We start from the raw sequence: 288,358 nt of genomic DNA, 5'->3' as shown, positions 1-288,358 counted from the left end.
AATAAATTATTAGAAAATCCACGAGGAAAAATTTCCTGTAGTTGGCTGTATACCATTACAAAAACATAAAATCCTTTATAAAAGGTATATTTGTTAAAATCCCTATACAGGGCTACATCAAAGACAGAACTATTTTTCGATCGATTGACCGATCATCATCAGTGCAATCCTAAAATGTGTACAACCAGATAAAATGATGCAAAGTATTTAAAATGTTGACTAAGGTTATAAAAAGTTATAGGTTATACTCACTTAAAATCTACATGCTAACCACCAAAGTAAAAATATATGGGTAAAAACCCTTTACAATTGATCCGTCATCGGAACATATGACAAAGATGTGAATTATAACATGGATGAATAAAATATTCAATGTTTTTCGCCCGAGGTACCAATGAGCTCTATCTGACAAGTTCACATCATGGCTGTACGGAAGCAAGTGATTTTGATAACGGAAATTCTGAATGGTGACATGACAGGAATGACAGTTCCACAGGAAGTTATAATTTTCCCTGTTGTTTTGTGGTAATTATTGTAAACTGTGAAACTGTCATTCCTGTCATGTCACCATTCAGAATTTCCGTTATCAAAATCACTTGCTTCCGTACAGCCATGATGTGAACTTGTCAGATAGAGCTCATTGGTACCTCGGGCGAAAAACATTGGATATTTTATTCATCCATGTTATAATTCACATCTTTGTCATATGTTCCGATGACGGATCAATTGTAAAGGGTTTTTACCCATATATTTTTACTTTGGTGGTTAGCATGTAGATTCTAAGTGAGTATAACCTATAACTTTTTATAACCTTATTCAACATTTTAAATACTTTGCATCATTTTATCTGATTGTACACATTTTGAGGATTGCACTGATGATGATCGGTCAACCGATCGAAAACTAGTTCTGTCTTTGATGTAGCCCTGTATAGAGATTTTAACAAATATACCTTTTATAAAGGATTTTATGTTATTAGAAAATATTGTTTTTACTTAGCAACAACATTTTTGTTTATTTTAGAAGTATTTTGTATTTTGATAACGAAACCCGATTTAGTCTTAGAAACGTTAATAAATTCATTTTTTTTTTTGTAAAATTGTGGGTTATTTCCCATAGAAAATAGTTAATTATTTTTTAAAGGTATAACCTTCTTGTCAGTTTAAACATTGATTTTAGGCAAAAATCAATGTTTATTTGTGCAATAAACTTTTATTTATATTTTCTAACAGCAGTAACATGTATTTTAAATTAAATAAATTACATACATTCTTCTTTTTGTGTCAATTAATTTAATTAAAAAAAATTATTTTGGACACCCTGTACAATTAATCATGTTAATGTTTATATTACTGAATAGGAAATTAAATAACCTTTCAAATGAGCTAGCACTCGACGCCTTGTCACATTTAAAGCAATAGTCGATTACGTCATCACGCCCAAATGGATAACGTCACTAGTACGATATATTATATATCAAAACATCATAATTTAAAAATCGAATAACTTGTGTATTTTACATTTTTTTCCTAATTCTGTAAATAAAGCCGTTTACAGGGGATCAAAATATAGAGAATAACACTGTACCGTCTCCCAACTTCTGCAGTTTTATTATGGTTTAGTCTTTGAGCTACGTTGACGTGAAGTTTTCTTGCGGTATCACGTACCGCATGTCAGTGTTTACTTTTATATAATTAAAAGCAGTCCATTTAGTATTGTTTCGCTATTAGTATGGCAGCAAGTTTATCCGGTTGTTCTACTTTATAGTGCTTTCAACATTATTTTATCATTGTTTACTTACCAATGGTAGGTCTTTTTGCAATTCACTTCTAAAGAATTTTGTAAGAACCTTCACCATTTTTTAAATAATACTCATGCGTTCATAATTTTCTTGAAAAAATAAAGTTTATTTTATTTGGAGCAGTATTTTATTCTACAGCAGTATAGCAGCCGTATAATAATTTGTATTGAAAACAAACGAGAATTGGCAACGATATGTCATACCCCGCATACCCGCATATCTACGTTCTGAAATATATACGTCAGTAGTTGTTAAGGGTTAAGTAAAAATTATATGTTAAAGTTTACATTTGGCATCTATGTATAACTACTGTTATAGGGGGTTATTACACAAGTGCATCAAAATTATAGCTAATTTTGCTTGAGAGCGTATTGCCTAAAAAGAGTTCATTTTGATATTTTGGCGAAAGAGCCCGACTCCGAAGGAGGAGGGCTCTTTCGCCAAAATGTGAAAATGAACGAGAGTAGTTTTTACAAGGCAATACACTTGAAATCTAAATTATCTGATTATTTTGATGCACGAGTGTAATTTAGGGAGCAAATTACTCGAAGAAAGTGAAACTATCAAATGAAGAAATAATAATGTAATCTTCTCCGTTTTGGCGCTTCATGTTAAATGCCCAATTTTGAAGTATGTTCTCAAGCTTACCAATTTGGGCTTCTTAGTTAAAAGTGTAGTTTCTCTCAACACAAAATTGCGTACATTGACACCAAAAGTACTGTTTGTTATTGAATATATTTTTTGGCTCAGTTTTATTAATAGTTTCTTTAAATGATTCTACATATTCAGTGGCAAAACGAGACGTTTTTATATATTTTTATTTAGCGTATGGCAATTTGATACACAACATTATCACACATATGTTATAGTCTAACATCTAATGTATTAATATATTCAATCGACGCTGGTGTTGCAGAGGCGAAGTCCAGAGGATCTCCATCATACTTCCTCCGAGGGCATTCGGCAATCATATGCTGGATGGTCTGTTTCTCGGCGCCGCAGTCGCACTCAGCAGAGGTTCTCATTTTCCATTTAAAAAGGGAATCTGCGCAGACTCCATGACCCGTTCTTATCCTGTTAAGAGTTGACCATGATTTTCGGGGGAGGTCAAAACCTGGTGGAGTTTCTGTGATGCATGGTGTGTTTCTCATTATTAGGTTCGGTCTGTCGCTCTGCATGTTCTTCCACTGGGAGTTCATTTGGAAATTGTTGGAACTCAAGTTTATTGCATCTCTAGTCGGAGGTTTTCTGGAGCGCAATCGATGTGAGTTAGCGTCGGCGACATATGTGTGTATAGGTAACTGCGGGTTGTTAAGCAGCTTTTGGAATTCTCTAAGCAGAGCATGCTGACGACGAAGGTTAGGTGGAGGTATGTGGCTCAGTAGTGGAAGCCACTCCACAGGTGTAGACTTGATCGTTCCAGATATGAGACGCATGGCGACATTGAGCTGAGTATCTATAATTTTTGTGTGAACGCTGTTCAGCCAAACAGGGGAGCAGTATTCAGCTGCGGAGTATACGAGTCCAAGGGCTGAACACCGAAGTGTACTTGCTGTTGAACCCCATGTAGTCCCGCAAAGCTTCTGTATGATGTTGTTACGGGTTCTCAGCTTTGCTGCGGTGTTCTCAAGATGTTTCTTAAAGGAGAGTGTTCTGTCCAGGGTGACGCCGAGGTACTTGGGATTATAGTTGTGCGTGAGCAGTTGGTTATCAATGTACACTTTAAATTTTGTGTGGGCCATATTGTTGTTCAGGTGAAAACAGCTAACCTCGGATTTTTTGGGGTTAGGTTTAGGTCTCCATTGTTTAAAGTACTTAACCAGGCGTTCCAGATCTTCCGTTAGGATTGCCTCGAAGTTTTGTATTAAGGAGTTTTGAGTTGCAAGTGCCCAGTCGTCTGCATATCCAAATTTTTTAGATCTGGTAGGGGGCATATCAGCTATATACATACTAAATAGCAGCGGTGCAAGTACGGAGCCCTGGGGGAGGCCGTTGTTAAGCGTTCTCTGTTTGCTCACTGTAGTTCCCATGGTTACACGAAAGTTTCTACTGCTCAGCATAGTATTTATGAGTCGGGCGGTTGCTTTGCAGGGGATTATTTTCAGGAGCTTATAGATGAGGCCATCTTTCCAAACCGTGTCATATGCAGCCGATAAATCGATGAATGCCACAGACGTCTTCAGTTTTCTTTGGTAACCTGCCTCTATGTAGGTAGTTATAGAGAGCACTTGGTCGGTGGTGCTTCGTTGAGGCCTGAATCCTGCTTGTTCAATTGGTATTTTTTGAAGTAGCTTTGGGCCGATTCTGTTCAGGACCAGTCTTTCGAGTAGCTTGTAAGCTGAACTGAGTAAAGCGATGGGGCGGTAGCTCGCTGGGTTGTCTGTTGGTTTTCCAGGTTTTAGAATGGCTATGATTTTTGTTTGTTTAAAGATGTTTGGTAGGTTACCTGTTTTGAGTATATCTGTATAGAATTTAGACAACCAGGTTTTTGCAAATTTCCCACAATGGATCAGGGATTCGGGAGGTATACCATCTGTACCAGGAGCTTTGTTAGGTTTAATGTCTTTAATGGCGTTTGACACTTCTTCTGGAGGTGAACGGTGCGGAGTACTCTGTATCTGATGGACAGGCAGCTTTTAGATGTTTAAGCTCCCTTTTTATAGTAGTGGTAAACTTTTTATCACATGCTCCTCTGGAGGTGGCAACTATATGTGATGCAATTTTATTAGGGTTGAAGTCGTGGATTTGTCGTGTTGTCAGTTTGTCACTTCCGAGTTTTCTTAGGAGCGACCAAGCTTTACGGCTAGACTTTTTGAAATCTAACGATTCGACTTCATTTGTCCATTTCTTCCTTCTTGCTACATCAAGGCTCAGGAGAAGTTCGTCCGCAATGTCACTTTCACCGGTTTCAAGATATTCTTCGTAGAGGTTTTGGCTTTCCTAACTCCATCCTGGTATGTATTGCTTACGATGGCCCCTGGGAATGTGTTTCTTTGCTGTAGCAATTATTGCCCCTCTAAACCTTCCATAATTTTTGTATGTTGGTGGAATCCATCGTAGGATTTTATCGAGTTCGTTGGTAAAGGCGGGCCAGTTACCTTTGTTAAAGTTCCAGCGTGGTCGTGGAATGGTTGTGACTAGTGGGATTTGGATACCAATCTCAATAATGATCGGCCTGTGCTGGCTATGCGGGAAGTCATGAAGTACTCTTCTCTTGGTTGGTAAGGGGTAGCTTTTCTGGTTTTTGCTCACAAAACATAAATCTGGATTGTACTCTTGTTTCCATGCCGCCGATTTAAAAGTGCCCCGGTCTTTGGCATCGAAGACGTGATGCAGGTGGTTACTCTCTGCCCAGTCTAGCAGAGTCTCCCCATTTTCATCGTTATTTCTGTATTTCCATTCTTGATGATGGCTGTTAAAATCACCTAAATAGATGGCGAGATGGGGGCCTTATGTCTATGACGTGGCTTGGCCATGTAATACTTGGGGGTTTATAAACATTTGTCACTTCCATTTCACCTATTTTGGTAACGGTCAAATGTATATTATCTTGCATGGTGGCAGATATGAGGTGAGCGTTTTCTACGGAGTTTTTTACGTAGTTGGCGGTACCATAAGCATGGTGATAGGTTGCTCCCAGAAGATCATAGCCTGGAATTTTGCCTCTACTTGCGAGTTGTTGTTCGTTCGCAGCATGGGTTTCCTGTATGACCACCAGGTCGATGTCGTTAGAAAGTAGTATGTTTGACAGCATTTCGCTTTTGGATCGACTAATGCCTTCAATATTTATCTGACAAATCCGGACAATGGGTCCCAGAGTTCTAGTCGCTTGGTTCCCATAAGAACCATTTCTTGGTTGGGCGTTCATGTTTGCAGTTGTGTATTGGCCAGGAGATCGTTAGATAGTTTGGCCGCCTGTTCGTTCTAGAACGAACGTTCGTATAAAAATGTTTGCAGAAATATGAAATGCCCAACTGACATATCAAATAAACAAAGCTGTTGTTAGTATGTAGTTGTAAAATTCAACAATTAAAAACATGACAGTGCAATTTTTGGTTTCTACTATGCAATTATCAGTAGTAATTACACAAGAGCTCTAAAATAATCGAATTTTTCCCGAGTGACAGTTCGACAGTTTTAATTTCACGACCCGAAGGGGAGTGAAATTATGTCAAAGTGGCACGAGGGAAACAATTCGATAATAATTTTATAGATCAAGTGCAATTTGCTGCGATTATTTTATGAATAAAACTGTTAAAAACCAAAATTTTATTAAAAAAAATGCCAAGTTTCTTGTAAAAGGTATATATTAAAATACCCTAAATAAGGGTCAAAATACAAAACGTTTTCGGATTAAGGAATCCATCATCAGTGTTTAAAAGCCCTAAAATTAAGTATAACCTAATTAAATGAGATAAAAGTTAAAATTGACAGAGGTTTTCAAGAACAAGAGGTCATACTTACAAAATTTGCATGCCTGAGCCACCAAAATGTATAGGGTAAAAACCCTTTAAATGTAAATAATAAAGATGTTTTACATATTTATATAAAATCCATCGGATGTAATAGATAAACCTGGATGTTACCCAGGGCAACACAGGACTCTCCCCACGTGGTTGGAACTTTTTTTTTTTTTTTTTTTTTTGGTGAAAACCTCACATATTGGATTTGATCCAATATGTGAGGTTTTCACCAAAAAAAGTTCCAACCACGTGGGGAGAGTCCTGTGTTGCCCTGGGTAACATCCAGGTTTATCTATTACATCCGATGGATTTTATATAAATATGTAAAACATCTTTATTATTTACATTTAAAGGGTTTTTACCCTATACATTTTGGTGGCTCAGGCATGCAAATTTTGTAAGTATGACCTCTTGTTCTTGAAAACCTCTGTCAATTTTAACTTTTATCTCATTTAATTAGGTTATACTTAATTTTAGGGCTTTTAAACACTGATGATGGATTCCTTAATCCGAAAACGTTTTGTATTTTGACCCTTATTTAGGGTATTTTAATATATACCTTTTACAAGAAACTTGGCATTTTTGTGATTTATGGTATACAGCCAGCTACAGGAAGTTTATTTTCCTCGTGGATTTCAAAATTTTATTGTAATTTATTTATGTATTAAGTACAAATTACTACAGTGAAACACACAGTTGTTATAAATATTCGACAGTTGAAAGTCATCACTTTTATAACTTTTGAAACAGTAATTGTCGTTAATGTCACTGAATGTATTTTTTCGTAGCAACGAAGGGCATCTGAAGTAATATACTTGACGACGGGATATTATCAAAAATTATCAGTAGTAATTGCACAAGAGCTCTGAAATTATTGAAATTTTCCCGAGTGACACTTTAATTTCACGAGCCGAAGGCGAGAGAAATTATGTCAAAGTGTCACGAGAGCAAAAATTCTATATTAATTTCAGAGGTCGAGTGCAATTTGTTGCGATTATTTCATGAATAAAACTGTTCAAGACCAAAATTTTATTGTAATTTATTTATGTAAGTACCATTAAACACACAGTTTTTATAAATATTTCACGCTTGAAAGTCATCACTTTTATAATTTTTAAAACATTAATTGTAACTAATGTTACTGAATGTATTTTTTCGTAGCAACGAAGGGCATCTGACGTAATATACTAACGACGGGAGATTATCAAAAATTATCGATTTAATTCAGATTTCTGTAGCTTTTTATTGGTCAGAATCTCCTATGAGTGAAATTATGTCAAAGTGTCACGAAAGCAAAAATTCTATATTAATTTCAGTGGTCGAGTGCAATTTGTTGCGATTATTTCATGAATAAAACTGTTCAAAACCAAAATTTTATTGTAATTTATTTATGCAAGTACCATTAAACACACAGCTTTTATGAATATTTGACGATTGAAAGTCATCATTCATCACTTTTATAATTTTTAAAACATTAATTGTCATTAATGTCACTGAATGTATTTTTTCGTAGCAACGAAGGGCATCTGACGTAATATACTTAACGACGGGAGATTATCAAAAATTATCGATTTAATTCAGATTTCAGTAGTTTTCTATTGGTCAGAATCTCCTAAGAATGAAATTACCACTTCAATTTTTATTTCTGTAGTTTTCTATTGGTCACAATCTCTTATGAATGAAATAATCTCTGTAATCAAGCGATAATTATTGTAGACAAATAAGTGAGTGCAATTTTCGAAAAAGGTGTTTCTCTCGTTATGTTTGGACTATTAAAAAATGAGAGATAATACTTTTACGATTGACCTAGATTAATATTTGTCAAATAATTTGAACTAATTTGAATAAAAGCCCCACCTACGCCACTGTATAATATTATCCATATTATTTTAATACCTAAACCAAATATTTAAAATATAATAGGATATTTAATGGGTGCTTAGTTTAATATACATATTCTGAAGCTTTCTGTATTTAAGATGTTCCCATTTATTCTCAGTATATAAAGACCTACACCTAACTTGAGTGAAGATCGGAATTATAACTCGGAACATTTTTCTTTCTAACAAGTATTAAGAATTAATGAAGACGAGAAAGCAGGTAAATCGATAGCTAAAAGGTATCGAATGCTGAAACTGAAAAGTACAACTCGTATTAGTTACCTGGACTGGACTCATGTTGCCAAAGTTATGAACGAAAATCTACAACAAAAGGGAAAAATGATATTATTAAAATCATCCCCCCTAAAGTCCTAATTTATACCATTGTGTTTTTCGCATCTTTGGACCACTGAGAGGGGCGCTAAAACGTAATCGTTTTCAGTCGGACGAAAAAGTACATAATACCGTAAAAGAATTCTTCGATCAACAGACACAAGGGTTTTTTAACCCTTAAATTCTGACATAAGTGTCTCAGGACGTAGACACTTACATGCGGTGTATCATACCGTTATATATTATCTTATTTTTCAATATAAATTTGTCTTATATCACTGTAATCTTTTTTACATCAACTACAGAATGATTATTCACACTGTTGTAGAATAGAATGCAGCTCCAAATAAAATAAACTTTATTTTTTCAAGAAAATTATGAACGCATGCATACTATTAAAATATGGTGAAGGTTCTAACAATATCCTTTATAAACTGAATTACCAGAGAAAACTAGTATTGTTAACTAAAAAATAGTCAAATAATATAGGAAGCTTGAAAGCAGTTGAAAGTATAACAACTGGATGAATTGGATGCCATCCTAATAGCGAAATAATACTGAATGGACTTGTTTTAACTATAGAAACGTAAACACTGACATACGGTACGTAATACTGCAAGAAAATTTACGTCAACGTACATAGTTCAAAGAGTAAATAATATTTAAACTGAAGCAGTTGGGACCAAGAACAATTACACACCACTTAAAGGTACACAGAGAGTGTTCTAGGAATCTTTTACAAAGAAAGTTTTATAACAAAATATATTTTAGGCGCGGTGTAGCATACCTCATGTCAGTGGTTAAGTGTTGGGTACAATTGCGCATCTCTTTAAAATTCGCTGGCTCATTATTACAAGGTTCTATGTTATATTTTGTCAAGGGCGGATCCAGGACCGATTTTCGGGAGGGCCCATGCACTTTTTTTTGGAAGGGTGACCCGGGGGGTCTGGTGGTAGGAAATTGATACGGTTGATGGCTGCCAAAGTCGTTTAAACAAATGTAACTTTGTAAAATTATCAACATTTTGACTTACAAAACATCCTGTCATTCTTGAAGCTTCCGTTACTACTTTTGTTCAATTATAGTTCCGAAGACAGCTGTATCCCCTATTTTGTGCATATATAAGAATGTTATAAGTATGTGTTTAAAACTAAAAATATTTAAATTTCTATTTTTTAAATTGTTGGAGGGCCATGACCCCCTCAGTAAATCTGCCCCTGTATTTTGTATGTACGGAGAAAATTAACTTTAAAATATTTGATAATTTTTCTGGTATTTTAATACTCAATATTAACGTTTTTGTAAAGGTTCAGTACCCATTAATATCTAATAAAAAATTTTAAAAATGATTAAAGGTTCTAGTTTTTGGTATAAAAATAGGGATACAAAAATAACACACAAATTTGATACTTCAAGGATGCGTTATTTATTTTTTTCGATAACACATGCAACTATGCATTTATATATTTCTTGTGTCACTGCAAGAAAAGTAATCCAAGTAATACAAAAAAACAGACTATTATCACCTTTTATTAATAACTTGGATACATATAAATAAAATAAATTTATTCATAGAATTTATATTTGAAATATAAATTTCTTTAATTAAATTAGTGCGGCAGATTCGTGCAATATATTATAAGAATTGCACATTTAATGATACAAGCGTATAATTTGGTCCACATATTCTGCACAAATAAAGGTTCAAATTTAGATCTGAGGCCATCTCAGATTTTGCCTTTTACAAAAATGACGGTCATTCAAAATGGGCGACTATACATATATGACTAATAGCACGATATCTTTTGAATCAAAAGTTTGATTTCAACCAAATTTGGTACGTAGGTTCGCTTTGTGATTTACAAGATCGATGCCATAAACTGGAAGAATCGTTTTACCAGAAGTTTTGTTTTTCCTGGTTTTTTATGTAAAACTATTTTATATTATGTAAATAATTTATTTTAAATTTTTTCACCTTGTATATATTAATTTTTCAAAATGGTAATACCACTATTGAAAAGAGCGTAAGAATATGTTTTAGGAAATAATTTGAGCTTTGTAGTTATGTTAATTATAATTACCATTTAATAAATGCATAACGTATCTTCACATGTACCTATATGTGGCAGATTCGTGCAAATATTATAAAAATTATTGTACATTTAATGGTAGAGTCATATAATTTGGACAAAATATACTACACATACAAAAGTTCAAATTTAGATATGAGGCCATCTGATTTTGCCTTTTACAAAAATGGCGAGCATTCAAAATGGCGGCTATACATATGTGACTAATAGCACGATAACTTTTGAACGAAAAGTCCGATTTTAGCCAAATTTGGTATCAAGTTTCTTTTTTTGATGAATAACATTGAGGTCTTGAACCGGAAGAATCGGTTTACCAGATGTTGTGTTTTTACTGTTTTTTATGTAAAAATATGTTGTTGATTTTTTCAATTCTTTCACCCTGTATATACTAATTTTTCAAAAAGGTAATACCGCCATTAAAAATAATGTAAAAATATTTTTTAGGAAAGATTTTGAACTTTTTAGTTATGTTAATTACCATTTAATAAATGCATAACGTATCTTCACATGTACCTATGTGCGGTAGATTCATTTTGAATGCCTGCCATTTTTGTAAAAGACGAAATCTGAGATGGCCTCATATCTAAATTTGAATCTTTGTATGTGTAGTGTGTGTGGTCCAAATTATATGCTTTTACCATTAAATGTACAATAATTCTTATATTATTTGCACGAATGCGCCGCACATAGGTTCATAGGTACATGTTAAGATACGTTATGCATTTATTAATTGGTAATTAATATAACTAAAGAGTTCAAAATATTTCCTAGAAACTATTTCTACGCTCTTTTCAACGTCGGTATTAACTTTTTGAAAAATTAATATATACAGGGTGAAAGAATTGGTAAAAAAACAACATGTTTTTACATAAAAATCAGGAAAAACACAACTTCTGTTCAGGAAAAACACAAAAATAAGAATCTATATAACAAATTTGGTTGAAATCGGACTTTTCGTTCAAAAGTTATCGTGCTATAAGTCACATATGTATAGTCGCCATTTTGCATGCCCGCCATTTTTGTAAAAGGTAAAATCTGAGATGGCCTTATATCCAAATTTGAACCTTGATGTGTGTAGTATATGTGGTCCAAATTATATGCTTCCACCATTAAATGCACAATAATTCTTATAATGTTTGCACGAATTTGCCACACATAGCACATAGGTATTTGTGATGATACGTTATGCTATTATTAAATGATAATTAACATAACTAAAAAGTTCAAAATATTTTCTACAAAATATTTTTACCCTCTTTTCAATTGCGGTATTACCTTTTTGAAAAATTAATATATACAGAGGGAAAAAATTGAAAAAAAAACATATTTTTACATAAACAACCAGTAAAAACACAACTTCTGGTAAACCGATTCTTCCGGTTCACCATATCCCTCTTGTAAATCAAAAAGAAAACCTATATACCAAATTTGGTTGAAATCGGACTTTTCGTTCAAAAGTTATGGTACTATTAAACACATAAGTATAGCCGCCATTTTGAACGCCCGCCATTTTTGTAAAAGACAAAATCTGAGATGGCCTCACACCTAAATTTGAACCTTTATATGTGTAGTATATGTGGTGCAAATTATATGCTTGTATCATTAAATGTGCAATTGTTTCACATATTGGCCCCACTATAATGGCTTAAAACAAAAAAAAAATAATTCTCTTATTACTAGTATGGCTATAAGATATTCAAACATAATCGAAAAGAGACCCTAGTTTCTAAAAAATTGTCATACGTAAAGTAGTTTTTATCTGCCTTGGGCATACATCGATACATAGATTGAATAGCTTCTATCTTTTTTTTGTAACTGGTTTTTCTTTTTGCAGATCCTGGGATGTGCTAATTTATTTTCGGCCTACTTAGGTTTTTTGGTTTTATTGTTTTTTAAGTTAGCAGTGAAAATAGTTGCCTGTGGCTGTGCTACATGTGCGATTGTATATTTAAGTTCAAAGAGCGACAAACTTCTATGTTTCAAACATACAACTTTGTTACAGTGTATATTTTATATCACTTTCAAAGAAGGTTGTATCTGAATACATGCACCTATGATACTGAATTATGAACTTTTGTTGACATACAATTATGTTTAATTTACTTTTGTGACAGTACTCTATGTGCTGCCATCTACTAAAAATTCAAAAAATTTCAACTTTGCACATACAACCTTGTTACATTGAAAGGTCTGAAAGTGAAAAAAAATGTTACATACAACCTTGTAATATTGAGCCAGCGAATTGCTCTTATTGAAAAAAGAGTTTCTCTCGGTATGTTAGGATTATTAAAAAATGAGAGATTATACTTTTAAAGTCATTTGTTTGACCTAGATATATAATATTTGCAAAGCATTAAAGTAATTTGACTAAAAGCACCCTACGCCCCTCAATAATATTATTCATAATATTTTAATATTTATACCAAATATTTAAAATATAAGATTTAATGGGTGCTATACGTTTTCTGAAGCTCTCTGTATTTAATGTGTTCCCATTTATTCCCAGTATATAAAGACCTACCTACCGTGAGCGAAGGTCGGAATTATAACCCCGAACATTTTTCTTTCTAACAAGTATTAAGAATAAATGAAGACGAGAAAGCAGCGAAATCGATAGATAAAAGGTATCGAATGCTGAAACTGAAAAGAAGAACTCGTAGTAGTCACCTGGGCTGGAAGCGGCGCCGTCCTTGGAGGCCCCTGGACACAACCGTCCTTGGCCTCATCGCCGTCGCCGTCGATCCAAACACAACGAGGAGTCGCGTCTAGTGATCACGCTGTTGCCAGCTGTAGCGCTTGCTCTGAGCTCCAGAATCCATCCGAAGGTGGTGTTTACTCGTGCCATGCGTCCTGGACAGACGATTGATTACCGGAGGGCAAGGGGGGCCGAACAGGGTAGGGAAGGGGGGCTTCCAGGGGCAGTGCTTCATTATTTATATCGCTATTGAGTTGAGGCTAGTAGCTACTAGTGGTTTATTAGTTCATGGGATATACGATGATATGTACGTGTGTGTATGTCAAATACAGGAGTGGATTATTTCTCGAGAGCTTCATGTTTGCCCATAAAGGGTGTATCAGATATGATAATTAACTGCGAGACCACGGGGTAGTTTATTTATTTTTGTTTATTTTTAATTATTTGTGAGATTTTCACAAAAGATAGGTTATTATGTTATACGTCTTGGCATAGCTTATGTCGTCATATAAATATAAATTATTGTTATTTATTTATGTTTTTGTAGTAGTCTGTGTTACAACCGCTAGCCCTCATGCAAGCTTATTTTGTTGTGGTAGATTTTGGTAGATAGAACAGGGTATGCAATATAGCAATGCTACGAACATAAAATAGCAGTATACGTTCTGTTCGTCGACTTCAAGAAGCCTACGATACGGCAAAGCGGCAACAGATGAATGAACTAATGAAAGAGATGGGCCTACCAAGTAAAATCGTCAGGATGGTAAAGATGACTATGGATAACACCACAAACGAAATAGCATGGAAGGGGCATAAATCAAATAATTTTGAAACAAAGAAAGGATTAAGACAAGGAGACCCACTATCAACGACTCTTTTCAATGTAATACTGGAAGGAATAATTAGAAAACGGAAAAAGTAAAATAAACACACAGGAAACGATTTTTAAAAATGGCCACCAATGTATTGCATTCGCAGATGATCTAACATTATTATCGACAAGTAAGAAAGTGCTAAAAAAATTAATGAGCAATATAATAAAACAAGCCAAAATTATTGGACTTCTCATAAATACGGAAAAAACAAAATACATGGTAATGGGAAAAACAGATAAAGAAAAAAAAAACAGTTTCACATTAGAGATAAAAGGAGAAAATGTATGCGCATTTAAAAGAGTTTCAAAATTTACTTACCTGGGTGTAAAAGTAGATGAAGGGAGACATGGGGAAGGGGAGATCAAAGCAAAGATAGCAAAAGGAAAAACAAAAAATATGGAGCATTGCGACCAATTATGAAATCTAAGTATGTCTCAAGAAAAACAAAAATAAGAATCTGCAAAACAGTTTTCAGACCTACAACTACATATGCATGTGAAAACATGGGTGCAAAAAAATTAAGAAATAGACCTTTTAGAAAGATAGGAGAGGAAAATGTAAAGAGCAATATATGGAGGCGTGAAAATAGACGATCAATGGAAAAGATGAAATAATAAGGAACTGGAAGAACTATAATAATGAACCAAAAATAATGACGTCAATCAAAGCACAGAGAATCCGATACTTAGGACACATTTAAAGAATGGGAAAGGAAAGAATGCCAAAAATGGTTCTATCACGTAAACCAACACAAAAAAGAAGACAAGTGTAAACTGGAAAAAAAAGCTTTGGACAGAAAACAATGGAAGGAAGTGGTGAAGAAATGGATGAAAAAACTATAAGGAATATTGAGTCTAGTATTAAGTGATTTAAATAAATAAATGTAATATTGTATATAGTAGTATAGGATATAGCATTATATAGATATGTAATAGTAATTGTAAAGAAAAATTAAATCTTTCAGCCCTAGGCCCTCAAGGCCTGTTGAGCTTAATAAATAAATAAATATAGAATAGGGTAGGGAAGGGGGGCTTCCAGGGGCAGTGCTTAATTATTTATATCGTTATTGAGTTGAGCCTAGTAGCTAGTAGTGGTTTATTAGTCCATGGGATGTACGATGATATGTATGTGTGTGTATGTCAAATACAGGAGTGGATTATTTCTCGAGAGCTTCATGTTTGCCCATATAGGGTGTATCAGATATGATAATTAACTGTCAGACCACGGGGTAGTTTATTTATTTTTGTTTATTTTTAATTATTTGTGACATTTTCACCAAAGATAGGTTATTATGTTATACGTCTTGGCATGGCTTTATGTCGTCATATAAATATAAATTATTGTTATTCATTTATGTTTTTTTAGTAGTAAGCTCATGCAAGCTTATTTTGTTGTGATAGATTGTGGTAGATAGATCAGAGTATGCAATATTGCAATGCTACGAACGTAACATTGAAGTATGCGCCCTGTTCGTCAACTTTAAGCAGGCCTACGATACGGTAAAGAGGCAATAGATGAATGAACTAATAATAGAGATGGGCCTATCAAGTAAAATCGTCAAGATGTTAAAGATGACTATGGATAACACCACAAACGAAATAGCATGGAAGGGGCATACATCAAATAATTTTGGAACACAGGAAGGATTAAGCTAAGGAGGCCCACTATCAACGACTCTTTTCCATGTAATACTGGAAGGAATAATTAGAAAAATTAAAATAAACGCACAAGAAACGATTTTTAAAAATGGCCACCAATGTATTGCATTCGCAGGTAATCTAACATTATTATCGACGAGTAAGAAAGAGCTAACAAAATTAATGGGCAATATAATAAAACAAGCCAAAATTATTGGTCTTCTCATAAATAAGGAAAAGACAAAATACATGATAATGGCAAAAAGAAATAAAGAAAAAAAAGACAGTTTCACATTAGAGATAGAAGGAGAAAATGTATGCGCATTTAGAAGAGTTTGAAAATTTACTTACCTGGGTGTAAAAGTAGATGAAAAGAGACATGGGGAACGGGAGATAAAAGCAAAGATAGCAAAAGGAAAAACAAAAAATATGGAGCATTGCGACCAATAATGAAATTTAAACATGTCTCAAGAAAAACAAAAATAAGAATCTGCAAAACAGTTATCAGACCTGTTACATATGCATGTGAAACATGGGTGCTAAAAATAATCAGAAATAGACCTTTTAGAAAGATGGGAGAGGAAAATACAAAGAGCAATATATGGAGGCGTGAAAATAGATGGTCAATGGAAAAGATGAAATAATAAGGAACTGGAAGAACTATAATAATGAACCAAAAATAACGACGTCAATCAAAGCACAGAGAATCCGATACTTAGGCCACATTAAAAAAATGGGGAAGGAAAGAATGTCAAAAATGGTTCTATCACGTAAAGCAATACAAAAAAGAAGAATAGGTAGACCAAGAAGGAGATGGAAGGACAGCGTATATGAAGTATTACAAAAAAGTAATATTGTAAAGTGGAAAGAAAAAGCTTTGGACAGAAAACAATACAAAGAAGTGGTGAAGAAATGTATGAAAAGACTATAGGGAATATTAAGTGTAGTATTAAGTGTTTTATATAAACAAGTGTAATATTGTATATAGTAGTATAGGATATAGCATTATATAGATATGTAATAGTAATTGTAAAGAAAAATTTAAATCTTTCAGCCCTAGGCCCTCAAGGCCTGTTGAGCTTAATAAATAAATAAATATAGAATAGGGTAGGGAAGGGGGGCTTCAAGGGGCAGTGCTTCATTATTTATATCGCTATTGAGTTGAGGCTAGTAGCTACTAGTGGTTTATAAGTTCGTGGGATATACGATGATATGTACGTGTGTGTACGTCAAACACAGGAGTGGATTATTTCTCGAGAGCTTCATGTTTGCCCATATAGGGTGTATCAGATATGATAATCAGCTGCCAGACCAAGGGTAGTTTATTTATTTTTGTTTATTTTTAATTATTTGTGACATTTTCACAAAAGATAGGTTATTATGTTATACGTCTTGGCATGGCTTTATATCGTCATGTAAATATAAAAAAAATTGAAAAAAATATTTTTAAGAAACGCTTTTCTTTGAAAAAATAAAAAAAATTTAAAAAATCTAACACATTCGTCAAAGAAATCGTGGCGCGTCTTCATCGAATAAACGGTTTTCGCACCACGCTTTTCTTTAACGAATGTGTTAGAATGTTAATTTTTTTTGCTTTTTAGTTGATTTTTTATATTATGTTTAATTTTAGTCACTAGTAACTAAAGAAAAGTGTTTCTTAAAAATATTTTTTTTATAGTTTTTTTATTTTTTACTTTTTAGTCTTACATTATTCAAACATTCAAATATATCGTCATGTTTATTAAAATATGTATAAAACATATGATGTACAAACTTGAAAAGTAGTCGGAATCGGCAAAAAATGTGAAACTTTATTGTTTATTTATGAAGCATAACGTAAACAATTAACGTAAAAAGTGAAATAATGTATAGTTCACATAACTAGCTACAATCTGTAAAAGTTTCAAGTTTCTTCATTCTAAAAACAAGAGAATTTAAGCATTTTCCGTTAAAATCGTTTTTCTTTATTTAAACAATTAATAAAAAATTTTTTTTATTGGCTATTCGAGTATTGTTCCGGCGAATGCATATGTCTACAAATTTTTAGTTATTTGCATTTAAGAAAAGGCAGTCAAATTAACGTCCAAAGATTCGACCCAAACGATTGAACTAAAGAAAAGCGGTAAATTAATTAATACGACAAATAGAATTCTAATGTTAATGTTAATTGTAGCACAAAACGTCTCTACCGGTGGTTTTTCTAAGACTACGATAAAAACACGAATTTTTTTAATTCGAGTTTTGGTTGAAGTTTGGTTTCGTATCTTATTGAAATTTGACACGAATAAACGCCGATTTATATATAAACAAATATATGAGAGTCCAAAATTTGCAACTTTATTGTTTATTTATGAAGCATAACGTATACCATTAACGTAAAATCAAATTATGTATATTTCATATCGTCGGTATAATGCGCAAATTGCCTAAGTCACAAATTGAAAATTTTACAGGAGAGACAAAAAACTTTTGAACAAAATTTAAAAGAGAGAAAATTGCCTAACTCCATGCAATACATAATTAACCAAAATTTGTTAAACAAAATATTTACGCAAACTTTCCATTTATATACTATATCCATATTAAAAATAATAGTCAAAATATATTTATTTACTTACATTTTCTAACGTTTTCAATCAAAACAACTTCAGAAATACGGACATAGGCAATATTCGTCTGAATGAGAAAGAACGTTTGGACTTCAGCAAAATTCGTTTAGCGAAATTGGTGCGAAATAAAAAATAATGACGCTTGTGGGAACTGTCAGGCCGTAGTTTTTACCGTCTACTACTAGATGACACCAAAAAACAATTTTCGGAAAAAATGGACTTAGGCAATTTGCGCATTAGACCGACGATATCACTGGCTACAATACGTAAAAGGTCCAAGTTTCTACATTGTAAAAACAAGGTAATTTAAGCATTTTCCATTAAAATCGTTTTTTTTTTATTTAAACAATGAATAAGCATAAAAAAAAATTTATTGACTATTCGTGTATTATTCCCGCGAATGCATATGTCTGCAAATTTTCATTCAGTTGCATTGAAGAAAAGCCAGTCAAATTAACGTCTAAAGATTTGATGCAAATTATTGAACTTAAGAAAAGCGTTAAGGTGATACAGTAGCGATCAACAGGTAGCCAAAACGCGTTCCAAGATTGCGGCTGTAATTTTGAATATTTTTCGAGATATTTGGCACACGTATTCGTAATATAATAAAGAATGGCGGTACAGAGCCAAATTTGAAAAATATGTTAATATGTGGAAATTACTCTGTAATTAAATACAATATTAAAAAAAGAGCCTGTACCGCCACTAAGAAGAACAAAAAAATATACTTTCTTCAAATAAACTTTTTTATCCGATGCCTAGATTTTGTGTCATTTTGGAACTACTAATGAAATAAAAAATTTTATTAGTTCCAAAATGACATAAAATCCAGGCATCGGATAAAAAAGTATATTTGAAGAAAGTGTATTTTTTTGTTCTTCTTAATGGCGGTACAGGCTCGTGTTTTTAATATTGTATTTAATTACCGAGTAATTTCCATATATTAATATATTTTTCAAATTGGGCTCTGTATCGCCATTCTTTATTATATTACGAATACGTGTGCCAAATATCTCGAAAAAATATTCAAAATTACAGCCGCAATCTTGGAACGCGTTTTGGCTACCTGTTGATCGCTACTGTTTCCTCTTAATTAAATTATTGTTATTAATTTATGTTTTTTTATTAGTTAGTGTTACTACCGCTAGCCCTAATGCAAGCTTATTTTGTTGTGGTAGATTGTTCCATTCTGCAAAAGAGAAGCTTGTACTAGCCATGCCGTTTTTTTTTATTATACTGGTGAGTTCTAATTTTCCTTTAAAGCATATCTCACAAATGCTCTATAGAGTTAAGATAGGGTGAGCGAGCAGGTCACTCCAGAACATTGACATATTGCAAATTGAGATTCTTCAAAAGATAAACTTGTATTATCCTTGCGGTGTTTTTTGGATTATCCTAGCGAGTTCTAAGCGAGTTCCTAGCGAGTTTTCTTTTAAGCATATCTCACAAATGCTCTATAGAGTTAAGGTCGGGTGAGCAAGCACAGTGATATCTTCTGCTTCAAGGAAGCATGTAGTTACTCTGCTGGTATGTTGTAGAGGTCATTATCATGCATAGAAATTAAATTTTCTCCCCTTACACTTTTACAGAGCCTAAATACAGATTCATCATACCTGCGAGCCGGTAAAGCTGGTTGAATTAAAATTAAACAAGTGTTTTTCGGACCATAATGTCTACCCAGAACATCACACTTTTTCCATTATTATATGTGAACAGATCTGATAGATTTTATTTTTGCTTGTGTTCTTAACCCACTAAGTGGGTACTTGAATTCAGCGGTCATCTGATTTCACACAAATCCCTTCTGTCTGAAAATATCACATTTTTTTATTTCCAATGTTCCAGTTTTGGTGCTAGAGACACCAATTTAGGCAATCAATATTTTGCTGCATGGATAACTCAGGAACCTGTAACTTTCTTCTGCTGTATACCAGCCCTTGTTCTCCTTCATGAACATTGGTCACGTGCCAAGGGCACCGCAGTAGGCAGTATGTTCTGTAGAATACTTAATAAAAATGGCCTTTTCATAATCTTTAGCAGAGTTAGTAGTCAATTAAATCAAAATTTATTAAGAATAGCTTTAGTAGTCCCTCCTAAGTGCAAAAAACAAAGTTGGGTAAAACAACAGGCAAAATAACAAAAAAAACCAAAAAAGTGAGCGAATGAACAAACTAAAAACAAAAAAAGAATGTGTGTGTACTGTGTAACACTTTGTGTAACTAAGAACTTATATTTCTATTATATGCTTTCAACGAAATAAATATATTTCAAAAAGTTCATTTGCATTTTATTTAAATATTAAACTAATTTTGTTACCTACTACTTTCCAAAAAAATTTCTTAAAATATTACCAAAAATTAAAAAAAAAGGTAACGCAACAACATTCGGTGTTCCCCACCGGTCACCCATCCAAAGCATAACCGCGATCGACACTGCTTGCTACGGTTATGGAGCGACAACCGGTGACAGTGTGCAAGCAAGCAAGCAATTTGAATAAACCCGACCTGTGGGAGATGTTCACCCTATCGAAAAAGTACATTCGCTCGCTCGCTCCAATGCCCCAGGCCATCCCTCCCCCCCCCCATAGCACGCTGATGCGCGATGGGGGCACAACTATCGTAGCCAAATGCTCTTCAAAATGGAATCCTGGGTAATAAGATTCCAATGTGGTGCCCTATTCGAATTAAAAAAAAAAAGAAAAAAAAAACTAGGCCAGCGTGAAGCGCTCTATGCCTTTATCTTCTGATTGCTTATCCGCGGACGGTGTCAGTGTGCGGTGTCAGTGTGTGATGGCGGTAGTTCTTATTTATAGGTAACATTGAAATACAATTGATACCAAAATGAATTATTTTGACAAATTTTACAAATAATATCAAAATTGCTTTTTAGTCTTCTTTTCATCATATTTTAATATAAATTTATTATCCTATTCCCGACGAAGACCAATCCAAAGACACAAAAATTACAATAAATATATTTTTACTAAAAAAACCAATACATTTTTTTCACGCAATATTTGCACTGATACATACGTAACTTGAACTACTAACTAAAAACGAATACTGTCGTTTTTATAAAACTTCACTCCCAACATTTTTCCCAATCGCGCGTAAGGAAGTATATAATAACTTTATTAATAATTATATTTATGTTTAACGCTTTTTAAGTTAATATAAAGCCCCACAGATGGGTGAGTGAAGTGAAAATAAAAAAAGGAAATACCATAATCCAGGGGATTATAAATTTTGGTTCATAATTACTTATTTAAAATATAATATTAATTACCGCAATGCGAATACCTATTTGTAAACACTAAATTAATTAATCATTATTACCCCAGGCTGTGGGTAAAAAAACGTGATATAATTCAGGAATTTTTGCAACCTATCAGGTATTGTAAAGGACGATGCCAGGAATAACTTATACTAAAATGTAACCAAAAATTTTGTGCGGTATTTTATTTATGACGATTTTCATTTGTTAAATTTGCAATTTTTAAAGATTTTTAATTTTGCAGCTTAGGATATTCATTTTAGAGAAAAACTTTTAAATGGAAAATTGTAGTAAATTAAAAAAACCAACAATTTGAGCTATGGCCAGTTTAATTTCGTTAATACGTTATTGCAAAACAGCCTGCGAAAAGTCCAAAATGGCCGTTTTTGGCAATTGCCTTATTTATTGTAAAAATCACTTTTATGTATTTTTTAAGGCTTTAGAATGAAGATCTTTCAATACTAAACATAAAAAAATTTGTAGTGCTCGATTGGTGAACTTGTTGTTTAGATATTATAATTTGTTTATCCCAAGAGGTCAAATGTCCAAGGCTATAACTTTTTGAAAAAAAAAATCGTACAGAGTTAATCCAAGATCCACTCTCCTTATAAAGACTTATATTTTCATATTCTGATGTAAATAAATGCGTATAACATTTTTCAACCTATTATTTTGGGTTTGAAAGTAAGGGGGCAAATTTCGTTATAAACATTTATAACTGAAGCCGCCCCTGTACATCCTATGAGTTTTTAACTTGCAGGTTATTGTTGCTGAAGACAAAATAAAGATTCAGAACTAAATAAAAAATTTCTACGACAAACTGAAGCCGAGAAAATTGTTTTTGTTTCTTAAATCGTAGTGACTTTATTTATAACAATTAAGAAATTATTTCACAGTCATTGACTAAAGAGAGACTTATATTATCTTAAAATAAAAATTATTTTAACCGAAAATTACATTTAATTATTAAAAATGATTTTTAAATTGTAATGGAAATTTAGTTTTCGTTACGACTATGATTTATTGTGTCGGTTGCCCTTAGCAACGGCTAGCAACTTATACATTGAATCACGGTTTTTGCTTTAAATTTTAAAGCACTGCTTCGATTGACATGGAATTTGGCAAACACATAGATAACATGTTAAAGAATAAAAATGATATTGGGCCTCTGTGTGCTTTTGTCCTGGGGGTGAGTTTCACCCCTTATGAGGGGTGAAAAAATATATGTTCAAAATAAGTTCGGAAATGGATAAAACGTCTAATTCTAAGCACCTTTCGTTCTACAGCATTTTTTCACCAAGTTAATACCTTTCGAGTAAATACATCTTTTTCAACAACAAAAGAAACACGTTTTTAGGCAGTTTTTGACAAATAACTCAAAAAATAAATGTTTTATTTAAAAAATGGGTTTTAACAAAAATATAGCAAATTAAAAATTGAAATAAATGATGTATGCATGAAATATCTAGACCCAGTATAGACAAAGTTCTAGTTAATGAAAAATAGGTTCATATCCGTCAAATTTCAAAGTGAATTATTTCAACGTAAACCAATCAAAAAATCATGCACTTTTTGGAGAAAAATAATTTTTTAACGTATTTAAAAAATATGTAAATCTGTTTTCAAAAATCTTTATAATATCAAAAGTAAGCAAGTTACGCTGAAAATAAAGTTGATCTCTTTTTTTTTTAGTCAAAAAACTCTAAAGTCAACCCCCGATTAGCATCTTAAATCAAATTAATTATTACCGATTCACAAGTTACTTTGCTCATGTATTATTTATATGATCTGTAAGTATCATCGGTTCAAAGGGCTTATTTAAAAAAAAATGGTTTTAAAGTAAATCTGTTCTAATTTTTATTTAAAAAAAATGTTTTTTTTAATAACTTAAAAATTATAAATGTGACCAAAATCACAAAGAGTAAAACAATTTAGTTTTTGCTGTTATGAATATTTTGGATTTTTTGCTTTTTTTGGAAAGCAAAAAATTTGTTAAGATATGGCTAGATTATTGACTAGTTCAAGTCCTTTTAACTACTGCCCCTTCAAAAATAAGCACTTTGAACCGATGAAACTTACAGACATAAACGACACATACACGAGTAAAACATCATTGAAGTAAAATTGATTAATTTCATTTTTGATGCTAATTAGGGTTTAACTTTCCCGAGTTTTTTGACAAAAAAAAGAGGTCAACTTTATTTTCAGCGCAACTTGCCTACTTGTGATGCTATAAACTTTTTTTAAAAACAGATACATATACATATTTTTTTAAACACTTTAAAAAAGTTGTAATGATTCTTCTCCAAAAAGTGCATGATTTTTCGGTTATTTCACGTTGAAATAATTAACTTTGAAATTTGACGGATATGAACCTCTTTTTCATTAGCTAGAACTTTGTTTCAACTGGGTCTAGATATTTCACGCGTACACCATTTTTTTCAATTTTTAATATACTATATTTTTTGGTTAAAACTCTTTTTTTCAATAAAATACTTACTTTTTGAGTTATTTGTCAAAAACCGCCTAAAAACGTGTTTTTTTTGTTGTTAAAAAATGAAGGTATTTATCGAAAATAACTCGAAAGGTATTAACTTGGTGAAAAAATGTTATAGAACAAAAGGTGCTTAGAATTAGACGTTTTATCCATTTCCGAACTCATTTTGAACATATATTTTTTCACCCATTATAAGGGGTGAAACTCACCCCTAGGACACAAGCACACAGAGGCCCAATATCAATTTTATTTTTCAACATGTTATCTATGTGTCTGCCAAATTTCATGTCGATCCAAGCGGTGCTTTAAAATTTAAAGCAAAAACCGTGATTCAATGTATTATAAGTTGCTAGCCGTTGCTAAGGGCAACCGACACAATAAATCACAGTCGAAACGAAAAATAAATCTCCACTACATTTTAAAAATCATTTTTAACAATTAAATGTAACTTTCGGTTAAAATAATTTTTATTTTAAGATAATATCAGTCTTTCTTTAGTCAACGACTGTGAAATAATTTCTTAATTGTTATAAATAAAGTCACTACGATTGTACGATTTAAGAAAACAAAAACAATTATCTCGGCTTCAGTTGGTCGTAGAATATTTTTATTTCGTTTTGAATCTTTACTTTGGCTTCAGCAACAATAATCTGCAAGTTAGAAACTCATAGCATGTACAAAGGCGGCTTCAGTTCTAAATGTTTATAACGAAATTTGTCCCCTTATTTTCAAACTCGAACTAAGAGGTTGACAAATGTTATACGCATTTATTTACATCAGAATATGAAAACATAAGTCTCTAGAGGGAGATTGAATCTTGGATTAACCCTGTATGATTTTTTTTTCAAAAAGTTATAGCCTTGGACATTTGACCTTTTGGGATAAACAAATTATAATATCTAAGCAACAAGTTCACAAATCGGACACTACAATTTTTTTTATGTTTAGTATTGAAGGATCTTCATTTGAAAGCCTTAAAAAATACATAAAAGTTATATTTACAATAAATAACGCAATTGCAAAAAACGGCCTTTTGGACATTTCGCAGGCTGCTTTGCAATATCCTATTAACGAAATTAAACTTACAATAGCTCAAATTGTAGGTTTTTTAATTTACTACAATTTTCTATTTAAAAGTTTTTCTCTAAAATGAATATCCTAAGCTGCAATATTAAAAATCTTTAAAAATTGCAAATTTAACAAATATAAATCGTCATAAATAAAAAACCGCACAAAATTCTTGGTTACATTTTAGTATAAGTTATTCCTGGCATCGTCCTTCACAACACCTGACAGGTTTCAAAAATTCCTGAATTATATTTAAATATATCCTTAAATATATAAATATCCTGAAATCAACCTATTTTTTACCCACAGCTTGGACTATATAAACAAATACTACCCACTCACTAATTACAATTTCATCTCTAATTATGGCAGCTTATTTGGTTTGTGTGTAAATTATGATTTTATTTACTGCTCATTAGTTAATTTTAAAATTTTTACCGTTAATTGGTCAATTACAAATACCCGTTAAATACTATTATTTCAAAAATAATTGTATAGTTGGTTAAAGCTTGTTAATGCAACGATTCAAATTGTATACTCTGTGTTATTTTAAACTGGATAATACTCAATAACGTGAGTTGAATAATGAACTTTAATCTGCTTTATTCGTCTAGTTTTTTTGCATATAAGCGTATTAATTATGAAAATGAAGCTTTACAATAATTATTAAAATATTAGAAAATTTATTTTAATTGAAAATGAAGCTTTACAATAATTATTAAAATATTAGAAAATTTATTTTCGTTAAAATTGTATTTATAGTATTTTTACTACTAAAGCGATATTACGTAGGTCAAAATTTTTGACGTAAGAGAACTGTCAAAACATTAGAATGTGACTTTTCATTATTGCCATGTTTATTATAAACATGGCAATAATGAAAAGTCACATTCTAATGTTTTGACAGTTCTCTTACGTCAAAAATTTTGACCTACGTAATATCGCTTTAGTAGTAAAAATACTATACCTATTTTTTTATCCACACGTGTACCAATATAACCCGAGGGTTTAGTGTCAAACAACGTTATCTACATTTTTTGTGAAATTAAGATATATCTATAATCGAGTTCACCGTTTTCGACTTCATTTAGTAACAAAAACCTGTATCTCTATCTGCAGCAGATTAAAAAATCCATTAAACGTTAACTACCAATTGTGAAAAAATTGTTCGTGTCAAAAACGTCTAAGAAGTGATAACGTTATTCACAGTGAATTTCGTGATACATCAAAAACAGTTATCGACTGTTAACGTTTATTGACACTAATATTTTAAGCTGTAATTGTAGACAGCGTTATAGTCCAGAAAGCCACTGCGCATCCGCTGGGAAAAATATTCTAATTCGGATTTTTTGCACAATCATACTCAAAAAGGACTCCTTTTAACAAATTTGCATGTTGCCAGGACCAAAAGGTGGTCAAAAATTTTTTAAACGTTTTTTTTTTTGATTTTTTTTCCTAAAATTATCTTTTTTCCATGGAAAAAAGTTTTTTTAGGTTTTTTGGATCATTCCAAACAGAAAAGGTCTTTAGTGACTTTTCTCTAAAAATGATAGCTTTTGACATATAAGCGATTAAAAATTGAAAAATTGCGAAATCGGCCATTTTAAACCCTCAAAAACTATGTGAAAATCTAAAAATTTGAATGTTGCCAAGGTAGGCAGATATATTCTTTAGACATCGATTAATGAAATCCTGAAGAGTTTTTTGCAATACAATATTCAAAACTCCTTTGTTTTTTAATTGCTAATCAAGCATGCGCGACACTATTTTCCACCGACAGTATGGTGCAAATGAAAGGAATAAATTCGTTCTTTCATAAACCGGCGACTTTAAGGAAAAATCCCGAAACAGGTCGATTTAGAAGTTATGATATTGTGGCATATATGGTATACTAGTGGCTTCATCCGTCTGGGCGTGATGACGTAATCGATGATTTTTTAAATAAGAATAGGGGTCGTGTGGCAGCTCATTTGAAAGGTTCTTCAATTCTCTATTTACTAATGTAAACATTTACATAATTATTTATACAGGGTGTCCTTCTACTTCTTTTTTTGTCAAATAATTTAATTTATTAAAAATTTTTTGGACACCCTGTATCATTAATTATGTAAATGTTTATATTACTGAATATAGAATTGAAGAACCTTTCAAATAAGCTAGCACATGACCCCTATTCTTATTTAAAAAAGTCATCGATTACGTCATTACGTCCAGACGGATGACGTGACTAGTATACCATATATGCCACAATATCATAACTTAAAAATAAAAATCGAACTGTTTCGGGAATTTTCCTTAAAATCGCCGGTTTACGAAATAACGAATTTATTCCTTTCATTTGAACCATACTTTCGGTGGAAAATAGTGTCGCACACGCTTGATTAGCAATTAAAAAACAAAGGAGTTTTGAATAATGTATTGCAAAAAACTCTTCATGATTTCATCAATCGATGTTTAAAGAATATCTACCTACCTTGGCAACATTCAAATTTTCAGGTTTTCACATAGTTTTTGAGGGTTAAAAATGGCCGATTTCGCAATTTTTCAATTTTTAATCGCTTATATGTCAAAAACTATCATTTTTAGAGAAAAGTCACTAAAGACCTTTTCTGTTTGGAATGATCCAAAAAACCTAAAAAACTTTTTTCCATGCAAAAAAATAATTTTAGGAAAAAAACAAAAAAAAAAACGTTTAAAAAATTTTTGACCACATTTTGGTCCTGGCAACATGCAAATTTGTTAAAAGGAGTCCTTTTTGAGTAAGATTGTGCAAAAAATACGAATTAGAATATTTTTCCTAGCGGATGCGCAGTGGCTTTCTGGACTATTATTATTATAATTCGTATTTGTTTGAAAAACGTCATTTTGATACTGGATAGCTAAATACATTTGTTTATTTTCGATATTGTTCGATTCTACCATCTGATTACTCATTACATGATTACATGATTACAATAATCTGATTACTCATTACATTTTTTAGTTTTGCCGAAGTTAAAAGAAAACATATATGTTATTTTCTTATTGTCGGTTACGTATATATTTGTCGTAATTATTTAATATTTTGATTTTGTCAGTGTTTAACAGTGTCCAGTCCAGTGTTTAAAAATGTCCAGTCGTAGCACAAAACTTTGTATGACACGAAGCACTAGCGGGTCGTGTATCTTCTGAGGTAGCCTCTTGCCTTACAAATACAATGAAAAGTGAAGTTACTGGGAAAGACTTCGCTTTTATGTCTGAAAGTTGTTCGGGAAAAAAAGTTTCTGTTTGTAGTTGAAACACTAAATATTTCAAAAATCGACCAGTTATTTTTTGAGCCCGGATATTCCCAAATGGAACGTGATATGGTCCATGCCCATATCGAAAACGCGAGTAAAGGCTTGGAAATTTATGATCCATCGGGATGGTATATGTACAGTGATTAAAATGGCTTTAGAGAAATCAAAATACGAAGTAGTTGAAATAGATCAGGAAGACATTTTGAATTTTAAAAAACTTCAAATTCAAATGATTAAAAATAAAAAACTGAGATTGAAGGAAATGTTATCAAATGGTTGAACATAGTTTGGCTACAATAAACATATTATAAAAGAAGACACTGCACACAGTTATTTAAAATATAATTTTAAGAAATTAAAAATACACGGAAGGCAACTTTGAACATTTTCAATTAACAAACTTGTGTCAAGAAGAAAATATGTCAAACCGTTAACGATTAATAATAAGAAGTTAAAAGGTTTAGTAGAACTCTGTGAGCAAAAATCAAAGACCAATATCACTTCTTTTACTAGAATTTTCAAGGAAGGGGTGATGGTCATAATGAAAATGTTTCAGAAGATGAAGACGTTTAAAGATGGTACCTATAAGTATTTAGACATTTGATAAGTTTAATATTTTTATGTTATTAGAAAAATAAAGTTTTTTATTTAAATACACTTATAACATTTTTTATAATACAGGGTTAGTGCTGCATTGGATATCCTGAAAATTTTGAAAATATCAGCGAATTTAAGTTAAAAGATATCCTGAAAAAGGGGAAATATCAGTGAAATTTTCTCAACATTTTAGGGAAATTATATTTTTACATTTTCACCCAGCAGTGCTAACCCTGTAGTAAAACTATTCTTATCAGTTGCGACGTTAACGGTTACAAAAAATATATATCGGTAATATCAAAAAGCGTTATCAGGACATTATTAGAAAAAAATTTTTTTCTCTGTAGAATAACAATAACCTGTAATAATTTTTACCATATGTCAAAGAAACCATAATAATACTATATAAATTTACAGATTTCTATTGTAATGTATTTTGCCTCCGTAATCACAAATTTGTTGGCCGATATTACGTTTCAAAACAGTTTTTCGCATTTTCTGCCACTTTATGTTTTTGTAGATAACGTTGTTTGATACTAAACCCTCGAACTGTTCTTTTGTTAAATTTTGCTGCATATAATTTGGTAGACCTTGGGTCCACCACGCTTAAAAAAATCATCACGATTACCTCTCTACTGAGGCTCCGTTTATTGTTTATTCAGTTCTTCTTAACGTGCCCTATCAAGTCCCCTTGACGTTGGTGATTAACATGGCGAAACTGTTTCTGTCTCGAGCTATTCTAAATAGGTGTTCTGCTTTCTTTATTCCTGTCCACTCCCGGATATTCTTCAACCAAGAGGCCTGCGTTCTACCAATTCCTCTGCGTCCTTCAATTTTACCCATCATAATAAGTTGAAGAATATTATACCGGTCTCCCCTTACTACGTGTCCAAAATAGGTTATCTTTCTATACTTGATGTTATCAAGCAGCTCGCGGGTAGCATTTGCTCTCTTAAGGACTGCCACATTTGTCAGCATAGCCGTCCATGGTATATTCAGAATACGTCTGTGCAGCCACATTTCAAAGGCCTCCAAAGGGTTAATGGTGGATATTTTTAATGTACATGCTTCGACACCATACAAGAGGACCGACCAAATGTAGCATTTATTCATGCGCTTTCGAAGTTGAAGTTGCAAGGTATCATTACAAAAGAATGACCTCATTTTTAAAAATGTCGTGCGGGCTATCTCGATTCTACATTTTATGTCTTTATCTGGATCTAGTTGTTCAGTAATATGGCAACCAAGATATTTAAAACAGGGTACTCTTTGTATTATATGATCATCAATATATAACCGTGAATCTTGATGGGCCAAACGGCTAAATACCATGTATTTTGTTTTTGAGCAGTTTATATTTAGGCCAAACTCTCTCCCCACTATGTCAATGGCATTTAAAAGGTGTTGTAATCCATTCATATCATCACTTAAAATAACTGTATCGCCTGCATATCTGATTGTACTTATCAGAATTCCATTAACTTTCACACCCCATTCCAAATTATGCAGCGCTTCCTTAAATATTCTATCTGAACATAAATTGAATAACAGTGGGGACAGTATACAACCGTCTCTGACACCTCTTTGTACTCTGCATATTTCTGTTGATTTTCAATTTATGCAAGCTGTCGCTGTTTGACACCAGTATAATTTTTCTCTGATTCGTACATCTTGACTATCAGCTCCTTTATCCTTTATTATTTTAAGTAATTTGTGATGTTGTACTCGATCAAAGGCTTTCTCATGGTCAATAAATACAGCAAAGACGTCTTTCTTTTGATCTCGGCATTTCTTCAATAACACATTTAGTGCAAAGAGTGCGTCCCTGGTTCCCAGTCCATTTCTGAAGCCAAATTGTGTTTCATCTTGGTCTTCTTCACATTTATCTCTGATTCTACTGTGGATGATACGTAGAAAGATTTTCAAGGTGTGGCTCATAAGGCTTATCATTCTATAATCGATACAGTTTTTCGGACGTTGTTTTTTTGGTAGGGTTATGATTTCGGACTTTAACCAATCTTCAGGGATATCACCAGTCGAATAAACATCATTGAAAAGTTTGACTAGTATTCCAATATTTTCCTCATTTATGAGCTGTAACATTTCTGTAGGTATATTGTCGGGACCAACGGCTTTCTTGTTTTTTGCCAATTTTATAGCATGTAGTATTTCTGATTTTAGTATTTCTGGTCCTTCACCTTCATCTAAAGTCTCCAGTTCTTCGGGTCTATCATCATTATACAGTTCATTTATATAAATATACCAGGTGGTTCGAATTTCGTGTTCGTCTGTTATCATTTTTCCCGACGAATCGGTTATAGTATGTGGAGTTTTCTTATGATAAAGACCAGCTACTTCTCTAATTTTTTTAAACATATTAAACGTATCATGTTTTTCATTTAACTTTTCTAATTCCTTGCATTTATCCTCCATCCATTTTTCTTTAGCAACCTTTATTTTTTGTTTAATTAGTTTCTGTTTTTCTTTGTATTATGTTTTGTTATCTTTCAGTTTTCTTCTCTGCTCCATTAATTCAAGGATTTCATCAGTCACCCATTGTTGTTTTTTGTGCCTCTGCATCGTTATTGTATATGTTTCCATTACTTTCCAGGTAAGATCTTTAAACGTGTTCCATATTTCTGTATTGTTTTCATTTGTTGAATTCTTTAGCTGATTATTCAGGTCATTTTCTATTAGCGTTTTGTTGGATGCTGATATATGTAATTTTGTTGTTTTGGGGCTTTCTTCGACTTTTTTGAACTTCACTTGGATGTCAGCTATTAGAGGGTTATGGTCTGAACGGATATCTGCGCCAGGATATGTCGTTGATCTCTTGACACCATTTTTAAATCTCATGTTTATTAGAATATAATCTATCTCATTTCTAATTATATCAAGTGAGTTATCTCCTGGTCCCTTCCACATATATAATTTTCTTTTGTGTAATTTGAACCATGTATTTGCGATTATCATGTCATGTTCTTGACAGAACTGGTATAATCTATCGCCTCTTTCATTGCTCTCCCCTAGTCCATATTCACCTATCAGGTCAGATCTTCGTCCTTGACCAATTTTCGCGTTCAAATCTCCAATAATATATGTGATTTCGTTCCTTTTTAGATTGTTAAGTGTCGATGTTAAGTGTAGATTTATTTCGGTGATTTTAGTGCTAAATGCCCTGGTCTATTATGAATGTTCTTTTTACTGTCTCTCAAATAAAATATATATAAACAGTCAATTGCCCAAAAAGATCGAGTGCCAAACAAAGCAATCCGAATTCAACATGTTTGCTTGTATTAAATAACACTTTTACCAGCAAAAAAGTTGATGATATCAATATTTTAAGTAAATATCAGAAGGAAAAATTTAGCCACAAAAGTTATGAAAGAAAATAAAACATTAGGATTTGACTTTTATATCTCTCTTTGTTTAATTAATTACCGAAAATGCTTTTAATATCAAATATTTATTGCAATATATTTAATAGTTATTTTTGTAACAAGTGCAGAAAGTCATTCTTTTCCGCACGCCACTGCAGTTTGCCGAACGACGCGGAGCGGGAGTTCGGCTAGCAGTCGAGTGCGGAAAAGAGACTTTCTGTAAGAGTTAGGAACAATATTTTGTCTAAGAGTCTTTAAAAAATTACCAAATCTTAATCAATTAATTTAATTAATATGAAAATATATACACAAATTAATTCTTTGACAAGGTTGTCAAAGCCAAACTTTCAATATAATTAGTTAGCATGACGACGATCTTGGTTTCCATGACGATGATTCAAAACGACTATTATTGTCTACCGATTTGACTTTCGAATATTATGTCAAAATAATTTTATATCATCGAATTGTCGCGTTAATTTCATTAAAACAGGAACACAATAAGATATATTTGAAATAAATTTGTAAATAATATCTAAATATTAGTTTATTTCATGTATTATAATTACTTTAAGGCCATATTAACATATATAAATTAACACGCGTGCGGAAAAAAAAACCGCGTGCGGAAAAGTAACACGCGTGCGGAAAAGTGAAACTTTCTAAACTAAAATGCGTGCGCGAAAGTAGACATTTTTGCACGCTCGTAGAAAAATATTTTATACCTATAAAAACATATAGGCGAAGCAATAAAGCACTAAAAACGACCTAACCTTCGAAAAAAAAACGACAAGACGGATCCTAATAATTCTTTTTGCATTTGATTCGTGAATGTACCAGGAAACTGTGTGACTACGAGCCATGGTATAATATTGAAAACTGCTTACAAAAATGCATTCCTAAAGTGCATCTCAAACAGACAATAAAAAAATTCAGAACTCGTCAAATATCGACGGAAATGAGTTAAATTTTGTTACTCTGGGGTTTTTGGGGTCCCTGAAAACGAATATAATGTCGTAAGTGATCTCCGGAGTACCTGATGTCCAATATGCATACTGTTTCACTCTTCACTAAAATTCATTAAAAACGTCAGTCAAAAATCATTACTCGGGGGGATTTTAGAGTCAGTAATGACGAATATGACATCAGAAGTGATCTACGGAGTACCTGGTGCCCAGGGTACCTACCGTTTACCTCGTTTTCCGGAGTTTTCGGAAAATTCATTAAAAAATTTGTCAAAAATCATTAGTCACAATAGGTACCTTGGGCACCAGGTACCCCGGAGATCACTTCCGATGTTATATTCGTCGTCAGCGACCCCAAAAACCCCCTGAGTAATGATTTTTGACTAATTTTTTAATGAATTTGTCGAAAACTCCCGAATACAAGGTAAACAGTAGGTACCCTGGGCACCAGGTATCCCTGAAATCACTTCCGATGTCATATTCATCGTTAGCGACCCAAAAACCCCAGAGTAATGATTTTTGACTAATTTTTTAATACATTTTTGGCCGAAAACTCCACAAGACGAGGTAAGCAGTAGGTACCCTGGGCACCAGGTACTCCGTAGCTTACTTCCGATGTCATATTCGTCGTTAGTGACCCTAAAAACCCACGAGTAGTGATTTTTCACTAATTTTTTAATGAATTTTAATGACGAGGGAAACAGTAGGTATCCTGGGCACCAGTTAATTTTGGTTGGAAACGCTGTCCAAGATTGCGGCTGTAATTTTGAATATTTTGTCGAGATATTTGGCACACATATTGGTAATATAATAAGGAATGGCGGTACAGAGCCCAATTTGAGAAATATATTATTATGTGGAAACTACTCTATAACTAAATAAAATATTGCAAAAAGGAGCCTTTACTGCCATTAGGATAAACAAAAAAATACACTTTCTTCAAATAAACTTTTTTATCCCATGCCTAGATTTTATGTCACATTGGATCTACTAAAAGTCGATTTTCTATAACAAGAAATCGAACGTGAATGACTCGGCAACATTTAGCACACCTATGAGTATAAAAATTATTATTTTTGTTACGATAATATCACTGTCAGTGTCAAATTATGTGGAAACTACTATATAACTAAATAAAATATTGCAAAAAGGAGCCTGTACTGCCATTAGGATAAACAAAAAAATACACTTTCTTCAAATAAACTTTTTTATCCCATGCCTAGATTTTATGTCACATTGGATCTACTAAAAGTCGATTTTCTATAACAAGAAATCGAACGTGAATGACTCGGCAACATTTAGCACACCTATGAGTATAAAAATTATTATTTTTTTTACGATAATATCACTGTCAGTGTCAAATTACCGACGCACTGTTGCCTCACTGTTGGAAGTTAGCAGAATGGTCATTATTATGCGAGTATGATGGATACGACACGAGCGGCGTAACGGCGAGTTTGGTATAGAATACAAGCATCATAATTACAATTAAATGCAAGTTGTAATGATATTTTTTATGATCATTTAGAAATGGTTATTTCCACAATAAATGTGCCTAACTGAAGATTTTAGCATACATTTTATTTTTGCAGACAGTCTTAACAGTTTACGGCGCCCATTTATACGGAACAGCCCGTTACGGAACGGACCGCGACGTTTTAATATTTTCGTGTATTCATTGCCGGATTTAGTTCATGGACCGCCGGGGGCTAAGTCATACTATACCGCCACTCTCTAGTAGGTAAAGATGCGTCTTAGGTTAACAATGCATTAAAACTACTTTAGTATTATTAGGCAATTTATTACAAATATACAAAAAAGCCACAAAGACACAAACTCACAAAGCAAATTAACATAAGTATTTACAAACAAATTTTCCTGGACTTCCTACTTGCAAACAGGTCGATAATTTTATTAAAATCTAATTTTGTAAGCTCTTTATTGTAAGATCATTATTATTAATATTTAAAAGATCGAACGAATTTAATGTTTCTTACGTCATTGCATTTCTCAAATAATTTTTGACCCGTTTTAAAGTGGAAAATGATCTTTCACCAGTTGCGTTAGTAACCATCAACGATAAGATTCTTAGTGCTATTTCTACGTTTGGAAAGGTTGCAATTATATTATGTTTTTGCAAAAGCTCCATCACAAAAGCAGCACTGTCAGTTGTTGGATTTTTATACTCAACTACCTGGCCACAGTATAAAGAGGGACAGTAAAACCTCTTCCATGTCGGCACTTTGATCTCAAGAAGTAATACCGGCAGTACGCAATTGGTAATTCACCAGTGGTGGAGGCGGGTTTTCCCTGTTAAAACCCGTACGTTTCTATGCGACTAGCAATGCAAGAGTGGGCTAAAAGCGACTGCGAATATTGAGCGGTCGCCATGCTCGACTCAAGATTTTCGGAGAGTGGTTCTACTGTGACTTGGCCTAGTAGTGACATTATAAAATGTTTTAATTGAATACACTCACTTGCTAGAGATATTATCCAAGTCATTCGAATAAATATTCACTAACGCCGACGTTTGTCTGAAATCACGTTATCGTCTGAAAGAGGTAGAGGAAATAAAAATGAGAAAGTGATGGCCAGATCTCCATAAGCTTTTCCTCTAGATTTCAGATTATTTGCCAAATAATCTTTTGCTTTATACAGCACTTGGGTTCTAATCTTATTTTGCGGTGTAAGAATCTCTTCTGTATTCTGTATGTGCTTCGTCAAACTGTAATTTTCTTTTGCGACTTCTAATTTATTTGCTGTATTCCGTTTGTTGTGATAAGAGCCTGTTGTTGTGATAAGCCTTTTGTTCAAATAAATTACATTTATCACGAAGAGACTCGTAAGAATGTTGTATATGAGCTATACAAAGACGAACATGTATGTAAGTACATATTTGCGCTTTGTAAATAAGATTTACTCGCTAGGTCAGTTCTTTCCAGTACTTCGAACCTAAATACAACATAAATACCAAATTCTAACGTAGCCATCTTTTCGTGTAAATTGTTTGCTTGACAGCAAACTGGCATCTTCTGGCGCTGGCCCAAGGTCCCTATACCATAGGTTGTATGGTAACTTTGACATTGACAAATGAAATATTGTCATCGTGACGTCACCCAGACGATCAATTTTACGAATTGTTTGTAAACAATAGGATACGTGGTTTGGAGGCTATATTTTGTTATTAAATATCGTTAGTGTTTTAATTTGTGTTTATATCTTGAGATATAATGTATCTATAGATATCATTAAGTGTTTTTAGTATAACAACTTAAACCCAAAACTTTTTTACAAGTGTTAAGATACACTTTAATGTGGTTGTGTTAAGTACCTACTTACCTACTGGATTGCAGCCATCTGAAGATCGTTTGAATAAACAATTATAAACTAAATGAATATATAAAATGGGGAAAATTCCCTTTATTGCACTGAAATTGTATTTTTTTTATAATTTACTGTTAATGTAAAACTTCACAGGTAGCTATTGAATGGAATCATAATGTTTTAATGGTTTTAGATATTATAATCCAGTACCTAACGTAATCAGATTTGATGCTCTTAAGGGAAAAAATACTAATTTTGATACATAAATCTTTAGTTGAATCTCTTTTTCACCATGGTTTACATGTTGGGAGGAATTTATAATAATGTACTACATGCATTACCCCAATTCAAAATTAATATGTACCTACTCAAAATCATTTAAAAAAGTAAATTGTATTCAACCCATGATTAATATACCTAGGATATTTGAATGATTTAGTCCCATATATACACAAGAAAGAATCTACTTCTGCTTTAATTAAGTATGTAGTAATGCTATTCTACTGCATAATATATTTAACTGCAATTATATTCTATGATTTTTGTAACTCTACAGGTATCTACCACATTTTTTAAAGAATATATGAAATAAATAGTCATTAAAAATCCAAACGTATTTTTTTAAAATATACATATTTTCAATACATTCCTACTTTCCGAGTTCATTTCAATGAGTGAAGTGAATGAATTTGAATGCAGCATTCTGGGTGACGTCACTCCCGCCATTAGATTATCGACGCTGATTGGTGGAAAGTTACCATGCAACCTGTCTATTTATGAACCTTGGCGCTGGCCGATTTCCCGGAAACATGAAACTTATCGGCTAGGAGACGAAGTTTTATTACCGTGTTTATTCAGAAAATCAACCACATAAATTTGAAATATCCACATATAGAATTAAAACGTAATGGGAGCGACGTACCGCCGCTCAAAATTTACCGCCGGGGGCTAATAGTCCCATAGCCCCCCCCCTTAATCCGGCACTGCGTGTATTCAAATGGCTTAGAGCGATGTGCTACGATTCCGTAAAGTAGGAGCTGAGCCACTTGCATACACGAAATACCTATCTTGGAACAATAGTAAACGAACAATGGGATCACTCACAAGAAGTAAAATGTAGAATAGACAAGGCTAGGAGTGCATTCAACAACATGGCCAAACTCTTTATAAGCCACAATCTTAAACTGTAGATAAAAGTAAGGCTCCTACGATGTTGTATCTTCTTAATATACTACGTAGTTAAGTCCTGGACACTCACTGAAGCGATGGAGAAAAAACTTGAAGCCTTCGAGATATGGCTGTACAGGAAAATCCCAAGGATGTCATGGATGGAAAAGATAACCAACGAGAACGTACTACGAAGAATGGGAAAAAAAGACAAGTGATGTATACGATTAACAGGAGAAAGTTATAATATCTCGGACACGGCATAATGAGAAACGGCAGTAAATACAGATTATTGAAAATAATTATAATAGTCCATTCTTTCACGGTTTTTGCTCTAAATTTTAAAGAACCGCTTGGGTAAACTGACTAATTTTAAGTAAATTTTGTTCTATAGAGCTTTTTCGCCAAGCCAACACTTTTCGAGTTATTTGCGAGTGAATATGTTCATTTTTCAACAAAATAACCACATTTTTAGACGGTTTTTCGCAAATAACTCAAAAAGTAAATATTTTGTCAAAAAAATCGTTCTTAGAAAAAATATAGCCTATAAAAAAGTAAAAAAATGGTGTACGCGTTAGGTCTCTGGATTTCGTAGAACCAGAGTTATAGCCAATGAAAAATAGATTAATATTCACCAAATTTCAAATAGAATATTACGACGTGAAATTTTTAAAAACTAAGTACTTTTTGGGGAAAACTCATTATAACTTTTTAAAATTGTTTAGGAAAACCTTTATTTCTGTTTCTACAAAAAGTTTCTAACATTAAATTTAAGCAAGTTACACTCAAAATAAAGTTGGTCCCTTTTGTTTTGTAAAAAAAAATTCGGGAAGACCACACCCTAATTAGCAACTTACATGAAATTAATCGTTACCGCTCCACAAATTAATTTACTTATGCTGTGTTTATATGATCTGTAAGTTTCATTGATTCAAAGTGCTTATTTTTAAAAAAATTTGGTTTCAAAGTAAAATTTTTAAAAATTTTAATTTTGAAAAATATGCTTTTTTTTCAAAATAACTTAAAAATTGTTAAAGATACCAAAAATCCCGAAAAACAAAAAAAGTCAGCATTGCTTTTCTGAATATCATGTATTTTTTTGTTTTTCGGTTAGACAAAAATTGATTAGGATTTGGTGTTTCTAAATTTGCATACATTCGTGATCAGTGACTCGTTCAACCCCTTTTAACTACAGCCTTTTCAATAATAAGGACTGTGAACCGATCAAACTTACAGATCATATAAACAATACATACACGAGTCAAGAAACTTCTGAAGTCGTAACGATTAAGTTCATTTAAGATACTAATTATGGGGTGATTTTCTCGATTTTTTTACCAGAACAAAAAGGGACTAACTTTATTTTGAGCGTAACTTGTTTACTTTTGATGCTAGAAATTTTTTTTTACAAAACAAAAATGATGCTTTTTTTAAACACTTTAAATAAGTTGTCATGAGTTTTCCCCTAAATGTGCTTCAATTTTGGTTATTTCACGTTAGAGTATTCCATTTGGAATTTGACGAATATGAACCTATTTTTCATTAGCTATAACTCTGCTTCTACTAGGTATAGAGACGTGATATGTACATACACCATTTTCTAAAACATTTTACATGCTTTATTTTTGCTAAGAATGTTTTTTCAACAAAATACTTACTATTTGAGTTATTTGCGAAAAACCGTCTAAAAGCGTGGTTATTTTGTTGAAAAAATGAACATATTCACTGCCAAATAACTCGAAAAGTATTGACTTAGTGAAAAAACTCTATAGAACAAAAGTTACTTAAAATTAGTCAGTTTCTCCATTTCCTGACTTACTTTGGACGAATATTTTTTCACCCACAAGAGGGGGTGAAAACCACCCCCAGGGCATAAGCACATATCGGCACAATATCACTTTTTTTCTTTGACTTGGTAGCTATGTGTATGCCAAATTTCATGTCAATCCAAGCGGTTCTTTAAAATTTAGAGGTTTTGCAATATTTTACCGTTAAAGAACGGACTATAAGGCAAAGTAGTCGGAACACGAGGAATTGGGAGAAGAAGAATATCATGGTTAAAGAACCTGAGGAAATGGTTCTCCACAACAACAACTAATCTGTAAATGGATGGTTTTGCTTGTTTTTGATTTGTTTTTTCAATTTTTTAACAACTAATCTATTTAATACACCAGTAGTTAATAAAATAATTATAGCCAGAATGGTCGCCAATATTTGAAATGAAAAGTCATCAAAAGAAGACGAACCAAAGATGATATATCTATGAAATGCACAAAATTTATATACGCTCCTAGATATTTTCATTAAACAAATAAAAATTATAAATAAAAATAAAATAAATAAAAATTTTCATAAAATTAAATAAAGTACAAATTGTAGCGAATAAAAATGTCTTAAAGGAAAAAGCGTTTGGTTAAGAACAAAAACATTGCAAATGAAGCAAAGAAATACCCAAAATATCTCCAGATTTTTAAGCTGTTTTCATGATACTATTAGGAGAATTAGGAAAACAAGAAAGAAAGTAAATATTTATCTGATACAAGCTTTTATGTAGCCATTTTTAATATCGCTCTCTTTAAATATTCTAATTAGGCTTTTTTGTAAAGGTAAAATAACATTACTGTAGAGATGGGACAAACTTGGTTTCCGTTGAATAACAGGATTTGCTCTAATACAGTGTATTGCCTGGGTATAGTATAATAGATATATTAAACAGATTGCCAAGACTATAAATATAGCACTATTATTAGAATTAGCGAGTTTAATAAATAGTACATTATATACCGCGGGACTGAAGTAGTACATTTAATCCTGAAGGTAAAGTTTATGGCCCGACCGCAGGGAGGGCCATAATTTACCTGAAGGATTAAATGTACTTCAGTCGCAAGGTATATACGATACTTTTCGTACTTCCGGTATGATTTTATTAATTATTTCAATAATTTCAATCAGTTTTTTCTCTCTTCAACTCATTTAATAAACTGTCTTTAAAATAAGTTACCATAGTAACATTGCGTTGTGACAGTTATAATTTAGAAACATTGTCATTACTAGTGTCATTGTAAAGAAACATTGTTATTGATAATTATTGGTATCATGAGTGAAGAAGGTGTATCTGATATTGATAAAAGAGCAGCCGAAGTAGGTGAAGAATTGTTACCACCGAAATCTAGAAAACTATACGAGCAGCAGTACGATGCTTTTAAAAAGTGGTGCCGCTTAAAAAATGTGAGACAACCTACTGAAAATGCGCTGTTAGTCTACTTCGATGATAAATCAAAAGCGGTTTGTGCCTCAACTCTCTGGGCACATTACTCAATGCTGAAATCGGTTATTAACATTAGAGAAGATATTGATATAAGTAAATTTCCAAAATTATTAGCTTTTTTGAAGAGAAGAAATGAGGGATTTAAGCCAAAGAAGTCAAGAATTCTCACGTCTGAGCAGGTAGATCAGTTCTTACGGGAGGCTCCGGATGATAAATATTTAATGCTTAAGGTAAATTTGGAAATTACCTGCTGCATTAACCCAGGAAAGACTGGTCAATATGACGAACTGTCACAATATTAATTTGAATATTAACGTTAATTACCATTCTAATTAATTATATTTTTCAATAAAATATCCCTTAAATTCGTTTGTTTGTGATTTAATCGTTCCGGGAGTTTCGTCAATATTTAATCCCGGAGGGATTAAATGTGACACTTTAGTACCTGTCACAAGGGAGTGAAGTTGTCACTTTAGGCCCGGAAGTACGAAAAAGATATTAATAAGTGAGGGTGATTAATTTAGCGGTACTTTTTTCGTGAGAAATGAGGTGCATGAAAATTTTTATTTTAGTACCTACAAAAGAACCATTTTTTACAATTACTTACAAGGATAATTTCTTTAAAATGTTGACCGTGACTGCGGCTAAGATGGTCCATGCTGAAGTTCCAATTCTCAATGACGCGTTCGAGCATTTCGATTGATAATTGACCAATGACTCGAGTAGTATTGGCCTCCAATGCCTTAAGCGTAGCCGGTTTATTCAAGTAGACTTTTAACTCTAGGTAACCTCAAAGGAAAGTGCCTCTAGACGTGTGATGTCACAGGATAGAGGCGGCCAATTTACTGTACAGAAGCGTAAAATAAATTGCTCACCGAATTGTTTTTGCAGTAAAGCTATGCTTTCACGGGCTCTATGGCAATTGTCACCATATTTTTGGAACCAAATGTCATTAAAATTACAATCTTTAATTTCTGGCACCAAATAGACCGTTATCGTGGCGCGATAACGGTCTACATTCACAGTAACATTCTGGTCGGCCTCTGTTTTAAAGATATATGGACCGAACATTCCACCGGCCCATAAACCACACCAAACAGTTGTTTTTTTTTATTGTAATATCAACTCTTGAATCTCTTCGGGTTACTCATAAACCCAAATACGGGCATTTTGTTTATTCACATCCCTATTAAGCCAAAAATGGGCCTCGACGGAAAACGATTTTTTTTTCGAAAAAGGTGGATCTTCTGCAAGCTTATCGAGAGCACTTCGACTGAAACGGTGACGGAAGGTCGATCGGCTTTAGATCTTGCACTAATTAAATTTTGTAGCTTTTAAATTAAGCTCCTTAAGTAATATATATCAAGTTATTGCATACGACAAGCCAAGCTGTTGAGAACGGTGACGAATCGATTCTTCGTTATTTTAGCGAACAGCATCCGCTACGGCCGCTATTTTTTCTCAAGAACGAGTTGAATGTGGTCTATTGGGTAGCGTGTTATCCGATAATGTAAAATGGGTTTCAAACTTACTAAAGGTATAGCGAATTGTGCAATTAAGTTTACCGTAAGTTGCTCTAAGCGCATGAAGCACATTCCTCATTGAACGCCTATTTTTGTAATACAGCTGAATAATTTCTAGACCTTGTGCTGAGCTAAGTCTTTGCAGGATGAAATGTCAAACAATACTGAATAAAAACGCAACATCAGGTGATACGATTCATGCACGATCTTCCAACAAATCCCCACCAAAAAATTACCTCTAAATGAATCACCCTTTATATTATATTATACAAGTTATTTACAAGTTTACAGTTGTTAACAGCTTCAATTTATCTTAACCCTTAAACGCCCAAGGGTAGGTAAAAAATGTCCACCTAATGCTTATTCCCTTGTAACATATTTATTACGTGTTTAAAAATTAAAAAAAAATTATTTATTGTTAAAAAGACAGCCTTTTATCGAATGTTAATTTGGTTCTACCGATATTTTTGAAAATAAAAGTAGCATCTTGAGTTAAATATGGGTGGGCATAAAAAGTACACCCTTGGTAAAACTTCTTCTTCCTAAAAGTTTCTATATAATTTCTCTTTGGTAGGAAGATAATCCATATAATTATCGACTTATAATTGCATAATCAACATAATTATCTGTCAATGAGGACGCTGAAAGAAAGAATGTGGAGAAAATCGACAAATCTGAATAACTGGCTTTTACTGGTATGTTAATTTTGATGTACATTGTAATTTTGTTTTTAGGTTTGTAAATTGTTTATAATAATATTTTAGAAGATGCTGTGTTTATTAAGCATAATATTTTTAAGTTTAGTCCATTTCCAACAACTCTCAATAAATATATTAGCTATTTTCGAGGTGGATATTTTTTACCCACCCTTGGGCGTACATGGAATCTAAAAAAGGCTGGGCGCCTAAGGGTTAACTCAACTAAACTTAACTAACACCAGAGTGCTTAAATATAAAAATTCGCTGCTACGTGTTCTCGGTCTTACTTTATGGTGTCGAGTCCTGGATTGTAAATAAAATCGATTTAAATCGCCTTGAGGCTTCCGCAATGTGGTGCAATAGAAGAATTTTAAAAGTTTCTTGAGTGGAGATGATTTTAAATTCCACAGTACTATAACGCCTCAGCAAGACTACTGAGATTATAAAAAGCATCAAGAATAGAAAGCTGTGGTATTTTGGACATGTAATGAAAGGTCCCAAATATAGGTTGCTAGAAAATATTATGCAAGGGAAAATAACAGGCAAACGCAGTCAAGGACGAAAATGAACCTCATGGTTGAAGAACTTGCGAGATTGGTATAGTGTTGATACAAGCAGGTTATTTAGGGAGGCAGTGAATATAATTAAGAAAGCGATGACGGTAACTAGTATTCTGAAAGGACATGGTACATGAAGAAGAAATTCAACAATTCATTTACTGATTTTAAACAGGCATCCGATTCCATAAATCGAAAAGTGCTATATGAGGTCATTAGAAATACCAGAAATGCTTATAGGGATAATGAGTTTACGAACACTATAAATGGGGCAACAAAAGAAGACAGGTTATTAAGGCCGTTAATAGTGCAAAAAGCTTTATAACAAGGGGATCCGCTGTCAATGAATCTATTCAACTTAGTACTAGAAAAAATCGTAAGAAAATCAATTATGAGCAGAAACAGGACTATTTTTAATCGCAAAGCGTACGCGGCTGATATGTTAATAGATACTAGTCAGAATAAAAATCATTTAGAAAAATTTTTTCCAGAAATTTGAAGAAGCGAAAATAAATATATGAACTAACAATAAACCAAACACAAACTCAATATTCCTTTGTACCGAGAGTAGGTACCTGCACGTAACACATTATAATTTATCTTCACATAAAATATCTAGTAGAAAGTAATAATATTGTACCAGAACTATAACATGTAGTGATCGAACACATAACAGCCGATATTTCAACAAGCTTAAGTTAAACACGGCAAGCCATTGCAGAAACTAAACGGATGAAGTTATCAAAACACTTTACTTATCCGTTAATATGGCAGAGATTAAACGCTTTACATCTATTCTAATCTACTTTCATTAAAGTTTGGATTTTACTTACCATTTATCATGAAAAGCATTATTGATTTTTATTTCGTTAGTCTTTCGGGAAATGTGTATATGCTACCGGCCAAATCCGATTTCAGGACAAACTAGTTTGGCCTAGGCCAAACTAGTTCATCCTGATATAAATACGCACACTTCAGACCACACTAGTTTGGCGTAGGCCGAGCTAGTTTATTCTGATATAATAAAGAATCACACTTTAGGATAAACTAGCACGGCCTAGTCTAAACCACTTTAACCGAGTCGAAAGTAATTTAGTGAACATGTAAGGACATTTACATGCGGGGAATTCCCAAATCACGTCCCAACAGGGATGGCAAAAAAAATTATACATCGATATATTGTATAATATTATGAGACATTGAATGAAGATATTGATACATGCTATAAATCAATATATTCTTGTATAATTAAATAATATAAAAAATAATAAATAAAAGGATGAGGTTTCCTCCAAAAATTAAAAGAAAAGATACGCTTACGAATAAAATCGAGTACGAATTAATATTGTTTTTACCAATTTTGAAAAAATGTGAAAACGTTGAATTATCCACGTCCGTCTGCCCGTCCGTCCGTCTGTCTGTCTGTCTGTCCGTGAACTCAACTACTCCGTCATTATACCAGGTAGAATGACAAGTGAGGTGTCAAATGAAAGCTTATAATCCAAGGATGGTACTAAAGGTGAGCAATTTGACCTAGGCTGTCTATCCGTCCAACCGCGAATAAAACTCCATATTATTGTTTGTTTGTTACGAATAATTATAATTTTAAGAAAAATGATTATTTTTCCAAGAACAAAGTATTTAATTCAATTTATTATTCACTAGCTATAATACCCGGCTTCGCCCGGGAGTTGATAGGAGATTACGCGGTAGTTGCAATAAAAAAATAAACTATGACGTAATAGTAAAAAAATTTATTGAAAACATTCGCTCATTTTTTACACTATTTGCTTATAAACAACATTTCTTTACTGAATTTTTTCGCGTGGCAAAATTGGCAAATGTTATCCATTTTTCCGATCACAACATGTTTATGATTGTAATATTTTTTCGTCGGTTCGTAGTGGAATGCTTCCTTTGTTAAATTATCTTTTAAAATTCTCGATTCTTCTATACTTTCGTTCTCTTTTCTTTCTTCATTTTTTGTGCTTCTCAGAGTTCTCATCCTAGTTCGTTGATTTTGTAAACGTGCTTCGCGCTCTTCTTCCGTTTCATTTCTTCTATGTTCTTTTTGTTTCCGCCGTTTCGCTGCAGAACTGGCAAGATCTCCTCCTTTTTTACGTCTAGGCATTGTATTCTGTAAAATATAAATTAAATAAACATTTTATAGACAAACAATTAAAAGAAAAAGAAAAACAACCATTAGAATTAATTAAAGACACTATTAATTATCTTTTCAAAAATAATTATTTTTTCAAAAATAATTAATATAAATAATTAATAATCAAACTGAGAACTTCCTTTTTCTGAAGTCGGTTAAAAATACTTACATTTGATATTTCACAATAAAGGCTCACAGACGACTTTTTTCTTCTCGGCTTCAAAATCGAGAATTAATTAAACACACTATTAAAAATACTGACACGTGATACTTCAAAATAAATGCTCACAGATAACTTCTTTCAGTTCCTTTCGCAATCGCTTTTCAAATCGAACTAACTCTGGCGGGTGATACCGGGCCCTTATATATTCAGAGAGCTAGGCTCTAGCCTATTCGGAAAAGTTCGAGAGTATTTTCTTTTACACATTCTAGAATGTACTCGACATTATCGTCCGCCGTAACAATAAGTTCTGCAGCTATAGCATAAGTAGTAAAGGCGCGAAATTTGAAAACTTAAATTTTTAAATATTTTCAGAATTAATAATTAATAATTTGAATAACTAAACTTATCTCGCTTCAACTCCAAAATAAAAGCTACTTAATGCTGTATAAATACACAAAATTTAATAACTTTATTATAGAAACAAATGTAATTTGAGACTTTGTTGAAATTGGAATTTCAAATTTCGCGTCAGTGCTACACATGCTGTAATTGCCCGCAGCGCCATTCGAAACGCAACTCAAATAATCGTTGTTCTGAATGGAGTTCAACTACTCGACAACAGATGGCGCCACTACTTCACTTAATTTTCAAGTTGAGGAATTGGAAAAGCCCTTATATCTTTAAAAATACGCCCTTTAAGTTAAAACGGGAACTTACTTGTTCGAGGGGGAATAAAGGGCTACGATAAAGTCCCTTTATCGTATCGGGAATCCTTTTTAAGTTTTATCGGCACACACATTTTATCAACTTAGTTTTATTATATATAAAATAATGATAATGATGTTAATACCGGAATATTTAAAAGTTTGGCGAAGGGGCGAAATTGGGAATATTTAAAAATTTGGTGGAGGAGCCAGGTTTAGGGCTAGCCAAGCTTGCTAGGAAAAGCCCTTATATCTTTAAAAATACGCCCTTTAAGTTAAAACGGGAACTTACTTGTTCGAGGGGGGATAAAGGGCTATTGCACTATATAAGTCCCTTTATCGTATCGGGAATCCTTTTTAAGTTTTATCGGCACACACATTTTATCAACTTAGTTTTATTATATATAATGATACTAAGCCGTACTAGTTCGCTGAATTACTTTCTTCTTCTTGGCTTTCCCCCATTAAGAGTTTGCCGTTTTCGTCTTCCATAGCACTATATTCTCCCAGTCGCCATCTCTAAGGTCTCTATCTATCATAGCATTTCCTATGTCAGTTTTCCATCTCACAGCAGGTCTTCCTCCCCGCGGGTCCCAGTCCAGTAATCTTTTCGCCCATCTGTGCTCAGGCATTCTTTCTACATGCCCGTACCATTTCAGGGCTCTACTGTTACTACCACAACTTTTTTGTAATTGAGCATTCTAATTCGATTCTGTTTTATATTCCCTCTGTTCTTATTCCATCCTACCTGGTAATTTGTAGAAACCTTCTCATAAGCTCTAATTCAACTGTTCGTATTTTATTTCGTATTATTGTTGTCACTGGCCATTCTTCCGCTCTTCTAGTGGTAGGTGAGCCCAAGCGGGGATTTTTGCAGTCACTCGAGCGCGTCAGATTATCATATGGTGAGAAACCTGGTACCCTGCAGATGTACCTCTACCATATATTGGCTCTTAACACAGGGGAGTTCGTTAAGGGGGGCCCGAAAAAAAAAATCTATCCTTAAAAAAACTCGAAATTGTCAGATTAAGATAAGGTAAGTTAAGTACATGCAAAAGAGTGTATATTTCAAAAATTTGACGATTTGAGCCGGACGTAAGGAAATGGGTGAGTCCCAAAGTTTCACAAGAAAAAAGCGAATATTTCGCGAAATGAATGACAGATCGAAAAACTAAAAAACACTTACTCAACATTTTTTAAAAATATATCGAATGATACCAAACACGACTTACCAGGGAGAAGGGTGGGGGGTAAATTTATTATTTTAAATATTACTCCCGCGATATTTCGCGAAATGAACATCAAATCGAAAAACTGTAAAATGCACTTATTCAATATTTTTAAAAAATCTATCTAATGCCACCAAACACAACCCCCCACGGAGGAAGGGAGGGGGGTTACTTTAAAATCTTAAATAGGAGCCCCCATTTTTTATTGCAGATTTGGATTACTTACGTAAAAATAAGTAACTTTTATTCGAAACATTTTTTCGAATTATGGATAGATGGCGTTATAATCGGAAAAAACGATTGCTGGAAATGGAAAATTAAATTAAAAAATGGCAAGCGCCCGCTAAAATGGAAAACTTTACTTAACTTTTTTTGGTTTTAAGACCTACTCTTCACAACCCAATAGGTCCCCATACCGCTCGAGTGACTGCACATTTAGCATACTTTGCTCCCCTACCATAGGGTAATATTCAGCACTATGTCATGGAAAATCCTTTTTTGTTTATTTTAGTTAGTGTTTTTCTAATGAAAATCGTCATTTTTCGATTTTTTCCAGTTTAAATTGTTTATAACTCGGAAACCATTAACTTTAGAAAAAAAAAATAATTGCTCCTAATGATCTAAAGAACCTAAAATAATGCCTACCCGGGCCGAAAAAATTGAGTTTTATAATTTGTTTAATTTTTTTTTGTAATAAATGTAGCAATAACTCCGAAATTTTGGCATTTAGGTATAGGGAATATGACATAAAAAATAATCAGTATTTCTTAAGGACTGCAAAACTTAAAAAATATACAGGGTAATATATTTGAAATAAGAAGTTCATTAGATTTTCAGAAAAACAGAAGATCTGACAGCAATGTAATTACCACTATAATATCGGCCGTATTATAAAACCCTTACTCACTAAAATTTATAAAACTCGTACAAGATGTTTCCGAGATAATTGAGGGTTTCCATACATAAAACTCACTCTGTATGTATTATGAGTGGTACATGTACCACAGATTGAGAACCACTGTCCTAATGCATACAAACAGACGTGCAAAGAATATACTTTTATGGAGAAAATATGGGCATTCGTGCAATGTGGTGCATAGTATGAAGCTCCCTATAAGCTGACATACAGAATTTTTTTCTGGACATTGAGGTATTTTTAAATAGGTATTAGATATTTACTAAATATGTAGTTCAGATTAATACAATGCTGTTTATGTTCACTCATACAAGCCGAAAGCCGATATAAGATGTTAGGCGAATAAGATTACACAAATAAAGGGTACCCCCGTTAAGATAGGCAAAATGCCCTCACTCTCAGAATTCAATCTTTTTAATTTTTTTACGTTCTGTGCAATTAACAAATGAGATAACGCGGATTTTTAGCTCGCCACCCCCCTTACCCCTCCCCCACAGCCTAAAACGTAGATTTTTAGATTTAATTTTTTTTAGTTGGGCTGCAATTGATTTAAAAATTTAAAAAAATTCACACGTGTAACTGAGGCTTTTACAAAACATGTCCATTTTTTATGAACCCTTAGGTCGAGTGTACATAACCTCAAATTTTGTTTTAACTTTATTAAAACCTATAACTTTTTTTTGGAGGTGGCTGCAGGTCCAATTTTTCTTGCATTTTGTGTATTTTATTAAAAGCTATCTCTCTTGTCTTTTTTCAGATTTTTCCGTCAAGTGCGCCATCTTGAAAAATGCGGAAAACTGTTTTTTTAGGGGGTTTTTAGGGATTTTCTCCATTTTATAGACTGCAACATAGATCAACTCAAGATTTTGTTAATAGATTATGTATAATTTGAAATAAATGGGTGTTTTAGGATTATGAAAAATTGGGCAAAATACCTTTAAACCCCCCAAAAAACATGTTTTTTTAAGTTATGTAAGGGTTTTTGCGGGCTTAATGATATTTTTTGAGGTCGATACAGCCTCAATATATTTTTGATTTTTTTACGTTCTATATGATTTTAAAAAATTAGGACTCACCGCAATTTTAGCCCACTTCCCCTATTCCCCCTCCCCGACAACCAAAAATGTCAATTTTTCGATTTTATTTTTTTTTAAGTTGGTTTGCAATTAGATTAAAAATGTTGTTCTGAAGCTATTTCTTTGTGGCATTTTTGTAATTAACTATTCTAAATGGGAAATAAGCCACAATTTAACTAAAAAATGATTTTATTTTCCATCTGTAATGCGATAGAGAGAATTCGATAATCTGTGACGCACTGAAAAAATGGTTTGGGACGATCTATATAAATAAGTCAGATTAAATTAAATTATTACAAGATTTTTTTACCAAGCAACCTTTTTGTTTAATTTATTAATATTTTGTGTATTTTGACAACGACGTCCGTGGTGGACGTCGAAACGTTAATAAAATTATTTTTTAGTTAAATTGTAACTTATGTCGCATTTAGAATAGTTAGTACCTAATTATTAAATTATAAATTACAAAAAATTCACACGCAGAGCTGAGGCTGTTACAGAACGTTTATTTTTATGGACCCGAAGGTCGAGTGTACATATTATAACCTCATTTTTTTGTTTTTTATTAGGTACGTATAACTTTTTTTGGCGATGGCTGCTAATTTTTTTTTTGTCTTTGGTGTATTTTACAAACCATCTACGTTTGGCTCCTAATGCAAATAGTCCACGCTGTATGCTTGTCCCGTTAGGTAAATTATTCCGATTAATTTTTTTGCACAAACTTACTCAAAAACAGGTCCTTATAACAAATCCACAAGGTGCCAGGCAGTACCGCGATCGGAAAATTGTTTAAACATTTTTTTAAACGAATTCAAAAAATCAATTTTTTCACTTCGGACAAATTTGTTTTAGATTCTCTGGATCAAGCTGAGCAAAAAAGGTATATTGTGATTTTTCTATAAAATTGACTGTTGTCGAGTTACATGCAATTTCAAATTTGAAAAACGCGAAAAGAGCCATTTTCAAGGCTTAATAACTCGATTAAAAATTATTATTATGAAAGTCATAAAGTGACCAACTCAAAGTTTAAAAATAAGGTGGTGTGCTAAAAATGCGATGAGTCTTATTTTTTATTCACATATAACGTAAAAAAAATGAAAAAAAAATATTCAGGCTGCATCGATCTCAAAAAATAATATCATTAAGCCCGCAAAAACCCTTACATAACTTAAACAAACATGGTTTTTGGGGGGTTTAAAGGTATTTTGCCCAATTTTTGATAATCCTAAAATACTCATTTATTTCAAATTATACATAATCTGTTAACAAAACCTTAAGTTGAACTATGTTGCAGTCTATAAAATGGAGAAAATCCCTAAAAACCCCCTAAAAAACAGTTTTCCGGATTTTTCAAGATGGCGCACCTGACGGAAAAATCTGAAAAAAATCAGAGAGATAGCTTTTGATAAAATACACAAAATGCAAAAAAAATTGGACCTGCAACCCCCTCCAAATAAAAGTTATAGGTTTTAAAAAAGTTAAAAAAAAATTGAGGTTATGTACACTCGACCTAAGGGTCCATAAAAAATCGACATGTTTTGTAAAAGTCTCAGCTACCCGTGTCAAGTTTTTGAAATTTTTAAATCAATTGCAACCCAACTAAAAAAAATTAAATCTAAAAATCAACGTTTTTGGCTGTGGGGGGAGGGGTAAGGGGGGTGGCGAGCTAAAAATCCGCGTTATCTCATTTTTTAATTGCACAGAACGTAAAAAAATTAAAAAAATTTAATTCTGAGAGTGAGGGCATTTTGCCTATCTTAACGGGGGGTACCCTTTACAAATCTTTTGAACAGTTCTGTTCGACGAGCAAGTCTGTTCAAACAAAAATGATTATTGCATCATTTTTGCAAGCGAGCAAGAACTTCCGTTTTGCGTCATTTCGTTCGTCTTGCTCGTCGAACAAAAATGTCGAACAATAACGCAATTTGTGGGCCACTTTTTAGTGGTTAAAGAGCGGAAGAATATAGAGGTTAAGTAGAGAAGTCGAAGATGCTACTAGTGGCATAGAAGAACAATGAAACAAAATGAAGAAATCTATTACCACACTTTCGCATGAAATCAGAAAGGAAAAAGAAGCAAGAATGAATGACAGATAAAATATTGCAGATGATGGAAGAGCGAAGGAAATTAAAAGGTAGAAATAACAATGATTGCAAAAAGCTGCGTAGGAGTATACTAAGGGAAATAAATAGGGCAGAAGAAGAATGTCTGATGGAGAAATGTACGGAAGTTGAAACACTACAACGCAAACATGATGATTTTCATATGCACAAAAAGATTAAAGAGGTACAGAGCACCATAAAACAACGCAACACATGCATAGTTGTAGACGTCGAAAGCCAGATTCTGACTACAATTAAAGATAAATTAAGAAGATGGACAGAATATACGCAAGAACTATTCGAAGATGCAGCAGGAAGTCCGACTGAAACAGACAATCCCTACGGCCCAGAAATAACAAACGAATAAGTAACTACGGCCATTAAGCGGATTAAAGATTTGAAATCACCAGGACCTTATGAGGTGCATGGTGAAATTTTAAATCTATTAGAAGTACACCAAATCACAGCTCATACGAAGTTATTTAGCAACATATATATGAGACTGGTTACTTACCCAAAGACTGGATACTATCAATACTCATTCTACTTACCAAAAAAGCCAACGCTAGAAAATGTGAAGAACATAGATTAATTAGTTTGATGAACCATGTACTTGAAGAACTCCTTACTATCATTCACTCGCGCATATAAACCAAATTAGAAGAAGAGCTAGTTGAAGTTCAATTTGGATTCAGAGCAGGAGTCGGAAGGATGAATGCACTTTTCAGCTTGCAAGTTCTAAAACAGAGAGCCAGGGATGTCAACCGCGATGTGTATGCATGTTTCATAGATTTCGAGAAGGCATTTGGTAAAGTCCCACATGCGAAACTAATCGATATCCTAAAAATATCAGGACCCGATGGTAAGGATGTAAGACTGGTCTGAAACTTATATCTCGAACAAAAAGCAAGAGTTCGATTCGAAACTGAACTGCCTATATAAAAAAAAAGAAGAAGCAGAAGATTCTAGTTGTTGATAGATATAATCGGATTACCTCTTATCTATATTTATAGATATTTATTTATACAATCCATAGGACAATACAAATCAAAGACCAGCACTTTTTATAAATACAATAAACACTTTTGATTTGTTTTTATACCAAATTGCCATAAAAGTGTAATATGAAATAAAGATGTATACCATTTTTACTCAGAACCAGGAAATTGGTCCAATAAGTTTTGAATTAAATATCTTTTAGGAATATTTTTAATATTTTTCAATATTTTTAATATTTCTATTACGTTGAAAACTTTCCTAAAAGTGTAATAATTTAATAACCTTTTCATATTTGGCCGATTACCATTCGGACAACTGTCAGATTTCACCAAAATTTCATGCAATGATTCATGATATTCTTAAAATCATATATGATGTCAGAATTAATAAGGCACTGAAAGAATGCTCTGCGAAGAACTTTACCATCCTTGCTTTATTTTAACATCGCATTTTTATCCGCATTCTTAATCTGCCGCACGTGAGTCAGGTAGACTTTACATAGTGAAAATATTCAATGCATTTTATATATTTTTCTAAAAATATCCGCCCATCTCTACTGACAAGTCTATTCCAAATTATATTCAAAATGAATTGGAACAAAGAAAAAGCGTTGTAATGATAATAAAATATAAAACGAAGTAAATTACAAAAGTTTCTTGGAGGGCTCGGAAAAACATTACCAAGTTTTTATTGATATTTGAATTTTTTCCTACACTTTGACCATCTTTTAAAAAGTTTAATAATCAAGCACTAACTCTAATTAGATATTATTTGAATGTCAATTTTATGAATTGAATATTATTTAGTAAGTTTTTATTTAAGATATGTATTTATTTTATATCCAGGAAACTCAATTATTGTAGTAAATAACAAAGAAAATATTTGTAAAACGCACTAAAAATATAGATGATATAATAAATATAAAGGAAATATTAGCCTCAAAAAGGTTATAAACGTCTTTACAACAACTATCATACTAATCGTACCAGCCTTTATATTATTGTCTAAAAGCTTTTAAAGTATTTAACATCTATTATCGAGTGTTTGGTACTTCTCCGTCCAACTGAAAATGATTACCTTAACTTGTTTTATAGCGCTTTATTCAGTGGCACAAGTATGTAAAAAACCAAATGTTGATAAATCGGGAGTATGGGGTGGATGCTCTAATATCCCTTTCGTTGTAGATTTTCTTTGAATACTTTGGCAACATAAAGCCGAATATTGTTTACAGAGAAATGACATCATGTGCTTATTTAGACTTTTTCGTTTTATTGCTTGATGGAGAGAAAATATAAGATAATATTAACACCTAGATTTGTCGCCAGCAATTATTGACGAAAGAAAGTCATTACTCTTAGCTTAAGTGGGTTAGTCCACAAGTTTAATTCAAGTATAAGTTCCATCCCAGCTTAGGTTTTACCTTGATTGGTAATCACAGTTTTCCCCAACTAAGTATGGAGCCACTATGCTCCCAAGATTTGACTGCACCGAAGGTCAACTTCCCGTTGATCTATATAGCTCTGATTTTTTATGAGTACATTCCATAAGACCATATAAAATTCTAGAGAATGGATATAGTAATAAAAATGAAAATAATAATATATTTAAGACGGCAAAATTGTCAGGTACAGTTTATTCCATGAATACAAGACTGTTTTGGATTATCGCGATAACAAATATTTTACTGCGCAATATAGTGAGGTCACTGAAGGTTTTCACCTCCGATTTCGTTGAACCCATCGATTTTTATGAAAATTGGTGAGTAGTTAGAGGATACTTTAAGGAACAAAGGTGACATGATGCCAACTTGCGCTATTACCCTGGGGGTGAATGCCACCCCTTCTTGGGGGTGAAAATTATTTTATTAAAAATAATACCATAAATCGATAGAGGGACAAATTAAAGTTATAAATATAAATCAATACTTTTTGAGTTATTAAAGATCAAAAATTTTATCTTTTCTTAAAAAATGCATGTTTTAAAGCAGTTTTTCACGTATAACTCGAAAGCTATAAGCTTTTCTAAAAAAGTTATTATTAGGTATCAAAATTAATGATAATAAAAAAACTTAATACATTTCCCATGTAAAGAACTACACTAATTTTAACTCAAAGTGCGTTATGGGTAATGGAAGGTATATTTTTTTCGACGAGTACGCAAATCTAAGTATTCAAGCTTAAATAACGGGAAAACGATGCATTTTAAAAAGTATGCCTACCAAATACTTGTCAAAGAACTTCGAAATACCTATCAAATTAGTTTCATAAGACGTTAATAGCATCAAAATTAAGCAAGTTATGATGAAAATAAGAGAACCCTTTGGATTTTTTTGGAAAAAGTTAAAAATAAAACATAGCCATTTACACAAAAATTAAAATTTATAGAAATCATTACAAGACTTTCTTTAGCATAAGTAATGATTTCAACAATTTTTATCGGTTTAGAATACATATTAAAAAAAGATATTATTTAAAAAAAAACAGGATTTTTCAGATTATCGTAATTTTCATTTTCTTTTAATAATAACTCCAAAAAAATACTCAAAATACGAAAAAAAATATTATATATAACCAAATTTTAGTTTTTTCTATATCAAAGATTTTACCTATTTTACTACATATTTCTGTAGGGTAAAAAATAACCGAGATATAAACGTTTTAAGCTTAAATTTTGCCTGCGAGAACATGTAACCGGACAATTTAACCTTTTATTTAAAAAAAAATAAGGGGTTTAAAAGATTAAATTTAACATGGTTTAAAAGCCTTTAGTTTAGGCTTTCAAATGGTTTTTAGGCGAATCTCATGTCTCAAAATTAACGGAGTTGTTAAAAAAAAACAATAACATTTTTTGTAACAATTTTTAATCGATAAATTTTGAAAAATTTTTTGAGCATAAATATTAACGCTAACAACTTGTTCGTGGGCTTATCGGATAGATATTTTTAAATACTTTGACAAGTGTTTAACAAGTTTATGTTATAAATACATCATTTTCCCGTTATTTAAACTTGAATACTTAGATTTGGGTAGTCGGTGAAAGAATTGGGAAGTCGCTATTCAATTATCTATAACTCACTTTTAGTTAACACTAAAAGGTTTTTCTAGTCAGAAATTTATTTCATTTTTTATTATCTTCAATTTTCGTAATAATAACCTTTTTGTAAAAACTAATAGATTTTGAATTATTTATAAAAATCGGTTAAAAACATGCATTTTTCTCAGAAAAAATTTAAATTTTTAATCTTTAATAACTCAAAAAGTTATTACTAATTTAAATAACTTTATATAACAAATTTTGCTTAGAGTTAGTCCCTCTATCGAATTGTGGGGTTATTTTTAATAAAATAATTTTCACCCCCGAGAACTGGTGGTATCCACACCCATAGGTCTGGATCCCGCGTATGAAAAAAAAGTTGATTAATAGCAAGCTGAAAATTTGTTAATAGCTTAAGTGTGTCTAGTCGGATAAACTTTGATATATGGGAACCCTAGAACAGGGGCAGTTTTAATTGTGGAACAGGTTAAAAATTTGGAACGGTTAGACCACGAAAATGGCACATTTATTTTGTCCGACAGAATATACTTAAACTCTCCGAGCAGAGATTAAACTCTCATGCAAAAATCAGACTGCTATTTATCACCTGTCATAGTTTCTGTCATTTGATATATTCTACATGTTCCACTAATTAAAACGCCACATTTGGTGAGAAATAGCAGTCTGATTTTTGCATGAGAGTTTAATCTCTGTTCGAAGAGTTTAAGTCTGTTCTGTCGGACAAAATACATGTGCCGTTTTCGTGGTCTGACAGTTTCAAATTTTTAACCTGTTCCACAATTAAAACTTCCCCTGATCCAGTGTTCCCATATATCAAAGTTTGTCCTACTAGACACCCTTAAGCTATTAACAAATTCTCAGCTTGCTATTAATCAATTTTTTTTTCATACACGGGATCCAGACCTACCAGGGTTAAAGTGCAAGTTGGCACCATGTTACCTTTGTTGCTTGAGATATCCTCTAAACACTCACAAATTTTCATCCAAATCGATCATCCAAATCGTTCAACGAAAGCGGAGGTAATAGCTCATATCCACCTTCAGTGACTGCACTAATATAAGAAGTACGGAAGTTAATTGAGTAAATTGAAAATAAACTTTAAGATTTGTGTATTGAAGCCAAAACGCCGTGTGTTATATGTAGATAACTTTATATTTCTAATTATCCAGATTTAGCCTTACGGCTCACACTCCCTCTAAGGGGAAAACTGACTCATCCCAGATACCTACGGTATCAAATGGATTGAGCTCTGGTGGGACTCTTTCCGTACTATCGATCCCTAGGTGACTTGGTATGCTGGAGTATCTCCCAAAAATTTTCGTACAAATCTGGCCGTCGTGAGTAGTACACCTTTCTGCAGGGTCTTTTAAATATGTTCATTTAGACCCAGCGTTTTTACGTTTTCAAGGAGGTTCTTCGGAATGACTCTAGTAGTAGAGATAATAATCGGCATTCATGCCTATTCTGTAACTCATTTCGATGATAGAAGTCAGCAAAATCGAATAGAAGTGGCCAAGTCGAATAGAAATGGTCAAAATCGGTATTCCATAACTATTTTTTAATCTCTACAATCGTTATAGTGAATAGAAATCACTTCGACAGCATTTACCCTGTCGAGATGAGATAAAAACAATTTATCAAGAACTTTCGTTATGGCTTTAATACCATTAAATTTCGGCATCGATCTTGGAAATGAAATAGGGGAAGAATTGCAAAAGTAAGTGGAACATTTATAACAGGCTACAAAATGTGATATATGTAAATTGTTTTGTTTAAAATCTTTTTATACTTAGTTTCTTATGTAGGTACCTAACTGTTTTGTGTTTCTTTAGCCAAATATTTAATCTTCAAAGGCGCACTCTTAGGGATGCAAGTAATCCGTTTGAAATACCTGAGGAAATATTTAAAGGTCTGTACCGTCTACCAAAGGAAATAGCTATGGAGCTTATTGATGAAATAGAGCCTTATTTGGCTGGACAGATCAGAATAACATCTGTGCCAAATCATTTGAAGGTAAATTAATCTCAAATATATTTAAAAACATACTAAAACACATAGTTTCATAATTTTAAATAAGGTATTTTCAGGTTTTATGTGCTTTACATTTTTATGCCCAAGGAAACTATCAAAAAGCTGTTGACCAAGACTTTTTGTTGGGTATGAGCCAACCAATGGTTAGTCGGTGCATAAACACTATAAGTGAAATACTGTCTAATCACATTGGTAGGCGGTACATAAAATTTCCCAGTACAGTAGAAGAAAAACGTTTGTTAACGCAAGGGTAAACAATTTTGAGGCTATCAAGTAATCTGTCTTTTTTAAAATGTGCTTAAAATTTTAGATTTATGAATAAATTTAACTTCCCAGGCGTAATAGGGTGCATTGACTGTACACACATTGCAATTGTTGCACCTCCTCTAGAGCACCCTGTACATCCAGGCATTGCATACCTCAACAGAAAGGGATTTCACAGTATAAATTGCCAACTGGTATGATTTAAACTTTAACTATAGTTCATTTGCTTTTAAGATGATCTAAGATGCCAGTTTCAGTTCAGACGCCTGATTCGTGGCTTTTTCTTCTCATCGCAACTTGTCATTGGTTAGAAATTAATTTTTAATATGGAATAAATTTATTTCTAACCAACGACAAGCTGCGACAACATGAAAAACCCACAAATCAGGTGTCTTAGTTCATCTTGAAAACAAATGAACTGTATTAACTTATTTTTTAGATATGTGACTCAAATTTAAAAATATTAAATTGCAATGCAAGATATCCTGGATCCACACATGATTCTGCTATATGGACCATGTCTAATGTTATTGAACATATGGAACAAACATATGGTAATGGAGAACGAGGATTCTGGTTATTAGGTTGGTTGGTTGGTTGATTCAGTTGCATTAAATATATTACACATTACATTTCTAGGTGATTCTGGCTATCCCTTACAGCCATGGTTACTAACACCAATAGAAGGTGCCCAACAAAATACTCCAGAAGGACGATATACTTTTTCACACAGTTCAGTAAGAAACTGTGTAGAACGGTGCAATGGAGTATTAAAAATGAGATTTCGCTGTCTCTTAAAACACAGAGTTCTACACTATACTCCTGTCAAAGCTGCTGAAATAATAAATGCCTGTTGTGTGCTACACAACATTCTTGTTTCACACAATATCGAAGTAGAACTAGTAGAAGAAGATGAACTTGTAAATGATATGGAGGAAAATGTACAAGAAAATAACTGTAAGTCTGTTTAAACCACTGTATAATAGTAGCTTAATAATATGCTAACTATATAACCATTTAACGACTAAGCAATGACTAATAAGCATATTGAAGTCTTGCATATATTTTTCAAACATCATTTGAAACACAGAAAATAATCTACCAAAATGTGTAGGTAGAAAAATTGTGAACTTTTGTGAAATTTTATTTTTGTTACAGTGCCACTAGATGATAGATTGGTTGCTGGCCGCAGAATTCGGAACCAATTGATAAGAAATTATTTTAATTAATATTTAAAATTAAATAAGGGTAAACCCTGTAGTTGACTTTATATACATTCGATAAGACAACGTATAATGAGATAAACTCTTACATGAATTTACTAAAAATTATTTAAAATGTATCCACAAGGAAGTGGATAATTACAAAACACAAAAACGTTTTCAGTCTAAACTGACCATCATCAGTGTGAACGTTTGGTGTACGAGTATTTGGAACTAGCCACTTCATTAGGTGTCAAAACCTCTAAATTACTAAAACCAAAAGTAACAACCAACTTACCTCTCACCTAAGCACTACATGCATCTTTTGAGCACAGATGAAATACATCAACATAGTTCTCAATAATCTTAATAAATTGACTGAATGTCGCCTAATTTATAATGTTAAATAAAAACAATGTAATTTAGAGGTTTGGACACATAATGAAGTGGCTAGTTCCAAATACTTGTACACCGAACATTCACACTGATGATGGTCAGTTTAGACTGAAAACGTTTTTGTGTTTTGTAATTTTCCACTACCTTGTGGATAACTCCTAGATATTTTGGAAATATAATGTCATTTATTTTGATAATTGTAATCTGTAAATGGGGTATTCCTGTTCCTGTAATAAATTTGTAAGGTGTAATTGAAAAATTAATAAACAACATAACGTTAAACATTCTTTTATTTGCAGAAAACCATTAAATACATTAAAAATCAAAACAAATAAAAACGTAGCTGCCAAATATCACCTTAGTTTATGTATATAAAAAGATCACAATTTTATAATTTTAGAAGATTTTGACAAAAATTAACCAAAGGAACTAATAGAACCAAAACACGAAGAAAAAGATATAATAACCATTGAAAACATCTACCAAAACAACAAACTGGAAGTCATAATAGATGAACAACTTACAGAACCTATAGACATAGGCAGCGGATTAAGACAGGGAGACTCATTTAGTCCTATGCTCTTTAATTTAATCATGGATTAAATAATCAAAAGCATCAACAAAGAAAGAGGATTCAGAATGGGAAACAAAAGAAGTAAAAATATTCTGTTACACAGATGACTTATATTGATAGCCCATAGTCTAGAGATAGATTTAATATAAAAGTAAAAGAATTAAATATAATAGTTTCATCTCATAAAACTAAAACGATAGTAATCAGTAAAGAACCAATCAGATATAAAATAGAAACTGATGATTACTATAGTCTGTTCGCTAAACTCAGACGCAACTGGCTAGATATTTTAGTCAGTAATTTTGGCAATTTTAGTAAAATTGGCAAAAAATAATTACTAAATAGTTAATAATTATTAAATAGTTAGTAATTTAGCCAATTTTTGCAAAATTGGCAAGAAACAAAAAAAATACCGACTAAAATATCTAGCCAGTTGCGTCTGAGTTTAGCGAACCGACTATATGATAAAATGTTCAATACAGTAAAGCACTACAAGCTGATGGAAATTTTAACCAATATTGGAATAAACACCTGTGATAAACATCATCAATCTAGGCAGAGGCAGGAGAATCCAAAGATGTCAAAATCAAATGTGGGTCCATCAGGGATGTATACTATCACCACTGCTGTTCAATATATACTCTGAGGAAATCATTCAAGAAGTGGTAGATGATGTTGATGTCAGAATGATGATTTCTGTTCTAATCTAATGACCACAGTTATGTAAATATAATATACTATATACTCTACATTTTAAAAAAGTATATAAATATTGCATTACCAAATAAGTACTTTTAGTTAAAGAAATGTATATATAATAGATTCTAGAATTATTACAGTCTCTGCTATCAAAGTAGTAAAATTTTTGGAATATTGTAAAATCCCTTCTCTTAGTAATATTTCCTTATTAAATGTTTAGTATCACCAACTGAGATTTGTATTGTAATCTAATAGTCAAAATTATGCAAATATGGGTATCTATGTACTCATTATATACATTTTAAAAAAGTATAAATATTAGATTACAAAATAAGTCATTTCAGTTAAAGAAACCCAAATATAATACAGATTCTAGAGTTACATTACAGTCTCTGCTATCAAAACATTAAACAATACATAATATTATGGCCTTCGTAAGACTATACATTTATTATATTCATATTGGTGATCTAATACTGTAGATGTATTATGTAATATTGTAAGTATTCTAAAATTTTAGTATTGAAATAATAAAAATTTTTTTTGATGATGTTCAAATGGTTATTAATCATAAAGCATTGATATCTTCATGCATTATCAAATATGGAATATGGGTAAAATGGTAAGGTTAAAGTTTTCATTTTGTGGTTTTGCCTCGTTTTCCTGAATGCTTTCTTCTTCTTTCTTTTCTATGGGCACTGCTCTTAGACAACTTGCCAGCTCGGTAGAATATTGTTCCAACACAAATCACAAACTAGTTCGCGGCTGGTTGAATTTGCACATGCGTATTGTGCAGCAGTCAGAAACTGTCATGAACTAGTTTGTGATTCTTTGTAGGAACAAACCTATTATTGTTGCAGACGAGTTAACACGTTGACAGACACTGAGTCAAATGTATAAGCTACATTAATGGAAATTAGATGTTGTTGTCTGTCAACGTGTTAACAGTAAAATGTTAAATATTGGGTAGTTAAAAAGTAAATATGCAGTTGTTTTTATTTGAATTAACCTATGACCAAATCCTTAAAATTATACATAAAAAAGATAATAAATGTATACAAAAAAAAATAAAAAAATAAACTTAATCCTTAAAATTATACATAAACAAAAAATACAGAAATATAATGCCAACTAAAAAATTCTATGCATTGTAAAATTATTGTAAGAACCATTCTGTATTTCTGTATCTTCAATACCTAACTCTCGTTCCTTCATTCTAATCTCTCTCTCCATCAACTCCAATTTTTTGGCTTCGTTTTGTGCCTCTAGTAAGCGTACATTCAATTCGAATTCTTTTAGCCGCTGTTCCCTTTCTCTCCACTGGTGATCACCCTCAGCCTTAGCTGCTGTATCCAATAATTTATTTATCATTTCAGCAGTCTCCTTTTGGCCAGTCATAAATGATTCAGCTGCCGTTTGTAAGTTAGATGACTTATCTGAAAAACAAAAAATATTTTATGTCAACTCTCTACTTAACACATTGGTTGTTTTGAGATATTTATAAACTTGCGTTGAGTGTGTTACAAGGCACATATGTCTCGTATACCCCATTTGCCACCCATGTGTTGAGGCACACTCCCTGTGGCCAACCGTTAATGTAATATGAGGTCTATTTGTCTCGTAACGCAGCCAAGGTGTTAACACATACACAGACATGACTGCATATACAGGCACTTATAAAGGGGCATGACTGTGTGAAGATGTGTCCATGAAGGTGTTAAATTTTTAAAAGCAGTTAACCCTAGTAGAATAAGACATGTGTAGCTTACCTTTAATGGTTTTCTTTTTAGATGAAGGCTCCACATTCTGTATTTTAATAACCCTTGGAAGGCTGGAACCTTCAGCAGTTGGTTCCAAGAAATCATCGTCACCAACTGTAAATGACACATCCATATCTATATCTGGTGGGTTAACGTCCTCTGCCACTACCTCATCATTTAGCCCCAATTCAATGACCTCCGTTCCTGTAACAGATATGTAGGATATGGCTGCCATTAACTTCTCCTCAGCAGGTGTCAATTTTTTTGCCACTTCATCGCCCCCACCTGTTCTGTTTTGGCAGCGGATGGCATCTCTGGCCTTTTTTTGGTATGACTTTTCCAGTCAATAAATGTCTAAAAATATAAAAAATTAAAATATGAGATTTATAAAAACAGACCTAATTAATTACCTTTTTCCACTGCATTTTCGTTTTACTGGGACCACAACCCATAGAGTTCAAAGTTAAGGTCAGTTCGTCCCATAACTTCTCCATCGTTTTGTTGGAAGCCTCTGAGGGTTTTGTTTTTCCATGAACTAAAATCTTGTTTTGCGTAACAAACTCCGCCATATGGTTTAACTGCTCGGGAGATGTTTTTTTTTTTACTTGGAGTGGCCATTCTTCAAAAAATCTACCAGCAAAAAGTAACAGCGTGCAGCAAAGCAAAAATCCACAATCGGTAAGTAAACGGTAAACAAAAACAAAATTTTAGGTTAGTATGACTGAGACTGTCAAATTTTCGCTCCTCACAAGCGAATTGCGAGGTTGCCATCGATATTAAACCGAGTGAAATCGAAATCGTTGTTTCCGATCTGTCTTTACTTCTATTTGAGTTACAGAATACCGATTTACGTAGCAATAGATGTCGAACATTACGATTCGCAAAGATTTCGATTCGACTAAGCCATTTCTATTCGATCTAACGAAAGTTACAGAATAGATCTGATTGTCTGGGTATTTTGCATACTCCATTGTCTTCATATCTCAATTTCCAGATCTTTGTACTTAGCGATAATTTAAGTAAATTTAGTACGTAGATTATTGTTGTTAGGTATCGTCACTTCAATAAGAGTTGTTTGTCTTGTTAATTTATTAACTAGTACGAGATCTGGTCTACTATGAGCTACTGTTTGATTTGTGAGTACAGTGCGGTCCCAGTATAGCTTGTAGTTGTCATTCTCAAGCATACTCTCAGAGACATGAAGAAGTCCCAGCTTGATAGTTATCTCGTGATGAAGGATGGTTCCTACTGAGTCATTATTATCTAAATGCTTAATTTACTGCTGAGGAAACCGATGGAGGCCCTTTGCTACTAGTTTCATCTGTTTATAAGTGTATGGGTGATGCACTCTCTATTATGATTGAAACAAAAATAAAGTCAGTTTTGTAAAAAGGAAAAAGTGTACAAAGTGATTAACAAAATGTCGCACGAAACAAATCTCGCCGACCTCAAAAAGCTATAGATCTTCAAGAAGGTTGCAAATTTGCAAAGAAATAATATGTTTCTTTAGATTATAGATTATTATTCCATAGAAATTAAAATAAAAGATATATTTGAAATTTCAAGAAAAGTCTCTTCAGAGTTTTGAGACAGATTGGATTTAATTTTTAAAAGAAAGACGATACAAAGGCTTTGTGTGAAAAAGAAATATTATATTCTTTTGTGTCGTTCATAAACAACAAACACTTCGTGTTTAAGAAATTAATAAATTTAAAAAGTGTTGTTTCTTTGTTTATTTAGACGAATTATGGATTTTTGCTAAAGGCGGTATAAAATGAATTTGGAAGGAGGAGTGTATAAAATCCATAAAACACATGGATACCGAGGGAAAAAGACATAATATTATAGTGGATGCAGGAGGCAAACATTGTTTTCCATATTCATGAAATATACTGTAAATCTGATATTTAAGCTATTTACAACAAAAGATAAAATGTGAAGATATTGCAGAAATATTAATTTTTTTAATATTATAGCATATCTTTGACTAAATATATCAACACTATTATTGTTTAATTTGCAGTAAGCTAGTTTTATTGTCATCCCTTGAACAGAGTTTTGTGATATCCTTCACTCGTGTACTAGACTCCAGGCTCGTTTAATTTCAACCTGAGGTTTTCATTCTCAGTATTAGTAAATGCGCATATTAATTGGATGAAAGTTATCGAGGAACTAATAAAATTAGTTATTTTTCACACGTCCGTTAGTAACTATAGCTGCTAATCTGTGAACCAAAGACGGACCCACAAAACTTAAAGAAGTTAGGCAGACATGCAACTGTCAACTCTGGGGCCTACAAATCTCTCTAAATAATTTTTGAAGATAGATGTTTTCCCGGAGGTAACCCCACAAGAAAAATCTAGTGGCTTCAAATCTAGAGAATGAGGAGGCCAAACAATTTCAGACAACCTATGTTATAATTTGGTCGTTAACGTGATGGGTATAAGATACCTTTAAAATTCGACGATAAGGCCACATTTCGAAAGCAACAATTTTCTTGAAGGTGACGTCTCTGAGAGTACACGCCTCAACTCCGTATAACAGTATAGAAAAGATATAATATCGTAGTAACATGATTTTTATGGGTATTGATAAATTATGACATTTGAACAGCTTAACAATTTTTTTAAATTCAAATCTTGCTTTGTCTATCATACATTTGATTTCTAGAGAATGGTTCCAATTTTCATTGATGCTCGTACCATTTTTTCTATTTTTTGACTGTTCACGCTGATTCGTGCAAATTGCTGTTCCTTCTTAGAGATTATCATCATCAAGATCATCATACATTTTGTTTCCTTAATGTTTAGTGTGAAAGTCAATATATCTGGCTTAGTTCTGTGATTCTGTTAATTAACACTTGGACGGATTCAGAACTATCAGAGAATACCACCGTGTCGCCTGCTTATCTTCTGTTATTGAGACATTCTTCGTTAATTTCCGCCTTTGACATCGTTCACTGCTTCTTGAAAGATTTCCTCAGAGTATACGTTGAACAGCAGCGGTGACAGTATACATTCCTGACAGACACCACGTTTGATATTGATATCGTGGGATTCTCCTCTCTCTGTCCGGATATGTATATGATGTTTAATTCCAGTACAGATTGCTAGTGATTTTTAGATCACAGGTGTTTATTCCAACATTGGTTACTATCTCCATCAGCTTATTGTGCTTTATTGTATGGAGCTGTTTATGAAGATCAAATCCCTGTTGAGCTACTTAAACTTTTAGATGAGGAAAACATTACCTACTTGACAAATTTCTTTAATAAAATTTACAACGAAGGAAAAACACCAGATGATTGGTTGGAGTCATTGTTTATAACATTACCAAAGAAAAGCAGGCCCACCAAATGCAGCGATTTTAGACTAGTCCTGAGTCACACACTTAAGATACTTTTACTTATTATACAAAATTAAGTATTCCTTCTGAGCGAAACTAGAATGGGTAATAAGCAATTTGGATTTAGAAATGGTCTAGGAACTAGGGAAGCACTATTTTGTATGCGCGTTCTATTAAAAAAAAGTTGTGAATTCCGAAAGAACGTTTATGTTTATTTCATCGACTTCGAGAAGGCATTGGACCGAGTACAACATGATACACTTTTCGATTGCCTGCAGGCAGCAGGACTTGACCACTACGATATAAGACTGCTGAAATACTTATATTACAATCAAGTAGCCTCTATCCAAATTGGAGACAGTCGTACTGAAAAACTGCCGATAAAACGTGGAGTACGACAAGGTTGTGTTTTATAACCCACCCTTTTTAATCTGTACTCTGAAGAAATCTTTAGGGAGGCTTTGGATGACAGACAAGAGGGAGTAAGCCTAGGCGGAGAAGTAATCAACAATATTAGATACGCTGACGATACAGCCATTATTGCTGAAAATTTACAAGATTTTCAGACACTACTAAATCTAGTCAGTGAAGCAAGTTACCAGAGAGGCCTTAAAATCAACATTTCAAAAACAAAGAGGATGGCAGTTGGAAACATTAATATAGATCAAGGTCAGCTTTCTCTTGATGGAGAGGAGTTAGAACGGGTAAATCATTTCAAGTACCTTGGCAGCTGGTTAAATGTAAATTGTGACTCTGATACAGAGATAATAACTAGGATCGAAATATCACGGAAGGCTTTTATGACCTGGAAACCAGTTTGATGTTGAACCAGAAACCTGTCGATGAATATTCGAAAAAAGGTGCTGAAATGTTATATGTGGTCTATTCTATTGTATGGTTGTGAGACATGGACGTTAAAAACCGCAACGGTAAACAAAATAGAAGCATTCGAATTGTGGTGCTATCGACAAATCCTAAAGATATCGTGGGTTTCGCACAATTCCAATGAAGATGTTCTTCAAATGCTAAATTCAGAACGCCTGCTCATAAGCATCATAAAGAGGAGAAAAACAGAATACTTCGGCCATATAATTAGAGGACCTGAATACCATCTGCTTCGCCTTATAATACAAGGAAAAGTGGAGGGAAAGAGATGGATTGGTCGAAAGAAACTTTCACGGCTGCGTAATATTAGACAATGGTGTGGCTGCACAGTAGAAAAATTATTTCGCGCAGCAGCCGATAGAGAGAGATTTCAGGAAATTGTAAACATGATGACGACCAACGTCTGAACACAGACACGGCACGTAAAGAAGAAGAAGAAGGTTTACGGTGATCAATGAAGCATGCATAAATATCGCATTTTTTTTAATTAGATGGTACGTATTTCACTTACCATATACAAAACCCTTATACAACCAGTGTTGACATATGGATCGGAGACATGGACCATCTCCAAGGCAGATGAAAACCTTCTGCTTATATTTGAACGAAGGATCCTGAGAGGCATATTCGGTGGCATCTGTGAAAATGGTATTTGGAGGAGGAGGTGAAACTACGAGGTATACCACAGATATAAACATATATTTGGTGGAAAAGACGTAGTATCTCTTATAAGAATAGGACGACTAAGATATGCAGGACATCTAGCAAGATCACAGCATAACAACCCTCCTAGAAGAATCCTTATGTCACAACTTGTGGGAAGTAGAAATAGGGGTAGGCCAAAACTTAGATGGAAAGATGGTGTAGATGAGGATGGGAGAAAAATAGGCGCAGCAAACTGGCAACGGTTGGCAATGGATAGGACTGACTGGCGTAATAGACTTGGGAAGGTGGAGGCTTTTTCATAGGGCTGTAGCACCATTGATGATGATGATGACATATTTCACTTAACCCTTAAACGCCCAACCTTTTTTAGGTTCCATGTACGCCCAAGGGTGGGTAAAAAATGTCCACCTCGAAAATAGCTAATATATTTATTGAGAGTTGTTGGAAATATATTAAACTTAAGAATCTTATGCTTAATAAACACAGCATCTTCTAAAATGTTAATATAAACAATTTACAAACCTTACAACACAATTAAAATGTACATCAAAATTAACATACCAGTAAAAGCCAGTAATTCACATTTGTCGATTTTCTCCACATTTTTCCTTTCAGTCTCCACATTGGTGGATAATTATGTCGATTATTTAATTATCCGTCGATAATTATATGGAATATGTTCCTACCAACCAGAAATTATATAGAAACCTTTACTAACAAGTTTTACAAGGGTGTACTTTTTATGCCCACCCATATTTAACTCAAGATATTACTTTTATTTTCAGAAATATCGGTAGAACCAATTTAACATTCGATAAAAGGCTGTCTTTTTAACAATAAATAATTTTTGGAAAATTTTTAAACACGTAATAAATATGTTATAAGGGAATACGCATTAGGTGGACATTTTTTACCCACCCTTGGGCGTTTAAGGGTTAATCTAATAAAAACCAGTCTTGTATCATTTACAGTAACATAGTTTTAGTATCATCCCTTGAACAAACTTTTGATATCCGTCACTGGCGTAGTAGCCTCCAGGCTCGTTTAATTTCAACCTGAGCTTTTCATTCTCAGTAATAGTAAATACGCATATTAATTGGATGAAAGTTGTCGGGGAACTAATAAAATTAGTTATTTTTCACATGTCCGTTAGTAGTTGTAGCTGTTAATCTGCGAACTTCCAAACACGAACACACAAAACCTAAAGAAGTTAGGCAGACATGCAACTGTCAACTCTGGGGCCTGCAACTTTGAATTTTAATTTGGAATGATAAGTTAGGGCTAATTACACACAAAGCATAGTATGCACGCAAATCACGCCGCCGCTACTTTCCATTCTGCCTATTAAATAATGATTTCCACATGCAAATAGACCAGTCAGCAGCGTTATAGCGTTTCCATGCAGTTTTTGAGCCTTCGGGCATCACCCATTTTACTTAATTTTCTGGAAGTTTTTCAATTTCTAATCCTTTCCTGATTATTAAATGCCACTCTTGTTTTTCTTCTTCTTGCCGTGCCTTATCCTTAAGGATATTGGCCATTACATTTGCCCATTTAGTCTTATTTGCAGCCGCCCTGAATAGTTCTATGGAGGTCATATTCATCCATTCTCGTAGGTTTTTAAGCCAAAAGTTGCGTCTTCTTACTGGTCATCTTTTGTTATTGATTTTGCTTTCGATTATGAGTTGGAGCATTTCATACTTTTGATTTCTTACGATGTGGGCAAAATATTGTGTTTTCTGTTCCTTTAATATAAGCATAAACTGTCGTTCCTAGTTCATCTTCCGCAAGACTTACGCATTTTGTCGTATAGCTCATGTAAGATATTCTGTGCATTTTGTGGTTTACCAGAGTTCGAATGCTTGGATTCTGTTTTGTGTTGCTTTTGTCATTATCCAGGCTTAAACACCATAGAGCAAGGTGGAGGAAATATAGCACTTACGTATTCCAGTTCTCAATAAGCTACCCAGCTGGCGGTTGCATAGAACTTTTTAAAGTTACACTTCTTTAGACAAAAGGGTAAATTTTTATTTTACTGGGCGCATGCGCACACCGACAGTATGGTATAAATGTTATACGGGATCTGATTGGGTGTTAACATCATCTGTTAATAATTATTCAATACGGAGATTTTGGATAAACAAATTAATGTTGTGTATATTAGTTTTTATTGCTGTGGTGGCAGAGAAAAAAGCAAGTTTATAATATTGTACTGACTTTTTAAATAGTTTTTAAAAGCGACAGGTACGTAATAATTGTAAATGTTTCAGTATCCTAATAAAAAATTTCATACCTATTTGGAAGATTTAAAAAGAACCTACCAATATATAAACTACCATAATTTGATTATTATCAAAATTTCTATCAATATTCACTTAATATATTGTTTTCTTACTCTATGTTTTGTTGTATTCTAATATTTCTTTCAATTCTAAATAATCTCAATTCAAAATCATAATAATTTGATTAAATTCAGAACCGTCAAAAGTTTAATCCGTTTAGTTAGTTGATCTTCGCATGAATGAATTTCAATACTAACTGCGCGGATAAGCGTGTTCGAACCCCAATGGAAACTTTTATTTTTTTATTTTTTCTATACATTTTATAATTGTAAGTTTATTTATTATAAATTTTTTTCAGAAAATACGTATTTAGTTAAAATTTTTTTCTACATTTTTCAGAAATAATTTAAGGCATTTTTCAATGTGTTTGTTTGTGTGTGTTTTATCCTTTTATTATTTTAATTTTTGGCAATGTTTTAATAAAAATTTTTGAGAAGTAGTAAGTATTAAAATTAGTTTAATATTTAAATAAAATATAAATAAACTGATTAAAGTATATTAATTTCGTTGACATCATATAATAGAAGTATAACTTCTTACGTGCGTACAAAGTACACACACATTCTTTTTGTTGCATCTATTAAACATTGTACGTGTCTTTTCCAGAGGTGTTCTTATCTCTAGTGGGTGGTCCCAAGTTTCATCAAGATTACTTCTAAGATACGTTATTCTTGTTAATCCTTCCAGATTTGTTCCGTCGACATTCACTTTCACTTGTGTTTTGGTGCTTGCTGATGACCATCGTTTTTGTTTTCTTTGTATTCAATTTCATTCCAAATTCTCTAGAGATTGTCGTTACTCGATCCATTAGGCGTTACAATGCTTCAGCACCATCTGCCAGAATGACCGTGTCATCAGCGTATCGCAGGTTATTTATATATTGCCCGTTTATTATTATACCATCCGAGGTGCCTTCCAAAGGGCTTTATTAAATATCTTCTCATAGTAAACGTTGAACAATAATGGTGAAAGAACACATCCCTGTTTTATTACCTTCTCGGTATTGATTTTTCCAGATGTTTCGCTTTTTATTCTGATTTTAGCCTTTTGTTTTTGGTAGAGGTTTGAACTGATCCTTAAGTCTATCGTCGATATTATATGACTTAAAGCCCGGATTATAAGCATGACAGAAAGTTCAAAATAAGCACTTATATAAGCAAAAAATGTCGCAAAAATAAGCAAAGGTTTTATGAAATAAGCAAGTTTCAGGAAAAAAACCTGTAAGGAAACATGGATATAATGATATAAATATGAATAAAGGACATTAAATTACATTTAGTTTTAATTATCGTATTACTAACAATAAATAAAAAATTACAAAAGTGTTAAACTATTATATAATAAAAAAATCGAAAAATTATTAACATATTAATATATCTTTTATTCATGGCCATTAGTTTATTTTTTTTTTAATTAACAAAAATACGTTTTTCAAAATTTTCTTGTAAAAAGCTATATCTTCTATCTATAGACATATTATTTATACGTAGAAAAAGTTCTTTCAACATCTGCAGATGTGATTGGTGCGTATTTAAATTTAGACAAATGTAATACCGATACTACCGAAAAGTATTTAACAACAATATAATGAATTTGGACTTTCTGCAGACAAATATTAGTTCATTACAGGGACAGGTGTGACGATGGGTTTTTCCGTTTATCTCCTAAGCCTAAGGGAATAAAATGCTTATGGTTTATTGAATTATTAGGGTTTTATAGCTCTGTATACTTATGGAATTTTTCCTAAGACAGGAAGTAATACATGAAATTTAACTATAGTTTATCATAAGAAGTAAAATAAACAAAGATAAGCAACATATTTTTAAAATAATAATTTTTAATTAAAATCCTAATAATAAGCAAAAAAAAGCAAAAAAAGCAAAATACTTATAATCCGGATTTTATATATGACCTTAAAATATCTATTAGTTTATCATATTTCACCAGGTCAAAAGCCTTTTGAAAGTCTATAAAACACAAGTACACATCAGAATCGATATCCTTAGATCATGCAACTAGCAAAATTAAGTTTTAGTGTGCAAAATTAACCAGTGTGTTGTTCTTGGTAGATGTTTGAACTGATTCTTATGTATTTATCGTCGATATTACATGACCCTAAGTTATCGATGTGCTTCCATCATCCTTCTTTATATCAACACATGTAAGAATAGAACTTGATGATAATTTTTTCTTTCCATACTTAACTGATTTTTGGAGCGGATGTTATTGATTTTGCAGGATTATTGTTGCAGGAATGTGTTTTTGGTTTTTCTTCTCCATGTGCCGATATAACAAATGTGTCGTCTACATTACCTAAGCCACCGTTTGACTTTATCCCCTGATGTTTTTAGTGATTTTGTTTCTATACCTTGTACAAGAATTCCGGAATTGCAAGGAAAATTATGCATTATATTTAACACCTACTTCTTCTTGTTCATGTGCCGTGCTCGATTATCGAACGTTGGCTATCAAATTGGCTATAGTAATTTTGTTAACGGCAGCTCGGAAAAGGGATGCAGAGGATCTGTTATACCATTCTCTCAGGTTTTTAAGCCATGACGTTCTTCTTCGACCTGGCCCTCTTCTTCCGTCTACCTTGCCTTGTATTATTAAATGGAGTATATTATATCTCTCTGGGTGTCGCATAACATGGCCAACATATTCAAGTTTTCGATTTTTAACTGTTCTGACGACTTCTGTGACTTTTCCCATCCGGTGCAAAACAACTTCGTTACGAACTCTATCCACCCAACTTATTCGTAGGATTCTTCGGTATACCCAAATTTCAAAGGCTTCCAATTTCTTGAGAAGAGTATCTGTTAAAGTCCAAACTTCGACACCGTACAAAAGAGTAGAGAACACAGAACATCTCACTAATCTAATTTTAAGATTCAAAGTAATGTTGTTTCCACATAAAAGTTTCTTTATCTTAAAGAATGCAACTCTGGCCTTCTCTATACGTATTCTAATTTCTTTGCTCATGTCCCAGTTCTCATTTAGATTACAACCAAGGTAGGTGATACTGTTAGTTCTTTCTAATTGTTCACCATAAGCTGTTACTACTTCCGGTTGTATTGGCGTCTTACTGACAACCATCACCTTGGTCTTTGCGGTGTTTAGCTTGAGTCCATATTTATCACACGTTGTGGTAATCCTATTAATCAGATATTGAAGTTCTTCATAATTGCTCGCAATTAACACCGTGTCATACGCATATCTCAAATTATTAATATTGACGCCATTCATTTTGATACCACATTGAGCATTATCCACTGCTTTATTGAAAACAAACTCAGAATAGATGTTAAATATTAGTGGGGACAAAATGCAGCCCTGCCTTACTCCTCTTCGTATTTGAAGTTCTTCAGACGTGTCCCAGCCAATCCTGATGTTTGCACGTTGATGCCAGTAAAGATTTTTGATAATGCGTAGGTCTTTATCATCAATACCCACTTTCTGAAGAATAGCAATCATTTCCGTATGTTTTACCCGATCAAAGGCCTTCTCAAAGTCAATGAAACACATATAAACCGGATGTCCGACATCTCTGCATCTCTGTACCATAACCTGAATACTAAACAGTGCTTCTCTGGTCCCAAGGTTATTGCGGAGAATCCAAACTGTGTATCACCAAGCTGTTCTTCTATTTTTTGGTACATCCTAGAGTGCAAAATTCGTAGAAATATCTTTAAAACATGACTCATCAAGCTAATGGTTCGGTAGTCACTACATCTTTTCGCGTTTGCTTTTTTAGGTATCGTCACAAAAGTCGACAGCAGCCAATCCGTTGGTATATAGCCAGTTTGATAAACTTTATTAAAAAGATGAAGGAGAGATCTTTTACCTGAATTTTCGAAGAGCTTTATTATTTCATTCGGTATTTCGTCTGGTCCCGTCGCTTTTCTGGTCTTTGCTAATCTTATTGCTTGTTCAATTTCGTCCATAGTTATGTCAGGTCCTGTAACTACTTCGTTAATTTCAAGCTCGGGCCTTTCATCATTAAACAGTTCCTCAATGTATTCTTTCCATCTGTCTATTTTATCCAAATCAGTGATAATCAGTTTTCCGTCTCTATCAACGATGTTATTTGCATGTTTTTTGTTCTGACCGGTGAGTTCTTTTATTTTTTTATACATATTAAATGAATCATGTTTTCTCTGCAACTCTTCAATTTCCAAACATTTTTTTTCAAAGTATGTTTCTTTTGCCGCTCGTATTTTAGTCCTTATCTCTTTATTAATGCGTTTATACATTTCGATGTTTTGATTCTTAAATTTGCGTCTTTTTTCCATCAAGTTCCAAATCTCATCCTTCATCCACTGTTGCTTCTTTTGATTTTTCTCTTTGAAGTTTGGAGTTGAGTTGCTTATAATCGTTTTGATTTGGTTCCAATGATCCTCGATGGATTCTTGTTGTTCGCTATTCTCAAAATTGCTCTCTAAATTGTTTGAAATCCCCTGACTGTCGTTTCTAATAAAATCGGTATCCAGTTTGTTAGAGGATCGTGGTTGTTTTATCCGTTTAAGTTTTAATTTTATTTCGGCTAAAAATAGATTGTGATCAGATGGCACATCGGCGCCAGGATAGGTTTTTACAGACTTTACTGCATTTCTGTAACTCTCACTGATGGTTATGTAGTCAATTTAGTTTCTTACGATATTATTGGGGGTATCTGCTGGAGATTTCCACGTATATAATCTCCTTTTAGGTAATTTGAAAAAGGTATTCATTATACATAGATTATGTTCTTTGCAAAAATCTGCGAAATAGTCTCCCCTTTCATTTCTATCGCCCAGTCCATAACAGCCAATAATATTACTTTGTCTGGCCTTTCCTATCTTAGCATTAAGGTCACCCATCAGAATGGTGAGATCTCTAGTCTTGAGTTGGTCGGTAACAGTTTTTACATCGGCGTAGAACTTGTCAAGTTCTTCCAGTTCACTTTCCGCTGTCGGTCAATACACTTGTATTAAATTTATGTTTCTGGGTTTCGCGTTCAACTGAATCATTATGACTCGTTCAGATACCTGGCATACCGCTCTAACACATTTGCTAACCTCGTTTGAGACTATGAATCCTACACCATGACGATGGTAATTACTCTCTTCTCCTGCATAATATACTTCATGATCATCCACATGACATTGGCCAGATCCGGGCCATCGCATTTCACTGATACCCAGAATTGATATTTGCAGCCTTTTCATCTCATTTATGGCATTGTGTGTTTTTCCTGGTTCATATAAACTCCGCACATTCCATGTGCCTATTCTACAACTTCTCTGTATATCAAATTTGGCCAAGCGGGAGATTCTTCGCACCCCTGCCCCATTTAAGAAGCGCCCGTACTCGGGGCCATCGTTTATTTCCTCAGCCATATTGATTAACCTGGGAAAAATAGTGTAGTAGTCATTCCCTTGTCTTTCTACACCGCTGTGTACACGCTGTTTAAGTGGTTGCCACCGCACCGAGTATTATTCTGTATTGACCGTTCTGGCCTAAATGACTTCCGCTCAATACAGATACTGAAAAACCAGCTGCCGATTTCCAGGTTCGATTTTATACAAGCCCTAAAACCAGGGGTCTGCCACCTCCGTCCTCCAGACCGTTGTGAAGACCTTCTTCTCCGCCCTGGATGCCGTTGTGGGCTTCATCCGTGACCCTAGACAGGGGACCCTTAGCAGGTACTAGTTTCCCGGGTCAGGAAACACCTGGAATCTGCAGAAGGCAGGGATTGATTCAATTTCCCTGATAGGACTATCCAAAAGGAGTTCCTACCTGCTACCTGCAGGTACACCTACAGGAAATCTTAACCCTATTACTGTCCTTAAAACTTAAACTGCATTGAAAAATCAAGAAGTATACAAGATAGCTTATAAGGACTGCAACGATTATATCGCCGCTTCGTAAGAACGTAGGCTTAAGTAAAAATTTGACGAAATTGACTTATTAATGCAGATCTACTAAAAATAAAAGTGTCTATCGCGCGAATAAAGACCTATGACGTTAACAATAATAGTGGCTAAGAGATAGCACCAAGTGTCTATATTTGTTTGGCGCAAAATTAGTTAAATACCTAACATTTTCGTATGAATACAGACCCAAGTTAGACGCCGCAGAATGTGAAGCACTTTATGTGTTAACTTCTCGTCAAGGACGACTGTTCTTATATTTACGATTAGTTTCTGTGAAAATTCTCTCTAAAATAAGGACTCTTTATGAAAATTTTCTCTAAAATAAGTTAGGTCAGCATTTTAACAAAGTTGAAGTAAATGTTTCCCAGGAATAAAGACTCAACTCTAATAGGGGTAACAAAATGATAAAATTTAACCATTCTAACACTTTAAAAAATTATCTAGTTGTCACAGTTTGTATGTAGATATATATAATATAGCTCAACAGGCCTTAAAGGCCCATGGCTTCGAATTTCTCCACGGTTTTTCTCCGTTTTCTCCTGTCCATGGCCGCAGTTCTCCAATTTGATATCCCGATTGTTTGCAGGTCTTCCTTACATGCTTCTAGCCACTTTTTCCTGGGTCGTCCTCTTCTCCTCTTTCGTATGTAGATATATTTCTAATAAAATCTTAGGTAACTTCTTTAAAGTGACAACTTATTCGGAGTTATGCCCATAATCATATCTATAAAATTTTAAAATGCTTCTCCTCTAAAATCATCTTTTTGACTTAAGCTTACGTTCTTGCCAAGCGGCGATATATCAGACAGACCAATTATTGAAAAATTCAGGTTAGAGGAGAATATCGAAATGCCTCTGAAAGCAAAGGAAAGACGGCATCCCTAGAACGTGTCATAAACACAGGATATAAAATAAACTTAAATGAAACAACGATGCTAAAAGCTTAGCAAAATATTTAAGCACAGCACACAGTAGCCGAGAAATCAAAAGTGGACAAGCGGAGCACTGTGTAGGACCCAGTTATTACAATTTGTATTTTTTATTAACTATGACTTTGTTTTTCAAATATTCTACAAAAAAAATGGTCTCGGCCGCTAAACAAATAAAAAAACCGGCGTAAGCCAACAAACAAAAACTAACAAAAACCACAAAACCCGGGCACGTAGGGTCAAAACATTTGAGCTCCAAGTCTCCGAACTGGGCGTTGCCCAAACAAGCAATTTTAGTTGCGCGGGCAAGTCACAAGAAAATAACAGGATTAAAGCGCCTCACGCTAGCCTGAACTTTAAATCGGTTAGGAAACCATGTTGGAATTATATTACCCAGGAATCTCACATTAAGAGCAACCACAGAAGCACACAGTGGTATATATTTTTTGTCATCATTATGTACTAATACTATTCTATCAAATGGGAAGTTTGCTTAAGAGTGTTCTGTCTTTCTGTTTCTTAGTCGTCTTTTGATTTTGGGACTACCTGATGACTTTTCAATATAGACTACACATGTCATGTAATATTGCGAAAGCAAACATACTTTTAGAGATAAAAGATGTATACTCATGACCTTACTTAAGTGACAGTGTACAAAGGCTGTTATAATTTAACTTCCGTGAAAGGAAAGAGCTAAAAAAAGTTCGTTGTTCTTCTCCAGTCAAAATGTGCAAAATCACTGAACCAAAAAGCTTTATGTAGCCTAGATGCATATTAACGACTATATCTCATAAGCACCATCATTTTTGTCTGTCTTTGTATTGTAATTGGTAAACGTACCTATTAGCCCGATCAAAGAACAATCTGGCGCCCAAAAAAATAAAGGAAGGATAAAAATTTGGGAATAGGTAGTTGAAATTGTCTATTATTATATAAAAAGAAGTTTACAATTCTACATCCCCTCCATTTTTTTGTAAAATGGAGGGGAATATACATTCAAAATAAGTGCGGAATTGGATAAAAGGACTAATTCTAAGCAACTTTTGTTCTATAGAGTTTTTTCACTAAGTCAATACTTTTTGAGTTATTTGCAAGTGAATATGTTCATTTTTTTTAAGAAAAAAAATCATGTTTTTGGACGGTTTTTCGCAAATAACTTAAAAATAAGCATTTATCGAGAAAAATATTCTTTCTAATATTGTAGCAAAAATATAGCTTATAAAAAAGTGAAAAACATGGTGTGTGTGTGTGTGTGTGTGCATGAAGTCTGTTGACCCAGTAGAAGCAGAGTTGTAGCTAGTGAGAAATAGTTTTTTCTTCGTCAAATTTCTAATCGAATAATATTTCAACGTCAAATAACCAAAAAACGGAGAACTTTTCGAGGAAAACTCATTAAAACTGTTTTAAAGTGTTTAAAAAACTTTTTTTGTTTTATAAAAAAACTTCTAACATTAAAAGTAAGTCAGCTACGCTCAAAATATTGTTGGTCCATGTTATTTTTTGGTAAAAAAATCAGGAAATTTACCCCCTAATTAGCATTCCAAATAAAATTAATCATTGCCGCTTCACAAATTACTTTAGTTTTATTTTTTTATGATCTATAAGTTTCATTGGTTCAAAGTGCTCCATTTTGAAAAAAATTGGTTGTAAAATAATTCTTTTTAATTTTGAAAACAATTCCATATTTCTTTCAAAATAACTTAAAAATTATTAGTACTACCAAAAATCTCAAACAGTAAGAAATTGTACGTTTTGCTTTTCTGAATACTATGGATTTTTTGTTTTCCTGGTAGACAAAAATTGGTTATGCTATATCTGTTCAAAATTTGAATAAATTCGTGATTAGTGACTCGTTCAAGCCATTTTAACAACAGCCTTTTCAAAAATAAGCACTCTGAACCGGCGAAACTTACAGATAATATAAAGAATAAAAAAGCAAAGTAATTTGTGAAGCGGTAATGATTAATTTTATTTGGGATGCTAATTAGGGGGTGATTTTCTCGACTTTTTTAACAAAAAATAACAGGTACCAAAAATATTTTGAGCGTAACTCACTTAGTTTTAACGTTAGAAATTTTTTTAAAAAACAAAAATTAACCTTTTTTTTAAACACTTTAAAAAAGTTGTAATGAGTTTTTCCCGAAAGGTGCTTCATTTTTTTGGTAATTTCAACTCTGCTTCTACTGGGTCAACAGACTTCATGTGTACAACATTTTTTTACTTTTTTATAAGCTATACTTTTTTGCTAAGAATATTTTTTTCGATAAAATACTTACTTTTTAAATTATTTGCAAAAAGCCGTCCAAAAACATGTTTTTATTTCTTAAAAATGAACATATTCACTCGCAAATAACTCTAAAAGTATTGACTTAGTGAAAAAACTATATAGAACAAAAGTTGCTTAGAATCAATCATTTTATCCAATTCCGCACTTATTTTGAATGTATATTTTTCACTCCCGAGAAGGGGGTATTCCATCCATTTTTGTAAAGCGGAGGGGATGTAGAAATGTAAGCTTTTTGTTATATAATAATAGACACCTTCAACTACCTATTTCCAAATTTTCATTCTTTCTTTATTTTTTTGAGGTTTTCGTAAAATTTTGTGTTCCCTGATCGGGCTATATATAGTCTAGTAAAATAAAATTACACTACATGTAAATCAAAATGTAAATTCGTACAGGTTGAAACAAATTTTATATCAAAGTTTAGGTGGGTACAAAAGATATTTTCAAAAAAGTATCCAAATCATATAAGGGGATCATTGTTTAAATAATTAAAAAGTGGTCATTTTTGCAAAAAAATTACTTTTTTAACGGCTGAGGTCATTCAATTACTAATGAAGGTCTATAGGGTTGTTTCCTGCAAAGTTGAAGGATAAATATTTCGCATAAGACTTACTAAATTAAATTTGACCCCCGATTTATTTAAATTATTATACGTAAAACTTTAAAAACAAATTTGCAAAAAATTATTTTTAGCGTTTTAAATAAGCACTATAAAATATCTTATTTTACAGGACAAGTTGCGCTATGTTATCAGTATTAACTAAAATAAAATTGGTCCAAAAATATTTAATATTTTTTGAGATATTGAATTTGTTTATTAAATGCTACTCTATTCTCAATTGCAAAAACGCGGTTGTTGCCAAAGAAATATTCACCTGTATTAAATCTTATTATTTTTATTTTTATGTATGTTTTCGATAAATGTATTGATAAATTCAAATTTCAATTAAACTTCCCCCTAAAATGGCCTTTGAAAATTATTCAAATTTGTTTATAATTTGTTTTTTTAATAACGTCGCGGAGATCAAGTATTTTGAAATGCCGTTTCGATAATTGCGTTTCTGGGATTTTTTCACTAATTAACAATTTTTTTTGTTTTTTTTTTCTCTCCTTTTTTTTTTCTTTGAAGTTATATTACTACGGGCCCTTTTAGGGATAAGTTTCATTAATAATGTCGAATCTCTAAGTTGCAGATTCTAGACCTAAAAATATTAAGATTTAACTAAAATCACTTAAATAAAATGTGGCTACTTACTGAGTTACAGGGTGTTTTATTTAAAAATTTAAAAATTATTTTTACCAAGTACTTTCAAACTATTTGACGTATCCTTTTCATACTTGGCAGAAAGTGTGGGTATTATACAGTCTACCAAGCTGCGATAAATAAAAGTTTCTAGCTACTACCAGAGGCGTACGACAGGGGATAGTTAATGGTTGACCCCTCCCAAATTCTACGCCACTGAGGGAATTACTATTTTAGCGAAATAAATTTTTCGATTCTCCAATACTTTCTATGTAAATAATATACTCTTTACTGGTAACAATTAAGTCATTAGTTTTCGAGATATTGGACGTTAAAAATGAAACGGTATATTTATTTTGATTCATTCATTCATTCATTTTAATCTTCCAATATCTCTCAAGCTGATGACTTTATCGATACCAATAAAGTTATTTACATATAAAGTATTGGAGAATCGAAAAATTTCGCTAAAATAGTAATTCACTCAGTGGCGTAGAATTTGGGAAGGGTAAATCATCCACTATTCCCTGTCGTACGCCTCTGGCACTAGCTAGAAACGTTTATTAATCACAATTTAGTAGGGTGTATATTAGCCACACTTTCTGCCAAGTATGATAAGGATACGTCAAATAGTTTTAAAGTACTTGGTAACAATAATTTTTAAATTTTTAAATAAAACACCCTGTAACTCAGTAAGTAGCCACATTTATTCATGAGATTTTAGTTAAATCTTAATATTTTTAGGTCTAGAATCTACAACTCAGAGATTCGACATTCTTAATAAAATTTAACCCTAAAAGGGCCCGTAGTAATATAACTCCAAGAAAAAAAAAGAAGAAGAAAAAGCGACAAAAAATTTTGCTAATTAGTAAAAAATTCCCAGGAACCCAATTATCGAAACGGCATTTCAAAATACTTAGTCCCCGCGACGTTATTAAAAAAACAAATTATAAACAAATTTGAATAATTTTCAAATGCCATTTTAGGGGGGAGATTAATTGAAATTTGAATTTATCAATATATTTATCGAAAACACACATAAAAATAAAAATAATGAGATCTTAAGCACGTGAATATTTCTTTGGCAACAACCGCGTTTCTGCAATTGAAAATATAGTAACATTTAATAAACAAATTCAATATCTCAAAAAATATTAAATATTTTTCAACCAATTTTTTTTTTGCTTAATACTGGTAATATAGCGCAACTTAGTCTGTTAAATAAAATATTTTATAGTGCTTATTTAAAACGCTAAAAATAATTTTTTGCAAATTTGTTTATAAAGATTTATATACAATTATTTAAATAAATAGGGGGTCAAATTTAAATTAGTAGTCTTATGTGAAAGATTTACCCTTCAACTTTGCAGAAAAAATCCCATAGACCTTCATTAATAAGTGAATTACCTCAGCAGTTAAAAAAGTAATTGTTTTGCAAAAATGACCCCTTTTTAATTATTTAAACAATGATCCCCTTGTATGATTTGAATACTTTCTTTAACATATCTTTTGAACCCACCTAAACTTTGATATAAAATTTGTTTTAATCTGTACGAATTTACATTTTGACTTTTTTTTTATTTTATTAGGCTAATACCTCTATAAAAATTTTAAGGTTAAGAGACTTCCACTCCGAAAATCGAAACGTCAAACATTGGTTAATTAAAAATGTAATTATCATTACACCCATTGTGATATCCCATATAAGCATAGCACTTAAACCACATATCGCACCTCTGCTCAAAGAATTTCATAACTCAAAAAAATTTAAAATCGGTTTTATTGCACCAACAGTTTAATAAAATTATAAACTCGTATCTCAAAAAGTGTTAGGTCTATGGCTCAAAAACTACCGTTAGATAACAGTAGTGTCATTATACGATTATCCAAAATCAAAGCGAACACAAACAGTGTCACATTATTTGTGCAATGCATTTGTCCACCTAAGATGTGTATAAAGCGTCGTTTGCCGAGTTAAGACAGTATAATAAGTGATTACTTTATTCAAAACAATCTGCGTATGTGCTCAAGAAAAGTGACATATCTATCACTTATTTATCTTTCATGAAGTATTTTGTGTTTAATGTTGTTACTTGTATTTAAACTTACATCATTAATAATTACACTTTTATAAGAAAGAACTTTTTTATAGTAAAACCTTTTTATTATTCATAGGAAAGAATATAAAATAATTTAACGATAAACGATTTATCGATAACATGCTTAAAATTCCAAAAATTACACCCTAATAAAAAAGTACTTTATATAATATCACGGTTTTGTTATTGGATATCATTTATTGGTTATTATATAGGACACAACATGTTTGGAAAGAATAATTAACTTATAAAATATGAATTTTCAGTAGGTGTATTAACTGTTATTTATAATTAAGATTCCAAAAATTACACTAGTATAAAATAGTATTTTTTATAACACCACGGTTGTTTAAAATGGTATATTATAATTTTAAATATAAACTTTTAATTATTTATTAAAACAATTAAAAAAAGAAACGCAACAGCCGGTTTCCAACTGGTGACCTCTCGATCTGCAGTCTAATGCCACTGAGGCACCATCAATTTGTAGATATCGATTTATTAACGTACTTTAAAATATCATTGCATTAGTCACATTTTTAAAATAGTTTGAAATTAAAAAAAAGTCGATTTATCCATACAGAGTGATTGGTCAGTGGGGTAAAGCTTTGTAGATCCATTATAAGTAATAGATAGTAATAAAAGTTAATAAAAAAAATTGTAGCCAACTTTGACTCCAGATTGATAATCAGTAATCGTAAATTGTAAGTTTTAGACAATTATTCAGTCATGGCTTACTTAAAATTTGGAAAGATTTAGACCCGTATTTATTAATAATTTTGCTCTAAAAAATGAAAATATCTCGAAAACTAATAAATTTACACATAGTAAATGATATACAAAAATTATAGTGTGGTAATGGTACTTTTCGATAATGATATAAAATACAGGGTGTTCTATTTAAAATTACTGAGAAAATTATGTATTTGCGTTTTGACTCACCCTATATGCAATATAAAGAAAATTAGCAAAACAACGATTTACGAAAATTTTGACAATAAATAAAAAAATATGACGTCAGTAAACGATTGACCTTGTGCTTGCTTTTATTTATACAGGTAGTTAAACTTGTTACGATTTTCATATAAAATTGGTTATAACTTTGTAAATACCCCATATAACATACCAAACCTTTATATTTTTGTAATCGAAAAGTTACGATGATTTCGAATATAAAATAAAATACAGGGTGTTCTATTTAAAAAAACATAAGTTTGGTCTGCCACTATGTTATCGAACACCCTGTAACATTCTAACTAATTTTGTAATATGAAGCTTAAAGTTCGCTACAATGTTTATTATTAAGTTTTATCCCTACACATTACTATAATGGATCTACGGAGCTTCACCCCACTAATTATTAATCACCCTGTATAATAGCAATAAAATATTGCATTGTTAGCTAGTTCTAAGCTATCCTGAAAATTTCAGGTGTCTAGGTAGCCTAGTACTATTTTTAAAATGGATTACAAAATTTGCGGAGTCCGTGACATCAACCAACCCAAGTATATAAAAAGGTTTTAAAAAGTAAAGTCTGTTAACCAGAGAATATTATATTCTGTACTTCAAGTGTCACTTTTGATTAATAATATTTCGTAAATTTTTCGTTTATTTTATCTGTATAGTGTCACAACTCAAAAAAAAATATTTTTTAATATACTTAATACGTTATTTTATAGAGCTTCAAAAATCATTGTAACTGACTAAAATAGTTATTATAATTTTAATAATTTTTGAATTAAACAAGAAAATCGTCGTTTTCTCGAAACTTTGCTTTTTTTGACTTATGACACTCTTTGAGCGGAGGTGAGATACCAAATGACAAGTTATGCATCATCAGGATGGACAGAAAACGTGGGATTTCAGATATCAAAATATAAGACTATTCAGGGGTGGCCAAACTGTGGCTCGCGAGCCACATGCGGTAGGATTATTTTTGGCTCTCGATTAATGTTCTACCCTATAATTCTACCCCAAGTTTCTTTTAATTTTTGTGTTATTATACAAACAAATTATTATCGTTCCGTATGTGTTTCAAATTTAATTTAAATCACTAATAACAAATATGAAAAAATAAGTGAGTTTTCCATTCCGAATATAATTATTGTGACCCAAAACACTTCTGGAGAATTAGAATAATTTTAATTTACCCCCTCTGTGGTTCAGTGGTAAGAACGCCTACCTTTGGATCGAAAGATCTGAATGGTTGTGAGTTCGAATCTCACCATGGTCAGATATTTTTCGATTATTATAAATTAATAAATGAAAATAGTTTCTGTCCTTGTGGGATCGGTACTCACCGGAGGGACCGCAGACGTTCGGATACAATAATTAGCGTCTCTTTGCAAAGACAATGACGTAGACTTTGCAAAGTAACAAGACACTTACTCAACACACACACTACACATGACACTACGTACTTAACTGCAAAAATTCACCCTACCTACAATGTCAATGACCATTAGTTGTTGAGGCATTAGCTAAAAAATGCATTAGCAAGTGAGCGGCCGTGGAGTAACGGCATAATCACTGGCCTACTACGCCAGTGCACGTAGGTCCAAGCCCTGCCAAAGAAAAACCATTTTCATTTCCAATAATGATACGAGCCGTCTCACCGTGCCTCGGAGAACACTTTAAGCCGTCGGTCCCCCTGGGCTAGTGTACATCGGCACGAGATACTTAAAACTAGTATGATATAGTTAGACCCAAACCCAGACATCCAAAGTGAAAGTTATCCTTCAACACCAAATTGTTCTATATGATCCATATAATGTTCAGAAAAAAGTCACACCATTTTGAGCGTCGGGTTTGGGAGGAGAGGGGGAGAAATCTGTAAATTCGTAGTTTTTTACGTTTTTTCGTCAATATTTCTAAAACTATGCGGTTTAGCATGAACCAAGTTATATACAAAATTGTTCTAAATTAAATTTGAAATAAAAAATGCCCGATGCATAACCCTTCTAAAATGAACGGTTCCAAAGTTACGGCGGTAGTTAGTATAATTGGTCCAAAAAAAAAGACCTAACCCAGACATCCAAAGTAAAAGTTTTCCTTCAACACCAAATTGTTCTATATGATCCACATATTGTTCAGTAAAAAGTTACACCATTTTGAGCGTCGGTTTGGGGGGGGGGGGGGGAAATGGGGAGAAGTCGGTAAATTAGTAGTTTTTTATGTTGTTCGTCAATATTTCTAAAAATATGCTTTAGCGTAAAGAATGTTCTATAGAAAAATGTTCTACATAAAATTTAAAACAAAAAAGGTTGTATACATAATTGTTATAAAATCAACGGTTCCAGAGTTACGGAGGGTGAAAAGTGGAGGTTTTCGATATTTTTATATATACCGATTTCTTCCCCCTCTCCCCCCAAACCCGACGCTCAAAATGGTGTGACTTTTTTCTGAACATTATATGGACCATATAGAACAGTTTGGTGTTGGAGGATAACTTTCATTTTGGATGTCTGGGTTTTTGGTATAGTTATACCACACATTGCCCAAAAAATAAAAAAAGTATCGAAAACCTCGACATTTCACCCTCCGTAACTCTGGAACCGTTGATGTTATAACAATTATGTATACAAGATTTTTTGTTTTAAATTTCATGTGGAACATTTTTGTATATAACATTGTTTACGCTAAAGCATAGTTTTATAAATATTGACGAAAAACGCAAAAAAACTATTAATTTACCGACTTCTCCCCATCTGCCCCCCAAACCGGACGCTCAAAATGGTGGAACTTTTTACTGAACAATACGTGGACCATACAGAACAATTTGGTGTTGGAGGAAAACTTTTACTTTGGATGTTTAGTTTAGGCCTTTTTTTGGACCAGTTATACTATACTACCTCCGTAACTTTGGAACCATGCATTTTAGAAAGATTATGCATAGGGCCTTTTTTATTTCAAATTTAATGTAGAACAATTTTGTATAGAAGGTTGTTCATGCTAAACGGCATAGTTTTAGAAATATTGACGAAAAACCTAAAAAACTAAGAATTTACCGATTTCTCCCCCCTCTCTCCCCCAAACCCGACGCTCAAAATAGTGTGACTTTTTTCTGGACATTGTGTGGACCATATAGAACAATGTGGTGTTAAAGGATAACTTTCACTTTGGATGTCTGAGTTATGCCATCTTTTGGATCAACTATACTATACTAAACAGGGTTAAAGATGTAAATGGCGCCGGAACTGTCCGAAAGGATCTCCCCGGCAAAAATGCCATACGATATTATTTATTAGTATAGCGAAAAAAATTTTCTAATTAATAATTATTAATAGCGATGCAAGAAGATCTAGCTCTACAACTAAAATGTAAGTCGACGCCGATTGGAATTTTGTGGATGGAAATTTGTACCAAAATCCAAGTATCCAGAATTAAATATGGAAATAATTATTGATGAGTTATTTCGATAGTCGGAAAAACTTACTTATATTATTCATAATTATTCCACTCTAAAATTCGTTAAATACAAACACTGATCAGTATTAACCTTCGGATGACCAAGCGGGGGAAATTGTGACCCCAGTGTATGTTTTTCTTTAATAAATTCAAAAGTATTTTCAATTTTAAACTCATTATTTTTTATATGACTTTAATATCATTATAGGTATACTTATATTTTGAAATAAAAAAAAAATTCCCTATATTTTACGAATAAAAAATATTTTCTGAAGTTTAGTAAAATAGCGTCTATTATGTGTAATTCCAAGTAGTTTTACGCTAATGACGTGGACTTTGCAAAGTAACAAGACACTTACTCAACATACACACTACACACGACACTAATACTCATGTTGTAACTGGCTGAATGACATAAAGTCCATGCCATAAAAAAAAATTAAAAAAAAAACTTAATTTTTTTGTTAATGGTCATTTTTGACATTTTTGACCTGGGGCCATTTCCCCCCCCCCCCCCGTTGGTCATCCATGTAACAAAAAAAGGTTGGTCATCGGAAGGTTAACAAACTAGAATCTGAAAGAATTACTGAGAAGTCACCAATTATTTACCAAATTTTAAAAAATTATCAAGAAAAATGTAACAAATAATATGTTTACTTTGTAGTAATTAAAATTAATACATATTTTTGTACATTTATTTAGAGGTTTTCAATATATACAATTTCGTTAAAAAATATTTTTAAAAAACCTTTTTTGTATACTTTTTAATACGTATTTAATTGCGGCTCGAGAAAAATTTCTAATTTTTAAGAAAGGCTCGTACTATCAAGAGATTGACCACCCTGGATTCTTATAACAGAAATTAGTCATAATTTGTAAGCAAATATAATAATATATTCTGTAAAACATAAAAACTAGTCTCTGTAATGTTTTAGTCAATTATTTCTAATCGAAAATAAATCATTGATGTGACGATTCATTAAAATTTCGTCATTGCGCTTAATACTTCTCTAGTAGACTCCCATATCGTTTACGTATAAATATGGTATTACTTCTGCCCTTTGGTCTATTTATATCTACTCCGGCCCGGACGGATCAAAATATTTAAGCAGAATAGAGAATCACATTAATCCCCCATGGCACTTTAGGTATTAATATGTATTTCTAAATAGCTCTTGTTTCGTTATCCTTCTATTTATTCGTTGTTATACAAATGTTGATGTTCTCAATATAATGTTCAAAAATGAGCGTATATAGTTTAGTTTAATATTATATCAAATATAACTTAGAAATAGAAATTAACAAAAATGTTTATATACTTTGTACGCACGTAAGAATTTATACTTCTATTATTAGGGGAGTGCAATTAGAACGAAAAGATACAATGTTTCGGAAAAAATCAAACAAGATTATATTTTTCTAAAACTTTTTTTGTTAATTTATAAATATGTTAAAGTAAAAGCTCTACTCACAAATTTCGCCGCTAATTGTTTATTAATTGTTTAAACAATAACAATTGTTTTGTATAAATATTGTTAAGAATATGGGTGAATTCAACATTTTATTTTGATAAAAAATGTTTTTATTTTACGTTTGATTATGCTGAACACGAATCTGACATTAAAATTTGCAAATTCAAAATGGCTGATTCAAAATAACGGATTTTTTCCTAAAAATCCTTAAAAAGTAGTTGTAAAATCCGAATTTTTTTTTATAGAACGTGTTTGTTTACATATATGTGGATATTTTTGAGAGGTTGCTGAACCTAAATCAAATTTTGATAATTTAAATTATAAAATGGCAGATCCAAAATGGCGGATAACTTAAAATATAGTTGTAAAATCATAATTTCTTTACAAAATGTATTTATTTCTACATATATTTATTTTTGAGAGCTTTGATACACCTATATATATTCAAATACAACTGCTTTAAAACGTTAACAAATTGTTATCTTAATAATTTTTCTATTGATGAACAAAATATGTATTTTTTTGCTCTTAATATGAATCGTTTCGTTCGATCTTAATTAAATTCGGCCTTACTCGTAATGATGTGAAAATTGTGCTTCTACCTTTTCAAAAAATTGTTGCAATGGGATCATAAATAAAAAAGTTATTCTTAGTAAAAAGCTCTGCATATTCTAAAATTTTAAATGAAATCATAAAATATCAATTTTTATCAATTTTGTACAAGAATGTCAATAAATAAAAATTTCAGTTAGGAGTATGTATATTTTTCATAATACTGAAAATTGTTATTATGGAAAGTTGTTCATAATTAAAAACGATGTGTCAATATGCAATTACACTCGTCTAATCAAAATATTGTGAACTATAAGGGCCGGTTGTTCGAACGCTAATCAACAATGATCATTATCAAATAAATAATTACTGCCACCAACTGTCAATGTCAACTTTGTTTGGGTTGCTAAAAACATAATTGATTACAATTCTGAGACTATAATCAATTAATATAACAATAATTATTAACATAATTGATAATAAATCTCATAATTGTAATTAATTATGTTTTCAGCAACCAAAACAAAGTTGACATTGACAGTTTGGTGACAGTAATTAAATATTTGATAATGATAATTGTTGATTAGCGTTCGAACAACCGGCCCTAAAGGTACATATTTATGTTGTTTTGAAGCTATTTTCTTGTGGCATTTTTATAATCAAGTATTTTCAAATGGTAAATAAGCCACAATTTTACCACAAAAAGATTTTGATTTACGCTTCGACGCTTAAGTCGGGTGTCGTTGTCAAAATTATTATTTTGTATTATTAAATATTATTTTGTATTTTGACAACGACACCCGACTCGGGCGTCGAAACGTAAATAAAAATCATTTTTTGGTCAAATTTTGGCTTATTTCCCATTTGAAAATACTTGAGTACATATTTATTGCGCGAAATATAATTTTTTTACATACCTCGTATAATACTGATAAAATATAATATTTTATATTTGCATATTAAAAAGAGACGCTAATTGTTTCCGAACGTCTGCGGTCCCTCCGGTGAGTACCGATCCCACAAGGACAGAAACTATTTTTCATCTATTAATTTATAATAAATGAAAAATTTCTGCCCCTGGTAGGATTCGAACTCCCGACCTTTCGTTTCAAAGGTAGGCGCTCTTACCACTGCGCCACAGAGGGGGTTTTGTTAATTTGTTTAATTAATTTGAAACAATATTAAAAAAAAACAAATTTTCGATTAGAAGGATATAATTACATATTAGAACATATTTTTAATTCCAAACAACGTTTCTTTATAAAAATTTTCGATATTGTGAAATATAAAGGTACTTTACTCTTGAGTGAAATTCATATTTTTTGACATACCTCGTACAAAATTAACAAAATTTGATATTTGATAGTTGCATCTTATGTTAGATGTAGAATATTTTATAAAGAATCCCTTTTTTTCGTAAAACTGATATTAAAAAGCTATCAATAGTTTCCAAGTTACGCAGACATACTGTATAAGAGCTAAAAATTTTTTTTGTTGAACATTTATTATTGTTGAAGCTTATTATTAAATGTATTTTAGGTATGTTTTACAGAAAAAAGTTTTGATCACTCTGTATATACATTTTTTCAGCTGGTAATTTTCGGTTTTTGTATTACATTGTTGTTATCTTTCTTAGTTTTCTCAAAAAGAATTTGTTTATTTCATTTTTAAATTAAAATAATTCAGTGTTTTTTAAAGATTACATCCTAAGCTTTAAAATAATATCATCAAAAAAATATATTAGATTTATTCAAACTTGAGTAATACTGTCTTAAAATGGTGACAATTCTGTAAAACTACGAAGTTTTCAAAAATTACATTTTTTGAGACATGGCATTATTTGAATTAAATTTTTGAGATTTTTTTTTAATAAAACACCGTTTAGTAAGATGATTGAGAGGTAAGTTGTGCAAATTTGAGGGTTTTATAAGTAAAATTGTATTAGTTACACATTTTTAAATTATTTTTAAACAAAATTCATGAAAGGCTCACTTTCCGCCACACCGTACTTATGTCCATACATTTTATTTCTTTTTATTAAAACCATAAGCCCGGCCGCACATCAAAGAAACATGAAACGTAAATTACGTTTCATGGAAATAAACCACTGCTAAACAAATATACGTCCGGCCATTTATGAAACTCTCCGAAAATAAAAATGTGTCATGAGCATGAATCACACTCGTTTCATTAGTAGGCGGACTTTGAGATTTTTTTAGCAGTGTTTTCTTTTCATGAAACATGTTTTTCGTTTCATGTTTCATGTTTTTCGTTTCATGTTTCTTTGGTGTGCGGCTTGGCTAAGATAGCTTATTTCATCTTATTTCATGTTTAATTTGTAAAATTTCTGTTGATCCATTAGTTCAAGAATTACATTTAAAAAACTCAACCGTGCACTTCTTCCAACGCTAGTTTACAGTGCGCCAATATGTGTGAGAAGGGTGACTTTAGCGTTATAAATAAAAAATTGCAGAAGCTAGAAATTTAATTTTAGAAAAATCTTTCTATAAGTTATTTTTTGTAAAATTTTCTGAATTTTTCAATGGTCAAGTCAGTTTTTTTCTCAAAGTTATATTTTCGGAGTTATTTAAAAAACATCTAACTTCGCTGTTCATTTGTTTAATAAAAAATGAAGCACCCACTTCTCGAGTAGAACTTTTTGATATTTTGTTTATTAAACATTTCTTAATGAAATTACAAAAAATTTTTTCTTGTTTGATTTTTTCCGAAGTGAAAATCTAAATGCACTCCCCTATATATGATTTCAACGAAATCAATATATTTTAAACAGTTTATTTGTATTTTATTTAGATAATAAACTAATTTTAATACTTACTACTTTCCAAAAATTGTCTTAAAAAAATACCAAAAATTAAAAAAGTAAGCCAAGGCAACAACATGGGTTGGTCTAAAGCGTTCACCCATCCAAATCATAACCACGCTGAACGCTGCTTGACTACGGTTATCGGGCGACAACAGTATAAGTCAGTATGCTATGGTCATAGCTATGTAGGTAACAGTGGAATAAAATTGATACCAAAATGAATTATTTTGACAGATTATACAAGTAATATTAAGTTTTAATCTTCTTCTCATCATAACACTTATTATCCTATTTCCGACGAAATCAAATGCAAAGAGACAAACGTTAGAATAAATAAATATATTTGCTAAAAACACCAATATATATTTGGGTTCTAAAACTGTTGACTTGTGGCATGTTGGGATTAAATATTATGTTAACCTATATGGGATTAGCCTCACAATTAGGCTTCAATAACAATTAAATTATTACCTGAAATACCCGTAATAAACGATGTCGTCTTTTACATCCGGAGAATCAAACTTTTTTGGAAAAAACACTAGAATGAACCAGTATTTCTATGGCTCGTCAATATCCAACACTCTGGGACATTTCGTTAATTTCTTAGAAAAAAGTAGGCATTAAAAGTATTAGTAAAGTTGGCTTTTCGGTTTCAAAATCTCTTTCTATTTGTGTACTGGGTTATGGACGTCTGTGTACTGTGGACAGCCGTAGCTCAGCGGCTAGAGAGCTAGGCAACTGGCTTCATAAGCCAGAGCTCACGAGTTCGATTCTCGTTACCAACAACATTTTATTTCTAAAAATGATACGAGCCATTCACCGTGCTGTGGAGGGTGCGTTAAGCCGTCGCGTCGGTTCTACTGGGTTAGGCTAAGGCCAGACAAGCGACAATTTACGGCGCCGTAAAATAAAGCGCGAAAATGGGTCCCACGGTGAGTGTAGTGGATGGCTAGAGTGAACTGTACAATATCGCGCAGCAACATCGAACGAGCCCGTCTTCGGCGTTGTATCGCATGGACCTGGGTTCAAATTTGTACCTCATCTAGCCACAACAACGACCAAAACACTGTATTTACATCTCGCGACATGCCGTAATTTACATCCCCGTGTGGCCATGCTTTTTACTACAGCTACTGCTGCTTCATTTTACAGCGCTTACTGCCCTTACAGCGCCGTAAATTATCACTTGTCTGGCTTAAGCCTAAAGCGGTCTATTCACATGCGTACCTGTCCGGAGGATATGTCCGACGCACAGATACGTACGCTCCATGCGTACATGCGTAATCCATGCGTACGCCGTATGTATCTTGCTCGCGGTCTGTAGTTCAAGACGACAAGCACAGACAGCAAGTATACGCACGTGTGTGAATAGTTTCAAGTATCCGTTAAATTGCTGTCAATTTTCATTCTAACCACGGTAGTAAGCGTGTATTTTTATTACATTAAATTGGCATTTGCGGATAATAAAGTATTTTGGCAACGTTTTGTTTTATTATATAAGTTGAAGCCATGCCTGTGTAGGCATGTATATCTATGGATTTGCTAATATAGAAAAAAATAATGTGTGTGTACTTTGTACAAACGTTAGAAGATATACTTCTATTAAAATTGTGTAGAAAATCTGACGGTTTTTTGATTTTCTACGATTCTTCTAGGGAAACAATTGCTATGTGGCTTCAGTTCGTCAAAAAATAACGGACTAACATTATTTATCGAGAATTTACCATCTTTAATGATTTTTTGAATCCCATGAAAAAATTATAGTATAATTTTTTTGTCGAAAAACGACGTCTTTTATAGTTTATACGATTCCTCACGAGAAAACCAATTGCGAAGACGAGGCTTCAGTTCATAACAAATAACGTAATAACTTTAAAAGGGTAAACCCTGTAGTTGGCTGTATACCTTTGTTAAGACAACGTAGAATGAAGTAAACACTTCTGTTGTATGTAGGTATATAATTTATTAAAAAATTCTTAAAATTTATCCACAAGGGAGTTGAAGTACAACAAAACGTTTTCGGTCAAACTGACCATCCTCAGTGTAAACCTGGAAATAAGTGAACCACTTAGATTGAAATGCAAAAGGGTGAAATTTTGACAGTTAAAAAAAAAGAAAATGTGGTTACTTACGTCCAGTGTACAAGTAATTGAAACTAGCCACTTGAATAGGTGTAAAACCTCAAAATAACATTATTGCTACATTATGAGCTGTGTAGTAATCGACAATAAGTCGATGTCTTAAGATTAAAAATATATCATGTGATATGTGATATATTATGTGATATATTTTTAATCTTAAGACATCGACTTATTGTCGATTACTGCACAGCTCATAATGTAGCAATAATGTTATTTTGAGGTTTTACACCTATTCAAGTGGCTAGTTTCAATTACTTGTACACTGGACGTAAGTAACCACATTTTCTTTTTTTTTAACTGTAAAAATTTCACCCTTTTGCATTTCAATCTAAGTGGTTCACTTATTTCCAGGTTTACACTGAGGATGGTCAGTTTGACCGAAAACGTTTTGTTGTACTTCCACTCCCTTGTGGATAAATTTTAAGAATTTTTTAATAAATTATATACCTACATACAACAGAAGTGTTTACTTCATTCTACGTTGACGTAATAATGTTATTTTTAATTTTTGGTATTTTTTTAAGTATTAAAATTAGTTTAACCCTTATCCTAGCAAGGTGGGTCCAACGGGCCCTAGACGCCAATTCTTTTATCATAAACTGATAAAAAAACTTATTGAATTTTACGCATCACTGAATTTGTTTAGAAGTATGTTTCCTTCAACATAGTCATGAGTTATTCAAAATATTCATTATCATTTTTGAAATTATTGCGTCCAAAGGATTTTGTCACGTCAAAGGACAACAGGGACCCGTCGGACCCTATCAGTATTTATACGTAAAGTCTAAATCTTTGTTGCAGAAGTTAATCTGGCAGTCAGATAATGTTTCTGTAGATTCTCTAAACGACTTTTATGATTCCGGAAATCCAATAATAAAGTCTAAACGTGTATCAAACAATGTAAACATCTATTTGATGTGAACATCAAAGAAATGCTTACAATAGGTGTTATATCTATTCTAAATGAATTTTAAAAACGGATAATCATTGTTGGAATGCAATAATATTGTTAGGTAGGTACCTATACATATTTTGAAATAAATAATGCATCTGTTACCAGTCGTTTGATATCGATGTTTGTGTCGACAATTAAGCTCCTAAAAACAAATATATGACAAATAAATAAAAATAAATAAATGACTAAAATATGTTTTTTTAATATTTTTATTGTTTTTTTTTAACCTAATCCTTAATAATAATTAAATTTGCCATATCAATTTGCTATTCTAGTTAGGAATAAGCCATGATACTATGTAGTATCATGGTAATAAGCTAATCTTGTGGCTTAGTCCCAACTAAAATTGGAAATTGATATGACAAAGTATTAATTTGTAAAAGTAAAATAATAATATTATTCGGACTTATGCGTTTTATTCATTTTGTACAGATTGTTTTTGTCGGTGCTTTATGTATGAGCTTCTATTTACCATAATCTTTTCTCAGAAGATTTTTTACACAATACTGAAAGGCAACAACACCGTAACAATTTTCCAGGGTATGCGTAAATATCAACCCATCTTTTCAAATAAAATGGCCTGGTATATTTACAAAAGTGTTTATTTATTTATTACTTAAGTCTTTATTTGGCTCCAAATGTTTCTTACTTGTGAATAAATATTTTTTCTACAAAAGTTTTCTTGCATTTCATTATTTTGTACAAATCCTTCAGGTAGATCACAACCTCGAGGTAGACCGCATACTATCTTAGCACCTTTTTTTAATCAAGACAAGTTAAAATTAACTTTAATAAAAAATCAAAAAAGAATATTAGAAATATATGGGTAAATATGAATTCAAGAACAGTGGTGGGCCCAACGGACCCGAGTTGCCCGGTTACGTAAGTAAAATGTGTTGCCCGGATAAGGGTTAATATTTAAATAAAAATGCAATTAAAACGTTTAAAATATATTTATTTCGTTGAAATCATAAAAATGGAAGTATAACTTCTTACATGCGTAGCGTACAAAGTACAAACACTTTTTTTTATTTTATAAAAACCAAAACAATTATTGAAGATGGCACATAAAAATCCTTAAGAAATTTTAATTTTCGTTGTTAAACTTTAGTAAATGCTAAGCATTCAACAACTGTACTATAAAGGTGTTTTCGGTGTAAGAGGTTTTGATTTCCGTTTTGGTATTACCTAAATCATAAATTGGATTTTTAAAATGAATGATTTGCTTTGCTACTTCTGATTGTTTTATGCCAAGCTATTTTAAGTGGGATGTACTTATGACATAAAAGTACAAACAAAATTTGAAAGGATGATAAATGATACGCAAAAATTTTACAATAGCAATAACTTGCTCTAAAATTTTTAGGAAATTAAAGTAAATCTAATTATAAGCAAACATCAATAATTGTGAAAGAAGAATAATGACGTTATTGTTAAAGGAGACAGAAGCTTAAGTTTAAAAAATCTGATTGAGCATACACACATTACTATAGTCCGTCCTACCTTGACTTTACAGTATAGGGAACATAGGCAATGCACTATGCAAAACATAGTGTTTTGACAAAACACCGGTTTTCGGTTATACCGTTTTTTTTTTGCTTACGGTTTAACCTGGCGGTTATAACCGGCCAAAAAAACCGGTTTTTGGAAAAACCGGTTTTTGCAAAAACCCGTTTTTGGTTTTTTTAATCCAATAGGTTACAAAGTTACATTTACAATACACTTTAGTTTGCGATACTCCATTCGACTCGATATCAATATGATCAAAATTAGTACTATCGAAAGAACATGTATTACTTTTAACACGTTTGTATATTTGTAGAATAGGTACATTTTAACTCATTTAATACTTCCTGTATGAGTGTATCGTTTTGAAAACGTAGCGAAATTCTTGGAGATTCGTATTCGTAATCAATAATTCGATATTCATAGTCAGAGCATTATTTTTGGTAATCAGAAAAAGTCATTCACCCACTTTCAATGTCAAGAGTTGAGTGTGAAAAATATTATACTGTACATATATTGACGATATATCTTATTTTAGTAAATTGTACTTGTTGTTATTTGTTATTGATATTATGTTTATTTTGACTGTATGTAAGCTTTGTCCATAAAATTGTAAAAATTTTCAGTGACAATAAAGCATATTTCTATCCTATTCTATTCTAAAAATAGATGATGTTTGCGTCTAATTCAACCAGAATACTTCTTATGTAAATCTTATGATTACAAATACCTTTTCAAGGAAATATTATAATAAAACTTAATAATTATTGTTTCTGATTTCTGGCTGATGTGAGATTGCACTTTCAGTTTGCTTCTGTATTTAAAAAAAAATAAAATTTGAATTATGGTTTTGTTTGGAATAATTACTTGAGAATAATAATTATGATTGGGATACAAAATAATACCTAACCTAATCCTAATCACCGTAAAAACCTTATAACCGGTTTTTACTTTAAAAAGAAAAAACCGGTTATAACCGGGACAAAAAGACAACCGGCAAAACCGGTTATTGCGAAGTAAAAAAACCGGTTTTAGGTTTAAACCGGTAGGTTTTTCCCATCCCTAGTAGTTTTTAGTGCGGTGATGCTAATTTTATCAAAAACAATTTGTAATCGAACATTAGAGAGATTAAATTAAAACTGTTTTAGAAATACAATCTACAATTTTAGGATTCGTATGCGTATAAGTTTACTTGATATACTATATTTATTACACATATGAATTCTAAAATTGTAGATAGCCTTTCTAAAACAGTTTTAATTTAATCTCTCTAATGTCCGAGAACAAATTCTTTTTGATAAAATCGGCATCACCGCACTAAAAAACTCTCATTAGGACTGCATTGCGTATGTTCCCTATACTGTAAAGTCAAGGTGGGACGGACTATAGTAAATACATTTTTAAGGGATGTGGATGCCTTACCAAAGACTTACAGTCTATCAAACAAAAAATGAAATTATTCATCCAAAGTCACGCGTCTTGACTGTTTCAAAATAGCCGGAATCAGGTGCTAATAATGAATTTTCAAAAATTGTGAATTCGATTTAATTAAGTAAACAATATTTTGCAAAAGACGCCACAGCGGCATCTATTAATTCCTTTATTTTTTTTATAGTAAAACTGTTCTGTTTATGTATAATTAAATTGAAAAGAAGTATTTTCAGTGTCGTAGCACCTTTACTTTACTTGGGGATGAGGCAAGTTAATAAGTGATATTTTCTTCATAATAAATACAAATAATCTATATTATAAAATTTCTATATATAAGGCATAAAATAGTTCTAAGAATAAAAAACACGATTCACTTCAGACTGCTTCAAATGCATCAACGCTTTGTATAAAAACAAAATGCTGAAAATTCTACTAAATTGAATTCGTATCGATTGTAAATGGTTCGGACTGCAAGTTATGTATTAGAAAATAAATCTCATTTTACAATATTTTAACACTGGCTGGGTAATAAAAAAAGGTATCTATATACCGCTGTTTAGTACACTATTTTTTTTATAACGCTTCGAATAAAAACAGATTTTTATGTAAAAATTCAACAGGACGGGGTCGAGTTCGCTCCCAATGGTAAGAATTTTACCTGAACTAAAAAAGGTAGAGTCCGAATTGGCTCCCATAGAAAAAATTTATTTTACCTAAACATGTCGAAAATATCACCCAGCGTTGTCACTTCTTTCAAATTTTCTCTTTTTGTTAGAAACAGGTACCTTCCTAGAAATATCTATGGGAAAGGAGGAAGACCTAACCCTTCGGTCCTAACTTAACTTTCGGGTATTAGAGTGTAGAGCGCAAACCGGCCGATTTCAGGTAAGAGCGCAAAACGGTCGAGCGCATACCGGCCGATACCGATAATTTGTGTTAAAATTGCCACATATGCCAATGTTGAACTAAAACAAAATCTAAAAGTATTTGTCTAAAAGTATAATTTTCCTTTAAAAAATCTATATCACTATGTAAATTTCCTAAGCAGTATAAATATTACACGATTTGGCAACAATGTCTAATGTTTCCGCGATTATATGAGAGCCTACCCGCATTCATGCGGGAGCCAATTCGTACCCTTCTAAAATATACCTGAACGAAGCGGAGCGAACTCGACTTCACCCATTCAACAAAATTAAATGTATCAGTTGTCATTGAATCCTAATGCAAGTTATTAAATAAATAAATATCATTTTAAAATGACAATACAGTCTTGGCAATAAAAAAAGGTATAGATGTAAAGGAAGAAGAAGGAATGTAGAAAAGATTTAACCGCTATTTAGATATTTATACGCTTTTATACAAATACCAACTTCTCAATCGAAACCAAAAAATTGAAAGATTAAAATTTATTGGTCACTCGTGTCAGAGTCGAGTGTGTACAAAATTGTCAGTAAGGCACGCTCGTGTCAGAATCGAGCGCGTACATTACGGGGTTAAAATCGAAAAGAAATAATTAAATAACAGCTTATGTTTCCATTCGGTTTAGAGGTGATGCACCATCCCCATACGTACGTTTCTGTCGCTCTAGAAGTCTTCAGTGAAACGAAATCAAGCTGCCTATTTAAGCACTATTATGAAAATAATTCTGCGTGTCTATTTAAAGAGTAATTTAGTCTGGGCTGATTATCGGAAAATAAGCCATTTTTGGGAAAAGTTATTTACCAGTAATTTTATTGCTGGAATCGAATCTTAGGATTGTATATATTAATAATATAGATATGCAAAGTCCGCAGATAGTGTGCTACTTTTTTTATAAACAAAATGGCGCCCGAAAATCGTGTTTTTTTCAATTTTTGTTCTATAACTCCAAAGATTTTAACTTTAGACCAAAAACACCCGAATAAAAATTCACCGCAATTAAATTCTGCATAGAGACGTGTTTTTTCCGATTTACTTCGATGAAAATTTTCCCCGGAAAAAGCGGGTTTTTTCAACAAAATCTTTAATTTTCAACTAAACTTCTAGATAAGTAGTTGTTAACAAATAATTAAATAACTTGGTAACGTAAAAGCCCTTTTCGTATGTATTATAATTCCAGAAGACGATGGAAATTGAATCAACAGTTTAGCAACAACTGAAATGTTAATTAAAAATTTACCGTCGCTACAATAATGACAATAATTATGATACATAAGAATAGCTATGATTTTTTCATAAAAAGGTACTATACCTATCTAATGTACTTTACAGAATTGAAATTGGACTATTTAAGCGGCCTCAGGAATATTTTAAAATTATAAACAATTTTTTGGCTTATAAACAAATAGAATATCTCAGGAAATGTTAAACTAAATTAAATTATGAAAACGTCATTCGAAAGACAGCAGTAGGACGCTTCTTTTAAAGGAAAAAACGTTTAATTATAATGAGTCGTTCCTGAGATACAACCGGTCAAACTTGACCGAAATTTACGGCAAAGATATAAACAATAGGATCATAATTTTCAAACCATCACCCTTTTATTTTTGTCCTCTTTCTCCACACCAATTTTCATATCTTTAAAATCCTCATAACATATATTATTATAATAAAAACTATCGATAATACGTGTGAAAATTGCCAAAAATAACAAAATTCCAATCAAAAATTAGGTTGGAGAAAATGTAACCCTCAAAGTTCAAAATCGGTATACGTTTAAAAAATGCAGTTTCTCGGCTTCCCATGCAGCAATTTCCTTCATTCTTTTTTTGTTCCCAAGTAACTCGAGTAGAGCCATCGAACTAACGCATTATTAAATGTCAAACTTGCTTTTGTTTTGTTATAATAAATTAATTTATTTATTACAACAAAATATTTTGATTTATTTAAATAAAAATTGTTTAAATAATTATACAGCTTTCAAATGAGAATATTTATGTTTTTAACTTTAAAAGGTACACTTGTAGTAAGTTTATCTAAAAAAAGCCTACAACTGGAAAAAATATGTAATTTTCTATTATAAATAAATTAATCTATTATAACAAAACAAAAGCAAGCTTGACATTTAATAATACGTTAGTTCGATGGCTCTACTCGAGTTATTAGGGAACAAAAAAAGAATGAAGGAAATTGCTCCATGGGAAGCCGAGAAACTTCATTTTGTTAAAGTATACCGATTTTGAACTTTGAGGGTTACATTTTCTCCAACCTAATTTTTGATTGGAATTTTGCTATTTTTGGCAATTTTCACACGTATTATCGATAGTTTTTATTATAATAATATATGTTATGAGGACTTTAAAGATATGAAAATTGGTGTGGAGAAAGAGGACAAAAATAAAAAGGTGATGGTTTGAAAATTATGATCCTATTATTTATATCTTTGCCGTAAATTCCGGTCAAATTTGACCGGTTGTATCTCAGGAACCACTTGTCATAATTAAACGTTTTTTCTTTTAAAGGAAGCGTCCTGCCGCTGCCTTTCGAATACCGTTTTCAGAATTTTATTTAGTTTAACATTTCCCGAGATATTCTATTTGCTTATAAGCCAAAAAATTGTTTATAATTTTAAAATATTCCTGAGGCCGCCTAAATAGTCTAATTTCAATTCTGTAAAGTACATTAGATAGGTATAATGTCTTTTTATAAAAAAATCATAGTTATTCTTATGCATCATAATTATTGTCGTTATTATAGCGACCGTAAATTTTTAATTAACATTTTAATTGTTGCAAAACTGTTCATTCAATTTCTATAAACTTCTGGAATATAATATATACGGGAAGGGCTTTTAAGTTACCAAGTTATTTAATTATTGATTAACAACTACTTATCTAAAAGTTTAGTTGAATATTAAAGATTTTGTTGGAAAAACCCGCTTCTTCCGCGGAAAGTTTTCGTCGAAGTAAATCAGAAAAAACACTTCTCTATGCAGAATTTAATTGCGGTGAATTTTTATTTGGGTGTTTTTGGTCTAAAGTTAAAATCTTTGGAGTTATATAGCAAAGATTGAAAAAAACACGATTTTCGGGCGCCATTTTGTTTATAAAAAAAGTAGCACACTATCTGCGGACTTTGCATATCTATATTATTAATACATACAATAATAAGATTCGATTCCAGCAATAAAATTGCTGGTAAATAACTTTTCCTGGTATTTTGCTAATTAGCCCAGAGTAAATGGGAAGTCACAGATCTAAACAATAAATCTGAAATCGACTTTCTCTTATTAAACTTTATAATGCTTACTAATTAACAGTTATTGCCTATTATCAACAAGTGAAGGCTCTAACACCTCAACTTTTCCAAATGTGTCAATATCAATGCTTTTAATGTTTCAAAACTATTGATAAAAGCGTGTATTTTACGGAAAACTGACGTAATTTATTGAGTAGATATAAGCACGTTATAGAGTTTTCTCGGCTATTTTTAAAACTTGAAGGTGATATATTGCACTTTTAGAAGAAAACAGAATGTGGACGAACTTTGGGGAGATAAATTCAATTTGAAAAAGGTACTTTTATTTACTTGGTTTTAAGGCGCTCCCTTTCAAAGCCTTAAATCTATCAATTCATTTTAAATCGACGGCTTTTATTGAATTTTTGAGTCAACCCAAAGATTTTTTCTCAAATAAATCATAAAACTAACTTTTGGTTTAAAAAACGGTTATAGAAAATTATTAGCAAAATGCAGTATTTTTTTTATTTCATAATTAAATCAAGTAGTGTTACGTTTTGGAGTAGATTAAATTCAAATTTTTGGTGGTTTCAAGTGTAATCTGCATACGAAAAACAGTGCAAAGATTTGGTAAAAAGGATTTTTTATGTAAGTAATTAGTCGTTTCTCTTTTTTGAAAAATATTAATAAATTAATAATTAGTTTTTAATCGCCTTACGGATAAAAGTCAAGCTTCTGAAAAGTTGATTCGAGCTAAACTTTTTGGGCTGCACGGGTGATTAGGACGGTAAAGGGCTATCGACAAAAACGACAGGTCTGATATTTAGGTTTCCGTAGTACAGTATAAAAATTTTTAAAGATTTTATTTGTTTAGTAATAACATTTGAAGGTACAAACTGGCCAGTGACGGAGCTTACAAGAAGACAGACCATAGATCGGAATACGATAATGATGGCGATGGCGAGGAAAATTGGTAAAAGGGAAATAGAGCAGGAAGTGACGACGAAGAGGTTTTTGAAAGGAGGAAATTAATGAAGCGGTCACTGAGCAAGAATAACACCTAAAACGAGGATATACTTAAACTAATGAGTGAACTCTTGGCGAAAAATGACGATATGATGGCCGAAATGAGAGAACTGCGTAAAGAACCAAGAGATACACCGGTTTATATTAGAGAATTGAAACAGAAGCATTTAGAATTAGAGAAGGGACTAAATGAGGCAAATAATAGAATCTAACAGCTTGAGAAAGACAAAATAAACAGAAATATAATTATTAAAGGCTTAGATCTAAAAACTAATAATAGAAGATTTACTAAAGGTAAACTGGAGCAATTTATGGGAACCAATCTTCACCTCAACAATAAATTGAACGAAGGTAACACAATAGGAGACAAAATATTCCTCGCTGAAATGAAAATATGACTGACCAGGTTAATGTTATGGAAAACAAAAGCAAACTTTAAAATATAGTAGGACGGACCATATAATATATAGAGTAAGAGATGACAAAAAATGGAGAGAGGAATACAGGCTGCTATTAGAATAATACCAAGGTAAGAAAGAGAGAAAGGATGGAAGACGAAAATAGGGTGTATGAAACTGAAAGTTGATGGAAAGGAATTAAAGTGGAATACAGATAGAGACATTTTGAAAGACATAGGCAATGCATCTAGCAAACCTCAAATAGAGCAGAAAGCTGTACCGGATGACATAACGAAGACGACCTTGCAAGAAAATGGAACACCACAAGCAGAAAAAGATGAAATTCCAAGAAAAAACGATTTGAAGAAGAATGGCTTAGCTCCGGAAAGTAATCCAAAACGTCAACAATCAAGAAGTAAACACTACTTTGGAACCTGTAACGACAGGGGAATAAACGGAAAGGATGTGGAAATAATTAATTAGTTTGAGAAAACCCAACTAGGCTCTTATGTATTAGCTGAAAGAACAAAGGAGGAAAATGACTACATAAAGCCACTCAACGATTACGTGATGATTTACACTGGAGTACCGGAAACGAAAACGGCACAATTAGAAGTTGCACAGTACATTGGCAGTTGGGAATTTATATCGGATAGAATATTAGTCCAGAGAAATAAGATTTTTCTCGTGACACATCCTCCTCCAGGCCGAAACCAAATTTTTTGAGTAGTATGGACATCTAAAATAATAACCTATATTAGTACTTTCTTTAAAGGTAAAATAGTGCAAAACCTCTAAAGGACATCGCACACATCTTATGGAAAATATAATGTCACTCAAATTCAATAAAATTTATACGAATAGATTCGTTTTAAATTAACTGTCAATTCTTATCATTGCGCCAACTCTTAATTATGATTAATTACTGCGCTAATTGCAATTAAAGTTTATCGAAATCACAATTTTGGAGTCTATAAACGTGTCAGTTATAATCACTATTGCTCTGGGTGCTATTCAAAACAGCTTAAACCCCCGCTGGGCCTAAGCGGATTAGTGAAACTATTATAATAAGATGCTTAAGAGCTCGAGAAGATTTATGAACTAACTATAATTTGGGTATTCTAAAATATTTTTTCTCTCTCTAACTTATGTACCTACCCATTTGATTTGAGATAGATTTATATCAATTTCTGCTCTTAGTATTGAAAATTAAGAGTTGGCGCAATGATAAGAATTTATCGTTAAATTGAAACGAATATATTCATATAGATTTTATTGAATTTGAGTGACATTATATTTTCCATAAGATGTGTGCGATGTCCTTTTAAAGGACCGCTTGGATTGACTTGAAATTTTGTACGAGGGATGTCAAAAAATATGAATTTCACTCAAGAGTAAAGTATCGTTAAATTTCACAATATCGAAAATTGTTATTATTAACAAAAATATAATTGTTATTAAGAAAAGGAAAGTAAGAATAATAAAGGTACTTAACTCTTAAGAAAAATTTATATTTTTTACATACCTCGTATAAAATTAAAAAAGTTTAATATCTGATGATTGTATCTTAGATTATAGACAAGAGAGAGCATTATATGAAGAATAACTTTTTTTCGTAAAAGTGATAATAAAATAGTTATCATAATTGTAATAAAATGATGATGAGTATCCGTAATTTGAGAAAAATTAAAAAAAAAAATTGCGATTAGAATAACTTGATTGTATATTTAAACACAGTTTTTAATTGCAGGCAACTTTTCATAATAGCATTTATTGATATTCTGAAATATAAAGGTACTTACTCTTTAACGAAATTCATATTTTTGACACAACTCGTATAAAATTGATAAAATTTGATATCTGATGGTTGAGTTTTAGATTTTTGACTATCCAGAGAATTTTATGAAGAATTGCTTTTTTTCGTAAAATTGATAATAAAATAATAAAAAAGTTTTCCATGTGGTTCCTAGCTACGCAGACATAATGTATAAGAGCTTCTGTATAAGAATTTTCAAATTGCAATGCCATATTCTGATTCAGTATAATCAAAATAGAAACATATTTTATCAAAATAAAATGATGAATTTAACGATATTTTTAAAATTATTAATACAATGCAATTGTTATTATTTAAATAATTAATAAACAATTGGCGGCCAAATCCGCGGGTAGAACTTTTTACTTTAACATGTATATAAACTAACAAAAAAAGTTTTAGAAAAATATAGGCTTGTTTGAATTTTTCCGAAACAATGCATAGTTTCGTTCTAATTGCACTCCCCTATTAGTTAATTATATGAGTATATTTTAATTTTAATTTAAATTTATGTTAATGTATAGCTAATAGCCCCTAACCCCTAGTCTAGCCGAATACATAAATATTTGATATTCCCGTAAAATATTGATGGTGGATGTAGAATGTAGAGCTACCAATTTTATGCGTTTTAAAAGAGCTTTGCTTCACTTAAACCTCGAAACGGCCGTGTAGTGGGGTTATATTCAAGAAAAATCCCATAAAATATATAAGAGGCTATACTTTCGCTTAGCTGCAGAGATTTATGACAAGATAAAAATGATTTTAAAAAGTGTTTACTTCGTTATGGTGTTTTCTTTGCTTTTCACCTGTTACACATGCCCGGATGTTTACGAAAAGCAGAGCGGAGAAAATGCCTGGAAAACTTCTATCCCGTTTTTGCGATACATCTTATTTTAGGAGTGAAGAGGGTTTTAAGATACGCTTTTTTCATGAATATCAATCTGTCTTACACTTGTTTTTGCAGATATATCAGCTGATAGGTAATCTCTTATGTAAATATTACTTTGCTAACACAAATTATAGGCGAAAAACAGGTTTTTTCTCGGTAAAATCTTGTGCTACATTTTTTTCCGATTGAAACGTGGTTAAAGTTAAATATTTGCGAAGTTTGAGGTATATTGATCACATGGTTACATCAGATTTTTTACAGGGTATTTCTATATGTGGATATGATCAATTACGTCTAAAAAATAAACATTTTAACAGTTTTATAATTTTAATAATATTATGTATACGTTGAATTGAGTCGACATTCGTTTCACTTATTCCCCGTTAGAGGGCGTTCTAACCATACTGCGGTATAAATAGTTTTATTTTATACAGAGAAACTACGGACGTGTTGGTGTAAATTTGTCGTCTGCAGAGCCTCCTTGACAACGGTTAGACCTAGAAATAGTGGTATCGGTGGATGGCAGAAGACAAATTTAAATCAAAACGAAAACGTAGATTTTCTATTTTTATTAGGTATACAGGGTGCGCCAAACCTCTGGCTTTCTTTGATTACGGCTAAATTATGGGATATACAAAAAATGTTTTTCACAAAATTAATGTTTATCGAAGTAATCTATAATTTAAAATCATTTTAGGTTATACAGGGTGAGATAGAACGACGATAGGAACCAAAGTTTTGTTTTTTTTTAAAGGAACACCCAATACAGGGTGAGGCAAATAAAGGGCCTGTTAGAAATATCTCGAGAACTAAAGGCAACAGAATCATGAAAATTGGAATAAAGGGGTTTTGAAGGATGATCTATTAAATGAAAATATTTTCATCTCTTTGCAACTTCCGGTTATACCGGAAGTTGATTATAACTTCGTTTTTTTAAATGGGACACCCTGTATATTTTTACATTTTTGGATTCTATTCGATGTCTTCTTTCTTAAAATATGAGCTTTTGTAATATTATACAGGGTATTTTAAAATATAATTACGTTTTTTTATTAATTTCGTAGCAAAATTAACACCCTGTAGAAATGTAGTAGTTTGACATCTAAAACTCTACTTACGTTCAAATGATTTTTAATATACTCTACTATTGTTAAGAATCATTAGTATAGCTAAATTTTTAATTTTAGTATACAGGGTTGGTCGAAATTCGGAATGAGTATTTTCTGAGTTTTCTTAAATGGAACACCCTGTATTTTAGTACTGTAATGAAATAATATTTTATGGTACTTTTTATTTCTTAAGCATTCCCTATACCTAACTGCTCTAATTTGTGCTTAATTGTTAATCGCACCAACAATCTTAACTACGTAGATATTTTGATAGCAAAACCATGATTGGTAATTTTAAGGACCAGTCTGGATTAATATGTATTTATTTCTGAAAAATTATTTGGGATTGAGTATTTTCACGGCCAACCTTATAATATTTTACGTATTTTTTGTTGCAATTAATGTTTAGTTTGAATCACCAATAACTCACAAATTAAAGCAGTTAGGTATAGGGAATGCTTAAAAAATAAAAAAGTAGTATAAATATGATTTCATTACAATACAAAAATACAGGGTGTTCCATTTAAGAAAACTCAGAAAATACTCATTCCGAATTTCGACCAACCCTGTATACTAAATTAGAAATTTAGCTATACTAATGATTCTTAACAATAGTAGAGTATATTAAAAATCATTTGAACGTAAGTAGAGTTTTAGGTGTCAAACTACTACAATTCTACAGGGTGTGAATATTGCTACGAAATTAATAAATAAACGTAATTATCTTTTAAAATACCCTGTATAATATTTCAAAACCTCATATTTTAAGAAAGAAGACATCGAAGAGAATCCAAAAATGTAAAAATATACAGGGTGTCCCATTAAAAAAAAAACGAAGTTATAAGCAACTTCCGGTATAACCGGAAGTTGCAAAGAGATGGAAATCTTTTCATTTAATAGATCTAATAGATCATCCTTCAAAACCTCTTTATTCCAATTTTCATGAATCTGTTTCCTTTAGTTCTCGAGATATTTCTAATAGGCCAGTTATCTGCCTCACCCTATATATTAAATCATTTTTGAATATATTTTTTTTAACTATTAAGAATTTATATAAGGTATTATAGGCCTAAAGTTAAACTTTTTTGAAATATTTGCTCTTTTATTGAGAAAAATGGTAATATTCAAAGGATTGTGAATTAGGCTTTCAAGGTAAGTAATAAAAATTTTAATGACATGTCAAAGTTTTTTAGTATACTGTTATTTTTAAATAAATTAACATATTTGACACATGTCCATAAAATATACAGTGTGATCACTAGACTTAGGCAAATATGCAAATAAAAATTTATGAAACATGCGTATAAATATGCAGTATTTTACCCAAAAATATGCATGTTTATCTAGAAAATATGCAGGTAATAAAAACAATATTTACAATACATTTTTACTTACAATCTTCACATGTATTAATTAGCATGTATAGGTACCTATGTACTTTACAAACCAAGCTTATGTAATTAAATGTTTATTTTAACAAATAAATGACATTATTTCGAACTGCGGTAACAATAAATTATCAAAATGGTGTTCATTATTTTTTTTTTTCAAATTTGGATACTACAATGGTTGGTTCTAAATTAAGTGGTTCGGAAAATGTCCCAGCTACTACCTACTTGAACCACTTCAGAAAGAGCCTGGTAACTGGTAACCACTCTTTATTTCCATGGTTGCTTTAAATTCTTGGAAAATATCCTTCCCAATACCTAGGTATTACTTTTAATGTTTTGACACAATGATACAAATTCTTTTATTAAACATGTACTGTCTAATTATTTATTAAAAATGTAATGTTTTTATAACAAAACTATATTTTGATTTTATGAATGGCACTGGACTGTTTATTTTCGGGATTTTGTTTACTTGTTCACGGCTTATTTAACAACAAAAGTGAAATGGACCGCCAAAATAAAAATTTTTACCTAGCGATATAAACTGGCAGATGTTGGAACCCTTGTATCAACGACAATACGTGACAAAACTATGTATAAGCCGGTATATTTTATTACATTCCGATACCGATACCAAAAATTTGAATACCCAGAGATTATAAAACCATAAAACAAAATCAAATATTGAAATTTTCAAGCTATTTGTTACCTGAATATAAAAAGATATGTATCTATTATAGTTACAGTCAAAATTTCAACATTATATGCACTTTATGCACATTTATATAAATATATGCAAAATTTTAAATTTTTGCATTTTTTATGCATATTATGCAAAATATGCAAATTGCATATTTGCCTTAGTCTAGTGATCACTATTTGCAAAAACAAAATTTTCTCATTTTTTTAATGGGACACCCTGTATATTAGTATGGCCTTTTTTAGTAAATATTACAATCTTTCTTTTGTTATAAGGTTGTATGGGTTGTATGTACCTAGCATGTTTCGTTTTGTAGATTTATCTAGATTTTATTTAAAAAACTATAGATTTTACGTTTTTGCGGATTTTTTATTAAAATTTTTTTTTGCAAAAAAATAATTCCAATCAGGTTTTAGAAACATACAATAAAATATCAAATATGAAAATAAAAACGTAATTAAAGATTAAAATAAATCGTATAGTAGTACAATTCAATTGAATTTAATATTTTACAAAAAATGTTTAACCATACCAATGAATGCATAAATTAGTTACTAAATTAAATAAACAAACAAATTTGATATCTAACCTAGTAATTTTTCTACCACAGCAACTTTCTTGTACCAAATTATTTGTTAGTTATATTGCATTTACGAGTAAGATCAGTTAAACTTTTAATTTATCATTTTACATACATTTTGAGAACATTATAAAGTATGCCTTGATGTCACAAAAGCTGGTAATACTTTTGTAGTTGAAATTTTTGTAACAATTTTTTATATTTTAAATTTAAAATTTTCAACCGCAAAATTGGTGGGTATGACATTTGTTTTGCGCTAAACCATTAGAAATTATTACCAGCTTTTGTGACACGACTACATATAGATACTATTTACTTCATATTATTATAATTCTATAATAACGTTCATTTGTTTCAAAGCATACTTTATGAGTTCTCAAGATTAAAAAGTTATTAACTGATCTTTCTCGTAAATACAATTCTATCAAATTTGAGTACAATAAAGTTACTAGGGTAGAAAAACTTCTAGGGTGGATTTTAAAATTGGTTGTTTAATTTAATAATTAATTTATCCATATTAATTACTTATTATTATGGTAAAACATTGTTTGTAACATAATTTTAGAGTTATTAAATACAATTAAATTTCATTGCATACGTGTTATTTTAACCTTTAATTACGTTTTTTTTATCTTTGATATTTCAGTGTATGTTTCTAAAATCAGACTATAATTTTTTTTTCAAAAAAATTTAATTATAATTATCGCGGATATAAAATAACCGCGAAACGTAAATCTATAGTTCTTTTTTTAAATATTTACAAAACCAAACATGCTATGTACATACAACCTTATACGAAAAGAAAGGTTGTAATTTTTACTACAAAATGCAATAAAAATATAAATATCCATTTAAATCCATTTAAAAAAACTGAGAACATTTTGTATTTGCAAATAGTGATCACACTGTATATTTTATGGCAATAAGTAAAAGATATTAAATTAATTAAAAATGATATTACAATAAAAACTTTGACCTACCATTTAAATTTTTATTACCCTGGAAATATAATCCATAGCCCTACAAATATTACCATTTTTCTCAATAGAATTGTAAATATTTAAAAAATTATTAACTTTTGGCCTATAAGACCTTATACAAAATTTTCATATTTTTAAAAATATATTCAAAAATCAGTTAATATATAGGGTGAGGCAGATAACTTGCCTATCAGAAAAAATTAGAGAACTAAAGGCAACAGAATCATTAAAATTGGAATGAAGGGGTTTTGAAGGGTAATGAAAATATTTTCATCAATTTGCCACTTCCGGTTATACCTTCTTTTTTGTATTCATTTTTGGAGCCTTGCATATGCTTGATTTTTTCTTTGAATTGCATGTGTACATTACTCATTGTACCAGTATCGGTACACAAATGTAAACATTTTTTATGACATGAATGTTTCGGGAAAAGGGTCGAATTGGTAGATAATAACCTATTTGTTTTTTGACAGACCCCAATAAACCAGACACCATTTAATTATTTAAATTTTTAAGATATTGTACGTACACAATTATTCGATTACCTGAAAAATATTCTGTTGAACGGTAATATTTTTTTAAAAGGTATTCCCTACATACTGAAAGTCTTCAACAACTTGTCACTATAATCGAAGAATACAGTAAACGAATGGGATTAGAGATTAATACCAAAAAGACCAAACTCATGGTCATCTCCAGACACCTGAATGCACTTGATAACTCCACGATAACACTGAAGTCTATTGAAAGAGTTAGCAAATTTAAATACCTGGGAAGCTTGCTTTTTGAAGACGGCATCGGACAGGGAAGTAAAATGTCGCATTGAGCGACAAGCTTTCGTAAAATTCAGGAAGGTACTGACTTGTTCAGAGTTCGATCTTCAACTAAGATTAAGGTTTACTAAGTGCTACGTATGGTCGGTGCTGCTATATGGAGTAGAGGGCTGGATACTTAAAACGAGAGATGTAAAACAATTGGAAGCCTTCGAAATGTGGCATTATCGATGTATTCTAAAGATACCAAATGTGGATGCCCTTAAAATAATCAACCAAGAACACAAATATTTTGAAACCATCAAGAAAAGGAAGGCGGTTTGTCTGGGTCATATCATGCGAAACGAAAAATACCAGTTCCTTTAACTTATAATCGAGGGTAAAATTGAAGTCAAGAGACGAATAATATGCAAGAAAATGTCCTGGCTCCCAAACATAAGGCAATGGACAGGGATTAACGACGTTCAGTCGCTAAAACACATTGCAAGAAATAGAGAGTTAATGGAAAACGTGATCGCTAACATCCATTAGTGGATTTGCATCTGAAGAAGAAAAAGTTATGCTGAAAAAAAGTTATCGAGGAGTCACTAAAAACATTTTGGTACCTCAAAATTCTGTCCCTAAAACCGGCATTCTAATAAGCGGATTCGACTGTACAAAATGGTCTTCTATAATAATAATCTCCATTAAATTCAAATTTAAATAATTTTGCAACCGTTTTTTGATAATATTTTACTTTAAGGTAGTTCCTGTCTGGGGTAATTTGAATTGAAATGCTTTAAAATATTTTCCGAGCGTCAAAAACATCGAATTCAATATCGAAGTTCGTGATCGTGATGTGGTGCCGTGTATGTAGGTCAACTAGTTATGTAGATTTCATGGACTCTATCGTCGAAAATAGCTTGGAAAATAGCGTCACACTGCTCCCAAATATCATTGCCTATTCAGCCCGTTTAATAATTTCTTATTCAAAACGGTGCATTGTTAGAAAAAATCAAAGGGATATAGATAGGAATTATTAATTGCAGGTTTCAAGCTTGTGCTTCAAATTGCCAATACGAAAAATGAATTTTATATATGAACAAAATTAAGGAAGCGCTAACGATTCCGAAAAATGCTCTCCTCAAATCCTCTTCAATTATTTTGTTGTCCCGGAGGACTCAGTGGCATTTCTGTCTTTAGTTTTTGAGACTATAGTCTTTGTGTTAGTAGTAAAGTCTTTGGCGTCATTGAGTTGTAATTTTCGAGAATTATTTTGTAAGTCCTGGATTAACCCTTCGCCACTTTGACTCCATGGCATCTTTGTTAGTCCAGGGCGCATCTGTCTTGAGATGGACGTTGAGAGGTGACTTATACTTTTTGCAGAAATTGCTTGCAAATAACTCATATAATAACAGTTGAGTAATCCTCCCACTCAAAAAGGTACGCAACATTGTTTAAATAATCAAAATGTCAAAACATGAAGGAAAAATTCGATTTTTTTTTGGTTTTTTGATTATACGTTTAAAAGTATGTATTCACTTCCGAGAAAAGTTGTGCTGACAAAAAAGTTGCGTAATTAAATTTCACATAATATAGGATTGATTAGAAATTTTAAAAATTGTCACTTTTGTTTCAAAATAGCAATTATTTCGAAAAGAACATAAAAAAAACAAGTATTTGCATGTTACGTTTTTCAACCATTTGTGCTACACTTCGGCCTTCATATTTTACCCAGAAAACTATATGATATATTAAAACAATACTGTAAATTTTATTAAGATAGATAAGATTTTGCAAAATAGTTTTTGCAATCCAGCTTTCGCAAAAAAAATTAATTTTTTAGAATGTTGCAGGACTGAAAATAAAGCAAATAGCAAGTTGAAGTTTTTTTTACATATAGAAAAATACTGTACCTTTCATTTTCCGTTTGCAAAATTAAAATCGGTTAACTACCACGGCGTCAGTAATTTTTTTAAATAAACATTTTTTTTTGGTGCTACGCGCAGGGCAACGTTGTTCGATTCACACAAGTTGATTTCCCCAAAAATTTTCTTAAATCTTTATCTAATATATTATTTTCATACTATATATAATTTGTATTTTAATATTTTAATTCCACAAAGATCAAACTAGTTTGATTATTGCTTTTGAAATATGGTTGAAACAATCGCATAGGTTAAAAAATAATAAACTTTTATTCTCTAAGTTAAAATATATGAGCAAAGAAAGTTTTTGCTAAAAAAGTGTTATTTCAGAGGACAGAGTATGTGTTTTTATTTTTCAATAAACAAATTTATGTATTTATATCGAAATGTACTAAAAATTTAAATTTATTAATCATTATCAAAAATCAATCGATTGCCCAATCAGAGCAAAACTATCCACTGTCCTGCGCGTAGCACCAAAAATTAATGATTATTTAAAAAAAATTTCTGACGCCGTGGTAGTTAACCAATTTTAATTTTGCAAATTGCAAATGAAAGGTACAGTATCCTTCTATATGCAAAAAAAATTAACTTGCTATCTGCTTTATTTCTAGTCCTGCAATATTTTGAAAAATGAATTTTTTTTGCGATAGCTGGACTGCATAATTTATTTTGCAAAATTTATTTTACAAAATTTACTAAACTGATCTTAATGAAGTTTACGGTACTGTTTTATTATATCATAAAGTTCTTCTGGGTGAAATATGAAGTTCCTAAGTGTACCATACATGGTTGAAAATCATAAAATGCGAATACTTGTATTTTATAGTTTTTTCGTAATTATTGCTATTCTGCAGCAAGGGTGACAATTTTTTAAATTTTTAACCAATCCTATATTGTAGTAAATATAATTACGCAACTTTATGTCAGCACAAGTTTTCTCGGAAATAGACACTTTTAAAATTATAATCAAAAACGGAGAAAAAAATCGTATTTTCCTTCATTTTTTACATTTTGATTATTTAAACAATGTTCCGGACCTTTTTGAGTGGGAGGATAACTTAATTATTATTATATTAGTTAATTTCAAGCAACTTCTGTAAAAAAATATGAGTCACCCCTCAACGTCCAAATGTAATAATATTTTTACAGATGCGCCCTGGTCTATGTATAAAGATGATTTGATTAGAGTTTGAGCTTCTTTGTTATTAGAGGACGTACTACACTCACCGGCACAAAATCCGCCACCCAAAATGTTTGATTAAATTTGACAATCTATAACTTTATTATTTATACTCCGATTTTCAAGATTATTGCACCAGCTTGTAGGTACATATATTGGTGTCATTTGCTATTATTCCGTTAATAAAAAACTTTTGCTTAGATGGCATTATACGGGGGTGAATGGGAGCGTTGTAATTTCTCCTAACTTTAAAAAATTCTGTGGAAAAGTTGGAGGGGTGATTTTGTTTCATACTCCTTTTATGTTATTATAGAAAGATTATGAAATGTATGTAATTTAGAGTTTTATAACTACTAATAATTGTATCTGTACCAAATTTGATTATATTTAGCAACTTTAATGTTGCTTCCTATTAAAAAATATGCTTCATAATTTCAGTTTTAATAAATAGGATAGGATTATACGAAATTAGGATTATATATTAATGGTATTAGAAAAAATTAAAAGTAGATCCAAGAAAACTTCACGAAGCGAATCATAAGCAAAACCTGTATAATTTTGTTTCCCTTTTATAACTTTGATAAATACTTCCAAAATGTATAAAACCGTAGTTCTATAGATGCTGTATATAATATTACACAAACGTTGCTTTCAGGTTCCTGAGAGAAAATATGAAGTAAGAATTGCCAAATCATTAATTTTAATCCACGAAATGGAGAAAATGGAGGCTTGAATGGAGTGAACGCCAAAGATATACACTTTGAGTTTTGGATGACGAGCTTATGAATAATCACTTCTACCTTATCCCGCGAATTCAGTTTTCGGTTGCTGTAGCTATTCAGTCCTCAACAACAGTTGTGTATTTTAAATTAATTTTAGAATAAACACATTTATGAGCGCGGTATGCATGAAGAAAGCTGCGTTATTCGGTTATTCTTTATGACGCACCTGTAGCTATAACCTAAAATAAAGGTTCAAGGTAGAGTCACGGTAGATTTATTTTCATTTTAATTAATAATTAATGATATAAAAAAGATAAAGAAATGAAACTAGTATGTAAATTTCCTAGCAAATAATAGTTTGGTGAGTATGTACGTTTTAGCCACAATCTAGCCAGAAATAATTTTACTAATATGTAGTAGTCCGGGCAGATAATCGGGGAATAGGCCATTTTTGAAAAAATTAATTTCCCAGCAATTTTATTGCTGGAATCGAATATTATGATTGTATATATTAATAATATAGGTATATAAAGTCCCCAGAGAGTGTGCTACTTTTTTTATAAACAAAATGGCGCCCGAAAATCATGTTTTTTTTTCAATTTTGGCTCTATAACTCAAAAGATTTTAACTTTACACCAAAAACACCCAAATAAAAATTTACCGAAATTAAATTCTGCATAGAGATGTGTTCACTAATTCACCAATTTTCATGTCTTTAAAATACTCATTTACTTAACATATATTATTATAATAAAAATTATCGATATTACGACTGAAAATTGCCAAAAAGAGCAAAATTCCAATGAAAAATTAGGTTGGAAATCATTTTCTCCAACCTAATTTTTCATTGGAATTTTGCTCTTTTTGTCAATTTTCACTCGTAATATCGATAGTTGTTATTAGAATAATATGAGTATTTTAAAGACATGAAAATTGGCGAGAAGAAAGTAAGAGGACAAAAATAAAAAGGTAATGGTTCAAAACTTATGGAACTATTGTTTATATCTTTGCCGTAAATCACAGTCAAATTTGGCCGGTTGTATCTCAGGAACCACTCATCAAAATTAAACGTTTTTGCTTTTGAAAGAAGCGTCCTGCCGCTTTTTTTCTTTTCATGATGTAATTTAATTTAATATTTCCCGAGATATTCTATTTGTTTTTAAAAGCTAAAAAATTGTTTATAATTTTATAATATTCCTGAGGCCGCTTAAATAGTCCATTTTCAATTCTGTAAAGTACATTAGATGGTACAGTGTCTTTTTATACAAAAATGTTAGATATTCTTTTGTATCATAGTTATTGTGGTTATTATAGCGACCGTAAATTTTTAATTAACAATTCAATTGTTCCTAAACTGTTCATTCAATTTCGATCGGCTTCTGGAATTATAATCTATACAAAAAGAGATTTTATATTACCAAGCTATTTAATTATTGATAAATAATTAAAATTAAAGTGGAAAAACTCGCATCTTCAGGGGGAAAATTTTCGTCGAATTAAATCGGGAAAAACACGTCTCTATGCAGAATTTAATTACGGTGAATTTTTATTTGAGTGTATTTGACTGTTTTTGGTGTAAAGTTAAAATCTTTGGGTTATAGAGCAAAAATTGAAAAAAAAACAAGATTTTCGGGCGCCATTTTGTTTATAAAAAAGGTAGCACACTCTCTGCGGACTTTTGATACCTATATTATAAATATATACAATCATAAGATTCGATTCCAGCAATAAAATTGCTGGTAAATAACTTTTCCTTTTATTTTGCTAATTAGTCCAGAGTATAGGTATAGGTATCGCTATATCGTATCTTATTGGTATCGCTAATTCGGATGACTCTAATTTGCATATTCTGGCGCATCTAGATATCGTGTAAGAACCGAAGTAGGTGATTAGTCTGGGTAACTGACATTGGCGTGCATTATTTACTAGATACTTCTAAAATATTTATCGAATGAAGGTGATTTTTTTTACTTCTTAATAAATAAATCATCCAAAGTTTATAATTTACAGTGGCAGTAAAAGTTCTCCAAGTACAATTAGTGCTATAAATTCTAAAGCAAAAGTGAACTACATTGAATTATGTATATATAATAAATAAAATTAAAGAACTTCAGCAACAAGGAAAATCTGTTAAGCTATTATGGATTAAAAGCCACTGTGGAATAACTGGAAATGAAATAGTAGATAAATTGGTTAAAAACGCGGTGACACAAGGAGTATTAACACATTATCTTTGTACGTCTAGAGATATTGAATCAGATTTATTCAAAGAGCTTAAGAAAGAATGGAAAGAAATGTATATTGATGAGAACATAAATACAGGAAACCACTACAGATCAATCAGAAACTATATAACAGATAAATCTTGATTTTCTAAAATGGAGTCGACAAAGGATATGACAAGAACCATAAGAAGAATGAGATTTAACCACTGTCTTACACCATCATATATATTTAAACATAATCTAGCTGATAGTCCACAATATATTTGTGGTCAGTTGGGTATCCTACAACATAAAATTTTGACCTGTTCTCTTATTTGTAATACCGTTACCATGTTTTTAAATTCACTGTATTCTTGGACTGATGTCCATCATCCCATTAATTTAAACTATTAATTAACAATAGAAAACAATGAGTTGGTATACCGACAATTGTATAAACATATTTTAGATATTAAACTTAAATTGTAATTGTAAAATATAGAGTAAGTATTTCTTGTAAATTGTTATATATTAAAAGAAAAAGAAAAGAAAAAAATATAATAAATAAAATAAAAAAAGAAAGAAAATATATAAAAAAAATAAAATCATAGGGAAAATCCGAAAATCCCAGTAGCTGGCTTAAAAATCATACAGAACAAGTAAAAACTTCGTTTGTACAATGGTATAGAAAGTTTATTGAAAAACTAATAAAAAGTCATCCAAAAGGATTCGTAAAACGTTTTCGATTTAGATCAGATCATCTTCAGTGCGTTCTGCTTAGTAGATGAAACTAGCAACCTTATAAAATAGGTGACATCGAGAAATTTGATTTACATGTTAAAAATCTGATGTTAGTAGCGACTCTAAGTCGACGTTAAAAGATTAATTTAGTGCTCAAAGAACAACATGATTCACTGCTCGATAAGAACGTATGGTTTTTGCCAGTTCAATGGACACAGACCAACTTTGTTAGTTCCATCTACTAAGCAGAACGCACTGAAGATGATCCGATCTAGATCGAAAACGTTTTGCGAATCCTTTTGGACGAATTTTTAATAGTTTTTCAATAAACTTTTTATACCATTGTACAAACGAAGTTTTTACTTGTCCTGTATGATATACACTCACCGGCAGAGAAAACGGACACCCCAAAAAATGGGTCATTTTTAATGTCTTGTATTTCCTAAACCTGATGTCCGATTTAAGTAATTTTTTTAATATGTTATAGCCTTATCCTTTAACAATATCGCGGTAATAATATTGTTGCTAGACAGGTACATTGTCATTGTATACAGGGTGTACGAATCAAACTGTGTTTTTTTCTCAAAATTTGGAACACCCTGTGGAATGTTCTAGCTTTTATAAAAGGCTGAAATTATAACCAAACTATAGCCTCAGGTTTTATTAACATTCTGTTTTTTGATTCATTCGCTTATGTTGGATAATAAAAAAGTTAAGCACTTTAACAACTACCCCTGTTTTTCGTTAATACAGGGTGTTTTTAAATAAGTACGGCAAACTTTAAGCGGTAATTCTACATGATAAAATAATGACAGTTTGCTTTATAAAGATATACCCGCAAATGCTTCGTTTCCGAGATAGGGGGTGTTGAAATTTTTCTTACAAACTGACGATTTATTTATTTCTCTAAAACGGTTTGTGATATGCAAATGAAATTTGGTAGATTTTAAGAGGTAGTTATTGCGCATTTTTTGGCATACAACTGAGAATTTTATATTCACCATTGGCGTGCATACGGGTATAAATATTTTAGATATATCCCGTATGCACGCCAATGGTGAATATAAAATTCTCAAATGTATGCCAAAAAATGCGCAATAACTAGCTCTTCAAATCTACCAAATTTTATTTGCATGTCACAAACCGTTTTAGAGCAATAAATAAATCGTCAGTTTGTAAGAACAATTTCAACACCCCCTATCTCAGAAACGAAGTATTTGCGGGCATAAGTTTATAAAGCAAACTGTCATTATTTTATCATGCAGAATTACCCCTCAAAGCTTGCCGTACTTATTGAAAAACACCCTGTATTGACGAAAAACAGGGGTAGTTGTTAAAGTGCCTAACTTTTTTATTATCCAACATAAGCGAATGAATAAAAAAACAGAATGCTAAGAAAATCTGTGGCTGTAGTTGGGTTTTAATTTTAGTATTTTATAAAAGCTAGAACATTCCACAGGGTGTTCCAAAGTTTGAGATAAAAACACAGTTTGATTCGTACACCCTGTATACAATGACAGTGTACCTGTCTAGCAACAATATTATTACAGCGATATTGACAAAGAATAAGGCTATAATATATTAAAAAAATTACTTAAATCGGACATCAGGTTTAGGAAATACAAGACATTAAATATGACCAATTTTTTGGGGTGCCCGTTTTCTCTGCCGGTGAGTGTATATATAATATAAACAAAAAAATATATATAAAAAAAATAATAGAAAAAAAATATAATAATTAAAAAATATAATAAAAAAATGTAGGTAAAAATGAATGACGAACTTGGACAGTCCATAGTAAAAAAAAATCGTTCGAATGAATTAGAGGGCTAAAGAAAAATGTTGCAGTTTTTGCTGTCGATCTCTTAGAACATCATTTAGAACAAAAATACAAAAAAATGTATTAAAAAAAATTAAAAAAAAATACAAAAATAATTATTTACCCGTGGAATTGTTTATTAGAGATTAATATTAGTATTAGTTTTAGGATAAGATACGAAAAAAATTAATAATAAATAAAAAATAGTAAAATTGGCGAATGGATTTAGTGTCTGTAGTCATATAAGCCCAAATAAACAACAAATACTTTTCAATAGTTTTGAATATACAGTTAAACTTTATAAAAAAATTCCAGTAAGATAAAACTAGGCAGGGCTATTTAATATTTAATGCGACAAAAACAATATTACTCTCTTAATACGTTTAACCTAAACAGGCAAACAGTCAAAGCGGGTAAAACGCCGTTAAGAGTAGAGCTTTCAATGAACGCCACGAAAAATATTATTTTAGATTATAATATGATTGGGAAAATTATAGTCCCTAATAAAGTGTTAGCGACAAAATTTATTTTTTGAGGAATATCGGCAAAAAACATCATTTCTGTTTGTGGGTCCACGAAAATTATAATTAGTAAAAAGTTCTCAGAAATAATTGTTTTCGTCGGCAGAAACAGAAACAGAAAGGGAAATAATTGTTTTCGTCAGCATCTATTATGAACTAAATATTTTCATTATAAATATTTTGGGAGTTATAATCTTCGCGGACACGCATATAAAAAAATTGTAATCGCCAATACTTATCAAAGAGTTATTATTTTCACTGGAAATGTATTAGGAATCACATTAATCATAGGTACCAGCGAAAAATTCATTCTTATAAATGTCAGTTTATAGGATGGATTTTTACATAGTCAATGTTAAAGCGTATTTCCCAATAAAATACCACAATATACTACAGAAATAAATAATTATGTACTAATAAACATGATCGGCAACCATAATGGCAACTCGCAGTTTCGATACCACTGCTTTAAATAGACCAGCAGAAGTACAGTTAAATCAAACTCTAGAATGGTTTAACCAGGAGATAGTCTTCTTCCACTACTCTTTCTACCCTGGATTATTCCTTGTAATATTAACTGCAGCAAGCAGCAGGTACTGCAAGCAGAACTACAACAAACATGTAGGGATTAAGCATGGAATTAAGCCTACCTACAACTTCTCTCCTGATAGACGCGCTTTAGAGACATAATAGAGACATGTAAAGGTAAATATTACTGTCTTTCGAAATGGCCGAATCTCATGTACCTACCTGATTTTAGACTTTTTGTGGTAGTAGTTTAGCGGTATAATAAAGACGAGTAAAGATCAATATGTCTGTCTTTAGAAATTAATATAACTACAGGGGTGTAATGCTAGTTCGCCTCCATGTGGTGCACCCTGGGTAACGCTAAATGAACTAGCAAAAATTTGGCGGCAGACGAACGAAAAACAAAAACAATATCCTGCCAACATCACAGATCACAAACAGAAATCTTATCTATACGTAAACATACGATGGGAACAAATAAAGGTTCTTCTCAGAACCAACTGACCAGAGATCTCGGACCGTGTATCCGAGTCTGTCACCTTAACATCGAGGGCATAAGCCAGGCAAAATGCCAAGTGTTGCAAAAAATCCTACACGATAACGACATTGACCTGGTTGCCATACAAGAGACCCATACTGAAGACAAAGTCCAGCTTGATTTAAGGGGAAAGATACCTGGCTACGATTTACTGGGAGCCACCTATGATAAACATTACGGCGTCGCAACCTACATTCGCTGCAATATAGAAAATGGTTTCCTACTTTCTGCTTCCAATGAAAATAATATACATGAAGTAGTCACCAAGATTGGAGATATTACCGTAGTTAACATATACAAACCTCCAACCACTACATGGAACCCAGAAGTGCTAAAGACTCATCCACATCCTACTATATACATCGGCGACTTCAACAGCCACCACGAAATGTGGAAGTACACCACGAATGATGAAAATGGGGAGGCACTAGTAGAATGGTCCGAAGAGCAAAACACATACCTAGTTTTTGATGCCAAAGACAGAGGAACATTTAAATCAGCTGCATGGGGAAAAGAATATAACCCAGACCTATGTTTTGTCTCAAAAGATACCAATGACAGACCACTAACAACTGCGAGAAGTGTCCTTGCAGACTTCCCACATACTCAACATCGTCCGGTGCTTATCACCATCGGAATGTCAATTCCAATAATTAGATCATATCCTCGACCCAGGTGGAATCTTAGAAAAGCAAACTGGAAGAAGTTCTCTGAACAACTAGACCGGACCTTGAGCTGTGGGCTCTGGTTTGTGGGCGCAGTAATAAGCACTGCCAAGAAAACCATCCCTAGGGGGTATCGCAAAGAATATGTGCCTGGATGGACTGAAACATGTGAAGACTTATACACGAAGTTTCTCGAAAGTGGTGACCGAGAAATAGCCGATGAGCTTTTACACAACATCGATACAGCTAGACGCCAAAAATGGATAAAGACTGTCGAAAACCTTGACTTCAAAAAATCAAGCCGGCAGGCATGGTCCTTGTTGCGGAAAATTGGAGGAGCTAACCAGCTGGAATCCAGAGAGTCTAAAATGTCTCCTAACAAGGTTGCCTCCCATATAGTATCTCTATCCAGAGCTCCACGAGATCGAACACATACTACCAACGAGAAAAGAGACTTAAGGGCATTAAAACAAATGAACAGAACGAACTCCGAATATTCAGCAAGAATACTTATTTCTGAAATCACACATGCGCTGAAAGAAATGAAATCAGGTAAAGCACCTGGCTTTGATGGTATCCATCCAGAGTTCTTGATACACAGTGGTGCATACACGAAACAGTGGCTTGCAATGTTCTTTAATGATATACTTCAGTCAGGTAACATTCCTTTCTCACTTAAGCGAACACAGATAATTGCAATTCCGAAACCGGGCAAATCAAACGATAAGCCAGAAAACTACCGCCCCATAGCTCTACTCAGCATGGTATATAAACTATTAAAAAAGCTTCTCCTCAACAGAATTAGTCACAGGATACTAGAAAATGTCCCCATTGAACAAGCTGGCTTCCGCCCTCATCGAAGCTGTACGGACCAAGTGCTGTCATTAACAACTTTTATAGAAGCTAGTTTTCAAAAGAAACAAAAGACAGCAACAGTATTTATAGATCTAACAGCAGCATATGATACTGTTTGGAGACAGGGATTAATATATAAACTGGCCCGCATTATCCCCTGCAGAAAGATAATTAACCTCATTGACAATATGCTGACCAACAGAGCCTTCCAGGTTATAATGGGAAAGGAGACGAGTAGACAGATGAAACTTAACAATGGTCTTCCACAGGGTTCTGTCCTTGCCCCTTTACTTTTCAGCCTCTATATTGCTGACATGCCTGAAACCGAATCTCGGAAGTTTGGATATGCTGACGACTGGACCCTTGCAACAAGCCACCAATCTTTAGAAACTACAGAAATCACTCTCACGAATGACTTATCCATCCTCAGCGAATACCTTAAGAAATGGAGACTACAGCCAAGTACTACAAAAACTGAAGTATCAGCTTTTCATCTAAACAACAAGTTGGCAAACAGAGAATTGCGAGTGTATTTTAATAACAAGCTGTTAAAACACAATAAATACCCGAAATACCTTGGGGTTACTCTAGACAGAACGCTCACATTCAGAGAACACCTGACAAAAACAGCAGCAAAATTGAAAACACGCAACAATATAATACAGAAACTCTGCGGCACTACATGGGGGTCCACAGCATCAACATTAAGATCTTCTGCTCTTGGCCTGATATATCCGGTGGCAGAATACTGTGCTCCAGTGTGGCTAAATAGCAGGCATACCCACCTGGTCGACACCCAACTAAACCGTACTATGCGTATGATAACAGGCACAATTAAGCCCACCCCTACAATGTGGCTACCTACCCTTAGTAATATAGCACCACCCAACCTACGCCGCGAACATGCATTGGTTAAAGAATATAACAAAATAATGGACAGTCGCCAGCTTCTAGTCCACAACGACATCCCCGATATTCTTGGAAACCGTCTCCGATCCAGGTTACCCCCTCTACAATCTGCTCCAGCGCTGCAGCAATCCAACTTTGACTTAAATACCCGATGGAGAGAAGATTGGAAAAGTAGTACAGATCCGCATTACCATAGTCTACCGGACATCATAGGGAAACCTGGCGAATTTGAACGTCCCCGTAAGATTTGGGCAGCCCTTAATCGAATTCTAACAAACTGTGGAAGATGCGCCGACTCCCTCCACAGATGGGGTAAACTCCCCTCGCCTTCTTGTGACTGCGGCGCTGCAAGACAGACGATCAGTCACATTGTTCAGGACTGCCCACGCAGAGCATACACAGGCGACCCTATAGACTTTGTAATGGCAACCGAAGGGTCAATCGAATATATAAAAAAATTGGACATCTGTTTGTGATGCATTGTATAATGCATAAATCTAAATATATTCTGTGATATACTTAAGCCATACGCTAAATAAAAAAATATAACTACATACTTACATTCACATATAAATTTGAAAATGCAAATTCTAAAGCTATGAACTAATAATAGTCCTAACGCCACCTAGGAAAGAAATAGTAACTACAAACTTACCTTTATTTCTTATGGGTCATTCCACGAATATACGACTCTCTTGGATTATCGCGACAACGAATGTTTTAGTGTACAACATGGGAAATACGAAGGTAAAATGACTCTAGTAATTATTTCAATAAACAGCAACCTAATTTTCAATTTACTTTCATTCTTCTTATTTTACACAGCAAAATATTCGTTGTCGAGATAATCCAAGAGGGTCGTATATTCGTGGAATAGGGTCTATGAAAGTTGTAGAAAATACCTACTACAATATTTCTCATTTTTCATTTTACTCATATTTTGAGTAGACGGAATCAACTTTCGGTGGAAAATTTCCTAGACGAATAGACTGAATGTGACTGCATATTGTAGAGCCCCTTTGGTTTCCTTAATTCGTCGTCTTATTGCCTTATAAATTGTAAAAGGCATAGGTTAAGGATGTTCCCAGGAAATGGAACAAAAATTTTCAGATTTTTTGTTTAGATTTGGGAGTTTTCATTTCTCTACTAAAATATCACATCAACCTATTAAGTCCTAATCAATCATATTTTGTTGTTGAAATGATACGGTTGATTTATTGCCAATTCATTCACAAATTGATGATATTATGCTTACTCGGAAATTTTACTCCATCATCAATAATTAATTTTTTGGCAAATTTGTCAAAAACATTGGTTACTCTATCAATAAAATAAAAAAAAATGAAAAAAAATTAAGAAACGCTTTTCTTTAGTTACAAGTGACTAAAATTAAAAATATTATAAAAAAATCAGCTAAAAGGCAAAAAATAAAAAAAAAATGGAAAAATCTAACACACCCGTCAAAGAAAAGCGTGGGACGTGTTCATCAAATAAACGGTTTTCGCCCCACGCTTTTCTTTAACGAATGTGTTTCAGATTTTTTAATTTTTTTTTATTTTTTGCTTTTTAGTTGATTTTTTTACAATATTGTTAATTCTAGTCACTCGTAACTATAGAAAAGCGTTTCTTAAAAAAAATTTTTTATATTTTTTTATTTTTTATTTTTAGTCTTACACTTTTCAAACATTAAAATATATCGTCATGTTTATTAAAATATGTATAAAACATATGATGTACTAACATGAAAAGTAGTCGCAGTCGGCAAAAAATTTGAAACTTTATTATTTATTAATGAAGTATAACGTAAACAACGTAAAAAGTGAAATTATGTATTGTTCTTATCATTAGCTATACAATCCGTAAAAGTTTCAAGTTTTTACATTGTAAAAAACAAGAGAATTTAAGCGTTTTCCATTAAAATCGTTTTTTTTTTATTTAAACTATTAATAAACATGAAAACATTTTTTCTATTTACTATTCGTGTATTGTTCCCGCGAACGCATATGTCTGCAAATTTCCATTCATTTGCATTGAATAAAAGCAGTCAAATTAACGTCTAAAGATTTGACGCAAACTATTGAACTAAATAAAAGCGTTTAATAAAAAGGTGGCACAATTGCTAGTTGATACTGTAGACTAGCGCGAAGCTTCATATTATGGTTTCTGTATTTTTAAAATTTAATAAAGTAATTTTATTATTAATTATATTTTAAACAAATTATATAGGTATGTTATATTACAATAATATTTTTAAAACTGAATACAGCAATTTTATGATTTTTTTATTATTACGTTTTAAAGAAATTATTTTATTTTAAAATAATTCAATAAATAATATGTTTGCTCTTAACTCCTGATGACCTATCAAAAATGCATACGTTGTTCAATTCTGACATAACCATCAAAGTCAAACAAAATATTAAATTAAAAATAAAATATGTATAAGTAATATTATTGATAGTAAATTTAATTATTATATAAAATAATTAGGGGAAACGGCCCTGACAATGGCATGATTATATCACTGTTTAAACTGCTCGGATATTTTTCAATATTTAAATATAAAATACGGAAAAAAATTTTATATTCTTAAATACTATCAACAAATAATAGTGCAGTGTTGATGCCAATCGACTCAACCTGACGTGAGTAACAAAAACCTTTATATGTATAAGATATGTAATTAGTAAATATAACCTATACAATTCGAATCAAGTTCAACCAACTGGTTTTATCAACTGGTTTTTGGAACCGTTCGGAACTGATCCACGACGGTTCTTTGGCCGGTGACAGATCCGGACCTGCGGCAACGCAGGAAACAATATAAAAATGAATTCAATTAACAACATGACTACTTCTACTTCAAATACACCAAAAAACAGTTATTCCAATGTAGTAAATACGTTCAAACACCCAAAACAGGACCAAGCAGTAGTCCTCTCGAGTATCGAAGCATCAAAATCCACAATTACATCGTAGCAATTGGATCACTGGTTGGTCCAAGTAACGTCTTGTTTGCATCTAGAATTCCAAACAACATAATATGTATCTACCTCTCTACCAAAAAAATAGTCGATATGCTTCTTCATTCCCATAAATCTATTAATATAAATGAGTCACAAATAGAGATAAGAAGACTAATCATACCAGCACAACGACTTGTAATTTCTAACGCATGTCCTTCAATTCCAAACAATATCATTGAAGCAGAATTACAAAAATTAGACATTGCTGCAGTTTCCAAGATGACTTTAATAAGAGTGGGTATGACAGAAACCGAACATAGCCACGTCCTAAGCTTCAGAAGGCAAGTATTTATTTCTCCCTTGGATAATACCTCCACTTTTGACCCCTTCAATGTATTCCACAATACAACCTATCATTTATTCCTCTCTATCGATGGACTAAACTGCTCTAAGTGCAAAACTGTTGGACACAACGATACAGATTGTCCCATCAAAACAACTGCTAACTCCTCAAACATACCCTCAGAAACCTATCCAAATACGATACCTGAAACAGATGAGAGAGATCCTGAAACACAACAAAATAGGGAAACGAACGCCACCATAACTGAAACTATAGAAAACATAAGTCAACCCTCCTTACCAAAAGAAACAATATCATCAAATCTAAATAATATTAATATTCCTTCTGAAACTGTAACTCTGCAACCTTCAGTTGATATTAACAAACAACATACTCTAGTATCTACTCAAGTTAAAAGACCAATATCATCCTCACCTGGCATTGACCAAAATAACCCAGAAACGGACTCACAAATATTTGCTTCTCTCATCACACATAAACTACAAAAATCTAAAAAACAAACTAAAACCTCTGATGACGACATTATTTCTTCTCTAGAATTGATAAAAGACAAAATTAAAAACCGATCACACCCACTCACATTAAATTTTAATGAAATATGCGACTTTATAGTTAATACTATTGATGCTAAACATCCTGAAACTATCTCAAAGAACTACTCAAATGAACTTTTCGAATTAACCGATATCCTTAACTTTACTCATTGTTACTCTCACATTTCTCAATTAAAAAACAACATCACTAGATTAAAGAAAAAACTTAACCCCACTCACACATCTTCAACGGAAAAGACTGAAAAATCCGATGGATAAATCACTAAGTCTTCAATGGAACCCAAATGGGTATTTCGCTAACCTCGAATCACTCAAACTATTAATTCAAAAATATTCTCCCCTAATACTGTGTACACAAGAAACTCACTTCAAAGAGGATTTTGTAATCAACTTAATGGCTATCTTTGTCAGAAATGATATTGAAGCTAAGCTTATTAATCTAAATGCCAATCTCGAAGCCGTTGCAGTCCAGGTCATATACAAAATGAAAATAAAGCCCACATGAAAGTCAAATAAAAGAGGTAAATAATTTACTACATCAGATACAGCCTTCACTAATCTTACTAGGGGATACAAACTGTCATAACACCACTTGGGGAAGTTCAAAAACAGACAAATTCGGGAACTTATTACAAAACGCAATCAATAATTCAAATCTAATATTTATGAATACTGGGGAACCCACCAGGATTAATTCCTATAATGGGAATATTTCATCAATTGATATCTCACTATGCAGTCCATCACTGGCAACTATATTACAATGGAAGACACTAATATGACAGTGATCACTTTCCAATCATAACTGACATCCTAAATGACAAACAAGAAACAACACATCCAATTTACCAGACGTGGAAAATAGAAACCGCTAATTGGGACCTTTTTCAGCAGTACATTGAGGAAAAACTATGCAACATCACATTAAATAAAAATATTGACAAAAACATAGGTACATTAAATAATATAATTATATCGGCAGCGCATAAAGCTATCGGTAAAGCAAAAACTTGTAATAGGACACCGGTCCCCTGGTGGAATGATCAGCTTGCCAAATCATTATCTGCAAGCAAACACGCACTGAATATTTTTAAAAAACATAAAACAGATGCTAATCTACTGGAATTTAAGAGGCTTAGGGCAAAAACTCGATATTTAATTAAAAAAAGCAAAAGGGAGTCTTGGCATATTTATGTTGCCTCAATAAACCCCTCAACTCCTATCGAGACCATCTGGAAAAAGATCTGAAACCTTAAAGGATCAAACAACTACATCAATATTAATACTCTTTCTTACAACAGTAATCTTATTACCGACAAAAAAGACATATCTAACGTATTAGCCGATGCATATTATCAACTAAATTCTAGTGATAGCAATCTAAACTCAAATTTCATTAAATATAAAAATCATGACGAATCCTTTAAAATTTCAATCTATGACAGCAAATCGCCTCTAAATGAGAACATAACTCAACAAAAATTTGATTACTCTCTAAATTGCCTTAAAAATACCACTTCCAGCCCAGATGATGTTCCACCTATTTTCTTAAAAAATCTTCCAGAATCAGCTAAATTTATCCTCCTAGATTTATTTAACTCAGTATTTTTCAATAATATATTTCCCAAGATATGGTGCCATGCAATTATCATCCCAATTCTTAAACCCAACACACCTAAAGACGATCCCTTGTCATATCGTCCAATCTCCTTGACATGTAGTATGTGTAAACTAATGGAAAAGATTATAAATAACAGACTAGTATGGCATTTAGAAAACACAAAGTTATTATCCCCTTATCAAAGTGGTTTTCGTAAAGGCAGATCCACTACCGAAAACTTAGTATCGATTGAGTCTGAAATCCATGAAGCATTTCTATACAATCAAAAATTACTAGCTGTCTTTATTGATATCAATAAAGCTTTCGACACTGCATGGAAATATAACATCTTAAAAACACTACAAAAATTTAAAATTGAGGGTCACACACTAGCTTTTATACAAAATTTCGTAACTCATAAACACATTGAAGTAAGAGCCAACGGTTATAACTCTAGTCCATGCTCTCTTGAAAATGGAATTCCGCAAGGCTCCATTTTAAGCCCAACATTGTTTCTGATTGCAATAGATAACATCCTGGAAGAGATGAGATTACCGATTAAAGCCAATTTATAGGCAGACGACTTGATTATTTACCACAAAAGCAGAAGTGTAGAATGTGTGGCTAAAGTAATGCAGAAGTTTGTTTTTACACACGCTGGAAAAATGGTCACTTAAAACTGGTTTTAACTTTTCTCCTGAAAAAACACAGTACATAATATTCAGCAAACGGAAAAATATAAAAAATATTAATCTAACTTTAAATGGACATACTCTAAAAGAAACAAGCGAAATAAATTGCCTGGGTTTAACTCTAGATTGCACCCTAAACTGGAAAAGCCATATAAATACCTTGCAAAGACAATGTCAACCTAGAATTAATCTCCTGAAAATTCCCTCAAACCGTATGTGGGGAGCAGATTCAAGAACCCTATTAAACTTATACCAATCACTTATACGTAGCAAATTAGACTACGGTTCAATATGTTATGATACCGCCAAAAAAATTACATTAAAAAAACTAAACTTAATTCAAACAACGTCACTAAGAATTGCTCTTGGCGCATTTAGAACTAGCCCAACCAATACCCTTCAAGTATTAGCTAACAAATTACCTATACACTTACGAAGGCAACAATTGTCACTAAATTATACAGCTCGTGTATCATTAAATCATCAAAATCTATGCATTCAAATATCTTAAAACCTAAATTAATTAGAGAAATAAACCTATAAATGCACTCCCTTTTTATGAAAGATTAAAATTCAGTGGTTACGACTGTAAGCAGTTTAGTGCCATTATAAATCCAACCCAAAACTCTCCTCTTGGTCAACTAGTCCACCAATTGTAAATACATCCCTTACTCGCTATCCCAAAACATCCACTAACCCAACAGTAATACATCAATCATACCATAAAATAATATCCCTATATCCAAATTCTGAACATATCTACACTGATGCATCAAAAACTCAATCGGGACTAGCAGCGGCTTACATACATGGAGCAGACCATTTTAAAATACGACTCCCTCTGTGTTGTAGCATATTTACTGGAGAAGCACTGGCTATTTTAGAGGCAATGAAAGTTTTCAGAAGAAAATCCGCACCTCATTACATGATAATATCTTACTCATTAAATACACTAAAAGCTTTACAGCAATTGTATCCATCAAATGAAATTATAATGCTAATAAAAAATGAACTCATACTACTATCAATAAAAAACATAGAACTAACTTTTTTATGGGTGCCACCACACGTGGGAATCAAGGGAAACGAAGCAGTGGACCAATTTACGAATGAAGCTGCATTAGATGAAAGCATCCCTGTGTCAAACATACTAACAAGAAACGACCATAAAGCCTCCATCAAAAAACATATTACCAACTTATGGCAGAGTTACTGGAATTCCACATCCAACAAATTAAAAGATGTTATAGAAACTGTGGGCACGACATTACCACTCCCACTCAAACGTTGTGAACAAGTAATAATAACTCGACTGCGATTAGGACATACTATACCAACCCATATTCACTTAATAAATAAAGAAGCCATCCCTTTCTGCCACAACTGCAAGAACCAAATCACTGTGAAACATATTCTGTTAGAATGCAAATCATACACCCAAGAAAGACGAAAAAATAACCTCTCTACCAACATGAAGGATCTACTAAGCTACCAGTTCCACCAAGTGCTGAAATATTTGAAAGACATTAAATTTTACAGTGTTTAATGGAATATACATATTATTTAAGTTATATATATTGTAAGAAATTGAATACTTGTAATTTGTGTTTGTACCCCCTGTTAATAACTCTTAGTAGTTGATGCAGGATCATTTTTGTTTAAATAAAAAAAAAATAATAATTAGGATTTTTAAAAATAAAATTTAAAAAAATAAAATCCAATATTTATTATTCGTTAAATTTTGTTATTTATTTTGTTTTTCTTCTAACTTGTGTAGATACGATAATTATCCAACTATACTCCGTCTAATATACTTACCGTTGCACGTCATCCGCGTCATAGCCCGTGAAGTCACATGATACCAACACGAAATATTTAGGCGGTAGGTGTGTTCTTTTTAGAATCATTTTGCTGAGTACACTGGAATTACAACCACTAGACGTATTTTATTATATACGCTTAGAAATAATATTTGAAGATTTATATTAATGGTAACTTAAAGAAATACACAATAATATGTTTCATTTAATTTGTATAAATGGATTATAAGGCGTTTTTATGAAGCGCATTTGTTCGGAGCACACTGTAACTGTAATAGAAAGAATGTGACATTTTGCCATAAATTGGTAACATTTATTTGACAATTGCGGTATTGACACCTCAGATTTGTTTTTATTTTTTACTATAAATATTTGTTTTATTATATTTATTGTTTTTATTATTTAGTTTAACGTAAGATTATAACTTAATTCTTGTTTTCCATTTCTAATGTTTTTATTTATTTACATTGAATATTAATTTTACGATAAAACAAATTAATATTCAAAGTAAATAAATAAAAATATTATAAATAGGAAACAAGAATTAAGTTATCATATTACGTTAAAGTAAATAATAAAAACAGTAAGGGCCGGTTGTTCGAACGCTAATCAACAATGATCATTATCAAATAATTAATTACTCTCACCAACTGTCAATGTCAACTTTGTTTGGGTTGCTAAAAACATAATTGATTACAATTCTGAGACTATAATCAATTAATATAACAATAATTATTGACATAATTGATAATAAATCTCATAATTGTAATTAATTATGTTTTCAGCAACCCAAACAAAGTTGACATTGACAGTTTTGGTGACAGTAATTAAATATTTGATAATGATCATTGTTGATTAGCGTTCGAACAACCGGCCCTAAATATAATAAAACAAATACTTATAGTAAAGAATAAAAACAAATCTGAAGTTTTAACACCGCATCTGTCAATTAAATGTTACCAATTTATGCCAAAATGTCACATTTGTTCGATCTCAGAGTGTAATCCGAACAAGTGTGCTTTGTAAATACACTTTATATTGCACCTATACAAATTAAAAGAAACATGTTTCTTTCAATTTACATTGATAGAAATCTTCCAATATTATTTCTATGCCTATAATGTAAAATATAATAATGTAAAATATGTTAAGTGGCTGTAATTCCAGTGTACTCAGCTACATGATTCTAAAAAGGAACACACCTACGACTTAAACATTTCGTGTTGGTAACATGTGACGTCACGTGCTATGACGCGGATGACGTACAACGGTATGTATAATATACATATAATATTATTGTACTGGACTTTAGTCAGTGTATTATTACCAAATATTTAATTTACGTAACCTGCATTGTGGATTATTTCATTTATTTCTAGGAATTTAATTACCGTTATAGGTATTATCATTCACCTGTTAATGCTCTCGCTTAGTAGATATCGAATTATTTCTCATTTTGTAAATAAACCTATTGGTAGATATGTAAATGCAAAGCTACTGCTAACAAGATGAAAATTATTTGCTGTGTTTCGTTGTACACTTTTGTTATTAGAACTGGATAACCATTAAACAGGCCACAAATTTGACTTATACAATGTTAATTATTGTAAAAACTAAACAACTACATATGAAGTGTGTTACTTTTAAAATATTTCATATAGGAAAGATTAGTAAATCTTTAAAACCAGCAGAAAATAACTTAAGTCAATTTAGTAATATTCGTTTTCTTTCGATTTTAATCTGAATGGTAAACTGTGGTATTAAACGATATTTAGGTACATATTTTCATTATATGACCAAAGTATTGTATATTTCTCATTTTGATGATGTTGATTAATTCTCTCTCTTTGTGAATGGTCTCTAGCAGACGTTCGTTAAATATGTGTGCTCTTCAGGGGATTCTGAGCATGCGACGGTAACACCACATGTCGAGAGCTTCTAATGAGAGCTTCTTTTGTACAACACAGAATGTCAATTAATAAATTAAGAAAGTTTTATTCTGGTCGAAATTACCTCGTCACTTTCAATAGTGCAGTCAATTCAGCTATCCAGATATCTAAAGCATTACACCCTCTACAGGATTTTTGACATACATTTTGATATATTTTATACTTCTTTACCGGCGATATGAGGGTGATTTTTTATATGTTAAAACCTATGATCCCGGCGCATGCGCATTATAACTTTGTTCTGATTGGATGTTCAAATAACATGCCAAAAATTATTCAATATGGCGGCTGTGGCACAGCTGTACGTAGTTTGATTATTTATGGTTGTTGCGTTTTGAAATTTGTGGGAAAAGAAACAAAGTTAGTTAATAGTTATGCTGCCTTCTTAAATAGTTTTCATATACCTATATTTTTGGACTTTTGGACTATTTTGGACAAGGAAAACTCATTCTAATTTGGTAAGTAATTTTTATTATAATCATATTGTAATTATACATTTGGATTAGGCTGGAATACATACATTTATTTTCTCAAGAATGGGGATTTTAGAGAGAAATCCCAAATTAGGTCCGATTTTTATTTTTAAATTATGATTTTTTGGCGTAGATTTATTTATCTAGTAGGTATGTAATGCTTTGATTTACATACTTAATTTGATTACCAACAAAAGTTCTACCAATCTTCATCTAATATATTGTTTTCTTACTGTTTTGTTATATTTTAATTTTTTCTTCCACAAAATTTAAACTACATAATTTAATTATATTCAAAACAACTGTCAAACAGTAAAACGTTCAGTTACCCTATTTTTCCACATGACGAATAATGTGGAATTGGACGAGTGAGTCTAGGCTTCGATTACGAATCAAAGCGCCGCGCGCCGCGAAGTTCACGGGTTCGATTCCCGATGCAGTTTTTATTTTTTTATTTTTTTATGCATTTTATGATTGTAAGTATATTTGTTATATAATTTTTTTTTCAGAAAATGCGTATTTAAAATTTTTGCCAACAATTAATATCGTTCAGAAATAATTTTTTCTTTGTGGCATTATTCAATGTGTTTGTGTGCGTTTTATTCTTTTATTTTTTTAAATTTTTGGTATTGTCTTAAAAATCACATAATATGTAGTAGAAGTATAACTTCTTACGTGCGTACAAAGTACACACACATTCTTTTTTTATCTAGTTTTAGAACTTAATCTTCGATATTAGTTATTCCGACCATCATCCGTTTTGTTTTCATTGCTTTGATTTTTAAGTCCTTTTCAGTACATTCATCGTTTGCAGCATTTAACATGGTTTAAAAATCCTCTAAACCTTCTGCCATTATGACATTTTAGACATATTCACTTTTGTAGAAAGGAAACTAAGGAATTTAAAATAAATAATCATAGTACAAAATGGTAATTAACATGTTATCTTTTTTATATTAGTTTCAATTACAAACTTATTAAATCTGAAAATTATTTCAAATAAATGCACAGCTGAAAAGTTCTCTCACTTAACATATAGTAGCGAGGAAATGAATCTAAAAAAACGCACGAGAAAATTTTATTTTACTGTTTACTTAAATTCAGAATTAATGTTTATAGTAAATATAAGAAAGGGGAAAAACTCTTTACAAAATTAAATTATCAGAGAGAAAAATGACATTTTTGGTATGTACAACCTGTCTGAATTTGGAGTGAGTTTAGTGCAACTGATTCTCATTTGGAAGTTGGGATATTGATCTGTTTTAAATGTACCTGTTTTTAATAAAGTTCATTCTTGATAACACGGATTCGCACACATAAGTTGAGCCAAACATAGTACACAATTTCATGGTCAATCAAACATTTTCAAAATTGCCAAACACTAGGTATATTCTGAATTTAATGGCACAAAACTAGCTCACGGTCCGGATGCGGACCGCGGTCCGCCAATTGGTGACCCCTGCTGTATAATATGTAAAAACTCAAAACTGACTGACAAGGGCATAAACAAACGGATAAAAGCTTAACCACCTGAGATTTTTATATGATATTGTGATAATAGCTGATAGGATAGATAAGGCCAAAAAACTTTTAAATCAGCTCTACCTTTCCTAGCTAGAAGGGGGATTGAAAATAAATATATCTATAGTCCGTCCCACTTTGACTTTACAGTATAAGGAACATAGGCAATGCAGTCCTTATGATAGTTTTTAGCGCGGTGATGCCGATTTTATCAAAAAGAATTTGTAATCGAACATTAGAGATATTAAATTAAAACTGTTTTAGAAAGACAATCTGCAATTTTAGGATTCGTCCGCGTTTAAGTTTATTTGATATACTACAGTTATTACGCATATGAATCCTAAAATTATAGATTGCCTTTCTAAACCAGTTTTAATTTAATCTCTCTAATGTTCGATTACAAATTCTTTTTGATAAGATCGGCATTACCGCGCTAAAAGCTCTCGTAAGGACTGCATTGCCTAGGTTCGTTTAAGTTTATTTGCTATACTATAGTTATTACGCATATGAAACCTAAAATTATAGATTGCCTTTCTAAAAAGGTTTTAATTTAATCTCTCTAATGTTCGATTACAAATTCTTTTTGACAAGATCGGCATTACCGCGCTAAAAGCTCTCATAAGGACTGCATTGCCTATGTTCCCTATACTGTAAAGTCAAGGTGAGACGAGCTATAGAACCCAGATGATGACAAATCTCGTAATCAGCGAAGAGATATGCATAGGAAAAAGATCCATAGACTAGGTAATGGCTTATAAATACCTAGATCATGAGATTACTACAGGAAAAGGTAACCAAACCTCTGAGCTTCTCCGTCGTATAAGACTGACTTGGGCAGCCTTCGTCAAGCTGAACCACAATTTTTAAATTGTCTGACATTATCAATATGTTTTAACACTAGAAGCACCAGAGCGGTCATTTTGACTGCTTTCTATTTTTGACACTCTGTTTTACTCATTCATATTTATTTTAGAAACTTGATAATTTATGACTTTTCCTAGATCTATTTGAAGATTATAATTTCTCTTTTACAGCTACTTAGCGGAATTACTTTTTAAGATATGCTAAAGTCTACATAGAAGCACTAGAGCAGTAATTTTGACTGCTTTCTCTTTTTGACCCTCTGTATTACTCATTCATATTTATTTTACAAAATTTATATTTTGGGACTTTATTATAATTTCTCTGTTACAGGTACTTTTACAGTATAATTACAATTTGAATATAGTATGTCTACTATAGTATTGAATATAGTTTTGAATACATGTCTACCTAGAAAAATTGGGTAGTAATGACAAGGTATTCTACATTTTGTTATATTTTTCTGGGAAGTTTTTACTTATTTTATGTATGAAATGCATCGAAAACATTTGTTATTAGGTAATTTGAGTATACTCTTTGCAAGTGCGTGTTCAATATGTATTTTGATTTTTCATTGTGATCTTTCTCTTTTCTGCTGCTATCACGTCTCGTCGATATTTGACTGAGCAATAACTATTGGAGTGGTTACAAAATTTGTCAGATAATGATTATGAAGTAGAGTTATGTGGCGAGTTATGAGTAGAGAAAATATATCCAATAATGAAGAAGACGAGTATGTGCCTGATAAAGTTGATCAAGGACATTCATCGGGTAGCGATTCTGAAGATGAAGTTGAGATTGAGGATATGCTCAGTACTTCTGCTTCAACTTCGAATGCTGACTTCAATACCTCTTTAGGAATTATTACCAACCAGGTAAGAGGAATTCGCGGAAGCAGTTTAGAGGATTTCTTTATCGACACTATAGGATGGGAGTTACTTTGCAATAGCGCTAGTACACCAGGTTAGCAACTACATTATATTAGTAGCTTCACTAGCTTATATTTATGTATTCACTTAGGCATATAATATTGTTGAGCATATTATTTTTTTTATGTGCCTATCCGTGATGAATGTTGGCGACCATCATGGGAATTTTTACCTTATCCGCAGGATATTCTTCTTCCTGGGCCCCGTTTTTCAAATATTTTTCCTTGCAGGATGACTTCTAGAAGGGTATATCTGGATTCATTTTGCATAATGTGTCCAAAGTATTAGAACTTTCGAGATTTGATGGTGGTACCTCTCGGTTCTTCTACATTCTTCTGAGGACCTCTTCATTTGTGACTTTCCGATTCTTTTGTGGTTATTCTCGGATATATACACATTTGGAATGCTACCAATTTTCTGCACATATTCTTTGTTCAAGGTCCACGATTCAACACCACAAAAAACAACATAGAAGACGTAGCAGATGAAGGTGAAAAACATGTGAAATTTGTCATATACATAAATGTAAATAAAATTTGTGTGGGTCTTGTACAACTAAAATTGAAAAAATTTTGCTACTGCATAAATCGTGCTTAAATAATTAAATAATTCATTTAAATTAATTAAATATGTCTTTTATTATTAGTTATTAACTCAATATAGGTTTTTATCAAGTAAAAAAGAATTAAAAAACGGCTGGCAATAGAAATTCTAATACTCGTCATTTTGACCGCTGCGGTGCTTTTAGGTATGCAGAAATCTTGGTGCTTCTAGTGTTAAAATAAAAACCTATAATCATGACAAGAACAGTGCAAAAGATACGTGTGTCACAAAGGGCGATGGAGCGTGCTACGATCAAGTTCAGAGTGGCTAAAGCAGTAGAGAGAATAGCAACACTGAAATGGAACTAAGCAGGTCACGTCACTCGAATAACAGATAGCAGATGGACAAAGCGAATACCTGAATGAAGACCAAGAGATGATGCCTACCGATGCAGAGGTCGTCCACAAACAAGTTGAAGTGATGCTCTACTCTAAAACGTTGTCATAAGAATTGGATGCAAGAGGAAATATCGAAATAGATTGAAAATTATGAGTTAAACTAGTAATCACATATGGTAGGGACTAAAGTAATGTCAGTGGCACTAAAGGATAGCAGGCCCACTAAATTTAAGTAATAATGAATTTAGAAAACTGATGAAATACGAAGTATGAGAACTTTTGAAAGTTACATGATTTATCATGTCACAGAGATTCAGATGGATGGTATATATAGAAAGGAGAAATTCAGAAGCAGTTATCAAAAAAATCTCCTAATGGAAACCACTACCAGATAGACTCTAGAAAGACCGAAAAAAGATGGCAGAACCAGATAATTACGGACCTTAAAAAGATTGGAGTTAGAGAATGGATAACCTTATGCAAAAACAGGAATGAATGAAGAAATATTGTAGAAGACGCCAAATCATACAACTAATTAGTCTAAGATACGATATAAGGTCGATTTGCACCGATCTGTTTAAGGTTAAAAATGATTGGATCTGTAATTTATCATGTTAACAATTACAAAGAACAAGGGTTGCCCGATCTAATCTTGTTCTAACAATAATTAATTAACCCGGCACCTGCCACGTGGCTTTGCAAGGCGCCAACTGCCACGTGGGGTGCTCACAGCACCCCTTAAAAATTTTCTGTGATCTACTTGTTTAAAAAACCAAATAATGTGTTGAGTAACACAAGATTATAAAAAAACATGTTTTATTAACTTATTAGCCACTAGTATGCTATAAAAGTTAAAAATAAAATGAAAAAGGTGTTATAAGCAAATTAGCAAGTACCAAGCCATAATAAATGAAGTCAAGTAAAATATCTAAAAAAAATTAAGATTTAGTGAGTAAAGAGTCTGTATTAATAATTTAAATCAATTATTGCAATAAAAAAATGTAAATTTGACCTGTTTATCAAAAATACAAAAAAAAATAAAACTTAGAGTACCAGATGATGACACCCCAATTCGACTTTAGAGCTACAAGTTCAGAATGACACTAAATAACCACTTCAAACACTAACACATCTATGCTATATAATATTATAGAAAGCTACTATGACGCACAGCCTGGTTACCAAACTTGAAATACCAAATATTTGATAAAAATGTGTTATGGGGTGCTGGTAGCACCCCACGTGGCAGGTGCCGGGTTAATAATTAAAACAATACATTTGTTTTATATAAAAAAAAAATTCGACCCGGGCAGAAATTATTTCAGATTTTTTAGGTCATGCTAAACAAAAAAGGTCTTTTGTAATTATTCTCTAAAGTTGATAGTTTTCTATTTATCAACAATTTAATACTGAAAGAAGAACGAAAGATGACGATTTTCAAGGCTCAAAAATATAAGTATAAAATATCACTTTAGAAATTACGGAATACATAAAATGCAAGCTAAACCCTTATTGTATCAGTTCTTGATAAATGTTTTTGACTTATTTCATTCTGAAACATTGTTTTGTTTTAGTTGTTAATGCCCGTCTCCCCATAAAAAACCTTTCTCATTAACATTAAAAAAATACGTTTTAGAATAAAACATGGCTAAAATTCTTATCGAGACCTGATAGAAAAAGGTTTGAACTTGAATTTATGTACTGAATAATTACAAAAATGATTTGAAAATTGTCATCTTTCGTTCTTTATTCAGTTTTAAATTGTTTATAACTCGAAAACGATCAACTTTAGAGAAAAATTACAAAAGACCTTTTTTGTTTAGAATTATCCAAAAAATCTGGAGTGGAACCTGCTCGGGTCGACATTTTTTTTTAATTCACAGAAAAAATGTCATTTTTTAATTATTAATTCATTATAGTTAGAACAAGATTAGATCGGAAAACCCTTGTTTTTGTAATTCTTAACATGTTAAATTCATATCTAATAATTTTTTCCATTAAACAGAATGGTGCAAATCGACCTTATATCAGATCCTCTACTAAATTGTAACACCAAAATATTAATGCGGACGGGTTACCCGCGTCAAATGAATCGGAAGAGCCTAAAGAGGGCGGCAATCAGTCCGGATTATTATAGATGCCATGATTTCTGGTATTTACCTAATTGATAAAAGATATAGACATAACCAAACATTCTATTGGCACGTCATTTAGGTAGCAAGGTGACTAAAATATTGGCAAGCCGTATAAATAAATATTGCACAACTGTTTTACAGACTTCTTAAGTAATTACTTTTTTCGTTGGCTCTATTATTATGTGTATTAACCTTCGGATGACCAAGCGGGGGAAATTGTGACACCAGCGTATGTTTTCCTTTAATAAATGCAAAAGTTTTTTTAATTTTTAACTCATTATTTTTTTATTTAACTTTAATATCATTCTAGATATCATCATATTTTGAAATAAAAAAAATTCTCTATATATTACGAATAAAAAATATATTCTGAAGTTGATGTTTAGTAAAATACTGTCTATTATGTGTAATTCCAAGCAGTTTTAGGCTAATGACGCCGACTTTGCAAAGTAACAAGACACTTACTCAACAGACACACTACACATGACACTAATACTCATGTTGTGACTGGCTGAATGACATAAAGTTCATGCCATAAAAAAATAGTAAAAAAAAACTTCATTTTTTTGTTAATTGTCATTTTTGACCTGGGGTCATTCCCCCCCCACCCTTGGTCATCCGTGTAACAAAAAAAGGTTGGTCATCGGAAGGTTCTTATACAGGGTGTCCAGAAACTCTACCGACAAACGAAGACATTGAGGAGATTCCTCAGATAATTTTAAGACATTTTAACCCAATTCATTTAGTCCAAAAATGCTTCCTAAGGGAGCTAGAGCTCTTTGAGAAGATGGCGTCTTGTAATTAGTTTTTCTTAAATAACCCCAGTACGCTTCAATTTAGAAAAACGAAAATTGGTATGCATATTTATCTTCCAGAGATAAATCGATTCCATCTATTACGAATTTATAGTACCGGCCATAGGTGTCCGTTTTGGGTAAGACAAAGATTAATTTATCGCATAACTTTTATGACTTTAACTTTTAAGCATTTTCGACACTGGATTATTAAATTGTGAGGTATTCTAGTAATAAATAGTACTTTTGATTTAAGTCGGTAGGAGACACCCTTTTCTAGAAAAATCGATTTGAAAATTTTTCGTTTTACGAATTTCCTAAAAAAATTTCACAAAAAAACCATTCAGAAAAACGAAAACTGGTACGTTTATTTATATTGCAGTGATCAATCCATTTCATTAATTGCGAATTTGTAGTACCGATCATATGCGTCCGTTTTGGGTAGGCCAACGGTTTTTTTATCGCATATTGTTTTGTCCTTAATATTTAAGCTTTTTTGACTCTAGAATATTAAATTATGAGGTATACTAGTACCACAAATTATTCTTGCTTTAATCTGGTAAAATACACCGTTCTTTTTTGAAAAAAAATTTTTTTTTTTAATTTAGAAAACGAAAAATTTTAAATTAATTTTTTTAGAAAACGGTGTGTCCTACCGACTTAAATCAAGAGTAGCTTTTGGTATAAGAACATCTCACAATTTAATAATCTAGTATCAAAAATGCTTAAAAGTTGAAGACAAAAAAGTTATGCCGTAAAATAACCGCTGCCCTACCCAAAACGGGCGCCTATGACTGGTATTAGAAATTCACAATGGATGGAATCGATTCACCTCTAGAAAATCAATATGCGTACCAATTTTCGTTTTTCTAAATAGGAGCGTTCTGGAGGTATTTAAGAAAAACTAATTACAAGACGCCATCTTCAAAGAGCTCTAGCTCCATTAGAAAGCATTTTCGGTCTAGATGAATTGGGTCAAAATATCTTAAAATTATTTTAGGAATCTCTTGTCTTCGTTTGTCGGTAGAGTTTCTGGACACCCTGTATAATCGTAATAATCGAGAAACACAAATGAAAATAATAAATTTGAACCTTCATAAAACATTCTCGAAAACACAAATAAAATCTAACAGGTAGATAGCGATAGCGTCATCTCCTTTTTACTTCAAAATAAACTTTTTTTCCCCGAAAGTGGAGCATTCCGATCTCATCGGTCCCATCTTTTCATCAGTGCATTATTGTGCCGTTCACAATGACGCGCTGCTTTAGTATTATCGACGACGATAGGCCTCAGCAAACGAGTGGACTTGGACGTTAGTCCTGGCGCTTTTTATCATCATCCTTTTTATTAGTTTTGTTGACCTGAAGGCCAACGTGCACTAGAAAAGAAATCGATCGATTGCTGCGCTATTTCAGTGACATTTATCCAAGAAATATTATAGCTTCGGAAAAGGTTTGGTTTTTTCGTCTCATCAATACGACAAAGTAAATATTCTTTATATTTTTTTATCAATATACAGTATTTTTTATAATATAATTACTGTTTGAATCTGTTTATACTTGTCACAAAATATGTTGGATATAGAGTTTAAAATTACATATACATTTTTGGCATAATTTTACATATTATACAGTGCGCGCGAAAAGGATGGAAACCAAAAGATATCTGTGACACCCCGTACGATATAATAACAAACTGTTGGTTATGTATGTAAAATAGATGGACCAGTGATTTAAAATTTTATAAAAAAGGTAAGTTATCAATCGAAGTAGCACAGAAAACGACAATAAATATTGCCTCCATACCACCAGATCGACAACAGGTGGAATACTTTTTTGGTTACACCTTCTGAGAGTTTCAAAATTTATAAATCAAACAGGATGCCGAGAAAATTACGATGAGAGAATTTTAAATAATTCACAACTCATCTGCTCAGCGTGGTAAAAGCTCCAACAAGAAAGATTCCTTAATACTCAAACAAAAGAGTAAATGAATTAAAAATGTAAAAACATTCTCAATTTCTTTGCAACACGAAAATGCAGCAGTTGCATAATACTCTGGTTAAATCGGAGAGTGCAGGAAGAGTATACTGGTTTCGGGGGTCTTTTCCCCCTCATCAGTAGTCCCATATCTTCTTGTCTCCAATTCCTCCACGTATTATACTTTAGGCACTTCCGACTTGCAAAGAAAGAAATGTCACGGATGAACTAGAACCATCTACCGAAAAACAAAGTAAGTTATCAATCGAAGTGGCACACAAAACGACAATAAATATCGTCTCAATACCACTAGATTGACAACAGGTGGAATATATTCTTTGGTTACACCTCCTGAGATTTTCAAAATTTATAAATCTAACAGGATGCCGAGGAAATTAAGATGAGAGAATTTTAAATAATTCACAACTCGTCTGCTCAGCGTGGTAAAAGTTCCAAGAAGAAAGATTCCTTAATACTCCTACAAAAGAGTAAATGAATTAAAAACGTATAAATATTTTCAATTTCTTTGCAACACAAAAATGCAGCAGCTGCATAATACTCTGGTTAAATCGGAGAGTGCAGGAAGAATCTATACCGGCTTCGGAGGTCTTTTCCCCCTCATCAGTAGTCCCATATCCTCCTCTCTGAGATTCTTCCACGTACCAAACTTTGGCCCTTTCCGAATTGCAAAGAAAGAAATGTCACTGATAAACTAGATCCATCTACTGAAAAACAAAGTAAGTTATCAATCGAAGTAGCACACAAAACGGCAATAAATATCGTCTCCATACCACCGGATTGACAACAGGTGGAATACATTCTTTGGTTACACCTCCTGAGATTTTCAAAATTTATAAATCAAACAGAATGCCGAGGAAATTAAGATGAGAGAATTTTAAATAATTCACAACTCGTCTGCTCAGCGTGGTAAAAGTTCCAACAAGAAAGATTCCTTAATACTTCTACAAAAGAGTAAATGAACTAAAAATGTATAAATATTTTCAATTTCTTTGCAACACGAAAATGCAGCAGCTGCATAATACTCTGGTTAAATCAGAGAGTGCAGGAAGAGTTTATACCGGTTTCGGAGGTATTTTCCCCTCATCAGTAGTCACATATCCTCTTGTCTCCGATTTCTCCACGTATTATACTTTAGGCACTTCCGACTTGCAAAGAAAGAAATGTAACGGATGAACTAGAGCAGCGGTTCTCAATCTTTTTGAGTCATGTACCACCAAATACTTTTTATTATTTTTGGTACCACCTAACTGAAATACCTATCTAGCTAGAGCTAGGTGATCTAATTCGGTGCCGCCCAAAATCCCGACAGCCAAAATCCCGACAGCCAAAATCCCGACAGCCAAAACACCGACACGCCAGAATCCCGACAGACCAAAATCCCGACATGCAACAATCCTAGCATAAGTAAAAATTCCGACTTTTGTGTAATATTTTTAATACAAAATACTTTTGTTTAGTAACAAAAAATTAAAAACAGATGGCCATAAATAAAAAACAAGAAATAAATGTAATTATATGTTAAAAAGAAACTTATCAAACCTGTCGGGATGCTGGCCTGTCGGGATTTTGGCCTGTCGGGATTCTGGCGTGTCGGGATTTTGGCCGTCGGGATTGTGGCTGTCGGGATTTTGGCTGTCGGGATTTTGGGGTAGACCCGATCTAATTAACTATAATAGTAGTGCTGACTTTGGCTGTTTTTGAGTTTTGTGTACCACCTCAAATAATGATATGTACCACCAGTGGTACATGTACCACAGTTTGAGAACCGCTGAACTAGAGCCATCTACCGAAAAACAAAGTAAGTTATCAATCGAAGTAGCACACAAAACGACAATACCACCAGATTGACAACAGGTAGAATACTTTATTTGGTTACACCTCCTGAGGTGATTACACCATTTTTTAAATTTTATATTTTTTACGTTGTCAAATATACAGTTTCTGAGAAATACGGATAATATACGTATTCTTCATTAGAACGATCCGTATATTTTACCATTCTCTGCTACAGTTCATTCCACTACATTACAGAGGAAACGAAAACTAACATTTTTCAATGGTTGAAGATCCTCATATAGTGCAGTCACTGAAGGTTTTCACCTCCGATTTCGTTGAACCTCCATCGATTTTCATGAAAATTGGTGAGTAATTAGAGGATACCTCAAGGAAGAAAGTTGACATGATGCCAACTTGCGCTTTTATCCTGGGGGGTGGATGCCACCCCTTCTCGGGGGTGAAAATTATTTTATTAAAAATGATTCCATAAGTTGGTATAGGGACAAATTATAAGCAAAATTGGTTATATAAAGTTATTAAAATAAATCAACACTTTTTGAGTTATAAAAGACCAAAAATTTTATTTTTTCGTAAAAAAATGCATGTTTTAAATCGGTTTTTCACTTATAAATCAACAACTGTAAGCTTTTACAAAAAAGGTGTTATCACTGAGATTGAGGATAATAATTTTAATATATTCCTCACATAAAGAACTAAACTAATGTTAGTTCAAAGTGAGTTATTGGCAATTGAATGTGTATTTTTTTCGACGAGTACTCAAATCTAAGTTTTCAGGCCTAAATAACGGGAAAACGATGCATTATATATAATATTCCTGCTAAAAATTTGTCAAAGTACTTCGGAATACCTATCAAATGAGCTTCAGAACAAGGTAATAGCTTCAAAATTAAGTAAGGTATAATGAAAATAAAAGAACCGTTTCGAATTTTTTAGGAAAAACTGAAAAATAAAACATACGCCATTTCCATAAAAATTAGAATTTATAGCAATCCTCACAAGAAGTTCTTTATATTAGCATAAGTAATGTTTTCGATAATTTTGACCGGTTTAAAATGAATATTTTTGAAAAAAAGATATAATTTAAAAAAATCATAATTTTTAAAATTATAAACTAAGTTATCAATCGAAGTAGCGCAGAAAACGACAATAAATATCGCCTCCGTACCACCAGATTGACAACAGGTGGAATACTTTCTTTGGTTACACCTCCTGAGATTTTCAAAATTTATAGATCATACAGGGTGCCGAGGAAATTAAGATAAGAGAATTTTAAATAATTCACAACTCATCTACTCAGCGTGGTAAAGCTCCAACAAGAATGATTCCTTAATACTCAAACAAAAGAGTAAATGAATTAAAAATGTATAAACATTCTCAATTTCTTTGCAAAACGAAAATGCAGCAGCTGCATAATACTCTGATCATTTTCGTTTTGCAAAGAAATTGAGAATGTTTATACATTTTTAATTCATTTACTCTTTTGTTTGAGTATTAAGGAATCTTTCTTGTTGGCGCTTTACCATGCTGAGTAGATGAGTTGTGAATTATTTAAAATTCTCTCATCTTCATTTCCTCGGCACCCTGTATGATTTATAAATTTTGAAAATCTCAGGAGGTGTAATCAAAAAAGTATTCCACCTGTTGTCAATCTGGTGGTACGGAGGCGATATTTATTGTCGTTTTCTGCGCTACTTCGATTGATAACTTAGTTTGTTTTTCGGTAGATGGCCCCTGGTTCATCCGTGACATTTCTTTCTTTGCAATTCGGAAGGCCCAAGCTATGGTAAATAGTTAAGGCGGAGAGAAGAGGATATGGGTTTACTGATGAGGGGAAAAAGATCTCCGAAACCGGTATAGACTCTTCCTGCACTCTCCGCTTTAACCAGAGTATTATGCAGCTGCTGCATTTTCGTTTTGCAAAGAAATTGAGAATGTTTATACATTTTTAAAGTCATTGTAATTCTCATATTCTTTTGATAATACTCCAAAAATACTCAATATACTTAATATAAGAATTTTAGTTTTTTCTGTGCCAAATATTTTACCTATTTTACTATTTGTATAGGGTAAAAGATAACCGAGATAGAAACGTTTAAATCTTAAATTTTGCTGTGGGAACCATGCAACCGGGGCCATTTAACATTTTATTTTTAAAAAGTAAGGAGTTTAAAAGATTAGGTTCAAGGTGTTCAAATAGCACTTGGAATTAGCTTTTAAACAGTTTTTAGGTGAACCTGATATCGTAAACACGAACGGAGTTATTAAAAGAAAAACGATAGCATTTTTTGGAAAAATTTTTAAAAGATAAATTTTGAAAAAATTTTGGAGCATAAATTTTAACGCCATTAACATGTTCGGGGGCTCATTTGATAGATATTTTTAAGTACTTTGACAAATGATTAATAAGTTTATGTTATAAAATGCATCAATGTCCCGTTATTTCAGCTTGAATGCTTAAAGTTTTTACTCGCCGAAAAAAATATACATTCAATTACCTATAACTCACTTTTAGTTAACATTAAAAGGTATTTCTAGCAAGCGGTTTATTTCGCTTTTTATTAGCTTCAATTTTGATAATAATAACTTTTTTGTAAAAACTTACACCTTTTGAGTTATTGATGAAAAATTGGTTAAAAACATGCATTTTTCTTAAGAAAAATTAAAATTTTTTATCTTTAATAACTTAAAAAGTTCTGATTTATTTTAATCACTTTATATAACAAATTTTGCTTGAAATTGCCCCTTTATCTATTATGGGGTTATTTTTAATAAAAAAATTTTCAACCCCGAGAAGGGGGCATCCACCCCCAGGGTAAAAGCGCAAGTTGGCACCATGTCACCTTTGTTCCTTGAGATATCCTCTAACCACTTACCAATTTTCACGCAAATCTATGGAGGTTCAACGAAATCTGAGGCAATAGCTCATATCCACCTTCAGTAACTACACTAATAAGAATACTAGAAAAATTACAACCCAAAAATCAAATCAGTCAAACAACTGTTCGTAAATATTTGTAAAAAAAGAAAGATGGTATCTCTATAAAGAACAAAAATTGGTACAGGAACTGAATGAAAACCATCTAATACGCAGAATGGAGTTCTGTGACACAGTGTTAAATAAATTTAATATTATTCCTAATTTTTGTTAACTAAATACTTTATTCTGATGAGGTTACATTCCATTTAGATTCCACGGTCAGTAAGCAAAATGCAGGTACCAATCAGAGGAATATCAGTACACAGTAATCTGTGACATCCCGTAAGATATAAGTTATGTATATAAAATAGATGGACCATTTTATTTTTTTTTACCTTGTCAAATATACAGTTTCTGAGATATGCTGATAATATGCGTATCCTTAAATAGAACGATCCATATATTTTATCATTTTGTGCTACAGTTTATTTCACTACATTACAGAGGAAACCAAAAACTAACATTTTTTTGTTAATGGCTGAAGATCCTTATAAGGATACTAGAAAAATTACAACCGAAAATCAAATCAGTCAAACAACTCTTTATAAATATTTGTAAATAAAAGAAAGATGGCATCTCTATAAACAAATTGGTATAGGAACTGAATAAAAACGATCCAGATGCCAGAATGGAGTGCGGTGACGCAGTGTTACATAAATTTAATATTAATCCTAACTTTTGTTAACCAGATCCTTTGTTCTGATGATGCTACATTCCATTTAAATGCCACGGTCAATAAACAAAACGTAGGTACTGGTAAGATGAAAATCCACATTTGATGGTGGAGACACAGAGACATTATCGACAAAAGATCAACTTGTGGGCAGAAATTATTAATAATACCATTGTTGGATCATATTCTTCGAATAGAAACATAAGAGCAAATCCAAACAGCGCCACATGTTACCTAAATGGCACAATATAAAGAAATAAAAATGTTTGAAAATAAATTGTTCTTATTCTTCCTTCTTGTATGTAGCGATTAAAGCCTGTTTCCTCTTTAATATTAGCCTCCTAAATTGTTTAAATTATCGCACCACCTTCTTCTTGGTCTGTCAATACTTCTTCGTCCATTTGGTGACCTATTCCGTGCTAGTCGTACTATCCTTTCCTCTGCCATTCTACTGTGTTCGTTCCACCCCTGCTTCCGTTTTTTCAACCATACATTTATGTCTTCTACATAGCATGCTCTTCTTATGTTTCGATTCTCTCCCTATCCAACAGACTTTTTCCTTATATTCGCCGAAGTATTTTGATCTCTGTTGTTTCCAGTAGTCTTCTCGTTTTAGATGTGTCAGGTCTTGTCTCTGCCGTGTATGTCAATATAGGTATAATTGCTGCTTTATAGATTCTTGCTTTAGGGTCTTGTCTTAGGTGTTTGTTCTTCCAGATTGTGTCATTAAGAGATCCCGCTGCTGTACTTGCTTTTAAGCTTTGTTGTCGTACTTCTTCTTCAACATCTCTGTAACCAGTCATATCCATTCCCAGATATCTAAACCTTGCTTTCTGCTTTATAATTGTTCCCTCAATTTCGATTTTACGTCATAGTGGGTATTTAGATGTTGTCATATATTTGGTTTTTTCTGCTGATATTATTGTATTTCTTGGCTGTTGTATTGGAGATGTGCGTTAATCTTCTGTTTCGAAAATAAACTATAGGCAGAATTTACAAAACAGTCATCAGACCAATAATACCATACGCGGCACAAATACGACCTGACAAAAATATTGCTCGAAACAGCTGAGATGAAATCCCTTCGAAGAATCGATGGTAAGACAATATGGGACAAAAGTAGAAGTACTACAGATATGCGACGGAGATGCAAGGAGAAGAACATTAACAACTTGGTAGGCAACAGAAAAGTAGAATGAAATGACCTCATAAGCCACATGACAACAAATAGAGTAGTAAGGATGACAACAGACTGTTCCTCAATAGGAAGACGATCAGTGAGAAGGCTACGAAAACGATAGAACGGCAACTTACTGGAGGAAAATTGAAAAAACAGACAGAATATTGTCTATACAAAAAGAAGACGAAGAATATTTTGTTACTACATTACAAGGGTTGTCACAAATATCGTTATGTCTTTATAATTTACGCGCACACGATGGTTTTCATTATTTGTTTATCTACTCTATGTCATATTATGTAAAAATTTTAGTTTGTGAAAACTGTCATTATAGATAGCAGTGCGTGAAGTGTTTAACCCTTAACTACAGACATCCCAATATTATCACGTAACTACAGACTCCCGGTATTTTTTACCGGTCATTATAAAATAGAGTCAAAATATAAAGTTAATAATAAAAAACAAAAACGTTTTGCCTTATGTGTTTTTATGGAGTCTCTAGATATGGGAAAAATGGTAAAGTGAGTGATTTTAATAATATAATACAAGATTTTTGAAGAATAATCTAATAAACCAGAATTTTGGTAACATTTTTGGTTTATTGAAACAAACGGCCATAAATGCTATGGACAAAAATTTAAACTTTTTTTTAACAAATAAACGTAACATAGAATCACAAAGGAAATATAAAATAGCATCCACGAAAATTTTTACATCCATGAAAAAAAATCTGCAAGGGGTAAAATTGTAATAAAATTAAATGGCAATTCCATTATTGCAAAGTGGCCTCAAAATTTTTATCTTCAAATTTAACCTTCATTGAAGGTCCAGGATGTCTTCCACAGTCCATTTCTTTACTTTTTCCCCAAAAACACAAAAAAGTAATGTAAACATTTCAGATTTACAAATATAGTACTCATATAAAAATACTCCCTTAACACAGACATCCGGTAATTTTTACCGGTTACGATTTTTGATGTGTACCAGAAAAGAAAATATTGACAATACACAATACAACGCTTTGACTAGCATTGTTATACAAACTACCCGAGAGGTACAGAGACACATGAACTTGTAAGTTGTGAGGTTACCACGAAATCCACATTTTGGGAATGCCCGCCGGTAAAAAATACCGGATGTCTGTAGTTAAGGGTTAAAGTGTGCGTGAAGTAACAATGTATTTTAAATGGTACTTAATTTTCGCACTGTTTTTTACACACTTTTATATAATCAAATATCCTTAACTTTCGCGTTGTCATGGTGATGACTAGAGAGCGGAATATATGCAAAGTGCTTATAGATGCATATATTGCATATTTTCAGACAACAAACACAACATTGCATATATAAGTTAGAACACGATTTATTTTGCATATTTTAAAAATAAATTATATAAAAGTTTAAAATTTTCCTCTCTTAGTTGGAATTTTATAACTTCGATATGAACGAGCTCGTTATTTATCTATCTATCGCTCATCTGGACTTTCCCATTACTACCTGAATTTAACAATTATGGGTGTTCTCAGAAAAATATTATTTTATTAGCGTAGCAAGTCGTAGGCTGCTTTTAAGGGTCTAATAATTATTTTGTCAGTTTCCGGCCAACATTTGTTTAAAGTAAACGTTGTATCGTATTTAGTGTTTTTGAAGTGATTGGTATATATTAAATTTAAATATGTCTACCATTCAAAAAAGTGCTTGGATAAAGTGTTTTCCCGAGTTAAAGCTAAGTGGAGACAAAGTATTTTGCAAGGCCTGTTCCAAAATTGTAAGTTACATTCATTTTCACATTTCATTTTTTAAATGAGGAACTGACAAACAAAAGCATCATTTCCCACAAAAGAAATTTTTCTGGAAAGAGTGTTTTTATTCGACAAATTCGCTTTTACTTCTATAAAGACGGACATAGAGAGAAGCATCAAACTACAAAAATCCATCAAATTGTAGACAATTCCGCTTTTGTTCTTCAGCTTAAGTAACGTACTTTGTTCTTTAAGTAACGTACAAATTGCTAAAGAACTTATGTTCATAAAAGTTAATTTTAGTTTTTTACCAGATCTAATAAAGTCATTACATTAAAGGAATTTACAATTAAGTGATTCGGTTAATCTTGTTAACACTTATTCTGCTCATTGTCAAAAAATTCCCGGAAATACAGGGAGTACAATTAGAAATAAATTAAAAAATGTTTTAGAAAAAAATGAGGGCTTCGATTTTTTGAGGAAAGTTGTACGTATTTTTGAAGGCAACTTTTCTGAAGATCTTACGACTTAATATATTGTTTTATTTTTGAGTATTTTTAATATGCATTTGCATATTTAGACAAATTTAGAAAAAATTCATGCATATTTGTAGTAAACGTAATGCATATATATGTGCATATTTTGGTAATGTTGTGTTGCATGTATTCCGCTCTCTAGTGATAACATAATGAGCAATAAATTACGACAAAAGTTTTGACAGTTTTGTGGATAGAAAGAAGTTAGAATTTTTAAATGACAAAGTTCTAAAAATTGTAGAATAGAATAAATTCCAGTGACGAAGAGTTTCAGTTTCTTTATTTGTTCATCATAGATAAAATAATGTATGAAACTGTGCGTGAAGTACTTTTTGCGAACTTACGCGATGTATAGCACCCGCTCCGATTCGCTCCTGCTCTAAACATTGCGTCCGTTCGCAAAAAGCATACTTCACGAACTGTTTCATAAATAACTATTTTAATAATTTCGAGCATGTAGAACTCTCGACAGCTTTTTAATTTAAAATTATTTTGACTAAAATATGGGTAATTTAATACAAAATCTGGGCACTTACATCCTGACCTTAATTGAAGACCTTAATCGAGCAATACGTTATTGTTATGAGAATCAAGCAATCCAACATTTCTAGAGTTTGAACAAGACTGACATGAACTAGAATTAATAACCAAATGTTAGTTCCAGGATATTTTAGGTCCCTACAGATTACTGTTATTTACGTATGCAGATTCTGCACGCACGTCAGGATACAGCCAGACAACTGCAAAATTATCTTTCCCGAGTCCGTAATATTTAAATACGTATCTCTTCTCTCCGCAAAACATTCTTTTCAATATTCTTGTTGTATATACAAGGGCACGTAAAAATTTATTTTCTCGAGAATGGACAATTTTGGAAAAAAAATCCCGAAACAGGTCGATTTCTATTTTTAAATTGCGACTTTTTGTCATATATATCATACTAGTGACGTCACCCATTTGGGCGTGATGACGTCATCGATTATTTTTTTAAATAAGAATAGGGGTCGTGTTATAGCTCATTTGAAAGGTAATTCAATTCTCTATTCAGTAATATAAACATTAGCATAATTATTTATACAGGGTGTCCAAAACATTTTTTTTTTAATTAAATTTATTGGCATAAAAAGAAGAATCTGTGTAATTTATTTATTTCAAAATACATTTTACTGCTATCATAAAACAGGAAAAAATGTTTATTTGACAAATAACTATTGTTTTTTGCAAATTCAATATTAAAGCAGCCACCCAACTGCCACTTGACAATTTGAGCATTTAATTTAAGCGAAAAGCAATGGTTTTTTTTCAAATAAACATTTTTTTCTATTTTCTGAGAGCAGTAAAATGTATTTTGAATTAAATAAATTACACATATTCTTCTTTTTATGTCAATAAATATAATTCAAAAAATAATTTTTTCGGCACCGTGTATAAATAATTATGTTAATGTTTATATTACTGAATAGATAATTGAATTACCTTTCAAATGAGCTATCACACGACCCCTATTCTCATTTAAAAAAATCATCGATGACGTCATCACGCCCAAATGGGTGACGTCACTAGTATTATATGTATGCCAAAAAGTCGTAATTTAAAATTAAAAATTGACCTATTTCGGTATTTTTTTCCAAAATCGTTCATTTTCGAGAAAATGAATTTACTCCAACCTTTACGTGCTCACTGTATAATTTCATATTTTCACAAAAGTTATAGACACGCAAATGAGCGATTTACTCATTTTAACATAAGAGCACGAATTAGGAGGTGTCGTTATTATAATAATGTTATACATTATGTATTAGATGCATCTGTTTTGGAGGTTTATTAGGGGCGTTTTTGAATAACGTATAGTACCGTTTACTTTAATTACCGCAGAGTTCAAATAAGGTGCTACGGGAAGAAAATAGGTATAATATGCTCATTAGTAAGAATCCTCATTAACACATCATCATCATCCAGACTCAAAAGTCCACTGCTGAACATAGGTCTCTTCCTCCTATTTCCAACACCGTTTATCTTGAGCCGTTCTCATCAAGTTTTTATTTAGCCTTCTTAAACCCTCAGCCCATTAACACAAAAGAGTAATAAATAATAATACTGCCATCGAAAGGTCAGAAATTACACTGGGTCTATGGAAAAGAATGAACAAAACATTGACATTTGGAAACGTAAATACCAGAGAACGGCAGTTCTCGTCAGTGGCTTATATACACACCCCCCTACACGCGACACTATATATACACGAAATTTTCGATTTTCTAAATCTGACTGAATTGAAAATTGGGCCAACTCCCATCTTAAACTTCAAGAAAAGACTCACCCATTCATATGTCAACCATCCATCTTGGTCCAAGGGTGTGGATTTTACGGCCCTTCCTATTTAGTTTTTCGTTCTCGTCTCCAAAACTCCCAAAAACTTCGAAAATTTAAGTCCGACCTATGCGGCTTCTAATAGTACTGATCATTGACTTTCTAACTCATGTCTAATTTTGAAAATCGGTTATACCATTCAAAAGTTACCAGTTCTGAAATATGGCTCAATTTATATTTTAAAAAAGGAAAATGTTTGCGGATTTGTATGTATGTGGAAAAGTTACACCGATCTGAATTATTTTTTCTGTGTTTGAAGAGAGGTCAGGGCCGATTCAGAACCGGTGTACCTTTTAAATTTTGACCAACCATAAGCCAGGTATAGGAATTGGTAGTTACAAAATGGCATATTTTTTGGGGGTATATATCTTCGGTTCAAGAAGAGACAAGAGAACCGCAAATCCACCAGATCATTAGTGTTGATCTATGCTTTCAAACGGTGTCTAATCCGACAGAATCAGACATATACACTGCTCAGTATAGCCGAAAAACTGAAAAACAAACTTTTTCGACAATTATTCAAAATTTTAACCTAAGGATTGCGCCAATAACTGAGCGTTTGTAAAAGGTCTCTAGACGAATCTAAATGTGCATACCTCATATCCGGCAAATTCCAATTTTTAACTTATAGGCTTCATAAGTATGATAAAATCAATTTCTTATGGGACAAAAACGGTTTTTTAACCCATTTATTCCCACAACGATTTTTGTCAAATATATCAATGATTTTCTCAAGAATGTAATAAAATACCCTAAAATGCATTGAAAAATTACTACAAAAATTTTTCAAAAACTGATTTTAGAAAAACATGCTGGGTCGTTAACAACCCGTTGGGCACATAGGGGTACAAAATAAAAATAATTACTTTTATGCAATAACATATTATTTTACTTTATTTTTAAAACAATGAAGCAGGCATAGATTAATTATATTACTTAAGGCTTAAAATAGTTTGTGTGATAATCTTTGAAGAATTTATTGTGGAGTGGAATTTCTCATTATCGCATGCTTTTGTAGTTTTATTTTAACATACACGAAATCTCCTTCTTTGAGCCACAGTAATAATTAGATGCTGTGTTCATGGGGATGGAGTAGGAATTATTGCTATATTTTGAGGTCCAGTAGAACGGATAGAACGACTTTCCATAGTTAGATAATATTATATCTTTGGCAAAAAGTTTATCTAATGTCATCTTCTCTTTGTGAACACACACACATAGTTAGATAATAATGTACGAACTATATAATATCTTCTAAATTCTAAGCTGTCATTTTTATATCCAAACTGTCGTGCTAGTGTCCAAGCATTAGTTACACAAACATCTAGCACTCATATCCATATTGGAAAGTACCATTTTTTCCACGCACTTTTATACTGTAGTTCGAAATGTGGTTGTCCATCAAGTCGACTCCGCCCATAAATTTGTTGTATTGCGAAATTACAAATGGTTGATCTATTTGAATTTTTAGTTTTTCTTTTGGTGAATATCCGCTTGCTTTTTGGATTGGCTCCGTTCCATGCTCATTAGATAACATGTCTATACAACAATAATTGCAGACTTAAACAGTATGTACCAATAAAAATAGTATTCTTTTGGCCCAGAAGGCACCAAAACATGATTGTTGTGAAATTCTGACTTAAGCCATTTATTCCAAATATCAGAGATTTATCATCTGATCTAGTCTCACTATTTTCAAGCTATTTCCTCCAGACTTTTTGCAGTAGATAATGGTTTCTTACTAAAAAACATTTTCTCATTATGATATGTCATTTGCCCAACGGGTCGTTAGCGACCCATCAAAATATAATATTATATTTATGGCATATATAAAAGTATTTTCATACTAGTAATATTATAATGTGTTAATACAACTTATGCTTATCTATATAAAATGAATTTAAATAGTAAAATGATTTATTTAAATGTACTTACACAGGTTTGAATGAGGCCATGCTGAGAAACCTTATTCAATTTCTATTTTGATGTACACTCTACGAACACTACGAGCGAAATAAACGGTTTCGCACTAAATAAATTGCTTACTTGCATAGTCAGGAATGAATTTGTAAACCAATAGCGACTGGTAAATTCGACATATTTGCTTGGAACCTATTTTTGGCAGTTGGGTCGTTAACGACCCGTTGGGCATAAATGGGTTGAAATCAATAATTCCTGTAATAGCTTTAGTTATCATACTTGACCTTAGATGCATCAGATACTACTTGTCAATACGTTTCAAACTCATGTTTAGTGATCAAAATTGGTTAAGCTGTTTAGAAGTTATTAAGCTACAAAAGTACAATTCAATTAACGGTTATTCCCGAAATGGTTTATGTAGTTGTAGTGGTTACGACGCTAAATTTGATCTGGAAATGGGCAATCCGAGTATATTTACCGACTATCCCAATATTTTTTACAATCTATTTCAAAAAGAAAAAATCTAGTGTACATTTTATGGACACTAGATCATTTGGGAGATAATGCGACAAAGGCGACCATTTATAAAGCTTAACGTGTAATCGAGAAACATTGCATTCAACTTCATATATTTAATTTATAAATAACTTTGAAAAACTCCTGATACAAGAATAAAAAACCGCCAAACGCCCTAAAAATGGGTGGAGCATAGATTATTGCAGCTACAAAAGATCTGATATGAATATTACGTGGAGCGAAAATGAAAATGGTTTTGATGCAAAACAAAATTTTAGTTTAATTTTAAAAGATTTTTTCATAATATTTGCTAAATTTGAAGTAAACACGCCACAAAAGAGTTTCAAAATTCAAACTGTATCAAAGTTACTCTTTTGTCGCGCGTTTTACTTCAAATTGAACAAATATAAAAAAATATTTTCAAATAAAACTAGAATTTTGTTTTGCATCAAAATGAAATAGTTATTTCCCTAACAAGTGCAGAAAGTCATTCTTTCCGCACGCGACTGCAGTTTGCCGAACGATGCGAAGCGGGAGTTCGGCAAGCAGTCGAGTGCGGAAAAGAGACTTTCTGCAAGAGTTAGGAACAATATTTTTTCTAAGAGTCTTTAAAAAATTACCAAAATTAATTTAAATAATATGAAAATACATACACAAATTAATTCTTTGACAAGGTTGTCAAAACAAAACCAAACTTTCAATATAATTAGTTAACATGAGGACGATCTTGGTTTCCATGACGATAATTCAAAACGACTGTTATTGTCTACCGATTTGACTTTCGAATATTATGTCAAAATAATTTTATTTCATCGAACTGTCGCGTTAATTTCATTAAAACAGGAACACAATAAGATATATTTGAAACAAATTAGTAAACAACATCTAAATATTAGTTTATTGCATGTATTATAATTACTTTAGGGCCATATCAACATATCTGAATTAACACGCGTGCGGAAAAGTAAAAACCGCGTGCAGAAAAGTAACACGCGTGCGGAAAATTGAAACTTTCTAAACTAAAATGCGTGCGCGAAAGTAGACATTTTTGCACGCTCGTAGAAAAATACATTTTCGCGCCACGTAATATTCATACTATCAGATCTTTTGTAGCTGGAATATTGTATGCGGCGTTTAGCGGTTTTTTATTCTTGTTTAAATTGACAGGCCCATTTTTAGAAACATAGTGAAAGTCTTTAATAACCGTGATATGAATTCCACTCTTTGAATCAGAATGTTAAGATAATATTTGTTTGGACTTTTAACAAAACAATACAAAAACATTGAAGGTTTCAGGATCTGGAGCTATCAAACAAACTTAAGGCCATGGGTACATAATTCGCAAATATTTTACGTGTATCTCTACTTTTTCTGTCTTTACACGGCAAATTACGTGTAGTAAAATTCACACTGGTATGGATATGTATATGGATACATTACTAGAATGTCATTCTACTTGAAAATGTCATCATTAATTTAAAGAGATGGGTTTTGAATGTTCTTGGATAACTGTTATTTTTATAATTGGAAATTATTAATTCAGTTAATAAATGTGATAATTTTTTCACTAACTATGTATTCAGTGACTGTAATAATTTATTTGTACAACAAAGACTAATACTCAATTGAGAAAAGAGGAAAAGTGTTAAAGTGATTTTTTAATAATATATTGTTATGGAACGCTTAAATTTTGAACATCTTTAACAACAAAATACTTGGATCACAGAATATATTATCCTGATGTATTCTCTGCTTGGATCTTCCACAAATAATACACAATAAATAACTTTTTATTAAATTCACGTCTTAAACCCATTATTTATCAAATACACTATATTTCTATAATATTTAATCAATAACTCAACATATTCCCGATGCAATGTCAAATATTTAAAATTTAAAATTGTCACTGATTGTCAGTGTCTGACTGACAATATATTTTTTTTTAACATCCAACATTTATTGCAATCTGTCTGATCACAAACAATCAAAATAAAATACGAAACGTCAGACCGCGTATTTTAAATTTAAGAAATATTTTCCAAAAATTTAATATTTCTAAACTAGACATTACGCTTTCGAGGTGTGAACAGTTTCTGTTTTGCAGCAGTTAAAGTTTGCCACTAGTTTAGGGTCTTAACCTAGCTAACAACCGCCGGTGTTGTTGCTTAAGTGTTTGCATATAGGTAAGTTGAGCATTTTTGCTTATATTTTTTTTTCAAGCGGCTTTCTTTTATGCTATTTTGCTTGCTCTTTTTATTTCTTTTTGCTTTCTAGTTATTAATACTTCATTGACTGGTTTTTTCTTACAATGAGTGAGGAAAAGGGGGGCTCAGTCCCCCCTTATCCTGATACTTCTTCTCCGGCTAAAATTGCTATGACTAATAATTCCGAAAAAAATCAAAATCAGACTTCCGACAATAATTCTCAGGAAGAAAAAAAGGTTAATACATACTCCGAAAAAGATCATGGACCTTTTGTAGTATATCTTGAATCTACAAATATACCGAATATAAAAATTGGCACATTCAATACAATTAAAATAGCTCGAGATATATTCAACCTCAAACTTAATGACGTTAAAAAAATAGATAGTAAAGGGCTCAATAGAGTTTCAGTTGAATTTGCCAATTTTCACTCGGCTAACATGCTACTTAAGAACACTCAACTTCTAAATCAGGGATACAAGATATATATACCTTTTAACTTCGTAACCTGCAAAGGTATCGTCAGACAGATTGATACAGATATTGATGAAAAAGAACTTCTTCGGTGTTGCGATACAGGAAATGACATTGAAATTTTACATATAAAAAGATTAAATAGAAGAGTAATTAAAGATGGAGTAACTTCTTATGAACCCACAGGTACGACACTATTTACATTTCGAGGCGTTCTTATGCCCAAAACTGTGTTTTTTTATGGCATACCAAGACTAGTGGACACATATATTGCCCCAGTGACACAGTGCTATAACTGTCTTAGATTTGGCCACACAAAAACAAACTGTAAAGGGAAAGAAAGATGTTTTAATTGCGGGGAAAACAAACATGAAGACGTATGCATGACAAAATGTTTTTACTGCAAGGACTCTCACAAATCTATTGACAAGAGCTGCCCAGAATATACAAGACAAAAGAATATTAAAGAACTGATAACGTATGAAAATTTGACATTTTTTGAGGCAAGTGAAGCTATTCCAAAATCATACATCTCAAATAATAAATTTATTTATAACCCGAGAGATTTTCCAAATTTTAAAATCAACAGCAGGCCATTAGAAAATACTCCAAGTACCAGTAGAAATAATTCTAACACCATAGAACCATCGCAACGAAGAACAAACAATTTTAGATCATCTACAGTAAAACGTTCCTTTCAACAGGTGGTTCTGAATTCCGACAACAAACGGAGAGTCGTGCAAAAACGTCAAGATAAGCAACCAAATGAAAAGAGTATATATACACAGCAATTAGGACCAGAAAAGCCAACCTCTTCCCCACTAGCTCATTTTCTCGTTCAGAACCTTTCAAATCAAGAACCTCAGCTAATTTATCACAAAACTCCAATCAAGCCTGGCAATCCAGTGCATCGCAAAACTTTCAAAATATTGATACCTTTTCTTCAAATGACTTTTTAAACTCATGCCTAAATTTTATTAGTAATACATCATCAGAAAACTTAAATTTACTTAAAAACCATTTATTTTCCCGATTAAACGTAGAGTCCTATATGGACCAAGAGGATAAATCTGATTCTGATTTTAATTAATTAAACATATATCAAATCACATAATCATGAATTCAAAAAAGAAATTAAAAATTATTCAGTGGAATATTAGAAGTATTAAATCAAACAGGGAAAACATAACGAACTTAATTTTCAAAGAAGACCCTGACATAATTGCTATTAATGAAACTTGGCTTAAACAAGATTTTAATTTTTCTTTGAAGTATTATAATGTTGTCAGACAGGACAGAGATGACGGATATGGTGGAGTAGCTACTTGTATCAAGAAATCTATTATTTTTTCTACAATTCAGAAATACAACTCAGACCAAATCCAATACATAACAACAAAAATTGGTAACTTATACATAATAAACATTTACTCCAATACAAATAATGCCATAACTCTTCCTTTCTTGAGCTCAACAATAGAAAACATACCTACAGAAAACTTAATTATACTAGGTGATCTAAACTCTCACCATCCCCTATGGGATAAATGTCCTACCAATAAGGGAGGAAAAAATATTTATGATTTTATTTTTGATAAAGAATTAATTATCCTAAATGATGGGTCAGCAACATTGTTTCAACCTCCTAATAATAATCTTAGCGCTGTAGATCTAGCCATAGCAAGTAATAATATGGCTCTATGTTCTACTTGGGGTGTCATACAAGATTGTGGAAATAGCAACCATTTCCCCACCTTTGTCATAATAAACAACTGTGAGTTTAACAAAAATGATAGCATCTATACACAAACATACAAAATGAGAAATATTAAAAGAGCAGACTGGTATACATTCCACACTGGGATGATAACAGGAATGCTTGATTTACCGGTAAACTCTAATTACAATGAGTTTTTGGAGGTAGTTAATCAAGTAGCAGATAACTCAATTCCCTATAAAAACTGTAGAACACAGGGTAAACCTTCAAATCCGTGGTGGGATGAAGAATGTTCACTTTGGATTAAAAGCCGCAAACAGGCAATTCAAAACTTTAAACAATCTGTTTCCTTAGAGAACTATATAAACGCTAAACGTATAATCGCCCAAACTAAACGAAACCTCAGAATTAAAAAAAGAAATAAATTCATAAACTTCTGTGAATCATTAAATAAGGAATCTAACACTACCTATGTCTGGAATAAAGTTAAAAAATTCTCAAATAACAAAAATTACGGCCAGACATTTCATAACCCAGAAGATAACATTAAAACAGAAATTCTACAGAACATGTCTGCAGTTTTTATTGATCCAAATTTTGAGCTTGACGATATAAACGAGCAAGTTTCCCCTTTTACAATCTGGGAACTTAACAATGCTGTAAATAATAAAAAAAATTCGGCACCAGGTATGGACGACATTCCTTACCTTATGATAAAACATCTACCACTACAAGCTAAACATTTTCTGTTGAATATCTACAATAATTGTCTAAATGGTGACAACCTTCCTGAAGATTGGAAAAACCATAATGTTATAAATATCTTAAAGCCACACAAAAATCCACTCTTGGCCAGTAGTTTCAGACCAATAGTTTTATCCTCATGTGTGCTTAAAACATTAGAAATATTAATCAAGAATCGCCTAGATTGGTCCTTAGAACATAACTGTTCATTCACCAACCATCAGACAGGTTTTAGAAAAGGAAGAGGCACTGCTGACAACTTGACCCTCCTTCATTCCACAATTGTGGAAGCCTTTGAATCCTCCCAATCGGTTTTGGCCATCTTTCTTGATATCAAAGCAGCATATGATAATGTCAATATATACAAACTTTATAGTAAACTAAAACTTCGAAATATTCCATCTGCAATAAATAATATTGTGTTCAAAATTTTACAGAACAGACTTTTATATTCAAGATCTAATGATGGTGACTTTTTGGGACCTTTCATGGCAACTAAGGGGCTACCTCAAGGTTCTCCCTTAAGTACCATTTTGTTTAATATTTATATAGCACAATTGTTTTGTATTAGCAATAATGAAGTTAAAATATGTGGATATGCAGACGACTTGGTTTTGTATATTAAGGGATATGATATCCAAAGCATGGTAAGTAAAATAAACAAAGAATTGGAAAACACATTACACTGGCTTGCAGAACATGACTTGTCCTTATCCAAAGACAAATGTGAAGCTGTATGGTTCACAAAGGGTAGGCGAAGAGATAATCTAACAGAAATCAAAATCAACAACACAGCCATTCCTCTAAAAAATGAAGTGATATTTCTAGGCATAATTTTTCATAAGCATCTATCATGGGACTTACATGTTGACAATATTATACTCAAGGCAAAGAAAAATATTAACATCCTACGTGCAATATGTAGAGTCTGGTGGGGAGCTGACCCACGAACACTCCTAATGGTTTTTAATGCCTTGATCAGATCTCATCTCGATTATGGTTCCTTCCTATTCAACCCAATATCACAAAAATGCAACAACAAACTCAATGCAGTATTTTTTGAGGGACTTAAGATATGTTTGGGGTGCATGAAGTCTACACCAAATTTGTCAATCTTGGCAGAGTCTGCCCAAATGGACATAGAACATAGAAGATTATTGTTAGCCTCTAAATTTTTAAGTAAAATCATCATTATTGAGAATCATCCCATAATATTACTCCTAATTGAAATACGTAAAAGACTTATAAACAAACCTAATTTTTATAAAAGGCATAATGTACCATACTTGGTTTCGGCATTAGAATATTTTTTTCCATATTTTAAAAAAATATACAAAAGCCCAAATTTTCCATGCTATGAATTAGACTATGATACACTAATGAATCCACTTCCAATTCTAAATTGTAATATCAAAAAATATGACCCGATGATTAAAGAAAAATTCCTTATGACTACTGAACAATATGGAAAAGACCATACCTTTATATATACTGATGCCTCAAAAAACAAAGAAAGGGTAGGTTTTGGGATATGCATCCCGAGTATTGAATATAATTTCTCCTCAAGACTTCCTGGAGCTCTAAGCATAAGCAAAGCAGAGAGTATAGCAATACATCAAGCGGTGGAAGTCGCAACTACAAAACATCTAAAGAAAGCTATAATATTTTCTGATTCGCTCAATGCAATAACCAATATTAAAACATGTAACATATCTGCTTCAGCGGATATAAGGGCCCTAAAAACAAAGAAACTTATATCTTCAGCCAATGAGAATGGTACCAAAATTCTCCTTTCCTGGATACCTGGACACTCTAATATATTTGGTAACACCCAGGCTGACATACTGGCAAAAATAGGAAGAGACCTGAATGTACCCATGGAAGTACAACTGAATTCCCAGGATGCCCTATCAGTCATCAGAGGAAAAATTACAAAAGAGTACCAAGAAAAATGGAAATCTTTAGTCCAGAAGAAGACTTCGCAATACAAAACAATTCAAGACTTCTTTCCTACAAAACCTTGGTATTCAAATTTTCCATATAGAAATAGAAGACACACTACCACCATCATTAGAATGCGCACAGGCCATTGTTTAACAAAACAACATCTGTATAAAATGAATATAAAAGATAATCCTTTTTGTGAATGTGGTCGTCTCGAGGATCTAAACCACATCTTTTTTGAATGCCCGATTAATGTGATTCCTAATTTTGATATATACACAAAATTTATTTCCATGAACTTCAAAACACCGCTCTCTATATACAATATTCTAAATTCCTTAACGGAAGAATCAGTCAATGTAATTATGCGTTTTCTTGCAATTAACCAAATAAGCTTATAAACTGCAATGCGTTTTCTAGCAATTAACAAAATAAGCTTACAAATTGCAAGGCTCAACTGTTTATATGTATCCGTGTTATATTATGTTGCTATTTGTCATTTAATTTATGTTTTAATTTTTAATCATACTTAACCTGACCCAATTAATCTCATTTAATTATAATCATCACACCTCATCAAAAGCTTCCTTACAAGAACATAGTCAGCGATTTTGGTATGGCTTAGAACCAGACTACGTCAAGATCGCTTATAAATCGTGCTGGTAATCGCCTTGCAGCGAAACCAAAAACAAAAAAGAAGAAGAAGAAGATCACAAACAATAAGCAATACATAATATTATTGAAAAATAACACAGATGGAAGCCGCCCAGTGGCGAGCACCCAGTAAGACATATAACATTATAATTTTAAAATAAGACATAACAATTACTTGGAACATAATACATAGATAAAATTTAGTATAGTGGACAGTTCAGACAATAAAAATATGATTATTAAAAGTCTAAGGAACATGAATAAAAATACGAAAGAAGTTTAAAAATCACTAAAACTAAAACATGATTATTTCACTGCACTATGACACTGCACTCTGTTGTTGCTCTGATGTCCAGATGTACTAGAGGTCCAAAGGGTCAGGTCTTTTTAATCGTCTTTCATGAGAAATGTTGAGCAGGTCCGTGGCGAGTGGATTTGGATGGCAGGATAGTCTTGTCTTGTATCTAGAATTTACAGCAGATATTGCTTCGCTAACTGTTGGTAGCTGTAGGTCGTGGTGCAATCTCTGGTTCGTAACATACCAAGGGGCATTGCAGATCTGGCGCAGCACTTTTGATTGGAACCGTTGAAGTTTTTGAATGCCGACTGACAATATATGCTGACAATATTATATTCGGCTGAGTGCGTTGTAAGACAAAGATAGATTTGGAAAATATTACCACGGCATTGTGTTTATTTTTTTCGAATCCTGAAAAAACCAATAAATATTTTTGGAAAATTTAAACGCACAATGAAAGACTAAATTATTACCGAGGGCCGAAAGTCCCTTAGAATAAATAAAAAGTTTATTTTGAATGATATATTTGAAATTAAAAATCACACTAAATTTTCTCTTAGTTTTTCACCCCTGTAACTTATTAAAATAAGCATTATAGAAGTTCTCAGGGACTTTCGGCCCTCGCTAATAACGTGATCTTTCATTCTGCATTTAAATTTTTCAAAAATACTTATTAGTTTTCTCAGGATTCGAAAAAAATGAATCCCCATTTGAATAGCATTGCAGCCGAAAATACGTACCGATCCTCTTAATAATAAGGCGTATCAATAGAATCACCAACGAACATGTACTACGTCGAACGAATAAAGGACTTGAAAAATTAGTTATTATAGCCCAGTCGGGATAGCGTTTGACCTTGCATTACCAGCTGCCCCAAATTTTATTTTTCTAATCTTTAGGGAGGGTCAATATTAGTATAAATTTAAAATCTCGACTGAATTCCACCGTTGCGTTAGCCGCCATCTTGATTTGAAACGAGGACAGTTTTTGCTCATTATTTCCGCCATTTTCAACTTTTCGACAAAAAGTGTAGAAAATGAATGTTGTAAATACGATTTTCTATAATATCGTTTATTATTATTTTTTTCGTGCGGTCGATATTTTCCGAGTTATGGAGGGGAAATAGTGACAGTTAGAGCATAATTATTGAATTATTGAATTATCTCGTTTATTATTAGTTTTACAACAAATATGTAACTATACAAAAATGAAAAGGATTACAATTTGTACAATTTTGATGTCGTTCATTTTTTTTTTTAAATCAATATTTAAGGTAGTACGTATGCGGTAAAAGTGCGAGCGTAAGACCTTATTGATTTTATAGCCATGGTTTCTGTTCAATATCTCCGCCATTTTCAACTTTTCGACAAAAAGTGTAAGGACTGAAATTGTTGCAATTACGATTTACTACAATTTTTCGAGAGAACCAGTGGCGGGTCTACGAGGATTGGGGGATGGGAAAATTACCCCCAACAGTGTCCAAAATTAAAAAAAAATTGTTGAAATATTAAAATATATTAGCTGACATGAAACTTAAAATATCTACAAACAAATTTAACCAATAAAACCCGCTAGTTAATAAAATTAAATGAACTTAATGCATATGTTATTATTTATGTCTTTTATGTACTTAGTTTGGTTGATGTTTTATTGGAAGTTTCAAAAATTGTATAAGATATAATTCGCTTTATTTTTGTTCATGTACAATTATGTCGTAAAGTTAATAATAATTAAGACAATTTAATAATTATGCTTCCTCTCCACTTCCAATATTTTCCCCCTTAGCTCGAAGAATATTGATCGCATAAAAAAATTGTGCAAAAGAAATTGTAGGAAATTGCATTTCAAACAATTTTAGTACCTACCATTTTTGTCGAAAAGTTGAAAATGGCAGAGATATTAAGCAACAACAGTTCTCATTTAAAATCAATATGGCGGCTAATGCAACCGCGGAATTCAGTCGAGATTTTAAATTTACACTACTATTGATCTGTCCTAAAGGATAGAATTTTAAAATTTGGGGCAGCTCGGAAACAAGATTCAATTCAATAATTATGCTCCCCCACCACTTTTTACTATTTTCCCATGTAACTCGGAAAATATCAACTGCATGAAAAAAATTGTTAAAAAGAAATTGTAGGAAATCATATTTTGAACAATTCTAGTTGAAAATGGCGTATATATTAAACAAATACAATTGCAATAAAATCAATGAAGTCTTACGCTTGCGCTATTTACGCATACATAATACCTTAGAGATTAATTTTAGCAAAAAAATGAAAGAAATCAAAATTGTGTTGAAATTAGTTCTCTCTATTTTTGTATAGGAACATTTTTGTCGTAAAACTAATAATAAACGCAATAATTCAATAACTATTCTCTAACTGTCAATATTTTCCGCCATAACTCGGAAAATATTGACCGCACGAAAAAATTGTAATAATAGAAATTATAGAAAATACTATTTTAATCAATTTTGGTTTATATACTATTTGTCGAAAAGTTGAAAATGGCGGAGATATTGAGCAAAAACCGTTCTAGTTTAAAATCAAGATGGCTGCTAACACAATGGCGCAATTCAGTCGAGATTTTAAATTTATACTACTATTGACCCTCCCTAAAGATTAGAAAAATAAAATTTGGGGCAGCTCCTAATGCAACGGTTAGGCCTGTTATTCGTCTAACCCGACTAGATTATTATAAAAATGGATAGTTGTAATATTTGGGCTACCTAATGAGAAAGCCCAAATAATTGTAAAGATTATAAGAAGGAATTTTATTATTTATTTTAATATTTAGATTTTGAACAAGTTATGATTTTAATATTTAGTTTGTCTTTGACAGTAGTACTACTAGGTTGTTCAATAAGTTTTGCGGTTCGATAAGAGAAGGCGTTGCTACTAGCCTATTTTTTTTTCTGTTGGTACACTTTTCAGGTGAAAGTACGCAAAGTTTTATTTCAATCTGTCGGTTCATTTTTTGCTTAGAAGCCATTTAGTATCGATGTGTCATAGTATGTTTTACAATGAAAATTATCAAGTATCATGCAGTGTCTGAATTTTTATTTTTGAAAAGTTTAAAAGCAAAGCAAATTTCTGAACGAATGTTGAAAGTGTATAAGAACATTCTGCCTTTAATTATTACAGTAGAAAAGTGAGTTGCTGAATTTAACCCTTAAGTACAAACATCTTAAATAAATGACGTAAACACTCACTAACCGCCTGACAGACGGGTTTAACATTTTAGTGGTAATTTTTGTTTTTGTTAAATATTTTAATGCAAAAAAAATCTCGATGTTAAACTGTATCGATAATGCTAAACTGCAGGATTATTTAATAGCGTTGGGCACAATCATCAACCCAAAAAATATAATTTTTTCATCTAGATTATCTCATAATAAAATCTGCATGTATTTGGCAAACAAAACCGTAGTAGATAATTTCATGACACAACATGGCTCTATAGAAGTACTCGGCGAAGTTATAACAGCACGAAGATTTGTCTCTCTAGCAGAAAGACTAGTCTTGTCTGGTGTCTGCCCGTCAATGCCTCATCAAGTATTAGTTGAGGAATTACAGAATATCGGTTTAAAGCTTATTTCCCCAATAACATTTCTGAAAATTAGCTCGACTCTTCCCAAATGTAGTCACATATTGAGCTTTTGGCAGCAAGTTTATGTAAGCCCTATGATATCATCAATTCCACATTCTATTCTAATAAATTTCGACCAAACACCTTACCGCATATTTTGTCAAAAGGTACACTAACCTGTTTTATTTGCTAAATTTTAGGACAAATATATCATTCCAATGCAATAACAATTCAGTAATGGCATCAACTCATATTAATCCAAACAATGAAGTACCAAATCAATCAGCTCCAACAAGTATATTACACATATACCAAACACTCAGCAGTCATCAAGTTATCCATTATCAAATCCGAGCATATCACCTACACCTACAAAACTCCATGACCAAGAAATTACTAACACTCCTATTCATAGCAACACTTTCAATCAACCTCATTCAGCGGCAATACCATTTTCACAAACTTCGGAAGCAATATCCTCCCATCTATCAGCACATCTTTCATTAAAAACAACTGCAGAAAATTCTAATAAAACTGATACATTACCACAATTTTCTGAAACAACCATTTCAACCAATCTTACAAACAAAACTTCAAGATCGACTTCTGTCACTACCAATGAGTCTGCTCCAGTACTTCCAAATGTAATAAAGCCACAGCATCTAAGTGAAAACTCTAATAGCACTTAGGAAAACGCAAGTTCTTCCATAAAATGCAGTATTAGTGAGATCTATACGCCTCCTTCAGACTCAGCAATTTCATCACAAAGTCTGTTTGCAAAACCCAAATCCTCTAAACCAAAAAAACCGCGCTCATCCAAAGTCCCATCTACACGGGAAACTCTTGAAAATTTTATTGATAACCATACCCCACCACTCGTTTTAAATTACCTTCAATTATCCTTACCGATTGATAATGTCCATGGCTCCCCCGACACTATTAGCGTCGTTAAAGAATTTACAACTGATACAGCTTGTTTACTCCACTATTACAAAGCAGCTATCAATATGCAAATGATAGATCTACAAAAACCAAGTTTACAAAACTTCAAAAGAAACTATACATGCATTTAGGGGAAGAGAGTTCTGACTTCTGTAGACTCTTCTGTAGGCAATTGTCTTCTGTAGACAATTGTTCAGTATCATCTAACTCCGAATCTGTTAACAACATTCAACTCGATACTGTAATGGAATATTGATGAATTTTGCCATTGTCTCCCTATGCTACAGCTTTTTTTATCTGAAAATCCTCCAGATATTATTTGTCTATAGGAGACAAACTTAAAGACCAATCAGTTGTACAGTTCAAAACATTTCACTTGTTTTCTAAAAAATCGTATAGATGCAAGCCGTGCAAGCGGTGGTGTAGCAATAGCAATTGTTTCTTCAGAAAACAATCTTCTTCTCCCTTTAACCCCAGCATGTAGCACATATTCAGCTAAACTCTACGCCATCTATCGTGCTGTGAAACTTATTAACGAGATTACACTCACAGAGGCCCTAATCACAACAGTTTCCCTTAGCTCTCTAAACTCATTAAAACACATTTTTCCGAAACATCCTCTTGAAAAGTTGCTAAGATACCAGCTGTCCCAAGCTCATGAACATAAAAGAAGCGTCTAATTTTTATGGGTTCCCTCACAAGTCAGAATAACAGGAAATGAAGAAGCTGACAGGACTGAACGAGAGGGAATTTTAGGTGATTTTTCGGAGCCGATAGACAAGTGTGTTTCCAGTTACTTAAAAGATTATTTTAAAAATAAAGTGTTGTATTTGTGGCGAAAGGAGTGATCTCAAAATAATTCTAAGGTGAAAAAAAATCAAAAATAATGTGTGTCAGTGGATTCCATAGACGCGCAATAGACGAGAACAAATTGCGGTTGCGCGTTTACGTCTAGGACATACCATATTAACGCACTCTTATATTTTCACAAAGAATAATCCACCTATATGTGATCAGTGTAACGTCCGATTAACAGTCGAAGACTTTTTAATATGTTGTAGTAAATACGACCAAGAAAGACAGCGCTACTATATTCCAAACGCTCTACCAGAGGCTCTAGGTCAAAACTGTTCCTATGACAATATGTTCCTAATTATCTAAGATCCATAAACATTTTGTACAATCTGTAGTTGTTTACTTTTGTTATTTATATTTTGTTCCGTCGCTAATAACCTTTTGGTGGATGCGACTTCTCTTTCTAATAAAAAAAAATTAAAACTCATTTGATCAATTTTCTTTGAAATGCGTGAACAACAAAATTCACCGATTTTAGTTATTCCATTAAAGTTGATCAACTAAAATCGAACTGTGAGAATGCGCCTTTACTATTATGGATAAAGCAATTCTAGGGTCATCTCGACCAAAACACTCCAATGTAAATGCAGCGAAAAATCGAGTTAGCACCCAGGTCGCGTTAGGTATATTTCGTCAGCATTGAAAGAGTTCATTTTTTAATTTTTGATTTCTGATTAAATTTTTGGCGTTCAAAAGCGTTGTGATTTAGAAAACTATAAAAAGAGCAAATTTGTACAGATTTTAAAGCAAAAAATTCTTAAACATTAATTGGACAAAAACAAATAAATTCTAGAAGAAAATTTAATTTAAAAATACATAATTGTGATTATGTTAAATTTTGATCTCGTATATTGCTTCTTACTTACTTATTTATCCTCTTCGTTCTCACTGGAACATAGGGCATCTACTGCCATTCTCCATTTTTGCCGATCTTGTGCTTTTTCTCTAACTCCTTTTCAGGTTAGACCGACGTTTTCTTCTTCTTTAATAATTGGTTTCTTCCATGTATTTATCGGCCTCCCTGTTTCCGTTTTCCTGGAGGTTGGAATTCCAGTGCTTGTTTTGTTATATGTGTCTGGTTTCCGCAGAGTATGGCCCACCCATTTCCATCTTCTCTATCTTATTTATTTATGTATTGGTTCTTGCTTCGTTTTTTTCCATAAGTCTGAGTTTGTAATTCTGTTGGGCCAAAATATTCTTAGAATTTTTCGTAAGCATTTATTGATGAAGGATTAAATCTTTCCAGTGTTGTGTTTTGTTATTCTCCAAGTTTGTGATCCGTATAATAGTACTGCCTTTACATTGCTATTAAAGGTTTTTTACTTTGGTGTCCAGTTTTATCTCATTAGATTTCTATATATTATTTAACATATAATATGCTGTCTATACTTTGCCAATTCGTGTCTGGATATCCTCCTCTGCTCCTCCTGTCGTGTTCAGTATACTTCATAGCTAATTAACTCTTTCCACTGATTTTAGCTCTTGGTTTTCTATGTGTATGCCCATTTCTCTCGGCGCGATATACTTCATTAATTCAGTTTTATTCATTTTTATCTCCATACCCACTTTTTTACCTTCATTGGCTAGTTTCTCACTTTTTTCTGCATGCTCTGTCTCTTTGCTGAAATTAGGCATATATCATTTGCGTATTCAAGAGCTTCTAATTGTTCAAAGGTATTCTAGTGTATCCCAGTTTTACCGTTGCTGCTTTTTTTTATAAGCCAGTCCACGACAATAATAAACAGAGTAGGATACAGTATACAACCCTGCTTTACACCGCTGTTAGGGTCGATTGGTTCTGTTAAATTCCCGTCGTATAATTCTTTTGCTGTGGTGATTTCATAGACTTTATATTCATAGAACTTTATCATTCTTAAGAATTTGTCCGGTATCCCATAACTCTCTACTATTTCCCACAATTTTGCTCTATGTAGGATATCGAACGCCTTCCTAGAATCAATGAAGTTTAGATATAATTTACTTTACCATTCCACTGACTGCTCGATGATCATTCTAAGCGTGCAGATCTGGCCTATACATGGCTTATTTGCTCGAAAGCCAGCTTGATTTGGTCTTAATTTTTGGTCTATTCTATTTTTCATTCTATTAAGCATGATACGGGTCATTATTTTACTCGCAACACATACGAGGGTTATAGGTCTCCAGTTCTCGCACTTTGAGGTGTCACATTTTTTCGGGATAGTGATTATAATGCTTTCTGTCGATTCTTTGGGAATTTTCTCTTGACTCCATATATTTTTAAATAGTTTATAAAGTAAATGTATCATTTTTTCAGTGTTTACTTTAAACTGCTCACCTACAATATCATCTGGACCCGCTGCCTTTCCCTTTTTGAGTTGTTTTATACTCTCTGTTATTTCCTCTCGGCTAAAGTTGGAGACATCAATATGTAACGGTTCCGGCTTTTCTTCTTTCTCAACATTTTCTAATGAATTCACATTGTGGTTCAACAAGTCAGTGAAATACTCCATCCACCGACTTGCTATATCTTTTTCTGCTGTTAGTATTTGATTATCTTTATCTCTAATATGTGTGTTATGTGGTGTCCATTTCCTGGCGAGTTTCTTTGTGTTTTCATAAAGTTTCCTCATATCATTAGTTGTTGCAGCTTGTTAGGCTTCTGTTGCTAAATTATCGTAGTATTTTCTTTTGTCTTTTCTTGAACTCTTCTTTACTTCATTGTCTTCTCTCTTGTATTCCTCTTTTAGTTCGTTTTTTCTATCTTCCTTTGTTGTTATTATTTTCTGTTTAATTTCTCTTCTTTGTACAATCTTGTCCCAAGTATCCTTTGAAATCCATAGTTTATTGTTCCTGAGTTTTTTGCCAAGGACATATTCGGCTGTATCTTTGATAGCTGTTTTTAAGTTTGTCCAGGATTCTTCGATATTTTCGTTAACTACTTCTTTTCTTCATATGTTGTTGTCGAATTCATCCTGGTATCTTTTTCTTGCTTCTTCATTGTCAAGCCATTGCGTGTTGTATCTGATCCTATTGTTATCCTTGTGCTTCTTTTTGGCAGTTAGTCTGATTTTCAGTTTTGCTCGTATTAGTGTGTGGTTTGTTGATGCGTCTGCTCCCCTCTGCGATCTTACATCTAATAATGAGCTTCTCCATCTTTTTGCTATACAAATATGATCGATCTGATTTTGTCTCTTCGATGTTCATGATTTGTGTATATGTTGTTTTATTTCTCGGAGAGCGTTAATATTATCCTATATACTGCTAAACGATATTACTGCTTGCCTCATTACACTCTTGACGATGAATCCTATTTAGAGCGTTCTGTCGTTCATACCATTTTTAAGAAAATTGTGTCTTATAGTTTCTGTACATGTTATTGTGCTTCCTGGAGAGTGTTCATATTTATTATATATTTGTTACTTCCTAGAATAAATATTTCAACCTGTCTTCATAAAATGTTTATCCCCACCCCTCTAAAATTTTGTGTCGTTTATCTGAACCCTCTGAATGCTGATGACGTCTATAGACGTCATATGACGTCTTCAGGGGTCATATGCAGATATTCACACCATTTGACTGAAAAAATTTGTATTGTAATGTTGTATTTCTATTGCGTACGTAAATAAAAGGGTATTTATAATGTCAGTTTAAATTAAGGCGCAGGCTCACGGTTCGATTTAAGTTGATCAACTTTAGTGGATGAACTAAAATCGAATTATAATAAATGTGAGAAAAAATTTTTCAATTTTAATCGGTCAACTTTTGTCGATTTAACAAAAGATTGATTGAGTCAAACTTTATCGTTCAACTTGACATTTTTCAGAGTTGAATCATGTTTGAAGCGTATGAACATTTGTTGGTCGACTTGAATCTCTCTTGTCTGCCTAAATTGTTATCCCTTATATTAACAAAATGAGTTTAAAGTGGCCAGAAAGTGTTATAGTCAGATTTAGAGAATAATTATATCATATCCATGAGCTAGAATCGTAAACTGGACTGTTACTAAAATAAAGACGCTAGAGAAAATGCATTAACTATATAGTACGGGAAATACAACCTGCTGTTGCTAAATATCGCAGTTATTTTCAATTTTAAAGCTGCGGCAAGTGCTTTTCGGATAACAGTATCCTGTTATTGGATTTGAGGACCAATTTTTAATAGTAGTTCTTCAAACTTTCCTTCGGACATTCCTAAGTGATATTTATATCCTTCTGTATCCTCGAAAGCAAGCTCTTTTAGCATATTTTCTGAAACACCACATTTATTTCTTCTTTTAATCCAATTTCTTATCAGTAAACTGGATTGATGGATCAGTAAACTACTAATAATATTTATACTTTTACGTATAATGACACTTGGCGCCGTTTTATTAAAACTGCTTTCATCAATGTTGCTTGAAATGCGTGAACAATAAAATTCACCGATTTTAGTTGATCCATTAAAGATGATCAACTAAAATCGAACTGTGAGAATGCGCCTTTACTATTATGGATAAAGCAATTCTAGGGCCATCTCGACGAAAACACTATAATGTAAATGCAGCGAAAAATCGAGTTAGCACCCAGGTCGCGTTACGTATATTTCGTCAGTAATGAAAGAATTCAGTTTTTAATTTTTGAATTCTGATTTAATTTTTGGCCTTCAAAAGCGTTGTTATGTACGAAACTATAAAAAGAGCAAATTTTTACAGGCTTTAAAGCAAAAAATTTTTAAACATTAATTAGACAAAAACAAATCAATTCTAGAAAAAAATTTAGTTTAAAAATACCTTATAGTGATTCTGTTAAATTTTAATCTCGTATATTGCTTCTAATCCAAAACAAACATTCCTTGTTGAAGAATCAATTAACAATCTAATTGCATTCCCTCTTTGATAAATTTTGTTTTATAAGGTAAAATAATAATGTAAAGCATATAATCTCAGCGTATAATAAATAATATCTGACATACTTCTGTACTAATATACTTATACTCGAGCAACGAATACAAACTCTGCGGTTTTTCTGTACTCTTCTAATAGCGTCGACAGTTTTATTATACAGAGAGAGAAGCAAAATTATGTAATACATATATTAATTTTTTAGAGAATGGGAGAGTTTGGAGAGAAGTCCCGAAACAGGTCTATTTTTATTTTTAAAATATAATTTTTTGGCATATTTATAATATTCGTGACGTCATCCATCTGAGCGTGATGACATAATCGATCTTATTCTTACGGTGACTTATCCTTAAAGACGTTGGCCATTACATTTGCTTATTTAGCCTTATTTACACATAATCGATAATTTCTTTTAAATGAGAATAGGGGTCATGTGATAGTTCATTTGAAATGCAATTTTCGCTTTTCAGTAATATAAACATTAGCATAATGATTTATACAGGGTGACCAAAAAAATTTTTGTTGAATTAAAATCATCATCATCATCAATGGTGCTACAGCCCTATGAAAGAGCCTCGACCTTCCCAAGTCTATTACGCCAGTCAGTCCTATCCATTGCCAACCGTTGCCAGTTTGCTGCGCCTATTTTTCTCCCATCCTCATCTACACCATCTTTCCATCTAATTTTTGGCCTACCCCTATTTCTACTGCCCACAGGTTGTGACATAAGGATTCTTCCAGGAGGGTTGTTATGCTGTGATCTTGCTAGATGTCCTGCATATCTTAGTCGTCCTATTCTTATAAGAGATACTACGTCTTTTCCACCAAATATATGTTTATATCTGTGGTATACCTCGTAGTTGTACCTCCTCCTCCAAATACCATTTTCACAGATGCCACCGAATACGCCTCTCAGGATCCTTCGTTCAAATATAAGCAGAAGGTTTTCATCTGCCTTGGAGATGGTCCATGTCTCCGATCCATATGTCAACAATGGTTGTATAAGGGTTTTGTGTATGGTTATTTTTGTTTTTTGGCTTAAGTTTCTGCTTCTCATATGTCTACTTAGTCCAAAATAGCATTTGTTCGCTAGGATTATCCTTCGCTTGATTTCTTGTGTCATGACGTTTTCTTTGGTGATCAGGGAGCCTAAGTATGTGAATTTGTCCACCACTTCAAAGGTAGAGTTATCAACAGAGAATTGGTGACCGATGTTTATGGCTCTATTGTTGGGTGTTGATGCCACCATCTTAGTTTTCCCCTCGTTTACTGTCAGGCCCATATTTTTTGAGGCATTTGAGAAGGTGGTATACATTTCTTCTAGTTTGCGTGTTGTGCGGGCAACTAGGTCCACGTCATCGGCATATGCCAAAATTTGGGATGATTTATTAAAAATATTTCCTCTGTTGTCTATTCGGGCATCTCTGATCGCCTTTTCCAGAGCTATGTTGAAGAGGAGACACGCCAGCGCATCTCCCTGTTGCAGCCGAATATTCGTTTCAAACGCCTGTGATTGTTCGCCCTGTATTTCGACTTTGCAAACGACTTTACGAATTGTAGCCTTAACCAATCTTATCAGTTTGTCAGGGATGTGGAATTCATCCATGGCTTCATACAATTTATTTCTTAGGACACTATTATAGGCCGATTTAAAATCTACGAAAAGATGGTATGTGTCGATATTGAATTCATTGGTTTTTTCCAGTATTTGTCTTAGCACAAAGATCTGGTCTGTTGTTGATCGACCAGGCCTAAAACCACTTTAAAACCACTTTGATAATCTCTAAAATAGTTGACGCAAAAAGAAGAATGTATGTAATTTATTTAATTCAAAATACATTTTACTTCTGTCAGAAAATATAAAGGAAATATTTATTTGACTAAAATAAACATTACTTTTCATTCTTCCTTTTGTGTGAATTATTTTAATTAATGTAATCATTTTTTGGCCACCCTGTATAAATAATTATAGCAATGTTTACATATCTGAAAAGTGAATTGAATAACCTTTCAAGTGAACTATCACACAATACCTATTAATATTTAAAAAAATATCGATTACGTCATCAGACTAAGATGGACGACATCACAAGTATAAAATATATGCCAACAAATTATAATTTAAAAATAAAAATCGACCTGTTTCGGGATTTTTCTTCAAAATCTTCCAATTCCTGAACAATTGAATATATTCCATAATTTTGCCTCTCAGTATAAATGTTACACTTGAAATTTTCGCGGGAGCTATACCTATATATGCTTTCTGTAGTTTCCCGGGTTTGACTCTACCTTGAATAATTTAGGTTTTTAGAAAAACCATTATTTTGACGACGTTTTGGCAAGATCGTACTTGCTATTGTTAAATCAGTTAGTTCCGCTTCTCGCTGTTGCTTCAGTCATTCAGTTTACTTCAAGCAACAGCGAGAAGTAACTGACTACGAACTATCTGACTTTACAATGGCAAGTGCTACCTTACCGAAACGCCATAATGGTTTTTCTAAAAACTGAAAATATTTACCGCGACGTCAAACCCAGAAAGCCATCATTCACATTATTAAGATAAACAACATCCAATCTGAGAGGGGTGGTGACAAACATTTTATGAAGACGAGTTGAAAGATTTAGTCTAGGTATCTAAGAAATAACAAACATGAAATACATATTAACGCTATCCAGGAAACACAACAACATGTACAGAAAACTTCAAAGACACAACTTTGCAAAAAATATGAAGCTACAAGAAAGAAGTACAACATCCCAAAGAATATAAAGGAAGCCTTAGGAGAAAACATGAATGTTAAAAATACAATAAGTTATCTAAAAGACAATGGATTATATCAACTATTGTAACTTCACCTGTAGTATGTTTTTTATGTCGCTGATAACCCTTGTGGTTGCAGCGTAGAACAAATAAAAAAAAGACACAATTTTCTTCAAAAATGGTATGAAAGACAGAAAGCTCGGAATAGGATTCATAGTCAAGGGTATAATGAGGAAAGCAGTACTATCGTTTAATACTATAATATACTATATAGCTTAAGGAGGGGGTATGGTTTGAAATCAACATATCAAGCACATTTTTGTGAATTTTTTTCGAAACTATGGTAGAATTATTTTATTTTTAAATTAAATAAACACATTAAGCACCATTCAAAGAATATTTAAGAAAAAATTCAATCCAAAATATTGAAAAATAAGCCATTGGCGACAAATTTTGGCAGGCAGCTCAAAAAAAATGGATTTTGCGGTGGACATCAGAACTCATCACTGGATTATACGAAACAAAAAATTCAAAAAGATTTTATTAGCTTATGAGTTTCACGAGGTAACAACGTCGAGTTTTTTTATTTTTAATGATTTTTGAATTTTTGGTATCACTCAAAAGTCAAAAATACGAAATTTTTGATAAAAATTTTGTGAAAACCAACAGATTTAATATTGTTGAACAAAAAATAAGCACAAAACGAAAAATATCTCGACGTTGTTACCTCACGAACTGTCTAAAGAAAATCTGTCCAAAATATCAGGTAGATCGGCCGAGTAGTTTTTCAGTTAGAATGTCCACCGCATTTGAAAAAGCAGTTTTGAGAAAAATGCATTTAAAGTTTTGACAACTGCATCTTCATCTTCTTATTTGTCTGCCAAATCATAAAGTGATGAACATTGGAATATGTTTTTTAAATTGGGGAGTAATCTACAAAAGAGAAGGCGAACAGTTGTTTAACGTTTCTCACTACACTCCGGCGTGCTGGCGCGAAGCCGCGGCAAAGCGAATCGAAGGTAGGGATAATCAACACCCTGTATCTCTGGTAATTTTACTCCGATTATTTTGAAATTTTTAGAGAGTATTCTTGAAAGTATGCACTTTTATTTGAAATAATTAAAAAATTTAAATATTTCAAACCATACCCCCTCCTTAATATGGTGTGCGGCAAATAAACAGTACAGAAATTCGTGTGCCTCTTTGTATATGTCAAGCGCCGAAACGTACCGAGTGGTTTTCGAACGTAGCTTTAAGGTATGCGAAGGTCGTGTTAATGTTAGATGCTTCAGGATAGTTCTCAGTTTTGCATAAATCAACAGTGGTTTTAGCAGGACGGGGCAACCTATCACACGGCAAGGGAGTCTCTTAGAATACTCCGCGATTGTTTCGCGGAGATCTTATTATAGGAGATCACCACTCACCACACCTAACGCCACCTGATTCATAGATATGGGAAAAGTGTTAAAGGGGCAGACCGATTCACCGTCTGACATTCCAGTATTTCTACCTAGTATTTAAGTTTTTTTTCATGCCAGAGTCTTTAACATCTGTTTTATCGGGAACATCATCGTGAGTAATGTTTGAAGGCTATATGAATTTTTTTTAACTAAATAAGAGTTTAGTTAACACAGCATTCGACTTTAATCTTAATTTTGCTAAGATAATAGTCTGATATAATGTTCTTAAACTCCTAAGTGGAGCATAGAACTTCAGTGAAAGCACGCCATCGGGTTCTATTTTGCGCTAGGGCACCTTATTCCAAGACCTTCCTTGACATCTTATCTCGTCCATGATAAATCTTCTCCAAGTATGTGCTGGGCAACCTCTTTTTCTTTCTCCTTGGGGATTCCACTCTAGGGCAGTTTTTGCAATACTGGAACTATCTTTTCGGAGTGTGTGACCTATCCACCCCCACTTTCTGGACTTTATTTCATTTTCTACCCTCTTTTGTTGGGTCAGGTGTAGCAGATCTTCGTTTCTGATGGTGTTTTGCCAGAAAATACTGACAATTCTTCATAGACATGTGTTAATAAAGACCTGCAATTTGTGTGTCAGGGATTTGGTCACTTTCCAGGTTTTACATCCATAGAGTAAAACAGACATAACATTTAACTGGAATATTCGGATTTTTGTCCTTGTAGTATATTCCCCAGACCTCCGAACAGGGTTAAGCATACTGAATGCTTGTTGAGCTTTTTGTATCCTCATACAAATATTGTCTTCTGTACCTGCCATTTCTGTTATCACACTTCCAAAATACGTAAAGTTTTCCACATTTTCAATTTGCATGTTGTCGATATTAAATAGCGTGTTGTTCCTTGCATTTGAGGGGTCTAGATTCAAAACCGGACATTTCCACTTAATGTCATTCTGAGTAAACTTAAAAAAACAATTTACAACTTTACTGTTTTCTATCTCAAATTGGAGGAAAAGTCCAGTTTTGCATCTGAACCAATTCTTCCACACTGAATTACTACTAGTAGGGGAATGCAATTAGAACGAAAACATGCATTGTTTCGGAAAAATTAAGACAAGCTTATATTTTCTAAAACTTTTTTTGTTAGTTTATATACACGTTAGAGTAAAAAGTTCTACTCGCGGGTTTGGCCGCTAATATATAAATGTTTATTAATTGTTTAAACCATAACAATTTTTTTGTATGAATAATTTTAAAAATATCGTTAAGTTCATTATTTTACTTTGATCAAATATGTTTCTATTTTGTTTTGATTATATTTAATCCGAATATGGCATTGCCATTTGAAAATTCTTATGCAGAAGCTCTTATACAGTATGCCTGCGTAGCTAGGAACCACAGGGAAAACTTTTTTATTATCAATTTTACGAAAAAAAGTTATTCTCCATAAAATGCTCTGGGTATTCAAAAATCTAAAACTCAACCATCAGATATCAAATTTTATCAATTTTATACGAGTTATGTCAAAAATATGAATTTCGTTAAAGAGTAAAGTACATTTATATTTCAGAATATCAAAAAATGCTCTTATAAAAAGTTGTTTGAAATTAAAAACTATGTTCAAATATACAATTACATTATTCTAATCGATTTTTTTTCAATTTTTTCTCAAATTACGGTTACTCATCATCATTTTATTACAATTATGATAACTATTTTATTATCACTTTTACGAAAAAAAGTTATTCTTCATAAAATGCTTTCCCTGGTCTAACGTCTAAGATACAACCATCAGATATAAAACTTTTTTAATTTTATACGAGGTATGTAAAAAATATGAATTTCTCTTAAGAGTTAAGTGCCTTTATTATTCACAATATTTTAATTAGAAAGATGTAATTAAACACTACAACAAATTTTTTAATTCCAAACAACTTTTCTTATTAACAATTTTCGATATTGTGAAATTTAACGATACTTTACTCTTGAGTGAAATTCATATTTTTTGACATACTCGTATAACATTCATTAAATTTGATACTTGATGATTGCGTCTTAGATTACATACGATGCAGAGTATTTTATAAAGAATAACTTTTTTTCGTAAAACTGATAATAAAATAGTTATCAATAGGTTTCAAGTTACGAAGACATACTGTATAAGAGCTAAAAAGAAATTTTTTTGCTAAACATTTATTATTGTTGAAGTTTATTTCTAAATTTATTTTAGGTAAGTTTTACAGAAAAAAAATTTTGATCATTTTATATAAACATTTTTTAGCTGGTAATTTTCGGTTTGTATTACATTTTTGTTATCTTTCTTAATTTTCTCAAAATAAATAGTCTTTTTTTAAATAATTCAGTGCATTTTAAAGATTACATCCCATTCTTTATAAAAGCACTTATAAAACTGTAATAGATTTGTTCAAACTTGAGTAATACCGTCTTAAATTGGTGGTATTTCTATAAAACTACGAAGATTTCAAAAATTACATATTTAAGATGTCATATCATTTGAATTAAATTTTTGAGATTTTTATGAATGAAACGTCATTTAGTACGATGCTTGAAAGGTAAGTTGTGCAAAATTGAGGGTTTTATAAGAAAAATTGTATTAGTTACACATTTTTAAATCATTTTTAAACAAAATTCAGGTAAGGCTCACTTTCCACCCCCCACCGTACTTATGCTCATACATTTTATTTCTTTTTATTATAACCATAAGATAGCTTATTCTTCTTTTACGTTCAACTTGTAAAAATTCATTTGATCCATTAGTTAAAAAATTACATTAAAAAAACTCAACCGTGCACTTCGCCGTACGCTAGTTTACAGTGCGCCAATGTTTGTGAGAAGGGTGACTTTAGCGTTATAAATAAAAAATTATAGAAGATACAGATTTAATTTTAGAAAATTCTTTATATAAGGCTTTTTTTGTAAAATTTTCTGAATTTTTTAATGGTCAAGTCAGTTTTGTTCTAAACTTTATATTTTCGGAGTTATTAAAAAAACATCAAACTTCGTAGTTCATTTGTTTAATAAAAAGTGAAGCACCCACTTCTCGAGTAGAACTTTTTGATATGTTGTGTATTAAATATTTCTTAATGAAATTAAAAAAAGTTATATCTTGTTTGATTTTTTCCGAAGCGAAACTCTATATGCACTCCCCTATAGGAACTGTCCAATTTTGCTCTTTATCAAATTGTTAATATATAGATCTCTAATCACAGATTACAGAGGTGTATTCAACTAATTTTAGCCAAAAAGTGGAAATGTCCGGTTTTGCATCTAGACCCCTCATTTAGTCTTATGGATTTGGTTTTACTAACATTGATTTTCAAACCTAATTTATTGGCCTCAGTGGATACTGTTTTCAATTGGTCGGTCACATCCTGGATCCTTTGTCCTAACAGGCAGATATCGTCGGCGTATTCTAGATCACTTAGGCTTGTGGTTAACGTCCATTGTATCCCTTTTGTAACGAAGCCTAGTTTGGAGAGAACATAGTCATATTAAACAGAAACGCCGACGCTGCACGTCGCCTCAGTGTTGTTACACTTAGTACAGTGACTTTATGATGGAAATTATTTTATGAGGAATGTTTCTCAGCTCTAAAATTTTCCATATAGCAGCATGTGATAGGCTGTCAAAGGCACGTTTGAAATCAACAAAAACCATGTATAGAGGTGTGTTTCATTCAACCGATTGTTCCATTATTACCGTCACAGTATTAATGTGGTCTATGCAGGAAGATTCTGGTCTAAAACTGCTTGATTAGCTCGAAATTCAACCTTGTTTGTTAATCTTTTATGTATGATGGTCGTAAAAATTTTATTTATGACGGCCATTAAGGCTTTTCCTCTCCAATTTTTGCACAGTGTGAGGTTGCCCCTTTTTGGCCAAATACGAGTACTTTAGAATAAATAAAGAAAAGGTAGAGCTTTTGTTGTTATTTAACCTAGATGTAAGTTGTGGATATGCTCCATATAAGAGCTATTCCAATACTAATTTAACCAGTGTTATTATAGTTATACTAAGACAGGTAATTATTTCCAATTGTCATTTTATGGTCACATAGTTTTCATTTATCTTAAATTAGAGGTTGTCAAAAATCTACGTAGTTATATTTAATAAATATTTATTTGTTTTTTATATTAATTATTTTTTTCCCTCATTTTTTAATTTACTGATTTAATATATTTAATATTTTACAGCAGTGTAAGATACCTGGAAGCTTGGTCCATACCAACTTCTTGAGCCCGTAACCCAGTTTATTTTATTTATCTCCTATATTCTTCTATTTTATTATATTATTATATTTATTTTATCTATTTTCTGATCATCTATTTTATCTTTATATTTCCTTTTCTAGCAATCATCCCTATCTGTCTTGATCTACTGTCTTCGACAGGCATGAAAATTGGCCGTATCCATCCTTGAGTGTCAAGTTGCCGTTCACTTGCATATTCTAGCTAGCCTAACTCCATTCAATTTGCATCTGTCTATTTATACTTTTATTTTAAGTTCATCCCACTTTCATCTTCATCTTTGTATCTGCCTCTACTAATACTATTGCAAAAGTAGTATATTCTTACTTCAGCCTCTCCCACGAGAAGCTATTTTCTTTTTATATTCATTTTTGTTCCCTTTTAGTTACACATTAGTTTCTTTATCTTACTTCTGTTGGAGTTTATCATCCTCTTTACTTTAACTCCCACAGAAGTTTCTATTTTGTTACAGTAGGCTTGTTGTTGTCAGAAATATTGGATTGATTAAACGGTCACGATGACCGAAATTCACTTCCATGTGTCAAATAGTGACATGTAGTTCAGTGGGCATGTTGTACATGCCAACGACTTGTACAACAAATTGTTGGCATGCCGTTTGACCGCAAAGGGTTAAGTTATTTTATTGTCGCCTAGCTCTAAAGATTACTCTCTAAGCCGAAAGGGCTCAGCTAGGTATTAAATATTTTACACTTTTTTAGAATATTTTTCTTTTCACACTCATTTATTTATTTAGTAATAAAGTAATAATTATTCTTTTAAGCAATAATTATTCACTAATACTAAGATCAATTGAACTACATATACACCTGTATGACTACTACACAGCAATTTCTCTATCTGAGTTGTATATGGCTTTATACACTCACAGACAAAATATTGCATATTTTTTTTTGAAGTAGGATCTTTTTCCTTTTAAAAAATTTTGTACTTTTTATTGCTAAATAAGTTGAGCTGAACTATCCTACGTATAGGCTATTGATTATGTACTGTAGAAAGCAACTACAACGTTAACGGGGTTTTATTATTTCATATGGTCAATGAATCTCTATATATGAAAAAACCGCGGAGTGTTACCATTTAAAGGGGTGCGTTTTTGAGAAACGGGTGAATTAGTCCCTGGGCACAGGTTAAATTAGGGTGAGTTCTATGCACTTTTGGTACAAATATGTCTACATAAAAATTGTTCCTGGTTAAATTTCCTATCTAATTATAACTTTTTAAAGTCAAACATACTTTTTTTTACAAAAATATATTCAAAAGAAAAAGCACAAAGAAACGTAAAAGAAAGAAATTTTGTTTTTTGTCCCATAACTTTTGTCCAAGGAGATATAGGTATAGACATTGCTTCACAGAAAAAAAACACAGATATTTTCTCTTTAAAATGATGTTCAGTAGAGGTCATTAGGATTTACAGTTTTTGAAATATGATTTCTCAAATTTCGCCACTCACAGCAATTTTGGGCAATTTTCCTTGTTATTTCGCAAATATTGTTCTGTAACTTTTTTCTACGTAACTTTAGGTATATGCAATGGTACAGGTAGGAGAAATAGAAATCAATTACCTTTAAAATGGTCTACTGTATAATGTTGTACGACTTCTTTTAAAGAGGTTATCTTTTTCAAAACTTTATACTTTTAACGAGTTTTTATATTTTTTACGATTATTTTTTAAATTTCGCATTATAACTTTTTTTCTATATAATATAAAAAGAAAGCTTATTCTGTTTACTTTAAAATGGTGTATTACAAAAAATTCTAGGGTTATTTTTGAATAAGATATGCTTTTTCAAATATAATAATAATATTTCAGATATAAGTACTTGCAACGATTTTTGATTTTAGGATTATTTTTTAAATTCCTCATTATAACTTTTTTATGTGATTGTGTGTTATGATTGAATCTTATATTTTATAGGTAATACTTTGGATTCACTTGACTCGGCGGGGCAAACTTCAAAATATGGATTAATTCCAATATTTACTGTCAAAACTCCTGCACCACTGACAAGCTTTGCTTGAAAAAATAGCATGTAAATGTTCCAAAGGATGTGCAAAAAATGCGGTTATAGGAAGATAGGAATAAGTTGTTCAATATTCTGCAAAGGGTGCATGTGCATGGGTACTAATTGTGGGAACTCTAAGATAACTGATGTGTCAGAGGAAGATATTGAAGCTAATGCTGACGAAGAGATGGACTTTGATTTTGAAAATTTTTTAAATGTCAACGTTTAAATAATTTTAACTAAAGTGATGTTTTTTAAGACTAATGTTTATGAAATTTTTTTAAAAGAAATAATTTTAAATAATACAGGTAAAAAACTATTAAAGAATCACTAGGTTTCCATTATGTATTTAAATATAGATGATACACCATTTTAAAGAACAGAAAGTAAGCCCCCTCTTTGTTGCGCAATATATAGATAGTATATTCATGTACAAGAAAAAAAAAGTTATAATGAGAAATTTAAAAAATAATCGTAAAAAAATGTAAAAAATAATATATTTTTTATATTGGGTATTATATAATAATATAATATATTATATAATAATTTTATTTTATTTTTATGTTGTATTATAAAAAAATCGTTAAAAGTATAAAACCTTGAAAAACCATAATCTCTTTAAAAAAAAAGTCGTACAACGTTATACAGTAAACCATTTTAAAGGTAATTTATTTCTATTCCTATTACGTGTACCATTGCATATACCTATAGTTACGTAGAAAAAAGTTACAGAACAATATTTGCGAAATAACAAGGAAAATTGCCCAAAATTGCTGTGAGTGGCGAATTTTAAAAAATCATATTTCGAAAACTGTAAATCCTAATGACCTCTACCAAACATAATTTTCAAGACAAAATATGCAAGTTCTTTTTCTGTGAAGCAATGTCTATACCTATATCCCCGTGGACAAAAGTTATGGGACAAAAAACAAAATTTCTTTCTTTTGGATTTCTTTGTGCTTTTTCTTTTGAATATATTTTTGTAAAAAAAACTATCTTTGACTTTAAAAAGTTATATTTAGATAGGAAATTTAACCAGGAACATTTTTATGTAGACGTATTTTTACCAAAAGTGCATACAACTCACCCTAATGTAACCTGTGCCCAGGGACTTATTCACCCGTTTCTCAAAAACGCACCCCTTTAAATGGTAGCACTCCGCGGTTTTTTCGTATGTAGATGTCCATTGACCATATCAAATAATAAAACCCCGTTAACGTTGTAGTTCCTTTTAGCTATCTTATTTTGAATATAATCAATAGCCTAGTATATTTATTGTCAAGTAACTTGCATATTGCAGAGTCACAACTAATTTGTAGAGAAAATAATGAAATAGTCTGATTTTGCTTATAATATTTAATTAGAAAAATAATTAATAACGATAATAAAACAATTTTTTACGTCAATATTGTAACAATTTAGTACATAGTATTTCCTCCTCTAGCTCTAATGATTACTTGCACCCTTCTAGGCATGCTCCACAGAATATATTGGATGGTTTCTTGCGGAAGTCGATTCCATTCTTCCTGTGCAGCAATTCTTAATTCTGCAATTGAGTTTCAAGCTAAATTTCTTGCTCGTATACGTCTTTTAGGATGTCCCATATATGCTCTATGGGATCTGCATTAGGGCTCATTGGTGGCCAGTCAAGAGCCTCAACTCCAACATCCTCAAAATATTGTATGACTGTTCCTGCGGTATGTGCACGGGCATTATCATGCATTAGCACAAAGTTATCATACACAATGAAGCCAGCATAAGGTAAAAACATTATCTTCAAGTATTTTCCGTATGTACCAGTCAGCATTCATTCGATTATTCACCTCAATAAGCTCCGTACGACTCTCCCAACTAATGCCACCCCATAGCATTATGGAACCGCCACCAAAACTAACATGTTGTACAAGACTACATTCTGTGAAACGTTCCCCAGACCTTCTGTATACTCGATCACGTCCACCTGGCTTCCATAATTGTATCCTCGTTTCATCTGTGAAAAGAACTCTTCTGCATTGATGTTCGTTCCAGTTAAAGTGGGCTCTTGCAAATTGCAATTTTTGAGTTTTATGCCGTGGTAGAAGAAGTGGAACTCTGGGAGGCCGTTTTGGATTAAAACCAACCTTTTTAAGTTTTCGAGTCAGAGTTTTGGCACTTACATTAACTTGTCTTGTGATCAGTAACTCATTTTTAAGATAAGAAGCTATAAGTGTACGATTTCACAAAGATTTAAATCTTAAATATTGGTCATCTCTTGGCGTTGTACATCTTTTTCGTACTTGATCAGGTAGCCTTTTGTATTTCCCAGTCTCATTGTATCGCTTTACTATACGAGTAACAGTCGACTGATGGATATTCGTTATCCACGCAATATCTTCTTGTCTGTTACCCTCATTTCTTAAAGTAACAATAATTCTAGCACACACTACCTCACTTAAATCTGGTATATCAGCAAGGAAACTGCGGAATCGAAAAATAAAACTCTCCACCTGACATATTCTAACTGACAATTCAACAAAACAAGAATTGTCAAGTCGCCAAAGCACACTTTCTATACTATACAATGTTTGTTAATTTGTTACATTATTACATATTCAGTTATAAAGATTATGTTTAACCATTTATTTATCTCTACTAAATTAAAATACATCAAATAAATAAATAAATAAAATAATAGATAAATAAATAAATAAAAATACTTAACATTTCAAAGATAAAAAATAAACGAATAATAACGATTGAAGATAAAATATGCAATATTTTTGTCCATGAGTATATTATGAGAAAGAGGGAGTTTTTTCTCAACTAGAAGTTCAGGCAAATTGCGTCAGTGTATAAATAATATTTTAGCGCATCCGCCAAAAAATAGAATGTTCAGCCTATGGCTATAAAGTGAGTGATGGAAGAAGCGAGCAGGTAAGCCATGCACAAAAGAAAACGGTCTCCCTGTGGAAGAAACGAATGGAAAAGGGACAGAGTAATTGATTTGTAGGAACCGAAACGACGGACATGATGGATTGTTGGGGTTTGGAATAGCGGTGATCAACAGCTGTAAAGTCGTTATTGACTCTTATTCTTACCAGAAATGAATGGAAGAAAAAAGGATATTGGTTTTATTTTATCTGTTAGCCAGAAAATTTCTGTTCTGAAGTTATAACCTACATAAATTTTACGAGGTAATTAATTTAAATTAAGAATAAAACATGAAGTTTTTTATTTGTGATAAGTGATAAATTGCGCAGAATTTCAAATTTTTATGAAACTTTGGATATTCATACACTTCTCAAAGAAATTACCGCACTATCTTAAAATTGCAACATTTATGATGTCTCGAATTTCCTATACCTTTTGTCCGATTTGATTGATTTTTTTTAATACGTTATAGCCTCATACTTTAAGAATATTGCTATATAGCCCAGTAAATGAACGGGAAATTCGGCGATACCGTGTAATTTTCAGGGGCAACTCCGAATTGCATGAAAATTTGGATTTAGGTTGTACTTACCCTCCACTTCAAAGTTGAAATTGTGCCGTTGGTTGCTTTTACTTAGGGGGTGACAGTCACCCCTTCTCGGTGGTGAAAAAACATACGTTCAAGATAAGACCGGAAATGGATAAATTGACTGGTTTTAAGCAACTTTTGTTCTATAGAGTTTTTTACATAAGTCAATACTTTTCGAGTTATTTGTCATTGAAAATGTTGATCTTTCGACAAAAAACTACGTTTTCAGACGGTTTTTCGCCAATAACTCAAAAAGTAAATATTTTATCGAAAAAAATATCCTTAGCAAAAGTGTAGCTTATAAAAAACCCAAAAAAAATGGTGTATCAGTCAAGTCTATCAAACAAATAAAAACGAAGTTGGAGCTCATGAAAAATACGTTCTTATTCGTCTAATTCCAAATCGAATAATTCAAGGTGGAATCACCGAAAAATTAAGCACTTTTCGGGAAAAACCCATTTAAAGTTTTTTAAACTGATTATAAAAAGCTTTGTTTTAATTGTTAACAAAAGTTTTAGCATTAAAAATAAGCGAGTTACGCTCAAAATAAAGTTGGTCCTCTTTTTTTTTGTAAAAAATCATGAAAATCTCGCCGTGTTTAGCTCCCCAAATGAAATTAATCGCTACCGCTTTACGAACAATTTACTTATCTATTTATTTTTTATATGATGTGTCAGTCTCACCGGTTTAAAGTGTTTATTTTTGAAAGAGTTATAATTGAGAAAGCTTAAATGGGTCATTAATCACGAGTGTATGCAAATTTTGAACAGCCATATCTTAACCAATTTTTGTCTTACGGAGAAACAAAATGAAACTAGCATATTTATAATAGCAAAGCCTACATTATTTTACTCTTTAAGATTTTTCTTGTCATTAATTCTTTTTAAGTTATTTTGAAAAATTTAAATTTTTCAAAAATTTTTAGAATTTTTTTTTACTATAAAACCAAATGTTTTCAAAAATAACCACTTCAAACCAATCAAACTTACAGATCATATAAACAATACACATACAGTTAAAATAGATGGTAAAGCCAAACGACTAATTTCATTTAGGGTGCTAAATAGAGGGAGGTTTTCACGATTTTTTTTACCAAAAAAAAGGGCCAACTTTTTTTTTCACTGTAACTCGTTTATTTTTGATGCTGTAAACTTTTGTAAAAAACAAATAATAACCTTTTTTTCGATACTTTAAAAACGTGAATAAGGTTTTCCCGAAAAACGCTTCTTTCTTCGGTGATTTCGCGTTGAATTATTCGATTTGGAATTACAGGAATAAGAACGTATATCTCATGAGCTACAACTTTGCTTCCACTCAATTTGTAGACTTTACTGGTACAACATTTTTTTCGGTATTTTATAGGCTACACTTTTGTTAAAAATATTTTTTTCGATAAAATATTTACTTTTTGAGTTATTTGGGAAAAACGGTCTGAAAACGTAGTTTTTTTGTCGAAAAATCAACATTTTAAATCGCGAATAACTCGAAAAGTATTGACTTACCTAAAAAACTTTATAGAATAAAAGGTGCTTAAAATAAGTCAATTTATCCATTTCCGGGCTTATTTCAAACACGCGTTTTTCACCCCCCGAGAAGGGGTAAATGTCACCCCCCAAGTAAAAGCAACCAACGGCACAAATTCAACTTAGAAGTGGAGGATAGGTAGAACCTAAATCCAAATTTTCATGCAATTCGGAGTTGCCCCTGGAAATTACACTCCAAAACGGTCATTTATTGGGCTAATAGTAATGTTGTTACTAGACAAGTAAGCGTCATTGTATACCAAGTATAACAATTCGGTGTTTTTTTTTTAAGTTAGGAACACCCTGTGTATTATTTTAGCATTAATAAAAAATTGAAATTAATAGAATAGAATAGAATAGAATATAAATATGCTTTATTCTCACTGAAAATTTTTATAATTTTTGGACAAAGCTTACATACAGCCAAAAGGAAAATAATATCAATAAAAAATAAAAACTACAACTTCCTAAAATTAGATAAATCGTTAATATACAGTATATAAGATATAGAAGCAAAGAAAAATCAATTTGTTGCAAAATTTATATAAATTGCAAATTGAATATACTTACAAAAAATTAATAAATAAATAAAATACAACCTTAGGGATTGTCAAGTTTAAGCTACTGCGTATGAAACCCAATTTTCTAAGTTATTCATTAAGAAATTCTTCTATTGAATAGTGTGGTCCTTTAGATAGATAGGCTTTTGTCATTTTACGGAACTTTGGGAAATATGTTACAGATTTAAGTTGTAAAGGGAGATGGTTGTAAAGTTTTTTGCGGAATATACTATAGATTTCTGTACTAACTCAGTGGATGGGATCGGTAAATAAATATCAAAGATTGAATTTCTAGTGGAGTAAAAATAATTGGGCCTTGCTGGAAAGACATGAAAATGTTTACGAATTAAACAAACCGTTTGTAGATAAAGATGGAAGAGTTAAAATTCCGTGATCTCTGAAGTAACTTCTGCAATGTGTAGATCTTCTAAGGCCAAACAGATATCTTATTGCTCTTTTTTGCAATTTAAAAATAACATCAAATTGGGCATCTGTACTAGAACCCCAAAAAGGAAGACCATATCGAAGATCAGACTCGAACAACGAAAAATATTTTATTTTAGAATATGCCAAATTTAGTTCCGTTGATACAGATCTTATTGCACAGCAAGCTTAGGCGAGTTTCTTACTTAACGAATCGATATGAAGAGACCATTTGAGGTTGCTGTCTAAAAAAACACCAAGAAATTTTACAGAAACAACAGTACTGATCTGGCTGTTATTAAGATACAAAGGTTAAAGTGCTCCTTTATAGGATATTGCTACTATTTTATCTACGTTTAAAAGAGAGTAAATTAGAGCCAGACCAGGTCTTTATCATCAGTAAGTACCGAAGTTATAGTTTCACGAAGAGATGCAATAAGTGAGTTGCTCCAAGTGATACTGGTATCATCAGCAAAAAGAAAACTTTTCCCATCGACCTTTAAATTAGTGATGTCATTTATAAAGATAAGGAACAGAAGATGACCCAATACTGAACCTTGTACTTCACATACAATGTTTTTGCGACTAGAGTCAATATCATTTTCTCTAACTAGTTGTTTCCTATGATTCAAGTAGGATTGGAATCAATTCAAAGAAATACCTCGAATTCCATAGAAATTTAGTTTTTCAATCAAGATGTCGTGATTTACACAATGAAAAGCTATGGTACAGTTACAGAAAACAGTGGCAGTATAAAGATTATTGTTTAGTGCTTGGTAAACCTCATGTAGTACAGGAAACATGGCATCAGTGGTACATTTATTAGTTAAAAAGCCGAACTGATTTTGTGATAAAATGTTGTTATAAATGATAAAGGACATAAGTCGAGTTTTAATGAGTCTCTCAATAATTTTGGAGAGTACCGGTAGTAAGGCAATATGTCTATAGTTGCAGGCATTAGAAACTCAATTGTAGCGTTAGGCTTTGTTAATAGTTTGTTTTTTGATTCATTCGCTTATATTCGATATTTGCGGTTATATTGGCATGTGGTGTCTGAGTATTAATTAAGTTAACAGGAATGTATTAGAAGACCACAGGGTAGACCACTAAAACGATGGTGAGAATGCTGGACCTCATCATCCGGGGAAGACTTGATGGCAATGAAGAGGCAGTAACCTCAGTAGTAGAGGCAGTAAAATATGATCGATCCTGCTAGAAACAAGAAGAAGAAGAAGGAGAAGAAGAAGAAGAAGAAAAAAAGAAGAACAAGAATAAGAAGAAGAAAAAGAAGAAGAAGAAGAAGAAGAAGAAGAAAAAGAGGAAGAAGAAGGAATGTATTGTTTTCTCTTGTTTGTAAAATTAATATGAACTGACGTCATTTTATTTAATTTATTTAACACTAGAATTACCAGAGCGGTCATTTTGACTGCTTTCTATTTTTGACCCTCTGTATTACTTATTCATAGTTGTTTTAGAAAGTTGATAATTTAGGACTTTTCCTAGATTTATTTACGGATTATAATTCCTTCTTTACAGGTACTTAGGGTAATTAATTCTGAGAGGTGTTCATCTATACCTAGAAGCACCAGGGCGGTCATTTTGACTGCTTTCTATTTTTGACCCTCTATATTACTTATCCATAGTTATGTTTTAGAAACTTAATAACTTAGGACTTGCTACATCTATTTAAGGATTACAGTTTCTCTTTTACATGTAGATACTTAGTGTAATTACTTTTTGGATATGTTGATGTCTAACAAGAAAAATGCGGTCCTTATTACAGAGAAGAAGTACCATATCTGAGCGATTATCAGATAAATTTGCACTTGCGTCGGCAATATGGAACCCATTTATAGAGAATTGTATATTTTGCTATACCTACGCCTAGCTAAAATATATATCGAAAAACAGCTTTTTCCCACGAAGGCAAGATGTCACTTCACCCAGTACAACTCAGTATAAACCCGATAAGTTTGAAAATAAATTCTTTCTGACAGCTATCTAGTCAAAATATATATTGAACGGATTTCCTTGCCTAGAAAAAGATGAACAACGACCAGACAATCAACTTCTAGGGGAGCATGTAGTTAGTCGTCTAATGGGACCATTTATGAATAAAGGAAGATATGTCACGACGCGACGCATAAAATTATTACGAAAGAAGGCTACCAGCAGTATTGGAACAATATACCGAGCATGAAAGGATATTCCTCCGTCAATAAAAATTGAAAAGATGGAATTTTACAAATAAAAATTTTCATACAAGAAGATTTGAGCTAACCAAGGAAACTAAGTGTAGCAGAGAAAATGATCAAAAGGGTTCTAGCGCTGAGTTTTCTATACTCAAACAATATTGAAATAGGCCTAGATAGAAAGTAGAAACCTGAAACCACTACCAACTACAACCATACAAAATACAGAGTAGGAGTTGTAGATCAGACGAGCATACAGTTTTCAACCAAATCAGCTTCAAGAAGATGACCGTTGCATGCAGGCTTTTAATATTTTAGATATGGTAGGAAAAAATGTTTGGATTCTATATAAGGAAGTTACTGGCTGTAAAATATCTAGGTAAATTTTCCTACTTCAGTTAGCAGAAGAATTACGACAAGATCGTAATAACTAAGGGCAGGACAACATCAACGGATGCAAATGAGAGATAAAACACCTCAATCAAATAATAAACGTAGGCAAGGGCAAACAGGGAACTGCAACAAAAATAAAACATTTGAAATTTGTTAAGTACTCTACGTTTGTGTCCAGGTCTTGTACAAGCAAAATTAAAAAATGTTGCTACTGCATAAATGGTGCTTAAATAATTAACTAATTCCTTTAGATTAACTAAATATATATTTTATTAGTAGGTATTAATTCAATCTAGTTTTTTTTTCCAAGTAAAAAAGGATACAAAAACGACTGGCGATAAAAAATTGTAATACCCGTCACCTTGACCGCTCCGGTGCTTCTCGATATGCAAAAATGCTGGTGCTTCTAGTGTTAATTCGTCAGCATTTAGTCCAGTTGTTAAGTCTGTTAACAGAGACTTGTAGTTTTCGTGCTATTTCTTCGTGGTCTTCACCTAAGGTCAAGACAGTAGTATCATCAGCAAAGGTAGCTATTGTATTAACTGACTAATTTTAAGCTACTTTTATTCTATAGCGTTTTCTTAGTTGATACTTTTCCAGTTATTTGCTAAAGAAAATACTTATTTTTCAATAAATAAAACCACGTTTTCAGGCGATTTGTCGTAAATAGCTCTAAAAGTAAGTATTTTATAGAAAAAAAGCAGTCTTTGAAAAAACAAAGATTACAAAAAACTGAAAAAATCGGTGTGTCAATGAAGTTTGTAGACCCAGAACAAGCAGAGTTGTCCGTGTCTATAATCAATGGTTGTAGCTAATGAAAATTAGGTTTTTATTCGTCAAATTTCAAATCGAATATTTCCCGATAAGGAGGTGATTTTACAGATATTTTATTACCAAAAACAGTACCAATTTTATTTTGGGGGTAACTTGCTTACTTCTGACGCTAGAAACTTTTTAAAAAACAATAATAAAGCTGCTTTTTTTTAACAATTTAAAAAAATTGTAATGAGTTTTCCCCAAAAAGTTCTTCATTTTTTGGTCAATTTACGTTGAAATATTTGATTTGGAATTTGGCGAATACGAACATATTTTCCATTAGATACAACTCTCCTTGCTGAGTCTAAAGACCTCGTACGCCCACCATTTTTTTACTTTTTTAATAGCAATATTTTTCCTTAAAATATTTTTTTCGATAAAATAGTTACTTTTTGAGTTATTTGCGAAAAACCGTCTAAAATAGTTATTTTCCTAACAAGTGCAGAAAGTCATTCTTTTCCGCACGCGACTGCAGTTTGCCGAACGACGCGAAGCGGGAGTTCGGCAAGCAGTCGAGTGCGGAAAAGAGACTTTCTGCAAGAGTTAGGAACAATATTTTTTCTAAGAGTCTTTAAAAAATTACCAAATCTTAATCAATTAATTTAATTAATATGAAAATATATACACAAATTAATTCTTTGACAAGGTTGTCAAAACCAAACTTTCAATATAATTAGTTAGCATGACGACGATCTTGGTTTCCATGACGATGATTCAAAACGATGGTTATTGTCTACCGATTTGACTTTCGAATATTATGTCAAATTAATTTTATTTCATCGAATTGTCGCGTTAATTTCATTAAAACAGGAACACAATAAGATATATTTGAAGTAAATTAGTAAATAATATCTAAATATTAGTTTATTGCATGTATTTTAATTACTTTAAGGCCATATTAACATATCTAAATTAACACGCGTGCGGAAAAGTAAAAACCGCGTGCGGAAAAGTAACACGCGTGCGGAAAAGTAACACGCGTTCGGAAAAGTGAAACTCTAAACTAAAATGCGTGCGCGAAAGTAGACATTTTTGCACGCTCGTAAAAAATATTATATTACCTTATGAGGCGGAGAAGCATGACTTTTCTTGACGCGCCCGATATTACGCGCCGAACGAAGTGAGGCGCGTAATAGAGGGCAAGTCAAGAAAAGTCGCTTCTTTACCGAATAAAGTATACTATTTTTCTTCAAACGTAGCAATTTTCAACCATAAATAGTACAATTCATACGCTATTTTTACTCGAAATTAACTGTGACAACTATCAAGGTCGTCTAGATGTTAGAAATTAAAATAATTAAGTCGTCGGTGGGATTTGCGTCTCCCTGGTTACAGTTGTTTGACAGTTGTTTGCAATTATTAAAGACAGCTTATTGTTGTTGCAACCGCAAGCGCAAATTTAGTGCGAAAATGGAAAACCTAAACGAAATTGAGTCCGCGGCTAATGATGCAGTAGCACGTTTGGGGCCCTCCAAGTCCGGAATAAAGTACAAGAGGTACCACTTCCAAGAGTGGTGCGATACAAGAGGAGTACGGCAAGCTACCGAATACGTTTTACTGGCATATTTTAATATAATGGAAAATGAAAATAAATGGAAATCTTCAACAATGTGGTCACAATACTCTATGATAAAATCCGAGTTAGTTATTAGAAAAAATGTGAATATAAGCAAATTTTTAAAGTTACGTGCCTTTCTGAAAAAGACAAGCGAAGGATATACTACAAAGAAGTCTAAAGTTTTCACTAAAGACGAGTTTGATAAATTTTTGTTTGAAGCGCCAGATAAGTTGTATTTAGGATTAAAGGTAAAAAAATTATATTGCAAAGCATGTAGTATACTCTACTAAATTATAAAAATATTTCAGATTGTTTTGTTAATTGGGGTTACCGGCGCCTGTCGATGCGACGAAATGGTAAAAATGAAGACTGTGGATATTGAGGATAAAGAAAATGTAATAATTATCAAAATCCCAGACAGTAAAACACGACAAATTAGATCTTTTACGATAATTGGTCAAAACTACATTAAACTGTATAAAAAGTATGCATCACTGCGGCCTGAAAATTTCACAGAAAACCGATTTTTTATCAAGTACCAAAATGGAAAGTGTTACCGAAGCGTCATGGGAATACATTCGATCAGCGCAGTAGCCCAAAAAGTAGCTAGTTATTTAAATTTAAACGATGCAAGCGCATACACAGGTCACTCTTTACGACGAACTTCAGCAACACTTTTAATTGATGGAGGCGGAAATCTAGAATGCCTCAAACGACATGGGGGCTGGAAATCAAGCACGGTTGCCGAAGGATATATAGAGGACTCAATAAGAAATAAGAACGATAATGCTCAAAAAATTTTAAACCCTCATGATTCGCCAACATCGGGAATGATTGCTGAAAGTTGTGCTCGACCATCAGTATCATCAAAAATTACCAATGCGTATCAAGAGTCGGGAACATTTTTGCACGGTTTCAATTTTGACAATACCTCATTAACTAATTGTACTTTTAATATTACTATAAACAAAAATGATGTTTAATTGTTGTTAATGACATTTGTATTGTTGCTTTGTGACATGTTTCATATTGTTGCCATGACAACATTTTTCCCTCCGCCGCGCGCCGTAAAGAAATGGGAAAAAAAAACTGCTGCCGGCGGAGACACCAAACTTTGACAGGATCAAGTTAGATAAGTAATGTCATCATTATTTGACGTTTGAAGAAAAACGTGTTTTTTTTGTTAAAAAGTCAACATGTTATTCACTGGTAGATAACTTGAAAAGCACTGACTTAGGGCCGGTTTTTCAGTGCTGGGTTAACCTATTTATTTTTGGTCACCGAAGTATTCATGGTTAATCAGTTTTTCAGTACTAGGTTAGAGCTTAAACTCGTTTAAGTTAACCACGATTTTAACCGATCCTCGTTAGATGGTTTAACTCGAATTTTGCGGTTACGCTTGCGCATTGGTGCAGTGAATGAATCATGTTTATTTTTTTGAGTACCTGCCTGACAGAAGGGATTAGTTGGGTTATGATATTTTCTTTCATCGCGGGAAGTATTGTAATACCTCCTTATTATTAAAAGGAAATTATTATTATTGAAACTATAAATTATTATCGTTATTATATAGGAAAGAATTATATTTAAATATAACTGTAACAAGTACCTATGTTTACAGTTACTGTAACAGGATTTGATGCATGATTCCTAGTAATATTTTAAAAAGATTATTTTATATTTGTCTACACAGCAAAATACTTAATTATTTACCAAAGAGTCTGACTTCTTATTTCCTGGTCAATCTGTTCAAATAGTGATAAGACCGTGGTCTTTGACAAACAAAGTCGGAAGAAAAGTCTAAAAAATCGTCCCAGTAATTCTAATTATCTTCTGTTATGAAACCGAGGAAGACGTTATGAACTAAACAAAGATTCCGAACTTGATATTGCATTGCATTCATCATTTTTTTAATTTGGTTATGAAATTGTCTTTTATTTATTTTTCTGTCAAATTGATCATTATTTCTCGAATTGCACATGCGCACGTAGAGTTACTGCTGCCAACAGAAGAAAAAAAGTGTTTAGCTAATCGAGACTCTCTTAACTTGATTTAAAGCACTGAAAAACGCTATGAGGGTTAAAATACTGGTTAAAATTTAAACTAGGTTAGCTAACCAAAATTTTAACCGCTCACTGAAAAACCGGGCCTTAGTGAAAAATGTTATAAAATAAAAGTTGCTTATTAATTAGTCAGTTTATCTAACTCCGCACTTATTTTAAGTGTCTAAATTTTAACCCTCGAGAAGGGGTAAAACTCACCACCAGGAAAAAACAGACATCGGTATACCATCAATTTTTTTCTTTGACATGTTAGCTATGAGTAGGTCAAATTTCATGTCAATCCAAAGGGTTCTTTAAAATTTAGAGCAAAACCCGTGAGTACATGGACTAATATAAACAAAATTAATTAATTTACAGATACTATACAGCAAAAACAACTTGTTGAGATAAAATTATAAATTATCTCTTGATACTTGGGGATTTTTCGAAAAAGACGACGAAAAAAGGAAGACAAAAGAAACCTGATAAACAAGTAATTAGTAAATTCACCAACAAAAGGTTCTTAACTTATGTCTACACAAAAATCTTAATTAAATACATTTAGCAAAATGTTTTGTATCTCGAATTTAAACCTGGACGTCTAACTAATTGTTAACACACCAGTAGGTAACAAAGAGAGCACTTATTTTGACAAAAATATAAGCACTTTAACTGGTTTCTTGGGACGGAAAGTTTGTAAATAGTTGAAAAATCGCCGACAGCCACTCAATTGTTTGAGAACTTTTGATACAAACAACAAAGCGTTGTTTCCAGTTTAAACTTTCTGCGAAATGTTTTGTTTGGTAAAAACATTACGACTTTTGACGTATAGGCTCTGAAAAAAGAACGGAGTAAAAATTTAATTAAGCTTGATAGATATTTTTAAGCAAAAAATACAGATTTAATTGTAAAGAATATTTTACAATAATTTATTTTACTTCTGCTGCCTATAACATCAAGGCCAAGTATCTATGTTATTTTTTGAAATCATACAGCCTGGGTTAAGAACAATTTTAGGTTATACATTCTTATCAGAATTTTGTGAAAAATCTTTTTTGAGAACGATTTCCGTGGTGGAAATCGAAATGTCAAACATTTAGTAATTGAGTAAAAAATGTTATTTTCATAATATATTATGTTAGCCACAATAATTGTGGCTCAATCCCATATATAACATAATAGTTAAAGTGAAAGACAGTTTGTCTTTCCTTTCGATTCAGATGTTGTCCACGATCCCCAGATAGTTGTTTCTGTCTCTAGACGTCTTTAGTGGGGTTACATGAACACCTCTGAATCGAAACCAATTCCCATTAGGTTACAACAGCGGTCCGCAATCCTGGGGTCGCGACCCCATGTGGGGTCGCGAAAGATCTTTATGGGGTCTTCAAAAAAGTAAAAAAGTCAAAAAGGTCCTGTACTTATCGAATTTTATTAATACAGGGTGTAACGAAAATACAGGTCATAAATTAAACCACATATTATGGGACCAAAAATAGTTCGAATGAACCTAACTTACCTTAGTACAAATATGCACATGAAAAAAGTTACAGCCCTTTGAAGTTATAAAATGAAAATTGATTTTTTTGAATATATCGAAAACTAATAGAGATTTTTTATTGAAAATTGACATGTGGCATTCTTATGGCAGGAACATCTTAAAAAAGAATTATAGTGAAATTTGTGCACCCTTAAAAAATTGTATAGGGGTTTTGTTCCTTTAAACCCCCCCAAACTTTTGTGTACGTTCCAATTAAATTATTATTGTGGTACTATTAGTTAAATTCAATATTTTTAAAACTTTTTTGCCTCTTATTATATTTTCGATAAGGCAGTTTTTATCGAGTTACGGCTTCTTTTTTAATATGTTACCATAAAAATTTTATGGGGGTTTTGTTCCTTTAAACCCCCCAAATGTTTGTGTACGTTCCAATTAAACTATTACTGCGGTACCATTAGTTAAACACATTGTTTTTAAAACTTTTTTGCCTCTTTGTATTTTTTCGATAAGGCACCTTTTATCGAGATGTGGCTTCTTTTTAATATGGTTCAAAATATACCTAAAAATGTAAATCATAAATAAATTTTCATATTATTACCAATAGTCTCCATAATCGTACTTAGCCATATACAAATATGTGGTGGATTTGACAAATATTCAAAATATCTCGATAAAAGCTGATTTTTCGAAAAAGTACTTAGAGGCAAAAAAGTTTTTAAAACATTGTGTTTAACTAATGGTACTACAATAATAATTAAATTGGAACTTACACAAAAGTTTGGGGGGTCTACAACAAAACCCCCATAAAATTTTTATGGGGTGTCCAAATTTCACTATATTTTTTTCTTAAGATACTACTACCATAAGAATACCATATGCCTATTTTCAATAAATGATCTATAATAGTTTTCGATATATTGGAAAAAATCGATTTCCATTTTGTAACTTCAAAGGGCTGTAACTTTTTTTATGTACACATTTGTACTAAGGTAAATTAGGTCCAATCGAATTATTTTTGGTCCCAGAATATGCGATTAAATTTATGACCTGTATTTTTGTTACACCCTGTAGTGTAGGAAACAGAGGTTGAACCTTGCAAAATGGACACAAGTCCGGTTGTATTTTTTTTTGTTATATCAAGGGGTGATTATTATAAGACTAACTTTTTCTGAAAAAACTTCGCCCCGGAACACCCATTTTCACCCCTTTAAAATGGGTAATTTGTGGTTTTTGCGGAACGTAGCCCTTCCTGTACTTTTTACAAAAATTTTTTTATATAGAAATATGAAGAGGACTATATTTTCTACGATTTATTTTCCGACAGCATATGTCTATCATCCACCGTTTAACGGGGGTGGCGCCCCAAAGTTGACAAGTTTTTAAAAAAGATGTTTTAAAAAAATATATATTTTTCCCTAACTGTAACGGAAATTTAGAAGAAATCCTGCGGCGATTGTTCACAAATAAGTGACTGATTTTTTGGTATAGGTTTCACTTAAGGGTAATTGCCCTATTTTTAATTAAGGGTGTTGCATTTAAAAAAAAACCCTTTTTATACCATCTGAAACGTTTATGCTAGAGTAAAAAGACTTTCATCGATTACCCACGTACTGGTGCTATTTACAAATTTGTATAATGTACCCCCATCTTTTCCCCGGAACCACCCCAAAAAAAGAAGAATTAATAAATAAAGTGATTTTCTTGGAACCCTTCACACAATGCCCTTTATTAATATGCTTCATATATCACTTTGTGCACGTTATTATTACCCATGCATGGACATCAAAAGCGATTTCCTAGTGCAACCCCTGTAGCCAAAAAAAGCTAAATAAAATGGGGGGTTGAAAGATTTTTTGTTTTTTGCTTTTTGATCCATATGGGCATATGCTTAATCAATAGTGCTTTTCAAAAATATATATGGTTATTGCAGCATCCCTGCGGAAAATACCCCTATCATTGAAAATATACTGCAGAAACTACCCCTATCCCTTGGAGAGGAAGTTTTTACAATTTTCTCATTACCTATGCATTCTTTTCAAACAAAACTTATACAAGGTTAAAGACCACTATTTACTCTAAAAATTAGGTAGTATTATTTTTTTTTCGTATAAGCCACCGTTACGGCACAGTGGCGCCGTAAACCTCATATATCCTTTGGCGGGCTCCAAGATTTGTTTATTTTTTCGTCATCTGTTCGTTTTATTGATAAAGTTGTTATGTAAAATAAAACAACACAGTGTAACCTACAAATTATGACCTATGCATATTTTACAATATTTGCCCCCCAAAGCCACAGTGGTGGCCCAAAATCAATTTTGGCTTATTTTCGCCACCTACACGCATTTTATTGCATTAGTGCTACCTTAATAGCACAATATTCACCCTTAAGTTATCACTAAGCACTGGCTGATCCAGGAAGGGGTGATGGGGTGATTACCTCCCCCCTCAAACCAAGTGATATTATATTTAAAGATTATAAAATATTCATATATTTTTATAGAAATACTTATATTATTATATTATTTTTATAAAAATGGCGTACTTTTTATGCTTTAGTGACAGTGGGGGATCCATCTTATCCTGGGTCCACCATCTTATCCTGGGTCTTCCTCTTTTTCTTGGTCCCAGCGGTGTCCAGTTCGTGACTTCTTATTATTTCTGTGGGTGTTCTTCTCATTACATATGTAGCCTGCTCATTCTACTCGTCTTGATTTTATGTATGATGCTATGTTCACACCTCCCATATCTTGTTGAATTTATTAGTCCTGTCCCTTTATTGTTCACATTATTTTTCTTTCTGCTATTCTTATATATTCTTCATCTTTTTTTGTCAGCGTCGTGGTTTTCATTGCACATGTGATAACTGATCTGATCAGTATCCTACACTACACATTCCGATTTTTGTTTCTCTGTTGATATGCTTAGGGTAAGCTTAATTACTCTTCTGGATTCTCTGTTGTCCTCTGTCTTTTCTGCTTTCGCCTATTATTACTCCTAGGTAGTTGAAATTTGTCACTTCTTTATATTTACATTTCACCGTTATTATTAGTCCCCTACCAGCTTCCCGGTTAAATTTCACGCAGTTGGTTTTGTGTTCATTAATTTCTAATCCCACTTTTTTTGCTTTTATATTCAGCTCTTATATCCATTCCGTTTAGATTTGCTGCTCTCAAGACATGCTCCAAAACTAGGTTAAAAAGGGTGGAAAAGATTGGGTCTTTTTGCCTCACACCTCTAACGGTATCAACTTCGTCTAATATTGTTCCCTGAAATTTGATTTTTGCTTTGGAGTTCTGCAGACATATCTCCTGTAGCTTTATCAGTTTTGTTTGGGATTCCTATCTTCGTTGCTGCCCTTAGTAGTTTGGTTCTATTTATGGAGTCAATAAAAGTTATTTGTTCAATGAAAAAACGAAAGTGTGCAAACGAAATGTAAACAACATTTTAACGGAATAAAAATCTACTACCTAAACAAATACTAAATGATAACCTAACAAAAATTCTATTAGTGGAGCCGATATGTGAAACAATTGTGCATTTAATGATAGAAGTAAAGCCGGAAAAATGAAAGAATATGCATGAACGATCACGTCAATCACTTATTTTGTATTTGCTATCTTTTTCTATAACAAACGTTTGTTATTTATAGAAAAAGACGGCAAATACAAAATAAGTGATTGATGTGATCGTTCATGAGTATTCTTTCATTTTTCTGACTGTATACAATTTAGACCACATAATACTACAGATATAAAGGTTCAAATTTAGATACGAGGCCATCTCAGATTTTGCCTTTTACAAAAATGGCGGGCATTCAAAATGGTGACTATACATATGTGACTAATAGCACGATAACTTTTGAACAAGACGTCAAATTTCAATCAAATTTCGTATATAGGTTTTTTTTTATGTCAAAGATCGAGGTCTTGAACCAATAGAATCGGTTTACCAGAAGTTATGTTTTTCCTGGTTTTAATGTAAAAATATGTTGTTTGTTTTTTCAATTCTTTCACCCTGTATCTATTAATTTTTCAAAAAGTTAATAACGCCATTGAAAAGAGCGTAAAAATATTTTTTAGGAAATATTTGGCACTTTTTAGTTCTCTTAATTACCATTTAATAAATGCATAACGTATCTTCACATGTACCTATGTGCGGCAGATTCGTGCAAATATTATAAGAATTATTGTGCATTTAATGGTAGAAGCATATAATTTGGACGACATATACTACACATACAGTAGGAAAAATGAAAGAATACCCATGAACGAACATATAAAACACGCTGTATTTTCCTGTCACCGTGTCACAAAGAAAATTGTCCAACGCAAGTACATGTAATAATAATTCTTACATGTACTTGCGCTGGACAATTTTTTGTGTGACACGGCGACAGGAAAATACAGCGTGTTTTATATGTTCGTTCATGGGTATTCTTTCATTTTTTCTACTGTATAAAGGTTTAAATCTAGATATGAGGCCATCTCAGTTTTTGTTTGTTTTACTAAAATGGCGGGCATTCAAAATGGCGACTATAAATATATGACTAATAGCACCATAACTGTTGAACAAGACGTCAGATTTCAACCAAATTTGGTATATAAGTTCATTTTTTGATGAGTAAGATCGAGGTCTTGAATCAGAGGAGTCAGTTTACCAGAAGTTGTGTTTTACTGTTTTTTTATGTAAAAATATGTTGTTTCCTTTTCAAATCTTTCACCCTGTTTATATAAATTTTTAAAAAAGATAATACCGCCATTAAAAGGAGTGTAAAAATTTTTTTTAGGAAATATTTTCAACTTTTTAGTCATGTTAATTACCATTTAATAAATGCATAACGTATGTTCACAGGTACCTATGGGCGACAGATTCATTTTGAATGCCCGCCATTTTTGTAAAAGACAAAATCTGAGATGGACTCATATCTAAGTTTGAATCTGTGTATCTGTAGTATGTGTGTTCCAAATTATATGCTTTTACCATTAAATGCACAATAATTCTTATATTATTATTTGCACGAATCTGCCCCACATAGGTACCAACATGTGAAGATACGTTATGCATTTTTATTAAATGGTAATTAATGTAACTAAAGAAATTAAAACATTTTCAAAAAAATATTTTTAAGCTATTTTTAACGCCGGTATTACCTTTTTGAAAAGTTAATATATACAGGGTGAACGAATTGAAGAAATAAACAACATATTTTTACAAAAAAATTTGGAAAAACACAACTTCTGGTTAACCGACCTTTTCGGATCACGAGCTCGATCTTATACATAAAAAAACCTATATCCCAAATTTGGTTGAAATCGGACTTTTCGTTCAAAATTTATCATGCTATTAGTCACATATTATATTAGTTGCCATTTTGAATGCCCGCCTTTTTTGTAAAAGGCAAAATCTAAGATGACCTCGTATCTAAATTTGATCGTTTATATATGTGTAGTATATGTGGTCCAAATTATATGCTTCTACCATTAAATGCACGTTAAATTTTATAAAATTTCCACGAATCTGCCGCACATAGGTACATGTGAAGGTACGTTATGCATTTATTTCATGGCAATTTACATAACTAAAAAGTTCAAAATATTTCCTAAAAAATATTTTTACGCTCTTTTCAATGCCGGTATTACCTTTTTGAAAGATTTAAATATACAAGGTGAAAGATTTGAAAAAAAAACAACATATTTTTACATAAAAAATCAGGAAAAACACAACTTCTGGTAAACCGATTTTTCCGGTTCAGGAGCTAGATCTTTATTTTTTTTTTATATAATGGATTCCTACGGCTGTCGCCGCCTCTCCATACCCAGCTTCCAATTTTTTCTATCGTAACACGTATCTTCATCTAATTGCCTCGAATCCATTGCGTCCTGAATATTGTCCCTCCAGCTTCTCCGTGGTCGTCCCCTTCTTCTTCTCTCTGGTGGGACCCACTCTAATATTTTTCTCGGCCAGCGAGTCTCATTCATTCTTTTAACGTGCCCGAACTATGTCAGCTGTCTCTTTTCAATATCGTCCATTATAGTTTTTTCCACCTTCATACGTTCTCTAATTGTTTCATTTCTTACATGTTCTAATCTGGAAACCTGACAACTTCTCCTCAAGAAGACCATTTCTGTACTAAGTAGCTTCTTTTTATTTCTTGCACTTATGTCCCAAACTTCTGCACCGTAGATTGTAGCGCTCTTCATTATACTTTCATATATTCTTTTCTTTGTTTCCTTCCTGGTATCTTTGTCCCATAAAATTGAATTGAGGGATCTAGTGATGCTTCTACCTTTATTGATCCTGTGTTGTATTTCATCTTCACTATTTCCTCGTTTGTTAAATATAGCTCCCAAATATTTGCATTGTTTCACACCAAAAATATGTCCTTGTTCCAATGTTAGGTTTTCAATGTCTTTGTTTCACACTATGAAGTATTCTGACTTATCCATATTTATTACTAATCCTGCCTGTTGGTAATGCTCATTTAGCTTCCGTATCATATAGCTTAAGTCATCTTGAGCTTGGGCTATTACAACTTGGTCGTCCGCAAAGTATAATGTAAATAGGGAGTCATCTCCCACTTTCAGTCCCATCGGTTTTACTGCTTTTGTCCACCTCTGTAAGGATTGGTCAAGGTATATTTTAAAGAGAGTGGGAGATAGACAACATCCTTGTCGGAGGCTTTTTGAAGTATTAAATGCCTCAGTGAAATTTTTGCCGTTTTTGATTCTGGTGTTAGTAGCTAGATCTTAAACATCAATAAAATAACCAATATACCAAATTTGCTTAATGTCAGAGTTTTCGTTTAAAAGTTATCGTGCCATTAGTCACATATGTATCGTTGCCATTTTGAATGCCCGACATTTTTGTGAAAGACAAAATCTGAGATTGCCTCGTATCTAAATTTGAACCTTTATATGTATAGTATATGTGGTCCAAATTATGTGCTTCTATCATTAAATGCACAATTCTTATAATATTTGCAGGAATCTGCCGCACTATATTCAATAAAAAAATATTAACAGGATTTTTAAAAAAAGCTTATTGTTATTAACTGTAGACTCTCAATTTTAATTGGCCCCATAAAAATTTAAATATCTTATGTACTTAAAATAATTAACTCTTTAAACATTTAAAACTACATTGCACTCCAATAGAAAAAATATTTCAAAATTTACTATAATATAACCCTAAAATGGGTTAAACTCTGGACGTTACGTATTACTGACCCTCATTTTGAGGCAGTGAAAATTGCTGTATTAATCATAAATCAATAGGCAAATGTCAGTAAAATGTCCCGAAAATGGAACTGTAATTTCAGCCAAAATTATCCACCGGTAAATGAAAAACATTAATAATTTATATGGTCAATTTAATGTCAATTATATTTGTGTAATAAAATAGATAATACAATAAGTACATACGAAAGCCCGTTTATTAAATATTTAGAGACAAAATTTTTAGAAGCTAATACAATAAGTACTTAGCCATTTCTTATAATATAATTGCTGTAATAAACAAAAAAAGTCAGAATAGATGGGCAACTTACAGCACCTTTAGACATAGGCAGCCGAATAAGAAAGTGGACTTATTAAGCCATTATATGCTTTTTAATTTAAGGGGACGGGTACGTAGGTTTGGATCCAATGCCATTTAAATGGGATTAATTTTTTTTCGAATCCTGAGAAAACTAATAAATATTTCTAAAAATTTTAAACACAGAATGAAAGAATACGTCTTTCCGAGGGCCGAAAGTTGCTGAAAACTTCTGTAATGTTTATTTTAATTAGTTACAGGGGTGAAAATCTAAGAGAAAATGTAGTGTGATGTTGGATTTCAAATATCTCATTCAAAAGAATCTTTTTGTTAATTCTTAGGGACTTTCAGCCCTCGATAATAATTTAGTCTTTCATTGTGCGTTTACATTTTTTAAAAATATTTATGAGTTTCTCTAGGGGTGGAAAAAAATGGACACCATGTCCGTGACGATATTTTCCAAATCGAACATTCGCTATCTTTGCCATACAACGCACTGAGTCCAATATAATATGGTGACAAGACAGTGATAATTTTATATATTTGACATGGCATCGGGGATATCTTGAGTTGTTGATTAAATAGTATTGATAGTGTATTTGATAAATATAATTGCTTTATGACGTGAACTTATTATAAAGTTATTTATTGTTCTTTATTTCTGGAAGATCCAAGCAGAGAATACAGCAGGATTTATTCTGAAATCCAAGTATTCCGTTGTTAAAGATGTTAAAAATTTTAAGCGTTCGATAGTAACAATATATTATTAAAAAATCACTTTATCACTTTTCCTCTTTTCTCGATTGGGTATTAGTTTTTGTTTTACAGTATATATATTATTACAATCGCTGAACAGTGAAAAAATTATCAGTAGTAATTGCACAAGAGCTCTAAAATTATTTAATTTTTCCCGAGTGACACTTTGACAGTTTTAATTTCACGAGCCAAAGGCGAGTGAAATTATATCAAAGTGTCACGAGGGCAAATATTCTATATTAATTTTAGAGTTCGAGTGCAATTTGTTGCGATTATTTCATGAATAAAACTGTTCAAAACCAAAATTTTATTGTAATTTATTTAGGTAAGTACAAATTAGTACAATTAAACACAAAGTTTTTATAAATATTTGACGATTGAAAGTCATCACTTTTATAATTTTTAAAACATTAATTTTCATTAATGTCACTCAATGTATTTTTTCGTAGCAACGACGGGCATCTGACGTAATATACTTAACGACGGGCAATTATCAAAAATTATCGATTTAATTCAGATTTCTGTATCTTTCTATTGGTCAGAATCTCCTATAAATGAAATAATCATATTAATTAACTGAATTAAGGATGCAATTATACAAGTAACAGTTATTCAAGAACATTCAAAAGCCATCTCTTTAAAGTGAATGATGACATTTGTCAAGTCATGTTTACATATCCATACCAGTGAGAATTTTACTACACGTAATTTGCCGTGTAAAGACAGAAAAATTAGGGATAGCCGTAAAATATTAGCGCCCATGCCCTTAATCATGAATGAAATCATCAAAAGCGTAATTAACCTTACCTACAGGCGCTACACAGTTTTAATATAAGAGTAAAATAATTCAATGTGACATTCTTATCTCAAAAAACTAAAACAATAGTAATCAGTAAAGAACCAATCATGCGTAAAATAGAAATTGATTGAGTCAGTAATAATCTTTAGTTCTTCTTTCTTTCTCCCCTTTCTTATACCCTTTCAGGTGTCGGATTTGGGTTTAGTTTCTTCAGTTATTTCTATTTTCTTTTTATTTAGACATCTTACAATCCATGTTTTATTCCTATTTGTTCTGATTCGTCATTTACGAAATTAGTATTTGATTTTTCATTATTGTTATTGCTACTACTACTACTTATATACTACCTATACTACCAATATTTACACCACTCGTCCAATTTCTATTATTATGTTTAACATTTTAAATCCTAAACCTAATCTTATCACTAATCAAGTCTATTCTTTTATTTTAATTCTCCAGTGTATTCGTAATTTCCTTGTTTTCTGATCCTTGTCTGGTCTCTACTTCGTCTCTTCACTACCTCCTCTACTTTTTCCTCATTGTAGTTCCATCTCCATTCCTTACCATCCAATGTAATTTTGTTGTATACCCAATTTTCACTGTTTCCTTTATCTCTCATCTCCCTTGCTTTGTCTCTTGGAGATTTCATTTTTTCTCTCTCTTTTTTGGAAGGTCCTCTGTTGTCCATATTTTCTTAGGTTTAACATTCTTTAGGTTGTTTCTATTTCATATAATGGCTGTTTTAGCTTCTCCGTTTCCTAGTTCTATTAAGCATGTTCTAATTCCAACTTTACATGCTCTTTTAATATTAATATTTAATCCTAAATACTTTCCAATCTTATTTGTTGCTCTTCCTTTCAGTGCTGTTGAGTCGTCAGTATCTATTTGTAACCCACTAATTATTAAATTATTTTTCCGTTTGTCTTTATCCATTATTTCTATTGTTCATTGAAGTTCTTTTTTATCTTCTGTTATCTTTTTATTTTCTTTTCGTTTATTTTAAATTTTTTGGATTTCTAGTTTTATATTATTTATTTCTTTATTATTTTGTTTTATCTCTTCTTTTAGTTCTTTTATATCACTTCCTGTGTCCTTACTTTCTTTCTTTATTTCGGTTTTTAAGTTATTTATTTCTGTTTTAATCTCCTGCTTCAGTTCTGCTAATATTTTCTTTATTTCATCCATTTCTTGTTTTTCTTTGTTGTCTTTTTGGGGTGGTGTTCTTATTGTTGATTCACTTTTCTTAAATGCTTCCTCTTCGTTAAACGAATTATCATGTTCCGGTTTGCTCCTTTTACTGTTCAGTCGAGTAGGATTATACCCGTAACCTTATTTTATTTAAAGTTGGTGTCAGGCAGTGCCTTCCACCTCGACGGTTCAGAGAAAACACTACCTTCCAACTTTAATTTAATTTATCTTCCACATGATTAAATTTTCCAAAGCCGTCCCTGACTTTTATGTTTAATTTTGGTAAATGGCTGGTATTAATCTATTCTCGACAAGTTTTTTGTTCGTGGTTTATTTTAATTAGTTTTTCATTATATGCTTAAATATTAGGTATAGTCCATTCTTTCACGGCTTTTGCTCTAAATTTTAAAGAACCGCTTGGTTTGACACGAAATTTGGCATAAGTGTAGCTTACATGTCGAAGAAAAAAAGTGATATTGTGCCGATGTGTGCTTTTGCCCTGGGGGTGACTTTCACCCCCTTTTGGGGGTGAAAAAATATATGTCCAAAATAAGTCCGGAAATGGGTCTGACTAATTTTAAGTAACTTTTGTTCTATGGGCCATTCCACGAACATACGCCTGTTTTGGATTACTTCGACAACGAATATTTTATTGTACAACATAAGAAGTACGAAAATAAATGGCGGTAATAATTATTCCAATAAACAACAATGTAATTTGCAATTTACTTTCGTTCTTCTTATTTTGCACAGTAAAATATTCGTTGTCGAAGTAATCCAAAACAGGCGTATGTTCGTGGAATAGGGTATATAGAGCTTTTTCGCCAAGTCAACACTTTTCGAGTTATTTGCGAGTGAATATGTTCATTTTTCAACAAAATAACACATTTTTGGACGGTTTTTCGCAAATAACTCAAAAAGTACGGTTACTGAAAAGTTGCGGTTACGTGGAAGAGCGCTTCTTGGCTGGTGTTTCTAGGAACATCATCTAAGAGCGAACGTCGCCTTTTGCTTTATTATAATTATTACTGTTTGTCTAGTTTGTATTTTTTTTTTTGAAAAAAAGCAATAAGTATTTTGTCGAAAAAAACGTTCTTATCAAAAATATAGCACATAAAAAAGTAAAAAAATGGTGTACGCGTTAGGCCTCGGGATCTCGTAGAACCAAAGTTATAGCCAATGAAAAATAGATTCATATTCACCAAATTTCAAGTAGAATGTTTCGACGTGAAATATCCAAAAAATTAAGCACTTTTTGGGGAAAACCCATTTTAATTTTTTAAAGTGTTTAAAAAAAGCTTTATTTTTGTTTTTACAAAAAGTTTCTAGCGTTAAATTCAAGCAAGTTACGCTCAAAATAAAGTTGGTCCCTTTGGTTTTTGCAAAAAAAAAATCGAGAAGACCACCCCCTAATTAGCAACTTAAATGAAATTAATCGTTACCGCTACACAAATTATTTTACTTATGTTGTGTTTATATGACCTGTAAGTTTGATCGAGTCAAAGTGCTTATTTTTGAAACAATTTGGTTTTAAAGTAAAATTTTTAAAAATTTAAATTTTGAAAAATATGCTTTTTTCAAAATAATTTAAAAATTGTTAGATACCAAAAATTTCAAAAAACAAAAAAAGTCAGATTTGCTTTTCTGAATATCATATATTTTTTGGTTTTTCTGTTAGACAAAAATTGATTAAGATTTGGTGTTTCTAAATTTGCATACATTCGTGATCAGTGATTCGTTCAACCCCTTTTAACTACAGCCCTTTCAATAATAAGAACTTTGAACTGATGAAACTTACAGATCGTATAAACAATATATACACGAGTCAAGAAACTTGTGAAGTCGTAACGATTAAGTTCATTTAAGATACTAATTAGGTGGTGATTTTCTCGATTTTTTTACCAAAACCAAAAGGGACTAACTTTATTTTGAGCGTAACTTGTTTAATTTTGATGTTATAAATTTTTTTTATAAAACAAAAATGTAACTTTTTTTAAACACTTTAAATAAGTTGTAATGAATTTTCCCCGAAATGTGCTTAATTTTTGGTTATTTCACGTTAAAGTATTCCATTTGGAATTTGACGAATATGAACCTATTTTTCATTAGCTATAACTCTGCTTCTATTAGGTGTAGAGACGTGATATATACACCATTTTTTTTAATTTTTTACAGGCTATATTTTTGCTAAAAATGTTTTTTCGACAAAATACTTACTATTTGAGTTATTTACGAAAAACCGTCTAAAAGCGTGGTTATTTTGTTGAAAAAATGAACATATTCACTGTCAAATATTCGTTTTCTCATGATCATCTTTCAGTGCGTCACAGTTTTTCGATTTCTTTCTAACGTATTCAATTGTATATGACAGAGAAAAAGGCACGTCAGTGATTACTTCTAGTTCTGTGATTATTCTAGTTGTCGATAGATGGCGCCATAATTAAGAAAAAATAATTTTTTTTAATTGGATAATAATATTACAAATATAATCTGTATAATTTATAAGACTATACAAATCAAAGAAAATACCATTTTATAAATGCAAGAAACACATTGGATTGGTTTTTATTCTAAATTGAAAATAAAATGTGACAACTGTCAGATTTAACTAAAATGTCATGTTAGAATAAATGTCATAAATGTGTAATATCACGGACTTACCCTTTTTCCTATCATTTGTGACGCACTGAAAAATGATCATGAAAAGGACAATAACTCGAAAAGTATTGACTTAGTGAAAAAACTCTATGAAAGAAAAGTTACCTAAAATTAGCCAGTTTATCCATTTCCTGACTTTTTTTGGACGAATATTTTTTCACCCCCAAAAAGGGGTGAAAACCACCCCCAGGGCAAAAGCACATATCGGCACAATATCACTTTTTTCTTTGACTTCTTAGCGATATGTGTGCCAAATTCCATGTCAATCCAAGCGGTTCTTTAAAATTTAGAGGTTTTGCAATATTTTACCGTTAAAGAACGGATTAGTACTGGATTTTTGATTTTATGAATATTAATCTAGGCATGCATTAACTTATAGTTTTTTGCAAAAGACTTTTGCGTTGCTTCTTACATTGCACTTTCCTTTATCACAAACAATTTATCTTATTTTTAATATTTTATTACTTGTGTATACCACTTAATTTTTGATTTTTATGAGAGCTAAATTTTTCACTTTGTTCACTTTCGATTTCCAGGAACGAACCCCAGGAATCAGTAATAAACAAGTAATGAAAATAAAATATCTTGGAGTTACACTGTCCAGATGCAGATACCTAGACGAAGAAGTGAGATATCAAGTACAAAAAGCAAATAGACTCGCAAGATGCCTAAATAACATGACGAAACTGACATATTAACACTGAGATGAAGTTAAGAATTTATACAGCCAGTTTAAGACCAATAACCAATAATTTAAGACCAAAGAGACTACTAGAATTTTCAAAACAATTTAAGTGATCTACTTGATCCTACAAACACGTATGTCCAGTGCCATAATTTGTTTCCTAAAAGACAGATCACCTTTACTACTTAGTGTAATTTTATTAAGATATAGCGTGTATCCTAACTTGTATGCAAACAAATTTTGATTTATAAATGTAAACATATTATTGTAAAAATTTTGTACTAGTTTCAATGGCTATTAGTTGCCGAAACACTTAAATTTAAATTAAAAAAAATCATTAATTTTAAGAGAAACAAATATTAAATATTATATACAGGGTGTCTGCTTAACTTGGAACTATATGGGAAACTTTTTTAATATCAATTTTACGAAAAAAAGTCATTCTTTATAAAGTGCTCTGCATAGTCTAAAACCTAAGATGCAATCATCAGATATCAAATTTTGTCATCAGTATACGAGGTATGTCAAAAAATATGAATTTCGCTCTGGAGCAAACTACCTTTATATTTCAAAATATCAAAAAAGTTTACTATGAAAAGTTATTTGTAATTAAAAACCATATTCAAATATGCAATAACAGCCTTCTACTTGAACAAAAAATTCTGAAATTTTCCTAAATTACCGATTCCGAACATCATTTTTATTTTTTGGACATGTAATAACTCTTTTATTAATAATTTTAGGAAAAAAAAGTTATTCTTCATAAAAATCTGTGCATGGTCTAAAGCTCAAGATGCCACCATCAGTTATCCAAGTTTGTTAATTTTATACGAGGTGTGTCAAATAATATGAATTTAGAAAGAATTCTTTCTAAATTCTTTCCTAATTAATATTTTTTGACACATCTCATATTAAATTAACAAACTTAGATAACTTATGGTTGCATCTTGAGGTTTAGACCACGCACAGATTTTTATGAAGAATAACTTTTTTTCCTAAAATTATTAATAAAAGAGTTATTACATGTCAAATAAATAAAAATGATGTTCGGAATCGGTAATTTAGGAAAATTTCAGAAATTTTTTTTGTAGAAGGATGTTATTGCATATTTTAATATGGTTTTTAATTACAAATAACTTTTCATAATAAAATTTTTTGATATTTTGAAATACAAAGGTAGTTTGCTCTTGAGCAAAATTCTTATTTTTTGACATACCTCGTATACTGTTGATAAAATTTGATATCTGATGATTTCATCTTAGGTTTTAGGCTATGCACAGCACTTTATAACGAATGACTTTTTTTCGTAAAATTGATATTAAAAAAGTTTCCCATATGGATCCAAGTTACGCAGACACCCTGTATAATCGGTTCATAACGTTCTAGGACGTCTTCCGATTCCTAATCTCCATTGTTCTCTATCATAACACATAACTTCGTTCAAGCCTTTTTCTCTAATTTCCTTATAAATTCCTTCTATCCAGCTGCTCCTAGGTCTTCCTCTTTTCCGCCGTCCTTTTGGTGCCCATCGTAGTACTTTTTTGGGTAATCTGTCATGTTCCATACGCAGTACGTGGCCAAACCATTTCAGCTGCTATGTTTTTATATCGTCAATAATTGTATGCTTTACATCCATTATCTCCAATATTCTTGTATTTCTGATTTTATGTATTCTTGATATACCAGCAGATCTTTACCAGAAGTCCATTTCAGTTGTTCTGAGCATATTTTCGGATTTTTCTTTAAGTGGCCAAACTTTGCCGCCATATGTTATAGTGCTCTTAACAATGCTGTTATTGATGTTATGTTTATTTTTTTGGACATATTTTGGTCCCATAGGATTTTGTTCAATAATGCGAGAGCTTTCCTTTCTTGTGTGCACATTTCTTGGACATTCTTGTCCAATGTTCCATCTTGTGTAATTTTAAGACCCCTAGTATTTATATTCCTGACAGTTATTAATAGTTATTTCATTTTCCAAAGCTAGATCCTGCTGTGTACCTCCAACGCACATATATTCAGTTTTCTTGGTATTCACTTCTAAACCCGAGTTCCGGTACTCTTCTATGATTTTGCGGATGATATATTCAATATCGTGATAATCCTGGGCCATAAGAATCTGGTCATCCGCAAAACATAGAATGTATAGCATGTTATCATCATTTAGCGGTATACCCATATTCTTACATGTCCTTTTCCAGGATTTCAAAACTTACTTCAAGTATATTTTAAACAGCGTCGGCGATAGACAGCAGCCCTGTTTAACACATTGACGGACAGTGCATCAAATGTATAATCAAGTATTGTGACACTTTTTTTTACATATTTTGCAAAGTAGATTAGGGAAATTGCTGAATTTCTTTTAGCGTTTATAGTTTATGGAAACAATTAGTTTTTTAACATTTTTTGTAAACATGTGGACGACGATCATGGACATCGTGTTACTTTTAATATGCATCTGTAGATGTAATGTGACATTTATTGTCACAACTCGATATTTTAAAAATGTCGTCTATAGATGTTGCGTCACATTACATCAATGGAAATTAGACGTCTGTAGAGGTTCTGTCCGTCACCGTGTTAAGACCCTTATCCACTTCAAATCCTGACCAGATTTCCTTGCCTACCTTAACTTTTGCTATCGTCGGTCTACTGCCAAATCCAACTAACTCAACTTATTAAAGTTTTGAGAAATCCTTTTAAATTTTAATTTGAAATGGAAAATCGTCTGAATTTAAAAAATGAAATATATTTTTGAATAGCAAATGCAAAATATTTTTCAGTTCTTAAATCATTTTTTTGTAACAAAGGACTAAACTTCCTAAAATCCATCATGCGAATTTGGTGGGGAGCAGAACCTCAAACAGAACTAATTTTCTATAGAGCTTACACAAGATCAATAATTGATTATGGTTGTAAACTTTATGGAACGGCCAATTAAACCAATCTGCGTAAGCTGGACATTATACAAAATAAAGCACTTAGAATATATCTGGGAGCAATGAAATCTACACCAGTTGAACCATTAAGAGCTGAAGCAATCGAACCTCCATTAGAACTGAGAAGATCATTTTAGCTAAAAAAAAATGATTATTAATTCACTAAAAAAATTTCACCATTCATTAGCAGCATATACAAATTAAACGAATACGACTTAACTAAGCCTTTTTGGATACATAAGAACTCTCCTCCTATTTGTGAAGCATTAAGAAACGTGAGCCTACAACCACAAATAAAGGTAGAGATCGATTACTTTGTTCACTTTGTTGTATGTGATGTGAATATACCCCACTACTCTGAATTAGCATCATCTAATAACATAGCTATTAATCAAATGTTAGACCAATATCCAAACTATGTCACAATATACACCGATGGATCAAAAACACTGACGGCACAGGTTGCGCCTTCGTAATACCTAAACGTATACAAAAACACTATAAGCTACATAAAAACACATCTATCTACACAGCCGAGGCAACAGCAATTCTAAAAGCACTAGAATATGTACAACAGGAAGAGGAACAGAATGCCATTATCATCTCCGATTCATTTTCAGTTCTTAAAATTTTAAAATCCAACTCAAACACAACAAATGATATTATCATTAACATTTAAACAATTATTAAAAAATTACAAGATCAAAATAAATTTATAAAATTCTTCTGGGTTAAAGCACACGTAGGAATAACAAACAATGAAATTGCAGATAAAATTGCCAAAGAAAGCATAGAAATGGGGGAGCAGATAAATTGCCAATTAACTACGGATGAACAAATAAACATATCAAAACATAAAATGATGAGAAAATTGTCCTACGTGTGGCAAGAATACACCTTTACAAATCCAACACGTTACACCAGACTAGAAACCAAATTGAGGAAAAAACCTTGGTACAATAAGTTCGATTACAATCGCAAAAGCATAACCACTATTAATAGAATGAAGTTTGGTCATGCATGTTATCCAGCACACTTACATAAAATCAAAATAATTAAGAGTGATCTTTGTGAAGTTTGTAATAAAATTGGTGACCTGGACCACATATTTTTTGATTGCCAAAAAATATAGGGCTCAATCCAATGAGCTGTTCAGAAAACTTCTACAATTGAACATTGAAAGCCCATATAACATAATGTATTTTCTTGCTTTAAACAGAAAGGATATTTACGATTGTTTGTTATATTTCGTCAGAATAACAAAAATAAAAATTTAATAATACATTTTGCTGCTACCTTATGTCTTTCCTTAATGTATATATACCTTATCTATCCGAGGCCTACCTTTGATCGTTTATAAAATGCCCTGATCGGCCCCTGGGTGAGAAGAGTGTAATCCTTGTGTGAAATCCTTGCACTCTCTTTTACAAAATTTGTATCTGGCTGTGTGGGTTTTACCTTTAAGCCAAAAAAAAATCATTTTTTAAATTCAGACGATTTTTCATTTTCAATTAAAGTTTTAAAGGTAGATTTCTCGAAACTTTAAAAAATTGAGTTAGTTGGTTTTGGCAGTAAGCCGACGCTATATTGTGGTGGTATAGATTTTTACAGCTTTACTGAGGTTCAGACTGATACTATATTTGTCGAGGGCTTCCTAGACTTTACTTTGTAGTACAGTATCGTATGCTTTTTTAAGTCTATGTACACTAAATGAAGTTCTTGATTTTAGTCTATCTTCCTCCTATCGTTGCTCCACCTTGCCATTCCTCAAAAACTTGACGCATAATGTGTTCACTATATATATATTGAATAGAATGGGGAATATTATACATCCCTGCCACACTCCAGATTTTAATTTGAAGTTTTTCGAAACCGCATTATTAACTCTTACATTAGCGGTGTTATTTACATAAAGTGCTTGTAATCGATAGATTAGACGTTCTGGCGTACCCTTTTCTCTAAGTATATGCCACATTTTATGCCATTTTACTTTATCGAAGGCCTTGGAGTAGTCAACAAAGCACAGATATGTTTCTATGTTAAACTCTAGAGATTTTTCGATAATTTGACGAATTTTAAGAAATATTAAGAATGTGTTCTCTTGTTCCCCTACTTGGGACGAATCCGCATTTTTGTTGGGGAATTTACTGTAAGATAATGGATTTTAATCTTTCATTGATTATTGTTAAAAATATTTTACTTGCGTGAGATATCAACGCTACTGTACGGTAATCTGTCGGAGAAACTTTTTTGTATATTATGGGAATAAACGTGAGTTTACCCCAGTCATTTGGCCACTTTCCGATATTCCAGATCTCATTGCAAATTCTGAGCATTACTTCCGTCCCTAATTCTCCCATTTCTTTGAGTATTTCAGCTGTTATTCCATCTTCTCCTTGTGCTTTTCTATATCTTAGCTTTTTTATTGTCGACTCAATTTCTGATTTCAATATTTGAGGTTCTCTTTCATAACTTCTTTTCTCTGTATTATGTTCTGGGTCGTTGTTAGAGAATAGTATTTCACAATATTATTTCTACACCTCTGCGATACCGTCTGGGTTTGTTATGGTATTTTTACTATCATCTTTGATGATCTGTGTCTGTGGTTTGAATTCTCTTGCTAGATATTTGACTTTTGAGAAAAGTTCTCTAGATTTTTGGCGGTCAGCATGTTACTCTAGTTGTTCACATGCTTTTTATATAATTTTTTTGTCCCTTCTGCACAAGTGTCTTATAGTTGTATTTATGCTGCTTATCTCTATTTCTTTTTGTATTGAATTTGACATGTCATTTCTTGACAGATATTCCGCGGTAATTATCGCATATATTCTTACTGAACTTCTTGATTATTAGAGATTACAGACAATTGCCATTCTTTTGGTGAGACTTCGCCATTCAAATAAAGCCAGAAACAAATAAAGCCTTGAAAAGGGGAATACGAATACATATATTTAATTTTTGCTCTAGTATTTACATTAAAATTAACGTGTTCGGTTTATAATTTTTGATCAGATGTATCCATTTAGCATTTATTTATTTATTAAAATAACGTCTAGACTCATCTGCATTGGATATTACTGACTCGCGTACTTTATTTAATATCTTGTTTCTAGGCAGCCTCCAACGAAGCCAAAGATACACATATAGCCATAACGCGGCAGCGGTCCCAAAGATCCCCGTTGGCATCGGCACCTCTATCTCGAAGATAATAACGTCTTAAGCACCGCTGCGTTGTCTCTAACACCCAAATTTATATCCCAAACAAAAACATGCACTTGCCGTACTTTATGTTTACTAAGATATTCTGTTATTAAACGTTCGCCGTTGTTATAAATTTGTTGTAATACGTAGAGGCGGTAGTACATAGACTTCATTTTAAAATGGTGGCTGGTATAAAGAGAAAAACTGTATGAAAATTATTCCTTCACGCAAACACAAACTACGTAAACTTTATTATTTTCTATAAATTTGGAATACAGTTATTTTGTCAATATTAAAATAGTCAAATATCATTCATAGTCCAGAGAAATAAGATTTTTCTCGTGACACATCCCCCAGGCCGAAACCAAATTTTTTGAGTAGTATGGACATCTATATTAATAACCTTTATGTTTTCTGCAGCCGATTTTGATGATATACATAGTTATAAACAAATGGAGGTCAAAAAAATGGTAAATTTTCGCTTTTTTCGTCTATAACTAAAAGATTAAGCATTTTAAACAAATTTGAGAGTAAGAAACTCATAAATCGTCTAAAAAATTTCAATATGGCGTTCGCTGAATATGTCTATCCTTATTTGTTGCTTAGAAAATTGAAAAATAAATTATAAATTTTGAGTTTTTATAAATATTCATAACTTATGTAAAAATTAACAACCTTCTTATTACACGAAATACTGAGACTTCTGGTGCTTAAATTATATTTTAAATTTCAAATCAATTGGTCAAATAGTTTAAAAGTTATTTAATTTGTTTATCCCAAATTCATTTCTTTGCAACACTATAAGTCAGAAAATTATGAGGTTACAGTAAGACTTCTGACAGTTTATGGAAGAAGAACATTTATACTACTGACTTAATTAAAAAAAAATGACAAAAGGTAATTTTAAACAGTGTAAAATTATTTTGCAAAAACACGTCGATTTTTTGCTTACTTATAAACAATTAGAATAACTTTTTAACCGTTACCCGTAGAAAAAATGTTTTTCATATTTGGAAAGATTTAATTTTTATACACATTTCTAAACAAAAACAATTGTCCTAGGACAATTAGGGACGAAGTTAGCCCCACCCTTTTTTTAATTCACATGTTTTTCCAAAATAATTTTTCAGTATTTAGAATTATTTTTTGTCATTTTTTTAATTAAATTAATAGCATAAATCTTCTTTCATAAACTATCCAAAGTATTAGTGTAACTTCATCATTTTCTGAGTTATAGCGTTGCAAAAAATTTAATTTGGGATAAGCAAATTACATACTTTTAAACTATTTGACCAATTGCTTTGAAATTTAAAATTTAATTTGAGCACCAGAAGTCTCAGTAATTCGTGTAATAAGAAGGTTCTAAGTTAATTTTTACATAAGTTATGAATATTTATAAAAACTCAAAAATTTGTGATTTATTTTGCAATTCTCTAAGGAACCAATAAGGATGAACATATTCAGCGAAGGCCATATTGAAATTTTTTATACGATTTATGAGTTTCTTACTCTCAGATGTTTAAAATGCTTAACTTTTTGGCTTTAGGCGAAAAAAGCGAAAATTTACCGTTTTTTGATCTTCATTTGTTTATAACTATGTATATCATCAAAATCGGCTGCAGGAAACATAAAGGTTATTAATATAGATGTCTATACTACTCAAAAAATTTGGTTTCGGCCTGGAGGGGGTTGTCTCACAAACAGGATATTTTTTTCCTTATTTCTCTGAACTATCAGTATGGCTATGAAGTGTATTTACAATAAAAACAGAACAGAATCAATCCATAAATTTTCTATACCTAATATAAACTTACGTGCGTAGAAATCGGCCCACTTAACAATTTGGCCATTTTTGATGTCTCATATTTCCTAAACCTGCTGGCCGCCGATTTATGTGATTTTTTGAACATGTTATAGCCTGATTCTTTAACAATATCACTGTAATAATATTGTTGCTAAACATGTAAATTTTCTTTGTATATCGAGTGTACCAATCAAACTATGCTTTTTTTTTAAAGGTCGCATCACCTTGTGGAATATTCTAGCATTTATAAAATACTGAAATTAAAACCCAGCTATAGTCTCAGGTTTTCTTAACATTCTGTTTTTTTTTTCATTCGTCTATGTTGGATAATAAAAAGCTTAGGTACTTTAACAACTAGACATGTTCTTCATCAATACACGGTGTTTCTAAACAAGTGCGGCAAACTTTAAGGGGTAATTCTGCATGGAAAAATAATGATTGTTGGCTTTATAAACGTATGTCCGCAAAAGTTTCGTTTCCGGGATACGGGATGTTGAATTTTTTCTTATAAACTGACGATTTATGTTATTGCTTTAAAACCAGTTGAGATATGCAAATGAAATTTCGTAGGTTTTAAGAGATAGTTATTGCTGATTTTTTGACATAAAATTAAGAATTTTATATTCACTATTAGCGTGCATACGGGTAATATATGAGGCGCTCCGTGGACAAACGGCGAATACGCCAAATGGGCATTTTGAGAAAAACGCGAGATTAAAGTTGAAAAAGTGTTTTTAATTCAATAAGGGCGAATATACACGTCATCAAAATTTTGTAATGCGGTTAGGTAAAAACTATTTTTTTTATAAAAAGTTTTGCTTGTTAAGCAAATAAGATCACCCCATCTAAACCAAAATTATAATTCAGGATATTGAAAAAAGTTTTATTCAAAGGATATGATATGAAAAACATTTTTTAATTAAAAATTGTTCTGTTTAAGATAAATCAAAAACTAAAAAAACACCAAACAATAAATTATTAATTCAAGCAAAAATCCATAACATCATCCTGACTTTCTTCAGTTAGCGTTGCCAAATTGGTTTGTGATTCTTGGAGAGAGATCAGCTCATCAAAGAAACTCCTATGATGAAGCGGTATGTATGGAAGAAGTGACTTGATGTCTTTTATTTTTTCCTCTGAAAGTTTTATAGGCTGTTGGTATTTAGGAGACAAAACTGCGGCAGATAAATCAAACAAATGGCGTTGATATTCTCCTACTTTTCCTTTCTGCAAAACAACTTGTTCGGACAAAACATTTTGGTACGTTGGTTGTATGGAAAACCCTTGTTTGAACAACTTGGAGTAAAGAAATACTTTACCATCTTTAAAACTAGCAGTTGATTTTCTTTTTGTAATTAACTTCTGAAGAGCAGTGAAATCAAAAAACATTGATGATGTCATTTTTACTACTTTGAATGGTCTGACCTTCCTTGATGAACGAATTAAGTCAATATAGTGGTCTTCAGAATAAACATCAGTATTTCGAAGCCTTAACTCAATGTGACCAAAATCCCTGTCACAAGGTAAATATGAATGTCCAGGAATCATAAAGTAATGTTCTATGAAATCAAATTTTAATTCATGAATTTTTTTCAAACAAGCTAAAACAATGTTCATATTTTTGTTCTGGCCCCCACAATTATTGTCACTAAATAGCACAACTTTTTTGACTTGATGATCCATAGAATCAAAGTAATGGGACAAGCAGCTTGCTATTTCACATGAACCACGACCTCCATTACTTTCATTCCACATGTACATAACACATTTTCCAGATTTAACATCATGGACTGCAAAATTGTAGGTCCAAAGCTTCCTTTTGTAATACTGTACAGATGTCGTCAGTTTAGGGGTAGGGAGAGTTTGCTGCAGATCTATACAAATTGCTGAAACTGAGTCTTCATTATTACTTTTATAACTTTTAAGTATTTTTTGAACTGCTTTGGCTCGTCTTAAATGAAGTTCCTTGGCAACTTGCAACTGGTTACGTTGTAAATCATCACAATTTGAAAGTTCCATATCTGTTTTGTCACAAAAATTACAAGTATCCGACTTAGGAGGGTTGAAACCAATATTGAATTTTTTATTAAATGTGTCACGATAGAACCGTGAGCTGACAGGGTCAATTAAAGGGTGATTTTCTGTCATCCACTCACAGTACAGGTTATACAACTTGTTTATGTTTAAGTCTGTGGAAAGGTACTTTCGGTAAGGGCTTTTTGCTCTGCTGTAATGGCTTGAACATTTGGGTAAACTATTTACATGTAACATTACAGTTTCTTTCATTTCTACACTTACTTTGTTACATGGATTTTTATTTCCTCTTCTGTCCAATTCTACAGTGCCACTTGTGGATGCTTTATTCAAAACAGTTCGAACCCTCTTTTCAGTGACACCATGAATCGCATAGAATGCTTTTCTGCAGACTTTAAATTCATTGCTTTCAAAAAGTACACTGTACTCAATACTACGTAACTTTCGACTAGGTCGATTTTTAATGCGACAACGGTTGACAGAAACAGATTTCACTCTTTTAGATAAGTAAGCGTTTTGTAGGTTATACTCAGATAATTCCCAAAAGTTTTTAAAAATTATACTAATTTTCTCCAAACCTACTTTCTCAAAACATCCACAGGAACAGGGACTTCCCACAGTCCGCTTAGGCACAAGTTTTCTGTTTTTAATGGTGCTGTATTCTTCACCTGAGTTTCTTTTAACTTTATTCACATTCTTTTGCCACGTGTCTTCAGTTTTCGACCTTTTTCTAGTGTAGCCTTTGTTTTGGTCTTCTGTAAACTCGCTTTCTGACATTGTAGCAGTAAAATTTTAACTTTATTAGTAAAGTAACTCAAACTATTCAAACTAATCAAAATAAAAACTACTTGTTTTGACAAGCAAAACGACACTGTAGCTTAAAACGGTAAAAATAAGACGGAAATCACGGAAATTTTATTTAGAAATTTGGCAAGACAGAAGTGGGAGGGCTAGCTGTGTACCGACGTAGCGGCGGCGTATTCGCCGTTATTCCACGGAACATTTACCATACTTTTTAAGATTCATACAGTTTGCTTCCGTTAAGTCAACCTATTATAGTTCTGAATAGAAAGGACGAATAAACCATGTTATGGTGGTACATTGTTCGAATAATGATCAGGCTATCCATTGCATTAAAAAAAAACTGTAACTGGCGTATTCGCCCTTTTTCCTCGGAGCGCCTCATATAATCTCTCATATTACACTTATGCGCGCGTAATATGACCGATCATATATTACCCGTATGCGCGCTAATGGTAAATATTCAATTCTTAATGGTATGTCAAAAATGTGCAATAACTACGTCTTAAAACCCACCAAATTTTATTGGCATAACTCAACTGGTTTTAAAGCAATAACATAAATCGTCAGTTTGTAAGAAAAAATTCAACATCCCATATCTCAGAAACGAAACATTTGCGGACATACGTGTATCAAGCCAACTGTCATTATCTTTTCATGCAGAATTACCCCGTTTGTAGCATTTATTTAGAAACACCGTGTATTGATGAAGAACATATCTAGTTGTTACAGAACCTAACTTTTTTATTATCCAACATAGACTAATGAATCAAAAAACCGAATATTAAGAAAATCTGAGGCTATAGTTGGGTTTTAACTTCAGTATTTTATAAATGCTAGAATATTCCACAGGGTGATGCGAACTTTGAAAAAAAACACAGTTTGATTGGTACACCCAGTATTCAATGAAAATTTACTTGCTTAGCAATAATATTATTACAGTGGTATTGATAAAGAATCATGCTATAACATGTTTGAAAAATCACTAAAATCGGCCAACAGGTTTAGGAAATATGAGACATCAAAAATGACCAAATTTTTAAGTGTGCCGATTTCTATGAACGTAAGTTTATTATCAGACTGAAAAACAGGCATGAGTTCTCCTTATTTCATTTCCAGCATTTCATAATTTCAAACATTAATTTTTTTTATTGATATGCCATACGCTTCCATGATATTTAAATGCATTCATTTTTTTTAATCCTGAGGAAATTTAGTATTTTTAAATAATTTAAACGCAGAATGAAAGATTACGTTATTGCCAACGGTAGAAGGTCCCCAAAAACTTATATACTCTTTATTTTAATAAGTTACGGTTATGAAAAAAAGAGAACATTAGTGTGATCTTTAATCTCAAACATCTCATTCAAAACAAATTTTCTGTTGATTCTAAATGACTTTCTACCCTCGGTAATACTGTAGTCTTTCAGACACCATGGCCGTGGTGATATTTTCCAAATCGAACATTCGATATCTTTGTCATACAGTACATTCAATCTAACAGAATTTGGTGACAACACAGTGACACACAAGGCTAGTAAACGTTTAATTAGGCTTCAGGAATATTTTGTGTTTTTTATTAAATAATATTGATAGTGGATTTGATAAATAATTAATTTAAGCCATGAAATTAATAAAAAGTTATTTATAGTTTATTATTTTTGGCAGAGAATACACCAGGGTATATTCTGCTATCCAAGTATTTTGTTGTCAAAGATGTTCTCAAAATTTATCTAAGCTTTCCTTAGTAACAATATATTATTAAAAAATATCTTTTTCCCTTTTCTCGAGTATTAGTTTTATTGTATAGTTTATAAATTATTGTAATCACTTAATACATAGTTAGTGACAAAATAATCATAATAATTAACTTAATTAACAATTTAAGCGATTAAACAAGTAACGGTTGTCCAGGAACAGTCAAACGCCATCTTTAAGTTAATGATGACAATGTCATTGTCAACTAATCTCCGTATCAGTGAGAATTTTTCTACACGCAATTTGCCTTGAAAAGAAAAACATGTAGGGATAGCCGTAAAATATTTGCGCCTACGCTTTTAAGCAAAATACGTATTTTAGAATGTGAATAAAAAAAAATAAAACCACAACAGTGCTTGCTCCGAGAAACAGTGTTCAATGTCACCATCATTGGTTAATAACAACTTGATTGAGTAGTTCAATCAATATAAATATTTAGGCCCCAATAGGCGGTAATATTGCTAAAGGCGGTTCTTATGTCTGTCCTTCACGATCATGTGATTTTAATCATATCGATTTGGGGATATTTAAAATCCAAAGATTATAACGATGAACTACATAGTAGGGAAAAACTTATTGAAAGCATTCGAGAAGACTTCCTAGAAATGAAAATAACCCAGACGAGATTAGGAAGTCAGTCAGACAGATGACAAAGACTTGAGCTTTAACAAGGTGGTGGTCAGTTTGAACAATTATTACTTTAGTTTTTATAATAATAATATGTAGTTGTTATTGTTCAGCAAAATTTTCCTGTTTTTTTTTCAATTTTAAGATATACAGGGTGTTTCATTAATAATTGTCCATATAGTAACTGGAGAAACCTTAGCACAAAATAAGGAGATTTAACCTGAAACACTTAAATAAAATGTGGTTCCTTACTGAGTTACAGGGTGTTTTATCTAAAAATTTAAAAATTATTTTTGCTTAGCATTTTCAAACTATTTAACGTATCCTTTTCATAATTGGCAGGAAGTATAGGTACTGCAGAAGGTACTAAATTATGTTAAACAAAGGTTTATGGCTATTACCAGAGGCGTACGACGGGGGAAAGTGAATGGTTGACCCATTCCAAATTCTACGCTACTGGCGAAATTGCTATTTTAGTTCAATTTTTGGATTCTCCAATACTTTCCATGAAAATAATATGCTATTCATTCGTAACGATAAAGTCATTAGTTTTCGAGATATTTGAAGTTAAAAATGAAACGACACGGTTATTTTGATCAGTGTATTGTGTCGCTTCATTTTTAATTTCAAATATCTCGAAAACTAATCATTTTATCGCTAAGAATGGAAAGTATATTATTTACATAAAAACTATTGCAAAATCAAAAAATTACACTAAAATAACAATTTCGTCAGTGGCGTAGAATTTGGGAAGGGTCAACCAGACACTATCCCCTGTCGTACGCCTCTGGTAGTAGCTAGAAACGTTTATTTATCTTAATTTAGTAGGGTGTACAGTACATGCACTTTCTGCCAAGTATGCTAAGGATACGCCAAATAGTTTTAAAGTACTGGGTACAAATAATTTTTAAATTTTAATCATATGAATCATATCATAAATTAATCAAAATAACTGTACCGTTTCATATTTAACTTCAAATATCTCGAAAACTAATGACTTTATCGTTACCAATGAAGAGAATATTATTTACGTAGAAAGTATTGTAGAATCTAAAAATGGCACCAAAATAGTAATTCCTCCAGTGACGTAGAATTTGAAAAGGGTCAACCATCCACCATCCCCTGTCGTACGCCTCTGGTAGTAGCTAGAAACGTTTATTTATCATAATTTAGTAGAGTGTCTAGTAGTCGGACTTTCTGCCAAGTATGAAAAGCACACGTCGAATAGTTTTAAAATGCTGAGCAAAATTAATTTTTAAATTTTTAGATAAAACACCCTGTACCTCAGTAAGGAACCACATTTTATTAAAGTGTTTTAGGTTAAATCTTCGTATTTTGTAATAAGCTTTCTCCAGTTACCATATGGACAATTATTAATTAAACACCCTGTATTATTTCGTTGATTAAAATTATGTATTTTTTGTAGACTCCGTATTATTTATTAATTAATTAAAGATGTTACGAATTATTTGACGATCATATTAAAACAATTAAAATGTTAACATTTTACCAATTTAAATTAAATAATGGTATTATTTAAACTTAGAATCACAAAGCGGTTTCAGAAAAGGCAGAAGCACCCAGGATCATATATTTACAATCAATCAAATAATAGAAAAATATCAGCAAAAGGAGAAAAATATGTATATGGCTTACATAGATCTTGAAAAGACGTTTGACACGGTACCAAGGCAAAAATTATGGGAAATATTAGAGAAGAGAAGTATAAGTAACAAAATGATAAGGGTAATTAAGAACATTTACAACAACAATGTGAATTATATCATCAGCCAAAGCAAAACATCAAAACCATTTACTACGAACGAGGGTCTAAGACAACGAGGAGGATTAAGTCCAACACTGTTTATAATTTACATGGATGACAAAATTAAAGAATGTAAAGTAAAAGTGAAAAAAATGCATGTGTGTTCTAGAATTTTAAGAAAAGTAGATATTTCTGAAGAAGCATTCGCCGAGGACGTCGTCATATTGGCAGTAAATGAAAAACAACTACAAAGAAATATAGAAATATGGAATGAAATACTAAAAAATATGAAATGACAATTAATAAAAATAAAAAAAAAATTGAATGTCATGGGAGAAAAGGAAAAAGAACAAAAGATAAACATAAAATAGAAGAAGTAAATATAGAACAAGCACGAAGATTCCAATACTTAGGAGTAGAATTAGAAAACAACGGAAGACAGGAAACAGAAATTAATAATAGGATTCAAAAAACGATGAGGCTATACCATAAAATGAGCAACAAATTAATAAATAAAAAAGAAATAACACGAAAAACAAAAATTAATGTGTTCAAGTCAATACATAGACCTGTATTAACCTTTGGTTGCGAGTCATGGATACTAACAGAATGACAAAAGATTAAAATACAGGCAGTACCTATAAATGAAATACCTTAGACGAGTTCGAGGAGTTACCAAAAGAGATAGACTACGGAACACTAAAATAAGAAAAGATTTGGAAATTAACTCAACGTTAGAATTTATAGAGAGAGGGCAACTCAGTTGGTGGGGTCATCCTAAGAGCATGAAACAGACAAAACCGGTGAAAAAAATTTGACAGGCAAAAACGCAAAGAAGAAAGAAGAACGGTAGGCCACGACAAACATGGGATAAAACACTAGGCAAAATATTCGAGAAAAGGGGAACAACGTGGATAGAAGCAAGGACGCTGGCCAGAAATAAGAAGGAATGGGTCAAAGTTGTACCTAATATATAACTGTATAGCAGTTATTTATTAGTTATATTTATGATTAAGTTGTTTTTGTGTTGTATTATAGTGTAATATAATGTAATGTATTGTCACCTTACACCACTATGTGGTAACAAGGTTTTTTGAAAATATTATATTATTTAAACTTAAGTGGCATTTCAATATTTTTTTTCTACTTTAATCTCTCGCAACTCACATAATTCCAATATTCAAATTCAAAATTTTACCAGAGAAAATATTTTGCTAACAATTCAAAATATACCACTAAATTTAGTTTTTCATCCTCTTTTTAAGTATACATTTATTAATTGTATTTTTAACTGTATTAAAATTAATTGTATTAATTTTAATACAATTAATAAATGTACCGGGTGTTATTTTGGGTCGGAACAATTTTCCAATATTTTTTACTCCGAACCTGGAATTTTTATAATTATAAATATATTGATTGATTGGACCCCTTAACAAATATTCGCGTGCTAAATATAAAGAAAATATTCAACGTGGTTAAAAAGTTTTATCCCCAATAAAAAGTAGTCAAAATAGATAAAACACCCAGTATATTGTAAGACAATGTAATACTAGTATATATGTTAGTAATGTACTACAAACCCAACTAAGAAATGGATGTATTGCAAATGACCTAATTCGTAAAATGAAAAGAATAAGAAGTGATCAATAAATAGTTATAATAAAGTTTATGTAAAAATATTTTAATCTTATTAAATGAAATATTGCATGTACGAGATATACATGCTAATTAATCACTTTTCGCTTTTAACATAATATTATAATCATCCACAAGGAAGAATTTTCTGTAGCTGGCTATATAACATTAATTACAAAAAAAATTGATGACAAATTTTATTTACAAAAGGTATATTTATTTAAAAAAAAAAACACTAAAATGGTACTACAAATACAACAGAACATTTTCGCTCTCTAAAAAAGCATCATCAGTGTTCTTGCAGGCTTTACATGTTGAGCCACCAAAAATACATCGGTTAAAACTTTTTAAATATCGACTAGATATCTTACATTGGAAGAATATTTAATATCCTTTGGATTTCATATTTATTTATTGGAGTTATTCAGTTTTAAACATACAACTAGTACTTACGGGTTCTAAAATAAAACTTCAACCTCCATACCTGTAAAAAAATATACTGGGTTAGTCTAAAATACAGCATTTTTTAATTACTGAAAAAAACAAATTTTATTAATGCCTATACGCTCCGAGATTCGCTGGTATCGCCACCTGACCTAACGGATTGCTATAGTCCTTTTCATGACCATTTTTTAGTTCGTAACAATTTTTCGATTTCTCTCTAACGCATTAAATTGTATGTGACAGAAAAAAGGCACGTCGGTGATTACTTTGGTAATTATTCTAGTTCGGTGATTATTCTAGTTGTCGATAGATGGCGCCATAATCAAAAAAGAATTATTTATTAAATAAAATAATAACACTATCAATATAATCTGTACAATTTATAAGAATATACAAATCAAAGAAAATACCATTTTATAAATGCAATAGACACAATTGATTTGTTTTTATTCCAAATTGAAAATAAAATTTGACAACTGCAGATTTAACTAAAATGTCATGTTAGAATAAATGTCATAAATGTGTATTATCACGGGCTTACCTTTTTTTCTATAATTTGTGACGCACTGAAAAATGGTCATGAAAAGGAGAATAGTATAAATTTCGCCGGAAATTTAGCTGGAAAGGAAAAAGTGTTGCCTATCCTCTGTGAGTTTCGCTGGTATGGCTGGTGTCGCCATCTAACGGATGACTAATGTTTCTCTTTCGGCCGGAAATTTAAAGAGGATAGGAGAAAAGCAAATAATAATTATTTCAAATTTATTATTTAATTCTTATCGTGTAATGTTTACAACGTAAAGAAGTAATTGGATTTTAATCGATAATAATTAATATCAGTAAGAACAGAATTTAATATTCATTATGATTATTTTTAAGAATTTATTCTGCAAAAAAGTATAATAATTTAATATAATTATAGTATAATACTTCTTAAATATTAACTTATGCATTTATTGCAGTTATATAATTAATTAAGAGCGTAAACGTAAAATTTCTGACCAACTCTTTTTAAATACATTACTTTTTTCGAGTCCTGAGAGAACCAATAAATATATTTAAAAAATTTAAACGCAGAATGAGAGACTACGTTATTATCGAGGTTCAAAAGTCCCTGAAAATTTCTGTTTATTTTAATTATTTACAGGGGTGAAAATAAAGAGAAAATTTTGTGTGGTTTTTAATTTCAAATACATATCTCATTCAGAAGAAACTTTCTGTTTATTCTAAGGAACTTTCGGCCCTCGCAAATCATGTAATTTTATGGTTAGCCACAGGAAATCTGTCAAATACACAGTTTTTTTTTTTTTTTTTTTTTTTTTTTGGAGGTCGTCTGACATATGTCTCCGATGGCACTGCAGCCTCATGGGCTTATTGTGCCAACCATCCTACCTTTTATGTCACCCAATCCACAAGCTTGGTTCCACGTACCAAATTGTACATCCCTAGCATGGGTTGGGTGGCATATTCTGCTGGACTTAATTTTGGTTGTCCATAAATAGCCTGCCTTTTGTGATCCAAAGCCTCACACTCGTACAGTACATGATGTGCTGTTTCAGTTCCCCTATTGCACAGTCTGCAGTTAAGGTTCCCTTCGTACAGCCCAATTCTATTCAGGTGTCCTTTTAGGGCACAGTGACCCGTGAGAAGACCTGTAATTATGCGGAGCTGACTCCTATGTAATTTTATTAGTTCCTCAGCTCTCCGTTTTGAGGGTTCCCTTATTAAGGGCCTCCCGTGTCGCTGACCAGGTACGTTCCCCCAGTATTCTTTGTGTTTGTTTTTGACCCATTCCCTGACTTGTCCCCTAATTATTGTTTTAGGTACTCCTAGAGCAGGTTCTGGGCCAAAATATAAAGTTGATGAACCGTTCCTTGCCAGCTCATCTGCTTTCTCATTACCGTCTATCCCGGTGTGTCCTGGCACCCAGAATAGAGTTACACTATTTCTTTCGGCCAGTTCTTCCAGTTCTTGCCGGCATTCCCATACCAGCCTTGACGTCACTTTCGGGCTCATTAGTGCCTTCAGTGATGCTTGGCTGTCTGTGAGTATATTGATCCGTCTATTTTCATAGGCCCTCAAGTTGTTCATTGCGACACACTGCAGAATTGCGTACATTTCCGCTTGAAACACAGTTGTGTATGTTCCTAGTGAGAAACTGAGTCCTACATTCTCTGTTTCACTAAAAATACCGGCTCCAGTGCCTTCATCGGTTTTTGATCCGTCTGTATACCAGATCGATCCTCTGATTTACTATTGACCTCACAGCAATTACTATTGTATCCTCACAGTTACTATTGTAACCAGCATTTTGACAGTCTTTAATACAACAACTTTCGTGAGACATTTAGTAAAAATTATATGCAACTCTTAATGCAGAACGTCAAATTTCCAGTAAAAATTTGCAGACTTGTCACTACTGGCGCTCGCGAATTTTTAAATATCCCCTTTACCTACGAGCTCATAGCGTATATGTACCAGTGTATGCAGTGTCTCCACGGATAGGGCGCCCAAGAGGAAAAAGTTTTTTATTTTCAATTTTAACGAAAAATGTCATTATTGATAATAAGTTTGCTTGTTCTAAAACCCCATAAAACGAAATAAAAGTTTTTCAAAACCTGTTTAATTTTGTAGCCAATTTTATGTGAACCCCTTTAAGTTTTTAGTTTAAAATAAAGAATTTTTTAATTGCTGAAAAAACAAATTTTAATAATGCATATATATACCTGTGTATAGAGTATGTCCACGGAAGGGATGCCCAAGAGGAAAAACTTTTTATTTTCAATTTTAACGAAAAAGTCACTTTAACATAACACTTAACAAGATAAATTCTTTGTTGGATGCATTGTCTTGTGGAAAAAAATTATTTTTTATTTATCTCAAAGAAAATTACGAGAGAGTTAAAATGGTGCAGTTAACGCTACGTACAAAATGGCTGAGAACGAGTATAGTGTGGACGAAAAGACAAGAAAAAGAGGAGATGAATCGGAAGATGAGGCAGACGATAGCAGAAGTAAAAAAGTACATCGGTCGCCTGGGAATGATAGGCAACTAGAAAAAATATTGGAGAGCCTAAATATTATCACAATGGAAATAAGGGAACTAAGAGAAGAACAAAAAGAGTACAGAGCGGAAATGAAGGAACTCAGACAAGAAAATGAAAAGCTGAAACAGGAAAACAGAGAAACCCAACAAAAAGTGGAAGAATTGGAAAATAAAATAGACAGAATGGAAAAAGACAAAAGACGAAATAATATAATACTGCAGGGAGTAGATATGGATACCTACGATCAAAACATAACAAAAGATAACGTCCAAGATTTTTTATGCAATGCACTAAAAGTTGAGACAAAAATAAAAAGCGCAAGAAAAATTGGAAGTAAATCCTGCTTGATTGAGCTCGAAAATGCAACGGACAAAGAAGAAATTATGAAAAATAAAGGCAAATTGAGAGACATAAAGGGAAAAGAAATATATATTAATGACGACATGGACAAAAATGAACGGATGATACAGGGTAAAATCAGAACGAAGGCAAAAGAGGCTAAATTGGAAGGAAAAAACGTCAAGGTAGGATTTCAAAAAATAAAAATAAATGAGGAGGTATGGACATGGAATAAACATCAGCAACAACTCTTAAAAATAGAAAACCAAAACAGAAACCAAAAAAACTAAACGACGTAAATGAAACAGTAGCAACAACGGCAATGGACAAGGAGACGATTGGGATTAAAAACAAGAAAATGAAAACTAATTTGGGAACATAGAACGTAAGAGGCACTTATGAAACGGGAAAACTTAAAGAATTAATTAGAAAAACAAAAAGATATGAAATAGATATATTAGCTTTACAAGAAACAAAACAATTAGACACAGAAATAGTAGAAATAGATGATATAGTATTTTTTAAAAGTGGGGGGAATAACAGATTGCTAGGAACAGGCTTTATCATACAGAAAAGATGGAAAACCAGAGTGATGAATTTCAAGCCGATATCAGATAGAATGTGCACAATCAGGTTAAAAGGGAATCAACGAAACATAAGCATAATAAATGTACATGCACCAATAGAAGACGCCACCGAAGAAGACAAAGATGCATACTATGAGCAACTAGAGAGAGAATATGACAGATTACCAGCATTTGATATCAAAATAGTAATGGGAGACTGCAATGCTAAAGTGGGAAAAGAGGATATATATGAAAATATAACAGGAAAATACAGTAAACACGATGTATCAAATGATAATGGTCAACGAATTATAGGTTTTGCCACAGAAAGACAAATGGTAATAAAAAGCACATACCAACGCAGAAAAGATATACATAAAGGAACGTGGATTTCCCCTGACAAAAGGACAATAAATCAAATAGACCACATATTAATAGAGAAGAAGCACGCCCATAATATAATAAATATAAAAAGTATGAGAGGAGCGGAATGTGACTCAGATCACTTTTTGGTAAGAGCAGCCTATAGAATAAATGCTAATATAAAGAAAGACAATCAAAGGGACAAAGAAATCAAAAAACAATTCAACACAGCAATACTAAAAGATAATATGACACAGAAGAAGTACGAACAACAAATAACCAGCAGACTAAACGAAGAACCAGAAACACTAGACCCGGAAGAAAAGTGGGAAAGCATAAAAGAAGCAGTTTTAAACACCAGTAAAGAAATATTAATTAAAGGTAATAGAAAACAAAAAGCAAAAGAATCGTATGATGAGGAATGTCAAAAAATAGCAGAAGAAATTAGAAAAATAAGAATAAAAAACTTAAGAAATAATAGTGACATTAGCACACAAGAATATAGAGAATTGAAGAGAATTATGAAGAGAACATGCAGAAATAAAAAAGAAAATACAACGAAGAAAAACTCAAAGTGATAGAGGAAAAATTACAAAAAAAGGAAATAAGATCCTTTTACCAGGAAACAAGAAAAATGGAAAGGGGATATCAGAAACATAACCCATATATGAAAAATGAGGAAGGAATATTAATAAATGAACCCGGGGAAATAATGAGAAATTGGCAAACTTATTTTACACAACTTTTAAACAAAAACGAAGAAGAAAGGGGAACAATCCAGGAAATTGAAGATGACCATATAGTAATAGAAACACCTACGAGGGAAGAAATAGAAAATGAAATAAGAGGGCTAAAAAACAATAAAAGCCCAGGAATAACGGAAATATCGGCGGAAATGATAAAGGCAGGAGGAAAAAGACTACACAAGGAGATACATAGCCTGATAAAAAGTATATGGGAAACAGAAAGAATGCCAGGAGAATGGACCAGGGCAAGGATATGCCCCATACATAAAAAAGGTGATAAAATGAGATGTGAAAATTATAGAGGTATCGCGTTGCTAGAAGTCGTGTACAAAATATTGACAAACATCCTAAGAAAAAAGCTGAATCAATACACGGAAAAGATATTGGGCGAATATCAGGCAGGATTCAGAAGTAATAGGTCGACGACAGACCAAATATTTGCGTTAAAAGAAATCCAAACTACGTGCTACGAACATAAAATAGCAGTATACGTCCTGTTCGTCGACTTTAAACAGGCCTATGATACGGTAAAGCGGCAACAGATGTACGCACTAATGAAAGAAATGGGCATACCAAGTAAAATCGTCAGGATGGTAAAGATGACTATGGATAACTCCACAAACGAAATAGCATGGAAGGGACATAAATCAAATAATTTTGAAACAAAGGAAGGATTAAGACAAGGAGACCCACTATCAACGACTCTTTTTAATGTAATACTGGAAGGAATAATCAGGAAAAGTAAAATAAGCACACAGGAAACGATTTTTAAAAATGGCCACCAATGTATTGCATTCGCAGATGATCTAACATTATTATCGACAAGTAAGAAAGAGCTAACAAAATTAATGAGCAATATAATAAAACAAGCCAAACCTTTTGGTCTTCTCATAAATAAGGAAAAGACAAAATACATGATAATGGGAGAAACAGATAAAGAAAATGAAGACAATTTCACATTGGAGATAGAAGGAGAAAATGTATAGGCATTTAAAAGAGTTTCAGAATTTACATACCTGGGTGTAAAAGTAGATGAAAAGGGACATGGGGAAGGGGAAATAAAAGCAAGAATAGCAAAAGCAAACAAAAAGTATGGAGCATTGCGTCCATTAATGAAATCCAAAGATGTATCAAGAAAAACAAAAATAAGAATCTACAAAACAGTTATCAGACCTACAGCTACATATGCATGTGAAACATGGGTGCTTAAAAAATCAGAAATAGACCTTTTAGAAAGATGGGAGAGGAAAATACAACGAGCAATATATGGAGACGTGAAAATAGACGGTCAATGGAGAAGAAGAAATAATAAGGAACTTGAAGAACTATATAATGAACCAAAAATAACGACGGCAATCAAAGCACAGAGAATCCGATACTTAGGACACATAGAAAGAATGGGAAAGGCGAGAATGCCAAAAATGGTTCTATTACGTAAGCCAATACAAAAAAGAAGAATAGGAAGACCAAGAAGGAGATGGAAGGACAGCGTATATGAAGACTTAAAACAAAGTAATATTGTAAACTGGAAAGAAAAAGCTTTGGACAGAAAACAATGGAAGGAAGTGGTGAAGAAATGTATGGAAAGACTATAATGTTAAGTGTAGTATTAAGTGTTTTATACAAACAAATGTAATATTGTATATATTATAGTAGTATAGGATATAGCATTATATATAAATATGTAATAGTAATTGTAAGGAAAAATTAAATCTTTCAGCCCTAGGCCTTCACGGCCTGTTGAGCTTAATAAATAAATATATAATAAAATGGTGCTTTAAGTTTTAAAATATGAAGAGTATGTCTGGCCAGTGATAGAGGATTTCAACATGGTTGGTTTTCTCGTGCGAATGCAAGGCAGATACACTAAATATCCATATTACCTTTGCTTATGGGATAGTACAGCCGATGCGATGTACTTCAATACCAGCAGCACTCATGACCTCATCGGAGGGAGTTTCAAAAATGTGGAGCCCCATTGCATAAAAAATTAAGTCTCATGAAGCAGCTCGTAAAGGCTTTTCGTCAAGGTTGTTACGGCGTTCAATTTTTAAATCAATTTTTTAAAAACTATCAGAGGCTGACCATTATTACAAAGAGCTTATTTCCAATGCTTGACAGCTTCAAAGTCATGAGTTGCAAGATTTCTTTTAAAATGCATATGCTACATGCTCACTTGGATTAGTTTAAAAACAACTTGGGTGCACATTCAGAAAAGCAGGGCAATGCTTTTACCTAGATGTAATAAACTTCGATCAACAGTATCAAGAACAACATAATGAGAATATGATGGTAAATACGTTTGGGGGCTCCTATGAGACAGTCCTTGTTTAAACAAGAGAAATACTAAAACTGTTCATGTTAAAGTTTTATTTGTGTTATTTTTTTTATGCGTTTATATAAGCCGTCTTTTATACTTAATGTTAATAAAATGGTATAATTCAAAATTTGTTAACTTTTAAAAATAATTTATATTGGAAAATAGAGCTTTTTCGTCCAATTTTAAATTTCGTTCTTATATTTTTTTCTTCTATCTGGTAAGTACAAAAGCAAACTTTATTAGAAAAAAATATTTTTTCTGTCTTTAGTTAAGCACAAGTAATCAAAACCAGAGGTACAGAACTCAGACTCAAAATTCATGTTGACCAATGTAATACAACGTTTTCATATTTTTTCAAAGTTGATGAAATAATCATATTTTTTCAAAATGGGTGAAAACGATTTCCTACATTTTTTCATTATCTAATATAAATATTTCCAAAGGTAGTATTTAAATCCCACATAGTCAATAGTCATACACTGTTTATACACGTAGGACTACTTCGCTTAAATATTAGAGAGGTTGATCCGCACAAGCAGGCACTTTGGACTACGCCGATGGAAAGTGATATGCCGTAATATTCTCAAACACCAGTCTAACGTGGAACAAGTATATTGGCTTAATCTTAGTTCCAACCTTAGTTTACTTAGCAATGTTGATATACCATGAGGATAAACTTATTTCGGATTCAGGATGTCTTCGCGCGAATGCATTAAATCTTAAACTGAATAGTTAAAATTATACAAAAACTTTTGAGAGATAATTAACAAATTTACGAATTTTAAACTACGAATATCGCTAAAGTGAATTCGACAAATCTACTGAATACATTTTATATACATTGTGAATAATTATAAAAGAGTAATAGTTATGGTTATCCAAGCGCGGATTTTTGCAGTTACTCGAGCGCTTCATATTATCACATGGGGAGAAACCTTGTTCCCTGTAAATGGACTTCTACCATAATATTGGCCCTTATTAATAACGGGGAGTTCGTTAAGGGGGGACCGAAAAAAAATATATCCTTAGAAAAACTCGAAATCATTAAATTAAGATAAGGTAAATTAAGTACATGCAAAACATTTAAAAAATCTGACGATGTGACAGGGGCGTAAGGAAGTGGGCAAGTCACACAGTTTTACAAAAAAAGCGAATATTTCGCGAAATGGACGTCTGATCGAAAAACTAAAACATACATGTTTAATATTTCTCAAAAATATATCAATTGATACTAAGCACGACCCCCCACGGAGAGGCGTTGGGGTAAATTTAGAATTTTAAATACGAACCCCGAGATATTTCGCAAAATTAACATCAAATCGAAAAACTTAAAAATAAATGTATTCAATATTTTTAAAAAATCTAACAAATGACAGTAAACACGACCCCCACAGAGGTAGGGTGGGGGTGACTTTAAAATTTAAAAAAAAAGGAGCATTTTTTATTGTAGGTTTGGATTCGTCACGTAAAAATAAGTAACTTTTATTCGAGATATTTTATAATATTATTTTATATTTTAAAAAACGATTGTTGGAAATGAAAAATTAAATTTAAAAATGTAAGTCCCCCACTTTATGTAAAACTTAACTTAATTTTTTTGGTTTTAGGACCTACTCTTCACAACCCAATAGGTCCCCAAAACGCTCGAGTAACTGCAAATTTAGCATACTTTCCTCTCCAACTATTATATCCATAATCATCGGAATTATTTTAACATATTTTATAAGTTTTTATTTATAATCATTTATTTTTTTAAAAAAATGTAAGTTTGTGTTTCTTAATGGATGTGATTTTTTAGGATTCGGTAGGATGAGGTAGGTTGAAAACTTGTTGCCTGGCAATAGACACGGGAGCCCGGAGGGCTCAAGTGACTTTTGCCGAATGGAAACAAGTTTTAGAACAAAATTGGAGCATTATTTTCTTATTTATACTTACTATCGTGTGATATTCGACAGATTATTTTTTAATACTTGCATATAAAATTCAAGTCTTTGTATAAAAGCATTCAGTGACATATATCCCAATTAATATGACACACAGTTGTCAACTTGTCAAAGTGAATTGTACAGTTTAGCAAATATTCAGATGAAGATATTAATAAAATATTAATTTAAATTATTTATAAATACAGTTTTACTTATGAAATAATTTTACCGAAGTACACTCGAGCGCTTAAAATTGCTGATTTTATTGTCCTCGTGATAATTTCACATTAGATGGAGACCTAAAAGTTTATTATCGTTCATTTTCTTAAATGTTTTAGTTGTCAAAACTAGGAAACTCATTGTAAATAAACAGAAACAATCTACCTAAAAATATTCCCATTATAATAATCTAGGTAGAACATTACCGGTATAATAATAATCTGATTGGACAGAATTAAACACCTAATAAAAAAACTTACTAGACGATTGGAAATTAAAATCATTAAAAAATAATCAGTAGTAATTGCACAAGAGCCCTAAAATTCTATATTAATTTTAGAGTTCGAGTGGACGACCATATAATCGAACAGGTAATGGATTGCAGATACTTAGGTGTGGAAATATCTAGCGACAGGCATCTGTGGCAAGAATCAAAACAGCAGGCAATGAAAGCAGCGAGAATATCTGGTTTCCTGAGGGATATAATCTGGCGGAATAAATATATGAGCACCGAAAGCAAAGTCCGCATTTATAAGACATGTATTAGACCCGTACTGACATACGCAGCTGAGACAAGGGCCGAGACAACAAAGACCAAATAGATAATGAGAACAACAGAGATGAAAACCCTAAGATCTATAAGAGGTATCACACTCAGGGATAGAGTACGAAACGAAGACACATTGAGAGAGCTAGGCGTTCAGGACGTAGTGAGATGGACAAGAGCGCGACGACGCATGTGGAGGGACCACGTAGATCGGATGGACCCTGAACGTATGGCGCATTGGGCGAAAACACAGAAGCCCAACACCAAGCGACCCATAGGAAGACCCAAAACGACGGTACGAGAGTTGGAGCTCCGGATCGCAGCAAAGACTGTAACAGAAGAAACAGGACATAGTCCTATTACAGGAAGAAGAAGAAGAAGAAGAAGAAGAAGAAGAAGAAGAGTGCAATTTGTTGCGATTATTTCATGAACAAAACTGTTCAAAACCAAAATTTTATTGTAATTTATTTATGTAAGTACAAATTAGTACAATTAAACACAAAGTTTTTATAAATATTTGAGGATTGAAAGTCATCATTTTTATAATTTTTAAAACATTAATTGTCATTAATGTCACTGAATGTATTTTTTCGTAGCAACGAAGGGCATCTGACGTAATATACTTAATGACGGGCAATTATCAAAAATTATCGATTTAATTCAGATTTCTGTAGCTTTATATTGGTCAGAATCTCCTATGAATGAAATAATCGGTTAAATTGCATTGCATAGAAATACTATTTATAACAAAAAAACTGACATATTATAATTTTACTGATAAATTCCACAATTTAATCATCTTAATGAAACAGGGTGTTTTATCAACGACTATTTTCTTGTTTGTTAGGATTATAGTAGACCCAAATCTGATCAAGGTCTTTAATATTATTACTTAGAAACAAAATTAGTGGCTTGAGAAACGAAAATGGATATATGGGATAATTGAAGATTATCGGATCCATACCAATTTTGTAGTTAACAACTACCCTTCTTGCATATTAAATTCCACACAAATATCTAATCTGGCACTCAATTATCAGCAAACTTCCAAAGGACGCATTTTGTAATTAAATATAATCGGTTAGCGCACACTGTGAATTTGCCGATCTGTTGTCGAAGAGCTAGAGAAGTGCTGCCACGGGTCCAATGTTTGTCAAACGTGCCGATTGTAGATTTTCCACGATTGTGTGGCCCTCTCTTCCCTTTGGAAAACCAAAGTAATAATGCACAATGACGTGGGCGGGATTTAGGAATAGACCATGAGAGCATTCTCTGTTAAATTAGGTCAGTGATTTGTACCTTTGTAAATCACTTACACAATTATCGTTGATGGGTTGCCAATGAGTGACATTAAATTGAATGAGGATAAAAGCACACAAGGCACATGAGGTAAAGGTTCAAATTATTGATGTGTCAAACGATTTAAAATTTTGATTATATTTTTAATAAAATTAAACATTTTTCAATATTTAATATGAGTGTGAAAGATGAATATACCTCTAGACTCTAAAAATCCTGTGTTTAGGTATTTTCGAGACAAAGCGCTGTAATGCAATCACTAGGATATTTGTATATATTTTTATTTATTTATTTTTTATAACACTTTAGAGGGATCGGCAATCTGCTTAGTAGGCAATAAGCGTTTTCTCTGACAATGAAGCTAACGACATCTAGATTATCCGTAGCACGAGAGCTCTAAAATTATATATTTGTATCCCGAGTAACCCTTTGACAGTTTTAATTTCACGACCTGAAGGGGAGCAAAATTATGTCAAAGTGTCACGAGGGCAAAACAAATCGATATTTTAAGAGCTCGAGAGTAATTCGGTAAAATTATTTCATGAATAAAACTATCTTTTTTAATCACTTTAACTAATATTATATTGATTTATTATATTGAATATTTACTAAACCTGTTTCTTCCTGTTCTCTGTAACAGGTTGTAAAATATTAATTTCCATTAATGTCAGTATTTTTACGTAGAAATTATCAAAAATTATCGCTGTAATTTTTATTTCTGTAGCTTTCTGTTTGTCAGAACTCTATGAATGAAATAATCATTCCAATCAATAGTTACTTTTAACGTTATCTAAAATTGAATTAAACATGGTGTGTGTGTGTGTGTGTGTGTGTGTGTGTGTGTGTGTGTGTGTGTGTGTGTGTGTGTGTGTGTGTGTGTGTGTGTGTGTGTGTGTGTGTGTGTGTGTGTGTGTGTGTGTGTGTGTGTGTGTGTGTGTGTGTGTGTGTGTGTGTGTGTGTGTGTGTGTGTGTGTGTGTGTGTGTGTGTGTGTGTGTGTGTGTGTGTGTGTGTGTGTGTGTGTGTGTGTGTGTGTGTGTGTGTGTGTGTGTGTGTGTGTGTGTGTGTGTGTGTGTGTGTGTGTGTGTGTGTGTGTGTGTGTGTGTGTGTGTGTGTGTGTGTGTGTGTGTGTGTGTGTGTGTGTGTGTGTGTGTGTGTGTGTGTGTGTGTGTGTGTGTGTGTGTGTGTGTGTGTGTGTGTGTGTGTGTGTGTGTGTGTGTGTGTGTGTGTGTGTGTGTGTGTGTGTGTGTGTGTGTGTGTGTGTGTGTGTGTGTGTGTGTGTGTGTGTGTGTGTGTGTGTGTGTGTGTGTGTGTGTGTGTGTGTGTGTGTGTGTGTGTGTGTGTGTGTGTGTGTGTGTGTGTGTGTGTGTGTGTGTGTGTGTGTGTGTGTGTGTGTGTGTGTGTGTGTGTGTGTGTGTGTGTGTGTGTGTGTGTGTGTGTGTGTGTGTGTGTGTGTGTGTGTGTGTGTGTGTGTGTGTGTGTGTGTGTGTGTGTGTGTGTGTGTGTGTGTGTGTGTGTGTGTGTGTGTGTGTGTGTGTGTGTGTGTGTGTGTGTGTGTGTGTGTGTGTGTGTGTGTGTGTGTGTGTGTGTGTGTGTGTGTGTGTGTGTGTGTGTGTGTGTGTGTGTGTGTGTGTGTGTGTGTGTGTGTGTGTGTGTGTGTGTGTGTGTGTGTGTGTGTGTGTGTGTGTGTGTGTGTGTGTGTGTGTGTGTGTGTGTGTGTGTGTGTGTGTGTGTGTGTGTGTGTGTGTGTGTGTGCACCGAGAGAAAAAAATTCTTGACATAAAGAAACTTTATTAATATTTAAGAAAGATCGACTTGGCATATTGCCTAAGAAATATATCTTTGTATGTAAGATATAATTTTCTAAAATATTTCAAGCAAATTCTACTACAGCCAAAGAAATATATCTTAAACATGATTGAACTATCACTTTCTGGCAAACTTCAAACCCATTTATCAGAAAGAAATTACACTTGATGTTAATTAATTTTATTAGTTATAAAAATATATTTTCTACACATTAGAAAACTATTCTTTCTGAGCAATAATATTTCTTAGTAAGGAATATTATTATTTTACTATTAATAATTAATTTATTTAATGTTAAGAAATATATTTCGCAGAGATAAACGTATATTTAGAGTTAAGTTAATATTTCTTGAAAATAAAGTGATATTACATACGGCGAAATAAATCATTGTGTTAAGATAAAATCATTATTTATTAATAAACAAGCTATAAAACGTTATTATTACATACAGATATTTTCTCCACTCTTAAACCACTGGCTTCTACACAACAATAAAGGGATGGAGAGGTAAATCCAACTTCCTCAAATTTTCCTTCTTTTGTTAATAGCACTTTGTATATCAGCAATTCACTAAAACAAAATAATTATGTAGAACGAGTAAACTTACTTTAATAAAAATTTTTTATAAAGATATAGATATTTATTTTGACAAATTTAGGAAATACAAAAAAAACAGATACACGGCCCCACATAAGAACTATTAATACTAATAATAATCAATAATATTTAGTTCAAACATGGCATTATTTAACCTATACATCTTTGTTTATTTTTTTCTTTTTGTTAATGAAATATTAATTATTTATCTGTATAATATTAAGTCACACAATAAACATTGTTTAGCTAAAACAAGAGGGAAAATACAACCAATGTAAAACATTGAAGCAGACATAATAATATGTAATTTTCTTAATTTTTATAATCTAAAAGAGACAGCATACCTAATCATTAAGAAATTTTATTACGGGAAAGTATTATTAGTTTACACCTAAGCCATTTAATACATATTAACTAATTCACGGTTTTCGGCAATAACATTTCTTAACCATAAACATATATTTCTTTTAGACTAACTGATTTCTTTATCTCAAATAAATTAACACAAAAATTCATCAGCGTTGCACCCGCCATGTTTGATATAGCGTTGTATTGTATATTTTTATAGAAGACGATACATTCAAGAAACCTATTATGGTTGATACATAAGTATACACATTTTTAAAAAAGTACTTACATGTATGAAGTTCTACCATTTCTGGAAGGCCCGCAATTGGTTAATAACTTCTTTCTTAATATTGTTCTGAAGCTATATATTATATCATTCTGTCCCAGCTTTAAATTATGGCATATTTCTCAGTTAGAATAATAAGCTCCTTTATTTCAGAGTCGTCCATCATTATACCTAAAAAGCATATAAAGATACTATTATGTTTCTTTTTTAACCATTCGGATACGCAACAATTATTATTACATCTTAAATTACTCAATTTACTTTTATTTAATACTTATCTATGTACGTACCTATAAAATATCCGTTAATTTTTAAAGTACACCAATAAATCCAACCCATCTATATTAACATGAACATATCACGCCATCTTGACAAACACTGACGACTAAATCATAAATAGTTAATCTGCGCAATTCTTTTGTGGAAGAAAATCTCTTTGCAAGTAACATTTCGACATTAATGACAAAGTTTTTATTTTATAACCACAGTTACTACAGAGGGTATTTCTGAAGAATTATTTCTTGTGGTTTAAAATATTTATTTGATTGCAAGAAAATTTCTTGTTCACAAATATAAATATGGATTAACTTAACATTATATTTCTTATACTACAAAATATTTGTAGTTTTGAATTTAAGAAATAAAAACTTTAAGATAAGAAAATTAAATGTAACCATTAATGCATTTCTTAGTATTGAAGAAATTATCTGTAAGAAATTATTGAGTTGTGTTTAAAAAACTCGTTTCTTTATATGTGAACCGGTATGTTTAAGTTAATAGGATATGTTAACTTTTAAGAAATATTGCTCAAAGAAATCGGTGTTTTAGGAGAAAAGAAATTGTTCTCTCGGTGTGTGTGTGTGTGTGTGTGTGTGTGTGTGTGTGTGTGTGTGTGTGTGTGTGTGTGTGTGTGTGTGTGTGTGTGAAATTTTACACATTTACCTTAAAATCTAAACTAACGTATGCGTGATATATCTGATGTAGATAGGTCGGATGGCAGTAGACGTTTTAGCCTACGGACTAATCACGCAACTTAAAGGTTTAAACTCACTAAGGTACTTTTTAAAAAGACCCTTTATTAACTTTTACAAATATACTTCACTTTTAATTGATCGAAAATAACTGAAATTAACTACAATGATATTACTTTTATATAAAATCAAAATGCTGAATATAAAAGGTAAAACTGCTGATTGCGATCGCTGACCTCTGGGGTTATTGCACCATAATTTCTCCATCCCCTTGAGAAGTTTTGTGAGGGATGAACAAAACTGAAGGCATTGGTTCCGGATCGGCTGCATCCTCTTCTTCTTCGTCTTCTTCCATTTTCTTCTTTTTCCATAACTCTCGTAATTTGTAAACCAGGAGAATGATAAGGGCAATTACCAAGAAATATATTGGTGGTGTCCACAGATGAGAATGGTCCATTGTTGTTAGGGACACGGGTTGGAGTCTTTCTTCTTCGGTTGAGAGTTTATGCAGTTCATCTAACTGGATTCTGTCTAACTTTAGAGGCTTCACTGTTGGATCTTCGTCTTGGAATTTAATTTTGATCTTTGGCAGGGTTAAAGGTTCTTCTTTTACTGCTGCTTTGGAGTTGATGTAAACTTCGTTGTTGGTTCTGAACTCGCATCCTGGGGGTAGTTCTATCAGGAATGTTCCTTCTAGTACTTCAATTTTGGAAGTAGAACAGTGGGTGGAAATTTTAGTAGCTTTTGGAAAAACAGCAATATAGTGGGCTTCAGATAATTTTTGGATAATTGTTGTGCTAATTGTGATCGGCACGTTTTGACATTGAGCGGCGTCGTTGGATAATTTTAGGATTTGATTTATGCAGTCATCGGTTTCTGTATTTTCTTGTGGGAACTTCTCTGGACAGATGAATTTCTTCGGTTCGCTTTTTCTGCATGGTAGGTCCATGTATTGGAAAAGTTCCGAATTAGAAACTAAATATGGCCCAGGTGGGATAATTATTGTATTGTTGATGGTGGGAAGTGAATATAAATGAAAATATGTAAATACTTTGGAATGAAGAATGGGGAAATGTAAGATAAAGACTAGAGAATGGTTGGAATAGTAACCATCTACTTCTACTATCTCGTAGTATTTCATCAGATCTTCTTCTTGGAGGTATGGTAGCTGAGAAGCTGGGTGATGTTCTAGCATCTTCTGGATGGTCCATCTGATTTCGTCTGGTTTTATAAGTCCATTGTGAAGAGTTTTGATTTTTGCAAACGTAATTGCTGTCTGTAAGTCATCTAATATTTGTATGATAGTTTGTAAAGCTAAATTCATCTGGTCTAGAACGTTTCGAACTTGCATGTAGTGGTTGAAATCAAAGACGAATTGGTTTAAATCCGTTCTGATTCTGTTGGTTTCTGCTGCTATTATCTCTTGATTGTGGGTTAGCAACGTTACTGTCTCATTATAGTTGTTCATTATTTTCTTATTAAGGCTTAATTGGTTGTTGATGTTGTTAATAATATTCTGTTGATTAAGTTCAAGTGTCTGAATTGCAGCATCATATCTTACTGCATCTTCTTGATCTAAGTTTCCTGATATGGATTTTATAATACTTCCTAAGCCATTGATAAGACCTCTTTTATTTCTGGTTGCTGGATAGATTGAGTCGAGTTTCTCTTGGGCTGTTTTGAGGAGATATTGCAATGTTTGGTCGAAGTTCTGTAGACTGTCGAAGTACGGTTGGCTGAGTCCATTTTCTATAGCTATGGTTGTAGTTTGATATTGAGATTCTAATGTTTCGATTTCTTGTGCTATTGGTTCTAATTGGAAATAGTGGATAAAATCGTGAGTGCTAGTTTGGATTCTGGCTTCTCCGATCTTAACAGGAAGGATCCCTGGATTGTCTCGAAGGTCCTGGATCTTCACTTCTTGGGCTGTTACTGAGATACATCTGTAAAGTATTTTTGGGGTTAGTTTTCATTGGTGGTTGATGTTTAATGTTCTTCTTGTGCACCGTACTATCTTGGGTATCAATAGTAACAGGATTGTTATTTTTGACTAGTTTAGATGAAAATCTGGGGAGCAATTTGTTTCGTTTTACTGTTTTTCGAGTGTAGATTTTCGTGCTTGGTTTATATGTTATAGGTGAGTGTCGTTTTTCGTTCAATTTTTCAATATTTTTCTGTTTGCTCTCTTGCAATTTCTTATTTATTTCTTTATACATCTCTTTTGTTTTCAATCTGTGCTCCTGTGTGTAATTATTTATAAGTGTTCTGTTAATGTCAATGTCGAATGGATCTTGGGCATCTATGTGACCATTGAGAACGTTGATGGGCTTCTGTTTGGTAGCTGAGTGGATAGAGTTGTTGTATGCCATAATGGCGTAAAGAATCTGGTCTTTTATGTTAAGTGTTTTCTTTTTTTCTTTTAATATTCGAAGATGCTCTATGATTGTGGAGTGAAAGCGCTCGATCATTCCATTGGATTGCGGGTTATCAGGTGTTGTGTAGTGGATTAGAATCTTGTGAGTGTCCACGAATTCTTGAACGAGTCCATTTTTAAATTCGGTTCCACTGTCCGAAATTATCATATGTGGTAGTCCATGATGTGTGATGAATAACAGGAATGCGTTTAAAATGTTGATAGCGTTTGATCCTTCTATTGGGTATGCTTGTCCGTATTTTGAAAATGCGTCGATGATGGTAAGGAATTTTTGTCCTGCTGCTTGGAATGTGTCTACGTGAACAATTTCCAGTGGTTTCGTTGGTGTTGGGGTTAACATAAACTTCGGTTTTTCGGGATTTCTGTCGTATTTGTTTGTTTGACAAGTATCGCAGAGATTAATATATTCTTCTATGTCCTTTTTCAACGTTGGCCAATAATAGTGTTTTCTGATTTGAATTTCTGTTTCGTTAATTCCTCTATGGTTTGTTTTTCCTTGATGATAGTCTTGTACGATGGTTTTCTGTCTCTCTGTACTGTTTATATCTTCTAAGAGGTTGTTGCATTTGACAAGATCAAATGCAGAATTCTTGAATGTTTCACGAAGTATGTTGCAGACAGTCTGGTAGAGTTCATCAGTTTCGAATAGGATGGCGTATTTCTTTTTTGTGTCAACGTAATTTTTGAAGAAGTTGAAAATATCATTTTTCAGGTCGCTTTTGTCGAGTTGGACGTGCATTCTTTTCTTTGTTACGAAGCACTGTTCTGTTATGGGTTTTGCAGGATTGTAGTTTACCAATTTGAATATGATTTGATTGTTGTAACAGTTCAATGGTCTTTCGCTGATTGGAATTCCGAGTATTGGGTTTTCTTCTGTAGAATGCTGGGTACCATCTGTATTGTTGCCTTGTTGATATAGAGAACTTGGCCGACTTTCAATTTTTTGATTTTGTTCCTGAAGAATTTCATCTATTACTTTCATTTCTTCTGCAGTTAGGCCGGATGTTTGTTTTTCTTTAATAATTTCTTCTAAGTCATCCATAGGAATTACTTCGTCTGGATCGCATACTGAACTTGGGTGGTTGACCATGGATATGTCGTCATCTTCTTTTCTGGATAATAGGCTGATTATTTCTTCCATGTGCTCATCAACGGTGTTCATTTCTTTAGTGTGGATTTCAATACGGGATAATGCATCAGCGTTGGTGTTGAATTTTCCTTTTTTGTATATGACTTCGTAGTCGAATTCTTCAAGTTTTAACCTCCATCTAACAAGTTTTGAGTTCGGATCTTTTAGAGAAAATAGCCATTGAAGTGGTCGATGATCGGAGAGGATTTTGAACTTTCTTCCAAATAAATAAGGTCGAAAATATTTAGTAGCCCATACGATTGCAAGCATTTCCTTTTCAATAGTGGAATATTTGAGCTCTGTTTCGTTCAGTGTTCGTGATGCATATGCGATGGGTTTATCTTGTCCTACAGGACCCTGTGACAGGATAGCACCTATAGCAAAGTTGCTTGCATCTGTGGTGAGGTTGAAAGGCTGCGTAAAATCCGGGTATTGTAAAAGTGGTTCGTTGGTTAGCAGGTTCTTGCAGATTTTGATACAGTTGAGGAATTGTTCAGTGTGTTCTATCTTGGCATCTTTCTTCAAACATGAGGTGAGAGGCTTTGTTATTTTTGCGAAATCCTTGATGAACTTCCTGTAATAGCCAAGTAGTCCGAGAAATCCTCTAATCTCTTTTGCTGTCCGTGGTATGGGATAGTCTATGATGGCTTTAATTTTGCTTGGATTTGGCTTTATTCCTTCAGGAGTTACGACATGACCCAAAAATTCGACTTCTTTTTTCAGAAATTCGCATTTATCTATCTGTATCTTGAACTTTGTTTCTCGTAGTCTCTCGAAGATTTTCTTAAGGTTGACCATGTGTTCCTGGAGTGAGGTTGAGTATACGATAATGTCATCCATGTATACTAAGCAGATGTCTCCTACAAATCCTTTAAGCACGTTGTCCATTATCCTCTGGAATGTAGCTGGTGCATTCTTCAATCCAAAAGGCATTCTGAGATATTCGTAGTGGCCATTTTCAACGTTAAATGCTGTTTTCTGTATATCTTCCTCTGCCATTTCTATCTGGTGAAATCCACTGGCTAGATCAAGCGTGGAAAAATATTGACAGCGTCCTAGTTTATCGAGGATGTCCGTGATATTCGGGATTGGGTATCTATCGTCTATAGTCTTCTCATTCAACTTCCTGTAATCGACTACGATTCTCCATTTGATTTTTCCTGAGGCGTCTGGTTTCTTCGCCACGACCCAGATTGGCGACGACCAGGGCGACTGACTTGGTCTGATGATGCCTTGGTCCAGCATTGATGTTATCTGCTTGTTAACTTCTTCTCGATGAACATGTGGATATCGATATGATTTTGTGAAAACTGGGACTTCATCTGTTGTTCTTATATGGTGTTTTATTTGATTTGTAAATGTTAAAGTCTCATCAGGATTATGGAATATATCTGCAAATTTTCTGCATAAACGTCTGATATGCATCTCCTCTTCTGGATTTAGATGATCGGTTCTGATGAGGGGATCAATGTCTATTAGTGTTTCTGTTTCCATAGGAATGATGTCCGAAGTGTACAGATGATATTCATGAAGATCTATTGGATTGCTTTTAACAGGATCGGTGAGTGCTACTTGAATAGGTTCATCGGTGTTGTTGATCATTTCGGTCCAGGCTAGTTGATTGCAGGCTTCGCTGAGAGTTTCTCTTAAAATCGCCCCCTGTATTTCTTGTTTCGGTATAAGTATGGTGCCTTTTGTTTGTTTCACTGGAAGTCGTACTTGTGTGATTGTTCTGGGTTCTAATTGAATTGTATAAAACTGTGTCTTATTGGTTTCATAATAAAAGATAGGGAGAACTGAATGTGCCGTAGTTAGTGTGGATGCTGGGAAATTAAGATGTGCTTGTAGAAGTTTTAAGTTATCAAGGCCTATAAGACCATCAAATGTTTTATGAAATTTAAAAAGGTAAAATTTTAGATTAATATTAGAATTAAATTCAGGGAAGATGGGAATTTCGGCACAATATTCTTGTGAATGGTTTTGAAATATTGAACTGACTACAAACGGTTCGTGCTTGATGAAATTTTTATAAAATTTGGAAGCAATTTCGGGGTTAAGAAATGATTTGGTTGCCCCTGTATCAAGAAGAAGTTTGAGTGGGGGATTTTGGATTTTGATATACGGAAGTTCTTTTTTGTCTGAATAAGAATTGAGTTCGACTACGTTTCTTCGTTTTCCTCTTGGGGTTTTGGAAAATTTACATCTTCTTCTTCCTCGTATTGGGTATTCTGGTAGTCTTCTACGTGGTAGTCCTCCGAATATGTGTCCTGATTTGGGTAGTAATAGGCCTGTTCTCCATAGTAGGCATTGGTGTCGTTTTCGTCTTGCTGTTCAATATTAAACAGCTCTTCTACGATGATATTTGGAGCGTATTGTTGCTGTGGCTGTGGTCTAAAATTTCTGAAGCTTTGTCCTCTGTTAAATCCTGTTTGGCGTGTGCTTACAGACATCGGTGTTGGCTTGTATTGTTGCGGTGGTTTGCTTGCCCATGGGTTAGGTCTTGGAGGTTGTGTATTTGTTATGGTTTGTTGTTTCTGTGGTTGGAATCGAGCGGGTTGTATTGGCCATCTTGGATTAAATGTAGACTGTTGTGGTCGTGACGGTCCTGGATTATTTCCAAAAAATGGTTGATGTAACTGGGGCCTGGGCATGGGTTGTTGCCATTGTGGTGCTGTTACGAACTGCGGCTGTCTCTGGGGTTGTATGTGAGTAGTTTTATTTGGTAATGAGAAATTGGTTCTTTGTAAGTATCTGATATTGTTCTCTTCTTGGATAAATCGGAGAGCGACAGCGAGGCTTGTAGGCCTCATTGATCGTATGGTTGATCCTATTGGTTCCCTTAATCCTGCTAGGAACGTAGTTAGGGCTTGTTGTTGAAAGAATGTCTTTTTGCTTGCTTTTACAGCTTCATTATCGTTATGGAGTTCGATATGATTTGAAATTGTGTTTAAAAGTGTCATTACTTTTTCATGAAATTGTTGGGGAGACTCATTGGGCCCTTGCTTCAAGTTTACCATATCTCGTGTGAGCGAATTTTCATTGCGTTGGTCGGCAAAATTTTGTATTAGCGTGGTCCTTATTGTGTTCCAGTCTTTACACCCATATACAGAAATGACTTCTCGAGCACGTCCTTTAATTTTATTCATTACGCCTCGAGTCAACATGTGATTTTGAAAGCTTTCGGGATTAGCACGATCCCAGAAATGATCAAGAACCATTGTAGTAACTTCAATGAAGTTATGCAGTTCGTTAGGGTTTCCATCGTAATCAGGTACGACAGATAGATGTTTGTTGACATCAAAAACAAGAGCGGGAGCGGGTGCCACGGCCATAATATCTAATTGACTAGCGGGAGCAGGAGTAATAATTATAGACGGTATATCTAAGCTTATTGGAGTATTATTTGAAGAATTATCGTTAGCTTTTAAACTAAATTGAGCAACTGAGTTATTTTGCGAAATAGAAGCAGCACCAGGCTCGACAATCGATTCACTGATAGTTGCAAGAGAATTACTAATTTTAAGCGATGAAATTTGTGAAGCAATTAAATTAGGATTAGAAAAAATATTAAATTTGCTTACAGATAGAAGATTATGCTTTGGTGCATTTCTTCTCGAAGGAACTGGCTTCTTTTCTGCTTTCTTCTTATCGTCTTTCGGCATATAAATGGATTTTTACACTTTGACACTGGTCTTCCGTAGACTTCTGGGGTTGAACGGCTGTGGTTTTCCCTGGAAGTTGGTTCGTAGCGGGTAAACGTTTAAAAACGACGAGGATCACTAAAGGACTCTCCCACTTATCTTACTGCACTGTGCCACTTAAAGGTTTAAACTCACTAAGGTACTTTTTAAAAAGACCCTTTATTAACTTTTACAAATATACTTCACTTTTAATTGATCGAAAATAACTGAAATTAACTACAATGATATTACTTTTATATAAAATCAAAATGCTGAATATAAAAGGTAAAACTGCTGATTGCGATCGCTGACCTCTGGGGTTATTGCACCATAATTCGCACGATTAGGTGAGCGGTTAACCGATTTGGGTGCACTGACACTCTTTCACCATAGTTGACACTAATACGATGTATGGCTTCTTTGATGGATTCTAAAGGTTTATCGTGCTTAATGATTTCTGTTATTGACATAGTAGAGAGCATCAACAGCAGCTCCTATTATTTTATTCTGGAACCCCTTCAAGATGGTTATATTGGAGTTGCTAGCAGTTCCCTGTTAGGACGGCTGCATGCCCTAGGTCCACAAAGGTTGCGTATAATAAAACCTTCTTGGTTAATGAGCGTTTTGATCTGCGACAGATGAGCTTATACATGTTTCTTAGTTTGAGCCTCAGTAGCTTGTGCTTAGTGAATATGTGTTTTTTCCATGTCAATTGAAGCGGGTACGCTTCACTGGGGAGGGTGGAGGGTAAACTTCGTGTATAATGATTTCAATCCTTTCCTTTAGTACGTCATCTTTTTAGCCAGATTTTGACCTTATTCAGACTAGTTTGGTTTTAACACTAGAAGCACCAGCATTTTTAAATACCTAGAAGCACCAGGACGGTTAAAATGACGAGGATAGAATAATAGGAGCTACTGTTGATGCTCTCTACTACGTCAATAACAGAATCATTAAGCACGATAAAGCTTCAGAATCCATTATTATTTTATTTTGGAACCCCTTCAAGATGGTTATATTGGAATTGCTAGCAGTTCCCTGTTAGGACAGCTGGATGCCCTAGGTACACACAGGTTGCGTATAATAAAACTTTCTTGGTTAGTGAGCGTTTTGATCTGCGACAGATGAGCTTACACATGTTTCTTAGTTTGAGCCTCAGTAGCTTGTGCTTAGTGAATATATGTTTTTTCCAAGTCAATTAAAGCGGGTACGTTTCACTGTGGAGGGTAAACTTCGTGTATAATGATTTCAATCCTTTCCTTTAGTACGTCATCTTTTTAGCCAGATTTAGACCTTATTCAGACTAGTTTGGTTTTAACACTAGAAGCACCAGCATTTTTATATACCTATAAGCACCAGAACGGTTAAAATGACGGGTTTTAGGATTTTCTATCGCCAGTCGGATTTTTATTCTTTTTACTTGAAAAAAACTTATGTTGAGTTAATACTTACTAATAAAAGACACAGTTAGTTAATTTAAGCAAATTATTTAATTATTTAAGCACAATTTATGTAGTAGCAATTTTTTGCTGTACAAGACGCACACACAATTTTTTTACATATAATATATAATATAAATGTTAAATTTCACATATTTTATTTTGTTGAATTCTTCTGTTTGGCACTGCCTACGTTTATAATTTATTGGCGTGTTGTACCTCTTAGATTTTTATTCGTTGCTATTTTCCTGCCCTTAGTCATATGATTTTGTAGCAATTTTTCTGCTAACTGCAGTAGGAAAGTTTGCCTAGGTATTTGACTTCCAGTAACTTCCTTCCATAGAATACAAGCTTTTATTCTTGCCACATCGAAAATATTAAAGAAAAAGCCTGCAACGGCCATTTTCTTGAAGCTGATTTGGTTGAATACTGTCTGGTCATCTGATCTACAACGTCTACTTCGTATTTTGTGTGGTTGTAGTAGGTAGTGGTTTCAGATTTCTCCTTTTTATGTGTGCCTATTTCAATATTATTTGAGTGTAGAGAACTCAGCACTAGAACATTTTTGATCGGATTGCCCTGGTACACCGTTAGCATCAAGTCTTCGTGTTTGAAAATTTTGTTTTGTACAATTCCATCCTTTCGTCTTTTATTGATAGCGGAATATCCTTATTTGCTCGGTTTATTGTTCCGACATTACTCGTAGTCTTTTTTCGTAATTTTTTTTGCAAACTTTACAGACATAATAAGTTTTTCGTCGTGACGTTTCTTTCTTTATTGATAAGTGGTCCCAGGTAGCAACATTTTCCCCAGGTAAGAACATTCGTTGAATAAATACTTGGACTAGACATCAGCTGCAAGCCACAATTTAACAATTTAATTCCAAACTTATCGTGTTTATTGGCCATTGGTTGTTGGTTATTGGCCATATTTTCTTAGTGGAAAAAACCTGTTCGTCGATAGATATATTTTAGCCAGGTGTCGAACATAAAATATACAATTCTCTATAAATGGGTTCTATACTACCGACGCAAGTGCAAATTTATCTGTTGATAATCGTTTGGAGTTGGTACTTCTCCTGGTAAAAGACATATTGTAATCCTCAAATAGATGTATGAAAGTTCTAAATTATCAACTTTCTAAAATACCTATGAATAAGTAACACAGAGGGTCAAAAATAGAAAGCAGTCAAAATGACCGCTATGGTGCTTCTAGATAGAGATTAACATATCTCAAAAAGTAAATACACTAAGTACATGTAACGCAGAAATTATAATCCTCATATAGATCTAGAAAAAGTCTTAAATTATCAAGTTTATAAATTAACTAAGGATAAGTAATACAGAGGGTCAAAATAGAAAGCAGTCAAAATGACGACTCTGGTGCTTCTAGTGTTAACAGGAATATACAGAGAATGGGATGGAAATAAACCTAAATAAAACTGAATACCTAACAACGGAGAATACAGAAATAAAACAACTGGACATGGACGAAGGTAAACTAATCAGAGGAACAGATAAGTACAAGTATTTAGGTTTTATAATATAAAACAAAGGAACAACTGAGGAAGATGTAAAAAATAGACTAGGACAAACAAGAGACTGCATACGAAAATTGAACCCGATACTGTGGGGTAACAACATCAGCATAAAAACAAAAAGAAGAATATATAATACCATGACAAGATGTATCCTCATTTATGGGTGTGAAAATTGGACAATAAATAAGAAAACCAAAAATAGAATAAGAGCAAGAGAGATAGCATTCCTAAGGAGAAGTACAGCACAGTAACAAGGAGAGATAGAATAAATAACATAGAGATTAAGAAAATAATGGGAGTGAACTCAGACGTAATAGACTACATCGAACAGAAGAGATGAACCTGGTACGGACATGTCAGAAGAGCAGACCAAAATCGTTGGTTAAATCCAATAATAGATTGAAGCCCGATAGGAAAAAGGAAGAGAGGCTGACCCCGAAGATTCTTCAGAGACGAAGTGGACGAAGCAGTGGAGAGAAGAAATATACAAGAAGGGGACTGGCAAGACATAAAGAGCTGGAGAGAACGGTTGAGTGAAGGAATACAGTGAAAACTGTGGAAATCCTTATATCAGACTAGTTTGCAGGTTCCTAGAGGCTGATGTTAGATTAGTGTGGGATGTCAAAATGGCTGTATCATCAGTAAATGTCGCAACAGTTGTAAGTCCTGTTGATGGCACGTCTGCAGTATAAACTAGGCATATGATCGGTCCAAGCACGCTATCTTGTGAAATTTAGCCACCGATCATAAGTAAACATGACATTGAACTATTCGTTCTGTTCCTAAGTTTCTTGTGTATAAAAACAGAATTACAGGTGAAAAACATTATTATGCGTAATCTCTCCACTTCTTCCTCATCTACCATGTCCTTTCAGAACGTTGGTTACCATCATAGCTTCTTCTTCTTCAAGTGCCGTCTCCTAATCGGAGGTTGGATATCATCATCACTATCTTTACTTTATCCACCGCTGCTCTAAAAAGTTCTATAGAACTGCATCTAAACCAGTCCCTTAAATTCTTTAACCATGACACTCTCCTTCTTCCTATACTCCTTCCGCCTCTTATCTTTCCCTGTATTATCAGTCTTAGCATTTCATATCGCGGTCTCCTCATTACGTGTCCCAGATATTGTAACTTTCTTATTTTTATTGTGTTTATTATTTCGCATTCTTTACCCATTTCTCGCAGTACTTCCGTGTTCGTTTTCCTCTGTGTCCATGCTATTCTAAGCATTCTTCTGTAACACCGCATTTCAAATGACTGTAGCTTATTTATGTGTTCTTACTTTAATGTCCAGCTTTCAAGTCAATATTGTAGTATCGAGAACACGTAGCATCTCAAAGCTCTTGCTCTCAGTTCTAAGCTAAGGTCTTTGTTGCAGAGAACTGTTTTCATTTTTACAAACGCATTTCTTGCTATTTCTATCCTGGTCCTTATTTCTGTTGTTTGATCATTTTTCTCTGAAATCCAGGTTCCTAGGTATTTGTATTTATCAACCCTTTCTATCGGTACATTTCCCAAATGTATGCTTGTTTGTATGTTTGTTTTCTTAGTTATTATCATGTATTTGGTCTTTTTTATATTCATTTTTAGTACATATTCTTTACAGAAATTGTTTGTTTTGTTCAGTAGTAGTTGGAGTTATTCAGCAGAGCTTGCTATAATCACGGTGTCATCTGCATATCTTATGTTGCTAATAGATCTTCCGTTAATTATTATTCCTTCACTTTGAGATAGCAATGCTTCTTCAAAAATGGCTTCACTATATGCATTAAAGAGTAATGGAGACATAATACATCCCTGCCGAACTCCTCTCCTGATTTCAATTTCTGGACTGGGTTCGTTATCTATTACAATTTGTGCTCTTTGATTCCAGTAAAGGTTTGTTATTATTCGTAAGTCCCTTTGTCTATGTTTTTTGTCTTTAGAATTTGGACTAATTTTTCATGTCTTACTTTGTCAAAAGCCTTCTCAAAATCAACGTAACAAACATGCACATCCACATTCATGTCCATGCATCTTTGAGCTAACACATTAAAAGCAAATAACGCCTCTCTGGTTCCTAGTCCGTTTCTGAACCCAAACTGACTAGCCGTCTTAATACCATCATAGCTATCTTAATTCTATTCACTGCCACCCTGAATAGCATGCCTGTATCAACATATTACCAATCTCGAAAGTTTTTCAACCAGGAGGTTTTTCTTCGTCCTGCATGTCCTCATTGCATGTCCGAAATACTCCAGCTTTCTCTGCTTGATGCTTTTTATAATCTCAGTAATCTTGCTGAGACGTTCTAGTATTGTGGAGTTTCGAATCTTCTCCACCCAGGAAACTTTTAAAAATTTTCTATAGCACCACATTTCGAAAGTCTCAAGGCGATTTAGATCGATTTTATTTACAGTCCAGGACTCGACACCATAAAGTAGGAACGAAAACACGTAGCAGCGAAGTAGGCAGATTCTCAATGGCAATTTTAGGTTTCTGTTACATAAAACCTTGCACATCCTTCTAAAACCTGCTCTGGCCTGTTCTATACTTGATCTAAATTCGCTGTGACATTCTGCGTTACAATTTAATTGCTGTGCAAGATAAAAGATTTTATCAAGTTACTCAAGTTTGGTATTATTTACATTTTTATAGACGATCTTATATTCTGTTTTTTACTTATTAGGTACAAGTATTTTGGTTTTCCGTATGTTCAGATCCAGACCTGCTTCCCTACAACTCTCAACGACACTATCAAGTAGTGTTTTGCAGACCTTCTTGACTAGAAATTAGGAGTACTGTATCGTCCGCATACTTCACCGTTCACAATTATTCCTTCTTGTTTTTTAGAAAGTTCATTTCTTAAAATGTTTTCGGAGTAAACGTTAAAAGCAGGGATAACAAGAGGCATCCCTCTCGTACCCCTTCTTTAACCCGGGAAAAGTCGCGCCGTGAGAACAAATCTCAAAGTTTATCCTTTTACGTGATAACTTGAACAATTTTTCAACATTGCTTTCTACGCGTAAGTGCGTCGGAAAACATCGTAGTAATGCGTAGATTTTTTTTTAATTTAAAATTTTTTTTTGGAATCTATGGCTTTGGTGAGAACTAATTAGCTTTAAAATTGTTAGAAAATAGATATTTTTAACATAACAAGTAAGTAACTAAAAATATTATAAAATAGAAATTTGATTTAAATTCGTATTTAAATTTATATTGTGAGATTTTTTCTCTACGCGCGACTACTTACGTTACAGAAGTGAGCGCGACTGCTCCCGGGTAAATATTAAGAATCTGTGATTCCACATCATCTACTAAAACTAATGTTGTTTGATTCCAATATTTTGCAATTATTCCATCTCTGCCGTTCAAGCCAATGTCTTTAGAACTTCGATCAATATAGAGTGCTTAACATAATCAAATGCCTTTTGGAAGTCAATAAATCAATAATATATGTCTACAGATATATCTCGACATCTTTGAGCAAGTACGATCATCCCAAACAATGCCTCTCTCGTTCCCAACCCGTTACGGAGACCATACAGTGTGTCACTTAGGTATTCCTCGCATTTATTGTAGATACCACCATGTATTACCTTCAGGAAAATTTTCAATAAATGGTTTAACAAACTGATGGTTCTATAATCAGCACAGGTTTTTGTTGTCTTTTTAGGTAGTGCTGTGAACAATGAATTGGGCCAACCATTAGGTAGTTGTCCACTGGTATAAATGGTATTGAAAAACGAAGTTATAGCCTCTAAATCATTGCTATCATTTATAAGCTTGTATTTTTCCGTCGGAATTTCATCAGGACCTCTGTCGCTCTGCCATCTATTGATTATTGTATGGCTTTTATTACCTCAAAGCGTGTTATTAGGGGTCCGTCGCAGTTAGTAGGATCCAGAGGTGAACTACTTCTACCATATTCGAATAGGTTCGTAACGTAATTTTCCCATTCCTTAAGTTTGTCCTCTACTTCAAATTAATATTACTTTACCATGTTCATCTTGTAGCAATGCAGTTTGTTTCTTACCAGCCGCTTCTTTAACTTTTTTATACATGTTACGCGTGTCGTATCTGTTTTCAAGTTCTTCAATGTCATGACACCGTTTGGCTAGATGCTGACTGTTTAGTTAATCCCCGTTGTGTGTAAACAATATAATATGAATGAATTGAAATACAGTTTCATTTAATTCGGACCAAAAGGTACAGTATCCCAACCAACAACCTATTTTACGTTACAGTAGGATGTGTCCATTTTCCTTTTTGCCTCCTTTAATATTAGCATAGCCCGGTAAATATTTTAACAGCGTAGGCGAAAATATTATTATGTCCCGTATCTATTTAACTTTAAAAGTATTCTTTGTATGCATAGGTACTTTTCCTTTTAGATGTTGCGTGTCATTTTAGAAACTTTATTATTCAAATATTTTTGAACACTATATTATAACTTTACTCTATGTAGTCGGAGAGATAGAAGCGGATTTTGTGCGTGATAAGTAATATGGAAAAACTATACGGGGGTATGTTGAGTTAGTTGTGTACATGACTTTTACCAACGACCGGAAACCAGAGTTGGGGCCGAGGGTAGTTATAAGGGGTCAAAATCGCGGATTTTATTATTTTTTTTATGACGCTTATGATCGAGATAGTGCACCAAAATTTGGGAATAAGTAGGTCATGACGTAAATAAGTAAAATCTCTAGGGGCGGAACGCTGCGTGGCCGACAAAGGGGTGGGGGTAGGGGTGAATATAAAAAATATAAAGGGTTTTTTGCGACGTTCGTGATTGAGATAGTGGACCAAAATTTAAAAATAAGTAGACCATGACATTACTAAGTAAAATCCCCAGAGCCGGAAACCAGAGTTGGGGATGAGGGTAGTTATAAGGGGTCAAAGTCGCCGTTTTTATTATTTTTTTTTGTGACGCTCATGATCGAGAGAGTGCACCAAAATTTGGGAATAAGTAGGTCATAACGTAACTAAGTAAAACCTCCAGGGGTGGCACGCTGCGTGGCCGACAAAGGGGTGGGGCAGGGGTGAATACAAAAAATATAGGGGTTTTTTTTTGCGACGTTCGTGATTGAGAGAGTGTACCAAAATTTGGGAATAAGTAGACCACGACCTAACTAAGTAAAATCCTCAGAGCCGGAAACCAGAGTTGGGCATGAGGGTAGTTATAAGGGGTTAAAATCGCCGTTTTTATTATTTTTTTTGTGACGCTCATGATCGAGATAGTTCACCAAAATTTGGGAATAAGTAGGTCATGAGGTAACTAAATACAGTCTCCAGTGCGTGTCCGATAAAGGGGTGGGGATAGGTGTGAATATAAAAAATATAAGGGGTTTTTTGCGACGTGCTAGATTGTGATAGTGCATTAAAATTTGGGAATAAGTAGACCATGACTTAGCTAAGTAAAATCCACAGAGCCGGAAACCAGAGTTGGGGATGAGGGTAGTTTTAAGGGGCCAAAGTCGCAGTGTGTATTATTTCTTTTTGTGACCCGGCACAACATTTGTCCCCCACGCAGCGTTCCGCTCCTGGAGATTTTACTTAGTAATGTCATGATCTACATATTCCCAAATTTTGGTGCACTATCTCGATCACGAAGGGCAAAAAAACCCCCATATATTTTTATACTCGCCCCTGCCTACCACCTCTTTGTACCCCAAGCAGCGTTCTGCCCCTGAAGATTTTACTTAGTTACGTCATAACCTACTTACTCCCAAATTTTGGTGCACTATCTCCATCATGAGCGCCACAAAAGAAATAATAAAAACCGCGAATTTACCCCTTATAACTACCCTCGTCCGCCACTCTGGTTTCCGCCTCTGGGGGTATTACTTACTTATGTCTTGGTCTACTTATTTCCAAATTTTGATGCACTATCTCAATCACGAGCGTCGCAAAAAACCCCTTATATTTTTTTATATTCACCCCTGCCCCACCCTTTCGTCGGCCATGCAGCGTTCCACTCCTATAGATTTTACTTAGTTACGTCATGACCTACTTATTCCCAAGTTTTGGCACGCTATCTCGATCATGAGCGTCACAAAAAAAATAATAAAAAACGGAATTTTGACCCCCTTCCTTTCCCACTCTGGTTTCCGGCTCTGAGGATTTTAATTATTTATGTCATGGTCTACTTATACCCAAATTTTGGTTCACTATCTCAATCACGAACGTCGCAAAAAACCCCTTATATTTTTTATATGCACCCTTACCCCCACCCCTTTGTCGGCCACGCAGCGTTGAGCCCCTAGAGAGTTTACTTATGTACGTCATGACCTACTTATTCCCAAATTTTGGTGCACTATCTCGATCATGAGCGTCATAAAAAAATAATAAAATCCGCGACTTTGACCCCTTATAACTACCCTCGGCCCCAACTCTGGTTTCCGGTCGTTGGTGAAAGTCATGTACACAACTAATTCAACATATCCGCGTATAGTTTTTCCATATTACTTATCACGCACAAAATCCGCTCCCAGCCCTTAGACTAATGGGTTTGATACACGACTAGCCCTTTTAATTTTTTATTTATCAAAAAACCAATATTAGGTATTCTCCTTTCCCACCATTATTGCAATTAAGTAATAACTACGATTGATATAATAATTTACATTTCAAATAAATTATAAAAAGACAGAGAGAAATAAATTACGTGTTACGTATTTATTATTTATTAGCTTTACGAAAAATTGTAGGAGGTCAATAACTATAATTATTATCTTTTAAATTATATTGTTAATCCATTGAAATGTTATATTTTTTAGGCCATACCTTGCATTTGTTAGAGGAGTTAATTTTATTTTTGTAATGTGTAGTTGAGCTTAGTGGAAGTTTTTGGGGTCGCCACCCTTGTCCTCCGGCCGCCGTCTTGGAAAAGGAGTGCAAAGGGGTTTCGCGCTGTATCTCGTAAACTAACAACCCTACATAAAATCCAATGAAACACAAAATGTAGCAAATTAATTTTTTACAATTTTATTTTTATTATTCTTATCGTCAAGTGACCACCAAAAAAGATAAAAACCAAAATAAGTGAAAATTGTTTAATAAGTTTCATATTGGAGGTTATATCTTTTTTTTCAGTTTATTTTACAATAAAATTATATCATAGCAATTCTGTAGAGGGTGCTTCAGCGAACAATTTCCACTATAAAGTTGTTTAATTTTATTTATTTATCTAGGTTTTACAGCGCTCCAAATTTGACCAGATTCTCGAATGCTCGTAGGGATACAATAAAAACAAAACATTAGGCTTACTTTTCCATCTATGTATTTTTTTATTCATACAATTTATTATAATTTTAACATTCCTATGCTATTATTCAACTATTTTTGACTTTTCTCTCCACTAAAACTTTGAACAATAAGCATATAGAAAAGGCTTAAGTAATTGTTTGAGGACAAATTCACCGGTCGAGAAGAAGAATGAGGCAACCGAAAAATGCAAAATTCTTCAGAAGATCAAAAAATTTTTTTTCAGTATTTAAAATAGGGATTAAATGAAGAGTAATCATCCAGGAGCATCGGTATGGCGTTTTTTTTTTGACAACCATGGCTTTTATTTTCATATATATTTGGTTCGAACTTCGTTATCTTAATTTAATCCCCCCATTTTCAACATTATTTACAGTTGCGTCATTATGCATCTGAAACAAGTTCTAACATAGTGCGTATTTCAATAACGACTCAACTAGCTTATAATAGTGGCTCAGCACATTGTTATAGTCCTGTCGTTTTTGTATCATCTGTACATAGTATTTTAGAAGTTAATTACGCAATAAACAGGAATTGACAAATTTTGCAGTTACGTCATTCTTCTTTCGTACCGGACTGAACATCTGCCTGCTATTACCCTTATTATTATAATTTATCCTAGGTGGCACAGCAGTCGGTTCCCCTCTACTTAACTTATTCTTACAGTTGTGCTACCTATTTTGCCACGTGAAGTCGTATTAAAAATGGTGAAAAGTATTTTGAGTTTTATAGATAATACTATTAAGAGTCTTGTGGGTAAAATTTATATTTTTGTGAATAGATAAGCACTTTGACTTGGTTGTAAGCCTGCATCATGAGTGGTGGTTATTTTATTTGTAAGAAACCTCTGGGGAAAATTATTTGTCAGTGGGAAAGTCAAGCCATTTTTACTCAGTGTTGTTGGCGAACGTTTTTTCGTCTCTTTATATGGCGGAAATAAAGACGAATTTCTGAATCACCGAGTTTTCACAGACTCCTAGTGTATCGCCAGATTTAGTCATGGCTCAGTAAACATTGTTATCCAAAAGATTAGGGCTGGAAAAAGCATGGAAAATTTTGGATACCAATCCAAACTTCCAAGCCGACAGTACCCTACGAGCTTATTAAATTCATCTTTTGCAGATGCAATGGAAACTGGAAGTGCGTGTGGTTGCCGAAAAGCAGACAACAAATGTTCAGCAGTGTGCTTCTATTGTGGTAGTGAAAGTTGCAACAACATCGTGGACATATCGATATTAATTATTGAAGAAAATTAATTGGTAGATGAATTACCAACAATGACGCCAACTCTAACTCTCATTATACCACAAAAATTCAGATACTGATTCAGATCTTGACTCGCAGCCTGGAAAATAGAAAAAAAATGAAAAAATAAATAGTAACTATGATAGATCTCTTTCAACATATAATAATAAATGTAAAGAAAAACTATTGTTTATTTTTCTTTAATAGCTTTTCTTTTAATAGTTATTTATATTCTCATTTTGTTACGCCACTGTCAAAACATTAAGTTCTTCTTTTTATTTTTATGTTGACTTATGACTTATGACGTGTGAGGTGTTTTGACAGTGACAATTAATTAATTTCGATGATTGAAATATTTGTTACCTGCTGAGCATTATAAACTAAAATCTAGAATATAAGCTTTAAATGTTGTTTCTTTTTCTTACAGGTAACATTTTTGTAAATCGTTAATATTGTACATAAAATAATAAAGTTCCTTTTTCTTACAGAGAGAAACACAATTGAGTTTTTTATTCACCAAAAGTTTGATGGTTAAAAACATTATTACAAAACAACATTTTTGCTGATCGAAATATAATAATTTTCCATTATAAAATGGCAAAACTGAGATTTGAATTTACCGTTAAATCATTGCAGACTGATACAAAAACAAATATCATCAGGATCACCTCAATTGAGACTGAGGAAAATGAAATTTTTTCAATACCTAATGATATGCAAAATATTTCCTATCATGAAAAAATCCAGACGACAGCAGCTTTTCAGAAAGTAAAACGGGTTCTCACAAAACGGGGCACTACAAGAAAAGTTTGGATCGCAGATGAAGATATTTTGAAAGTTTATATGGACGAATATGGGAATATACAATTCAATGATTTTCTCTTAGAACAACAAAACATTCAAGGGAGAGAATCTTTAACATCCACACCTGGTATCTCACTAGATACGTTAGAACAGATCTTAGAGAGAGTATCAAAGTCAAATGAAACACAATGTATTGAATCCTTTAATAAAAAAAAAGTATCAGAACAATTTGTGATAGAAAAATTTACAGGAAAAAATGTGAATGTTTTACAATGGATGGAAACATTTGAAAATGAGTGCACAAGATTGCAAATAGATCAAAATACTGAAAAAATTGAAATTCTAAGACTATTTTTAGAAGGATCATGTGTGGATTGGTACAGGTCAATGCTTATAAAATATTCAATAAATTCTGATTGGGATGAATGGAAAAACAAATTTTGTGATACCTATGCAGACAAAGGGTGGACTCCAGTGAGGTATGCGTTTGAGTTCAAATACATGAATGGTTCTTTATTAGAATATGCTCTTAAAAAGGAAAGACTCTTACTACAAATAAACAAGTCATTGAATAAAAAAATTATGATTGATTTGATAGCTATTGGACTCCCAAATTATATTGCTGATAGAATTGATAGAGATACTTTGAAAGAAACGGAAGATCTCTTCAATGAAATTAGAGGTCTAGAACACTTAATAAAAATGAAGACTTCAGAAAAAAAAGAAATACCATACTTTAAGAAAAAACAAGCCTGCAAAATTTGTGAAAAAGAAGGAAAAGGTTTACGTTATCATCTGGAATCAAGTTGCTGGTACAGAAGCAAAAGTGAAGTCCCGAAAAATCAAGAGGTAAGAACTGTCAACAACCATAAACTAGAATTAGAATTAAACGAAACAAATCCAAAAAACTGTTAATTCCACCACTAATTAGAATCAAGTTACTATTAAATGACACTTTAGACATCTATGGAGTATATGACTCAGGATCAAATATATCATTGATTAATGCAAACTTATTACAGATAAAGGCACATAATAGAGGTGACCTTCAAATAGTAAACTTGAGGACAATTAATGGTGTGAAAAAAACAAATGGTATAGTAACACTTAAGATAAAAATCTATGACATTGAAAAAAAAATGGATGTATTTATTGTAGATGATGAAAATTTCAATTATGATTTTTTAATTGGGTTAGATTGTATTAAAAGTTTTAGATTAATTCAAAATGAGGATCTAAGAATCACACAATGCAACAGCTCTAAAGAAATTGAAAATGTGTCAACTATTGATAAAGTAAGCATTCCTGAGTTTCCAGGTAACATGTATTTAAATGCATCTAAAGAAAAAATTAATGATATATTCAAATATGAAATAAATTTTAATGAGAGTATAAATACTGACAATTTTGAAATAGAAATTAATCATTTAGATTTAAATCAGCAATCAGAAATTGAATTATTGATTAATAAATATAAATCAGCATTTGCTAAAGACAAATATGATGTAGGTACTATAAGAGAGTATGAAGCTCATATTGACTTAGTTGTAGATAAATACTGCTCCAAACGTCCATATAGATGTACCATTGAAGATAGAAAAGAGATAGAAAGTCAGATAGCAGAACTTTTGAAGAATAATTTAATTGAAGAGTCATATAGTCCATTTGCGGCTCCAGTGACACTTGCATTCAAAAAAGGAGAGGACAGAAAGACCAGACTCTGCATAGATTTTAGGGAACTAAATAAAATCGTTGTTCCCCAATCGCAACCTTTTCCATTGATCGAGGACTTAATGGTAAAAACTAGCAATTGTTAGTACTTTTCTACTTTAGACATAAATTCAGCATTCTGGTCAATTCCAATGAGAGTACAAGATAAAGAAAAAACAGCATTTGTGACACAAGAAGGCCATTTCCAGTGGACTTGCCTCCCATTTGGTTTGAAAACGGCTCCAGCAATTTTTCAACGTATTTTAAGCAGCATTATAAGAAAATATAAACTTTCAGATTTCACAGTCAATTATATAGATGATATCCTAATTTTTTCAAAAACCTTTGACGAACATATATTACACTTGTCCAAGTTATTTGATGCAATATTAAATGAAGGTTTTAGACTAAAATGTTCGAAATGTACCTTTGCAGAAAAATCAGTAAAATACTTAGAACACATAATAGAAAATAATTCCATAAGACCTGTAAAAGACTACTTGATTGCTGTGAAAAATTTCCCTGTTCCACAAACTAGAAAGAATGTACGTCAATTTTTGGGAAAAATCAATTATTATCATAAGTTTGTCCAAGATATTGCAATCATTTTAGACCCGCTGCACAACTTATTGAGAAAAGATGTTGACTTTATTTGGTCTAAGGAATGTCAAGAATCTTTCGATAAAATAAAGTCATTACTTTGTTCGGAACCAATATTAAGTATTTTCAACCCTGATTTGCCAATTAATATATATTACAGATGCCAGCATAAAAGGAGTAGGAGCTGTATTAAAACAAATTGATAAAAACGGATGTAGCAAGCCTGTAGCATATTTTTCCAAAAAATTAATGGAAGGTCAAAAGAAAAAGAAGGCAATATATTTAGAATGTCTAGCGATAAAGGAGGCTATAAAATATTGGCAACATCTGCTCATTGGAAAAGAGTTTATAGTATATTCAGATCACAAACCTTTAGAAAATTTAAACATAAAAGCTAGAACAGATGAAGAATTGGGAGACTTGACATTTTACTTATCTTAATATAATTTTAAAGTAAAGTATAATCCAGGAAAATATAACCAGGAAGCAGACAGTTTAAGCAGAAATCCAGTTTTAGAATCTCAAGAAAATACAGATGAAGTATTAAAAGTAGTAAACTTGATTAATCTGGAAGATATAAAAATTGACCAACTCTCAAATATTGATCTACAAAATAATAAGACTAAATACAGTTTCCAGAATGATATTTATTATAAAAAGTCGAACAGAAAAGACAAAATTATTTTATCTGAAGATTTAAGTAAAACATTGATAAAAAGTGTACACAATACTTACTGTCATTTAGGAACAAACCAGATGTTAAATAAAATATCACCATTTTATACAGCCAACAATATGACTACTAACATTAAGAAAATATGTGAGAACTGTGATATCTGCATTAAAAATAAATCAAGAAGGAAACCTGACTATGGTTTAATGTCACAATTAGGACCAGCGACATATCCATTTGAAATTGTCTCGATTGACACCATTGGTGGTTTTGGAGGATCTCGTTCAACAAAAAAATATCTTCATCTCCTAGTAGACCATTTCTCAAGATATGCCTATTGTTTGACATCAAAAACACAAAACTCTGATGACTTCATAAAGTTAATTAAAAAGGTAACAGAAGATCACAAAATTAAAACTGTGATGACTGATCAATATCCTGGCATCAACTCAAAAGAATTCAAAGATTTCCTAAAGATCAATAACATAAAAATGATATTTACTGCCGTTGATGCACCATTTTCAAATGGTATCAATGAAAGGTTAAACCAAACATTGGTTAATAAAATCAGATGCAAAATAAATGAAGGTGACAGGAAAACAGCATGGACAACAATTGCTCAAAAATGTATAGAAAAATATAATGAAACTGAACATACCATCACAAAATTTTCACCAAAATATTTAGTAGAAGGAGAAAGTGTAAGCATCCTACCAAACGAACTAAAACCTAAAGTCACAGATGAAGATCTCGAAGTAGATAGAACAGTTGCCTTGAAAAATACAAAAAAATCACATGATTATAATAAAAAGCAGTTCGATCGACATAGGAAGGAAATTGATTTGAACATTGGGGATTTAGTATATGTGGAGAACGGTAACCGTCTAAATAGAAAAAAGTTAGACGAATTAAGGATTGGACCATACAAAATACTAAAGAAGATTTCCAATTCAATTTACGAAGTTGATACTGGGCATAGGAAAACAGAATCAAACCTCTTCCATATAACTAAACTTACTCCAGTATTGAAAGAAAATATTTAGTGAAAGTTCAATTTTTGTTTTGAAACTTCTCCAAGGGGGGGAGATGTAAAGAAAAACTATTGTTTATTTTTCTTTAATAGCTTTTCTTTTAATATTTATTTATATTCTCATTTTGTTACGCCACTGTCAAAACATTAAGTTCTTCTTTTTATTTTTATGTTGACTTATGACTTATGACGTGTGAGGTGTTTTGACAGTGACAATTAATTAATTTCGATGATTGAAATATTTGTTACCTGCTGAGCATTATAAACTAAAATCTAGAATATAAGCTTTAAATGTCGTTTCTTTTTCTTACAGGTAACATTTTTGTAAATCGTTAATATTGTACATAAAATAATAAAGTTCCTTTTTCTTACAGAGAGAAACACAATTGAGTTTTTTATTCACCAAAAGTTTGATGGTTAAAAACATTATTACATAAATATTACTATTTTGTGTAGAAATTGTCTGTGAATTAGATTTATTGGAGATACCACACAAAAACGCGCCTTAAGACTCTGCCTCATAACATTCTGCCACACTCTGGTGGCGGGGAAAGGGTCAAAAATAGCTTAATAATAGCACGGGAATATTAAAATCATAATAACTAAATATATAGATATAGAAGTAAGCCTTAAGTTTTGTTTTTATTGTATTCCTATGAGCATTCGAGAATCTGGTCAAGTTTGGAGCGCTGTAAAACCTAGACAAATAAATAAAATTAAACAACTTTTTAGGTAACGAAAATTGTTCGTTGAAAAATCCTTTACAAAAATGCTATGATATTATTTTACTGAGAAATGAACGAAAAAAAAGTTATAACCTCCAAAAGGAAATTTGTTACAAAAATTTTCTCTTATTTTTGTTTATAACTTTTCAAATGAAATTTTCAACGAATAGTTGCAAACGAAATTACCGTTTTAAAGTAAACGAAATAGTGTAAGCGATATATTATTCGATATGCCTGATCAAGACGAGAACAAATATAGAGGTACTTTTGTTTTTTTATATAATTTCCGGTTAAACAGTTCTAACGGGAAGTGCCATATATTATAGTCGCAGAAATAGTACCTACATGTGAAATATCAATAAAATTGTATTGAAAAGTCGAGCTAGAATCTTTAGTTCCGGTTTTGAAGTCATTTCCGTTTAAACAATTATAACCGAAAGTTTAGTAAAAATGACTCAAAATTAGTGAAATCGCATATTAATCTACGCAAAATTTCACGAAAATTTCAAATATATCTACTTCCGGTTCTACTTTCGATCACTTTGTGTGAAAATCTAGGACTTACGAAGTCAAATTAGTTGTTTATCTAAAAAATATGCATGTACCTAATAATAAAAAAATATAAATAACTTAGAAAATAGTATCCATTTTGTCTACAAAAATATTTACAATATCTTCAAATTTTATCTGTTACAGTTAGAGTTCCATTTTTCCGACCCCTTTTGATTTCCCGGGAATATGGGAAATTTGAAAAATAGGAAAATTATAAATGTGTGATTAATGTGAATTTTCTTTGTTTTTGGTATTGAAACGAGTTTTTAAGAAATAATAGATTGTTCCATGTTTGATCTTTCCGGCTGGCTCCTTTTTTTTTGTACAGTTTGCCGAAGTTATAAACACACATTCGCTTTCTGTTGATGAAGGTCAGAACGTCTGATGCTTTTTAGTGCAGTGAGTAATTTCCTGATTTGAATTGTCGTACAACGCGACCTCTTTTAATGACCGTTTATAATAATTCTTCATTACAATAAATTTAATTCAAAATAAATATTTACCTTATAATTCTGGAGGCTTCAAAATCAGATCGGTTACATAAACAATAGAATGTTTTATGCTGACTGATATGATACATTCTGATTTAACGCCAAACTTGGAACATTTAGCATATAATTAAAAAAGAAATATTTTAAGTGGAATACTTTAAAATTATTATTAAGCCGACAGAGATAATTATTACTTTTCAACGCTTATCATTTCATAATGTGGATTCAAAAAGAAGCCACAAAAGCTCAAATAAACACAAATTTAACAAATTTATAAGTTAAAAAGTATGTTTACCAGACGTTAACTTTTAAAATAACTCTGTGAGTGACGTAGTTCGCGCCAAGGAGGATCCGCCCACGAATGCGCACGATCCTACATCTGGCTAAGTGTATCGTGAGGACTCCCCGTATGAAAACGTTTCAGACTCTATTTATTTGCAGGTTCCTATTGAAAAATGAATATCCCCCTTAAACAAATTAGAAGGGTGTCAGGCGAAATTTTTTGGCAGAAGATGTTTAAACAATTTTTTTAAACAAATTCAAAAGGTAACTTATTTTAGGTTTTTCAGTCATTAAACAAAAAAGGTATGTTGTCATTTTTCTCAAAATTTGATAATTTGAGACTTATAAGCGATTTAAAATTTGAAAAATACGAAAATTCGCATTTTGGAGGCTTAAAACTCATATGTAAATTACTAGTTTTGAGGTTGCCAGGTGCACAAATTGAATTTTATATTATACATTTAGTTTCAAGTTTCTGATGAATGTTTTGCAAATATTAGTAAATATATAATAAAGGCTAGATAATCGTAGCTCTATCAAAAGTAGACAACTTGCTCACCTTTGGCATCTCATTATATTTTTATTAATGTTGATTTTTATAATTTTCAGACATCCCTCAAAAACAATATACAAAAAACTTCAAAACGGCTTCAGCCACTAAACAAATCAATAAAATATTAACAATAGGCGAAAGCCACAAAAAAATATTAGTAACAAAACCCAAAAAACGGGCATGAGGGGCCCACATCCTCGAGCGCCGAGTCGCCGAACTGGACATAGCCCAGAGCGGGGACTCGGCGCCCGAGCAAGCAAAACAGATCGAAGATAAGTCACTAGAGATAGCGGGAATAGAGCGCCTCACGCTGGCCTGTATTGATCGGGGTAGGATTTCATATGGGAGTCCGTGTACCCAAGACTCCCATATGATAAGCACTGTGCTGATTGAGAGCCCCTATAGCGCATCAGAGTGCTATCGGGGGGTAAGTGGATGGTCTGGAGCATTGAAGCGGGGTGGAGTGATTCCTGCTTACGGGAGTTAATCCTCCTCGCCCCAATGAATTGTATCACCCGAATGTCATTCTCTAGGGGTGAGCAAGTCTCTAAGGCTGGGTTAAATCACTATGCTTGCTTGCTTGCTTGATGAATGTTTTGGGCTTGTTTCCATTTAAATCGTTTTTTTTAATTGTTAATTATGCGCGTCTACTCGAATTTTAAGTCGCACGTCGCACTACATGGTACGTTTGTGCCGCACTATATGATTGTCGAATTTAATTAGCACACTGGCAATAATTAATTGAATAAATATAGGATAAATTATTTAAACAAACTATTAATATTAACTACGTTGCATAATTTTTATACTAGAAAAATTTTTCCTGACTTAACTAGGAACTTAAATAGGTACCAAATTTCAAGACTAGGACACTTCCTTCAAGTGTAAGGTGTCCTTTTAAAAAACAACATATGCATTCCAGCAAGAAAAGTATGGCACGACAATGATGGCCCATATAAAAGCAAACAAAGAACTGCACACTCATAGGTCTTGTCTCAGAAGATTGATACTCCAAATATTAGTAAGGGAGTCAGTAGAATCACACAAATCAAAAACAATTTACGGAAAATTACAAAAAAAAATATTCGTCAATAATAACAAATCAAAACTAACAAAAATATAAGAAAAATATGTCACATATATCAGCAATAAATGAAAGGAACGAATACAAATTTGCAGAATTCGATGCAAAAATTTTTAACCGATTTTATAATATGGTCCTGTCGCCAGGGGGTGACAACGGCCTTTCTTTTCGCAAAACAAAACATTTTTTTTTGTATTTCTTGGGTTATTCTAAGAAAAAAATATTCTCACTAAATTTTTCGTAAGGTGCATAGTTTTCGAGATAAACGCAGTTGAACTTTAAAAAAATCGAAAAATTGCAATCTTTGAACCCGAATAACTTTTGACTAAAAAATAAAATAACGATTGGACGCGTTATTCAGAAAGCTACCAACCCTCAATATATCAGATATTGGGTTGGATGCATATTTGGACAACAAAATATGAGTTCTCCATTCTGTAAGAGCCTACCACCTCTAAATTAATATATAACGTTTAAAACTATAAAAATGCTAAGCCACATATTAAATTTATCTGATATTCTAATTTACAGAAACCTACCAACCCACTTGGTAGTATACTTTTAATTTACACAAACCTTCCAACCCACTTGGTAGAATTTTAATAAAGCGCCACTTGCATGCAAGTCGGTTGGTAGCTTTCTGCAAATATTGGGGATTTCCATTGTAACTGTACATCTAAATGTGCAGAAAATGTTTCTGTTGAAAGTCGAAAATATGAATTTGAGAGATTTTGGTCGCTAAATTCATATGATGCTCAAACTAATGTTATTGCTGCTAGTGTATCCGAGATTGAAAAAAAGGTCTAATGGTAGAAATATTAAAAAAAGGAAATAATCTCGAATTTATAAAATATAGGACACAAAAGTGCGTAGAGAAATGTTTATAAATACTCTAAAGGTAACTGCATTTCGAGTAAACACTGCTTTAAAGAAATTTCATTGTCGGCTCCTATTAGTGATCAAAGAGGTTTAAAGCAGGGAGGCAAAAACAAATTAGCAGATGAACGAATTCAAGCAGTTGTTAGTCATATTAATAAAATACCTAAATACATTTCACACTACCGTCGGGAACAAACAGAGGCGAAATATTTACGACCTGGTATCACTTTACAACAAATGTATGACATGTACAAGCAGGAAGAAACCAATCCCGTAAGCTTAATGTCATACAAGAACATATTCTACACGAAATTTAATTTGAAAATAAAGCCATTAAAAAAAGACACCTGCAATGTTTGCGATACCTTTAAAATGAAAATAGATAATGAAAAGGATGAAGAAAAAAAAAAGAAGAGTTCAAGCAGGAACATACGAAGCATTTGCAAGTTGCAGAGGAGGCACAGAAAATGAGAAGAGATGATTTCAAGATAGTGAGTGAACAAACAGATCAAGAGTGTTTAAGTGTTGATTTGGAAAAAACCCTACCGCTTCCCAGAATACCTACAGGCATCGTATTTTATAATCGTCAGTTGTGGGTGTATAATGCAGGAATACACAGTGCTAAAGAAAATAGAGAATACTGCTACGTTCGGGTAGAAGGTTCAGCTGGAAGGGGCGCCCAAGAAATAGGCTCTTGCCTTATAAAACATGTTATAACTAAATTAACTCCAGAAGTCAAACCTTTTACGCTTTGGTCTGATTCTTGCGGTGGGTAAAATCGAAATATTAAGTTAATACTTATGCTTAAATCAATTTTGCATGGGACACGCACAAACCTAGAAAGCATTACCGTAAAATATCTCTGTTCTGGTCATATAATAGTTTTTTGCCCAACGACACTGATTTCAGTGATATTGAGTCGGCTCTTAAACGACAGCAAAGATTATATACCCCAAATTACTATATCGAGGTAATGCGTTCTTGTAGAAAGCAGAGACCATTGGTAGTAACCCAAATGCACGTCGAAGATTTTTTAGGCGTAATAAACATTGAGGAAAAAAAATTGCTAATCGCAAAGTGACCGAAAATAAAGAAAAAATTAATTGGTTGAAGATTAGGTCAATCAAAATAGAAAATTCTGACCCATTTAGGCTAATGATACAACAACACGATATTTCACAACCGTATCAAAAAATTTCCATCAAAAAATCTTTTCGAGGTAGAACTGCTAACGAAGAAATCTTTAGCGATTTAATACCACTGTGGCCTAACGGGAAGCCTATCGCTGAGGCGAAATTACAAAATTTAAAGGAAATGATGCACCTTATTCCTGCTGATGCATTGACTTTTTATCAAAATTTGCAGGGTGCCAATATAACTAAAGATGTTGAGGGTAACAATGTCAATGTTGAAGATCTAGATTTTGAAGTGGATGAAGTAGATTAATATTAAAATTTATTAAATTAATACGTTAAATATTCATATCCTTAACTTCCTGTAAATAAAAATAATTTCTCTAACTTTACTGTTGTTTTTATTTAATATTGTTGGTATTAATTTCCCACTTTGCAAAATGCAGAAACCTACCAATCCACAAAAATTTGCCATTTCTCTTTTTAATTTACAATTGAAATATTTGAACATGTAGAAAATAACAAAATATTCATCCACAGTCAAAAAAAAGTTACAAAGTAGTAGCAACATATCCTACAGATTTTTTAAATGAATAAAAACTTTAAACTTGATTATCTCAGTTTGCCACTATTGAGGGTTGGTAGCTCTCTGCATAACGCCGTCCAATTCTGATTATCGCATTTAAAAGTTCAATTATACCGGTTTTGATTATTTGCGTTGCTAAATATTATTTTTTTTTCGGTGATGTTTTCAATGCATCTCTCATTTAAAATCGAAAGAGTAGGCGCGTCTACAAACAGGCTATTTATATATATATATATATATATATATATATATATATATATATATATATATAATCTTTAGACCTTCTACCCTCTCGGGTGTAGGTATCAGGCTATTTATACGTATTCTTTTTCTCATGATCATCTTTCAGTGCGTCACAGTTTTTCGATTTCTTTCTAACGCATTAAATTGCATGTGACAGAAAAAAAGGCACGTCGGTGATTACATTTCGTCGGTGACATTTATAACATTTATTCTAGTTATTCTAGTTGCCGATAGATGGCGCCATAATAAAAAAATATTTTTTTTTAATTAGATAATAATATTACAAATATAATCTGTATAATTTATAAGACTATACAAATTAAAGAAAATACCATTTTATAAATGCAAGAAACACATTTGATTTGTTTTTATTCCAAATTGAAAATAAAATTTGACAACTGTCAGATTTAACTAAAATATCATGTTAGAATAAATGTCATAAATGTGTATTATCACGGACTTACCCTTTTTCCTATCATTTGTAACACACTGAAAAATGCTCATGAAAAGGACAATAGCATGCATTAAAACGCATTAAAACACTATTTGTTTAGAGCTTTGTTTGACAATAAAAAAATTAATTTTTAGTAATGAAAGTAATCAAAACCGATTTAATTTGGCCGGTTTTGATTATTTGCGTTGCTAAATATTATTTTTTTTTGAGTGATGTTTTCAATGCATATCTCATTTAAAATCCAACGAGTAGGCGCGTCTACAAACAGGCTATTTATACTTAGCATGCATTAACCCTTAAACGACCAAGGGTGGGTAAAAAATGTCCACCTAATGCGTATTCCCTTGTAACATATTTATTACGTGTTAAAAAATTTTTCAAAAATTATTTATTGTTAAAAATACAGCCCTTTATCGAATGTTAATTTGGTTTTACCGATATTTTTGAAAACAAAAGTAATATCTTGAGTTAAATATGGGTGGGCATAAAAAGTACACCCTTGATAAAACTTGTTACTAAAGGTTTCTCTATAATTTCTCATTGGTAGGAACATAATCCATATAATTATCGACGTATCACATTATCTACATAATGATCCGCCAATAAGGATGCTGAAGGGAAGAATGTGGAGAAAATCGAGAAATCTGAATTAATGGCTTTTACTGGTATGTTAATTTTGATGTACATTGTAAGTTTATTGTGAGGTTTGTAAATTGTTTATATTAATATTTTAGAAGATGCTGTGTTCATTAAGCATAAGATTCGTTAAGTTTAATCCATTTCCAACAACTCTCAATAAATATATTAGCTATTTTCGAGGTGGACAATTTTTACCCACCCTTGGGCGTACATGGAACCCAAAAAAGGTTGGGCGTTTAAGGGTTAAAACGCATTAAAACACTATTTGTTTATAGCTTTGCTTGACAATAAAAAAATTAATTTTTAGCAATGCAAGTAATCAAAACCGATTTAATTTGGCTTGAACTTTCAAATGCGGTAACCAGAATTGCTATTTTATTTTTTTAATCAAAAGTTATTTGGGTTCAAAAATTATAGTTTTTCGAAGTTCAACCGTGTTTATCTCGAAAACTGTGCATCCTACTAAAACACTTGTAAGAACATGTTTTGTTAGAATGACCCAAAAATAAAAAAAAATGATTTGTTTTGCGAAAAATCGCTGTTATGTAATAACAATTACAACAGTTAAGTCCTTTGTTTATAACATAACAATCTTTTTGACAACCGGATCAAGTAAAACCTAAAAAATTTGTGTTCTACGGGTTAAAACACATAAAAAAACTTGGGTAAGTCCATCTGAATAAAGGAGGGCGTTGTACCTCCAGGCGAAAGCACTAATAATTAATGTTGTTCTAAAGCTATTTCCTTGTGGCATTTTTATAATTAACTATTTAGTTAGGAAATAAGCCACAATTAAATTGAAAAAAAATTGTATTAACGTTTCGATGCCCAAATCAGGTGTCGTTGTCAAATTGTATCAGTATATTGTATTTTGACAACGACACCCGATTTGGGCGTCGCGTAAAAACGTTAATAAAATTATTTTTTCAATTTAATTGTGGCTTATTTCCCAACTATATATTTAATTACTAATAATTAAATACAACCGCAAATTTTAAAAATTGCAAAAAAGAAAAACCGTTAAATTATGAGTTGCACATTTTTAAAATGTCCATTTCTTTAATATTAAAACCCATTTTAGTAATTAAAATATTCAAAATATACCTACGTACGACTGCACTTAGAGAAGCGGATCCGATAGACCCATGTTATCCTAAGTAAACTGTGTTTCGGATAAGGGTTGAAAGCTCATTAACCACTATCGCAGTAGATGTGATAGGAATATCTGAAGATATTCGATCTCTTTATAACTAAATTCGATAATCTGAAAATACAAAATTATTTTTGGACCAGGGGCAGTTATAAAATGAACAGAATAAAATATGTTTCTAAAATGTTATTTATTATACTAAGCCCATCAGAATCAAAACCTGCTAAATCCAAAATTTTTAAATAATGAATGGGTTGCATGTGTAAGTAAATATTATTGTAGTAAAGAAAGAAAGACATCCTCACGAACAATTTATTTTACAACTGACGACCGGTTTCGCTGTCTATGTTTTGCATAGCATCTTCAGGTCCCGGTTAAAGTAAAATTAAATGCTACAAACACTAAAAAACCAGAGTTGGTTAAGTAGCCTGGTTTAAATAAAAGGGTAATGATCAAGCCAATATCAAAGTACATATTATGTAATATAATATATTGCATAATATGTACTTTGATATTAATACACAGTAATAATATACAGTATGGTGCAAATACAATATACAGTATGGTGCAAGTGAATGGAATAAATTCGTTATTTTGTAAACCGCTGACTCTAAGGAAAAATCCCGAAACTGTGCGATTTTTATTTTAAAATTATGATATTTTGGCATATATGTCATACTAGTGACGTCATCCGTCTGGGCATGATGACGTAATTGATGATTTTTTTAAATGGGAATAGGGGTCGTATGCTAGATCATTAAATTTTATTCAATTCTCTCTCCACTAATATAAACATGTTCATAATTATTTATACAGGGTGTCAAAAAAAATTTTTAATTGAAATATTTGACAGAAAAGAAGAAAAATGTGTGTAATTTATTCAAGAAGACTAACTTTTCACTCTAATGGCATATAAAACAACATAATGCTATTCTACATCCCACCAGAATCAAAACAATGGGAACCTTCTCTGGTTACACCTCCGAGGCTTCTACAATTTGCAAGCCATACGGATGCTGAGACTAAGGAAGATGAGGGAATTCTACAATTTGCAATTCACGTCCCATCTGCTCAGCGCGGTAAAGTTCCAACGAGAATGGTTCCCTTCATACTCCACACAGAGTAAATGTAAATAAAAAATGAATAACCATTTTCAATTTCGTTGCAAAACGAAAATACAGCCGAACCATATTCTAGTCCAATCAGAGAGTGCCGCAAGCACCTCTACCGGTTTCGAAACTTATTAGTCTCTCATCAGAAGGCACATAGGCTGCTCTCCCTGATCCAACCAAAACAAACCCCAGCATGCAGTCCCGGATTGCAACGAACGAAATGGCATAGATGCCCTAGCGGCAACTGCTACAAAAAGACTAAGTTTGCACTCTAATGGCATATAAAACAACATAATGCTATTCTACATCCCACCAGAATGAAAACAATGGGAACCTTCTCTGGTTACACCTCCGAGGCTTCTACAATTTGCAAGCCATACGGATGCTGAGACTAAGGAAGATGAGGGAATTCTACAATTTGCAATTCACGTCCCATCTGCTCAGCGCGGTAAAGTTCCAACGAGAATGGTTCCCTTCATACTCCACACAGAGTAAATGTATATCAAAAATGAATAACCATTTTCAATTTCGTTGCAAAACGAAAATACAGCCGAAGCATATTCTAGTCCAATCAGAGAGTGGCGCAAGCACCGGTTTCGAAACTTATTAGTCTCTCATTAGTCGAAACCGGTAGAGGTGCTTGCGGTACTCTCTGATTGGACTAGAATATGGTTCGGCTGTATTTTCGTTTTGCAACGAAATTGAAAATGGTTATTCATTTTTGATTTACATTTACTCTGTGTGGAGTATGAAGGGAACCATTCTCGTTGGAACTTTACCGCGCCGAGCAGATGGGACGTGAATTGCAAATTGTAGAATTCCCTCATCTTCCTTAGTCTTAGCATCCGTATGGCTTGCAAATTGTAGAAGCCTCGGAGGTGTAACCAGAGAAGGTTCCCATTGTTTTCATTCTGGTGGGATGTAGAATAGCATTATGTTGTTTTATATGCCATTAGAGTGAAAACTTAGTCTTTTTGTAGCAGTTGCCGCTAGGGCACCTATGCCATTTCGTTCGTTGCAATCCGGGACTGCACGCTGGGGTTTGTTTTGGTTGGATCAGGGAGAGCAGCATATGTGCCTCCTGATGAGAGACTAATAAGTTTCGAAACCGGTAGAGGTGCTTGCGGCACTCTCTGATTGGACTAGAATATGGTTCGGCTGTATTCTCGTTTTGCAACGAAATTGAAAATGGTTATTCATTTTTGTAATTTATTCAATTCAAAATACATTTTAGTGTTATCCGAAAATAGAAAAAATGTTTATATCACAAATAAATATTGCTTTTCGATTAAATTCAATGTTCAAGACAGCTCCTGCCAGCCACCTGCCCCTTGGAAGTTTGAATAATTAATTTAAGCAAAAAGCGATGTTTATTTATGAAATAAACATTTTTTTCTGATTTGTGACAGCAGTAAAATGTGTTTTGAAATTAATAAATTACACACATTCTTCTTCTTTTTGTCAAATAATTTAATTTAAAATTATTCTTTTTTGATGCCCTGTATAAATAATTATGTAAGTGTTTATACTACTGAACAGACAATTTAATTACCTTTCAAATGAGCTAGCACACGACCCCTATTCTCATTTAAAAAACTCATCGATTACGTCATCACGCACAGATAGATGACGTCACTAGTATGCCATATATGCCAAAATATCAGAATTTAAAAATAAAACCGACCTATTTCGGGATTTTTCCGTAAAGTCGCCGCTTTACGAAATAACGAATTTATTCCTTCCATTTGCACCATACTGTATATACACATAAATACCCACATTATGTATGTACGTCGTACGTATGGTGTGTTACCGTCACACGCACATAAATGCACGCATTCATATGCAGTGGTAACAAAAGTATGTCAGGTGTAAGATATATACTTACTTTCCGGTATAAGGGATGATTGTAGTATAAGTCAATATTATAGTTTTGCTCAGTACTTTGCTAAAAGAAGGGTTGATAGCTGGTTAGATGTGATTATGTGACTGCATTAAACTAACAACACGACATTAAAACCGAAAAATTGTTAGTAATATATATAAAGTTATGTTATTTTTATTATTGGTATAGATTTTATTTATATGGGGTTACTGGATGTTGTTCAGGATGTTCAAGAACTTATAGATGTCAAATTGGGTGTGCAATTTTAGACTGGATTGGTCGGATATGCAATAGGTGTGATCTAATTGTGAAAAACTTTGATTTATTTGATGATCGTTGAAAATTGAAAAATAAGTAATTTGCTAAAATTTTAATTAAAAGTGTCAAGCAATAAAATCATTAACAGCTAATTCAAAAGTTGACTACTAGTTCTAAAGAATAGATAGGGAACCCTAAATTATAGTGTATAGTTGTCCGGATAAGGTCATATACAAAAACTAGTTAAAGTCAAGTGCATAGGTAATGCAATAGTTTATGAATGCTTTCTCATATTCTGCTATTGTGAGTGCCAATGGTTTGTAGAAAATAGTTCTCCGTAAAATTAAAAGTTGTTGTAAAACATTCATGACTTAATTTTTTTTTTGAGTGAATTTGATGGCCTTGGCCGAGCCAATTAGCCAGACATTTTGTTATTTTAAAAACAAATTTGATTTTTCAATCAGAGGAATTTTTGAAGTTATACTTCTTTACCGGCGATAGAGGGTGATTTTTTTATATGTTAAAACCTATCAGCCCGGCGCATGCGCATTATAACTTTGTTCTGATTGGATGTTCAAATGACATGTCAAAAATTATCCGATATGGCAGCTGTGGTTTGGAGGTAAAGGTAAAGGTAAACAAATGTATAATATATTAGTTTTATTGTTGTGAGGACAGAAACAAAAAAGTCTATAATATTGTAGTGACTTTTAAATAGTTTTTAAAAGCAACAGGTACGTAATAATTGTTAATGTATCATGGGTATAAACCTACCTATTTGATCTGCCAAAATACATAGTATGTAATACTTTTATTTATATAATTTGATTACCATCAAAATTTCTATCAATATTCACCTAATATATTGTTTTTTACTCTATGTTTTGTTGTATTTTTTCAATTCTAAATCATTTCAATTCAAAATTAAAATAATTTGATCAATTTTCAAAATATCAAAATATCACAAATTTAATCCGTTTAGTTAGTCGATCTTCGTAAATAATGACACATAGTGTCCGTGGCTAAGCGGAGAAGGAGAATGAATTCCAATACCAACTGCTCTTATCAGCGCTGGTTCGAGTCCCAATAGAAACTTTCTTTTTTGTTTTTTTTTAATACATTTTATGATTGTAAGTATATTTATTATATAATTGTATTTTCAGAAAATACGTATTTAGTTAAAAAAATTTCGACAACTAATGTTCAGACATCATTTGTGGCTTGTTTAATGTGTTTGTGTGTGTTTTATTTTTTTATTATTTTAATTTTTTGCACTGTTCTAATAAAAATATTTGAGAAGTAGTAAGTATAAATTAGTTTAATATTTAAAAAAAATATAAATAAAAAGTATATTAATTTCGTTTAAATCATATAATAGAAGTATAACTTCTTACGTGCGTACAAAGTACACACACATTCTTTTTTTCTGTATTTCTAACTCTAAATACATAACAAACTAACATTATTATCTACAATTATTATCTAAATAATACTCTGTTTTGGTTGTTAATTTTTTTTGTAAATTTTTATTTTTTTTTGTATTTTTTTATATTGTTAATTTGTTTTTTTTATTAATTTTTTTTATTGTTATTTTTTATAATTTGTTTTTTTTTACTACGCTAAGACGTAAACCCGATTCAACCTCGCGGAGGTTTACATCTTCTTAGTTTTTTTTTTCCTTTTTTTTTCTTTTTTTTCTTTTCTTTTTCTCTTTTTTTTTGCTATTTTCTTTTTTCAATTATAATATACAATAATTACTTAAATCTACATGGTTTAAAACAAAATAAAAACAAAACAAACATGTTTATTTTGTTTTAACTAACATGCCTGCTTGGTTTTAACAAAATTTCTTAAATACAGGGTAAATTTTATTGCTACAATCTATATTTACAGTTTTTGATATGTTCGTAAATTGTTTTTAATATATTAATATCTTCAGAAAATATCAAATTGTTCAGGTAGACGGGAAGTGGAATTTTTAATATATTCAGATTATCATAAAATTTGTTTATATTTACTGATTGATGTAAACATTCGAGGAGAATATGTAGTAGATCACCTTCTTTTCCACACTCACAGTTAGGTGACTCTGTGAGACCCAAACTGTACATATGAAGGGGGGTAAGAGCATGATTACATCTCAATCTATTTATAACTCTTATGAAATGGCGATTTGATACAGAATGAAACCATCTTTTAATGGGAATTTCAGGTCGCATTTGTTTGTAATTACTACCAGTTCTCGTGTTTCGATAATACCTTTGCCATTTTTCTTTTTGGTGTCGTCTACTAATAATATCAATATCCGAAATGGGTAGTAAGTTCATGGGAAGTTCTTCGCCTATTTCTAGGGCGGATTTGGCTAGCCTGTCTACTATTTCGTTACCCCTAATGCCTGCGTGTCCCTTTATCCAAGATATAATGATGTTTTTTCCTAAATTTGAAATTTTATTATAAAGAGTCATAATTTCCAGTTCTATATGATTGAGTTGTTGGTACTTATGTACGTTAGTTAGTCTATCAACGACACTCTTACTGTCTGTAAATATTATGCAGCTATAGGGTTTGTTACTAAATATGTGTCTTAAAGCAAACAGTATCGCAATCATTTCAGCGGTGTATATCGATGATTCACAAGGCAATTTGAATAATTTTTTAAATCTATTTTGAATATTGATTATTGCACATCCTACTTTGTTTTGTACTTTGGATCCATCTGTATAGTAAAACTGATAATGTGGCCATTTATGAAGTATAAATGATTGAAAAACGGCTGGATTTAAATTAATATCCATAAAAAAAGTATTAATTTGTTTTGAGAAAATTTCTTCTAATACATGGGAATACATAGGTGAAACTTGATTTTCATAAGTATAGAAAGTACTTCGGTATTGAGATATTTTCAAGTAACTATCTACAAGAAGGGGACATTTTTTCTTTGTCCAATATTTATGAGTTTGATCTAAAATTGATAACTTATGTATATCCTGCAGATAGTTTGTGTTTTTTCCTATGGTTCTAGTAATAAATTTATCACTTAAAAACTGTCGGCGAACTTCCAGGGGTGGTTCTATCGCCTCAACTTCCATTATATTAACGGGTGTAGACTTCAAATATCCAAGACAAAGTCGAAGAAATTCATTGACATTCATGACTGAATGACAAAAAATATAATCTAATTTTAAATATTTTTCATGTCTGTTATGTTATTTGACAAAACTAACCCACATTATTTAAATTTCATAATGTTTTTGTAAATACGATTTTCCTTTTAGTTTTTTATTTTAAAAGCATTTATAATATTATAAAAAATATGTTACCTATATTTTTGACAAGCGACATAGGATTACAAGTTGAGTTGACCAGATGAATTCTTAGAAGTATTTTCTAAAAGTGTCGTGCTTTGAGAGACGAGAAGAGGCAAATTTCCTTGCCATATCGCTGCATACATAATTTTTTGTTCTTTATTCAGATAGTCTTGCTAGCTGTGATATATTGGTAGATGTATTTGATTATATGAGTGTAGTTATGGTCTATTCTGAATTGTCTCATGGATTATTTATAAACATTTTTTACTGGCTTATTGTATCGAATGCTTTCTCATAGTCTGCTATTTGAGTGCCAATGCTTTTCATAAAATAGGTCTTCGTAAAATTGAAAGTTGTTATAAAACATTGATGATTGAATGACAAAAAATAAAATGTAATATTAAATATTTTTCATGTTATTTTATTTGCCAAAACTAACCCAAAATATTCAAATTTCATAATGTTCTTGTAAATATGATTTTCCTTTTAGTTTTTTATTTTAAAAGCATTTATGGTATTATAAAAAATATGTTATATTTTTGACAAGCGACATAGGATTACAAGTTGAGTTTACCAGAGGATTGATTAAATTCGGTTACGTGGTAGAGCCAGTTTTAAATTGCTTTGTGCAAAACGTAGTAGACTGACCATACTTCCAAACAAAAACTTTTAAACCATGCAAAACAATCAAAGCTCCCAAACTGTTTGTAAGTTCGAAAATCAAAATTAATCATCGCTCGCAACTAGACATGACTAACAACGGTAACAGTTGGTAATGGTAGAATAGAATAAGGCTTGAGTTTGACCAGCCGCAATTAAAAGTCAAATTATATATAGAGAGTCTCTAACTAAATAAGCCACTGGCGGAATTTTGCTAGATAATTTATAAAAGTTCAATATTGAAGCGTATCTGCAGAGTGCCTAACGGTGATTTGAATTATCTAAAAGGTCGCCATTTTTCCAAACCAACAAAGCTTAATGCAGTTTTGTCTAATAATGTAAACTAAATATTAACTATAAACGTAGAAGTGCTCCATAAGAAATAATAAATTCAATGGTAACGACGGTGGGCAATCAAACGAAATGGGAACTGGATTTTCTACAGTAGTTTTTAAAACAAATTTTCTGTTGAAAATATGTTTAAGTAGCCAGAGACAAAAAAATACATCTACTATTCCTCGATCTAACTAAGGCATACAATACCGTACCACTTTGTAAATTATGGCAAGTCCTGGAAAAATCCCCTATTAATATAACTTTAATAAAAGCAGTGCAACAGTTCTATAACAATATCCAAGCAAACATAAAACTCAACAGCAGATTATCCATTAGCTTCATGGTGAATAAGGGACTACGACATAAATGAGGTCTTGAATAAGTGGCGGAAATCGTGTTCTGGAATGAGGATACAGCTAAACGACGATTCAACACTATACACACTGCATTTTTCTGACGATCAGGTGGTGATTGCCCAGGATAAAGATGATCTAATATTTATGACAAACCGGCTGTTTCGAGAATACAAAAAATGGGGCCTATACGTTAATATGAAGAAAACCAAATATATGTGTATAGGAGGACAGAAAAGTGAGTTACAACTAAAGGATGATACGGTTATGGAGCCAAGCTCTTATTATGTATACCTTGGAACGAGAATCCCACAAAGTGGAAGGACAGAATTCGAAATAGAGGGACGAATTATGAAAAGAAAGAAGGTAATAGGAGCTTTGAACTCATTACTTTGGTCAAAAACCACATCAAAAGAAAAGAAAACACAGCTTTATAATGAAAGCGTGGTACTGTATGGATGTGAAACCTGGCAACTGAATAAGCGAACAGAACAGAAGTTGCTCGCACTGGAAATGGACTTCTGGCGAAGATGGGCCGGTTGAATAGATGGACTATTGGGTTGTGAAGAGTAGGTCCTAAAACCCAAAAAAGTTAAGTAAAGTTTTCCATTTTAGTGTGCGCTTGCAATTTTTTAATTTAAATTTCCATTTCCAATAATCGTTTTTTCCGATTATAACGCCATCTATCCATAATTCGAAAAAATGTTTCGAAAAAAAAGTTACTTATTTTTACGTAAGGAATCCAAATCAGCAATAAAAAATGGGGGCTCCTATTTAAGATTTTAAAGTAACCCCCACCCCACCTCCGTGGGGGTCGTGTTTGGTGCTATTCGATAGATT

At 32.3% G+C, this 288,358-nt stretch overlaps 2 protein-coding genes across 2 annotated transcripts; one reads left to right on the top strand and one right to left on the bottom strand.

Annotated features, from left to right (window-relative positions):
• Positions 1-45,717: 45,717 nt before the first annotated feature.
• LOC126884059 (uncharacterized) lies at positions 45,718-46,790 on the bottom strand. Its single transcript, XM_050649848.1, has 2 exons — positions 46,309-46,790; positions 45,718-46,115 (listed from the first exon to the last, which is right to left on the bottom strand). Exon 2 carries the CDS (start codon positions 46,107-46,109, stop codon positions 45,762-45,764), a length of 348 nt encoding a protein of 115 aa, XP_050505805.1. The 5' UTR covers positions 46,110-46,115; positions 46,309-46,790; the 3' UTR covers positions 45,718-45,761.
• An 11,205-nt stretch (positions 46,791-57,995) lies between these two features.
• Positions 57,996-60,557, top strand: LOC126883786 (putative nuclease HARBI1). The gene is made up of 6 exons (XM_050649455.1): positions 57,996-58,395; positions 58,470-58,663; positions 58,724-58,871; positions 59,117-59,261; positions 59,317-59,634; positions 59,836-60,557. The coding sequence occupies exons 1-6, from the start codon at positions 58,321-58,323 to the stop codon at positions 59,904-59,906; spliced, it is 951 nt and encodes a 316-aa protein (XP_050505412.1). The 5' UTR covers positions 57,996-58,320; the 3' UTR covers positions 59,907-60,557.
• Positions 60,558-288,358: the final 227,801 nt, after the last annotated feature.

This window comes from Diabrotica virgifera, chromosome 4 (genome assembly GCF_917563875.1).
Source record: "Diabrotica virgifera virgifera chromosome 4, PGI_DIABVI_V3a".
In the NCBI taxonomy this organism is placed as follows: domain Eukaryota; kingdom Metazoa; phylum Arthropoda; class Insecta; order Coleoptera; family Chrysomelidae; genus Diabrotica; species Diabrotica virgifera.
Note: the sequence above shows the minus strand (reverse complement) of the source record. Positions and strands in the feature narration are given on the sequence as shown.

Coding starts and splice junctions, on each gene's coding strand:
- LOC126884059 (XM_050649848.1), bottom strand. CDS start 46,109: ATGCCTAGACGTAAAAAAGGAGGAGATCTTGCCAGTTCTGCAGCGAAA.
- LOC126883786 (XM_050649455.1), top strand. CDS start 58,321: ATGGAGCTTATTGATGAAATAGAGCCTTATTTGGCTGGACAGATCAGA. Junction 58,664..58,723: donor AAACGTTTGTTAACGCAAGG/GTAAACAATTTT, acceptor TTAAAATTTTAG/ATTTATGAATAAATTTAACT. Junction 59,635..59,835: donor AAATGTACAAGAAAATAACT/GTAAGTCTGTTT, acceptor TTTTTGTTACAG/TGCCACTAGATGATAGATTG.